Source organism: Haemaphysalis longicornis, unplaced genomic scaffold (assembly GCF_048455015.1).
Source record: "Haemaphysalis longicornis isolate Haplotype H1 unplaced genomic scaffold, Haemaphysalis longicornis Haplotype H1 scaffold_4, whole genome shotgun sequence".
Lineage (NCBI taxonomy): Eukaryota > Metazoa > Arthropoda > Arachnida > Ixodida > Ixodidae > Haemaphysalis > Haemaphysalis longicornis.
Window position 1 is genome coordinate 39,808,946 of NW_027526361.1, and position 288,358 is coordinate 40,097,303.

General features: G+C 47.3%; 3 protein-coding genes across 4 annotated transcripts; all 3 read left to right on the top strand.

The window, feature by feature from the left end:
• The first annotated feature begins 7,834 nt into the window (after positions 1-7,834).
• Positions 7,835-196,628, top strand: LOC144178534 (nephrin-like). Of its 2 annotated transcripts, none has more exons than XM_077706464.1 (16): positions 7,835-8,162; positions 101,739-101,911; positions 149,586-149,850; positions 151,747-151,956; positions 155,032-155,334; positions 165,970-166,169; positions 169,264-169,419; positions 174,094-174,186; positions 175,346-175,531; positions 176,623-176,736; positions 180,169-180,304; positions 185,151-185,288; positions 186,684-186,759; positions 186,839-186,915; positions 190,028-190,216; positions 193,480-196,628. In XM_077706464.1, the coding sequence occupies exons 1-15, from the start codon at positions 8,003-8,005 to the stop codon at positions 190,105-190,107; spliced, it is 2,367 nt and encodes a 788-aa protein (XP_077562590.1). In that variant the 5' UTR covers positions 7,835-8,002; the 3' UTR covers positions 190,108-190,216; positions 193,480-196,628. The 2 variants fall into 2 exon arrangements, with proteins under 2 accessions (XP_077562590.1, XP_077562591.1); XM_077706465.1 differs by having other exon boundaries at positions 186,732-186,759.
• Positions 196,629-199,472: 2,844 nt separating this feature from the next.
• On the top strand, positions 199,473-219,458 carry Sfp24f (Seminal fluid protein 24F). The gene is made up of 6 exons (XM_077708692.1): positions 199,473-199,610; positions 209,674-209,949; positions 210,787-210,856; positions 213,581-213,724; positions 215,445-215,671; positions 219,172-219,458. The coding sequence occupies exons 1-6, from the start codon at positions 199,554-199,556 to the stop codon at positions 219,361-219,363; spliced, it is 966 nt and encodes a 321-aa protein (XP_077564818.1). The 5' UTR covers positions 199,473-199,553; the 3' UTR covers positions 219,364-219,458.
• Positions 219,459-224,741: 5,283 nt separating this feature from the next.
• On the top strand, positions 224,742-241,665 carry Gs2 (glutamine synthetase 2). The gene is made up of 6 exons (XM_077706466.1): positions 224,742-224,811; positions 231,414-231,594; positions 235,329-235,490; positions 237,707-237,993; positions 239,178-239,546; positions 240,950-241,665. The coding sequence occupies exons 2-6, from the start codon at positions 231,423-231,425 to the stop codon at positions 241,061-241,063; spliced, it is 1,104 nt and encodes a 367-aa protein (XP_077562592.1). The 5' UTR covers positions 224,742-224,811; positions 231,414-231,422; the 3' UTR covers positions 241,064-241,665.
• Positions 241,666-288,358: the final 46,693 nt, after the last annotated feature.

A 288,358-nucleotide genomic window follows, 5' to 3' on the forward strand; every position in this document is an offset into this window, starting at 1 on the left:
TTAAATGTGAGCTTTCTTCATTTTTCTGGAAGTGATAATCATTGGACATCACCTTGGAGGGGCGTACGCTATGAAGTGGCTTTCTATTTCCGAGCAAGTGTTGCCACGATTACGGAATAAGCTGGAGTTTCTTTTTTTCCTATCTTGGCCAATCTCCCTAAGTGGGTATTCTTGGCTTGACAAACGTGCGTCGGGGACGCTGGGCTGTCGCCGCGGGGCACGCACACTTCAGCGCTCAGCATTTTAGTGGTTTTTTTAATTGCCGGGCGGTCACCGCGAGCCACGCGCTCACGTGCGCTCGGCATTTTCGTGTTATTTTTAGCTGCGGCCACAAAACTAACGATTTGCTAAACAGCTTCGCAGTTAAAACTTAAACATTCCTTGTCTAACCATTGGGCGCGGCGTTTCACAGTTGCGCCTTTTAACAGCAGGGCTTTTTAAGGTTTTAGTTCCACCTTCCAGCGTTACCAGAAAAAAAATACAAAGAAGAAAATGACAGCATCTCCCCTCCGTGGATGATGGCGAGGGTGCGGAGTACGGGGACTCGAAATGACATAGAAGTTGTGTCCCGAGTGACATCCGATTTGCGCCCCGACCATCATTCGATTTGAGCCATGAGTCGCACCTTGGGTATTCTCTACATGAAACTGCAACTCACGGCTCAAATCGAATTTCGCTTGATTTTCGCTTGATGGTGTTGTGCGCACGGATAGACGCGGACGGACATTGGGAGGTGTTAAGGTACTCCGCACCGTTACAGGCGAGGGAGTAAACCGTTTAGCTCTCGGCTACTAACTCATGGTCTTTGCGCAATGGGTAAGACGACTGACACTAAGTCTTTCTGGTCTAACAGACACGGGCTCGAATCCTGCCATTGTATGCGGGATTTTTTGCTATTGTAAATGCTATGCGCACGGACGCGGATGGACATTGTGCGGTCCTAAGGTGCTCCGCACCTAAAATATCGAGCACACGTCAGTGTGCGCCTCGTAAGGAGAGCCCGGCGTCGGCCAGCTCGACCTTGGAGAACACTCTGCCCAGCGTTCGTGGTGTGATCTCTCGCGTGCCCCTCACCCCTCGCCAGTTCACGTGCGTTCCCGCCAGAAGTGGGGAGCACAGAAAAGCTTGCGCTACAGACGCCAAGTTCGCAAAGCCAGTTGCTGTCGGTTCTAGCGCGCGCGGTCCACTTTGGGAGAGATGTGAAAGCCTGCGGACAAAGCGATCCAGGCTTGCCAGTCCTGGAAAACTTTCAGCGGCAAGTTTTGAACTCCATGTGAGGTGTAACAGCCGGGTCTCGGACGAAGGAAGGGGAACCGCAAGCTATGCTGTTCCTTCAGCCTTGCAACTCTAGCGCACATGCTGCAATTTTTTAACAGCAGAGTTTTTTAGGGGGACACCAATCCGTCTGGCATAAGCAGAAATCCCGACCGCACGTGAGCGCATACCTCGCGGCGACTACCCGACATCCCCGGAACGAGGCACGGGGCACGACCTTGGTACAGTGGCTTTACCAAAAAAAAAAAAAAAAACTATACCGAGCACACGTGAGCGCTTGCCTCTAGACCACCTCCTGGCGTCGTCCAGGCTTGCATGCTCGGGTTAAAGCCACATGAGGAGCTCCCGCCATCGTCGTCGTCGTCGTGTAGCGACCGGCGCGCCACGGGTTCTAATTCAGTACTATATTTACAGACGTTACGGAAACGCTATTCCTCTTATTAGCATGAGAAGTGAACTGAAACCTCAGTGAAATGGTTTTTTTCGCTATTGTTAAATTATCTTGTCAGGACAAAAAAAAAGTTTTTGATTTTAGTACCTATATTTATGCGTAACGATATAAACGAATTTTGGAGAAAAAATTGACCGATGGTCGTTAAGGATGTACTTGAAATTTCAGTATCGTCATTACATTTCCCAAATGATTTTTTACTGTCACATAACCGTTTTCCGACCTGTAGTGCAGGGTGATGAGTACACCGCGACGATGACTGTATATTGAATGACTTCTCTTTTCTTCACTGTCCATCACTATCACGGTGATGACGACGGCACCTAATAGCAAATGCTGAAAATGCTGTTTGATTCAACCCACCTTTCAATCCATGCTGATACCGCACTGAAAGGACTCTGTTGTTACACATATGCAATAGCTATGTTCTTCGAAATGTGTCTCAAAAGAATAATCTTCTCCCCTACAACGAGACTTAGGATAATATTCGAACTGATATTTAGATAGCAAAAGTTCTGAATGCATAGTTTGGATCGGAAGGACGGAACAGGAAAGAGTGATCAATTTTTTAGACCGTCTATTTTGCCGTAAGGGCATAGATGAAGGGGTATGAGTCGATGATGAGAAAATTTGATTAGATGAACATGAAAACGTTCGCTTCGCGGATGAAGTCTAGGAGGGAACGATGACGAGGCCCTGTATCCTGTGGTGCTAGGCCTGTCGCCGCAAGATGTCGCATCCTCGTCGGTCTCAAGGCGAATCAGTACCGCCACAAATGGTGAAGGTTGGCTACTGCATTTCTACGGCGGCAAAATAGGCCCCCAATATTTGTAAAAGAGCCTCGGAAATGAGGCCCACTGGCGGATCACGGCAGTCGTAGATGGAGCTGGTTAAGTTAAGGGGGCGGGAGGGCAGTGGGGAATGAAGCGAGTGACCCTATTAACGCTATCCTCGTAAAGCCACTGCTAACTAAAGATATACGAAGATATACCTAGAGCATACGAAAAATCATCGTCTTCATAAGGAGAGGAGGCATCACGAGACGAGTTGCACCGCAGGGCACGGTGTGTCGATGTAAAAACTTCAAAATATCAAGTTAGGCGTTCGATGTTTGAGATAAGATTTAAGGGACATGATAGACGGTATGGTAGGTCTGAAAGGTTCACGGGGAACAATATTTACAGTGTGGGTGGAGTAGGTATGGCCCTATTGACAGCCTTGGCCTTTAAGATTTCTGCGGAGTGAGACAAGGTGGGCATGCGAAGGACGCAATCGAGCAGACAGTTTTCGGCGAACCACTTCTGGCGGGAACGCTTGGGATGATCCAGTTGGAGGCACGTAGTGAATCCTGGAACGGATGGAAGGAGAAATTTATGGAGACCAGTGTTGCAGCTCTATGTCGGAGAATCACGCCAGAACAGGTCCAAAAAACCTCTAAAATCCGCCAAACATTTTCTGAAAACCGCCAATAAATACGCTGGTCGACATTTTGGTTTAAAGAAGTACTTACTGTAAATTTCTGTCTTGCGGTTTTTGTGCTGTAAAGAATACCTAGTGGTACAGTAATCACAAAAATCGAACCATAAGCGGTCAGCCGCTAGCGTAGAATTAATTATAACGCATTTATTCCAATCAGTTTCAAATTCGGTCGTCGCGTGCCAAACGGCCGTTCAAATGCAGGGCGTAGAATGTGATGTCACGGTTTCTGTGACGTCAGAGACTTTTCCTGCATCGTCTGCTACGATGTTGGCTACGTTTGCACATGGTCCGCACTCGCCCGTGCAGTCGACATGTCGTTTGAATCGTCAGACTCGGATGAGTCGCTGCCACCCGACAGACAGACAGACAGACAGACAGACAGACAGACAGACAGACAGACAGACAGACAGACAGACAGACAGACAGACAGACAGACGGACAAAACAACTTTATTTGGCCAGGCGATTAGGCCGGCGATGTCTTCGCCGTCGTCCGTTTTTCAATACCGCTGCGGCTCGAACCGGCGCAGACCGTGATGGCAACAGCTTGTCGTCACTCTTCCAACCAATCTGATCGCGAAAAAGAAGTTCCACATACGAGAAAGTAGAAGTTAGTGTGGCGAAAAATTGTGCTAGGGGTATCAGCGCTGAATTTAAAAGCGGCGATCAGGTATTTGCCGCAATCGTAAGCCTACGCTGACCGGCAGCGGAGGTTCGGCGCTCCTACCCAGCACTGCCGGCACCATGGTGCGGCGAGCGGCCGATATATGGCGCCACCTGCACGGTAGAATCAAAACATTCCACGGCAGATGTCTCGGTCACCGATCGCTCAAACGGCAATTATCGCCAAAATAAAGTTCCACGTGCGATAAAGGGGATAATAGTGTGGTAAAAATTTGTGTAAGGGATGGTCATTCGCAGTTGTACAGATAGCGTCAGGATACTAAGCCTAAAGTTCCCAACACGCAAGCTGACCCGAGCAACGCCGGGTCGAGCGCGACTGGCCGGTCGTGGAGCAGAGCCCGCTGGCTTGGGCGACAGTTCTTGCGGCCGTTGCCGCGCACGAACTCAGTCCACGTTTCGCGCTGCATGTCGTCGCGTGGAAAATAATGCATCTTGGCGTCGTCGTCGAATCGCTTGGACAGGCTTCCACTGAGCAGTGTTTCGCATCCCGCGAGCTTGCCGAAGCACAACTTTGGCAAGCTCGGCGACGCGCAGAGGCCGCTCAGATAAGACACCGCGCAGTTTTCGGCACCAGTGCAAGGGAACACCACGCGCCGGTCCCGAACTGAAGAGCAAAGACGTCGAACACGCAAAGTGCGCAAAGTTTACAAGCATTGCTCACAGAGGTATACCGACGTCTCCTGCCCAAACGAAGACCACCGACAACATCAGCGCAGTCTATCGTTTCCGGTCCCGAAAACGACTATATGACGTCACCCTGAACCGGCCAGACACGCCGGCCAATGTGTCGTCACGTCGATAGCGATTTCGCTAGTGCTGCCGATTTTGTTGGAAGCTCGCGGCCGGGGCAATCAAAATCGAATTTTCGATGTGATTCCGGCCTCGGATCGCTGCAAAACTTTCTGTGAGGCATCTGTACAAACTCCTGAAGCCAATTATATCATTTTTTTAGGCGTCGAAATTTGGTGTCAGTACTCCTTTAAAGTTGTGAACACACACACAAAAAATAAATAAATATACCGAGCAGCCGGAAGCCATTAACTAAGTCGCAAATGACATTTAACATTTTCTCAAAGTTTCTAATCGTTTTTTTGTTCTTTTGGGGTCCAAAGCTGTTATCGTGGACTTTTAAAACATTGTTCCTTAAGCGAAGTGCAAATAAAGGGCATGCAGAAGAGCATGCATCATGAGATAGTTTTGCTAAATTTATTTAAGGTAATTTTAATGAACCATTTACATTGATCTTACAAACAACAAAAATGATAGCGCTCCTTGCGTGAATATAAAACATGCAACTAGGAGTGTATATTGTTGCGGTGCTTGATCAAGACAAGAAGAAATTGTTGCACTGATGCAGGCATGCATCAGTTCCAGTAAATAATCCACACCCTGATGTTTTTTATCCCAGCTTTGGCCGTGGCGTAACTGTGTCTGGCGTGTGCCTGCTTCTCAGCTATGTTTTCAGTATACATGTATTCAACCTACTGAACAATCGCGAAACTTCTGCGTTCGAGTAACATCCACGAACTTAATTGAGACCACAGTCTGGATGTTTTTTCAATGGGTTTCCGCCGGACGAGTCTCTTCTAACTCATGGCCCTCTCCAGATCTCGTCGCGTCGGTCCGTCTAACAGTGGTGGTGCCCTGCCGCTGTCTAACTGCCGCAAATATTCTGTCTTAAGGGAGTCCCATTTTTCCATTATAGGGACCAGGGGAAACAGAAAAACTAACCTTTAGAGCAACAATTAGAAGTAAGCAAGGTAGCGAGGTAGTCACCACAGCCTCACCATTTGAAAATTATTATTTTTGTTTGTTCTAGTCCACGAAACCCACATAACTTGATTAAAAATCTTTAAAGCACTGAAACCGTTAATGAGCATTTTCATAATCTCTAAAAAATCTGCTAGCCCTTAGGCCTGCAATTTTACCGCTAAGCAAACTTAAAATCCCCCAAATTTAGCGGAAAAATCGATAAAATAGCAGCAGTGATGGAAACAGTGCTTCTTCCTGAGCTTCGTTATGAGCAGCTTGATTGCCGACTTCCTGGGCAATGTGCCCTGGAATCCATGCGACGTGCGTCTATGTTCCATTCCCATTCAGGAGGGGGACAATGGTTTTAATGTAATGCTTGTTACGACGAGAAGACCCAATGCTCTTTTTTGTTGTTGTTGTTGGCGTTTGCGTCAGCGCGGGATTGCGGGGGCCATGTAGAGCATGTGATTCAGGACTCCTAGGGGACTCAGAGGCTCAGCTTTGAGTGGGAGAGGTTGAGGGTGGCCATAGTAGATGTCCCACAAAGATCCCATCGTTCTTCGAAGAACCGTGTCATGCCTATGGAGTTGTTTCGTAGGCCAACCTAACCTAACATAACCTAACAAGCCCAATCTATCACCCCATCATAATCATCATCATCATCATCATCAGCAGCAGCAGCAGCAGCAGCAGCAGCCCGTGTACGCCCACAGCAGAGCAAAGGCCTCTCCCATAGATCTCCAATTATCCCTGTCCTGCGCTAACTCCAACCAATTTATCCCCGCAAACTTCTTGATCTCATCTGCCCACCTATTTTTCTGCCGACCACGCTTGCCTTCTCTAGGGATCCACTCTGTTACCCTTAATGACCAACGGTTATCTTGCCTTCGCATTAAATGTCCTGCCCGCGCCCATTTCTTCTAATTTCTGCTAATGTGTCGTTTGTTCCCTGACCCATTTCGCTCTCTTCTTGTCCCTTATTGTTACACCGATCATCTTGCGTTCCATTGATCGCTGAGTCGTCCTCAATTTAAGATGAACCATTTTAGTGAGCTCCCAAATTTCTGCCCCGTAGGCGAGTACCGATAAGATGCACCTGTTATACACTTTCCTCTTTAAAGACAATGGTAGGCTGCAGTTCATTATCTGAGAATGCCTGAGGAAGTGCAGCGGTGGCGCAGAGGTAGAGCATCAACCTCGCGTGCAGAAGAAGCGTAGTTCGAATCCCGGTGCCACGCAATTTCTACCGAATGAAAAAAAAAACGCGTTGATGGAATTGCATAAGGACGCTTGGAGTGCGGCCTGATCCCGGCGACCATTGCTGGTAACGCACTCTCTCACCAGAGTAGGATTGGCCCCCCTGGTGCAGTAATGGCCACAAAATCTCATGACTGCGCCAATTAACCCTCGGTGTTCAGTCCCCAGCGGCTGCAAAGCAGCATAACCTACAATGGCCTAAATTCATCTAACCGTGCGTTACCTACCCTAATGAGACCCATGCCAACCTAACCTAACCTAACCTAGCCTGCGAATGCTAATAAATTCTCTAACCCACGAACGATGGCCGGTCGTAGGGGAAACCCACACTGACCGCAGACTCTGTCCGAAGTTTCGCGGAATATTGTGCTCTTGGGGCGAAGTAAGGAGAAACCCAATAGGTAATTAAGGCTCGTGATTTTTCACTGTTTTCGCAGCGTCGTTGCCATGTATGCATCTTTTTTTCTGCACAGCGCAATGCCTAAAGAGAACAGAAGAAAACGGAACATGCAACAAAGCTGAAGAAAGGGGTACAAGGCCAAAGTTTGTCTATTGTTGACTAAGCGCGGTGTCCACGAAATGGAGTTAATAGAGAAAGTGGTCCCAGAGTGAGTAATTCACACTAGTTCTGAATTAGTCGCCAAATGAGGCCGTCCCGGCAACCCAGATTTTCCAACCTCAAGTGACGCTTCGCAGAAAAGAAAAAAAAATGTTTGCCCGTAATGACCGAAACATGGACTCGGCTTCTGCAGTCCGCGCATTTCCTCCGCTCCGAATCGGTGCTTCCCCGCGACGATCGTACTCTGCCCTGCCCCGTGTTCAGGGACTCTCGATCGGCGAGCGAGCACGGAGGAGGCCGCGGGCGAGCGCTCCCCCCGACTCTTTGTGCCGGCGGGTTGCGCAAGGCCGTCTGCGCAGCTTGCCGCAGAGCGGGCGTCCAGTGCCGCCGCATCGCGCTCGCAGCAGCAGCGTCGGCGGTTGCGGCCGCGTCGAGGCGCCCGGCCAGGCAGCAGCGGCGACCGCCAGAGCGTGCTCTCGTAGCCGCCGGCAGAGCGTATCGGCGCGTGGCGCGGCGCTTCGAAGGAGTCTCGCAGCTCGCTGCGCTATGGCGCCGTCGCGGGCTACGCTGCCGCTCAGGCCGCCGCCAAAGTTTGCCAACGCTTCATCTTCCCACGGTGCCGCACCGGCAGTGGCGGCGATTCTCGTGGCCGTCACGTTGCTCGCCGCTCCTGTCAGCGGATATCTACAGGACGACGAGAGTCCAGGCGAGTCGAGTGCTCCCAACTCTTCTCCGCGTCTCTTCGGAGTGCTGTGTGTTGTGGGAAAGCATGCGACCGCTTTCAGGCGAAGTATTGTGGCACGGCTGCATGCGCTTGCAGGCGAGCCTAGGTAACACGTGCCTCATGACATGCAGGCGTGCTCCAGACGTTGCGCACTCTGAAACCGCGATTAGCGCTGCGGCAGCGAAACGAAACCAGCTGTCAGCGAGTCACTTCTCCGCCCGCTGCAGAAGACGTTAATGACGCGTCTAGCGGCGGGGAAATTTACCGCATGACTCTAGATAAGGCGGGAACAAATTTTAAGCGGTCGGACTTCGCAATCAGCCCGGGATCAGGGTGAATTCTAGAAACATGGGCTGTATTTTCATCCTAACAGCTGCGACAGGGTAATGACATGTTTACGCTGCTCTCTTTACCACTCAGTCCTACCTTAACCAAAAGCTTAGTCATCGCGGGGATGATGTTTGGTAAAACTGGCATGCACGCAAAACATTTGTGAGTGCGGGACGCACTGGTTGGCTGTCTAACGGCGTGCCAATCTATTAAGTCATGGGAATGGTCATTTGTGAGCGCGGGGTCGTACTAAGTTCGACAGAAATGCGTTGTCTTGCTTTTATGCATAACATGTCAGTTGCGCAGTGAAGCCATAAAATTGGTTTTTTCCTTGTTTTAATTGTTCCTGCACGTTTAAAATGCTTCTGGCATGTCTTAGTCGTTTAATCGTTTGCCTCGTTAGTCCAAGAGCAGCACGCGTCTTGCCTCTGTATTCAAAATATCAAAAACCCGGCCACCAGTCTAATGCCTCATGCGTTCGAAGAAAAAATCTAACAATCTTACAACTAGCCGAAGAGCGCCCCTATCTCAGGCGGCCCTAATGCCCTCCTCTAACTCGTTTCCTCCGCACATCTAGAAATAAACAAATAATTAAGCAAATAAACATAGAAAAAAGGAAACAAAAATTTCTAGGAAAGGTTGAGAAATAGCATTTCAAAGTAAAAAACAAACTAGTTATAGCCTGAAGATGTATCGCCTGGTTGCGTAAAAGAATCAGTTGACCGACGGATATCAGAAGATGGCTAGGATGCAAAAAAAAAAAAAAAAGCTTTTTTTTTTCCTTTGGGACGGTGCACACTACACCAGAAAGCAGTTGCAGTGCCGCACTTACTGCGGAGATTCGGTAGCGGCTTGGTTTGTTTCGGGCAAGAAGGTTCGGCTCTTTATTCTTCCGTAAATGTGATCCTACTGTGCCCCGAATCAATCTTCAGCCATTCGTAGTTCGTCTCCTCGGCTTTATGGTGGTTACTTCATCACTTTGAGAGCTGTGGCCCCTCTAACACAGTGATGAAACGCTAACAAAAACTTTGTTTTCTTCATAAGCCTGTTTTTACAACACACAGAGAGAGAGAGAAAGAGAGACAGAGAGAAGCTCTTTATTAAAGAAGGAAATGCAGAGAGGTTTGCCAACATGCGTACGTCGACATGCTACTCTGCAGGGAGGGGAATGGGGAAAAGATAGATGAATAGAAAAAGAGGCGTAGTAGAGGACAGAAAAAAAAACCAGCAGTTCCTTTCCTTTCCTGGCGTAAAAGCCTCCAGCCATAAAAGCTCCGACGCCCTGGCCCTGATTTGATGCATTGCCCAACCGAAAGGATTACGTCTCATAGTGTTCTGCGCACAGGCTGTTGCCTTTCTTGCCTCACGTTTTTATTTACTTTGAACATCGTTGTTTATTGTATTCTGTTTTTTGTTGTCTGCTTTTACACGTTTATGTAAAAGCACTAGTTCGCGTTTTTGGCTAGCGGGCTTGCCAACTTAATTAGGAGGCGGGAGATCGCATTTGCCTCGCCATCCATTATCCCTCAAATCCACGCGCCCACACGAAAAGCGCAAGCAGTATCCAAAAGCCGAACTTCACGGGACATCGTCGCGGCGAGTACTAAGTTCACCTCAGAAGGTGAAGGAACAAAAAGTAGCTCACGTGGCTTTAGACTTGGTATAAATATTTCCTCCTTCGATTCGCAATGTGTGGGCGCTCATGGCGACGAATTATTTATAGTAAACCATTGCTAAGCCGCACAAGGTGGAAAAGCAGGCAGAGGACGTTAAAAAGAGATCGACCCGTTAACAACATCGTTTGCTTGGAAAAAATGGTTTGATGTTCGACATGACTGCGCCTTATCTGATGTAAGCGGTGTAAAAGGGTAAAAATTAAATGAAACTGCGGGCCCACGTAAACATTCTCTTATAATGTGAGAGTGCGTATCACATGTCTCGCTGAACTATGACGCTGAGTTTGGCGTCGCTGAATGTTTTGCTGCTGTATTTACGTTTGCTGAAAGTGTGACGTGATGAGATATGCACGAAACGAACCAGTGACATTGAGAACGTTGGTACATTCATAAAATTTCGCCTGAAAGAAAGAAATGAATAAACAAATCTTTCACGGTCGTAGCGCTTCGTTTTGCAAACACGCACATCCCCGGGAGACGAAACGCTTCCTTGGACGAAGAGAGTGCTTTTTGACTGTCCGCAAGACGATGTGGTCGCATGTGTTGATGAAGACGCTTCCATTTCTGTCACTACATTTTGATAACCGAGGTTTAAACCATGCGCCTTGGATGATCTCGCGCCCTCTAGTGAACCACCAGGTAGTGAATCGTCCGCGAAGCAGCGGCCAATCATGTCTTCAGCGCCATCTAGGTAATCACCCACTAGGCTGTATTTGTCCGACAGGTTCCGGCCACGCTGCTTGGTTACGCGCGTCTCAGCAACTGAGACAAGTGATGCGCGAACGATGCCCACGCATTACCACATGTCACTATAGGCAGCCAAAGTACGCGAATAGGAACGCAGTCATGTTAAACTAAAATGTGCAAGCCTGCATTTTCATATTGCGCAGCCTCTTGAAAAGGGCAACCAATTTGACGTTTATGGTCTTAGTTGACTACAAAACTGAGCTCCCTTAAGAAGTATTTTTACTGTTGAAAAATTAAGCGAAGAATAGTTTCGAACCAAGCTGGTAACTCCAGAAATATCAAACGCAAATACGGAGCGCTTTGCTCGCTCGCGCTACAGTTAAGGGTGGCACTCGTATCGCGTTAGAAAGGAACACAGCGAAACAGCATGCACTCACGCAGACTTCCGGCGCAGACTACCCAAAATTTCACCTTTCCCTCTTCCATGAATATTGGAACGGCTGCTGTTCGGGCTACTGCCTACTTAAGCGTCTACTTGGGAAATTAGAACGAGCGCTATGTTCCTTCTATTGCAATGCAGAAATGCTCAAGTGAACAAGTGAGCGAGATAAGTGTCGGCAATGTTTCCCTTGGTAACGCAGTTAAGTAGTCTTCTACCCTACTTTGAACCGCTAGAAGCTGCAGCGGAAAGTAGCCATTTCGCACCACCGCCCCCTTCTCAGCTCCCCTCATTAGGTCTCCTACTCCTAATTGGGACGCTCACATGCGGCAATGGTTGGCCGGAATTTTGTATTCTTGCCTCGCATCATAACAAATGACGTCGGCGCTCTGGGTCACCGTTCACGCTTCGGGAATCCCGTTGACTTATTCTGTGGTAGCAACTGTGTCGCCACCTTGCAGGTATTAACATCTTTATTCTGGAATTTGTGTTATCTAGCTAAAATAAGTGCCTATTCTATTTACTATTTAAAATAATTGCATAAATTCATTTTATGAAATCAATACAACTAAGATTAATCTTCACTTTTTGTTCTAACCACAAGGTGCTTTCTTCAAAGAGCACATCACCATAACAGGAAAGCTAGATGTACAGGGGCAACAAGTTGAGGAAACGTTTATATAGCTATAACGGCGATAGTCTTTCTCGAACTACATAAACTCGGAAAGGTCTGTCTGTCTGTCTGTCTGTCTGTCTGTCTGTCTGTCTGTCTGTCTGTCTGTCTGTCTGTCTGTCTGTCTGTCTGTCAAAACTGCTGACACGGGTCATACATCTCCCGATCATTTACACAAATGAACCCCAGACGCATTTTTAGGCGTTTAACTCGCCAAAGCTACTGGGCTATGACTCTATGAGGCACGCCGTAGTGGAGCGCTCCGGATGAATTTTGACCGCCTCGGTATTTTTAACGTGTGCCGAAATCTTGACACACCGGAGACCTTAGGTTGAGCAGCACAACGCCTAAGCCACTGAGCCACTGCGGCGGGTAGTACATGTCCCATGGCAGGAAAACCGCCGTCGTAGTTGTTAGTTCTTGGCGTGGCCGAAATCTGTTTATAAAAATCAAGACCACGCAGCGCCACAAAAATGAAACACAAAGAAAAAAGTGCGTGCGTCTTTTGCTAAGCACCGTCTGGGCAAGCGCACAGCCACGCGGAGGAGATTGCGACGGTGTCAGCAGCCGGTCTGCGGGCCTCGCCTTTCTGAGCGAAATAAAGCTGTTTGGCTACCGCTCTCCTAGTAAAACCACTAGTTAAGCCAGCTTGTTCCGGCTGGATTAGTTTTGGAGTAGGGGTGGGCGATTAATCGATGAATTTTCAGATTAATCCATCAACTGTTTAGTAGCTCGATTAGTTTTTTTAACCAGTCAATCGGTTGGTGCCATGTGAGCAACATGATCCGAGAGTGCCATGTTGAAATTCTGCGCAAGCATGCTGAGGATTATACTCGTGGTTACACAACCACCCTTACGTCACAACAAGAAACGATGCAAGCATGCTCACTGATGACACTAATAAAAACCGGAAGAAGATAGCCCCGACAGATGGGAAAATGGCGATTTCAACACAAATACAGGGTCCTATACAAGGCATGAAAATCGGCGAATGGGCACCCTCACATCGACTTCGACATGGTAAAAAGCTCTCTAGACGGGGACAGAAGAAAAGGCAGTGACATGGGACGAGCGTCCTGTGTCACTGCCTTTTTTCTTGCCCCGTTTAGTGCGCCTTTTACCATATCGAAGTTGTATCTCCAACTAGCCCAAATATCTGCGTTGAACTTTTACACAACTTTGACGTTGGATAAACTGACGCAATTAAGCTACGATTGATCAGCGCCGCCTCCAATTAAGGAGAGGCATCGATAAGAGCCAATGTTCCTAATTCCAGAAATAGTGGGAATGGGAACACAGACCGTGATAAGCGTATTGGCCCCATAACAGCCATGTTGATGATCAGATTACCTCATATGGAGTGTCTGTGAACAGGCCTGTAAGTATACTGTTGCCCGAAAAGGTTAACAAATCTCTGCCTGCGGTGAAGTGCGAAGTCGCAGTGAATACCTGGAGTTCGTCAAACTTGACTTTGCCAGCCACGTGGCAGTATAAATACCCCTCAAATGTGAAATATTTTTGTTTGTTTGTTTTTATTTCCCTAACCGACGAACCCGATTAATTAATTAATTAACTGATTAAAGCCTGCCGAATAACCGGATTGAACTTTTTTTTTTAAATCGACGCCAAGCCGTACGTTGTACATAAAACGGCCACAGCACGAGCTGTGCCGCTTGCGAAGGGCTCGCTCTGAAACACTGGAAACGGCCGCGACAGCGCAGTCGCAGCCCCGCACAGCTCGGTGTGCAGGTAATACACGTACATGCATTATGCGAAAACGTTTCGCCTCCGGTAGTATAATACTTTCGTATTCCTACACATCAGCACTCTTGACTGTCTCTGTTAGTTCTGTAGCGGAGTGTGACAGCTCTGCCTGCGGCTACGAGTGGCAAACGGTGCTACCTCTATGATGTCCCCATTGATTGGGGCACCTAATGTGGCTCAAGTAAAAGGCCTGGCGATGAAAATGTTGATACATAACCTGCCAAACTGCTGGCGCAGCATAAAAGGAATGAACGCGGGAATGGGGTCACCCGGCATTAGTTTTAGCGTCATTTATTGGATCCGGCACCTTGTCGTTCAATGTGTTTCATGTTGATTGATTTGATTGTGGGGTTTAACGCGCCGACGCAACGCAGGCGATGAGGCGCGCCCTAGTGGAGGGCTCCAGATTAATTTTGACCACCCTGGGGATCTTTATCGTGCGCCGAAATCTCGCACACACGGGCGTTTTTGCTTTTCGCCTCCATCAGAAAAGCGGCCGCCGCGGCCGGGTGTTTCATGTTACTTGACGCGTCTTTTTTTGGCTCAGTTTTAGGGTTACCTAACGTTAAGACTTAAGGGTGAATGGTCAAAGTGTTTTGTCATAGTAACAGAGATAGGAAGGAAAAGACGCCGATTGAATATGATTGTAATGAGACCATGACGAATTGTGACGGCAAAAGGACGACGGCAACGACGACTATTATGACGATGACAGGACCGTGATTTTAGCAATGCCTCTCCGAGCTTCGTGCCCACGCCTCTGGCTTGTTTTAGCTTACCACAAACTAGCCCAACATGGTACCCTTTTGGATTATATGTCCAGAGGTGGCATGGCTTTTTTTTTTAATTTTCGGGTGGTTCAATGCTGACTGGGTTATTCACTGATGTAGGCCATAGCTATATGACCCGTGCTTGACCGCTTTCAATGGTAAACCGTACAATCAGACTGATAATGCGCTCATATAATAGTGTGGAACGATCGATTGGGGTAGAAGGGTACGAGTGCAGGAAAGTGAAATTGCGGCGCCGAGAGAATTTAGGATCTGATGTACATCAGGTGCTGCTGATCAGCTTCGAGAAGAATTATTTTCAGTATAGTCCATTTGAGTTTGAGGGAAATGGTGAGTGAGTGAGTGACAGTGAGTAAGTAGAACGTTCACTTGAGCCGCGTGAAAATAAACGAGGTAGTAACATTCCTTTAGAGTGCGACGGGTGAGAATGATGGACACTCATAAAGTTTGGTAATGAATGAAGGAAGGAAGGAAGGAAGGAAGGAAGGAAGGAAGGAAGGAAGGAAGGAAGGAAGGAAGGAAGGAAGGAAGGAAGGAAGGAAGGAAGGAAGGAAAAGTTTATTTTATAAGGATTGCGCAATGGGCTAAGGGGGAAAGGATGGTGCAAAAAAAAAGAAAAATAATCGACATTTTCACTTCGTAATAAAAATTTCTATGGTTTGTGATGATGGTTGGTTTGAAACGTTACTCGTTGGTGCAAGTTTTTGGAGTAGAAGTTTTCTGTGCTGTTTGCACCTCTGTATGCTGGTGAACTGGAACACCATATGCCCCTCTCTCCTCTAGAAACGTTATAGTCATCAGCGAGCCAGGGTGGTGGTGGTGGTGATAACACGTATTTTTATTTGCAAAGGTTGGCCATGGCATACTGGAGGAAGGCATCACCGCATTAATTGCGGGCGTGAAGGCTGCTTCTGTTCATTCGGGAGTGAGAAACATGGCGGTTGGTAGGTTGGATGATTTATTGTTGCTGGTGTTGAAGCAGGCGCTGGTAGATTTGCAAGTAATTGCCAGCAATGGTTCGCCCATTCTGCGATTGAGGCGTGAAAAAACGGCTCCTTCATCGAGAATCCGGGAGTTCAGTGTCACGAAGGAAAATATTAATGAAAGTCCAAGGCATATATCAAGAACCGTGCTCTGGGAATCCCATTAGACAGCGTTATGCATCTCCTACCACCAGACATGTCAAGCACAGAGGTGATCGCACGCGGTCGACCTTGAACCACCAAACTTGTTTTTGCAGCGCATGTCCGGATGCGATATATTAGCGACGTATCTGTTCTTGCTAGTCCGCATATGACACTAGGCTTGCGATGTTAGTGATCACGCAGGGCTTAATTTAAAACGGTTAAGTGCTCGTCTGAAGATTATTCGTTGTAACACGATTCTTTCGAAGTAGGAGAAAGATTTAGCACATTATGTGCCATCAAATCAGTGGCTTTGTTGCCCTTGACGCACAAAATGGCATGGAAATCACCAAAATAGCACGTTGGGGCCCTTGCTGCTTAAACTTTGTACAGTCCGTAATGAACGCTTTAAAATCCTTCCCACAGTGATCCCACTCTTCAAATGCTGTAATGCTGCTTATGTTTACGTCAGAATAGAAACGTGTTGCAGTCCGCGTGATTTTAGCCCTTCGTAAAGCAGCCGCTATGCCGATACACTCGCTTTTTGTAGTGAAAACCACGTGATCTAGTCGAGCGGCGCAGGTGAAATGACGTGATCTTCAGCACCAGCCTTTCTGTGCTGATTAACTGAGCCCTCCATAAACATTTTCAGATGATTCGAATAAGTCTCCTCGAAGCCTTCCAGGACCAATGATGTGGCTGCTTCTGCGTGAGTAGTGAGCTTGGCTGTCATGCCAGGAACGTGAAGCTTACAGTGAACGCTGTCATGAGACCATGGTGACAATGAAGTTCGCTTTTGTGGTGGTCCCTCGAGGACATAAAATATTCATCGTGTTAGGACAGCCTGAGCGTAAGATGCTATCCTTGTGAGAAACTGCCAGATAACTTCTCTTCAGCGCCACTGTTTTCTAAACGCATAAGCAGCACTGTAAGTTCAGCAAGCGGAGTGAAGAAACACACTCTCCTGTAGGACCTTCTCCTTTGCCGCTCTTTGAGGAACACCAAGTGCTATCCTGAGCTATTTTCGGGCTAACCCTTCGATAAGCTGTATCTGTGCCTTTAAAGGGGAAGTCCGGGAAAACCGATAAAGGACCCAACTCCAAATCGGGGCCGAGTGACTTGGGTATGACTCACGAGTGACGCCCCTACTTAGCTCCAGGGAGTCCCCGAATGTTTACATGGGGGAGGAGAAAATGAAGCAGCTGTGTCTGCTGTCAAAAGTGACTCTGGTGTCAAAAGTTACTCCGAGCAATCATACGAGATTAAGTTAACAGATGGCCACGTATCCAATATTAAATTAAAATAAGCAGACCTCGGCGGTTCCCAGGAAAAAGAAGGAAGCAAGAATTCTCAGCTGAGGTCGTCGGGTTGGCTGAGTACAGATACGTCTGCATATTGTGCACAGTGCATTGAGCGATAACTACCAGCCCCTTGTGTTGATACCCGGACAACCAAATGCAGATCGTCGGCGTACGCAGATGTATGTTTTGGTCGTTGATTTACTTTAGTGCTCCATGTAGCCCAGCCTTGGACAAACTAAAAAGTATGACAAATGTAGGGGACACAAGGCTACCCTTTGAGGAGCTTCTTTCCTTGCTCAGCACACTCCCTAACCGCAATTGCATCTACCGGTCTGTGAGGAAGGTTTCTAAATACGGAGTTGGTTTCCAAACACTCCCGTCAAGTGTGGTTTGTTTGTCATCTGGTTTTTCGTGGTTGAGTGGAAACCTTAAGAAACGTTGCAAAGCACTCTACATGCGACGAGGTTGGTTAGGTGGATAAGATGTGGTGGATAAGATCCAGAACGCCATCCTGGGCACTTATGCGTTACCGAAAACCTGCCAGGCAGGACGGCAGTGGTTTGAAATGCTTGAAACCAAGTTGAACTTGCACAAACAAACTTCTTCATTACTTACACACAGAGGGTGCAAAAACTTAGCAGTGGCTTAGCTCGGCTATGCCAGGATATACGTTGCGTAAACTAAGGTTCAGATAGTTATTCTTAGTTTTCCTGGTTGTCTAGGATTACCTGATTATCATGCGTACTGCTGCTAAAACGATTTCCAATCCAATCCAATCCAGTCCAGTCCAGTCCAGTTTAGTCCAGTCCAGTCACTGCTCCTCGCGCATGCGCAGCACGGCTCTCCAGGAGCCACACGAAACGGCTATCAAGCGGCTCCGGCGCAGCGTCAGACTTGGCTACTGCGTAACTAAGGCGCACAGCTGGACACGCGCCGGCGCCAGTGCGTCTGCCGCGGCTATGACGTCACCCCTCTGGAATGCGCAGACCGCCGAATGTGCAGACCCAATTCTCTACACACCCGTACTCCATTTGGATTGGATTTCCAATCCAGTACAATACAATACAATTTAATCCAATGCAATCCGATTCGGACCAATCTAATGCAATGCTCCTTGCGCTTGCGCAGCACGGCCCTTCAAGGTCCACGCGAAACTGCTCAACCTCAGCCAGTGTAGCTTACGCTACAAAAAAAAAAAAAAGCAGGCCGGTATGAAGATACCGTGCCCACAAGACAATATCCATCCGGAAATTGTACCCGAATGCTTTCGCATTCACTACATTATACGAAGTTCTTGGATGTCATCGTAGTTTTCTTTTTTTTTTTTTACGTGTCTACGAGGTGCCTCTTATCCATGGAAAGTTCAAACCTTGCTTGCAAATAAATGCTCAGGGTGAGAAAAAATGCGACGAAGTACCGAAGTTTCGAACACCCAATATTTAAAAACCAAGGTTACAGAACAGCCAATTGCTTAAAACATTTTGTGGGCCTGGTCATGTTTTGATCAAACGCGATGTCACCTTTTATATTACTTTTTTCAGCAATGGCGCAGTACTGAAATAAAAGTAGGGTAATTCAGTATGAGAAATTACAATTTCGGACATGCTGCTTGTCGTTCATTTGATTTTTTTATTTCTAGGCTTGTTACTTGTTCGAGAGTTTATTGTGGGGCGTTACACGAATACGTAAGCGACACGTTAAAATACGCCTCATGGAAAGGTCAAAGTCAAATGTTCTCTCGTAACTGGCTGTTATAGAAAGTGGGCAATGTGCGGAGTACGCATTGAGACTGATGATAGCCGCCCGCTACGCAAGTGTAGTAGCAAAAGTCTGTAGTTCATTTGCGTGGCTGTTATATTGAAAAACATCGGTTGACCCGCAAAAAAAAAAAAACAGGTTATTTAGGCGTGATTGGCCACATTAGGCAGTGGCGTAATGGTTAGCTATATGAACCAATGACCTAATTCTCCCGCTCGCGTAATTAGACGTAAACCCCAAATGATAGTCGGTGTTTTTCGATAGAGTAGAATGCGTCCATAACCCAGCCAAATGGCATTTATACTTTGACTAATTTATATCTATTTCAAGTTACGGTAAATAACAGCTTAAAATACATAATTCAAAACACACGCTGGCGACATTTTTATTGCTGGAGGCATCTAAATGAACTCGCCGTTACAGAATATCGTGCTTTCTGAGTATAACACATCTTGAAGTTCCCTTCGCCCAAAAATATTGAAGAAACAATCGCAAAGCAGCTGAATTGCGCGAATCAGGGATAAACGATAAATCGACTGTGCAACAAGCTCCCGAGTAGACACAAAACATCAATGCTTGTTAAGCTACGCGTAAAAAACGTTTTCCTTTCTTCAATGGGCCTCAAGAATTATAGTCTATTTGGGCGCCGTAGAACGTCTGCAAACGCCATTTGTATGCACGAAAGCTATTGAACAGTACTTGTGTGTTCACAGAGTGCCTGGGCAGTTGATACATGCATATAACACTACGTATTGCGTTTAGCCCATATTTTAACCTGTATTTGAACTTGTTGGTGAAACTCTTTTTTCTTTTTCTTTTACGCGCAAGGGATGCTCTCGGGTCGAGGGCCTACTCTTCTGACTTTCTCAATTACGGCGGATGGCCCTATTTCCTTCGTTCGCTAAAACGATGCATTATGTCTGGCGATAATCAGTATTATATTTTTCTTGCCATATGAAAAATTCTTGAATTATTTTGTTTTATTTAGTATTAGCCGCCGTTGCTTGTCGGTTGAGGACTCGGAAAAGCTAATACAGAGATTTTGTTTAAAGGGGTGTCTTTATTGGGAGGTTGCTCCGTTCCAGTCTGTATTTTTTGGCATATGGAGACCTTATCAGAAAGGAGAAAATTCCGTTGTCGCTCAGCTGAGTTGAAGGGTTTGGAATGTCCAGTGCAGCCTCTGTATGTGCTCGTTTTTTTTTTTTTTTTTTATGGTGCACGGCCTTTCTTGTGTCATGTTATGAATATATGTGTACTGTATGTAGAGAGAATGAATGATAACTCAGCTAAGTGAGGTGCGGTTATAAAAGGACATTTTTGTTGACTCTCCTGTGGTGGGGAAGCTGCTCATTTGTTTTGCCACCAGCAAGCACCACGCAGCAGGGTTGCGGCTTGGCAATTTCCATAGGTATGAGTCACATTACAAACATTCTTGGCAGGCTGGCAGGGTGTGGCCCGAGGCTACAGTGGCGGGGTGGTGCCGCAAGTAGCGAATACGTAAATGACGGATGGACCATCCGGTAGTAAGGGCGAAATCAAAACAAAAGCCGCGAAAAAGAAAAAGCGAAAGTAGAAGGGTAACTCTAAAACCAAATAGAAAGGGATAAAAGGGTCAGAGAGAATCCAGAAAATTTCGCATTGCAGCGGTTTTTAACAGCGGAGCTGTTGTAGGTCCAGCCTTTTGGTAAGTCTGCTGTCGGTCGTGCGTCACGCAGTGGGAGCGGCTTCGCAGAAACCGGGTCCCAGACCCACCGATAGAGGTCGAAGTGGTCTCGCAGGGGCGGGTTGGAGGGAGAAGGAAAGAAGCGTCTTGCCCCTGTTATTTAGCTGCCGATTCTTTTGCGCAAACCGTAGAATTTGCGCGGCGACGGCGCTGCCGTTCTCGAGCGCCCTTTGAGGTTAGAGGCGACACAAAAGACTAAGGTAGAAAGCTGGGCCAGTTGGTTCACAGTCTTTGAAGTGGGAACTAGCGTTAAGACGCCGCAAAAGGGGAGACGACACAAGGTGAGGGGGGCGACACTGGTCGTACGTATGTTGTTGCGACCGGGCGGGGGCACCCGATCCGAGCTCCGTGGCCTCCGACATACGAGTGGTAGCGTGTATGATGCGAGCGGCCAGCCGCTGTTGCAGCCGTCAAGAAGTCCAGAAGCCGTAGGCTAACGTAACTGTTTACTTCATAGCGAGAGGTGAGCCGAAGCCAAAGAACAATGCCGCGACGGGCGAGGTTACAATACAGGACTCGAGCAGAGCGACAACATCGATTCGCTGCTCTAACAGGAATGGTTTACAACGCTTGGGCAGCTCTATTTATACCCAAAAGCGATAACGGTCAAACGCAACAAGCGGGAACACGCACGAACGTCACAGACACACACAACAGCTCTTTCCAGAGTTCGTAAGCCGTTCATAGCCTCGGGCACGTTGAGTCCGAGAGAGGGGAGAGAGGAGGACTCCGTTGCGATCGACGGGGCCTCTGTGTCCTTGAAGAGCGTGGAGACGAGCCTCGCAGGCAGCCGCCGAAGTTTTGAAATGCGCGAGAGCAAAGCGTCTGACGCGGCTTGTCGCAACTTGTTGCCGACATGGTGGCGCGTGTTTTCAAAGGCGCACGAGTGGCTTCGCTGCACAGCCGAGGAGTGATGCGGGACAGTACGGCAGCGCTGGCCGATTCGTAACAGCTTCTCCGCCAGGGGTCCGAGATTCCGATGGATAAGGGTCTTCAACCGTTGTCCGGAGGGATGCTTTCGAAGTGAAGTGCTCGGCAGACGCTCGACTCCAGGCCTTGGCTGTACGACACCGTGCTTGAGCTTCACCGGCCGGGTCACTGGACGAGTAGTGGCTCCCCAAGAACGTCTCTGGCTTGGTCAGGCAAGCAACAGAACAACACAGGAAGACACAACCGCATCGCCGGCAAGTGCGAAGACAAATCAACACTGAAGCTGTACCAGGCTTTTAGTTGCGATAAAATACGCTAATAACTAACTACTCTAGTTATATTTTGGCCCAGCAGTACTTTAGACAAGTGACAAACTTGAAAGGTGACATTTCGCGTGATTGGAAATGTCCCACCCACAAAAAAAATTCCCTCGCACTTAACCGAGGGGGAGAGTGTGTAAGTGCGAATGCACGGTTGTTGATTGCGCGATTACGGTGGATATCGTGATCCTAATGAGTAGTCGAGAGATTACACGCACGCACACAACTGTAATGTTCGCGAAAGAGAGATCACACACACACACACACACAACTACAAAGAAAGAAAGATGCATTTATTCACAGACACCTATTTGTGTTGTCGTTGTACTTGATTGCTAGAGCGGATCTCAGCTTTGAAATTTCGTGTCAGTACTCATTTAAGCGGGTGCATTAGCCCTCCTCACGCCCGATTCCTGGCCAATCCCCCACGTGGGTATGTGCCATGCACAGACACCTATTTGTGTTGTCGTTGTACTTGATTGCTAGAGCGGATCTCAGCTTTGAAATTTCGTGTCAGTACTCCTTTAAGCGGGTGCATTAGCCCTTCTCACGCCCGATTCCTGGCCAATCCCCCACGTGGGTATGTGCCATGTCAGCGGCCAGGCAGCGCGCGCCCATCTCCCCCCGTTGCCAAGGAAGACGAGGAGATTACTGGCCAATCCCCCACGTGGGTATGTGCCATGTCAGCGGCCAGGCAGCGCGCGCCCATCTACCCCGTTGCCAAGGAAGACGAGGAGCGCGCGCACCCGCAGCTGTTGCTATGCGGACGGCGGCGGAATGCGGACGGCGGTGGACGCTTCAGGCTCGCTTAAGAAGTGCATTCGCACTTAAAAAAATGTAATCGTAAAGGGCGAAACCTGCTCCAGGAAAAACAATGCAATAGAGAAAGTCAGGTGTCTACAGGCCACTTCTCGCGCAGAGAGCTGTTATTTGAGCTCTCGTCATCGCCCCGAGCTTTTCCCTTTTTGTACCGCACTTTAGGTGCACCCGTTCTCTGAAAGAGACTGCTGCGACCGCGTGAAAGGACACCGGTCGTCTTGTTCGACAAAGGTCGAGCGCGCGGAGGAGCGAGCGAGATTTTCCATCGTTCAAACGAGAGGCGCGCACTCCTTCTTGGAGGCGGCGTTCCCCTGGCGCGATGCGAGCTCACGGCTTTGCCCCTCGGCGTGCTCGCACTGAAACACGCACCACAAGAACGCGCAGAAGTTTTTTCTCTCTCCTCGTTGCTCGCCTTTTAGCGAACGCGTTCGGCAAGCGAACATCGGAACGCGTTCACGTTCTCTCATCTAGGCTGGTCGGTTCCCGACTTCGGCTCAGCCACACGCGACACCGCAACCTCAACTAGCTCAGCCGATGTTGGCCTATCGTCGGGAGCAGCAGATGGGAGTGACCAGGGCACGAGGAGCTCTTTAGACACCTCGTAACTTCCAACAGGTACTACCTCGTCATGCCTCGCTGTTTCGGCGGCAGCCTCAGCACGCGAAGAACGAAGCGTGTTCCCGTTCTCATTCCTCACTGCCAGAACTACACTACATCCAGGCTGCCGTGTCTCAAAAGACGGCTCAGCCGCCCCAGACACCTGAATCTCTACGAGCTCGGCTGGCCGTAGCTCGAGATCAGCTACCTGAGCTGGTGGCAGGACGGAATCGGCTTGCTCAGTGGCGAGATCGTCATGACTCCCAGCTGAACCGTGCAAACCGTTTTCTGCCTCGACTGCAGGCTTTCCCACCACGTCGCTCGTTTCTGCACTACCGTCGGAAGGAACAACCTCCGTTTCAGCGGACTCGTGCGGCGTCTCGGAAACCTCATGGTTTACGCACTCCAGCGAAACCTCGCTATCTAGCGAAATGTTCATGTTCAAGTCGGTAGCCATTCCCAAGGCCTCCCGCGAATTTGAACCGTCCGAACACTCTGCCGAGATCTCCGAAACAAACGCCGACACATTATCGCACTCAGTGGACACGCACTGCCCTCTGCCGCCTCTGCCGACAGTCTGAGCTAATGCGCCGTCGTTATCTCTCTCAGCAACCTTGACGCGCTGCAGGGCAGCAACGGTCGCTTCCGACTCGCGCTCCCGAGCGTCTGCTACTTTCTTTTCGTTACCGTGGCCAGTTTCTCTATCCACGACAACGAGGTCTTTCTTGAGCAACAATTCTAACTCGGGCTTCACTTCTTCCTGCTCGAGTTGAATTTCATGCTTTAGGTACTTGTTCTCCCGTTGGAGTCTCTCTCTTTCGAGCTTCTTTCTTTCCCTTCGGATTCGCTCGATATCGAGGGCGTACCATCGCATAATTTCCTCGTGTTCTCGTTCGCTTTCCTCGCGATCCTGCTGTCGTTTCTGCCTCTCGAGCTCCTCACGCTTGCGCTCAGCCTCTGCCTCTGCAGCCTGACGCTTAGCGGTCTCCCTGTCATTGATAAGCTCAATGCATTCCGACAGCTCGTCATCGTCAGCCCCAACAACGAGTATAGCCTGTATCAGCTCTGGCTCTCTCAGCGTGTCCGTAACATCCAAGCGCAACTCTTTTGCAAGCTCCAACAACTGCGGTTTTTTCAACGCCTTCAAATTCATGGCCGGTCTAGAGTACTGCTTTCCCACTGCTCCAAAAAATGTGTTGCGCGAATAACCCACGCGACAAAAACACACGCCCTACCAGCTATCCTCAGAAGCCTGGTAAAACTCAGTGAAGAAAAGTCCCGCACTCACCATTGACCGCCGTGAATTCTGCGAAGTCCGAAGCCGCCTTGACGTCCGTGGTGTTGGGTCTCGCACCGCTGGCTTCAGGTGTTACGAAGTTGCCATCCCACCGCTACCAACCAGTTGTTGCGACCGGGCGGGCCGACTGCAGCCGCGAAGAGGTCCAGAGCTGATAGGCCAACGTAAACTGTTTACTTCATAGCGAGAGGTGAGCCGAAGCCAAAGAACAATGCCCCCACGGGCGAGGTAGGTTACAATACAGGACTCGAGCAGAGCGACAACATCGATTCGCTGCTCTAACAAGAATGGTTTACAACGCTTGGGCAGCTCTATTTATACCCAAAAGCGATAACGGTCAAACGCAACAAGCGGGAACACGCACGAACGTCACAAACACACACAACACTCTTTCCAGAGTTCGTAAGCCGTTCATAGCCTCGGGCACGTTGAGTCCGAGAGAGGGGAGAGAGGAGGACTCCGTTGCGATCGACGGGGCCTCTGTGTCCTTGAAGAGCGTGGAGACGAGCCTCGCAGGCAGCCGCCGAAGTTTTGAAATGCGCGAGAGCAAAGCGTCTGACGCGGCTTGTCGCATCTGGTTGCCGACATGGTGGCGCGTGTTTTCAAATGCGCACGAGTGGCTTCGCTGCACAGCCGAAGAGTGATGTGGGACAGTACGGCGGCGCTGGCCGATTCGTAACAATCTGTATTGTAGACATGGACGACAAATGCAGACACGAATGGCGGTAGTCATCCGTGTCTGTATTTTACCCTTGTGTGGCGTCTTAACCCTAGTTCCCACTTCAAACACAAGAGAGCCAGAACCCCGCGGTTTCAGTAGAATTCGAACTACGTGAAAAATGATTTAATTTTTCACTTCATTTCACCCTCACTGCTCACTGCGCATGCGCCGCGTATCTTGCCGGAGAAAGGTCTGTGTTGGTGTTTATCCGACAGGCAAAATTACTGCCGCAACCCTGAATGTAATGTAATAAAAAAGAAAAGCAAGGAACAATAATTATTAACCTACACTGACTATGGCGACTCAGGAATCTATTGGCGGTGAGCGCGAGCACGGGCGGCGCTGCGAAGCGCGCCTCCTTGACGTCAGCTTAGGGATTCTCGCATTTGTCGTCGGCTTCAGTCGGGCTCACAATCCCTGCTATTTCTTTGCGCTCGGTTCACGTCTGATGCTTCTCCGCACCAGACTTCGCGTGTGTGTAACTTTTTATCATCATAATAGACTTAAAATCGCATACACTAGCTCAAGGCGTTAGTTGAAGCATAGCTTTGGATACCGCTACGGAACAAACATCGCCGCCGTCACCCCATTCCTTGCGAAGCCGGTCCTGTGCGGAGCGCGAAGGGTCGGAGCTAAGCGTCAGCTTCTGTATAAAGCAATCTTTCGAACAAAGGTAACAGGCAGCAGCTAGTAACCGACAACAGCGAATATACAAGACCAAAACAAATTCCAGGCCTTCGGGGCTGTCGGTATCGGCAGAAGGCATTACGATTCCAGGTAATCATTCGTAAGGTAAAACAGTTTTTGCAACCTTTCCGAACGCTCGAAAGTATTCTATCACATCACTTTACGTTGTCATGGCATGAAAGTATGCCTACATGCACTATGGCGCGCAAAAAATGTAGGTTGAGTTCCAAATAACCTACTGTGTGCATAGGCGCGTGCTCGTTTTATACCAGGCGTCTAACCAGTATGGAGGTTTGCTGAGCAAAATGAGTCACGTCTACGGTAAAGATACAGTAACATTATGTTTGTTCAGGCCTGGAGGGATACTTCGGTTTCATTTCTCACAGCCATATCGCCCCAGTAGCCAGATATGCGTTACAGGAAAACTGCGCTCAAGAGGTGGAGGAAGAGAAAAACTCTTTAATAGTAAAGTCGAGCTGAATAGTGGGCCGGGTCCTCACTCTAGGACAAGAGAGTAAGAGTAATTTCCTTCAATTCATAGAACGCCATCCCAAGTAGACCAGGATTTGTTCTTTACGCCTGGAAGGGTTGGAACACAATGAAGAGGTGCTTGGAAATTTTAATCGGTTTCGATTCTTGTAAAATATCCACGTATACTATTTATTACGTTCGTTAGCGAGTCTATAAAGCCTTTAACACCGTAATCGGGTCATAATTGTTCGGGTTGAGAGTCAGTTCGTTATGATAACGATGGTTACAATAGAAATTCGGAGCACAAACGCCACCTTTGAGTAATCTGGACAACGTTGTCTGGGGAGCGATCGTGGTGACGTAGCACAAACCTTCTCCTTGTATTTGCATGTGAATAAACAACTCACGCTGCGGATATGCATCTTCTTGCACGCAGCCATAACGAAAGCCAGTTTGTGAAGAAAGGAACGTATGCCATACAGCCTGAAGAAAATGTCCACACTATCTTTGTGAGTCTCCCAAACATCTTAAACCTACTAATAAGATGTTTGTGACGGTGCAGAAAAATTAATGCCTTGGGCACAGAAGAAAACATTCATATGATAAAAGTCAGCAACAACGAAAGAAATAGAAGACAGCCGCTTTATTTCCTGCTGTGCGATGAAAGTGTACGGGCCCGCTGCCTGGTACGTAGTATTAAACTGTTCAGTCTTCATAAAAGCGTCTCAAAAATACTGAGGGAAGCCTACGTATTTTGAGTACTTATCGAAAAGCTCTGAGTGCTGAACCTCGTGAATAAGCTAGAAAGGACGAGTTACACACGATCTGCTGACCGATGCTGTGAAGAAAGTTGTTCTGTCTTTCCTCGTGTGCTGCAAACTTGGGGGGGGGGGGTACAGCTTGAAATTATTCAGATGTGTCAGAAGCTCACAAAAAGAACTGAATTACTAAAAATACGCTTTTTAATGCAGTGAAAGATCAAAGCGGAATATTTCTAGCGCAGGCACTGCTGCCCCTCACAAGCGGAGCGTAGCAGACGACAACGGCGCGAACCCCTAAGCCGACGTCAGAGCCAGAGGGCGCCACTCAAACATCTAACCGCCATGACAGCTCCCTTGCTGGTTCCGTGGTACATGCGCAGAGAGCACTGGAAGTGGAATAATGTGCAAAAAACATTTCCGATTTGGGAGAATTCACCATTTTTAATCACTTGAGAATTTTAAGATAAGTGATCAATAAAGTATTTAGGTTAAAGCTACATTTCGGATCAGATTTTAATCCGTTAGGTATGCTGGCTCGCCTCAGAAAATTTCCGGTAAACGTGGGCCTGCGCCCATCAGTAGAAAAATGAACACGCCGGTAACTTTTCTAGTTACCGCCATGTTCTATCCATTTTCGTACTTCCTGTTTTCGAGTCGCGACTGACAGCAAGAAAAGGTTGATAACCAGGCAAAGAGTTCTGCCTCCTCAGGGCCTACTACACGTGGCCGTGAAGCCATAGATGAAAGCACACGCACAGGAGCACTACAATTCTACGCCGCGCTTCTTCTTCTGCTTTTTCGTGTGCTTAAGGTCAGGGAAATGAGCCATCTCAGAAATATTAAAAAAGAAAGTCGTTCATAGAACGGAAATAGGCGCCAGACATAACCGTTAGTAACATTCCAGGCCGCAATATGGCCACATCGATCCGCTCTCGCGATGTCTTCTTCCCGTTTCTCGTTGCACCGGGAGCTGCGCGCCAACCGGGTAATCGAGCTCATCAATCTCAATGCCCACGGAAAATAAAAACAAACACCGTGACACGAAAAATCCGCGGCGTTGCATATGTTTTGCTCACATTCTAGCGCTGATAAAAAAACTGAGCGTTAAATAGCATCGAGTGCTCGCTCGTTGCCACGCATACCTCTCTCGTTTTGCTGATGTCTTGTGCGCTGCCGTACGCAAAAAAAAAACACGATGAATCCGCATATTTCCCGTTCGCGACGCCCCCTAACATTAATCATCCCCTTACCTTATCCATCTTGCGCGCAACCCAACGCTCCGCGTTGCGGCCATCTACGATGCATCGTAGAGCCATTGCCTTGCCTCGTGGACGCCGTAGCTCTTTCACTTCTGCGAAACCAAACAACGAGTGCAAGTAAATCGCCCGAATGGGCAACAAATCATGCCGTGGCTTCTCCCACAAGCTATTAATGCTGCTCTTGTCGGCAAACAAGAAAAGTGCGTGCGCAGCTTAGAACAAAACTGGGCGCTCGTCATTACCGTTTGCGCAGCATCTGTTTGGACCCATGTGCAACGTTTCACTCGGGAATTCGTCCGACCTCCTGCCTCTCCTCCTCCTCCTCCTCCTCCATGGTGGACAACAGCCCGGTACAAATCATTTCCCGAGATACGTAATAACGCGTAATTTGGTCGGACGGGAAAGTCGATTAAACAAAGCCCCGTTGTAGGAGAAATCGATCGACTCGCTCGCCCAGCGGGTCAAACTAAGCCCTCGTACCTCCCCGCAGGATTGAGCATAAATCTCCTGGCTTTGTGTCGCAACATTTTGAATGCATAATAGCTGTATCTTTCGTTTAGATTTTTCGTCGGGCTCCGACGCTGTGACAACGCATAACAAGTGTCCTCCTTATCTTCTTGTATTTTTATTTGTTGCTCGGCGTGCCCACTATGCGGCTAGTTAGCGACCGCCACTGCCGTGACGCGCCTGCATTGTGCAACGCGCGAACAAATACCCGGTAACGGAAAGGGGTCGGCCGCCGTCAAACCAGCGCTTCAAAATGCGCGCAGAAGCCCCGCTCAATGCGGAACTACTAATGATCGGAGCACGTGAGGCCCTTGCAAAGCTAAACTCGGCTCGTCTTTGTCTTGGCGTGCCGAGCACAGTGTGCATTATGCTTCGCTTTCTTCAAGCGAAGCGACAGGGCTGCCATTTAACTTGCTTATCGAAGTTGCCATTTGTCCCCTGTTTCTTATGCGTCTCTGCAAAAAATATTAATAATAACGAATCCGCTCAGTGGTTGCCACGGGAGCCGTGTCGTCACGCTGAAGCTACGACATTCGATCAGGGGGCACGCATCACGAAAAGCATTTGAATTATTTATAGGTTCATCTTAACGTTCTATACCTATTCAAGCACAGCTCGGTTCATACGTGTCCTCAAGAAATAAAAACGAAACGTTCAGGTGCCGTCAGAAGTAATTGGAATGCTGTCTCGTAAAAATTCCTCGTCTAAAGCAGTCAAGTATTTGCCGAATAATTTCTGCCACAATTTTTTTTTTATCTTTGTTTTGTGTTTAAGAGGGCCTAACAGCTTGCGGGGTTGCGCTGTTGTCGTTTCCAAGCACTTTCAACGCTACAACCGTTTGATGCTAGCTGTAGCTTCCAATGTTACACCTAGCACAGCATTCCAAAAATACGGTGCAGCCAGTTACAAGGGGTTCTTCATCAGCCTTCTCTGAGTAAGGCGGGTTGAGAAAGGAGGTGTGGCGTAGCCTTGCTTCACCATCATCTGTCCAATTTGCACGATATGTCCCTACTTTTCTTCTTGACTGGTGTAGCATCGTTTGAACTGACTCACGCTCCCCAGCCTACTGCGCAATCGTCGGTAAAACGGTCGTATTCACATTTAGCGGATATTTCAGTGCGGATATTCCAAGTTTGGAGGTGATAATGACCCGCTGCTGGGTGAATGTCAAGGGAGCAAATACAAATTGAGCTACGACGGTGTTGCCACATCAAAACGTGGCCCCATACGTTCGTGTGAAGGCGACATTTCCTCTGGGACCGGTGCAGGGGGTGCAGCTATTACCAGACGAAGACGTTTATGCAAATGGCTCGAGGCGTAATGGGGCTGAGGTTCGTACTGACTATAACCAGTGCACCGTCCGCTACCAGAGAACGATGTTCGCGAGAAATGTGGATGTTGTAAGACTCTTCTACTTCGACACACGGGCCGATTTTTGCAGAAAGAGAAAAATGAAGTGAGGTGGAAAGAGAAGAATAGGGAGAGGCTGCGAGAGCGAGAGAGCAAATTGGTAAAAAATGGCGTATGGCCTTACCAGCTAAAAAACAGCATTTTTAAAATTACTGTATAACAAACACATAAACAGAATGGACATTGGCCTTTTGTGATTACCGAGGCCGCTACTTCTTTGTTTAGTTGACGCTGGAACTGCGCTTGCTTCACGATACGGAAAATTTGAGGAAAAAAATACCAATCGAACCTTCACCCCAAAGTCTCCACGTACAAGTTCCGGGACGGCGGGGCGAGCCTGTACTTTTCGCAGGAACGAATTCATCGATTGCCCAGGCTCGTTTAATTAGCCAGTGTCGCGTATGGTTAGCGAACATGTATAAATGCATCAAAAGCTGACCACTCGTTTTACCAATGCTTTCATCCCTTCTGCCTAGGCCTTCAAAACTCTTCGTTCTGCCACATGAACATGCAGCTACCGAAAACTTCTGACAGAGCAATGTGTTAAAAAATGAACCATATCTTTTTCTTTCTGCTACAATTATTTTTTCGATGCTATTCGGAGCACGGAAAAACTGCACAGAAAAGGAAACTACACAGAAAAGTCTTGGACGGAAGTTGGTGGCCTCAGAACGAAATATGGATAGATAATCTAGAGAGAGAGGCAGAGAGATGGAGAGAGAGAGAGAGAGAGCGTTGTACGAACAATGGCCGTGGTTGCCCTGAAGAGGGCAAGTCGGCTTGTTGACGAAACGTTGGCACGGGACTGAGGCCGCCACCTTATCCAAAAGTTTTGTATATATGCAAACCGAGAACGATGAAACTCAGAAGATAGTGGGAAATAAGAGACGAAACGTTTTGACAAGAATACTTGCCTTCATCATAGCAAGTCGCATATGCATGTAAGTACAGTCTTTGTCAGAATTTTGTGGGCCAAGCCGAAAACGCGCAGGCTGCAAAAAAATTCAATTTACCAGCTTACGCCCCGAGTGAGGCTGAAACGTTTTATGCAGGAAAGCCAGAGAAAACACTAATCTTTCTTACGGCCTTAAAATATTTTTGTCACGTTTAAAGGTAAAGCCGAATCTTTTAATTCTTTGTGGTCGAGAAGGCTTAGGATTGGCCCACAAAATTTTGACAAAGGATGTACATACGACTGCTTATGTCTATCTTAAGCTGCATATATGGCTTACTGCGAAGTAGGGCTGCTTGTTGCCAGCGGCCTCAAGCACAGATAACGTTTCGCTTCCAGTCACTAACTGTACTAGTTACAAGCACAAAATGTGCCGTCACCTTATCAATATTTTTATATATATATATATATATATATATATATATATATATATATATATATATATATATATATATATATATATATATATATATATATATATATATATATATAGGAAATGAGGGGCTCGTTGAAAATAAGACAGAAATAAGGATTGGCAGTCAAGAAAACCTTTGTTGGTTTTCCGAGGTTTTCTTGACTGCCAATCCTTAATTCTGTCTTATATATATATATATATATATATATATATATATATATACACACATATATATATATATATATATATATATATATATATATCAATATATATATATATATATATATATATATATATATATATATATATATATATTTTTTTTTTATATTGAGGAGGTTGCCAGCGTGAGCTCAACCTTTATAGCTGTACAGTCGCAATAAGAAGGTGTAGCGACGGCTATTATAGGGAGCGGCCATTCAACAGGTGATTCGAAAAGGCGTCGTAAAAACACTGTTCGGAACGATGCCTCATGAGCCGCTGCCGTCTTTCCCGAAATAGGGCCTGTAGGGGCGAAATAATTCCCTCTGACAGACGCCGGCGAGGGATCGGAATTCGTTCTTTCGATTCTTCCATTGGAATTCCGCATAATACGTTGGCGCTCAAGGGTCGGTAAAAGGGTGCCATCAAGGATGGCAAGGTCTCGAAGGACTTGAAGGAAGAGGCTGTCAATCGATTCAACTGTCAGCTGCACGCCCCTCCGCGGAAATGTCCTGGCGGACCCTGGTTAAACTTCTAGTCGCTGCGTATTATAAAACCACTAAGCCTCCCGGGGCTGTTTCGACCGCCCTCTCTGGAGCCACCTGATTGTAAATGCGCTCAGGGAACTTGAATAACCCATGACAGATTAATAAATTATTCGAGTGCGTGAATATTAAGCGTTATCATTTTCGCGTGTTTTTTTTTTCTATAGGTGCGAAACTATATGTAACTACTTGAGGTGAAAAACGTATGGGAAGGGGGGTGGGGGTTAAGAAAAGCTTTTAATTAGGTCGTAACGATATTTCCCAAAATACGGGTAGCTCTTTCAGGAAGGCGTGCAACGTGCAGCAAGGCTTACCGTGAAAAATAATTCCCGCTCCACAAGTTTCCACTTGAGATATATGTAAATGCGAAATCCCATGGTATCCCTTGCCATACGGAACGACTGTTTAATAATGCATTGCACTCAAAATGTCAATGAATAATCAGGCAGGTATTTTGTGCCCATCCAGTGGAAATGCTTTCAGAAAAGTCGCTAAGAGTAGCGCAAATTCCAAAGGATGAATATCGTTCAAACGCCGAACCTCATGAAAAACCAATGGTACGGACAGCATCACGAGTTCTTTACCGCTGCTTTGGGAGCGTCGACGCACGGCTGCGCAGACACTTACCAAGGGAGAGTATCTTCTACACAAGCGGTGCATTAGGCGCGTGTATCTCTCCTCAAGTCAGCCGAGGCACTTCAGGGTCGGCTGAGCCTCCGCTTGATGCGGCGCCGCTCGAAACGCGACTGTAGCTTCCCTGCATTACAGCACGGCCTCATCCCGTCCCGTCGGCATACGCCTTCAAAACTTTCCGTTCTGCCGCATGAACATGCAGCTACCGAAAACATCTGACGCAGCAATATGCTCCATATCTTTTTGCTTCTGCTACAATAAATTTCTCGCTCCTATTCTGGGCACTGAAAACCAGTGCACAGAAACGCGCCCGCCTCTTCTAAAACGATGGATACGAGATTATCGGCGTCTCCATGACTGTTTCGCCACCGTAAGAATGACTTTGTACATTGAAATGGAGATTCCCCACACTACAACTCATCCACCTGGATTGGAAGGATTGGCACACTCGTATCCATGTCTTCAATTATCCATAATTGCTTCTAGAGAATGCGGTGGCCGCGGTGAACTCTCCCAAGCAGGTTGTCGTTTCATTTCCACCATTAGCGCTGGAGTTGTATTTTTTTTACGTGAGCACTTGCGGTTGACGACAGCGCTGTATTTTTTTTTTTTTTTTTTTTGTTTAAGCCACTACGCGAGCCGGGGACTCTGCGGTCACCGCGGGGGACGCGCTCACGAGCGTTAGCATTTTATTTGTATCTTTTCCTGCAACAACAGACTTACGGCTTGCAAAACAGCGTCGTTGTTAAAAAGTTGTGGTCACAGTGAGCGCGAGCCGGCGACCGCGCGCCGGGAGTGGGAAACAGTGCGGGAAGAAGGTCTGACGACGGCTTTTGGAAAGGGCGACGCAGCACGCTGCGGCAAAAAGAAACTGCCTCGCCAAAGGAAGGTAGACCGCTACCGCACTTGCAGTACGAGCCTCCTTGAGAGATGAAAGTACCTACGGGGGCAAACAGGGAGCTCCTGGAGAACGCGGGGCGGAACGATGCTTCCGAGGTGGCTGTCCAGCGGGCTGGTCGTGCGGTGGAAGTTCAACAACAGGTAAACCGAAACCGCAAGTAGGCTTTTGCCTTCCTATTGATAGAAGATTCCAAGCACCCTAGTAAATGAAAAAAATCGCTGTAACTGTGTTCAATGCAAATGCAAAACCCCAAAACGAAACGACATCCCGAACAATCAATGTCTTTTGACCTTTCTGAATATCGCTGCCGTCCAAGGAACTGAGTCCAACGCCAGATGTTGATACATAAGCTTGTGGGGTATCGAGTACCTCGCCATCAGACAGTAAATGTTCACGTTACAAACCTGCATTGGGCTGATTTGATATGCGAGAAGCGGTTGGGGATACCGTTACAAAAAGAGCGAGATACGTGGTGCCCACACAAGGACACTTACGAAACATCGCGAACAAGTTCATCCGCTCCAGCCGGGCCGTGATGAGGAGCAAGCAGACGCTGCTCGGCGAATGGAAGTGATGCCTGAAACTCGTCTTCCCAATAAGCCTGAACTTGGAGCAACCGTATCGTTTGCCACGTTGGTGCTGCTACATTACTGCTTACTCCCACCCCGTGCTCCGTCGGAGGGTGCAATTTCGAGAAAAAGGCTCGAGATTGAAGTAATGGACCAGGCTCGGATTTCACAAGACGACCCTCTTGCGTAAGACATTGATGTGACGTACCTCCTGCGCGCCAGTATCGCGCGAAGATAGCTTCGCGCAGAAAAATACATAAAAAATGGTAGAATTTGTTCCATCTGAGAGAATAATATGCTACAACGTACAACCTGTTTCAGCGTTGCGTAAAAAAATTCGAAAGATTCAGGAGCGCGCACTTATACCGTTTCGGCCTTCCGAAGTGGGCTGGAAAGAAAAAAAAAAAAAACAGAGTTCAGAAGGAAGGATCGGTTTGCATACCTAGAACCCGACGCGTGGGCATAAATCATTACAGCAGCATCTTTCGGATTGTACGTAAAAATAAACATTCAATAAGCGGGAGAGGAATTGCAACAGACACGTTCGCACTGCTCTGTTTGTTTTTTTGTTTCTTGTTTTTTTTTTTTTTTTGTGCGCGTCCTCGCCGAAAGCCTCTCGCAACTGCGTTTACAGCAAAGCACGCTTTGCGAAACCCCACAACGTGTACCGCGAATACACAACTACGTGTACGGAGCGCCCGTTTCTGGATGGGGCTAGATTAGAGCCGAGCTAGCTCCGCCGTCCAGTAATCCTTTTGTTTCCACGTCGAAGAATGCCTGGTTTTCTTCGTACTTTTCACCGATTCCTTCTTTCTCGCGAAGCAAAAAAAATAATTCGGGCACCGGAACGAGAGCGGTTCCGGAGCTGCGGAGTTCGCGACGACGACGACGACGACTACAACTACGATACGACTACGACGACCATGTCGACAGCGGGGAAAATTCTCGGGGGCCGCGCTATCCTTCAAAGCGCGCCTCGGCCGACGTCAAAGCCTAATTGACTGTGGGCCGGCGCTTTGTTCAGAACCGTTTCCGAGATACAGGGTTCGCCAAGCCCGTGCCCTGCTCCTGCGCCCGGCAGCGGTAATGATGCGAGCGTGACGGTGCCGGCCCCTGGGCGCTCCTCGAGATGAGAGCGGCCGGGTGGACCGGGAAGGACTCCCACCTCCCCCTCTCCCCTTCCTTCCCACCTTGTGTCTCACACTCCTCTATTTATCTCTCTCTCTCGCGCGCTGCCCCTCTTCCTCCCTAAACTATTTCCGTTTCCCCTTTTCCCTCTTTTTTGTCCCTACTTTTCACAAAAAGTTGGTCCACAAAACCGTGTTCCCCCCCTTTTTTTCCCTAGGCGCACTTTTGTGCCCAGCGCTGGTGTGAATTCCCCCCTCACCGTTTTTCTGTGCGTCGTCGCCTCGGAGTTCCGTTTGGGGGAAGAAAGCTTTTTCGCGCGAAACCATGTGTGCGTTCGTTGCGCGATGGCTTCTCTTAACAGAGTGGAATTTTTAGATAATACAATTCCCGCCGGGAATGGGCGTGTCTCGACGCTCTGCGAAAGTGGCGAGGAATGCGTAAAGCGGTAAAAAATAAAGCGGCCGAGGAAGAATGTTCTCCACCCAACGCCTTCTTCTCAACCCACTTTTCCACCTTTTCTCGGAGCGCCTAGGAGAAGAAATACAAGGAATGTCGTGGAATTCGAGTATAGGGTATGGAGCGAGCGTTTTGTTGTAAGTGGCGCTATTTATACCGCCTGCGAAAAGAGTATGCTTAGACGGCTGTCGCACGCTATGCTGACAGCAGGCAACAAAGCACGGCGATTTTTGTAGCGTAGCTTCGAAATTTCGAATGCCGAGGCAGCTTGAGACACTTTTCGGCTTCGGTCGTCGAGAGAATGGGTGGGCGGCAGGACGCCTGCAGATTATTGCGTTTGAACACGAGCTAAATGAGCGCGCTGAAGCATGCTGAGTAATTCCATAACTCATATTGAACTGCGTAAAACGTTCTCGTGGAAAGGTTTTGGTCATTGCGGCATATTTTTGATCGACATTAAATCGTAGTACATAAGTACGTGCTCATCCAAACTTTTACTTACCTGCTTAAGGTGACGCTGAAAATTGCTTTTTTTTTCAAAGATAAAACAAACCTAATAAAGCACTGACACCCGCGTACGCTATTAATTACAGATGTGAATCAAGGTGACCTAGCAGTGCGATTACCAGATAAGAAGATAAGATAAGAAGTTTATTCGTCCAAATAAAAGCATACATGTGCATTATCCAGCCAGCATAAGCACTGCGGCTTGTGTGCGAAGCTGGGCAGCCTCGGTTGAAAGCAGTTAAACCAAAAACCAGATAACCAACAGACAAGAAACACAGCTTAGAACATTAGCATGCAAGTACAGCCTATAAAGGGAAATGTTCTTTCATTCAGAGAACACAACGGAAAATAGTAAACTGCAATCTGATATTATTCAGGAAACAAGAAATTACTAATATTGAAAGGAGCAATCATTATTTAAACTACAGGCGATACAGTCATCCTTCTTGCAAACTAGTCGCACATTTTCATAGATATTTCTTTATTTTCGGAAACGACGTGAGGCTATCATCTGTGGGTATTTTATTGAAGAAAACTGGAACGTAGTAATCGCGAGTTCTTTTACCGTAATATATTCTCGGGACAGTAAATATATCAACGTGTCTTAGAGGGCGTGCTTTTATTTTTGGTGTTTTGAAATTGAGAGAGAAGTAATTTTGAACGAGTGCATCGAACATAAATTGGTCCTGCAGGGGAAGCAATGTAAAATGTTTCATAGCGGCTAAAATGTCTTCCCCATGTTGGAACGTTCCGCAGGCGGGATTATAAGCAGTTTTACGAATGAGTTTGTTAATTGTTAAGAGTCCGAAGCTATCCGTTGTTATACCCATGAAAGCGGATTGCACCAAATTTTAGAAGAGATAAACAGTTCAAGCGAAACAAGCACTCATGGTGGATTATGGCAAATTATGGGGTTTAATGCGCCGAAGCTACACCTGGGGTATGAGTCGTGCCATAGTGGAGGGCTCAGGCTTAATTTTGAGTGTCTGGGTATCTTTAAAGAGTCCCTGCAACACTTTCGATAAACGCTTTCACTCTTTCCTTCGCGCCTGGAACACGGAGCGGCACTGCGGGATTTGCTCGTCGCACCAGATACGCCTTCCGTTTCTGCTTTGTTTTTGTGGCTTTTTTTTTTAAGTTGCTATCAAAAAGCGTGCATTGCTGAAACTGAAGGAAAACCGGCCAACAGCCGCTACATGGCCTCAGTGACGTAATTTGGCCGTCGCAGAACGTCAAGACCGGGAACGTCAATGCCGCCCATTGACATTACCTCCGAAGGCACCACCAATCTGATAAAGAAATTAAAAATATCCAGCTGCCCCGGACCTGACAATATTCCTGCCAAAGTTTTAAAGGCTACTAATAGTATATCTAGCAAGTTTTTGCAGATAATTTTTAAACAGTCCATTTCCGAAGGTTCAATTCAAGATGATTGGAAACTTGGGAAGGTTGTACCGGTTTTTAAGTCTGGCAAGCGATCTGACCCATCTAACTATCGCCCCATTTCACTAACGTGCATCGCTTGCAAACTTCTGCAACATATAATATATTCACATGTTTCTCGCCACCTCGATGATCACTCTTTCTTTTTTTATAAGCAGCATTGTTTTCGTTTAGGGCTTTCATGCGAAACACAACTTTTCGAATTTACGACTGATCTTCATCTAAACTTTGATTCATCATTGACTTTTCAAAGGCCTTCGATCTCTTCCCTCTCCAACGACTTATCAACAAACTTTCTTCCCTTTCCCTCGATCCTCTGACCTTATCATGGATTAAGTGCTTCCTAACCCGCCGGTCTCAATTCACTGTTATCGGTGGTGCCCATTCCGATACTACTCCAGTAATCTCTGGCGTCCCTCAGGGCTCGGTTCTCGTTCCGCTTCTCTTTTTAATCTACGTAAAATACCTTCCTTCCGGCGTTTCATCAACGCTTCGTCTTTTTTTTTTTTTTTTTTGCTGACGATTGCATCATCGACCGTCGTATATCAACTCCCGATGATCAACTAATACTACAGCAAGACTTACACATCATTGATAACTGGTGCGCTCAGTGGATGATGAGGCCGAATATTTCCAAATGCAAGTTCATGCCTGTCTCACGAAAACACACTAACGTCATCCATCCGTATTCATTACACTCAGCAGTGTTATCGCAAGTCGATTCTTACCGATACCTGGGCGTTGTAATTACAAGCAAACTAACCTGCACCGAGCATATTACTAAACTAGCTGCCGATGCCTCAAAAACTCTTGGCTATCTCAGGAGGTCATCATCATTATCACCTGCAATCCTTCGTAAATTGGCCTTTGAAACCTTTGTTCGTACTAAAATGGAATACGCATCTGCAATTTGGAGCTTTCATCAGATATACCTAATAAAACATTCTTGAATCCGTCCAAAATCGTGCCGCCAGATTCATCTCCTCAAATTACGACAAACGAGCTGCGTCAGTCAAATAAACTCATCCCTCGGTCTCCCTGTTTTCTCAGCTCGACGCAAAATTTCACGTCTCTGTCTTTTTCACAAACTATACTACAACTTTCCTCACCTACATGGTTCACTTTTACTTCCGCCTGTCCGAACATCTCGTCGCTTATTTATTTCCCTGAGTATTCAACGTCTGTTTCGCTCTACTAACGCTTTTAACAAATCATTTCTGCCTACGGCTATTGAAGAGTGGAACGGGTTGACGGATGCTATTGTGTGCGAACAAGTTGCTTTTAAATTTAGAGATTTATTACTAGCCACCCTTGACTCTTAATCGTTGTTATTCTTTTTACTTTGTTTGTTTCCTGCGACCTGTATTTTTTGGATTGCGAATTGACTGTTAAACATTTCGTTTTACATGTCCTGTGGTCTTTTTGTTATTTGTTTGCTCCCTGTATTGTTTTGGTAATTTAAAAACTGTAACCATGAACTGCATTTTCATTGCCATTTGTACTTTGATTGCCCCCCCCCCTTGTGTAATGCCCCGAGAGAGGCCCTTAAGGGTAAAATAAATGATGATAGATGATGATGATGAGAAAGAAAAATTTTTTTGAGCGAGTTTCTAAGTTATCTGATAAGCAGAAAGCAGTAATTGTTGACTGAGGTACTTTGCGACCCGCTAATCTATGTACTGGGTGTGTTGGGTGAATATGTTCTGCAAGCATTTGAGATTTCAAAAAAGTTGGAGGAAGTGTTGCAGGGTCCCTTTAAGGCGCCCCGAAATTTCGACACACTGGCGTTTTCGCTTTTTGCCACTGCCAGAAAAGCGGATACCGGGGCCGGGTATCGAACCTGCGTCCTTGGGCTTAACCTCACAATGCCTTAGCCACGGAGCCACTGCGGCGAGTGTGGGAAAATTATGAACCATTAAACATGCGAGAAGTCGCTAAATAAAACTCGTGGATACTCTCGATACACCAGTTTCCGCTTTCGTACATAGTAGAAAATTGCTCTTAGCAACGCAATATTGCGTGTTGAAAAATCGATTGCACGCATAGGAAGTTGTACGCACAGGCACCCACAACACCATCTGTCTCCAGACATTCCGCAGCCTGAGCGGGGGATCCTCCAAAGCGAGAACTCGCGCGAGAGAACAATAGCTTGCACTGCGAGAGGCCACCCTTCCCCGAAGCTCCACTCGGCCACACCAGTCTTCGCGGCTAAGAGTTGTGGTTGCCGCAATTCTTATTGACACGAGCGCGTGTCTATTGTCTTCACGAAACAGCCGTATAAAGCCTGGCAGGTCAGAGAAGGAGAAGAAAAAAACAAACGACAAGGAGATAGAAAAGGAGGCGACATAAACGATGGTCGAAGGATATACGGGGTAAATAAAACATACGCCGGGCGAGGGAGAAAGGTAGGGTCGTTTATGCTCGGCCATATCGCCCCTCGGAATAACGGTAGCAGTGAGCGGCAGCGACTGGGTAGCCTCGGTGAGCCGCAGTCGTTGCTCGACGCCGCTGACCGTAATGCCGAGCTGAGGAAGCTGGGGAAGGCCGTTACCGCGAGCCCTTGGCGTGAGGACTGCGCCAACGCGAGCGTGAGCGGCCAAGGCGTCAGCGGCGACCGCTCGCCCAGACGGAAAGAATAAACAAGGTGTGCTGAGTCTTTCCCCCATCTTGTAAAGGCATCACGTTTCACAGTAATCACCCCCGGACACGTATATACGAGCCGCTTGTGCCGTAAAGGGATAAGAAGCAAATAGCTCAAGTAACAAACGAGCCGAGCCGAGACAAAGCCGGAGCCACACGGAATGTTCCTCCCCTCGTCTTAGACAGACTACCTGCACTTTATTTGCTGTTCTCTCTTTTTTCTTTTTTTGCCTGCGAATTCGAGTGGAAGGAGCTCCGGAACACATGGGGAAGAAATTTCGCTTCCGTTTTAGACGCGTTTTGTTTGCATTCCTGCCTTCATGTTTCGTTTTATACCTTGCATTGCCTTTTTGTTGCGCGTGTGGAGGTAAAAGTGATTGTGCTATGATTTACTTTTAAACAAACAGCCGCGGAGCCTGGGAGGCAGTAAAAGCTCTTTTTTTCTTTCGCCGAATAACAACCAAATCCTGGTGTCGGCGACATTTTTCTTACTTTCGCGTGCCCCGCGAAAAGTGTTTATCGTGAAATATACCCTCCATCCCCACTAAAGTTACTCAGATTGATCACTTCTCAGAAGAACACCCTAAACTCTCTTCTTCGTGAAAGGCAGTCTGCCGGCTCATTCTCTTTTCATCGCAACTGTCGGTTTTTTTTTTCGTTTTTGTTTTGTTTATACACGCGTTGCTGCCAGTGTAAATAGCTTACAGCTACGCTATAGCACTTTTTCAGCATCAGTGAACCATGGCGGGAGGTCCGTTATAAGTTTGAAGCCTCCTTGCAAACCTGGTTTCATATGCAACAACCCACAGACGGCAGACCTTCACTGTTTTGATGCAAAAGCGTTCGTAAAAAAGTTAGGCGCCCCCCGTAAACAGATGGTGCACAAGATTCCGGACGGCTGAAATAATTAAAAGAAAAAAAAACATGCGAAAGAATGTTGAGAATGACGCGAGTTTTCTGAGGGAAACTCCTGTAAACAAAGTTACGTAACTGAATTAAAAAAAATTAATAAATGCGGGTGAGGAAAATGTGGGTAAACGGTAAAAAGGTAACGGCAACAAAGGTAAATGCGGGATAGGCAAGCACGCTTTCTCAATACCACCACTGTGGTGTTGAGCTGACCAAATGTGCAGCTCGTGAATGCGCTGTGGTCTTTGACTTAGAAACGTGCGTTGCAGGTGTGCAGGGATGCTTACATGAGTTGTTTGAGAATGTAATTACAGAAGTAGCCGTTCGAGAAGTAGCAGAACACCTTCCCCCTTAATGTAATGTTTGCTTGGAGAAGTCAATGCGGGTATAAGTGCAATCATAGTGATCGACGTAAACAAAAATTACGAAAAAGGAGGAGAACGGTTATCGTCATCAGAGGATACGCTACGCAATCAGACACGAATGCTTTTGCAATCGCTACGTCATAAAGAGTGACTAGGTGTCTTTGAAATGCTTTTTTGCTTATATGTTTATGTTTATTCATCGAATGTTCATTCATTCATTCATTCATTCATTCATTCATTCATTCATTCATTCATTCATTCATTCATTCATTCATTCATTCATTCATTGCTGCCGTCGCTGGCCCCTGTGTGGCATGTCGGTCTCAAATAACATATGCACGAACCGTTCTAGCTTTTCCTTTATAGCGCGTTTCCAGTAATAGACTGCGTATCGCCTGACCGGTGTTCCTGGCCGCGGTGATATTGGTAGAAACCCGCAGTGAGGCTTTCCCACTGCATTAAAACTTGCGGACAAACTGCTTGAAATTCTACTTATTCACGTATGTTCGTCGGGAATACAGCGCGCATAAGGCCGGATAACATTCAATACAAATCCGCCGCTACAGCTATGGCCGATCGAACGCATAAAACGGGGCTTTCTTTACGTTGGCTTCACCAATGCTTTTCCTACGTCCCGAAGTTCTCCTATAAAATTGATCAAGCAGGCCCCCGTCCGTCGTGCGGCAGATGAAACAAGACGAAATGAGAAAATCCTCTCGAGATTTATCCTTCTGCGTAAGACCTTGAAAACAGGGCTACTCGAAGTTAATTAGGCTCCCTGCCCTGGACGAGTGGCTCGGCTTCCGGGGAGAAGTCGCCCTCGGGCTTTGAGATGAATCTTTAACCTCCTCCGTAAAAGGGGCACGAAATTAAATTGCGGGAGTTCGATTGGAGCCGCTGCGCCGGGATTCTGTAAGACTAACATTTAAGCGCAGGCTGCATATAAATAGATATTCCGGTTCGGTGAATGTTTTTTGCGAATGGCATGGCTTGTATTTTTTTTGTTGGTGAGCAACGCTTTGGATAGAATTTGTCGTACGCCTTTACGTGTGTTATATGGTTTTGCCCGGCATCATTAAGCCAACCGGCGACGCCTCGCTGCCTAACCGGGAAAATCACCTCTACAACGTCACTTCTTTCAGCCTTAGCCTTTTACAACTATCGGCATATTACAACGAACACTCACATCACTGTAGTTTGTTTGGTGAAGTAACAAAACTAAGGTGATGCTGCTTCGACTCAATCACTTTACTAATATTGTTTTTGCTACCTCAGTTGTTTCGTATCCCCGAACGTCCCCTTCCACTAAGCCTCCCACGGTGTGAAGGAACTCTTCTTTGCCTTCTCTGGCCGCGGGTGGCGTTCACAAATGCTTACTCATACTTAATAGTAATGGCAGCAAGTGAGGAGTGCGAAACGTGCGGCCCGCCGCAGACGATACGCCACGTTTTATGCAAGTGCCCACGCTACTCGCCTGAAAGAAAGAAGCTGTCGTCAGCACTGAAGAACCTGGACTCTCGGCGGCCATTTTCGAAGGAGAAGATTCTGTGTCACTGGCCTTCTCTGTCATCCGCTTAGAAGGCGACTAAGGAACTCTTACGCTTTCTACGGCATGCGAACTTAAACACCAGACTTTTAGACGGAAAGCCTTCAGTGGCAATTACTGAACTTGAACGTTTAGTGCTTCAGCGCTGGGCATGCGTGTGTGTGCTCCAACTTTTCTTCATTCTTTCCTTTCTCTTTTTTGCCTATTTTCCCTTTCCCACGTGCAGGATGGCAAACTAGGCTCTAGCCAGGTTAACTTTCCTGCTTTCCTTCTACATCCTTCCTTCCTTCCTTCCTTCTCTTTCGGTCCAAGGCCACAGTTTTTACCTACCGAGAATACCAATGATTTTCCAATAAAACTACGGCGTTCTTTGATAACACACGCGGTGATATATTCCAGTCTATTACCGCCCTCACGGCAAGTTTCTGACCGTTAGGGAATGCACTCCCCAGATTTTCCGCGGGAAGGTGCCACGTTTAAGCGATCACGCTTAGCTTTATTTTGTCGGTAAAGACAAGGCCTTCGTGCAGGATTCATGCGCGATAACCGCCTGTCGACCGCCGCAGAGCTGCAAAAGAGCAAAAGTGGGGAGGGAAGCGGGGGGTCGACAACGTGGGTTTGGAAGAGGGGGGTGGCTGGTCTAAATTGCGATCACGGGCTTGATTACAACACGACAGCCTTCGCACCTAGGAAGCGGCGACGCCCCTCCGCCAGCAGATGAGCGCGGCGGGGATAAGAAAAGTAAAGCGGAGAACAGGGACAACGGGTGAGGAAAAATAAAGAAGAAGCGATGAAATTTGCCAAATTAAAGCGCTAAAGGGAAGCGCAAACGACGAAGACGGTGTAGGAAAAAAAGGGGGAAGTGTGGCCGCGACACGGCGTAAAATATGCGCTTGACGTGCTTTTTTTCTTCTTCCATCTTTATTAGAGCGTGTGTGCGTGTCTTCGCACTTCCTCTCGACGAAGTTTATTTTTCTAATGAAATTTTTTTGTTCGTTCGCGCCGGATTGACCGGGCACAGAGTAGTTTCATCGGAAGTAAGGAGCGGGAAATGTCGTCTTCCTGGGTTGGAAATTTCATCAGCGGCGGGAAATAATGACATTAGAAATTACACTAATGGAAGAGGGCCGCTACTATGAGGCGAACCCCATCGGCTCTTCGTGCCATGAATCTTTTATGAGGCGAAACGTAAGCGACGCCGGAAGACGTGCATTACACGGGAAAACTCTGCCACTCGCTGCTGGCAAATGAATCGAGAGAAATAAGGTCGGACAGAAGCTTTTGGGTTGTCCGCGTGGGACTGGTACAAACGTAAACAACGGCTGCGCAGTTTGTGTGGCGAAGGTGTATTTTGTGACGGGCATTGCTTCTAGGGGAAGAGTTTTTTATTTATTTTTGGGGGGGTGGGGGTCACTTGATCGCACCCCTATTTCTGTCTACGCGTACGCTGTCTATACTCCAAGAAAGTAGTCCGTCTTTATTTTCAATCTACCAACCTTACCGCTACCCCTCACTTACGACAACCGGAGACCCTGTTGATTAAAGTGGCAAATTTGACATGTTGATACAAAAATCAAAAATAGGGGCGCAAATAAAAGAAACACGCATGGAGGCTAGACGACAATAACTGCGCTGAAAAGACTACGCAAGATCAACGCAGTCCCTGACGTTTTCCCTGCGTCCCTGTCTTTTCTTTGCGCTGCAATCTTGGAATCCCTGTACATTATTCTCACGTCAGAACGAGAACGAAACCCCGGCCAGACAAGGAGAGAGAGAGAGAGAGAGAGAGAGAGAGAGAGAGAGAGAGAGAGAGAGAGAGAGAGAGAGAGAGAGAGAGAGAGAGAGAGAGAGAGAGAGAGAGAGAGAGAGAGAGAGAGAGAGAGAGAGACTTTATTTGGAAACCTGTGTCCAAAGGACTGTTCGGCTTCTTGGTTGGGTTACAGGGACTATAGTCCTGGATGTAGTCCCGGCTGTCTATAGTCCTTGCGTGTTTTTAATGTGGTTCACAAACGTGGTCCAATAGAGCTATTCAAGCTCCTTAGTGGGTGTGACCCATGCCTCCCAGCTGGTAGGGCGCTTTGTGGCAGGAATTGGTTGCAGGGAAGATCTCAGGGTGCTTTGTATGCTTGGGCATGTCCAGAGGGTGTGTTTATTGCCGTCTATGTAGTGTTGTATGTGTTATGTTGGTGGCGTGCCGGTTTGTGCTAGTCGAATTAGGACAGCGTCAGGACGGACGAATTTTCTGGGGTAGTGGAGGGTGGTTCTCTGATCTCTGACGTCCCGTAAGTACTTTCTACGAGTGTGATGCATTTCTCGGCGGTGCTCTTTTGGGTCATAAAAGCGAGGCCAGGGTAGGGTATTGGGGTGCCCAGATCATAGATAGCATCTCGGGCTAAGGCGTGGGCCTTCTCACTGTAATTAATTGGTAGCAGTAGACACAAACAGACTGACAATGACGGGGACTCTGGCTATGCAGGGAGCAGTAGATTTATTTCCCTGGTTGAAGAAAATAAAAGAACGGAATGCTCTCTTGCAAGATGCATGGCTCATGCGTTGACAGAATGCCTAGTTAGTGAGCTTTAGCGCTTTGGCTAGCTAAAAAACAGACAGACAGCCTTTCTGCGCATGCGCAGCAAGACTGCCCACTCGGAGAGCGGTAGCGGTTTGCCGGTTGGGTAAACGTCAGGACAGACTGCCGTTGCCGGAGACGCGTCTTGTGACTGAGGAATAAAGGGTGATTATAAAAGTCAAAATATAACCAGATGAACATATCGCGCAAAAGAGGGAGGGGGGATGTGTATATGCGATGGCTCTACGTTAGTTCTAACGTAACGCTTTGAGGTATAACGCCGCCAACCGGCAACCGCAGCTTGACCTACAACGAGTGAAACGTCTTCGGAGCGTGCTTAGGCCTAACATTAGAGTTCCCTAACGTTAAGCGTGAATATGGGCATAACAATGACGAGTGGCAAAGGCTCGCAACGCAGATAAGAAGAAAATGACGCAACGAAAAAATTGGCCGCGCATCTGCTCGCGTCGCTGCAAATGCCGTCTTCTGCCGCCCTTCCCACGAAACGGCCTCTCCTGTCTCGCCAGCGCACCTCTCACGCGCTCATTGCAGGTTTGTAGAGTTCAATTTTGCCGCGTTCGCGCGGCTGATGCGCCATCTGTTGCGACTGTTGGGAGTTAGCGCTCGAGCCACGAGCATGAGGCTCGCGCGCCATTCACGCGTTTTTTTTTTTTATTTGCTCTAGCAAAAGTTAGGCACTGCTTTTAATTAAAAGACAGCTGCAAACACCAGCTATGTATTGCGTTCTTCCTTAAAGAAGCCTAACATTATCTTTTTTTCTGAACAGTGTTGGCAATATGGAGCGCGTATCTAGATTAATTAGATTGAAAATGTTTTGCCCATGCAAACGTCTCGTTCAAAAATTCTTTCAACTTTGGCTGGGCGACTCAGTCGATTGACGGTCGGATGGACGGCCGGACGGACAGACCAAATATTCGCGTTTAGTAGCCGAAGAAAGACTATCGTCTTTTGAAATGGTGCAATATGAAAAAGTAGAAATATCGGTGGTTTTTCGTCTTGCGTGTTTCGCATCATACACTCAGCAACATCGAACTCAGTGACAACGGCAACATAATTGAACAAGAAGAGATGGTCAGGCATTCTCACGCCACAAAAGAGAGCATAAGTTCCACCAAAGGTTTTTGTTTATTTACAGAGGGTATCCAGAATTCAAGTTAAAGACACATAGTAAAATTGTGCTACACATGAGTACTACAGGAAATCATCAAATATTTCATTTCTTTTTAAATTTTTTGCTTAAATTCAACCCTAAAGTTTGAACTCAAAGTAGAGGTTAATAGCACTGGGTTTCTGTAATTCGTAGATCGAAATCTTAATTCCCGAAAATTCTCCAAAATATCATTATTATTCCACAAGGAAAGCACCACCAGCACCACTGAAATGTGGAAATTAATATTTATTCGATCCGTAAGTCACGGTGCCTTCTCTGTTACGATTCGAGGAAGCTCTCTCAAGATTTCGGATAAGCATAGACGGATGTTCACGGTAATAATTTAGTGGGTTTAATGTGATTGGCACTGTTAGGGATCGGTTTGTGAGTTGCCTTGAGGGCAAGTGTGACGTCTCCCCCCCCCCCCCCCCTTTTTTTTTGTTGTTGTAGCACTACCAGCAAAGGAAGAAAGGGTGAAAAGAAAGACAGGTTCTTGTTGGGTAAGGCAAATCCGTCTTGATGCGGAAAAGGAGCTCGCCGAGTGGTCGTATCACTAATCTAGGAAAACAGTGCAAATATCAGGTCATACAGATTTTAGACACGACTCTTCCCTCAAGGTGCATAAAGAAAGAAACAGTAGAAGCGAGCAGGATGTACACAAGAAAAGTTTAGGAAACTGCGCAAGCAAGAACTACACAGCACAACCGACAGGGGACTCGAGATGTGCGCGGCTTGGCTCGAGTGTCAAGTTCCTCCCATGACGCGCCCTTGAAAGTGTCTATCCAAACGCGTTTTTGAACGGCACTTTCCAACTGCAACAGAACGCGTCACGCTCTTCTTTTTCGCTCGCTTTTCCGTCTTGCGGGCGGGCGGCGAGCTCCGATTCGGCCGACGACAGGCGTTCACACCAGTCGTAACGATTTGTCGACACCACACGCATTAGGCCTCCGCGGGCGCTTTCTCTCTTTTCGCTTTATCGCCGCTATTATCTTTGCGCCATCGAGCACGCTAAAAGCGGACCGCAGATGTCGGGAAGAGCGAACATCGCGCTGCTCCGTCCCCACCCCCCTCCCCCTATCGGCACTACTTTCCCGGGCTCCGGGTTCGAACTGCCCCGTTGCCATGACAGCCAGCTGGGCTTGATTGACGAGAAGTCATTTTAACCTGCTTTTCAGTAAACACTCCGGCGGGTCGAAGAAAAAGCGCGCGTCTCTCCTCCGCCGACGGTGCCCATTAAAGAAAGCGCGATTCCCGGAGAGCCGCCGCCGGCGGCGGCGGCGATGGGGCGAGGCGGACCCAGGGTTCGGCGCTTCTGATAGCGGGGTGCGAGTGCTCCCGGGAATTACGGCGTACGGGGGGGCTTTTAGGGACGCTTCATCTGATTCGCCGCGGGACATCGTTATTGGCTCCGAGGCGCGCGCGACGTTCTTCCGAGGGGAAAAGAGGATGGAGCTGGGGAAAGGAAAGGGGAGGCGAAAGTGAGAAACCGGGGGGTGGGTACAAAAACGGGGAGGAGGAAGAGCAAAAGAACCAGAGGTTTGGGGAAATATCTAACCTCCTTCTCTTCGGCGCCCATATTTGCGCGATTGCTGCGTCGACAGCGACAGCAAACGCCGCTGGCTTTCCGAAAGTTCTGACGTCACGCGACGTCAGATGACGAGCCCGCCTTCGCGTCGCTATTCTCCTCTTATCCCCAGGTGGGAGGACAAACAGCCCGAGGCGCGTCTCGCCGCAGAAGCGAAGTCCCAGAGAGCTTGGGAGAGATAAAGGGAAGACGACGAGGCTGAGATAAAGACGAGAGCGCTCGAGGAGAGGGGGCGTGGTCTTAATGGGGAGAAGCGCGGGGAGTACGTCGGAGAAAGGATTGACTCGCCGCTGAGCGCGGGAATAACAAAGGGCGAAAGGCACTAAGCGAGGAAAAGCAGTCCGGAAAATCGGAATACGAGCTCTTGTGAGAATGGCTTAGCAGTCCGAAAGACAAACATCGGAGCAGGAGGAACTTCCAGAGCACTTGTTTTCTATGAGCTTAAGGAGGAAGACGGAAGTGGCGCCTGCCTTTTCGAATGGTTGCTTTAGAAACGAGGATGGGCGCCTATTTTAATCGTCCGCACGTGCCGTATAATGCGGTTGTCTTGTATGAAAATGGTGGTCGAAGAGCAGCTCAACCATCGAGTTTTCTTTGGGGACATAAACTGGACGGCGGATCCTCAAACTTTCGTTTCTTCCGTTTTTGCTAGCAGTACCAAAATGCGTTAGAGTTCTGGGAGTTTAATCGGTGTGTGATAGACGCTGCGAACTATTCTGAAGACGTGCTGTCTGAGCGAATTGTGAGATTTTTGTCGTAGAAACTGCTTTACGCGTGACTCCAAGCAGATCAGATCAGATAAAACTTTATTGTTGCCATAGGTGGGGCTGTTTTCAGGTCGACTGCAGTGTCCTTCTGGCGACGGCAGGATTGATGTAGATCTCTGTGGCGTCTTCGGCCACCTGGGTTAAAAAAAGAAAGAGAAAAGAATGGTGGTTGATTCCTCTGTCATAGGAATCGGTAAAACGCGAAAGTGAAATGTGCACCGAAATCTGCAGCTAAGCATGATTTGCCGGTCGGCGGCTGTCTTCTGGGTGTGCTTGGCGAGTGACGCCCTGCTGGCGGGTCGCTTCGGCAAAAGTGTACTGGCGTCATTTCCATGACGGATATGACGTCAGTGAAATCTTGGTGTATCCCAGCATAAAAAAAAAATCCCGTTAAAGTATAAAACCCGAAAACGAACAACCCTAAGTATAACGTACTGTTTAGTACTAAATGCTGCTTCCCCACAAGAAGACGCTGTGTGCAGGGGTGCACCTTTTACAGGCCGCCTGCTTCGTTATACTGGCTTCTTCCGGACGGATATGACGGCATAGCACTCTTTGTGTATCCCGAAATAAAACACTTTCGTGTTAAAAGTCCGTTCGCACGTACCGCACAGAACAAAAAATTGTTTTATTCGCTGCCATTCTCGTAGACGTTAGCCGCCCATCGCAAGGTGGAAACATTTAGGAATTAAGTTACACTCACTGCGATTGATTGATTGACGCGCCGACCGCACAGAGACGATGAGATGCGCTATATTACAGGGGTGGGCTCTGGATTTACTTTGAACACCTGAGGATCTTTAACGAGCGCCCAAATCTCAAACAAACCGGCGTTTTCCATTTTCGCCTCCGTCAGAAAAGCGGCCGCCGAGTCTGGGAATCGAACCAGCGTTCATGCGCTCATCAGCGCAACGCCTTAGCCACTGAGCCGCCCTGGCGGGTTACGCATTGCGATCGTTGGTTAGCCGGGTTAAATCATTGCGTCTCGATTTTCTTTATGGCTTCAATGCACAAATAATCTCCGAGGAAGAGGCATTCCCTTGGCACCGCCGATTTCGGGTCTTTAAAAAGAGTTCGCCTCTATCCTTTAGGCATCATATTGCATGGCTGGAAAATGAAACCTGTAAACACCGGGCTTCAACAGTTGCGAAAAAGTGTACAGCTCCGACTGCTTCGTGTCATATGTTTTAGTCGGTGCTGCATTTGAACAGGCAGTTATAATTAAGCAGGTCGTTTGCCCTTCGCTCGCAAGAAACTGGAATGGCGCCCCCGGGACAAGAGAGCAAAAAACCGCCGTTTTTCATTTAACCCGTCCGGCACCATACGCAACGGGTAAAAAAATTTCCACCTTGCGCGCATAGCGTTTGCTTGTTTGTTCTCGCTTGCTTTTCTGAGCCTCAGAGCTGGAGTCACAACCACCGCTTTTGCTTCTTTGCCATTTCGCGTGGTAATAACCACCTAAACCCTAAATAATCCAGGTAATGAATTTCTGAGCCAGCTCTTAGGACAGAACTTATATGCAGGCGTCTGTTCACTTTTCGCGTATCGCGAGGCATGCATTATTCATAAGTGTACAGTACAGTGTTGCAAGTTTGTCGTAGCCAGGCGCAAAACCCGGTGGATGATGGCAGTACTTTTATGTATCTAAACTGCGATGACTAAACTCCTTGCACAGACCTTTTCTTCGTGAAATTAGTGCAGCTATGGCCTTTTTTCGGACCAACTATGCCATAAGTATACATACACGAGAAGAATTTCATAACACTGTCGCCCCGGCGAGGGAAAGTTAGTTATGATATAATTTGTTACCTTAATTAGTTTAGTTTTCACAGTACGCTTTCGGACGTCGCACTTATGACGAGGAAAGGAATCAATTTCCCCACCTACAGCATCGGAATCTCGTTCCGTACGACTTGAAAGAAGCGTTGAATCTTGTCGCATTTAACTGTAAATGATGTTTGAAATGCACAAAATCGTTTTAACTGCCGCGTGGATGCCGTGCTCAGCAATGCATAACCTGCGAACGCGACTTAGTGAACCTTGCCACCAGGAGGTTCTGATTAAACACGCACAAATCTAGGTTGAACTCTGTGTGGTAAGTTGTATTGGAATTCGAAATCAATTTAAAAGCGATGGAAGGGCATACGATTGGACACGTCGGGACCATGCAGTTGGTAAAAGCTCAACGTCATTAACATAATTGCTTATCGAAAGCTAATCGGTTTCTTTAGGCCGGCCAGGACGAAAGTTGCGCAGAGGAGAAGCTACCACCCTGCGAGAAGCAAAGCGCCCTAACCCCAAATTGAACCACCCAAACACAGTGCTGCGTCCACCCAAACATATTCGATGCTCCGTTCGTCCTACCTACATTGGACGGACGCAGCATCGACACTTAAATCGACATTGGCCTGTAAAGGCGTTTAGAGACCACACAAACTGTTGAAAAAATCGAACCAATAGCACAATAGCCTGTATGTCGGCATCACAAGCAGTACATCTCCTTCAACCGAAGCAACAAGGAACGCGCAGTCCTGCGAGCATAAATTCACAAGCATGTTCTGTTTCCAAGGTATGAATATAACTTTTTACCGTTTTAAGTTTGATTCCGAACTTCTGTGTATACGGTCTTCTAACACGGGCGCTAATACGGCTGTTCCGAGTTAACAGGCCTTCAAGAAGTATGTATAGTGGCTTAAGAAGTTGCAAATAGAACGCCCACTTTGACCAATACACTGTAAACGCAAACTAGCCGGAAATGGAGTTTTAATCAAGTAATGTGCCCTGAAAAGTACCTATAGCAAAAAATGTACTCCCTAGGCATGATCTAAAGAAGTGGACGAACCTCCACGGTAGTACCGTTGCCCATCCGGGTAGCAAAAGGGAGGATTTAGAACGACTTAACACCATTTGTGAGATGGCGTTCGGTTCCTTGTATACTACCACGTCCACAATAAACGCCCTATCTGAGGTAATCATCTCAAGCGGGCGGTCGCCATGTTAGTCTTCTGTTGTCTCCGTGCACCAGCACTTCAACCGTGGCCTAATGCTAATTAGAACAAGTAAGCAGGACGCAACGGTTGCACGCAGCTACAAAACCAATACCGTACGTATACCCGTATAGATGCTTCAACCAGCGCGATCACAGGCAGAGAGCGCGGCCGTGTTGTCTCAATCTGTTTATTTTGGCGATAGGTGGTGTCAAACTCTGCTGCTAACGAAGAGGCAGTTCTCGCCGTTGCAAACAATTGCAACGTTCATCTGCTTCGCTTGCTTGCGCATACATAGACGATTTAAATTCCCGTGCCAGCGCGCCAACGCACCCGACTGCAGCGACTCAACTTGCCCTGGCGGCACGACTGGCTGCCCGGATGTATACAACCTCTGTGGCTGTGCTATCAACGCAGCGCGGCCGGTGACTCGGCGCGGCCGGAGCTTCAAGCCTCGCCTTGGGCCGTCGTTTTTTCTTATTTGTGAAGGACTAGTAGTGCCATTTGGTGGAAAGATTTTCATGTGCCCCTGTCACACGAGGAACGGCCGCAAACAGCATTTGGATACGGCGACAGGTGTGGACAGCTCGCTGGTAAGTGGTCTTTCATCAGTCGATGCGTTTGTCAAACGTTTGGATAGGGTTAACAGCGAAGTACCCGGGTACCCGTGCCGCTCACCGCTCGTACGCGCACGGGCAAAGAAAAAAGCGCACACTCGTATTATTTTACTTGTTTGTGGGTTTTGGGGTATGCGTTCGCATTCTTTTGTAGGCTGGTTTGTAACAGGGCATTCGAGGTAAAATCGTTTGTCGCGCGCGGCGTCGTTTCAAAGCAACGTGACGGTTACTTCGTGCTGGCGAAAATCAGCGCAGTCAGACGGAAGCGGTAAGGAAGGTAGAGAGGTCGGGGAAGAGGGCGCTAATATATAAAAGAAAGCGTAATGCAAGACGAGAAATATAATACAACCCGCCTGCATTTCTCCGAACTTCAGGACAGAGCCGCACACGGGTACATTGTCACAAACTCGAGCGTACGACGTCTAAAAGTACCGTATATATATATATATATATATATATTTTTCATTTTTCAACGTGACCTGAGCCACTTATCTTCTCATTGCCGCGCATGCACACCTGATTGTGTCCCTGTGTTTGAGCGCACAGCCATCCTTTTGCGACATATGAACCAGCAAACGCGAGAAATTGTAGAAGCCAGCCACATCAGAAAAGCTGGTTCCGAATGTCTCAATCATCCCTCTATCGCCCTGCTTAATCGAGAAGTCGCATATTTAGACGCACATTGAGCGCTATTTCGGTGCTTCTGGGAATGCGTGTTGGGGGTGGGAGGGGGGTCTTAATCCATGTATGATGCGGTTATCTTTGCTGATTTTTCGCCTTTCGTGCGCCTCGAAGTTCGTTTTGTGGTTTTGTTGTTACGGTTTTTTAGTATTTTCGGCTGAGTGCGCCGAGAACTGTGACGCATTGGGGGCGCGGCAATTGGGCGCTTGGGCATATAAAGCTTTGAGTTGTGCAATAATAAACTAGTTGCGAGTGTGCGCTTGTGCCGTCTTCATGTGTTCTTGTCCTCGTTAATTTGCGCGCAGTTTATTTTTCGCAATGCATAATTACCAACTCGCCCAACTCGCAACCCTTTTACAGATCCTATACTCCGTAAAAATGAGTTGCCTGTCCTTTTAGGTACGGCAAAATCTCGCGCAGCGCATCATTCTGCCAGGGGGCCATATCCTAATGTCAATGCACACACTATGAAAGCAGCTTGCACTTAATGCGTCACATTGTCTGCTGATAAGCATTTTAGATTCGCCCCTCTCATCATCATTCACTTCGTGGAGATGGCGGGATTTTCTTTCATAGCTTGTTGTCACTGCAGTAATTAATAGCAGAATCAGTCCTACAAATCACAGAAACGGTTCGTTTCACGTTACACACTAACACACTTTGCACCACGCGGAGGAACAATCTGTTGCAGTGATGAGGCATAAGGGTAACTTGTTGTTAAAGGGTCATTGAAGACAACCAGCAAGTTGATTTCAAATGGAAGTCGGACCTCCGCATAGCCATTTCAGCATTGATTTAGTGCCAAGATGCCTTAAGTGCTGAGAAATCGCTGTTCAACTGCTCATCAAGCGTGACGCAAACACGACTGCAGTCGCTGTTTGCATCAGGATAAACCGGAAGCAAGTGAAGCAGCGGTGATTAATAGCAGTATACAAGCAACTGAATACAACATTACCACGTACCAAGCAGTTTGGTCAGTTCCGGTCAAATCGCTCATGCTTCCCCAAACTCCCCTGTCATTTGCCGTTCGAGACCACTAAGCAAAATGTTTCTCCATTGGACCTGTGATCAGTATTTACGCTTCACTGAAAAAGAACATTGGCCTTTTGAGGCCTCGCAAGTTTTGGCGTCGAACGATTTTCTCATGCGTAGCTCGCATGCTCCCTTGGAAAGCGGTACTGCCACCCCAAGTATGGACGAGTAGCACCATCCAGCGGCAGCCAAGAAAGAAGTTATGCGCGTCAGGCCACTTAAGCCCTTCCGGTGAAAACGTGTTTTTGCTAGTTTCAACCTTATTTAAAAAAAAATGCCAGGTGTAAGAGGGGTATAATAGTGTTCCCCGTGAGCTAATCTATCAACCTAGAGAGACTTGCATTTTAACTTCACTGTCATTTAAAGTTGTGCTCGAGTATATTGTGCGGAAGTAATATCTTTTTTATTGCTGCAAAAGCCACGATGGTTAATGTACTGGCACTTCGTTTTATGAAGCCTTTGCATTCCTAATTTAAGTACTGAAATTCGCACGGAACCTGGCATAACTATTTTATTACTGTGCCGAATTATTAAGTTCGTTTAACCATAGTGTCTTTTTGAATTTTACATGTGAGGCATTTTTTTTTTCTTTTTTGCTTTTTCAGGTAGATGTTCCTTTGGCTCCCTGCCTGCATTCCGCGAACGGGGAAATTAGCCTCCGCATCGATGGCCAGAGTGTCTTGACTACATCATCTTTACTGGGAGGACTGTGTAGTCTGTTTGCATCGTTCTGGGTTTTTAACATTCAATATCCCAAGAAGGCACACAGAGCTCTAACGTTTGCGGAACATGCCTTTTTGGACCTTGCCAGCACCAAACCACGTGTGAAGGATTTAGAACTAATTAACTTTTATCGCATCAATATCCCTCACCAATATTTTATTTGTTTTCAATCCTGTAATCATTGGATAGTAGTTTAAAGAATTTCGTATTATGTTTCTGACGTTTTCGTTTTTTTTTTTTACTGAACGGGATATTTGATGGGCCCTTCTGTATGCTGATAATACAGCTATCTTTTAGTGAAGCAATAATATTAACCAACTAATATAACTTGAAACAATTATCTAAATAATGTTGGCAACTGGTGCCAAATGAATCAACTCAAAATTATCGGAAAAACACGAATTACATGGCTTTTTCTTCTCACTCTGAAGAAGCTGTCGCGATACCACCCATTCTGTTCTATATCCTTGCAATTAACCCCTCAGACTGGGTCACTTTTCTTGGCGCATTTGTGTCTTTATCAAAACGCACTGGTATTTCCCGCAGCATATTTCTCGTTCTTTATATTACTCATTTATCCATAGCCATCTCATTGCTGTCTGTCTCCTACATCATTTATCTCTTGTGCCTTTACCATCTGCAAAATGCTCGTTACCTTTCAATATCAAATTGTTACACAGCTCTCGCACATTTCACCACCAATTGAAAAAAAATTTTGTTGTTGTAAACCACTGCAATCATTTTTTTCACTTTGTGTACTGAGTACTGATGCGTACTGATAAGTACTCACGCGTTCTCAATCCTCTAGTATTATATAATGATGTCACTTACCATGCCGTTGTGTTTGTGCCTATATGTTTTTCGCGTATTTCCAGTTCTTGTAGTAATATTGTTTCTACAGTTTGTTCAACTAGCACACAGATCGCTCATTTCACCACCAACTGAAATTTTTTTGTTGTTGTAAACCACTGCAACCCTTTTTTTTTCACTTTGTGTACTGAGTGCTGATGCGTTCTGATAAGTTCTGATAAGTACTGACGCGTGCTTGATCCGCTATTATTATATAATGATTTCACTTACCATGTGGTTGTGTTTGCGCCTATCTTTGTTTTTCGCGTATTTCCAGTTCTTGTAGTAATATTAATTCTACGGTTTGTTCAACTAGCATGCTATTGCTGTCTTCCATTCCTAACTGGCGTGTTTTTAGCAATTTACCATTTTTGCTTTTTATAGGAGGTCGCCCTAAGTTTTTATTTCGCACCCTCCTTGTGTACACCATGTACCATGTAAACTTGTATGCGAAAGTTCGTTTGAAATAAACCTGAAACCGAGCAAAACCGTGTGAAATCAGTACTCCCGCAGGGAACTAGAAACTCTCCCTTGTGGCCTTGAAAAAACTCCTTTCGGAAGGCCTACAAAACCGCCCCAGCTTTGCAAAACTCCATTCAAAAGAAATATATGCTTCCCTTGAACCTCCTAAAAACTCCCCTCGCGAGGCCTACAAAACGTAAAACTCCATGCAAAAGAAGTAAATGCTTCCCTTGAACCTCCTCAAAACGCCCCTAAAATAACATAAGTACTTCCCAAGGGAGCCATAATAAGCTCCTATTCAACCGCCTAAAAAGTCCATAAACATCACTAAAAACGCCTTGAGGAAGTAAAGAATACTCCATTTTGATCTCCTTAAATTCTCCCTAACATTTCTTAACACTCCCTAACTACCTCCTTTCTATCACCTAAAAACACCCTGTTTTGAGGAGGTAAACAAAACCTCCCTGTTCCATGTAGTAAAAAAACTCCTACAAGGAGGATCACTAGAGGACAGGCGAAAAAGAACCTCTAGGGAGTATATGGGTGGAAAAAAAGTTTAGAGTGCAGACTCAGTAAGAGACTCACAATTCCCACTTTGTGTGTCCATGCTTACCGCACTGCATTTACTGTAGAAGTGCCGCATTTCTTACTGACCTGCAGAGCGCACCTCGTGGCCTGAATTATTTTTAGTTTTTGAAGACAAATGCTACAAAAAAAAGGAAACTGCGCTGCATTACTGGTGGCCACATCTTAAACACCCTAGACTAGATTTAGTTGCTTCACAAACATGTTTGTTGGCCAGAGTTTTGCATGCGAACACTATTTGTTCTGTGGGTTGTCAAATGGTTGAGTGTATAACGTGACAAACTTCAGCCACAGGCTTCACTTGCATGTGGTTAAGAAAAACGGGTGACTCCTGGTGGCCGAGTGCTCTTCGTTTGATTTCCCCGTAAAAAACAGAGGGATCTGAGTTCGATCCGCTAGACTTCCGGAGGGCCAAAAAAAAAAAAAATGTTTTTCAGATCTGTACTTGGCAGTGCTTGCGCATTAAAGCAGCAACGGACACGCTTCGATGTCCACACGATCACGCACATACGGGGACCTACATTCTCCAGGAAAACAAAAACCCGAAAAAAGCACCCCACATAATAACCTACTCAAAGCTGTCACTTAGAGATCACCAACATTGAAGAAAACTATCACTGACGTTGTCTGCTCTAAGTAAACCATCATCTGTCTCCCGTCGAATAACGCAATTGCCAAGTTATTAGGGCGAAAGCCTTAGAGGTCTCACTAAACGCGAAAAGGCACTGGCATCGGCGCCAACATGAATGGTATCAAAATGGCCGAAGCTGTAGAGGGAAAACAAACAGATAAAAAATTGGCCGCGTATTTGCTCCTTTCGTTGCAAATGTCGACTCAAGACGATAGTCGACTGGCGCCCCTGCCAAGTGAATGCATCCCTTCTCTTTCCCGCTCACCACTTATTCTGTTCCTCTCCCGTCTCGTTCCTTCCAAGATAACACGCTAGAGGTTTGCTCAGTGAATTTAAATTTACCGCCTCCCACTGCTCCCAGTCGGGTGCCTCGACGCCAGCGCTGCCGCACGGCGGAGACGCGCGTGAATTCAGGCACCCGACTACAACGATTATAGAACCACGTTGCCCCACTTCACTTGCGTTCCGAGCGGAGCGCGTAGAATATTCAGTGGACGGCAACAGCCTTTCGTTGCTGTTGCTGTTTGATTTTTTTAGGATTCTGCCAGGTAGAGCAGGCAACAGCAGGCGACCGCTTTCTGCCGTTGATGTATTATTTTATTTGCTATCGCAAAAAGCAAGCATCCGTAAATTTTTAAATAAAAGAACACTGCAAATATCACTCATGTATTGATTTTCTGCCTTATATTTGCGTTTTGTGCTTGTTCAACAATGCTGACAAGCATGAACAGTGACACAGGACTTAGACGTTTAGATTTGGCTGTGAGTATATAAGACAATGTTAATGTGTCACTTTGTTCACTTTATTTCACAATGTTTCACTATGTTAATGTAAGCAGATAAAGTTTCACTTTCGCCGGGTGGCTGAATTGAGTGACAGACGGACACACAGAAATACGGACAGACAGACCAAAATTTTTCCGCTTAAGTAGCCCAATAAACACTATGGTATTTAAAACACATTTGGTTTCGTGTGGGGTTTCAACCGCGATCGCCAGAGCAGGGGCCTGTGCGTTACTGCGTACTGCCCTAACTCAGCACCCGTCCAGAGGGCAACATGCATTAGCCTGGCGCCTGCCGCATGACAGGTGAGCGTGGCGGCACGTAAGTAAAGCAGGTGCAAGCGAGCCGCTGAGAGCTCCGATTCTGGAGAAGCTGTGGCGTGAAGTGTGGCCAGTTTGCGTATCGAAGTAATTGACGCTAAAATACCAAAGAAACGAAATCGAAGAGATGCAAACACAATTTCGCAGTCATTCGAAGTCTTTGGTGATCACTACGCTTTCGTCTTCAAACAACACACGGAGACTTAGGTTCCCGGGGAATTTTAGATGCGAAGCAGCTTATGGTCGAGCCTGTACCCTCCGCCGTTGTGTGGGCGCCGTTGTGCGGTGTCTACACCCCCACTGCGCATTCCTGGCCAGGCACCGCTGATGATGATTGTCACCGGATGGCACCGCTGATGGGATTGGCCAACCAAAGAATCCATCACGAGATAGCTTCGTGTTCAATCACCGTCGTCATATTCCCGTAGGGGAACCCTGAGTAGTATGCGAGGCATTCCTCCTCTCCTCTCCGACGCTCCTCTCCTCTCCGGCATTCCTCCTCTCCTCTTCGAAGCTCCTCTCCTCTCCGGGATTGCGCAACGAATGGCAACACCTGCGGCTCCGCGCGCGATAATGCGAGTAGGGTTAGAGACGCGACGGTAGCCGCTGCATACTCCGCTGGGGGCGCCACTGTAGCTCCGCGGTATAAATGACGCGCGCGCGCGCTCCGCTCCCCTCATTCTCTTCCCGCAACGCCGCGATCGAACTGAAAACTAATGGGAACTTGAGTCGACCCCATGGCTGCTTCGCATACTACTCAGGTTTCCCCTACAGGAAGAGGGTGAATGTTTTTTTATTAGTAGAGTTGCAAAGCCGTTGCCCACGTGTTGCTAAAGTAATCAGAATCACCTGATTTTTATTGACCGGTGGTGGACGTCGGTGGTTGGGGTGGGCTTCCCTGCCGTGATATATATTTTTTTAACTCCCGCGAAACGGGCAAGGTTTCCTCCGAGGCTGGCCAAGTTAATAGGTGCGCTTTTGGCCGTGCACTTCTGCGCGCTGAGCGTTTGTATAGACACCTTAGGGCGACGGCCGAACACAGCGATTGACATGGGCACGCCAACCCTCTTACCCATTCGTACACCGCCCCTTACATTATTTTCGCCCTTATGACTGTAGTATTCACCCGCTCAAAAATTTTATTGCTGCTCGCGAAGGACGAATGAACACCGGGCTTGCCTTTTACTTAGCTGGCATTGTTCTCTGTGTTTGGGGGTGTCGTGCTCTTTTGGGCCAACTGGCCTTCCCGCGAGCGCCGCAAAACTAGGTCAGGCTGATTGAGTGGGGGCGACGGAGTCAAAGGGTAGAGGTACATGTTGTGTCACTCGCCTGCTGCGCCCCGATTTATCCTCGCAAGGTCACGTGACTGGACAGCATGCTCGGAGACATGCCATGATTTATAGTCCGGGATGCCGTTGTGAAATTCCCCTCCCAGCTGAGAAACAACGCTGTAAAGTTCGCGGATATGGCTTCGTCCCAACGCCGTGTGTCCGAAAATTGACTAATTGTTGGTTTAAATATAGTTTTCTCCTCTTCGTCCTCCTGGTTTATGTGAGCACCATGTCAATTTGACGCGAGGGACAGCTGAGTGAGGGCAGCTGCCGACAATTGAAAGCCGACAACTGAAGCCCGATCGCGTTAAGGGAGTTTGCTTAAAGGGACCATGTAACACTTTCGATAAGCGCTTTCACTCTTTCCTTCGCGTCTGGAACCACTGCAAAAGCTATAGTTATCGCCAGCACGGAGCGGCACTGCGTGATTTGCTCATCGCACGGCACCAGCTACGCCTTCCGTTTCTGCTTTGTCTATGTGGATTTTTTTTAAGTTGCTATCAAAAAGCGTTTATTGCTGCAAGTGAAGAAAAACAGGCCGAGGTACTGGCTGAGGTACTTTGTGACCCCCTAATCTAAGTACTGGGTGTGTTGGGTGACTACGTTTTTCAGGCATTTAAGATTTCAAAAAAAAAAGTTGAGAAAAGTGGTGCAGGGTCCCATTAAGAGAGTTGCCAGAAGAATTGAACGAAAGCTCTGCTTTTCTTTATTTTACTCCCAGCTGAGAAACACCGGTGTAAACTTCGCGGGTATGGCTTCGTCCCAACGCCATGTGTCCAAAAATTGACTAATTGTTGGTTTAAATATAGTTTTCTCCTCTTCCTCTCCTGGTTGATGTGTGCACCATGTCAATTTGATGCGAGGGACAGCTGAGTGAGGGCAGCTGCTGTATGAATTGCAGTCAGTCAGTCTACCGGAGTGATTCTCATCGAAAGAGGAACAAGCGAAAGCGAAGGAAAATACACAAACCCGATTCAGCAGTGGAGAATTTTTTAACAATCGCCATGCTTTCGCCTTCAAAACACGCACGCAGACTATGGTGTCGAGAAGTCTTTTCCGATAAAGATAACAGTGCGACCGTCGGTTATGTGCTTGCATTTTTCTTCAAATGTTCTCAGCGTTTCATTTGCGCTAAATAATGTTGATGTGTTTCTATTCCACGGCCCTGCGTAAAAGTCAAATACCGTTTTATAAGTTTGCTCTGACAGTCCGTTCTTCTAGTTTAATTAGTTCTAATGCCTAAAAAGAGAGTTTTAGCTTAGCGCATTTTTTCTGCCATTGTCATTGCGATATAATACCTCCCCCTCTCCCGAGAAAATAAAGAAAAGCAGAGCTGTTGTTCAATTTTTGTGGCAACTCTCTTAAAGGGACCCTGCAACACTTCTTTTAACTTTTTTGAAATCCTAAATGTCTGAAAAATGTAGTCACCCAACACACCCTGTACTCAGATTAGGGGGTCGCAAAGTACCTCAGCCAAAAATTACTGCGCTATGCCCATCAGATCACTTGTAAACTAGCTCAAAACATTTTTCTCTCTTTCCCGGACTTGACGTTCTTCGACCGCTCGAATTACGTCAGAAAGGCCATGTAGCGGCTGTTGGCCGGTTTTTCTTCACTTGCAGCAGTAAACGCTTTTCGATAGCAACCTAAAAAAAAAAAAGTCACAAAAACGAAGCAGAAACGGAAGGCATAGCTGGTGCTGTGCGACGAGCAAATTACGCAGTACCACTCCGTGCTGGCGATAACTATAGCCTTTGCAGTGGTTCCAGACGCGAAGGAAAGAGTGAAAGCGCTTATCGAAAGTGTTACATGGTCCCGCTAAGCAAATTCCCTTAACGCGATTGGGCTTCACTCGTCGGCTTTCCTCCTATAAGCTCACTTAATAAGAACACGGCAGTGGCTCCCACAACACTTTTGCTTATAGCATTTACTCCATGACTAACCGTCTGCTAGAAAACTGCGCGTTCCCGTAGCTACTGCTGGCGTAACTACTCGCTAGTAATAGTAACAGCAGCTTGAAGACGCCATTTTTCTTAACCAGCAAAATAAAAAAGACAAACAAATCGCACGGTATATAGACGTCAATCGCAAGGCACCCGTTGCGGGCAGCTCTCTAAATACAAAACTACTGGCTTCTGCTCCGACCGAGCACGTTTACGTCACTGATTACGAGCGTGACGACGTTTACGACAGCCACGTGAGCCTAGCTTAACGCGGCTCTCAAGACGGAGACATTTACGAGCATTTCGGCAAAGCCTCTAGACCGCGGGCGATTGAAAGCCTTCGCAACGTCAGGTTGCACAGCGCTGTCTTGTGGCTCGCTTTCCTCAAATTGAAAGCATTTCCCAGCCGGATTCACTAACGCCGTTCTCTAATCCCACCTCTCAAGTGACGTCGAAGCTGTTTCCCGGGGCACTTCACGCGCACTGCCCATTCGGCGCCGTGAAGCGTTCACTGTCGCCCGTTCGCAAAGGAGGTTGAACCAGGCCACAGAAACGTACATCACACGTCGTTTAAGCTTCCGAGACACACAAACATATCGGTAAGGAGGAACGGATACACGAGCGAGTCCATTAAACCTCGCCAGTGCAACGCGAAAAACGTACACCTGCCCAGAACGAAATACCAAATTGACGTTCTCAGAGAAGAAACATTCTCTTTAAAAAAAGAGAGAGAAAAAAGAGAAAAGAGAGCGAAAATCTCGTCTGCAAGTGAAAGCAGCGGCGTATCAATGAGTTATTTTCTTTTTCCTCCCTCGTTTAATTTCCGGGAATGTAAACGGGTGCGGAGGGAAACCGAAAGAAGGGGAGAGGGGGGGGGGGGGGAAGTAGCGACAAGCGCTTGGTTTTCAGCGGCGGATTTTAAAACTCGGCTGCCGTTCCGGCAGACACGCCGGCCTTTCCGCGCGATATGCTTAGGTTAATAACTCTGCGCTGATGACTTTTTGATGCCGGTTCGCTCTCCCCACCCGTCTCCTCTCCACCTCTCGCCACCGCCCTTTTGCTCTCAGCTGGCCTGCTCGCTGGCTGCTCGCACGAGGCTCCTAAATAATTTTTCATGTCACGGGCGTCACCGCACTCAAATCACGTAGCCGTCTTTTAGAATGCGGCGCCGTTTTGTTCGGGAGGGATTTTTTCGCCAGTACGACCGGCCTCCTCCTGTCACGAGGGCCGCCGCTCAAAAGAGGCGAAAGCGAACGAGCGCGAAAAAAAAAAACAGAAAAAATAACCTATTCAAATCACAACCTTCCGAGTGAAACAAAAATTAAATAAATGAAGCACGAACAAAGAGAGCTTAGCCCCAGCAGATCGCGTCGTTCCTAGCATAAAAAGAAAGAGGGTGAGGGAGAGATGAGCGGGAAGCAATTTGCACAAGGGTGGTCCCGTTTGGTGCGAACCCTCCCCGGCGCGCTTGCATGTTATCGCTTTTTTTCTAGCGTCAAACTGACCAGGTTTTTGTAAAGCTCGGCTCGAACACGTCGAAAAAGCGCAGAATCGCGTCGGGTAAATATGAACACGAGTCGCATGCGGATGAGAGGCATACCATAAGCGGGAACGTGTATCGGAAGCAAGGAGAGAGAGAAAGAAAATGGAAGAATGTAAGGAGGGGTAGCAAGCCCCCGCACCGAGGAATACGCGATGAAAAGGCGACATCTGCCGGCGACAGGAAATGTTTGTTGCGCACCATATAGCTCGTCGGCAACGAGGACTAGTCGGAACGTTTTTCTTACTAAGTACGTTATTGCACGTCCGACCGTACTGCGTTAGGCGCGTTTAAAGCATGGGCTTTTCAAAAAAGTAAAACTTTTTTTGTCGCTTCCAGCGATCATATTCCGAAGCAGCCTGTTAATTGCCTCATTACGGTCGTGCGCACAGACGTTTTTAACTCTCCTGGCAAACGAGGCTTAGTTGTGAAACATAACTTTGCATGGCATATACATAGGAAAGAGAACAACTTAAGTGGTTCTCGTAAAAACACTCTGCTCTTATTTTTATTTCTGGTTGGTAGAGCGACAAAAGGCCAAAAAAAGGCTTTTTGCGGGATGATAATAGGGGTGCTATCGCTCAAAGGATGCCAGAGTCGACTTAGGGGTGAGGTAATGAGCTGTTTTAAATTCAGCTGTTGTTGCTGATTAAGTGCACCTCGCACAAGGCACAAGTCTCTGGCGCATCTTAAGTTACTAAAAATAGCTGTGAACAGCCCAAAAGGCTAAAACGTTTCCCGGTTCTGAGCGTAAAACTTTTTCGAAGAATGCGGGGTCTGGTCACTGGGCCGAAAGAACAACGTATACTCCTGGAGAAACATGCTCGCATTGTCTTAACCAGATGCTGTGGTACTCCAGATCTTTACGACGTAGTAACCAATCCCGAAAATGAGAAATGCCAACGACGCTCCAACGGGGCTTGTTCGGATTCCATTGTAAATACTTTGAACGTGCTCCGCATCTGCGGAAGAGACGGTACTATACGGAAAGTAGACATGTATGTCAGCTTCTAGTTTCTGTGGACCTTCATTTTGTTAAATTCAGTCCACGTTCCAGCTTCCGCGTAGAAATGGCAAACTTACAGAGATTCTCTCGCACACTCTGCTCTTTTCCAGCCTTTTATATACACTCATTTTTGTTTTATCTTTAGAACTCTGGTTCAATTCGCAGGATATATCCCTTCTAGAAGAAAACTTATAATCAATAATTACCCGCTGTTTGAAATCTAATACTATATACTGTTCTCAGCTTTAATTTAATTTACTTCTGAGCGTTCCTACGGCGAAAGTGATGGTGAATTGTGGCTGTTTCTATGACAGGATTATCTAGCGGACAGCCCCGCACCTAAACACCTACGCTGAAATTCTCTCCTCAAACAAAGATAGTCGCACATGGCTACGCCTGTGAGCACGAGCTTAAATAAACAGCCTCAATACTGGGGCCAACAAGATGCAAAAGAATTGCGCGAACCAAGAACGGAGCAATTTCTGAGCGTGCAAAAAAGTGTCGTTTCATGCGGTAAATTTAGGATAATCCTGGGAGCGGGGTACTGCCCTTTCATCATTCTTGGGTTAGCGATGTTCAAATTGTGGTAAAGGGACCCTATAACACTTTTCCAACTTCTTTTAAATCTTAAATGCTTGCAGAACGTAGTCAACCAACACATCCTGTACTTAGATTAGGGGTCCCAAATTACCTCAGCCAAAAATTACTGCTCTGTGCACATTAAAACTTAGAAACTTGCTCAAAAGATTTTTCTCTCTTCCCTGGTCTTGGAGTACTTCTAAAGCTAGAATTTCATCATTACAGCGGTGTAGCGGCTATTTGCCGGCTTTCCGTCAGTTGCAGCAATGAACGCATTCGACTGCCACTTAAGATTTGATTTGTATTTCTTGGCAAAAACCAAGGGGAGGCTGAGACTACAGGCGGATATAGCCTGACAGGGCTTCAGCCACACGATTCACAGTGTACGCAATAAAATGAATGTTCGCAAATTTAAACAAATTTGAACATAATCAATCATGAAAGCACAACATGAAAAAAGCACAGCAATCAATACATTTCCCATGTATTATATAGGAAGCATAGGTATAAAAGGCCGAGAAGGGTTAAAGAGTATATACACAAACGTAGTAATTCGCACGCATTAAGTTTCAACGATTACACAATTACGTCACAGTTACGTAATAGCGTATTCTAGTTTGTGAAGTTTTGTGAGTGTAACAAAAACGTAGCAGTAAGTGCTTGAGGTATATTGGTAGGGCCTATGGCACCTTTCTTTTTGTGGCTTACTTTGTGTTGTTTGGTTATTAATATTATGTTCTACTATTTTGTAACTGCACTGTATTTTATACGTGGAGTTTTCTGTTCCATTGTACCTTTGTGTTTAAATCCGATCTAACCAGGAATTTAGCACCTCTATTCTCTCCTGACGCTAGAGTGTACCGTGCAATTTTGTTATCCCCCCCCCCCTCGATGTAAAGCCCCGATGTAAAACCCGATGTAAAGGCCCGTAAGGGCCTTTAGGGTAACAAAAATTAAAAAAACGTGCTTATCTTATTTATTTAGGGGAAGACATCCACATTTTAAAAGGAAGCCACAATAGCAAAGCGGAAATGGAGGGCGGCTGTACTGCCACGAGCAAATCACGCAGTGCCGCCCCCCTTGGCGGTAACCATAGCTTTCGCAGTACTTCCAGATGCGAAGGACAGAGTGAAAGCGTCTATCGGAGGTGTTACAGAGATCCTTTAAAGGTGGTTATGCATATACGAATCATCGAAGCGATTTACAAAACACACAGTTTGAGAGCGGTTGCTGCACCGGTGAATGCGGCGGTAGTTCGGGAGCTGTATATGTGCCCGCGGTGGTTGTTGCTGGTTGAGAAAGGTTGTGCAAGGCTGTGGCAAGGTTAAGCAAAGTTGTTAATAGCCTTGGCAAGGGTAAGGAAGGAGTCGCTAAACACTTCACCATTTTCCGCTTCACGGCAGTGGTGCCAACGGTAGATTCCTGTTGCTTCTAACGACGCTTCCGCTGCTGCTACGCACTTTCATGCCGGCATTGTGGCGCAGGATCAACAGACGGTGTCCCAGGTTGTAACTTAGGTCAAAGCTCTCTCCTCAAAGCTTACATACGCGAGCTCAAACGCAAGCGTCGGAGCGCCGATGTACGCGCAGTTAGTGCCCCGACTGCGGTCAAGCAGCAGACAGACGTGGCTTACACACTTCACCTCCTCTTTCTAGATCATTCTTTAGTCCAGCGTTGCCTAGCAACTGCGAAGAGCCCTTGCTGGCTCAGAACGCTTTCCTCGTGCATTCTTTTACTCAGGTTGTATTCACAAAAAGGACGGGTTTCCCTCAAGTGGCCCGGTTATACCGAGATGGTTCAGTAGCCTTGAAAGGAGATGGTTCAAAAGAGACGATTGCCCCGGGGGACGCCTCTCACTTTGCGTTCCACTACGCGCACCCGCTGTAGTAGCTGTAGAACAAACAAGCAAAAGGGTCAAATTTGGAGAAAGAAGCGATCACTTGTAATAGGAAGGCAACAAAACCAACGACATGAACGATAGCAAACAAGCCAACAAAGGAATCAACGAAGACAAGCCTATACCGCAGCATATGCGAGCCAGCGACACAGCGACACGTCCACAAAGAGCAAGCGTCGCCGCATCGCCCGCGGCGCGCGCTGAGCAACGACAGTGAGCGAAAAGAGCGAGCGTGGGATGAACCCGTGACCTCTCGGAGAAAAATCTCGCTACACGAGCTCTCGCGCTGCAGTGTGGCGACACAGCCCGATCGACCGCGTCCGAGCGCGTGAGAGAAAGTGCTCGCCGAGCCACCGCACGTTTTGAGATTTCCGACGTTGCTCCTCCGCTTCGCCCACGGAGGCGACAGAGGAGGATGCGCAGCGAGACGGGTTTGACGCTCTCCCGAGGGATCAGTTTCATCCCTGCATGGTGCGGAAAGCCTCTTTCTTGGGCCTTGCAGGACGGAAACTCGAAAGTAAACACGGACGAAGCTCGAGAATGCGAACACGGCACACCCTTCTCTGAGAAATTCTTTTCTAGTTCCGCTGAGAAGCACGCATCCAGTACTGTTGAAGGACGGCGAGTTCGGCTAGTTGGCTCATAGCGATCATATCGAAAAAAAACGCAGTGCGAAGGAGACGGGACGCAAGAAGGAGGGACGACGACATAGCGCTGAACGACGACACAGTTCAGCGCTGTGTCGTCTTCCCTACTTCTTATGTCCAGTCTACTTCGCGCTGTGTTTTTAACAGCAAAGCTGTTTAGAAAATGGTAATTTTTCGTGTTCGAAGTTGAGCATACCAAGAAATTGCCGAGCGTACGCGCGTGAATGTGGGCCTCGCGGCGACCACTCGGAAAAAAAAAACTGTGGTTGATTCCTCTGTCACAGAACCGATAAAACGTGAAAGGTTAATGTGCAGCGAAATCTGCAGCTTAGCATGATTTGCGGGTCGGTGGCTGTCTTGTGGGTGTGCTTGGCGAGCGACGTCCTGCTGGCGGGTCGCTTCGGAAAAGGTGTACTGGCGTCATTTTCGTGACGGATATGACGTCCGTGAAATCTTGGTGTATCCTGGGATAAAATACTTTCGTGTTCCAATATAAAACCCGAAAACGAACAACGCCAAGTATAACGTGCACTTTAGTACTAAAGGTTGCCTCCCCGCAAGAAGACCCTGTGTGCAGGGGTGCACCCTTCACAGGCCGCTTGCTTCGTTGTACTGGCGTCACTGCCGCGACGGATATGACGTAAGTGAAATCTTCGGGAATCCCAAAATAAAAAAACTTTCGTGTTAAAAAAACTCCAGCGTTCGCCGTAATCGTGGCAACACCTGCTCGAAATGAGAAAGACACCACATAGTGTACGCCCCTTCAAAATGATGTCCAATGGCTACCACTTCCGAAAAGCTCACACTGATAGCAACAATGATGGAGTAAATGTCGTTGCGGCAGCGAAGAATAATCAAATCGGCTGCAATCGGGGACTGAACGTTGCGTGCAGCTTCGCTACCTTCAAGTCTTACGCGTTGTGTGAGCTTCCGTCATTTTTTTTTATATTAACACACCCAGAAGCCTTGGTGGTATGCCGGAAGCTTTGGTTTTGCCTCGTCGGCGTTGTCCGTCCACAACGGATGATGCCACAAAAGCTCGTGGAGCGAAGCGCGAGTGGGAAACGCGTGAGCGCACGTGAGAAGAACAGGTACACTCCAGCCACGCACCGCTCCCATTCTGAGGTAGCGTGAAGTGTTGCCTCTGTGCCTGCCGCCACAGATTTGTAAGTTCTCAGTACGGAGTTCCGAGTGAATTGAGGACTGGCAACCAATGAAGACGTAGAAAAGAAAGCGAGGACAGATAGGCAAACACGATATAGCGGTAAGGAAGATTTTTTTTTAGTTTGAATCAAGTGCAACCAATGCTCTTATTTTCACACGCTCAGTCCTATTGCGAACCATCGTTTATAATTTTCGTCCGCATTATCAACATCACCGGAAATGTGGCATGAACGAACACGGCAGATTGAGCAGTGTCGGCGGGAAAGGAAAGCGTACCAGGAAATTAAATTCCGCGTGAAAAGTATATAATATCGTCGCAGCAACAAACTAATGAACTGGTTCAACCACCACCTATATACCTAAACTCGTCCAAGAGATCACACCCCTAAATAAAGCGTCAATCTTTAAGCCAGGCGGCCTTCGCCGTCCAATAAGACTGAGGAGTTCGAACTCCTTAGAGCATACTTTGTTTCACATCTATGATTTGATAACCTGATTTGGGTCATGCTGTCGATAGTCCACGTTCTGTTGACAGCGAGGTGTACAACACGTCGATCATGTAGAGGGAACTTGTTGTGCAGATATAGTTGACTGAGGATTGATATGGAAATCAATTCCGTTCGATCAGCCGGTATACTCAAGACAGTACATGCGGCGTTTCAAAATCGTTTCCCGAACCGGGCCCGGATTTCTTCCCCTGAGTTAAAAGTGACGCATGGAAGGCAGTCTGCAACACTGACGCAGTGGTGTTCAATGAGCGCTACAGGCATAATGATATGCACAAATGTCAAAGGAGCCCGTTCTTTACAACGCTTTCATTTCCCTCCGAGCATAGCATAAGCAAGGTAGGGTGCTCAGGCAAGGTCGCGCCTCTAATATGCGCAGAGCAACGATCCGCAGACGCTTTATTTACCTGCACCAGTGTTTTACTTCTCGTTGCTGTTGGTTGGTTTCTGTCTCAACTCGTCAAAGACAAAAAAAAAATAGAAACGAGTCGCTTGCCGGTCCCATTACTTATTATCGTCCGTATGCAAGCAACCTCGCTTCGCGCTGGCGCCTGCGTTCTCGGAGTGCTTTTATTTTTACTTGCCGCGAAGAGACCGTTTGGCACAGGTGCTGACAAGGCACACGCCATGTCGCCTGCGTTAGTGACAACAAAGCTGACGGTGGCATAGAGATGATGCATTATGCGACGCATACCTCTTTTCCGCCTTCTTTTTTCCCCTTTGCGGCGCCTTATTATGGTTATTTTTATTTCTTTTGGTTCTACGTGAACGCTTTTACCACGTTTGTGTACGTAAAACTATGCACACCCGAATGCGCCAGCAACGCGTGAATAACTAAATCGCTGTACAGGTTTTCAGCAAGCCATTAAAAGGAACATGAAGTCAACATACTTTGCCCTTATAACAACGATAGCAATTTTACCGCGAACTTCCCAAAATAATCGAGGTATTAGAGAAAACATTTGAAGCTGTGGCGACTCCCCTGCCAGCTTCCGGCGATTTCGTTATGACATCACAGTCTATCCGCCGTGGTGGCTCAGTGGCTAAGGCGTTGTGCTTTTCAGTTCAAAGGACGCGTGTTCGACCCCGGCCGCCGTGGCTGCTTTTTCTGGTGAAGGCGAAAAACGTAAACGCCCGTGTGGCGCGATTTCGGCGTACGTTAAAGATCCCCAGTTGGGCAAAAACTATCCGGAGCCCTCTAATACGGCGCGCCTCGTAGGCAAAGTGCAGCGTCGGCGCGTTAAAGCCCACCATCCCACATCACGAAGTCTAGCTTGTACGATTAGCGGTGGCCGACCGAAGCCGCCGCAAAGAAACATGATTGTGCGATAGTAGTGACACTTCTAGTTCCGTTTGATTGCGTTATCTAAATGGTAACGTGTAGTTCACGCACTGTCATATTTTCAGTACTGGTCCATATTAAGTCCTTCATAATAGAGGCGTTTTTTTTTTTTTTTTTTTTTTTGCCTGAACTGGCTGCACTGGTGCAAGCAGTGCAGCATAGGTTCATTTTTTTTTACTAATTGATATCCCCAGTAGCACTTTGCACTGGTCTGCACGACTGCACTAATCTGCACCAGTTCAGGTAAAAAAAAAAAATGCCCCTTATATGGGCAGGAACTGAAAATATGACGTCAGTGTAGCGCGAAATTTAAACGATCTTTATATTTGTTCTATTTTTTTGTTCAAACGTTTTGGTTACTGGAATAGAGCTGGGGCATTTACCAAAGGCTAGTTGTTTCGAACTAAACAATGCTGTATTTTGTCTTCACGTCGCCTTTAAAGCATTTCTCATTGTTATTACTTCTGTCTTGGGCGGTATAGGAAGATTTCGTGCTCGGGTTGGCAGAGAAGGGAGGGGGAGCGTTTGTTGGAAGCCGCTTAGAAGTATAGTAGCAGAACTCGGCGCTGATACTCTTCTATGTGTGCCGCACAGCAATGACACACGGCTCGTACTTTCAGCTGTTGCGCATACGTAAGTTCATTGGATCGCCGTACAATTTTGTCGGTATATTCTTTAAGCAGCTGCCGAAGTCCACTTGCGGGCGAGATTTGGGAGCGCGCCGATGCACTCAAGTTGTCACGATTGGGGGTCTTCATTACCGTGCAGCTTGTACTTTAGGTGTTTCGGTCTGAGACGCGGCCTGTAACTTCCGACTAGCTGGGACGTCATCGACAACTGGTGCGATGTTGTTGGTAGTGTCGCAATATTACTCAAACACCCGCAACGGTGACTCATTGGCTAAGGGGTTGGCTTTGGCTAAGCAATTGGCTAAGCCATTGGCTAGGAATTAGCTAAGGGTGCAAAGCCTGATGTCGCGGTTTGGGTTGGAAGTCACTGTGGTTGTTTGTCTGGTAGGGCGGATTTTTATGGTAGACGATACTTTTTTAGACGTCAAAAAGTACAGATAGCATTCCAGCTAACTTTGCTGGTAATTTGTGCGCAGCGACCCGCCGCGGTGGCTCAGTGGCTAAGGCGTTGCGCTGCTGAGCACGAGGTCGCGGGTTCGATTCCCGGCCGTGGCGGCCGCTTTTCTGATGGAGGCGAAAAGCAAAAACGCCCGTGTGTACGAGATTTCGGCGCACGATAAAGATCCCCAGGTGGTCAAAATTAATCCGGAGCCCTCCACTACGGCGCGCCTCATCGCCTGCGTTGCGTCGGCGCGTTAAACCCTACAATCAATCAATTTGTGCGCAGCGACACCAGTTGCGCCAAGCTTGGCAGCCAATTCGAAATTTCTTGATTCTTTAAGAAAACACGTTGCGTTGTTGTCACCTTACAATGGCTGGGCACAGAGATTATCCCAGGACATAAATATTGCGTACATGTGCCGCAAGCACAAAATGTAGTTAGGGGATATATTTTCCTTTGAGGTAACGGGATATCTCAGAGATATCAATCCCAAAACAATGCTAGCCTGAGATGTGAGCAGCTTTTAATGACTTTACAATTTTAACTGAAGTCCACCATCGCGGGCTTCAACGGTTCCATTTATGTTCAAAAAGGGAGTATTTCGTTAGCAGTTTTGTAGAGCACGTTTTGTGTGGCATTTAGGCCATGTTCGCACTACCTACGCAAAAGTCATATCGTGATCTATGGACGCAAAAAAACGCATGTCGCGCATTTCGGTTGGCTGGACGTGAAATGACGTCATTCTTTAATATTATTACAACAGTTGCGGCAATAGTCTGAACCCGGTCTTACTGGTCATTTATTAACAAGCGCGTCACTACCAAAATCATCAGTTTAATGTAGTTAGGTTTTTTTTTGGGTGTTCTTAGATACGTCAGCGACAACCTTATGCTTTCAAGTGAATACACTTAAAAGGTTAAGGTGGTCGTTGACGTGTCTTGACGTTGACGTTTCTAAGACGTTGACGCTGACGTATCTCAGAAAGGCCAGAGTATAACTAGATACAATTTACCATCTTAAGCTTAGTTTCACGAAGGCCCACGTGCTCTGGATGTAACATCAATTACAGAGAAAGCTTTATTCTATTTGACAGCGAAATTGACAAACGAAATCTTGCCAGCACAACATGGTTACAGGTTCCAATAATCAGATCAGCCGCTTGAAAGCCGCTCGAAGCATTTTTCAAGTGGCTGATCCACCGTTGTCATTTAGGAACTGAAGAGTTCCTTCCTGCGTTATTAGAATTGTGTTTGAAAGCCTTTAGCAAAATATAAAACCCTGAAACAAAGTGGAGAAGTGAAACAAAAATAGAAACCTCCTTTATACTGTACGTACACAGCCTTTCGCAACAATGTCACGAAGGTCGCAGCTAGATACAGTGTGCGCATTGAGCTTTTCTCCTCATGCAAGCTGGCTAATATGTGCCCTATGTTGGCTAATAAGCCGCCAGAAACATTCCACAAGAACCACGCAACATGCTACAATAATCCCCTTAAGCGGCGGCAGGGTATGTTGGGCAAACAGACAAAACGAAAAACAGCACGTTTAGATTAATCCACAGTACTTTATATTTAGTATCTTATCGGCCGTGTTTGGAATCGGTGCTTAAAACCCCAGATCGAACTGAATAAAGCATGGATATTCCGAACGCTGTGCAAATCCATAGAGGTTCTTACAATAAACACTAAAGAGGAATCTGGGGCTAGTGTATATGTGGCTCACATCAAGGCCGTCTGTGTCGTTGTAACCGCCATTACAGCATGCGCTCGCCTTAGTTTCATCATTGGCTTGGATTGAAACGTTTTGGTGACCGTAAATTTAAACAAAGTGCCACAAAAACGCGAAGAATAGTGCGAAAATACGTAAGTGGAAAAAAAAAAAAAAACAGGCTGTTCTAAAACTAAGGGAAAAGGAAGTAAAGCGTATTTTTGCCGGAACGGTTGGGCCTGCTATTCTGCAGGCTAAGGCGGTAGTTACGAACAATGTCGATATTTGGGGAAATAACTCATTAGAGACTCTTATTTTATTAATTTTACCATTATTTCAAATAATAAGTTGTTTGAAAAGTTCGGAAAGTTTTTTGAGCGTGCCTATAAAAACGTCGCCTTCGTGGTAAACCGGTGCACCGATCGTCAGCTACACTTGAAAAAGAAAAAAAAAACGTGGCGTTAAACAGTCGTGGAAGATCACAAGATAGGAAGGATACAGGAGCCCGTATCTGTCGTATCTTGTCTTCGTCGAAGTACACCGTGTTTCTTTTTTTCGTCGGCTACAAATTTCGCGGTGGCACATTATCCGCTCGGTCATACATCCTTCGACTTAGGCATGACCAACGCCAGGTGCGTTCACGCACTGCCTGCTGTTTCACCGAACACGGCTACAACAGATTAGGGAGGATTTCGGCTTCATCGTAGCTCGTAGGCGTGTTAATGCATAGTGATGAAAGCAAATCCCCAAAACCGCTTAAGAATCCAATTGTCATTGCAAACCCAAGCCAAAAAGGGTGGTCTTCCCATAAACCCCCATTACCAGGCGTAGGTTCCTCTCTAGTATACTTACTAAGAAACTATATAGTAAAATCATCATGACGGACTTAAGAGTGCCTTAGAATGAAGGTACGCGTCGATGACGGTTTGAGAGGGCAGCCACGATTCTGTTGCCATCTAGTGCGCTTTGCTTCTGTGTGCTTATAGATCTGCGCTATGTATGGTATAAAAATAACCCGATGCTGTCGCTTGCGCACCACGGCTAACAATGTAACTTGGGAGAGGAGAGCAAGGAACTTATCTATTCAGTTCAAAAACATCCCCCCCAGCGTCGTTTATCTGTGTCTCCGTCCCCGTGTTTCTTGTTTCGAGGCGGCCAGCCGGCTATTTAAAACCATAATCGCCAAATTTGATCCATATATTGATCAGAATTGGCGTTAGCAAAAGCGGGCGCAGCACTGTAACTCCTGAATGGCGGTGAAGGGGACATGCTGTCGCTACCAGGCTTAATAGGAGCAAACCTAACATCCGTACGGTGGGAATTATATTCAAAAGTAGGAGGTAGTAGGCAAGACATGACAGGGAAATCATTTCAAGGGGGAGGTGCACTGTGGCGAGTGCGTTAGGTGAAACGTTCCTGGTTGCACGTCAACTTGATCACGTGTGCTTGTATGAAGACCCAATGCGGTGCAACTGGTTTATGGGGAAAACGTGAACTCAACAGCAAGATTGACTTTATTATTGCGCGTTTACCGCCATTCGTAATACGTTAAATGTGCTTTGATCTCGCAACAAGAAACGGTGAGCAACGTAGCGCTCACAAATACCTACCGGTATCGCCTTGGCCCAACCTCGAACGCGTATTGCGACAACTGCGGTTCACCGGAAACAGTCGAGCATATTTTACTGGAGTGCACTACATACGGTCAAGCAAGAAACAACCTCGCACAGATGATCGAGCGCCTCAACCACAGTTTCCTTTAAAAGCACTTCTGGGACCATGGCAATCTCCCTCGTCTCAGCGTAAAGTGCTAACCGCATTATTTGAATACCCCAATGACATCGGTGTCGCTGAGATGATATAGGACCAGAACATCCTTGCAATGTGCAACCGTCCATAGACTTAACGTGTCGCACTGACGGTCTCCAACACACACGCTACCTCCTTTTTTTTTTGCTTCTTTTATTTCCTTCTTTCTTCTCTGCCTTCCGTCTTACTTCCTATCGCAACTTTATTCCCTCCTCCTCACCCCTTCAGAGTAGCATGCCGCCGGCGCTAACATGCCGGCCGACCTCTCTGCTTTCCTCTAATAAAGATCTTTTTTTTTCTCTCTCTCTCTATCTGCCAAAATTGCTTTTTGTTCGGTTTGTTTCAGTAAGTCCTGGAGGTGGAGAGAGGGGAAGGGGAAGTAACTTTATTTTTGCCGCCTCTTGTACGGGCCGTGATGTTATTTTACATTTAAAAAAATTGAGCGCGACTTGGACAACGACAGTAAAGAAGGACGACGGGACAAGCGGGACGAGCGGGACAAGTAGCGAGCGCTTGTCCCGTCGTCTTTCTTTACTGTCGTTGTCCAAGTCGCGCTCAATTTTTTTTAATCATAATACACCAACTTGCCCCACAGATTTGCTTAATGAAGTTATTTTACATCTTTAGAAGACGGCGGCACTCCGCAATCCTCCCAACGGGGCGGGTGGGGTACCGTACATGCTTTGTCGAATCCTAATAAGAGAAACTAGCAACAGACATCGACCAGTTCGCTGGCTTCAGAAGAAATCAATGCGACACAAAAAATGGTACTCAGTGTGACACATGTAAATATGTAAGCAACCAGCGTTGCGTAGGTAACACAAACCGATCTGCAGTAATGAGGGCGCTGCATAGTTAAACGAGGAGACAGGAAGAGAGAGGGGAGACACGCGTACACGTTTGCAGAGTAAATCAATACCGCCACGGGCTCGCAACTGCTGGGAAAAGATCGAAGCCGGGACAGTGAGCGGCAACAATCTTGCACTGGAATCCCGATGCGCTGCGACCTGGTCGAGGGTTAATATAAGGCCGCTTCTTCGAACCGGACAGCTTATATCGACGTCTGCGGACTGCGCAGGACGCCTCTGGCACGCGGTCCAAATTGGACCCCAAAACGACGCTTCATACGGGAAAAAGAAATGCTTCAAACAACGGCATGACACTACGATCGATGATACTGCATTTCAAATTCTTGAGGACGCGTGAACGAATTAATGGTGGAGTTGGGAAGGTAACGGCAAGGCGCACTATCCCAAGAGCTGGAAAGATGCTTTGCTGTCAGCCCGGTGTTTCCCGTTAGAGCGTGGTCGGTGGCAGTGAACACGTGCGGGAACAAGACAGCCCCCTCCTGCTTCCTAAAAGGCATCGCGTGTCCCCAGCGACCACGGGACGGTGGGGAGGGGGGGGGGGGGGGGGTGCGAACCCGCAGCAAGACGTGAGTCGGTCGGTAGCGACCGCGGAGTACGCCGGCCGCCAGCTCGTCGTCATTAGGAAGGCCGGGCAATCTGGCGATTGCCAGAAGTCCCCGAACGTGCCCGGCGATCCGTTAGCCCCGCTCGGCGTCGAGTAGCTCGGCCGCGCCGGGGGCCGTTTGCCATCGATCGGGAAGCGACGGCGGAAGCGGCGGCGAACGGGGCTTCGCGGCGCCCCCCAGCCGGGAGCAGCAGCAGCTGATCCGAAGAAGACACGTATGAGCGGCGTGACGAAGCGACGCCGCCTTCGTCAGAATTGAGAAACACACTCGCGCTCAATGGTTCGCGGCAATGGCTCGAAACGGCGGAAAAAGCAGATTGAGTTTCCCCATCGGGATAACAGTTAACGTATTATTGTTTTCCCGGCTTCAGTTCAAGAAATGTTGTCACCTCTCCATTCCGCGTTTTTTCACAGCGTTAATCACCACGACCTGTATAAAAAAACAGTTCTATCAAGCAGGGATTGTAAAGTTACCAAACGTGGCCAGATGCAATGAACGCGCGTTTTCAAGCATGTGCGTAAGTTAATAGGCGTTAACACCGCCGTCTGTACTCCTTTCCCTATTTGTGCAAGCGTAATCACGGTAGGAAACTTTTGTGAGGAGTCAATTCCAATCCTCGAGTTTTTTTTCTCTTTTTTTTTAGTTTGCAGTCAAATAAACACCTCTTGCTGCAGAAAGCGCTATATCATGCCCTGAAAACACTTATACGTAGCTCATGACGTCATTATTTGCGTGGCGTCAAGCGCGGGCTTGTTACACGTGACGCCGACTTCGAAAAATGGCATGCCCAGAGGTGAGTAATTTACAGCTAATATTAGCCATGATTGTTTTGTTTCTTGGTTTTTTAGGGCGTAGTTTCCAATAGATCATCGACGTTCCCACTTACATATAGCAAAATTTAGACCCATCAGCATGTTTAAAAAAAATCAAATTAACAAAACAAGTACAATTGTCTATTAGAGAAAAAAATAATCACAAAATTGAACAGAAGTAACTGCCATGTTTGAGACGTTAAAACGCCTTCCAGTTTATCGTCTACCATATTTGGCCAAATAAGCTGGCGAGATACATAACGTGTGCTCAGCAGGTGTCGTTTTAAAAGCGTTTTGACTTGCACTAACTAGTTTACTGAAGTAAACGCCGCTTCACGCACGCACTAGACCTGACGCAAGCCGTTTCACAAGGCGTAAAACTAGCTACCTTATTGCTCACTGTCCTGGCACAACTGTCCTGTAATTGGCATGCAACTCACTTTTTACTGAATAGCCAAATAATTGCGCGATGGCAAACGGGCGATGCATTGAAGAGAAAACTGTCCGGCAGGGATGAAATTTAAGTGTCTGCCCCTCCCTGTGGTTTCCGCGTCCACAGCAACGCAACCACCCAGCGCCAGCACGTGTATGCAGTGCACGGCGGAAATCAGGCATGTTCGTGGTGAGCGGTGGTGGTGAAGAATTGATGCGGTAAAGCTGGTGTCTCGGTTCTCGCCGCCTGCTTTTTTAAAGAAGTGCGAGAATAGGAAGTCCCTAGAATCAAACGTAGCGAGTAGCGTGACCCTACACATTAGTTGAACAGTGTTAGTCTAACTACGTTACCCGTTTGATAATGATATATAGGTTGCTAAATTAACAAGGGGAGTAACGCGTTACAGGTAACGCCGTTACTGCCAAGGTTGGCTCCCTCAATGTTCTCGACGTCGCTGTCAAATAAGCAAGCAAGCCAACACTCACTCACTCACTCACTCACTCACTCACTCACTCACTCACTCACTCACTCACTCACTCACTCACTCACTCACTCACTCACTCACTCACTCACTCACTCACTCACTCACTCACGCACGCACGCACGCACGCACGCACGCACGCACGCACGCACGCACGCACGCACGCACGCACGCACGCACGCACTCGAGTTTCTATGAAGGGGCTGCTCATCGGCGGTTGCAAAATGTAATGCAGGGCTCCTACATTCGCCGGTAAGCGCGGCCCCGTAGTTCACTACGGCCCTAGGCCGGGTCGTTTTCAGCACGCTCAAAGCTCCGTTGATGAGCGCTCACATTAGGCTCTATCCAAGCGTTAAGCTTCGGAATGCTGACCGCAGCAACGACAGATCGCGTGGCCGTTCGTTCATGGAATGTGCGCCTCCAGAAATGGGCGTATACGTGCTGCTAATCGCATTAATATAGACTGTTCGCTGCCTTAGCGCGCGATTTAGAGGCGTGATGGGCAATGCCTTCTCTCAGGTTCACGTCTTGTCCTGGCAAACCTTTTGGAGCGACGACACTTCGCGCATTCCCCTTGGTAGCTAGCTCGTAAGCGACCAGCAATACTGCCCGGCTTTCTTTACTGCATACAGCTTGCCTTATCACACGTAGTTCTCACCGCTCCTGTGTCCGTAGTAGCCGGACGTGAAGTGTATTTTTCTCCACTTTATTAAACCACAAGCATTGACTTTTAACTCGGAGTTGGTTATGGGGATGGAAGAAAGATTCTCTTGCCGTTCCCTTCCTCCGGCATATGCTGGGTCCAACCGGTTACACTTTTAACGCTCCATTCATAAGAGCACGAACGGTGGCTTAACGTATCGAAAACGTGCAAAGACGAATTCCGGAGGGCGGAATTTCGAAAAAGTATTTGCTCAGTTGCACTGTATTTTCATTTCGTGGCAATCGCACGTGCACGTTCGAACATTCCGTTTTTCACTCATTCACTCCTTACCTCTTTATTTTTCTCGGAAAAATTCCATATAACCATTTTAAGGGGCCTAGACACTAGGCAGCTTATCAAGAGGACGTGCTAAAAAAAGCGCGACAAATCTTAATCGATGTATTTACACTATTTATCCAAATTTTGCCTGAAGACATATGAATGTAATTCTCCCTGTGGGAGAGATGAATAACCACTTTTCATGGCACTGGTTAATAAATAGCTTGCTACGCCAAAAGAATGTAATTACTATTCTGATGATCGTGATAGTAGTAAGGGGGATGATTATGGTCATGAACACTTTCAGTAATTAACATAGTCTGCTCAAGCCATGTTTCACAGGCACAGGTGCCTCAAAAAAGTAAACGGAGCACGGCTTTGTGAAATTATAATGTTTTTTTTTATTTTATGGGGCTGCCATCGTAAATAGAATATGGGCGGCCCGATTTTATTTTAGAATGACTTTCTTGAAAAGCCACGTAGAGGTTGCTGGCTAGGCACATGGCGGGAAAATCCCCTCAGTCTTCAACCCTTGCTCCGTTTACTTTTGGGGGCGCCTGTAAGCCATCACACCTTCTGCCGCTTGAGAGGCTTCTTTGGTACGGGCCGAATACGCGCATGCCACAAATTAACCAGTTGTCGGGTCTACATTATGTCTTATACGCCTTTCTTAACGCACACCCGTCTTCTCGTCAGGGGTGTTGAGAAGCGCAGGAAACGGAGTGCGCGACGAGATCGAATCTTTATCACAAAAACTGCAGCCCAAACCGTGCGCCGAGCAGGAGCGGAGCTAGCTGTTTGCATAGCAAACTCGCATCGCCGTTACGAGAAAGCCTGTACAAGAACAAGCGCGGTATAATCTGTTTTGAATTCTACCCTTAACCGCCCTGCGAATGATCGCTTACACTTACCTGCATGCGTAATTTTTTTTACTTTTTTTTAAGCGTTCCCCTGAACGCAGTTCGGACCTGAGTCGCTGAAGCCAAGGTAGATGTTCGCTCTGTATACACTTTAGACCTCATTATAATGCTCTCTCTCTCTCTCTCTCTCTCTCTCTCTCTCTCTCTCTCTCTCTCTCTCTCTCTCTCTCTCTCTCTCTCTCTCTCTCTCTCTCTCTCTCTCTCTCTCTCTCTCTCTCTCTCTCACACACACGTTCACTCACTCTCGCTCTATAGAAACCAAACAGCTCGCAAAACACACTCCTCCAAGCAGAGCTCGCTATTAGCAGTGAAAGCCTTTTCTTCGCACGCGCCGCTCGCCACATTGTTAATTCAGCCTCTTGCAACGCAACCAGTTTTCTCGCGGCAAATATAGGTAGTTTTGCAGCAGCCTCGTTTCATTCATCGAGCGCCTGCATTGTGTTAACCAGTTGCAGCGCGTTCGGGCTCCGAATTTCCGTGTAGGGCACTCACGTTTCAATGGTCTTGAAAGCAAGGGGCGCGCTTTCATTCGGGGCCCGAGAGTGCGCGCAATGAAAGTGTTTCCAGCGCTCCGCCGAGCTGTTTCTTTCAATTGTGCAGGCTTTGCGCAGGAGAAGACGGGGAATTCATAGGCCCGAGCGGCGGATCGGCTTCCCGGAGCCATCGACTGTCCTTAAGCGCCCGAGCGCCCTTTTCGGCGACGACGCGCCGTCGTCCCTTGACGGCTGTGCTTGCGTTTCCATCTCGGCCCGAATCTTTTGTTCCTAACGCTGCCCCCTTTTCTTGCCTTCGCTTATCGTTCGACAGCGGGACAGAAATCAATAACCTTCGCGACCGACTCATAAAGAAGGAGAAAGGGCCCGACGGAAGCGGCTTCCTCCTTCTCCGGCGTCCCTGCGTCCTTTTCCGGCCGCTGTCTGAAGGGGCTCTTGGAAAGGAAGGCGCTGCGTCCCGCTTTCATTTGCATGCCGCGGACAGCGTGCGTACACGCGCACGCGGACTTCGAGGAGGAAGAAAAAGGCAAGAAGTCCCCGCATCCGGCAAGAAACATCGCTCGCAATAGTTTCTCCCTCTCTGCCTCTTTTGAATGGCTGTATACAGATGGGCCGATTATCTAGGCGGTTTATGGTGGCGAACTGCTTCCGTTCGATATCCTCGCCGGCTGCCATTTGTCATGGTAGCTCTCCTTGATTCTGGCCGAGTGTTGCCAAGCGGCTAGGAGAAATAATATAGGGGAAACTTGGTTTCGTATTCTGCCCTCTTGAGAAAAATTCAGAACAAAGGCCGAACCCCAAGCGGCATGTGATGACTTAAAGAAGTGATCTGGTGGGCTGCAGCCAGGGCTATGCTTCCTACAAGCGGAAGGATATAAAAGCCATTTGAGAGATTGTTTTGTTTGTGGTCTGTTTGGAGTAGAAAGAGATATATATTATTCTTGTGGATGAAAAAGGAAGTATCTGTTTCAGGGGAGGGAAAATTTACTGCTCTTTCTAAGCAATACAATGGGGTGTATTGGCACTGCGTCAGATTGTTTTCTCCTTCTTCTTTTCATTAAAGTTGTGTGTACATGTATTTTTAACGCGAACGTGTTTTATTCCGGGATACACCAATATATCACTTGCGTCATATCGGTCACGGAAGTAGCGCCAGTATAACGAAGCAAGCGGCCTGTAAAGGGTGCATCCCTGCACACAGGGTCTTCTTGCGGGGAAGTAACCTTTAGAATCAAAGAGTAGGTTACACCGTAGGTTGTTCGTTTGCGGGTTTTATATTTTAAAACGAAGTGTTTTATGCCACGATACACCAAGATATCACTAGCGTCATATTCGTCACGGAAATGACGCCAGTACACCTTTGCCGAAGCGACCCGCCAGCAGGACGTCGCTCTCCAAGCACACCCACAAGACAGCCGCCGACCCGCAAATCATGCGCAGCTGCAGATTTCGCTGCACATTTCACTTTCGTGTTTTACCGATTCCTATGACAGAGGAATCAACCACAGTTTTGTCTTAATCAGCTTCATTTTTGAGCACAGTCGGAGCAGTCACATGGGCAATCAGACTGCACGTTTCACTTGTCTGTATTCGGGAAAGCCAACCGAAAGCGTCACTGCGTTCGCCGGCGGTCTCCCGCTAATACTCGTTAATCGAAACACTTAATGACAATGTCTACATTCCTCACGCTGTCACCTACGTGACGACGAGAATAATAAACCTACCCGCGCGGAACGAAAGAAAGCAACGCTTATATATATAAAAAAAGATGGCGATGAGTTGAGTGGCGAAAAAAAAAAGGGGGGGGGGGGGGAACAAGACAGCGAGCGGTCAGCCCTCGGAAAGGCGAAAGCTCATCACATCGGCGCGATTGCTTCTAAAGCGAGCAGAGCACAGCTCATTAAGAGAGCCCTCGCGAAACAGAGCTAACGGAGGAGGAGGGTCGGAGAGGGTGGCGCCATCTGCTTGCAGAGAGGGAGCTAGAAAGCGGGAAACACGGGGTCAACCACGAAATGAGGCGAGCAGCGATGCTTAGCGGCCATATTGGAGCGTCACCGAATCTGAAACACAACGAAACAGAGAGACCGGGCGGCCGCTTTCTATGCTTTCACGCACACGGCGACCAGGGGAAGGAGGTAAGCTCCGAAATGACGTCGAGGGGGCGAGGAAGCGAGAGCTGGGGACACGAACAATGAAAGCGAGTGAGAGCTCCCGTCGCCGCCGCTAGTGGGAAAGCAGGCGACGTGGACGCCCTTTTCACCGGGCCGGCCGACGGGAGGGGGGTGGGCATGTCAGCGTGTCCGTCACGGTCACGCGGGCAAAACAATGTCATCTAGCGTGGACGGGGCGGAGGCGAAGGCTCCACATTTTACGACCGCGCGACAGCGACGGGAATGACCGTCCTGCGTGGAGCGTGTGTCTACCAGCGATGGGACGCCAGATATAAGAGGGGCTGCAGCAGAGACGAACGCGGGTTTGCCTCCTGCGAACGACGACGACGACGACGACGAAGATTCGTTGCGAGAAGGTGTCGTCGGTTACGCTGCTGTAGCCGCTGTTGCGCTGTACTAGAAACGGCTGTTGTGAGCGCGCGGCCTTTCCGGCGCTCATCGCCGCAGGAAAGGCTTGGAGGACGTTTCCTAAATTCTACTGGAGAGCGCGAACGAAACTGCGCTTTTGTTTTGGGGGCGCTCAAAAGATGTTGCCTGAGGGCGTGGCGTTGATTTATAAAGAGGAGCGCAGATAAGTGTGGGTCAGAATCATCTTGCCTCGCTGCAGGCGCATCTCGCCGAAAAATGAAACACACATGCAGTTCCGCTGTCATCATATGCAGTGTTTGGAAACATGAAACCGTGAATTATAGCAGTTTATACTCACCAACATCCTTGCTCAAGATCTGAGTTCACCTTCGGCCAGCGCATGCTTTTCTTTTTTCTTCTTTTCCGCTCCTTCAAGTGTGAAACAGCGGCAAAACAAACTGAAGTTGAACTTGGCTTAATAGCGCACAAAAAAAAAAAAAAGACAGAAACGAAACACTTCAGTTCCGGTGGTCTTCAATACACGTGCAGGCATAAAGAGAGGCAAAAGCGAATAGGGGGGGGGGGGGGGGGGGGGGGAGGGGGTGGCTATGGGCCTTGGCTGCGTGATAGAGCTCATCAGGCCGTAGTGGCATCGCGGGGAACGCCGCGCCGTTTTATGCTTTAACGGCACCATAGCCACAAACCTCATTAACCTACATGTACCTGTAGTTTCGCGAATGGGGCGCAGTGGTTCATCCTTTTGTTGTCCCTGTTCTGTTCTTCGAGTGAACCCTTACTCCTGTACCCACTCCTGGTCAATTAGTATGCGTAAGGACGTCTTTATCTCACGCAGCAGCCTCTGCAACGCTTTTTTTCTCCCCCCCTTGTTACACTGAGAATGCCATAATTTTTTACAAGCTTTGGCATTATGTGTGAAGTAATGGCCTGCACACAAGTTTACGCGATAAATTGTATTTTGTGGCACAGAATGGCATTGCATGAATGTGCTTTTTTTTAATAACTTGGAAGCAAAGCCGCTCCGGCGCTATTAGATATACCAACGCAATATCTTGTTCGAAGGTTAATACCCTCAGTGAAACGTCTAATAAAACTTTAAGAAAGTGCATGGAAGAGATTTTCTTTTTTGCCAAAAGTCGAGGAACCTATTCAAAAGCAGCGAACTTTAAAATCAGTCCCATTCAGTACAGGCACGCTCTTTATTTTTAGACGACTGATTGCGCTGGCATTATGGTTGTAGAGAGAAGCGAAATTCTGAAATGCTGATAATAGCATGCATGCGAAGTATAGAGCCATATTATTCGGATTGCTAAGAATTATTTATTTGAATGTTAGATAGGTGCACCACATGCTTGAAATATAAGTTGCCTAGAAGTCCGCCGTGGTGTACTAGTAATGGGAAACTATGCATATAGAAGTTTGTGGCTATAGCCTATAGGCTCGTGCACCCGTGGTTAGGTGTGGCGTCTTCTGTCATTTGCATTAAAATGAAGGTAAACTATGAATTCTGGCAAGCAAATTTTCGGAGTGTCAGCTGGCAAAGAGGCTTGTAATCTCTGTCCACTATTGTGCGCTCGGCATGCTGGTTGTAGTATTCGATTAATGATAATGGTTAATGAGTTATCAAAATACCTTGAGGTGCTCCAAGCTGAAGAAACAGGCCGTCTACGAAGGTTCATTATTCTCCCGCAAGAACGCTGCGGAAACAGTAGAAGGCTAATGACTTTTATTTGGATTTCTTGCATTCTTCGCCGCATTTTTATGGGGCTTTTCTTGAAAGTTTTCCCATATCTCTGATAAACGAAGTGGAATTTAGTATCACACCGATATAGCTCCTTTTGATATATTAATTTTTGTTCCTTCCTAGGGTTAATAAAGAAAGGGCTCCCAGTTTCGCCCCTTAAGAAATATCAACAGTAATTCACGGAGCCGCGTGAAGGTTCTGTTAAAGGTGCCCTGCAACACTTTTTTCAACTGTTTTTAAATTTTAAATGCTTGGAGAACGTAGTCACCAAACACACCCAATACTTAGATTAGGGGGTCGCAACGTACCTCAGCCAAAAATTACTGCTATATGCCCATCAGATAACTTGGAAACTCGCTCAAAAGATTTTCCTCTCTTTCCTGGTCTTGACATTCTTCGACGGCCCAAATTACGTCACTGAGGCCATGTAGCGGTTGTTGGCCGGTTTTCCTTCAATTGCAGCAATGAATGCTTTTCATGGCAACTTTAAAAATAAAGCCACAAAAACAAGGCAGGAACGGAAGGCGTATCTGGTGCGACGAGCAAATCACGCAGTGCCGCTCAGTGCTGGTGATAACTATAGCTTTCGCAGTGCTTCCAAACGCGAAGGAAAGAGTGAAAAAAAAAAAAAACGTTGCAGGGTCCCTTTAAAACTTAATGCGCGAATACTTGAACTCGCCAGTGTAGCTAGCTGCCTGCTAGCTCCCTCAGTATAAACACTGAAATAATATGCAGTCGTATGCCATATACGAAAAAAAAAACTGCGTAATCTGGTACGTAGGTTTCTTGAGGTTAATCGAGCGTGGTATAGCGTGTCGGTGCGCGTAAATGTTTAGGGCGGTGCTGGCGCAAGTTGTTTGGTGAACGAAAAGCCTGTCCTGTTTTCAAGACGACGCACGGCGTTCGCACTATTAGCTTTCAGCCTGCACTGCTTAATGAAGCGCGAGCCAGGCCCATTCGCACAGGCCGGTTACCGCGAACGGCCTGTGGAGCGCCTAGAGCCTACCGAATCAAGACGCGTTATCGATCAAGACCTCCCCAGATTTCGGCCGTTAACCTCGGGTTCGAGGAAGTCGCCTTCTGTTAGCTTTCCGTTCCAACAAAAGGAATAGATGGAGGGGAAGGAGGTGGTGAGAGGGAGGTGAGAGGAAAAACTAACTGTTCCGCGCATATTTATCAGCGGGTAATTGATCCTCATCGCCAGTTCGCACCTGCTACCAATCCACCTCGCAGGCGGCGGCCACGGCCGCCGCTTGAATAAATAATTTTGCAATCGCTGGACCGATCGGGCCTCGCCGGAAGCTGAACAGGCTTCATTCCGTATTCGCATTAGAGCGTGGCGCTGATCCACCGAGGGAAGAAAATGGGGTTCAAACCCGCAGGGGGGCGTGCGGAGGATGTGGTGGCTGGCGGCTCCGGAGTGAGAGCTCTGTGACGCCCCCGCGCCATCGGCATCCCGCTCCCGATCCACAAAGAGTGTGACGTGCTCGTCGAACCTCCGGTTGTGGGGGAAACACACATAGTGCCGTGCTGCTGCTGCTGCTGCTGCTGCCGCTGCTGCCGCTGCCGATGCTGCGACGGCACATTCGTGCCGATAAGCCTCGGGGAAATGACGAGCTCGCGCGTTAATTGCACCCTTCGATCGGCTAGCGGTGCAGGCCGCGGCCGCCGCGCTATGCCCGATACGTTCGCCGTGCGCTCGCGGGACAAAGGGAACGCTCGCTTATCGACACTCGCCCTTCCTTCCCTCATTCCCTAATCTTGGATGGTTTTTCTTTTCTAGCGCCAAGCTCCTAACGCAAACCCGGGCTTCCCTTTGTTGCTTCCGGCACCGATGTGGTGGCTCTACGCGGGGAAGGGCCGGGGCTTGGCGACGGAGCACGTCGTCCCTGTCTGGTGTCGGTTCCGCATGCCGACACGCACGCGAGAGACAACGGTTCTTTTAGTAAGCCGCGCGACCGCGGACAGGCCACCAGAGGATAGGCACCCCGGCTCTGCGCTTCTTACTGCTGCCTTCCACTATCTTTTCACCTCGATAGTTGTTTGCCTGCTTGTTTGCGGTCTTCCGTTCTTTTTTTGGTGCTGTTTACTTTTTTCATCTGGTAAAACGAGACAGCCGCTTGTTCCTTTGACAGAAGCGACCTTGCTAAAGGGCTATAAATGGTCGGCCCTAGGACCGCAGTCAGCGAAACGAGAAATTGCTCATTTTGATGACGTTTTTGCGGTCACCCAGTTTGTGAGGAGTGTTAGCAAACGGCCTCAGGTAGAGTTTGCCCCGGATACTGGTGCTTAACTGCCTTACTATTTTTTACTGCGGAAATCGAACGGCTCCTTCGACCGCGATCTTCCGTGACCATTGCGGGCAAACGGACAGAATAAAAAGAAAGGCGGGAAGGGGGGGGGGGGGGGGGTGCACGGAGCAAAAGGAGGAATCGATTAGGCACAAGCCAATCGATCAACGAACATCATCATCGTCATCATCACCTTCAGTTCAGTATCACAATAAACCAGCACAAGACGCTGACCACGGATGGGGCGGGTACAAGTGTGTTGTTAGTACTCTTGGCCACGATTGCAGTAATGTCGTAGCAGCTTCGTGGTACTATCATTTTTTACATATAAGCATAAGTGCCCTGTCGCGTTAAATCAGGCATACTATGTCAGAAGCTGCCGACCTTAGAACATTAAGTGAGCTACGGTGTGTGTGTGGGAAGGCGGGGGGGGGGGGGGGGGGGAGGGGTGCATGGAGGGAAAAATGCATGGAGGGGTGCATTGGCCGCGTATCTGCTCCTTTCGTTGTAAATGTCGAGAAAAGACGATAGTCTTTATCGACTTTTGTTAAGTAAATTCCTCCCTTCGCTTTCCCACTCACCTCTCATGTTGTTCCTCTTGCGTTGCGCTCGTCCCAAGATAAAGATGCCAAAGGTGTGCTTAAATCATTTCAAATTTACCGCGTTCCACTTCTTCAGACCGGGTGTCTCGATGCCAACGCTGCCGGACGGCGAAGACGCGCGTGAATCGAGGCGACCTACTCCAACGTTTTTAGAACCGCGTTTCCCTACTCCACGGGCGTTGCAAGCAGAACGTGGAACCTATCTAGTAGAACCTTTCGTAACTGTTGTTGATTGATTTTTTTAAAACGGCGCCAGAAGCTATAGTGGCGCGGGCGACAGCAGGCAATGGCGGAGTGAATTTTTTTCTGCAGTTGATGAAGTATTTAATTTCGCAAAAATCAAGCATGTATGATTTTTTATAAAAGAACACTGCAAATATCATTTCTTTATTAATTTGCTGTCTTATATTTGCGTAATGTCTTGTTCATCTTCAACAATGTTGACAAGTATGAACATTACACCGGACTTAGACGGGTAGATTTAGCTGTGACTATATGAGACTATTGCGCAGGCATTGTTTTGCTTTGTCCGGGTGGCTGAATCGAGTCACAGACAGACAGACGGACAGACAGACAGACATACAGACAGACCAAAATTTCTGTGTTTAAGTAGCTCAAGAAAGACTATCGTCTTTAATATAAGGCGCATGCGCCGTGGAACGTGCAGGGAAGCGCGCAGCGGAGCGGGAGCAGGGGAACGGGCTGCGCGAGCCGCTGTAGATTAAACGGCAGCAACTAGCCAATAACAAAGAAATGCGTAGCAACCCGCCTCCCTCATTTCACGTGGGTTTTTGTATACCGCGAGAAGCCCACGTAGATTATTTTGGGGCAGTAAAAAATACACACACACAGAAAACTTAAAAGGCAGGATGCAAATCTAGGGCGACTCCGCTGGCATCACGGTCACAGCTAGTGGCCGATCACGTGCGCACCGCTGGTCGGAGACGCACCGCAGCAAGCGGGGCCACGAGGTGAACAAGACCGGGATAAGGCGCGGTCGAGGCGTGCCCAGTGTGAAGACTCGCACGCAACTCGTGTTCAACAAGTGAAACGACATTGTATTTTTCGTCTTCCAGTTTGAAATGGCAAATTTAACTTATTTTGTAGCGTGAGCTACACTGGCCGAGGTTGAGCAGTTTCGCGTGGCTGCTGGAGAGCCGTGCTGCGCATGCACGAGGAGCAGTGACGTCTCACGGCGCACAGATTTTCTTTCCTCCATGCGCGCCGAAGTCGCCGCCGCCGCGACTGGATGGGATTAGATTGGATTGAACTGGATCGGCGTAAATTGCAGTGGATTGGATTTTATTGGATTAGAAATCGTTTTAGCAGCAGTAAGCACGATAATCAGCTAATCCTATACAACCAGGAAACCTAAGAATAACCAGCTGAACCTCAGCTCAGGCTACGCATATCCTGGCATAGCCGAGCTAAGCCACTGCTAATTTTTATAGACACCCTCGCACCCTACTGTTCTAGCGCCCGTCTTCCTGCCTCCCTGTTCGCGTGCGACCTTTCCTAACAGTGAATGGAGGTGTGAGAGTGAAGACGACAAGAAAAGCGCTCCCATCCCCTCTTTTCTGGCCCTTCCCGGTTAATTTGGCTCACCGCGTCTTGTACACCCCTGCCACAACGCAGCAGCCGCAGAAAAGTTCCGTTTGTGTTTTAATGACTGCTCAACTTCGAAAGTGCTTTGGATCGGGAAAGTGGGCCGTCACTCTTACCGGCATTTTCTTCGTTAGTTCCCAGGCATGGAGTTAATAATAACTGGGATATATTTTTTTTAATCCCAGGTCCTATAATCGAGGGCCTCTTCTGGGATGAAGTTGTCCCTTCAAGAAGTGCCGACTTACTGGCGCAAAGAAGGCCACTGTCTTCTTACACACCCCCTCATTCCCCCTGTAGTACCTTGATTAAATTCCCATCTTGACCGCACAGCGTCCGAAACCTGTCAGTAGCATGGTGTAACAGACGACAGATTATGTAAACATTTTCTCAAGCGCCTCAGGTTAGCGTGCTGCCGTTTCATTACGCTGCCAGACGTTTTTTGTACCGTTCCTTCTCGCTTATCTCATCCTCCCAGGGCTGTCAGGGCTCTTGTTGCTGTCCGAACGCCTTCGAGAAACATAATCGCTCGTCCAGCACTTGGCCCGTCCGCTCAAGGATATGTCCAACTTTACGGACGTGTCGGAACTGCTCTGTTATCCAGCGGATTATTATTAATTAGACTGGCTAAGTCAGCGGCTTTATGTCACGACAAATTGGGAGATTAATGGTTTAAGTAACTGCTGAAAGCACCTGGATGTAAGTGTTGCTACATGAAGGCACAACGACAATATTTGGTACAGCGTTAAGAAACAACGCAGATATTTTCAAATTAAAATCCCGATTAATTTTAGGAGTGCCTGCATGTCTTGCTGTGGCTTTTTAGGCCATAGGAAGCTTGGGTTTTCTATTTGCAAGGATTATAGGAAATTCCCGGAGGAGTGGTAGCCAATCGCAGTGGCGCCGTAGTACAAGAACATTTGGAAGTCTGGTGCAATATTTAGACATATAATTACAGCTTAAAGACGTCCACTAGAACCATCAAGACCGCTGGTAGAGAATAATTGAGACGAATGAAGTGCCAAGTGCGCTATTCCGTTGAATCTTGGCCCCTCTAACTCATAATTTGGTGTCTGTGTGTACGTATGTGTGTGTGGGTGCTTTTGCGCGTGTGTGCGCACGCGTGCGGAAATTTTCTCTGGGATCCCTATCGGTGATTTGCTCATCCATTTATTTCTCCTTTTTTTTCAGGGCACATAGTTTGCCAGTTTTAATCCTGAAAAGTAGGTTGCTCTGTCCTGAAAGCTCTCATTAGCTGCGGAGATCGATTAATTAGCCAGTCACATTCGGGCCGCGAAACGTGCGTGCGTTCCAGAATCATTCGCCATTCCGTTTTGTGCGCGACCCGAGGACAATGGACCCATACCGTTTCGCGGTCGGGGACGTGAGCAGGAAGTTAGTCCAGTACAGACCGAGCTGTTTTATGACGGTGTGCTAGAGGGGAACACGCAGGGAGAAAAAAAAACGTGGGGTCAAAAAAAAAAAAAAAAAAAGGCAGCGAAAGTCAGTGGGGAACTTACCAATTAACTTCACGTTAAAACCTCTTCCCCGTTCTTCTTTCGCAGATTGGTCTCGCTGAAAGAACAGTTGATCTTCTTCATGGCACTCGGTAATGGTTAGCCCGCTTTCGGCTTTAAAGCGTGACTCGAGTGAAAAACTAGTAGGGCGGCCCGTCAATGATGAACGATGCCGCGAGATTTGCGACCACGGACCTGTCTCCGGCGATGATGAATCCTGCGCATTTGCCTATCATTAGAAAGAGCGCTCCGTGGCATTGCGAGTGGGTTTTGGGCTGTTAAAATGCTTTGGTCTTTTCGCCCACTCAGTTAATACGCCTACACTCGCCCGCAGTACTACGCGGCAAACGTTTCAACGTGTTCTGTGTATCTCGGTGAGTGTTACATTTGCTGCATACCTTTTAAAGGGATAATTTTTTAAAGTGCATAAGTTGTTTTTATCTTTTTTTTTTCTATTTTTGCTGTGCTCACTGAACCAACCTTCTGAGCACGCTATTACAACTAGGGCTGTTGGCTTCGCGAAGCGATTTTGGGGAAGAGACGATATAAAGAGAAGCGCGCTTTTACCGGCTGTTTCAAAGACATTAGCAAATAATCCCGGATTGTCCAAACTAATCTCTAGATTTCGGCCGACGTGTCTTTAGTAGCCCGACATTTGTTATAGCGCTCAATGCACCCCGTATTTTTGAAGCACTGTCGAGAGGCTTCCTGGATTTCTTATTTCTTTTCCTTCCGACTAATTCAGCTGGAATAGCCGGCTCAAAACGAGCGAGATTTTCTAAATATCCTTTAAAATTAATAAACAACTACTACGAGGCCCCGCAATAAAATGCGACAGTTCTGGTACTACGTTGAGCTCGTTCTAGCGTTCGCGTACTTTGTTTAACGTGCTGTTTCTTCCGCTGCAAAGAACCAACTATAAAGGCTGGACATTAAAGGCTCAACCCGTGAGATATCGTGGACCTCAATTGTTATAGCACCAAGATGACCTGTGGTGAAGGCCTTTGGCGAACGGTCCGCACTGAAGATTGCGCAGTGCTATGCAATAGTGCGGTATTATGTTCCCCACTAATGCTTTGTTACATAACGCCATCTCACCACAAATATTTTTCGGGTTTATTTTAACCCGGTTGTATTATCTCTCGTAAATTCTTGCACTACAGAATTACGCGCAGGTTACCACACCAAGAAAATTTTAAATAAACATAGTTCCGGTCATTGCCATACGCATTAAAACGCAATGACAAAAAGCGCCAACGTTAAGCGCAGTCGAGGGCTTTTCGTGGAAAGGGGCTGTCTATCCAGCACCTGATTCAGTCGCCACGGAAAGACCTAGTTCGCCTGCCTTTACAAAGTCGCACACCAGCTGTTAGCACCGAACTGCCTGGCACAGCCGTAAACCTGATGAAGGCTCGCTTCATTCTATGTAAACACCCTCCACCTTCCCCTCAGGCCGCCGAAAAACGCCCGTTAAAAAACGGTTCGTTTTTTCCCCTGCACTTCCGCCAGTTCTTTGCGTTTTATGCCTTTCCTTTTCTGTTTGCCGGCGTCGGTGAGCGAGAGGCGGCGAGGGCTGCTGCTGCTGCTGCAGCGGCGAAGAGGCGCAGTGGTCGAAGTCGAATGGACCGCCATGCCATCGGGGCGTTCGGAAGGCTTCGAGCCGCGCGATAGCTGCAGGAACAGCGGGCTGTAGGCTGCGCGGATCTCGGCGCGATCGAAGCTCACAACACGCGCGTCTTCGCAATGACGACGACGGGCGCTGGGAGCCCAGCGCTGCTGCTTGGGCCGCCGGCGTGAGTCCGCCGCAATGACCCAATTGGACACGGCTGGGCTCCCGTTCTACCGTATGGCGCGCACCCGGCAGCAGCGCTCCGCTGTGCACCCCCCCCCCCCCCCCCCCCACTTTCCTCCCCATACCCCTCCCCCCACCCGCACGCGCCTTTGGCCGCAGGATCATTCCGCACGCCCCCCTCCCCTTTTCACGCTCGTATGCGTGCATTCTCCGTCGCGTACGTTTCCCGAGTAAATACTATAGGAAATGCACACCCGCCCGCCCCTCCCAGTATCGAATCTCTCCGTTTGTTCTTCATCTCTTCTTCCATTATTTTTTTCCCGGTCCCCCTTCTCGCCCGCGCCAGCAACCGTCGCGTTCCTCTTTTGTCGCGTCTTACGCCCGTTGCACAGCAGTCGCTCTGGCGAAGCGATGCTGCGCGGTGGCTCATCAGCAGAAGGACGATCATTCGCGGAATGATTCAGAAGCGCAGGAATTAATGCGACCCTAACGATTGCCAAGCGGCGAGCAACGTGCAATTACTAACTTCGGTCGGGAGAAACGCGCTCGCCAGTAATTGACGGCCGACTGCTTTTCCGATGCGCACCCTTCTCGGGGTTCTCTGAACCGTCCTCCGCATCCCCATCCTCCCCCACTGCCTGGGGCGCTCGATAGCTCCCTCCGCTCACCCCCAAGTTTTATTTATCTCCTTGTTCTTCGAAAGAACAAAAAGTGGAAGCAGAGAATGGTCAACGGTCCGAAGATTTAAACTGTTCGGGGTGTGGAGGAGAGGGTGGCAGCGGCAAGGAGTTTAAGCAGGAAACACGTGATTAGTGGGCATTTCGGGCTTGTGCGTAAAGAAAACAAGCGGCGTGGCGTCCTGTGCACGAAAGTCAGAGCTCGCGTCACTCGTTTAAAAGCTACAATTTAACTAATTGCACGCTGATTTAGAAGGATCCCAATGTCCTATCTCTTTTGATTACCGCCGTTACTTGGTCACGGTTTGCACCGAATCCTAGCGAAAACGAGAACGCACAAAAAAAGGGAAAGAAATGTGTTGTTTCTGTAGTTGTTGACGATAAATCAAGCGAGAACCACATAAAATCTGGCTGTGAAGCATGATGAATTAGGTGGTCGCGATCGTCATTAACCCGTCAGTGCATCGGACACCCCGTCCGTAGCTTCGTCCCATAACCATGAACATTTTTGAAACGTTTCAATTAATGTGTTATACTCAAAACTTTGATTACATAATCAAAAACGTTGTTGTCCTCCAGGCGATAAAAAACTGTCGGTATAAGTACATGCAAGCGCAAGCGGCTTAAGAGAAAAACGAGAGCCTGGGTGCACCTTGAGTGCCTGGGTGCAGCCATTGTCCTGGTGTATTAGACAGACCCGATATTAGCTGTTGCAGTTCGAGCAACTCTACAATCCACGAAATTTTCCCGCTTTTTGCAGGCCTGTTCGGAACTTTCGGGATACCGGAAGTCTTCGATAAGTACCATAGTTCATCAACGTTACACATCTAAAAAAACCGAATATGTTTGAAGCACTAGCCCAGTTTGGCAATTATTGTCAGAAAACATAAATAAACAAATACAATAATAAAATTTCGCTCGGTTCAGGTGGCGTTGGAAATATGGTCTGTCCAGCCGGAACGCCGACTTCATCGATGACAAAGCGAGAGTGGTGTGACAGAGCGAGAGCTCTGTCACCCCGTCGTTCTTCTTTAAAGCGACTACGATCGCACAATTTGAAACGGAAGGGCTCATCTTGCCCGCCTACTCTTCCTTATCTGCATCCGATTTAACGAATGACGGCAAATAGCTCGGGGACCCTGCTTAATACCACATAAAATAAAGGAAGATTTATTTCGTTATCAAAAGATACGCCGGTTTACAATGAGGCAAATCAGTCCTGTTCACACAATTCTGTACGAACAACAGTGCTGAAGCGCAAATTGTTGCGAAGCACATGATTTCAGTGTCGCTCACAAAATGAGGCTCTTCTATCTTTTATTCATCTTCCCTTGTTTACACGCATAATCTTCGCTCACTAACTTAATCTAAGATGGGCTACGCAAGAATTTACCCACGCTTGAGTATCGACGAGGCTAAAATCGTCGTGTCGTCGTTGGCGCTATTCTCTAGAAGCACTGATACCCGGCGCACCCTTAAGTATGCCAAAAACAACGCCCTATTTTTTTTTTTCTCGCATCGTTTTTCTACGTCAGCCAAAGGCGATTCAACAACCCCCATTCCCTTCCTCCCTGCCTTCCCTACCTCTCCGCATGCTATTTACAACGGCAAGCGTGCTTCACCTTACCACTACTACTTCAGCAGCAAAGCCCACTTGCGGTTTGCCGCCATATCGGGGTCGTTCGGGTGGAGGTAATAATGGGCGTGCCCCGTTCAACGCGTGACGAGCAGCGGTCGCACATGAACAAAGTAATTGCTCCCCGGCCCACAACACAATTAGAGATATGTACCGACGGCCTTGTGGCAGATGAGGTCATTGGATCCACCGTCCAGATAAATACAGCAAAACTGTGCAAATCAAGATGCCCCTGGCAATAAGATGGCTGCATAGGAACCGTGTCGGATACCTTTATCAAAAAGGCATTAGTGTATTTAGACTTTTAGGAAGAATGCCTTAAACACCACATGCCACGTGACATCCCAAAGCGAAAGATGCCAGACTTTTGCGGGAGTTCACTTCTGTTTATATTGCTTGCCGATGCAGTTGTTTAACTACTTCAGTTAAAGTCTTTCAGAATCATTTATTATTTTCAAATTATAAAAGTTTAAGGTACTTTTTCCCTGCGTACTTGAGATCACGTTCCGGGGAGTGACACTCCAAATTGGGATAACAAACTAAACGATACACTAAAAAAACAGGAATACGCTGCATTTTTGTTAAATTTTCGAAAATCTGAGATCATGTCATATTATCTCCTGCAAAGTTAGCTAATTAAACCAGGACTTCAGATTCATGGAGGTACCTTATAACCTCGTCATTCACCGCACAAGGGTGGAAGAGTTTACCATCACGATTTCTATCAGTGTTAAGTTACCGCAGCTGTTAGGCAGAGGTTTATGCTGGTATTTATATTTTTCGAACTTTAAAAAACAGCTCTTCTCTGTTAACACAAAATCGTTAATAAGCTCGTGTCACAGAAAAGCCGGTGTCGGTGGCGGGACGAAAAAATGCTGATTGTTCGATATCGCCCTGAAGAATGCGGGTCAAGTGGAAGAGCGGAAAGTTTGTATCCGTCGTGGAGACCACCGAGTGGCTCTGCGATTCTGACGTCATCTTTCATGGATGAAAAATTCGGTGCCGCCTCCCAGTGTAGGCCGCTCGTCTGGGTCGCCGTCTTCTACGAGAACGGATGATGCATCTGGGACTGCCCCTTCTTGGGTATCCGTTCCACATTTAAGTCGACGCTGAAGCGTCCTCCAAGTTTTTTAAGGAAATCATGTACGAGAGTTCACGGGTGCGATGTCTCTACGAGAAATTTTTAATATTTCGGATGCTACTTTCGTTCTTTGACATTTTGAAACGGTTGTTTTTCGGGGTTAGTGTTCTGTGAACATCATATTAGCAAATGTGCAAATGTATTTGAGGAACATTTCGACAAAGGCAAGACGTAACACGGTTTTTATTTTTGGTACTTCTCTAAAGTAGTCCACTGGCCGAAAGAGCCTGTAGATCACGGTTTTAAATGATTGCTGACAGCTGGTACAGTAGTCCACCCTCTTAGCTGAAGCAACGCTTTACCCACTCATCGTCGCCCTAGTCACAACTGTGACTAAGTCACAAGGTAACTTAGTCACAAGGTAACTGTAGTCACAAGGTAACTTAGTCGCAACTGCGGCATTTCTCTGAAGTTTAAGGGGGCACCTAAGTCGTCCACATTCGTTTGAACAGTTTCTCAGCAGAATATTTTTATATTCTACGCTAAAGGTCAATATGATGTTCGAGATAATCGTGTGGACGGCCGTACCACCTGTGAATATATTTTTTCTATGCAGTAAATAATTCTTCGGAGTACTTCGTGCATCTACGTTCAGAATCACTGGCTGTACAAACACGCGTTGAAACTTTTTTCAATATTATGTCGAATGTAATACGTATTTGAAGCCACATGTTTTTTGGTCATGGTTACATTGTAGTAGGTAGTCGATGTAATCTCCTACACGTGAACACGCTATGCCAGAAATTTAGGGGTCGTCGCAAGGGTAATGTCACTGAGATTTTCGCAAGAGTGTGGGAGACTGATGGGTGTGTTCCACGCGCGTTGAGCCGCCTAGCCGAACGTTGTTGAGAAATCAGTGTCCGACAGTTTCGCAAAACTTGCGAAGGACGGATGTGGCAAGTACGAGTTCCTGCACAGCTTGCAAGTAAAAGAAGATTAGGAGGGGGAACGAAATTTTCGCGCTGGCAAAGAAACGGGGGAAAAAACGTATGTGTCCGTGCCTCGCGCTGACTTTCTGACCGCCACAGTAATGCGTCAGTACCTTCTACCAGACTTGCAAAAAATACCCCATTGCCTTTTGTTCTCTCATAGTTAATTAACAATACTTAAATTGCTTATGTTCCAGTTTTCTGTAAAGGGATCCTACGCTTAAGAGAGAAATGACGACGTACTTATCAGCGGAGTGGCTAGGTGATTACCAGTGAGGTAGGAGAAACGATTTTCTGTTTCTTGTCGCAGGGTCCCATTCTCATGCTCCTTCGGACGCATGCTCTTTCCCATTCCCATTCTCTTTCGAATATTAGCGGACTGAAGCGTCGGGCGAATACTTTTAGGGCACAGCCCTTTGGTGGCCCTCTCTGGGCTGATCCGCGTCGTCGTCGTAACCGAGTGAGCGATGGCAAGACCGAATAGTGAAAGAAAGCAAAGGAGGAGAGTGTCGCGAAATTGTGAGGGGAGGGTGGTTTGCCGTGGCGGTGCGAGCGCTCTCCGAAAGTGTGCGGTTGGGGAGGGGGTGGGGAAGTATGCTGTAAGGATGAGAGTGTGGCGAAATTGTGAGGGGAGGGCGGTTCGCCGTGGCGGCGCGAGCGCTCTCCGAAAGTTTGCGGTGGGGGAGGGGGCGGAGTATGTGGTGCCCGTACGAGACCCTCGTCTGCTCGACGCTGGCGAAAACGTGAGGCAGGCGTGCGCGTGACGCTGGTGTGCATTCCCTGCCTAAGACGCGGATCACGGTCTCTTTCCGAGACGCACTTCGCGCTGCCGACGCAGAAAGTCATCATCGCTGCCGTCAAGAGAACCCACGAGTGAGAGCTGCCTCAGCGAACTGCTGCTGCGCCGAAATATCGCAGTAGGGAGTATCGTAATCTCCAGCCAATTTTTAGCGATTTCGAAAGAAATGTAGCTACAATATACTTCCCCTTAAGCAAAACCCGAAAAGCCTTAACTTGTGGTAAAAGAAACGATATGCAGCCAAAAAAATTGGATGTGAATTTGCATGCATTACTAAAAATAAAAAAATAAGCTTGATGTAATGGGCCCTCGTAGATATCCTATATAGACTATTAAAATCCATAATTCAAAGCAGCGATGTTAATTTTATTATGTTATTTTATTTTCCTCAAGAGTCCCGGAAAGGCACATTAGATGAGGGGTGGGGCTACAAATATTTGAACATTACAAAAGGCCAGTGCAAAAAAAAAAAAATACAGAAAAAACAGCAAACAAAATCTGCGTAAACTAAGACGCAAGAATGTGTGAATACACTCGGAATTGTACGTAACACAGGCAGAATCCTTTACACGGTTGGGGGACATAATCGCAGTGGCAGAAATCATTAGAAACTGCAAGTGAACAGCTGATACAAAAGGCCAACCGCGGAAATGAGTACTGCAAATCAACACACAGTATGTGATACCATTTGAATCGAAAAAAAAAATAGAGCACAGAAACAATAAATGAGAGCACAGAAACAATAAACACAAATGGTCACTTCGGGCTCGGAAAGGATCTCTAGTATCTTTTTGAATATTTCTGTATTTTTGGTATTAACAATGTTATCCGGTAGAACGTTCCAGTCTTTGGCAGTTCTTATAAAGAATGACTGCGCAAACGTGTTGCTTTAAGGGCGAGGGTATAGAACCTGCTTGGGGTTGCTACTGCTATCAGAAGAATGGGGGCGTTGTGTGATGATGATGCTCGGTGGGTATGCGTAGTAGAATTTGTGAAACAGAGTAAGTATTGACATTTTTCGACGGTGGCTGAGTGAAGTGAGGGCGGCACGTTTTCTATTTGCGACACACTGGTGAACTATCAATAATCTGAGAACGCGAATCTGGCAGCGCGGTTCTGAATAGCTTCAATTTTTCCTGATAGGTTATTCTGGTGTCAGAGTCCCACACTGCTGCCGCGCACTCAAGTTCTGGTCGGGTTAACGTGGTAGAGGTATGTATATATTTAAGGGGACGGGAGCAAACTTCAAGGTACGATGCAAATACCCCAGGGATCTATTAGCTGCAGAAATGATACGGTTAATATGGACTGACCAAGATAGATCGCTTGTAATGTGTACACCGAGGCATTTGTAGCAGTTAGTGGATTGTAGGAGGGAACCACCCAGAGAGTATTCGTGGAAAACGGGTAGTGCGTTTATGAAAGGAAAGTGATTTACATTTAGGCACATTTAAAGAGATGTGCCAAATGTGAAACCTCTGTTGCACGGCTTTAAGGTCTCTCTGTGAGGATAATTGATCGGCTTGACTGGTGATGGTTGCATAAAGAACGCAGTCGTCTGAAAATAGTCGGATTTAGTTAGTAATGCATTACCGAAGGTCATTATGTATATCAAGAAGAGTAGGGGACCAAGTACTGTTCTATGAGGAACACCGGAAAGGACGGGAGAAGTTCCAGATTTCGGCATTCTTTATAATGGCAAAGTGGTTTCTATTGCTGAGGCAGTTATTATTCCAAGATAAGAAGGACGGGTCAAGGTTAATCAATGAAAGTTTGGTCATTAGGCAGTGATGTGGAACTTTATCAAATGCTTTATCGAAGTCCAGGAAAATGGCATCGGTCGGAATATTGCGGTCGAGATTTGTATGAAAATCATAATGAACGCGGCAAGTGGCGTTTCGCAGGACATGCCTTCCCGGAAAACGTGTTGTGAAGGGTGGATGAAGCTGTACTGTTCGAAATGATTTATTATGTGCGTGAATAAAATATGCTGCATAATTTTGGATGGGACACTTTTTAGTGATATGAGCCGTTGATAATGCCGACGGGGTGCGGAATAACTATCTATTACTTGAGAGCGTTTCCTTCACTTGATGTCAAACTGCATCGTAGTGGTAGGTCTTCTTCACGATAACTATCTTTTTGTAGCGCAGCTTGAATGGGCCGCCTTGGTCACCCGCAAAACGTAGCAGTTCTCACTTAATAGTGCGGGTTTCAAAGCAATAATCTTGAGCTACACTGTACGGCGTATCTTTTAGCTTGAAACCACTCGACAATACAGGTTATTTTCTTTTGAATTGAGCAAAGCTAATAATTATCGGACGCTGTTTCCCCGGCTGAATTTTTCAAATTCAGTGTGCTTTTTCAATGGCGTTTGTCGATGGTTTTTACAGATCTCGGTGACTAGTTTTGATTGATTGATTGATTGATTGATTGATTGATTGATTGTAGGGTTTAACGCGCCGACGCGACGCGGGCAATGAGGCGCGCCCTAGTGGAGGGCTCCGGATTAATTTTGAACACCTGGGGATCCTTTACGTGCGCCGAAATCTCGTACACACGGGCGTTTTTGCTTTTCACCTCCGCCAGAAAAGCGACCGCCGCGGCCAGGAATCGAACCCGCGACCTCGTGCTCAGCAGCGCAACGCCTTAGCCACTGAGCCACCGCGGTGGGTCGGTGACTAGTTTTTCGCTGTCTACGTGGAAGAGTTGATTTGCTATAACGATTGCTGATTTAGTCAGAACATCTACGCTCGTACGAATTTCCGGAATTGAAGAGCACGTTTCCTCAGTTTTTGTGATGGGACCTATTAGGTCATTCATTGTTTCTTCAGTTGTGGTTAGTCGTGCATTATTCGACTTTACTGCAGAAAAGATTGCAGCCTGGCCTTCTTCGAGTTTTGTTAAAAGTTCGTGAATATGCGACACCACGAATATGAGGAGACTTGCAGCGACTTACTGAACATCTACAGTGAGTGCGTGAAATGATGTTATTTCAGAATGAGGTTGTATAAGACGCTATCGGTGACACTTGAAGGCTTATTTTTGCACTTTTGAACAATCTTCGTAACGAAGGTTATGTGTTCAAACCTAAGGGATCTATTGATGTCAGCCTCGTTCCTCCCCTCTTCCGCCGCAGATGAAGTGCTGGGGCTGGCAGGAGGCGAGGTGTCTCTACCCTGCGGTAGCTCACAGTTCCCCGGCTTAGCTCCCGACGACGAGCCCATCCTGGTTCTTTGGTTCCGCGAGGGCTCCGCCACTCCCATTCTCAGCGCCGATGCTCGACGGGGTGGCGGGCTCGCCAATGCAAAGGTAAGCGCAGCATGAACTGGCTTTGTTAACACTGTGTGTATCAAACGGAGAGAGAAAAAACGACTTAACACAGTCTAGGGTTGAAAAAGAGTTGCCGTCGGAGATGAGGAAGAAATGGCGTCCCGCTAATCACCGCAATCCTCTCTGACTCCTCCCTCGTAGACTCTAACAAATAGTAAATACATCGTAAATGCCTCTCTTGCGCCATCTTCTTAAGAGTATATAATAAAAGACGCTTAGCGGAGAAAAAATGATTATTAAGGCGTTACATTTCGTCGTCCTCGCCTCTTCACCTCTTAGACATGCTGGATTTGTTGTAGGGTTTAACGCCCCGACGCAACGCAGGCGATGAGGCGCGCCGTAGTGGAGGGCTCCAGATTAATTTTGACCACCTGGGAATCTTTAACGTGGGCCGAAATCTGAGACACGGGGGCGTTCTTGCTTTTCGCCTCCATCAGAGGCGAAAAGCATGCTTTTCGCCGGGAATTGAACCCGCGTCCATGTGCTCAGCAGCGCAGTGCCTCAGGCACTGAGCTACCGCGGCGGGTTCTTAGACATGCTCAAAGAGCACCTCTCATAAATTCTGAACTCGTGGGATTTGTTTAACCCGTCCTGAGACTGACACAATCTAGAATTGTCATGAAAAAAGAAAAAAAAATGCGTGATTTGTGCGCCAGCTTCGCTCCCCAACCCGGGTTTTCTTCGCAGCGTTAAAATAAAAACAAAAAAACAACGAGAACACCCCAGGCCCATGTCAAGTAAAAGATGTTGATCGGAGACATCCGAGCAGCGGTCATTCGTCGTACTTTGCATCGACCTGCTTTCCAGTAACCGTGATCAACGTGGCTGGCTACTTTTGGTTCGATCTGGTTGGCTGCGAGGGAGACTCCGGTCCTGGCCTTCAGTTGTGCAGGCACCTTTCTCGCGGCTAGTGCCGGTAAAACTACGAATATGAGCGACTGAAACTTCAATTCTAGAGCAAATAGAAAACGTCGAGCGCTCCTGAAATTTTTGGATGTTAAATTTGAAGGTGTATGATCTGGAATTACGAGGGAGAGTTCGTGAACCACAGTTTATTGGTGGAAATTTTTCTTTCAGTCTTTGACAGAAGTTGATTGGTCCGTTGGACGGTCGAGAGTTCTTCCTGCTTTGTGCTTCGGTTGTCGGTACTTTACGGGTGCGACTTCTGCGTGTGTGTTATTTTTTTTTTTTTTGCAGGGCTGTGCCTTATATATTTGTGAGTTTGAAGGCACAGAAAAAAGCGGTCAAGTGGCTCCGAAGTGTCGGAGGTACGATCCGCTCCATGGGCAAAGATGGTCTCGCAGCGCTTTATTGTCAGGATTGCACGTCAAGAGGAGCAGAATTGCAGGGCTGCGGAAGGTTATTGACGCCAGCTACCCTTTAATCAAGTCACGCAGCCGATGTGCGTAGACGCGGGGGCTCTGAATGCAGGGTCCCTCACGGTGGTGTTGTAGCTCCTCGCGTATGATTGAATGGATCAAAGAAGACCGCGCCAAAGGAGCTGCGGGGCCAGTTATCTCGTTGGAGGCTGAAAGAATGCAAATAAGGCAGGAATTACAAAAAAGATGTTTGCACAACGGCAGTGGTCGTATGATATTCGATCGCTCGAATATTAAAGCAAAAAAAGCGATTCTATTCTGTATGTTTGGTGCTCCGTCTGTATCAGAGATGGTTTTCCCCCGCTCGACGTCAAAGTGCTTGCGAGGGCATCTTGAACACACGAAACGTAATTCTTCTCCCAGCACTGTACAGATGTGGAAAGTATTTTCTTTTTTGGCCAAACATGAGCGAGTGGAGGTCATGCTGAAGATATGTAAATTAGTTAGTGGGTTAAGCTGGCCTAATCACGGATATAATCCCACCTTTAAGAAAACCCTTCATTACATCGCGCTGGTACAAAACAGTGTCCTGGATTTTCAACGTGTTGTCCCACCGGTTGAATGAGCTCACTCAGGCGTACTGGTTCGGCCGTTATTCAACTTCATTACAGAGGTCAGAAAAAAAAAACGGAGGCTTGTGCTCACGGCTGGTGACACTAATGGTGGGCTCGGCAGGAGCCGCGGCGTCGCGTGCATTATGGCTGCTGAGTGGAGTTGGTTGCTAGCGGTAACCTCTGGGGTGCTATTCCAGAAGGCCCGAGATTAAGCGGAACTCGGGAGACACGAGCTCTAGCGACGCCCACGTAACGTGATGATAGTGTTTCGAGGCGGAGTTAGAGAGCTTTAAAAATGCGATTCATGCTATCTGCTGATTATTTGGGTGGCGTGACCGCCCCAGGGCCGCGCGCTCTAGTAGGCGCGACTAGGGCGCGGCGCACTTTTCACTGCGTTCTGTCGCTCCACTGCTGCACACGTGGCTACGGGGGGCAAGCAAATCCAACCACTTTACTTTATCGTGCTTTTGTTTCATTAAGCTATATTTCACTACAAAGTTTATTTATATTTTATACCAGGTGTTCATATCAGCTTTTTGTTTGAAATTTGCCGGGCTATACAGCAGTTTCTGCCCATTTCTGCCAACGGGGGCAGACAATGCAATCACGTGACTAAGGCCGACTGGCAACAAAAGAAAGCGGGTGATGGAAACCCGCCGCATTCTGAGTAATTGTTTCTCGATGTTATCCAAACCCTCCGCCCGCTTTCCGATACAAAATTTCCTTGTGGAAACTTCTAACTCATATCCGCTCAAAATTCGCCAGCTCAGAAATCATGCGTAGTCAAACTTATATGAGCCAAGGTTGATATGGACTCTAGACTCATAGGATTTCAGAACTCATACAACCGCACAATTCACATGGGCATATAATGCACGCTGCGTTAGAAATCTAAGCGCTCAGTTCATGACTCATATGGGCTCCATTGTTCCGCTCAGTCTGACGGGGTCTAAGAACTCAAACGGCACCAACCTACATTTTGGCTGCAGATTTATTGCACAGTGCTTTCTCATGCCTTGATTACTACCGCTATCTACAAGCAAACGCAAGAACCTAATGAATGCGAAGAACTTGAGGTGGGTTGTGTCAGAACTAAAGGAAAGATTCAAGCCAGAAGGTGAGCGGCGGCAGAAGAAAGGGCACTCGGCAAGCTTGCGTGGGCTCGGTAGTTCTTTTAGGTATATTTGCTTCCATTCGCGTTTCTTTTGTGGCTGCAACCAGCATCGCGTGTAACGTGTCGTTTGCGAGATGGCATCGCTGTATGCGCTAAAACGCGCGCCGTGTAACTTCGGCCGAGTGAATGCACGCAATGCTGACTCTTCTGTGCATTTCTCCGTGTTTGTCTTTTCAGCCAAGCCCTGTTTAAACAGTCAGGCTGCGCGCCGAACCTAGGTGCGCCTATATTTGGCGTGCCACAACATTTGTTATCTCGGCCGGTGCTGCCCCACTTCATCTGGGATAAATATGAAAACATTTTAAGTCCCGCTTGTGTGGCTAGGGTTCCGTCTATTTTTGATGTCCGAGAGCAAAAACTCTCGAGGCTGTACGTGCCTTTGAAGCGCGAGGCGTTGGAGTACAAGAGTCCTGGTGTGTGTGTGCTATTAGCACGCGTTCCCCACCAAGGTCGCGCGCCGTTCAAAAGATGATTTGGACTTCGAGCTCATGGTTTTCATCGCTTGTATATACATGTAGAGTGGATTTGTTATCAATAGGCTCCATTTTCAAGATAAGTTAAGTCCAAAATAAAAAATAAGGATTTCCCGAAGGATTTCGCCGGGAGATCCACGTCGGCCTTGTGTACATTCGTACCGCCCTCCCTTTGTCGGTATCGCAAGCGCTTGCGTGTTTAGTTTCCTGCGGCTCCTCTGGGTGGTGGTCCCGTCGTCAAGACAAGTGGCCTTCCTCCATTTCAAATTGCTCTGTTCCCCTGTCGGCGTAAAGGGGAGGGGGGGGGGGGGGGTGCTGAGTTTTTTCTAGACTCGAACTTCGCTGGTCATCTATATTCGCAGAGTAGAATGGCTCATAATTTTGCATTTTTCATTCATTTTTGTTTACTTGCGTGCGTGCGTGTGTTCAGCGCTTCTTACAGTCAAGACAGAACTGGCAGTGGTACTGTGACGCAATGCCCGCACACTGGATGGGCAGACGTAGCGCAGAGGTTTTTCTCAGAGGCTGTTTTCAGAGGCTGTTTTTTGTCGGCATTCCGCGGCCACATCTTCACATCTTTTCCGGATTTGTTACTTCAACGAACTGTGAATGTGGGCAGTATGGTGCGTACTTGTTTACTAAGTGTAATGGTGCTTACGGGCGGTCAAGGAAAGAAAAAGCCGACAGTAGCCCTGTGAAGTACCTTATGGAGCCCGTGCGCCCGAATTCTCAAGTAACCGCTAACTGGCCCATCTTCGTTCCCAGTGTTAACCTTATTTCACAAGTTGTAGTGTCCTTGTAAAAAGGGAAAATAATGTCTCTTTTTCGTTTTTCTTCTTAGCAATTACAAATTAAGGTTGTTCTACCCTCGCACACATGTGAAGTGGCTGCATATTACAGGCGGTATCCCAACTATTTTATTTTATTCTGGGGCGTCTTCGTGGCAGAAAAGGCCAGCACAGAGCTGTCGAAGGGTGCCCGACAGAAATAACGCATCGATTACTTGCTATGCGGTGCACCGCACTGCTTCAATGTCGGGCATGTCACGGGTGCATTTGTTACGACTTAAATATAAAGGCTTGCTGGCATCGCTTCCCGCTCTGAATGTGCCGGCCGCACTGCTAAGAAGTTTTTTTTTTCGTCATCTATGAACTCACTTGGAGATAACTAAAGGAGCTCGAAGTGCGAGCTATAGATAATGTCGAAAACGATAGGTAATTTCTCTCGCGCCAGTGAGGTGAACATTTTTTGTTAGTTTTTGATTCAACGTTAGACGCCGAACAAATGCTGCGAACATCTGTTAGTTCCGTTACAAAGGTTTCCTACCTTAACTGATTAGGTGGTTACCCACGGAATCTAATACTTCGCACGTCGAGCTGGCATCTATAAGTACATCCAAATTAAAACACTACGACAGTCACCTTATACCATGTAAGTCCTGCTGAGCTCTCCTAGGAGGATTTAATTTTGTTTGTAAAGGACGTAAAGAGCCCTTCCCAGGGTTTTCATTCGCTCGTTTGCCAATTGCAAATACATTTTTTCTGCAAATTAATTTGCAAATACGTTTTTAATTACAGCTCGGATTGCCGGCTGTACTGTCGTAGAAGAGCTCTGTCTATTAAAGATTTTGCAGGCCAGTACTGAATGAATTTTTAGTCACTTCTTGAATGAAACGTTAGCTCTTTCGCTTGTCTTGTTTTGAAGCGAAGTTTTTTAAGGTCAGTAATGGCGAAGTCGTAACCAAAACACACTGCACGATAGCCAACTTCATACAATGCGTGGGTACGTTATGACGATGACGACGACGATGACGACGACGACGACGACGACGACGACGACGACGACGATGATGATGATGATGATGATGATGAAACAGGGAAAAACGCTTCTTGTGGTCAGAATTGAACTTGGGTACCTGGCGATTTGTATCCGACGTCGTTTCAAGCTGAGCGCCATTCAGGCACGGTTGAAGCAGTTTGGATTTTCTACTTTGACTGGTGAAACCAACAAAAGATACGCGGATCCTCGTCTCTGGTGACCTCAACGTCGGCGTTTCGAAACCGGCGCGAAAAAGGATTGAGAGTTTCCTGCTTGATAAACCCTCGCCCAAGTGTCGAACGCTACCGGGCACCACGACGCGGAATCGTTCCGGCGCTGATATAACGTTCGCAAACCACCTGCGTCGCTTTAAAATGACCGATCCTCTTACAGTGTACCACACCACCATACTGTGGTACACGGTATGACACTTTCACTACATGGCTTACCAAAGCCAAAATGTGCCATAAAGTCGTCGATGGTGTGTGTGACGTGTAAATTGTAAGCTTCTACTGATCTCCAAGCTACTCGAACTTCCAGATAAATCAAGTTCAAACAAATAAAACGCAAACGCCCACTTACTTAATTTCCCGCGGAGAAATATTTGCATTTCAACCATCATTTTGTTAGCTGAAAGCGGATTTGGTGAGAACATGCCAGGTGGAAACTATAGCAAAATAAACTTATCAAGGGTGTCACTCATTTGGAAAATTAATTAATTGAAGGTTCATTGGTAAATATTTCAGAATGCGTAGTCATTTTGTTTCTCTCCCTCGCGATCTTGAGGCAAGTGGCCAGCCGCGCTTCGACTTGGCGTCGCCCTAGCAAAGTCTGTCACAGACTGAAAGCAGCGCCACCACAGCCACGCCCTATTTCATTCCCCTCTTCTGGGTACAGATCAACAGCGAAAAATTTTACCGACAGGAACAGTCTATTGTTCCCGTAATAAAATGAAGCGATGTTAACTTCATTCCGAAATCCGAAAACAAACACACGCGCACATACGCACGCAATACAGCACCGACATTTGTTTTGACAGTCGAGCACAAACAGCCGTTTAATTAGAAAGCGAACAGTAAAACAGGAAACTTCCTATACGTACGGACAGGGCTAGCTTAAAATGCATTGCAAACGCATAATTACCGAACGCTCATTTGACTCAGCGAGGCTCTCAAGCAGGCGCGAGCGCCAAATGGCGTGAAGCCCCAAGAGGCGCGCCTCCTCCGCGGGCCACTAACGGCTCCAGCGAGGCGGCACCGACAACAGCGCCCAGCGCCTGCAAAGCGCGCGCGATTAAGCACGCGGCCACCACCAGCACTGCTCCTTCCCCACCCCACCACAGCTCTCGGGAAGGTTTAACAGGAACACGCGACGGCTCACCGAACGCGCCGGCCCCATATATTCCAGCCCTGACCTTCCTGCCCTACCGTCCCATCCGTTTGAGGCGACCGCAACGCACCGTCGACACAAATTTAACGCGTGGAAGCGCCGATCCTTAGAAAAACCATATAAGGTCAAGTATATGAAGCGAATGCTGCCGCAGGTTATCTGGCGGCAATCTTCCGAAGCTGCACCCCTGCCGGCGTAAGCACTTGCCGAACAGGCATACAGCGTAACCTTCTAACTCAACTGCTGGGAGTTCTACGCGACCAAGCAACATCTAGGCTATGAGGGGCACCGTAGTAGAGGGCTCCGGATTAATTTTGAACCCGCTGTAGATCTTAAACGCGCGCGGAAATCTCGGCACACGGGAGTTATCGCTTTTCACTTCTGTCTGAAAAGCAGCCACCGCGGCTGGGATCGAACCCTCGTCTTTAGGCTCAGAAGCACAACGCCGTGCTATATATATATAGATCTGGCTCACACGTGTAGCAGGAGCCGTGGGTCATTTTTTTTTTTCTTGGCTGCTCAGAGCATGCAACGGAGCGGTTAGTTTTGTTGAAGGAACTTAGAAGGAGAGACACCCCGCGTGCTTCTTTAGACGACATATTCCCTAACGGCCATTGGATTACAACGAAGGATATTTTTCGTCTGGTCCTTCAGTTTTTTGAAGGGCTCAAGCTCATGTGACTCTTGGTGAGTTCTTGCGCATAGTGTTTAAGATGTGCTGATTGGATACAGCAACTGCCCGTACACTATGGAAGACTCGGTCCGCCCGTTAATTAACAACAACATAATGATACCACAATGGGTTTAAGATCACTCCGACTCAAGCTCACGCAATAGCTAGAACTAAGTCGACTCGTGAATGAGCATGCATGGTATCGTCAGGGTTGGTGGCGTCCCGAAATACTGTTATCCCGAGAGAAAAAAAAGGCCGCGTATCTGCTCCTCTCGTTGCAAATGTCGACGAAAGACGATAGTCGACTGGCGCCCCTGCCAAGTAAATGCCTCCCTTCTGTTTCCCGCTCAGCTCTCATGCTGTTCCTCTCCCGTAATTTTACTCCCAAGATAACACGCTAGAGGTATGCTCAAGTCAAATTAAATTTACCGCGTTCCACTGCTCCAAGTCGGGTGCCCCGATGCCAGAGCTGCCGAAAGGCGGAGACGCGCGCGAATTGAATCACCCTACTACAACATTTATGAAACCCCGTTGCCCTACTCCACGAGCGTGCCAAGCGGAACGTGGATCCTATTTTGTGAAACCTTTCATTGCGTGGGCCGTTTTATTTCTTAAATGCCGCCAGGAGCTTTTGTAGCGCTGGCAACAGCAGAAGACAGTTTTCTGCTGTTGATGTAGTATTTCATTTGCAATCGCAAAAACCAAGCATCCATGAAATTTTAAATAAAGGAACACTGGAAATATAACTTATGTATTGTCTTTCTGTCTTATATTTGCGTAATGTCTTGTTCTTGTTCAACAGTGTTGACAAGTATGAACATTGACACCGGACTTACACGTTTAGATTTGGCTCTGGGTATACAAGACTGTTGCGCAACTCCTGTTTAACTTTGACCGGGAGGCTGAATAGAGTCACAGACAGACCGACAGACCAAAATTTCTGCGTTTAAGTCAATGGCGGAGGTCTTCGTGCTGCAGTGGATCCAAATAGGCTATTGATGATGAAGATGATGAAGTAGCCCAAGGAAGACCATTGTCTTTAAAAACAAAATTAGGGTAACAGAGTGGACACCAAAAGATGGGTCTAGAAGAAGGTGAATACCATTAATCCGATGTAGGGATGAAATAGAAAAAAATGGGTGTAAACTGTGGGCTCGAGCAGCGCAGGACAGAAGCGGTTGGAGGTCAATGGGAGAGGCCTCGTCCTGCATTGGACCTGAGTAGGCTGATGACGATTAAAATTAAAAAAAAAACTGTGTGTCTCCGCGTACTGAAGTTGACGTTCGATTACTCTTGCCTTAATATTCATACTCACAGCAAAATGTCATGCGAGTGCATTCATTCTAAAAATACTTGATTCTTCGGATACTGCCTAATAAATCGAAATTATGTTCACACCAACACCCTATTTTTAGTCTCGTGCTGCTTAGTTTTAGGGGGCCCTGCAACACTTTCAATAAGCGCTTTCCCTCTTTCCTTCGCGTCTGGAAGCACTGTGAAAGCTTTAGTTACAACCAGCACGGAGGAGCACTGCGAGATTTGCGAGATTGCCTTCCATTCCTGCTTTCTTTCTGTAGCTTTTATTTTTAAGTTGCTATCGAAAAGCGTTCATTGCTGCAACTGAAGGAAAACCGGCCAACAGCCGCTACATGGCCTTAGTGACGTAATTCGAGCCGTCGAAGAACGTCAAGACCGGGAAAGAAAGAGAGATCTCTTGAGCGAGTTTCCGAGTTATCTGATGGGCATAGAGCAGTAATATTTGGCTGAGCTACTTTGCAACCCCCTAATATAAGCACTGGGTGTGTTGAATGACTACCTTCTGCCATCATTTAAGATCTCAAGAAAAGTTGAAAGAAGTGTTGCGGGGTCTGTTTGAGGGAGCCACTCTCAGTTTACCGCTCTCCGTAACGCAACTTTCCGAGTCAGAACTAATCAGCGTGCGCAAAACGAGGCATAACTGGGTGCGGTTCGGTAAATAGTGCGTTCTGGCGCAGAGATTCCGTAATTACGAGCCCGACGATACTGACAGGCCCTTTTCCGGGTCCACTGAACTGAAGTTTGCTACCGAGAGAGGTACAGGGTGCGCGGGGTTTTTAACGGTTGCAGCGGCGCTCATCACACGGAGCTTCATCAGAAGTTTGTAGCGTGCGGACAGCCCGGCGTACTCATTAGCTCCTTCCCACGCTGAGCCGGGTAAACAAAGCGTAGCTGACAAGCGCGCGGAGACGTGCGTGCAAAGTCGTGGGAGTGAATTGCCCGCTCAGTGCTCCGGGAGGGAGCGCGCGGCCCACTCAGTGCCTTCAGAGACGCTGCAGCCTTTCAAGCCTTGACTGCCGAGGAAAATCCCGGTAACTCTCCCGTTTCTGTTTTGCTCTCCTTTTTAAAAGTTATGGAGACAGGGATAAAGGGAAGAGCACTCTGCGCGCGCGCACTCGTTTGCTTTCCGGTGAGACAGCCAGTTTTTCATCCCTGAGTTCGCCTTAAGAAGCGCTCTGAAAAGTGAAGACGAGAGGAAAAATAAACTTCCAAGGCTCCGTCCTCTGCCGAAGTTTATTCCTTGAGAAACGGAGAGAAGGAGAGAGAGAGAGAGAGAGAAATGGATGGAAGACGGAAATCCGAGCAGACGGAGGTGCGTAAGAGACAGCGCAGGCGTTACGTTATGTTTGGAATACGTCGGGATAGAGAAAGGCTCGTACTAGTCGTGACGTGTACGTCCCGCAAAGAAACGGCTTGCAGTTATGAAGGAATTTAGGGAACCGCCCGCGGAGAAGATTGTGGCGACCCAACGGGACTCGAAGCGGGCGTGCCTGCAGTTTCTCGCGAAAGCCTGGGCCACTAAGCCTGACCGGATAGCGCCAGTTCCGTACGAACACTCAGTGCTTTTTCAAAGAGTCCGCCTACACGGATTTCAAATCTCGCGAAACACTGGCGCCCCTTCCGGCACGCAAATGGAAACAGGATTGAGGAAAAAAACTCGTTCTTCTTCATTTTCTTAAGTCTCACGCATAAACAACTTTTAGCCTTCCTTATGAATTCGTTCCTGTAAAATCAGTTCCCGGTCGTTGTTACGGGTAACGCTGAAAAATGCATTCGTTAAGAGAATGGAGATTTCGGTGCCGTGCTCTCCCTGAAAACCCGATTAAAAGTTCCACAGTAACTTTGCTACGATTAGGGACGTTAACGCGGCGGTTTTTGCTCGTGTTCGTCGGACGAAGAGACGACGTTCGAAAGGGACAAAAGAAAACCAACCAATGGTAGGATAAGTTGCCTTTCCAAAGTAAGAAAAGGAACTCGCGATCGAGGAAGCGAGCGCAAATCGCCGGAGGTAATGACTGCGAGTCAAGGAGTTCCGCGCCCGGGATGAGCCTCCATCGGCCGCCGCCACTGCGCGGCGGTTCGGAAACAGTCGGAAGAGCACAACCTAACGGCCGATGCCAAATGCTTTCCGCAGAGGCGGAGAGAGGGCGAGTGGGGGAAAACGGGGGCCTTTACGATTGCGTTTCCACAACGTCTACCCGCCCACGAGACATAGACCCCGGCGATCGAGCGATGACGCCCTGACGCATTTGAAGCGTGCGTCCTCGGTCAATTATTCAAGACCGGGTCATTTGCGAGGTCGGTGTTGTTGCGCGCACGCTCCCTCCGCGGGCGCAACGCACGCATACGTGCGCTGTTATTTGCTCGGCCCCTTTCTGCAGCCGCCCGGAGTTTTAGGCGGGGGCCGATCGCTGAAAGCGCCGCTGCGCCGCACGCAGGCGTCCGGGCTCGAGATCGATGATGGTAGCGCTCACAGCGGACCTTTTGACGCCGCTACGCGCGCATCTCCATGTCGTGCGCACGAAAGCCGCCCCAAAAGAGTTGCTCCACAAACAAACAAACGAAATATGCAAAAAGGAGGGTTCTCGATTTACGCCGTGTTTATACTTTCTAACACCCACATTGAATTACATCTCCGCATCAAAGCCTCTTAGCTTGCGCCCTTGACAGTTCGTTACGGTTGTGTGCAGTACTTTTATCGCGAATCTCAATATGGCTCTGGACATTAGCGGTTACCTCAATGCGCGCGAATTTTACGATTGAATCACATCTAAGAAGCAGCGCTAAGCCCGAAGGAGATTTAGCCAATCACTGCTTTCTCTGTAGTCGTTCATCTTTTAAAGTCTGCTCTTAAAGCATTTTCTTACGTAATGATAAAGTCACATTGATGCGACGATTTAATTGCGCAATACCAGCGATCTTGACGGAGATTGAGTCAATCCCTGCTGAAGTTTGCCGTGGTCTTTCATCCCTTGAAACTCCGTTCCCAAAGCGTTTTGTCACGTAATGTTAAAGATGAATTAATGCCATAATAATTCTGTGCTATACCTGTGATCTCGACGGAGATAGAGTCAATCAGTGCTGAAATTTGCCGTGGTCGTTTAACCCTTCAAATGCTGTTCCCAAATCATCTTTTTGCGTAAAGTACTGACGCATTCAAGCAACGATTAAGTTTTTGTATTTGTAACTTCATTGATCTAGCTGGCTCACATGGTGGGCAAAAGTTTAATTAAAGTATGCTGAATAGCTGTTGAAGATTCCTATGTAATTCGTGATAGCATCAGTTACCATAAACGCTTCAATAGTTGGCGCCGCCCAAGCGACTTTGCCGTTAAAATTGGACGCAACCAATATGTGGTTACGAGCTCGAACGAAAGTCTAATATTAAGCTTGGCGTGGTGCCGTAACGCAATTCCTTCAGCAAGAAGCATGGCACAGGCTGTAGACAACTGACAATGATTCGAAAACTCAGCAGCGAAATTTTCCAATGATAACATAGCTTTCTGACTTGTCCCGTGCAGATATTGGCTTGCAGAATAATTATGTCTTATGTTACTTAAACAGGAGGTAGTCGAACACAACGTATCATGTGAGGCTGGCTGTGGAAACCACCTGCAGAAATAGCATTCGTGCTGCTGTTGTAGCTCATTGGATGACATTCTGTCCAAATCGGCTTGAAATGTCTAATCCCCACTATGTGAGGTAGGCTTTACTTTGCAAACGAACTTTGAAAACGTTCTTGCCAGTTATGCTCCCCAAGGAAGGTTGGCGTTGGGATACACTCTCCGACAAATAGGAAAAGGCGCAGTAATGTTAGCTCAAATGGCTCTGCCCTTGAGAAGAATGGTAGTTTATTTGCATATTTTGCATGCAGTTCCATTAATACTTCTTTTAAGGCGAAAGCCTCAAGGGCTCCGTTCTGCAATAAATCGTTGTTGTTGTTGTTGTTGTTGGCCCGTACAGAAAATGGCCGCCGCTGTACTCAGTCAAAAAATCCAAGCCGCTTCCCCAAGAAAAAAGTGGTTAAAACGCGAAGTTTTCTCCCACGCAACCTTAGACAAACCCGAAGTCCAGAATCCAAAATGCTTCTAACTTGTAGGAATGGCGCATTCGCATAGACGTCCGCTTCATAACGCGAGAAACCCGGGTTCGATTCCCACCACGGGAAGCGTTCTTGAGGTGCTTGATGGGCCTTTAGTTATCGTCATCATCATCGTCGTCGTCGTCGTCGTCGTCGTCTTCGTTTTGTGATACCCATTGTGTAAAGCTGGCGTTTCTGCAGAGCGCTTTACCAGGACGAACGACACCATCAGTGTGGCATAGAAAGCTTCGGTTTTAAAAAAAACACGTGTAAGTTCACATGGGACTTGAACCAGGGTCTCCAGACTACGAGCAGAGTGTGTTACCACCGGGTTGCCTCTGCGCTTTGGCAGCGGTGGAACAAAAGTTAGCCTGGGGCGTACGCTGTAACACATGAACGTGATGACACATGAGTAGAACAAGGTCACCCCAGCCGCGCGGAATTCTGATTCGAAGGGAGCCCCGCCGTGATGTGTACTGCAGTTCTTATTGTTGAGGTAATTCGCACCGAAGGATGCGGAAACGAAAGCGAAGAAAGAAACGCAAACGCGATGTAGTACCACGGATGGCGCCTGTCGAGGCCGTCATTCTCACTGAAAGACGAGGAAACAAAAGCAAAGGATGTGACGCAAGTAATATGTAGTAGTAAAGGTGGTTTTGATGAGTATCACCAGGTGTTCGCTATCAAAGCACGAAAACATGACTAAAGGCGGGTAGTTTCCAATTTCCCGGGAAGGGGGGGGCTGCTACCCGATTCTCTCTCTCTCTCTCTCTCTCTCTCTCTCTCTCTCTCTCTCTCTCTCTCTCTCTCTCTCTCTCTCTCTCTCTCTCTCTCTCCACTACAGGGCCCTCCACTACAGCACGCCTCACGGTGCAGAATTCCGCTGGTGCCCCATAATCTGAATCTGATTCTGATTTTGAGTGAATCCGGCTTGGCCTCACTTTTAGTAATAAATGAATTATTGAATGAATTAATCAATACTGAATGAATGAAGTATCGCTAGGGTGATGAGGGTTCATTCCCCCCGGAAAATAGCGGAGGGGGTTCGCGCCCCCAGCCCGCCCGTAGTCGAAGCCTATGGTTCCAAGGATTTTTTTTCAAATGCAGAGCATTTCTTTAACTCACGATATCACCCGGCGTTGTCGGCGTGCCTCGGCGTCCGCAACAGCCGTTCCAGGTGCGCCCCCTCCCCCACTCCTCCTCTCCCGCATCACGCTACCCTCCTCGCTCTCAACAACAGGTCCGCACCCCTCCCCCTACACTATATAAAAAAATAATACTTACCGGCGCCCGGTTTCGATCCCACGACCCTGCGGGCGGAACGCAAGGTACATGGTGCTCTACCCACTGCGCCACAAAGCCGACACAGATTGGAAGGCTGCGAAAGCGCCTTATATCCTTGACTCATTCAAACTACGTCAAGAAGCTGCTGATACAACGCATTCACTCCCTGTGGGCGGAACGCGAGGTACATGGTGCTCTTCCCACTGCGCCACAAAACCGACACAGGATGAAAGGCTACGAACGCGCCTTATATCCTTGACTCATTCAAACTACATCAAGAAGCTGCTGATACAACGCATTCACTACCACCAACTCCCCAAACACTTAACGCAATACACCCACCCCCTATGCGACGCATTTACTCGAGTCCCCCTCACGGGGAGATGGGCCCTTTTTTTCACTTTTAGGGATGATCGCTGCAAAACTAAACAAATAGAATTGCGGAATCCCCCCACCCCTCTCCACCCCACCCTGGAATCCACCGGTTAGAATCCCAGTGATAAGAAGGATGAGATTGTGGTCTAAATCATGTTTTTGATCCTAAAAATGGTGCCTATTGAAAACTAATCTACTCACGATGCATATCACAGTGATGATACGTACAGTCATGAACAACTGAAACGCGAACACGAAAATATAAACCACAACGCAAAAATAGCGCGATTTCTTCCTATCAAAGTCAGAATCCCGCGTGGCTTAGTTACAAAAACAAAGTTGGGAAATTTGGCTTTCGAAATATGCCAATAGCGCGCCACTATTAGGCCTCCGCGAGCAGTATTTCTCAATTTTGCGTGTTGTGGTTCATATTTTCGTGTTCGCATTTATTTTTTTCGGGACTGTACAATCTCGCTGTTCAGATAATGTTTCAATGGCGTGTGGCATTGGGGGTGACTGCGTGCTAATGGCACACGCACCGGTACGCTCATTTTCCACCGCCTCACGCTGTAGAAGGCCTCGCCAATCCAAAACACGCGGGTCCTCGGGAGGTTTTGTTCGGAGACATGAAAAATACATGAAACCCTAGCCATATAAGCTTCACTTAAATCAGAATAATGAGCAGGAAGGAAGAAGACAGGGCGTCCTTGTTGCGGCTAGGCGAGCCCCGGAGGCGAGCCCTCCACTTTTTTGCTGGCTGGGCATTCTTCCCTCGGGCATTCTTTCCTTGAGGAAGCTTCGAAACACGGACTATCCAGGAAGGGCGCAGCTAGGGCTTCCGGAATGTATATACAAAAAGGAAACTGCCGTTTAGAGTGCTTTTTAAAAAGGAAACGGGGGTGAGGGGGCAGCTACAGATTCGAAAGACTCGCATGCGAGAACCTTAAACTTTGTCAGAACATCTCCGACATAGCAGAGAAGTTCTGAAGCAAGAGCTTTCTCTGTGTTTTTTTTTTTAAACAAACGCGAGCAAAATAAGGCGACGCTCGAGAGGGAAGACCAAGTTAGGATAAAAAAGAAAGGTGAAAGTTAGTAAACGAGGCGACAAAATTAGAAGAAAGAAAGACAAAAAAGAGGTGAGAGGAAGGGGGAAGAGATCGACACGTAAAAAAACAACGCAAAGCGAGAGATCAAACGCTCTAATGAGCGCTTCTGTTCTCTCATGCGCGGGACCGTTTCAACGAACTTTGCTTTATTTCTGGCGCCTAATTTCAAACGAAGTTATCTCGTTAACTCAACTGGAATGCGGAAACAGCTGCTACTTTTAAGCCGCTATAACGAGTTTCACTCAGTGAAACATCATAGCTGCGTCGTCTGGCAACCTGCAATAACTGCCAGGAAATCCGCCCTCTAACGTTGGCTATACGTAGCGCGCGTGACAGACGATTCGGGGACGCGTGATTTTGCAGTGTTTTTCTGTTCAAATACGTTGGTGGCTATCGTCACAGCGACGTGCCTTCCCAATTTGCGGCATCCACTGACACGGGCGCATGAAAGCAAAGCATCTTTTTTTTTATTTTGTTGGTTGGCGTGCGTGGCAGCAATCATAAGAGGAGCGAGATTGGTTTAGGTAGACTGTCAAGCTGCTATCGCGGGCCCTCAATTAGTTGCAGTTTCAAGCGATACACGCTCGAAAAACCTCGCATCGCTCTTTTTTTTTTGCCCCTTAGCTTCGTGCTATGTTATTGTAAACGGTGTTAGACTCCCCTTTTCCGGCATCGACCTTACTGCGTCCACGTTTATTCTAGAAATTTGAACACGTATTACCAGCAAAAACAAGCCACCGATGAAGAAAGGAGCACACAAGGCGATCCGTCGATGTCTTGTTTTCGCTGGTAGTGTGTATTCAGGTCTACACCAACCAGCCCAACTTTCAGGCGATAGAGCTAGAAACTCGCAAAAAAAAAAAAGTGCAATAGGGCAGGGAAGACTCTGCCAATAAAAAAAAAATGAAATTGTTGTCTCTACTGGTGGGGAACTATTTGCTGAAAAGAATAATCGAGGAGTTTCGATTCACAATTCTTCCCTAAAAGTAGCTTTCGCAGAGGAAGGAATCCTATAAAAATAGAATGACAGAGAAGGAAATTCACATCTGCAAATTTGGCTAAGTATTTTCACTTTTATCCGGATTGGTAGCTTTACTTTAACACTATAAAGCTTCTAGATTGCAATAACGAAGCCAACCACAAGTTAAAACGAGCAAGCTAAGCTATTTGATTTTTAAGAGCATTTGTGGGTTATATTATTCGATAAAACTTTCTAAATTGCAATAATGAAGTCATCTGTGTGGTAAAAAAATTCCAACGAGCCATTAACAACAGTTCAGAACCACTGCAGCATAAGTGCTAAGGCTCACATAAGCTGATGCGGCCAGACGCGCCTGATTCTGCTTAGAATACAGGGAGATTAATTTGCAACCTTGTTACTGGAACGTCGGCCTGACACGGCTGCAAATAAGACGCGCACCGTAAGGCACAGCGGTCAGCGAGCCAACCTCTCTGCCGGTCGTTGTGACCACTGTAGCTACACAGCGTAGCATGTAGCGCACTGACCGCCGTTGCGCAAGACGAATATTAACAAGCGTTTCGCAGCCTGCGTTCCGCAATACCTGCTTATTAAGCGGTATGAGTCCAGTGAGGGTTCTTGTGAAACAGCCAGGGTACAAGGCAACCCACGCACGTTGTAGTGAGTGCAACGCATAAAAAAGAAGCCACGGGGGTAGCTATGCTTTCTCCTGTGATGAGAGGATGCGTGTGCATCACTTCTCGCTGAGTTATATCGACCAGTTATGTCGCTTATGTTAGCGTCGAGAGTTTTATGATGTCGAGGTTAGTGTTGCTGAGCGTAGAATGTCTGGGAAGGACGAAAGGTGACGAATCTCCGATATTTCGACCTTTCGTCGCCACTCTTTCTCCTACGCCATTTTTCCTTCGCGCCTTTTCCTTCTCTCCGTCCATTGGCCAATCTCTCTCGTTAAGCCTATAATCAGGATTAATGTTACGTAGCCCTAATGTTCTACGTTAAGCTGCGGATACCGGTTGGCGCAGTTGAAACTCAAAGCGCGACGCTAGGCATAACGTCGGGACGTCGCATACACACGCCTTTGAAGCGCCACCAGTTTAGCTGCTTATATTTCGATCTATTCGTCGTCACCCTTTTTTTCCTCATCTACATCACGCGTCGCACCCAAACGGGGCTGTAGGCCGGTGCGTACTCGCATTCCCAGTTAACGCACCTTCCACCGTAATGCCCCTTCAGTCATAGTGCTGCCCTCTCAGCCGGGTCGCGGTGCTTCGCCATAGCATCTTTAAGCCGCAAGGCGATTGTCCACTTCTGTGAGATGAACGAAGCTGAAAGAAAAAAAAATTGCTGTAGTTTAGCTTAGGCTAACCTTAGTTGATAGTGAAAGCTTCACTGTCCTGGCTGGGCCCGTTTTCAATCGGTGGTCGAGGTGTGCTTTCGCAATGATATACACAGATGTTAGCAATGAATACACTGTTTATTCATCACCTTTTGTCACCTCACAGCGTTGGTTAAGCCTCGCCGCTGTACGAGCGACCACCGCTGGATGTTCGCCATCCTCTATTGCACACGGCTCTGCGCCTAACGTGGCTTCTTGGCCTTCCTTCGTGGCGAGCGCTTATCGCTGCGGCGGCGGCCTCCTCGCCTTTCTCCGCCAGGTGACGACACGGGCCCCCCGCACACCTCCGTTCTTTCCCTGCCTATCTCTCGGCGGAAAGGTCGCGAGCTGGGATAGTTGGAAAGACATGTGCTTGGATGAAACCAGCGTGACTTAAACAAATACTAAGAAAGTGGAACACAAGTTGTACCCACGGGCGTTTGTGAGACCATGAATTTTCATTAAATAGCCCCCATCATCCCATATTTCTTCACATAGTGCAAGTGCAGAGGACATAAACCGAATTTTCCTGCCACTGACATTTTATTTAGGCACCGTGAACAAACGCCCCGCGAAATTATGGAACCGTCCCAGATAGCAGAAAGAGGAGAAAAGTGTGTGAGCCAAGCAAGCGTGTGTCTTTATCCCGAAAAGATTGCATATCTGCGTGGACCTTGACTGTCGCCGGTGTTTATCTAGTTGCCTTATCCCCGCGGCTTTTGTAAACTTGTTTCAATCATGCGCAGTGTTTTTTTATTTTTTTGTGTGTTATGTGTTTATATTCACCTTTCTTGATATTAAACTTGATTGTTAGACCAGCGGATGCCATTGTGTTTCACCTTCTTTCTCTTCATTTAAGTTCGTCCTGGTTTCATCCAAGATTAAGCCGATCTCTCCCCAGCCGCCGATCTACACCGCCATCGGGCCGCTGCAACGTGCCGGGCACTTGCGGAAGGGGGCGTAGATTTAACCTCTAGCTCTCAAGGTCGAAGCTGGTCTCCCCACGAAGACCGCTCGACGTAGCGTAGTGTAGCTTTCGCTACAAAAAAAAAAAAAAAAAAGAAAGAAGGAAAAGACAGAGAGTCAGGGCGAAAAGGCACCTGCGTAGAAGGTGCAGTCAAAAGTGATTTATGGCTGCACGCTCACAGATATGAATGATTGATTGATTGTAGTGTTTAACGCGCCGACGTAATGCAGGTGGTGAGGCGCGCCGTAGTGGAAAGATCCGGATTAATTTTGAACACCTGGGGATCTTTAACGAGCGCCGAAATCTCGTACACACGGCGTTTTTGATTATTGCTTCCATCAGAAAAGTGGCCGCCGCGGCCGGGAATCGAACCCGCGACCTCGTGCTCATCATCAGCACAACGCCTTAACCACTGAGCCACCACGGCGGGTACAGACACGAATGGAAGGTTTATATATATAAACAGAGGTTTCTGACTGGGCCCCCGTGCCCCCATCAAAACTTAAAATGCAAAAAAAAAAAAGGCTTGCAAATTGGGCGAAAAAAAAATGAGAAACAAGAATTGCCACATGCTGTAAGCACTACTGCAACAATAGCATCGTACCAACGGCGGTAATCTAACTCAGAGGGCTGCGACATGCACCGTGGTTTATTAACCGCCCACGCGATCGTTACTTCGTTTGTAAGCGGTGTGCTGGATAGAGAGGAAAAAAGCAGACATGGCTTTTACTCGCCGAAGCTACATCTGGGCTGTGAGGCGTTCCATAGTAGATCATCAGGAATTAATTTAGGCCATCCTGGTATCGTTACCATCAAAAGAAATCTCTACACGCAATTTGCTTCTTTCCTCTGTTAGAAAGGCGGCCGCTGTATGAGGCGTGCAGTAGCAGCTCGAAGCAGACAACTAAATGGGCCACTCTCTTCTTGTGATGACACATAACGAAATAATGACTGGTAATGCGATTGCAGAAGGACCCTTAAGTGAGCGCTCCCTGAGCTTTGATTAGTACTAGAAGTGATGTCCTCATGCACAATCCCCACTTGTGCTTGCAAAAAGAAGGGGAAAAAAAAGCACCCGGTGCGCAACACTAAGAGCCAAGCTTACCTGAGCTTGCCTGAACGCGCATCAGCCGCCGCAAAACAGGAGAGTCGAGGGTGCTAGAACGATCCCAACGTTCTGCTAAAAAATGTTCGATGCGAATAGCTGGAAGGGCATCCGTGTGGAAGCGGTTCAAGTCTGGAATCCTATCGCATTAGGAGCCGCATTTTATGCTGTTCAGATGCAGTTTCCTAATAAGGCGCTTGTTACATAAGACGCGTTCGTTTTCGCTGGAAAAAAAAAGAGAGAGAGAAATAAAGCAAGAACGTTGCCGGAAGGCCGGTACTTCTGGCTTGCCTCTTCCACCGTGTCATTCACAAAAAAAAAAGTCCCCTAGAATTCAGCTTTTGTTTTTCTCTTTGTAACGCCGAAAAAAAGTTCCACTTCCGAGACTTCTTTTTCCTCTCACTGTTCCGAGCTCCAATTCAACGAGAAACTTGCGGTCGCAGTTTCACCTAAGCGCAGAGCCATGAAGCCGCTAAGGGCCTCGGAGGAAACAGAAGCCCACCGAAAGAGGAGAGCCTCTTCCGTCTCCCAAGAGTCCAGAAAAGCGCTGGGCCGTGTCGGAATGGTCGCTTGGTTCCCGTTATTTATTAACTCTCTCTCCGAGTTCTGTTTTCTTCGCTTCCCAATTCGGCCCTGGCCCTTTAAATTGCCTCACTTCCCTGCAGACATGTTGCTCGGAAGCCAAGCGTGACTCTTCACTTCGAGGGCAGCGGTACGGAGCTTTAAATCGGACGCGTTTCTGCCTCAGTTCTCAGCTCTTTGATAAAATTTTTAAACAATCTCTGCTGTAGCATTGGGGCTAACCGCTCTCTTTTCGAAGTAGCGAGTTAGACGTGAAAAAAAAGAGCAATAAACAGGCATGGACAAGGTTTTTCCATGCGGTCTATTTACTGACAAGCCTCTTCTATCCGTAAAGAGGAGGGACATGTACGGTAAATCGTTATTTTATGATCATTTCGTGGTCAGCTTTTCTATTACAACACTCTTCCTTCTTGTCGAACTTGTTTTAATCATAATGTGAAGTAAACCGAACTGACCTAGCAGGGACGCTTAATCACTCGTCTGCCGAACCTGGAAAATAATGCTGCGCGATAAGAAATACAACTTCTGGATGCAGCGGACCAGGACGAAATACGTGTCCCGATAACACACTGGACGAGTGTGTTCCCAAACAAATGCTTCACGTACATCTAGCATCGACCGCAGTACAAATGTTGACAGTTGTTCGTCGATTGTGTTATCTCTTCGCGTTTCGTCCTGTCACTCTGCTTCCAAGATAATTACAGACTAACTCTCCCCACTTCATATCTGATTCAGAAATGGTAGTTGTTTTACTTTTTTAGAGTCATGCATGCAATTTTCAGAGAAATTTATTTGAGAACACGGCATGTGTGACCATATCTACCGTGTCATCGCAACATCAGGACGAATGAGCAACAGCAACCGGTTTCATCCACGATGGTTCACTGTAACCTATCCTTAAGCTGTTGTTTCTTTTTATAATCTGAAAGCATACAAACGTTATATTTTACAGAGATTCATTCAGGAGGCATTTCAGAAACTACTGCCGCTGTGCCTCGTCTTGCGCCCATATTTGGTCATGGGAGTGTATTCAGCCTCCTCCTCCACCTCTCTCAGCTTCATACAAAACCTTGTGAGGGGAATCCACAATAGCGTCACAAAGAATACGACTTTTCGCCTCTTTTAACCTACGCCCGCAAAGAAAGCGTCGTTATTTCTGGCGTTGCTCGCGGCATTACACAAATTGGCTGTATTAAAGTGAAAGCTTTCTTAGTGGGACCGATGTGTCCCTTCAAAAAACTAATGCATTTTCCTATAGACCGGTTGGTCGACCAAAAAGTTGTGGTAAAATCTCTCGACACACGGCGCTTGAATGAAACCGCCCCTCCATTGCGTCAAAATGGTTACTAGAAAACCGCGAAAAGGAAACGGTTCTACATAAGACAATACATGCATGTAGCATGAAGGAGGGGTGGAATAGTGCGCTTTCATTTCATATACGTATCGATTTATATTTAAATCTTTCGCATGTGTGTTTACTAGTGTGCGAAAAATCGCTGCATGGTTCGTTCCTCGTTTGCGATTTGGGTCTTCGATGGTTTGACGATCGACTGGACGCACTATCAGAGAATGTTGGATGAACTTTTAGCGAAAATCTGACGCACTTCGGACGCTGTTTTGACGTCAAAAAGTTTTCGCGCTTCTCTCAGCTTTATTTAGGTACGGATGGTAAAGTATTTTGTGAACGTAATACATCTCGGCAGTCACTAGATGGGAATGCGCGGTTTGTTTGCTTCTTCGGCAAGTGGGCATACAAAGAAAACACTGCTGCTACCTTGCCGGTGAAATTGCGGCAGCCACGACTCTAGTTGAGCATAACGAAATGCGACGTACTCTCAGTTTGCTACGTACTAAACTGACACTATGAATCATAAATTGAGCACACGTGCTAGTAAAACCAGAGCTTGTCACGAACGTTAGTAAAGTGCTTTAAGAAATGGCGGTCAGCCGAAACGTAGAAGCCGCAGGGCCGCTCGCTGCTGTGGACCGACCACTTCACGCTGCATCAGCACGGCGTCCCGTATTGGCTGCGTTTTGGTAGCTTTTGCTTCGAGTATGATGTCCCGCCTTCGTTCGTGTATGGAAGCGTGGGCCTCCGGCGTCTTGGCCCGGTGGCTTCCGCGCGCTTACGTATGCGCGCTTCGAACTCTACCTGGGTGAGCAGCTTCTTCAGGCGAAAAATTTCAACCCTCCCCCGCCCTTTTTCTTTGTCGCCCCTTCTCCTCCTCAAGTTACTCTCACAACATATCCGATCCTTCCAGCCAACTCAGTTTCGAGGTCAAATTTCCTGTTCCCGTTCCCGTCTCCTCTTCGTTCAAATCTTTCCGAACAAACCTTCACTCTCTTCATCCTTCTTACTTTTCGAGCGTCTCCTTTGCTTCCTTGGCTACTTCGTGAGTACGGTCAGAAAAGAAAAACTGTGGTTGATTCCTGTGTCATAGGAATCAGTAAAACACGAAAGTGAAATGTGCAGCGAAATGTGCAGCTGAGCATGATTTGCGGGTCGGCGGCTGTCTTGTGGGTGTGCTTAGCGAACCACGTCCTGCTGGCGGGTCGCTTCTGCAAAGGTGTACTGGCGTCATTTCCGTGACCGATATGACGTCAGTGAAAACTTGGGGTATCACGGCATAAAACCCTTTCGTGTTAAGATATAAAGCCCGTAAACGAACAACCCTAAGTATAACGTACTTTTTAGTACTAAAGGTTGCTTCCCCGCAAGAAAAGCCTGTGTGAAGGGGTGCACCTTTTACAGGCCGATTCCTTCGTTGTACTAGTATCATTTCCGTGGCGTAAATGACGTCAGCGAAATCTTGGCGAAATCTATCCGGGAATAAAACACTTTCGTGTTAAAAAGAGTGAAATATGACGCCGTGAAGAACTATTTGCACCAATACTAGCTAACAGTATCGAAATTTGGTGGACAGTGCGTTAAGTGGCAACTGCATGCATGCACAAGACAACAGACACGCCTACCTGCAAAACATTGACGTATATCTTATGCTCTCGCCACCTTCTGACGATTCAGAATAACGCATTCACCTATTGATTTGAGCTCTATTCGTACACATTCAGTCCTTGTTTTTACCTTCCAAATCGTTGATTTATTTGTTGCCGGCACCTTTCATCAGTTCACCCTCGTTGGCGGGCGGAGCCACAAGTATTCGCAATGTTCTCGATATGGACACGGAGGAAAGGGAAAACTAAAGAGAAAAACCTGTCGTGCCAGAAAGAGTGACAGGGGAAAAATAGTCGTTAATGTCAATGCGCGCGCCTTCGGTCTCGATGGGCGGTGAAATGCGCACTGCTACCGGTGGCGTCGACGCAGCCTTGTTTACAGCGGGACTCCGGTATGCCCATCGACCGGCAGAGAAATCAGCACTCGGCAACAACGCAATTACGAGCGCTCCCAACAGCGCGGGTGGGTGCCCCTATGGCAATGCCTCCTCCACCTCCGTTTTTCTCTCGCGCTGCTCCCGGTTTAACCCCAGATATTGCAGGGCGTCTGACGAACGTGAGTTGCCAAGAGGGCGTATATTGGCCTCGAGCCATGCGCGGGCACGTCACGAGCGGCTGTTGTATATACACCGGCCGATATTAGCGCTCTGAGGATGCGATCGACAAATCGCAGGGGCTGAGCTGTCCTCATTTCTCGCCTTCTCTTCGTCTCTCCTTGCCGCTTTTCATTGTTTCCAGCTGGTGTTCAGCAACGGATAGTGTGAACGCCCTGCAGGCCGACTGCGCAAGTTGTATTCCGCCGAAGCAGTTAAAACGCTTTTCTGGAGTTAAATTATCACCGATGCGAGCCTGTATACAGGCATACAATCGAAAGCATGCACATGGGAACGCAAATGTCACTTGCTTGTTTGTTTGTGTGTGTGTTTATTGTGTGTTCGTTTCTTTGTTGGTTTGTTTGTTTGCTTATTTATTTATTTATTTATTTATTTATTTATTTATTTATTTATTTATTTATTTATTTATTTATTTATTTATTTATTTATTTATTTATTTATTTATTTATTTATTTATTTATTTATTTATTTATTTATTTATTTATTTATTTATTTATTTATTTATTTATTTATTTACAACCAAACTAAGAGGGGTTTCTCGCGGTACCTCGGAGGTACCCAACTGCCCGACATTTCCCCTTGACGCTAAAATAATAGAAAAAGAAAAAAGGTGGCACTAAGCGGCGAACTGCGCCACAAATCTTAAGACTGTCACTGTGATGTATGCTGATCACCACATTCTGTTCTTGCGGTATTCCGTTAGCATGATCAAACTGGATAATTTGCCTGCTAAGCATCCTTGGGCGACTAATCCCTGTTTCTAGAGCTACGCCTCTAGAGCGTTGTACCAGGTCCGAAATGCTGCCTGGACCGGTATAAAACGTCGCCGGATACCACGGGAGGCTGTGCTACATAGGTTCAACCATGCTAGGTGAGGCACCCTACCCAATACTACGCGACCTGTGCCTACTGCCCATCCCAAGGACACCAAATAGCATTTCCTCACCAGACAAGAATTTGGCAACCCTGGTTGAGTACACGTGTTTAAAATCCTCCCAATAATTATTCAATCCCACTATCGGCCTCCAGGCACTCGATAAGCGCGGCTGGAGATCTTCGGGAGAGGGCTTCGTTCTGCAGCGGACACAACCGGGCTTAAGATAAAGAATCGTGGTTTCAAAGTCCTGTATTTCTGCCTGTCTCGCCTCGTGTCACAGGTGCATTCGAATACGTAATAGCCGTCGCCGTGAGCATAAAAAGGGCAATATACTCACGCACGCACACCTCGGCGGGCACGCCCTTGCGCATGCACACGCACAAACACATTGTCCAACTCACTTATTCACCAAGCGAAATGATGCTTCGCATTTAAAGACGATCATCCGAGATCGATGATGCTTGTAGATTTTTTACTGCATTCCCTTCTCGCGATGTCGCCGTGGAGGCTGCCGGCACTTTCTCGGACATGGTTTCGCACTCCCGCGACCAAATCAATCTTATTTTGGACGACACTCATAACAACGTTGCAAGAGGTATAGCCATACCCGAGGCTTTAATTCCCTGATCGACGGCAGCACGATCACCGGTACGTAGACAATGGGATAGACCGTGGGCCCGGTTGCACAAATTACTTGCGATATTTGTGTAGGGCTGCTTTACTGCGGTACTTGCTGCTATTTGTCGCCGCGTTCACCGTCTCAGAATGCGGCGGTGCAGTCGGACTTAAGTAGAAGGTGTTGTTCGGAGAGTTGGTCCGCGAGTGTTGAAAGAGTCTCAGCGAAGCGAAGACAAGAACAACGAGCAGACGAGACGGCAAGCCCGTTAAGAGCTACCAGCCCGGTAATAACAGAGGCACAAATAAAACGCGACAGTTTGTTTCGCTTTTTGGAAGTGTAGCTGGACGACGGTGCCCAAAATAGCTCTTCAAGTATGTCTAGGCTTTCATTCCTGAAAAAAAATAGCGACCTTGCTATAAAAGACGCCATATTCATTTTTAAGTTATTTGAAATTCGTTTTTCTTATCGAGGTACTTGACAAGAGGCGTTGTTCATGACAGAAGTTTTTCTGACGTTTTTCTGTGTGAATCGTTTGTGAAAATTAATTCTTGTGCCACGCGTTAAAATGTTTTCAGAAAATCATTTTCATCAAGTTTCCAAACCACTAGTTGCACTCTAAAGCCAGTGCGCGTAATCTGAAGCCGGTATCAAGACATAGACGCAAACACGATGTGGAAGTAAAAAAGTCTTTCATAAATACTTCCAGGGAGAGCCATAAAGATCTCCCATTCAAAGTACGCAAGTAGACAGAAGTTCCCGGTCACTGATGCAAAGAATGAGCAACTGACAGAGAACAAATAGCAGTGCTGTTATAATGATTAACGAATTACATTGGAAGGGCAGGGTTTCATCTATATGAAAATCATTGCGTTCGACATTTACTGGCTAAAGCGTTTTTAACTGTGCCCCGCGAGATGCAAGTCATGTTGGTCACGTGCTCATCATGTGGCGCTGTGGCGAGTTTGTCTCAGTCACGTTTAAATCTTCAACAGTTGCCATCCGGCATGTGAAACGCCGTGGCTCTCATTGTGATGCCGCCACTCTGAAACGTATTTTTGCACTAGAAATATTCCTCCTGAACGAAAAGTATGATTCCGCATTCTGCGTCCGAAATGCCCTTAATGACAGCTTGAAAACGACGTTTCCGTACGTAGTATCACCGACGTTTTTTGAACGTGCTAGAACGCAACACTAGGACTCGAGAGTGCCACTGTTCGTACCACGCAGACCAACCTGATTTCAAATAAGTTTAAATTTCGTGATTGAGAAGTATATGATTCACGCCCCTTTGGTCAACCTTGGATGAAGCTTTTCCTTGAAAATATTTTTGCGTGGTGTCAGGGGTAAATGGCGTAATGACGTCCCCGAAATTACAGCTTTTCCCGTGTTACTGAACGCGCAGGTTCGATGTGGAACACGAAGCCATAGCGGGCGTATGAACCCTGTAGATGAGGATACGTTTCCAATCGCAACAGCGCAGCCTCATTCAGCTGAAATACCAAGTTGCCCTGCTGGCTTCAGAGATTCCGTCTAACCGTGCTGGGCTAAATGAGAGCCTAACATCCATTCCCTGTTTGAGTCCGTCCAGGCGGCGAGAAGGCTTCGAGGTAGAAACGATAAAAGCCTGCAATCGATCCAAACGTTGACAGGGGAAAAGGTACAAGATACGAGCGTTCGCCCAAGCATACATGTGCAACTCCGTGCATGTCTTCCGGCAACAGAACACGTCTGTGTCTATTTCTTTTCTGAACCAGCCTGTTTGCAAGCCTTTCTCAACGTCCCTATCCTCGGTCGTTTATCTCAATTATCCATTTCATTTTGCTTTCTTTCCGCTGCTAATTACCTTACGGTTCCTCTCTCACATCTAAGTTTAACACATTTCGTTCATCACCGCCTATATTTATTTTTTTTTTCTTTCTTTATTTTTTTTCTTTCTTTCTTTCCTTCTTTCTTTCTTTCTTTCTTTCTTTCTTTCTTTCTTTCTTTCTTTCTTTCTTTCTTTCCGGCTCATTTTAGTAGGCAAATATCTTTTTTAGCGGCGCATTGACGTTACTGAGCGCTTGCAAAGCAAATATGAAATCTCTCTGGCATCGGTGTGCTGGTGTTCTTTTCGCAACGCCATTTTAGGATAAAATCTGTACTTTTTTACAGAACAGCCAGGAGGAAACAGTTTTGTGGAAAAAAAGCGCATGAAAATACATTTTTATTTTTAGTGCTTTTTTTACGAACACTACCGTCGTTTTTCTTATCAAATCAGCCTGTCAGACAGAGCTGCCACTTCCGCATCCATTAGGCGACCCATTAGCCCGTCCATCCAGTTAGCGCATTCATTAGATCACCCATTTAAAATCATCTTGAATTCTAACGCCTTTTTAATAACCTTAACTAAGCGGAAGGGTGGAGCGCCTGCTTCAAACAAGTCGTCTGTTTACCTTTTACCACTTCAACGCACGACTCGTTGGACATTGTTAACGGCGTCACAATGTACACAGGGACCAAAGCACGCATCTGTACTGTTTTCCCGAGTCTTCCGCTTATACAAGACAAAAGTGTAATTATGTTTTGCGCAGCTCAGAAAATCTTAAACGAGCAAGTGACCACCACGTTGCAACAATTACGTGCAACTCTCCCTCGTCCATCTCCTTTTCTTTCATTTAATTTTTTTCTGTTCGGGTGGACGAGACGTTCTTTATTAATGTTTCAGCGAAGTTGAGAAAGAAAAAAAATAGAGACCGTAATCTGTTTTGAAGGCTTCCATGGCCTCTCCGCACTGATTATAAAATCAAGACTTCCTGGCTGCGAGAATTCATTAGCAAAAAAAAAAAAAAAAAAAGCCCGGAATTCACAAGTGCGCGCGCGCGCGCGCGTGTGTTTTCGTTTTTTTTTTTTAGACAGAATGAAAAAAAAAACTTTTGTGGGAAGAGAGAGGCGTGGGGAATTAAACAGCCACGCAGACAGTAACTACAACATTTGTACACATATAAAATGGACGAGACGTAAGCAGTATTCTTACCAAGTTTGCCACAGTTTAAAGTTCCGTCTCCTTACGCTAACGTTTTAGTGGCCGCCCAAGGCGAGTGCGTAATTCATTTCTTTTTTCGCAAGCGCAGCGCAAGTACTTACGCTTCTCTCCGTAGGTGTTGATGCGTGAAGCCCCAGTCAATGTGCATTTTTTGCTCGCCCGCTTTCGCAGACGCGCCCTGAAGGAGAATCAGGAAAATTAAGACCACATCCTCACTCCCACAGCCAACGACAGCTGTCAGGTCATTCTGTCTTCCGACGCACCCCAATTCCCTAAAGATAAATCTGGAATAACGTACGGGATAAAAACGGCCTACCTGTGCCACGAAACAGCCAAAACAACTACGAAAACAAAACAGAGCAATAAAGTCGGTGGAGGGAGCGAAGTAAATACGACGAAGTAAATAAAGACCGCGTTGACGAAAGAGGCCACGCTGCTGCATAACGGGGCGGAAAACGGAGGGACGTCCGCGGCTGACAGTCGTCCGTGCGGGCGCTGACATCGCCCGCCTGCGCACGGAGCTCATGCATTTGCGGGCAGCCGTTCAACCAGAAGACCTCAACGCCGTCGTTTCGTCGTCCCCGCTCACTACTGCACACACGAGGACTGGGCGGGCACGTCTGTGAAAACGAAGACGAAAAAAAAAAAAAAAGCGGGACTGTTCGCGGCCCGGAAGAGCACGGGCGCTTTGCGGCGACGCGGGATGAAGGAAATGGGATGAAAAGCAGGCAACAACGCTGGAAGAAAACAAGAGAACGGAAGGAAGACGACGACTGACTGCGGGGCGCGGTAGACGGGGGCCAAAGAGGAGGCGGCGCAACGCGCGGAAGCAGCAAATGTGCCGGAGGGCCCATTACCATGATGAGCTGGAACTCGAAGCAAGTGGTCAGCAGGCGGTGGCAGACGTGTAGCGAAAAGGACGGGGCAGGCTTCGGTTTGGGTATATTGTAGCGGCAACGGCCACGGGGTTTGGAGACCCAGATTTTGCGGTTCCTGGCTCGGGACGCGATAAGGAAGGGGCAACGCCGATTGGGAGTGGTGGGGAAGGACCTCTCCGGTACGCTGCACCGCGGTTACTTGGAGAGGGAGGGGTGAGAGGGGGTCGTCCGCGGGGGTGTTGCTTTTCCGACGCCGCACTCTCCTTGCTCACTCACCGCGAGCCCCGAACATGTTGAGGTAAAGAGCTCGGAAGGCGATCGAATGGCAGATTGCGGTCCACATTACAGCCGTGGTCATCGGAGCAATTCCTCCTCCGCCACGATAGGTGATCCGTGAATGTTGCGTGTACACGTACTCCGTATAGTTCGCGCGCGTCTGCTGCGTTTACACGAGGCGGCTATCGTCGCCCAGATCGTCGCAATGTCTGCCTACTGTATGCGCTGTGAAGAGGAACGCATAATTTCGTCCATGAGTAGATATGCGGTTGCGACGGAGAGCAAACAGAAGCGGTGTCGACACTGAACGAATCTATATATGCACGATCGAGAAACGTGGGCCATTGTTAGTGAATGCGTTTCCGCTCCCGGCGAGGACCAAGAGATGTTGGGGCTATGTTTGGATAACAAATGAACATTTGCATTGGAAGAACTCTCAGAAACAGTTTGTGATGAAATTTTTGGGCTATGATTGCCCAGTTCAAGTATTTAGATTTCCTAGTATATCTTACCTTACGTTAGTTTTTCAGTTCGCATTTTGGTGTGCGTGTCTGTAAGAGGAAAGTTTTGTTGTCACTAAGGATTATTTATAAACACGGGACAGTTTTTGTTTTGCTTCTTTCTGTTTTAGCCCTTCCAAATCGAATACATACATTTGATTTCCGCTGCATGCGCTTTCATTGAGTTACAGTCAACACTTTGATTACTAGCTGGCGATTTGTAGAATAAACAGTTAGGCGAACGGGAACTACTAAACGTTATTAGAGATAAAAAGAATCTTCGCTGCGTCCCTGCTAGCTTCTTGGAATACTGCGTCGAGGAGGAGGGGGAACAAACGTGTCTCAAAAACAGTCAGCCCTGGGGAAGGGTCCTCATTCCAGGACCACAGCTGGTCGTGAGGGTCCGAGCTGGACAGTGCTCTCTCCCAGTGCTCAGGGGAGGGGAAAGGCAGGGGGGGTAGGTAGAGGTTTTTATCACAGCCCCACATGATATGGTAGAGGGTGCCCGGAGCCTCGCAGAAGCGGCACTGCGAGGAGTACAGGGTGGGGGCCAGAATGTCAGCTCTAGTGGGGGGGGGGAGTGTTTGTTTGGATGCCTCGGAGGTGGCGCTCTTGTTCTTTAGTGAGGCTTTTGTGCGCAGGGGGATATAGTGTTCGATCCAGACGGTAATGCTGGGTGATTTCGTGGAACGACAAGAGGGGGCAGACCTGTCACTGATCGCTGAACATCTGGCTTGCCCGGTTGTGCAGAGGTTTGTGCAATGGCTAGGGAGATGACCGCTTCATCCGCCTGCGGAGAGTGAATGGTGGGAACTGATGCGCATGTAACGAGGCTTTCGGTAGTAGAAACGACTGCGGTCATAGCTCTTCGCCCTGGATAGGAAGCGTTGTCTGTATAGACTGTGGCAGAGTTTCGGCCGTAGTGTTTAACTATAGCTTTCAGTCGACCTTCCCTACAAGCCTCGTGATGTGTCGGATGCATGTTGCGTGGCAGTGGGGCCACATCCAAGAACTTGCGAATCTCATGAGGAAGCTGAGTCGCATCGGCCTGCGGTTGTTGCAGAGAGCGCAGGTGCAGTTTAGACAGAATGGTTCTACCGGTAGGGATAAAGCTAAGACGTAAAAGTTGGCTCAAATGGTGGGCTTCGAATAGTTCAGCTAAGGTATTGTGGACTCCCAACCGCAAGAGTTTCTGCGTTGAGGTGGTAACAGGTAGCCCCAATTCTACTTTGTACGCCTTGCGTATCATCGCTTCCACCTTTTCTTTTTCGGTCTTGGAGAGTATGGCGTAGGGGAGGGAGTAAGTGACCCTATACACCACGAAGGCCTGAACCAGCCTGAGTACATACTCCTCTCGAATACCCCTCGTCCTGGTACTAATCCTCCGGATCATGTGGGAGACTTGCTCTGTGATGTTCTTAAGTCTGTTGAGCAGTTGGATGTTCGAGCGATCCGCTTGGAAAAGCATGCCCAAAATTCTTACTTGTGAAGGCGGAACAATTACATGGCCATCCATATGTAGAGAGATAGTTGGCGACCCAGGAGAGGGTTTCTTCCTTGCTGAAACGATCAGCCGCTCCGATTTCTGCGGCGAGCATTCTAGGCCACACTGTCGGGGGTATTGGATGACTATGTCAACCGCCTGTTGTCAACCGCATGTCAACCGCATGTATGTCAACCGCATGTCCCCTACTGATCCATGAATGGCCCATGTGGTAATATCGTCCGCAAATAATCCGTGGCGTATGCCTCGTATAACAGCCTGGAGCGGAGGGAGACCAATGAGGGCTATGTTAAATAGCAGCGGGGACAGGACGGCACCCTGGGGTGTGCCCTTGTTGCCGAGGGAAATTTGATCTGATGTCAGGTCATCCACCTTGAGAATAGCTTTTCCGCCGTCAAGGAAGTCTCGAACGTATCACGACTTTTAGATGCGCCTGCATCTCATTCACTCGCCTTGTCCCTCCATACGGCGTTGTTGCTGTCCGTCCACACCCCTCCCCCATTCTCCTCGCCGCGCGAGCTGCGCTCTCCGCCGCTCACCTCCTCTCCTCTCCGATAGCAAACACTCTCTCGCGAGGGGGCATTGGATTGGATTCGATTGGCTTGGCTTGGCTTGGCTTGGCTTGGCTTGGCTTGGCTTGGCTTGGCTTGGCTTGGCTTGGCTTGGATTAGATTGGATTAAAGTCGATATTGTTGGATTGTGTTGCGTCATAGCCGCGCCACGTTGCGTCATAGCCGCGGCAGGGGGTTCACGGCACGTTTTACGCGATGGGAGAATCAACAACGGAAACAACAACGGAACCCCCTATGCGTCGCATCTACACAGGGGTTCCCGCGAGGGGAGGTGGGAGAAATTTTTCTACTCTCTGTTTAGGGGAGCAGTCTTGCGCTTAATTATGCATTGCTGCGACGGTTACAAGGAAAGTTTTCGGACACTGTATTACATCATCGCGCGAAATAAAATGACAAGAAGACACAACGCAACCTTCGCAGAGACTCAAACTTATTCACAAACTTCTCAACGGAAAACAATGATGAAATGATACCATTCGTCACAAAAAGCGGTCTAAGTGACGATAACCTATTTTATTTCGTATGTTTCACTATCGCATTTCTCGTTAGATCCTCAAATCGATACATCGCTATATTCATGTATAAGCTTATCTCTACGCTCTGAAACTATCGCTGCACTGTTTTGAAATACTGAAAGCCGCGAACTCTTGTAGTGTTGCGGGCGTGCGGGTACTCGCTGTCTCGGGTGAACGATTGTGTTCTGTGAGTCCGTGTTAACATAGCGCCATGTGTGGCGCGCAGCCATGTATGACTGGCCGTTTATAAAAACCAGATAGCGAACACTACCCTGCAATGCAAAAATTACTCCCAATGCCTAGTGAGCGGTGGGCTCATCCTCCTTCCGGTTCGCCATTCCGTGCTGGAGTTACAAAGGAATACGCACAAATTGGCCACACTTTCTGTCTTCTTATTCTCGCACAACTGACAAAACCTTGTCCTTCTAATACGCTGCAGTTATGCCACGCCACCTTTACTTTTTGTTCCTGTGTTTGTTTTCACTCCTTACATCCACAGACCCATTCGCGACATTTCAATCTGGACGCGAATAGCCTTAATTGAATAGCAAGATTCCGCTCTTGGCAAACTTCGAAATCCGAACGCGTAATGCAACATCGACTTCAAGGCACTGCAATGCATAGAACTTTTCTATGAAATTTCCTATAACGCGCACTCTGTAAATACCACTTTAACTTGTATTGGTAAGTGCCCACTCAGGCCACTTAACGTCAGCTGCACGAGGTCGTGTCCACCTCGTTGAAATAAAATGTAGGTTTTGCGACGAAGCTACATCTGGGCAACTGCAGGCATCTAAGATGTAGAGAGAGAGAGAGAGAGAGAGAGAGAGAGAGAGAGAGAGAGAGAGAGAGAGAGAGAGAGAGAGAGAGAGAGAGAGAGAGAGAGAGAGAGAGAGAGAGAGAGAGGGTGGGGGGGGGGGGGGGCTGTGGGTTCATTTAAGCGCCTATGGACATTTAACGTGAGGTTAAGTATCAATAGGACTTGTGTTTTTCGCCTCTGCCAGGAAAACCACTGTCGTGTTTGGGAATAGAACCGACGAAATCATGTACACTCGACCACTGCGGCATCGCAGCGGTTTCTCCCCCTTGCAGCGCGAACACTGAAACTTGCGACTGCTATTCGACGGCGTATAGTAATAACACACCATTTTGATAGCTGCAGTAGCGATGGGTGCGTGTGTATTAGCTTAGATTGTATAAAACATGCCATGATACCTTACATTATGCTAGCTACAGTAATAAACGCATGACTAAATTAATGCAACGCCGAAGTGTAAGTACGTAAAACCGCTTCATCTCAGGTGTTAGGGAGGTACCCGAAACGTTTTGTTTGACAAAAAAATACGTTCTATCAAAATACGCTTTGTAAAACGCGTTGCGTTTGGCAAAAAATACGTCTATTTTTGTCAAACTCTTGTGCCATTGTTTTGAACTTATACTAGTTCGAAACAATGGTAAAGGAGTTGAGGAAATGTAGACCCAAAACAATCCTTAATTCCATCGTGTTCGAACCGTCAACCTGGCCGTGGCTTTCAACTCATGGTTAAAAATATGTCTTTTTTCTATTTATTTGTTTGCAGTTATAGGGGCGACATCATCATCATCATCATAAACAACAACAACAACAAAAACAACAACAACCCTGAGAATGAATTTCTTTCCTCTCCTTTACCCAGTGGACGCAACACATCGCTGGCACCCCCCCCCCCCCCCCAAAAAAAAAGGCACAACTTACAAGCCTTGCACCAGAAAAGTGCGACAACAACGAGATTTGCGAAGAAAAAAAGATATGGTGGTTAAATAACGAAAAAGAAAGGAGATGGGATGACTATGAGTGATAGGAATATGATGGAGGATACATCGCCATGGCAATCTGTCAGGCCTCGTCTTCTCTTAGCTGACGCTGAGATTGGCCAACGTGTCCCAGACTAGAAAGCCGAGGATCCATCAAGGCGAAGGGCGGAGAGGTGGCCTTCCTGAGGTGCTCAAAATGCAGGCATTCTTCGTTAGAATTAGGCAGCACTTCGAAATTGTCTCTAATGCAGCCACATCACTGACACCTCCGATCTCAGCGCTGGGAAAAAGAGACAGGAGAGGCCGAGAAAATGAAGTAGAGAGAGAGAGAGAGAGAGAGAGAGAGAGAGAGAGAGAGAGAGAGAGAGAGAGAGAGAGAGAGAGAGAGAGAGAGAGAGAGAGAGAGAGAGAGAGAGAGAGAGAGAGAGGGAGGGAGGGAGGGAGGGAGGGAGGGAGGGAGGGAGGGAGGGAGAAAGATTGGTAGTGAGAAAGTGAGGGAGAGAAGGAAACATGAAATGGGATGGTGAGAGGTGAGGGATAGAGATATTGAAAGAGAGATAGAGGGATGAAAACAGAGAGATGGACTGAAAGAGAGAGAGAGAGAGAGATGAAAGCAGAATGACGTTCGCTACTTGCAAATCAACATGCGGACCGCGTGGCCTGCTCAAGTGTTGTTGCTTCAACAAGCTGTAAAAAACCTTGCATTTACGTTCTTATCCATTATAAGAGCAATAGACTCCTTCAAAGGAAACAGAGGAACTTGACTACACAGAAAAAAAAAAACACATAGAGTCGACCTGATGACATTAGCTCTTTTCAGCTATTCTGTGCGTGGGAAGCGGGAGGGGAAGAAAAGGCGCGTATAGGGGATGAGAGGAATGAAGAAGATGCGGGTTAAGAAGAGGGCATGAACCTTCCAGTTTCACAGCTCGTTTATAAGACAAGAACAACAGATGAAATATTTTATCTAAACGTATGCTGGCCATCGGTAGTTCTTTTTTAGAGAACTTAGAGCCTGTTTTTTTTTTTCCTTGCGGAAATAGAAAACGAAAACAATTAGAAAAGACGGGATAGCAAATCCTCCCAGTAACCTGGCTTGCCCGCTGGATATTTCAGTTATTGTTTATTGCAAAAGCTATGCTAAATAAATAAGAGTTAGCTGCTGCAGTGCCAGCGTTAGAAATTTCGCTTTTACTTTACCTTTTCTCTCTCTGTCTGTTCAGTAGAAGCTTGTTAATTTGAACTGAATGGAGACGGTACCTCAGTTCTAATTGACGAAAGTTCGAACTAGCGAAAGTAAGGTAAAAAGACGTACAATGCGTTTGTGGAGGAGCAACCCGCCGCGGTGGCTCAGTGGCTAAGGCGTTGTGCTGCTGAGCCGATGGACGGGGGTTTGATTCCCGGCCGCGGCGGATGCCTCTCCGACGGCGGCGGAAAACGAAAACGCCCGTGTGTTCGGGATTTCGGCGCACGTTAAAGATCTCCAGGTGGTCAAAATTATTGCGGAGCCCTACACTACGGCGTGCCTCATCGCCTGTGTGGCGTGCGTTGGACCTCATAATCACCATCATTGTGGAGCAGTAGAGCATGTCAGCAACTGAATGCTTGAGAAAAGCCGTGATTGAAGCCTGCCTTTTATTCTTGAAGGTGAAAGCCAGCACCTTTTGCTATAACGGGCGAATCTAGCGGAAGGTCTCCTTTTCGCGTACTTCAAAACTGAAGAAGAGATGGGCGGCATTTCATCCGGTCATTACTTTCCACCGATGGCCGCACTAGTGCTTCGTGGGCCACCTCGTGGTTGTCACTGGTAGCGAGAGTTCTTCTACACCCTTTCCTTCGAAATTGCGAAATGTCGGCACCACCCAAGCCCCGAAACAACACCTATAAATCAGCCCCTCAAAAGGCTTGTATGCCTGTACTGCATTGAATGTCAGGCAGGCCAGCAGCATCTTAATTGTATGAGCCACTTCAACAGACTTGATCTCACATGTCATCTCGCAATTTGCCCAGAAAAACCCGAGGCGTCTGCAGCTGCTATTCAAGAAAGATTGACGGAGTGCAGTTGTGTGTATGTGAACGTATTGTGCTTTGTGCTGGTGATCAGTTGGCGTGAGTCGAGAACCCTCACGCAGTGAGCCTCACCACTCTCCTTTGCAAAGTGACAGTAACTTTTTGAATTTTCTTTATTACTTTATTTCTTTGTTAGGTAATAAAATCCAATGTATATTCTCCAAGTTTGGTTCTAATTCGCGGTTTGTAATTTTTGTCACCACAAATAACGCCTTTTTAGCGCTATCCAACTGCCCGCCCCTCCCCCCTCCCCCTCCTAATGAATGCCCCTCTTGCAAAAAGTTCTGCGGACGCCCTTGATCTGTTCGCACGCACCCCACCGTCAACTCGTGTTCACATCGACGTAGTCCCCGAAGAAACTTCTTCCGAACGACCACCATGGGGTTGTAGGTTGCTTTCACATGATTTAATTTCTCTCTCCGTTGTTCTCTTCTTCCCGGAGCCGACGAAGCCTCGTATGTAGGCGGCGGGGCCGTTTTTCACGTCGTGCGGGAGGTCTCAAGCGGCTGGCGTGGTGGCGCGTTGTTCGAATTGTCCGTGGCGGATGCCCCTCGCGTTAGAATCAACGGTCTTTTCAGTACGGAGGTTTATATGAAGACTTGACCGGACCAAATCTTACGGTTCGAACATCCCTAAATTCGAACGATTGAAGTTCGAATTAGCGAGCTTTTATTGAACGGGGAGGACAAGAACGACCGCATGTATAGTTTTGCGTAGTTCTATAGTCACTAGTGCCCAGTGTGCTTCGTTGAGACAAACAACTGCGCTTCTTCCCCATTCGGGTCCCAGTCACTGACTTTCGAATTTTTTTCCGATATACGCACACACACACACACACACACACACACACACACACACACACATATATATATATATATATATATATATATATAGAAAGAGAGAGAGAGAGAGAACTTCATTTAGAACCAATGGCGTGTCAGACTACCTGACTACAGGTCGTCTTCACTGAATGCTAAACTCTGCTCTATAGTGTTTTTTCGATGTACCGTACAAGAGCTGGCTGTTCCTCGAAAGAAAAGAGGCGAGAGTCAGCCAGGTTTGGTCAATGGGATATGACAGCTGCGTTGGTATGCGTAAGTCAGAAACGCTTGGACATACCCACAGGACATTTTGCTGATTGCGATATCCACCACAGTGTTTGCACGCTGGTGGGTCTTCTGCCCTTCCCTTAGACAAAAAATGTTGTCTGACTAGAGTGCACGTAATGTTAGACCACGCTTGTCTCAGCCGCTTGCTGCCTGACTAGGTTAGGGTTAGGCGGAAGAAATTCCATTCTGTTCAGTTTACGGTCTCTTTTCGCAAAGTCCCTGTCAGCTGAAATGACATTGCTGGATGCATGCAAACAACAGCACGTCAGAGGGCTCGAATAGCGCAGAAAACAAACACGTTAGCTCTGTTTGCCTCCTTTTTTCTCTTCCGCTAGAGCCACTGTTGTTCCCGTTCCTATGATTACACAAGAACAAGCGCAAGTTTTAACTCTTTTGAGGTGAAATGGCGTCCGATGTCCGTTCTAAGCCCGGCATTCATCTGTTGCCACTGATGGTTTCTATGGTAACAATTGCCTTTACTTTTTCCCCGTACAGCCCTTATCCTTCCCTTCGCACATTTTTTCCTGTTTTGCCTTCGGGTAGTCGGTAATGACGTTCTATCCCGCATCACTGGTTCTTTTCTCATAGAACCTATATTAAATACAAAGACACTGCCCAAGCTTACATATGCAAACACGTATTACCAAAGATGGTTGTCGATGTTTTGTGTCTTTCTTTCTGGCTGGACGGAGCTTTGTTCCTAGTTCTCCCTCTTCTGCCACTAGCAATGTCTACGATTGCAATGGATAGAAACGTCTCGATTGTTAATAATACAACTCCGAACAGAGTTTCTGAGCTGCAGAGACTAACAGCAAAGCAACAGCCTGACTGTTTCATTGCAAGGAGAAGAGCTTTCGGCAAAACAAAATACTCCCAGAGACGAGCATTAAAATTCATGGGCAATAGCAAGCAACGGGGGGTACTTCCTGAGGACCCTGCTGCCCTCTAGTGTATTATTCAAGACGCTCAGTCAAACTTTTAGACAGTACGGGCTTTGATGTCGCATTATTTAGGTTTAAAACCTTATGTCCCAGAGGGGGAACGAGTATGATCATTATTCACAACTGTTCTATCCTGCATGCTAGAGGGAATTCAAACGCTTCACAAAAAAAAAAAGCGGTACACGAGCTCCTCATTTCCCGCCATATCTGGTAGAAGTGCGCTCTCCTGACCGAAAAAAAACAAGCTGCTATCCACTGTCCAACTGTAGACTATCCCTCATATTGCACCACCCCAGCGTTCCCGCCAAATCATAGCGGGGCGCCGCCGCGTAGGGTAGAAATGCTTTATGTATCAGCACTCTGTCTTCGGAAGTGTTCAACGGCTGAAGTGATGTTCCTTTTTTTTTTTATATTACGATGCGTGGCAGAGGTGTACTGATCTTTTTTTGTTGTTGTTGCTGCTGTCGTTTTTCTTTCGGTTACTTTTTTCAGTCCGATTCTGGTCTTCTCAGAGTGACGATCTGACTATGCGCAAAGCAGAAATGATGGAAAGCCTGTGCCATATCGATCGATCAATATCGAGCCGAGACTTCATCTTTCTGTCCAGAGGAGACAAAACTAGACCGAAGGCAGCGCGTTTCCGGCAAGCCGGAAGTGACGGGGCATATCCATTTGTGGCAGCCCAAGTTCTGCTTCCTGTTTTTCTCTCTGCAGATCTGTTTCCTCCTCCTCCCTCTCTCTTTCGTCTTTGCTGCTCTATTTATCTAGTCCCCTTTCACAAACCCATTTCATTGATTTGATTGATTGTAGGCTTTAACGCGCCGACGCAACACAGGCGATGAGGCGCGCCGTAGTGGAGGGCTCCGGATTAATTTTCACCACCTGGGGATCTTTAACGTGCGCTGAAATCTCGTACACACGGGCGCTTTTGCTTTTCTCCTCCATCAGAAAAGCGGCCGCCGCGGCCGGGAATCGAACCCGTGTCCTCGTGCTCAGCAGCAGAACGTCCCTTTCACAAACCCAGTTACGGAAGAATACGCAAAAGCGCATATGGGGAAGAGCGCTCAAGTGTGAGCACACGCAAGCAAGCGTCGAAATGCAACGCCTGCTCTTGAGACGAAGTGGCAGAGGAAAGGTGGCTACTTACCAACGCGGCTTAAAAGTCAAAGCTACCACTACTGAGGGATGGGTGCTTGCCATTGTTGATGACCGCAGGACAGGTCCGACTCGTTGGTTTAGCTTAGGTACAGAAGTTCGTCTTTCCTTCATCCTAAAAAAAAACACCTCTAAAAAGTTTTAACGCCCCTGAGTTCGTTTAACGACAAAGTTGGTTGAAACGCCAAGGTTTCTTCATTGAAACCCGAGTCAAAGGAAAAGTCCAAGCCTCAATGCTAAAAGACCAAATTGTCTACAATCAAGAATGGAGACAAGGTCTAGAAGTTCTTCTTCGACCATGTCGGAACGGCGCAATCGGATAGACGTCGACTTCCTAACCCGAGCGACCGAGGTTCGATTCAGACCACGAGGAGGGTTTTTTTTTTCTTGAGGCGCTTGACATGCCTCCGCTTATCATCATCATAATCATCGTCACCTGAATCATCGTCGTCATCATTTTGTGGAACCCATTGTGTAAAGTTAGATCTGCTGCAGTGCGTTTTGTCGAATGCCGTACGCCAAGGCATAGAAAGCTTCGCATTAAAAAATCGGAGCCGTTCCAGCCTGAGAAGAGGGAAGTACAGCGAAGCTGGCGCTCTGCTGGGGTGTCCTATGTTGTGGTTTAGCTTTATTGAATATTTGTTATGTTGAATTATAAGGACAGTAGCGTGATCTGTACATCACAAAATAACGATACACACGATTGGTGGGGTGAGACAATGACGTTTTACTATAGCGCAGCTACTTTAATCACGGCGCACGCTCTAGTGCGCCGCACAGCCGGCCGCGAAGAGCACGCTGCATAGCGCCATGTCAGGGGAAGAGAGAAGCCGCGCGTGGCGAGAAAAATACACAACTTGGGAAAGGAGTTGCGGCGATTGAGAGGAATATAAGGTGGGAGGGTGGCGAGTTGGGCTAGTTGGTGCACTCGGGCCCTTTTCACCAATATCCCCCCCCCCCCCCTCCAAAAAGAGTTTTACTAAGAACAAGAGCAAGAGCACTTGCATTTTCGGGAACAGCGCGAAATAACAGGGACACAATTAAGGAAAAGTGAACAGGACAAACGCTGACTTTCAACTCGATTTAATGGAAAAGACGTCTTAACTACTTATCCATACACAGAATCTCCCTCCCCCACGCCACGTGCCCACACCAGCCAATGACATACTAACACGACCAAAACACTCAACAGTTGACAACGCACCCTTCTTACTACTGGAACACCTTATCGCACCGACCGCTCCAAATAAACAAATTCTTTCTCATGCAAGACAACTGATGACTCGCTGATGCAATCACTCCCACATTTTCTGATGTAGAGTGATTCCAGCAGCTCTGTAGTGTGCCTGTCTTTGTAACTGTACAGGATATCAGTCTCGCGGAAAAGGGGATAGCGACGGTGCTCACACGTGTGACAATGCTCGTCCAGACGTGCGTCATGCTCTTTTTTTTAAGCGTGTTACGATGCTCCATTAGTCAGATGTCTACACAGCGACCTGTCTGACCAACACACACTTTTCCGCACGATAAAGGAATGATGGAAACAAGAGTCACACAGCACGGCACAAAGGGTGATACATGATTTACTCTACGCGCTCCTTTCTCTTTTTGCCCAATTCATCTGCAGCACACCGCTGGAGTGCCGGACAAACGCTGTTTAATTTAAAAGGAGCAGACAACACTACGTCCACACCAAACCGTGCTGCCACCTTTTTCATTCAGTGCGTCATCCCATGTACGTAGGGCAACACAGCAAGAGCAACACAGCAAGTAGGGCAACACAGGCGCTGGTGAAGCTAGGTTCTCGAGGGAAAGGTGCAAAAAGTTTGCTGTGTTGCGTTGAACCGGATTGAACCAAGTTGCGTTGAACCAAGCGCGCGATTGCTCCTCCCACGGGCGCCTTTCCGGCGCCCAATCAGCGTGCACCGTGTGGCAAGAGAGACACTTACAATCTTTGAATACACTTATGCAGTGCATGCTTCGCTCCTCCCCAGGTTTCACCTTAGTGGAGATGGCCCGGGATATTTTTTTTTCTACACAGCTCAAATTACAGCTCTTGCTGTGTAAAGCTGCTAGAGCTTTTACACAGGTCCACTCACTTCATATTAAGAAGCTGCCAGCGTATTCAACTGATACCCGCGCCGGGTGACATAAAACTTATTTTGCTCAGGAACAGCCAATCTGTTTCTCGTGGGATAAGGGCTCTTGTCGCGGGAACTTTTATAGGACCCCAAAAACACCAGGGATGCAGAAATGCGCCTGGTTTGATTTTTGCGTATTCGTTCGATATAGCCAGTTAACTGTAATAAATATCATGGCCTAAAATAATAAAAAACCCGCTATTAGGAGTCCGTGTGCTTGACCTACGCACGAAAAAAGAATCCTTACTGAAGGCCATCCAAGACGCACACTATATAAAACATACTTGGTGCTTGTGCAGAGCACAGTCAGTGGTGGATAAAGAGCCGAAGTTTGGGGGCCCGCACTGACATTCCCCTCTTCGACTACTCTCGACCAACTTTTCGCAGAAACTCGCAATAGATGGCCGGGGTTGGGCCGAAAGCACGGAGCAGCAACGACGGTAGTTTTATGTGTCTTCTTTTGTGTTTTTTATCTCTCTTGGCATACGGGCTCCGGTACTAAATATGCTAGTTTATTACAATCTTCCCCATGCATCCGGTCGAAAGAGATGAGCGAGCTGCGCTTCCGAGAAACTCGGCGCACACTGCGGTGGACCGACGAGGAATCATTTGGCAAAGTAAACACTCTGGAGCGCTCTGTTGCCGAGCAGGTCCGAAACAAGGCGTTCCTCCGAAACGGATTTCTGAAAAATGATCATCGCGGGGAAACGGAGCTCCGGCAACAACTTGCTACCACTGCGCGAATAGGCAAGCTCTGGTTTTTGCACGAGAGAGCGTCGACCCCGTTGAGCCTAAAAACAGCCAGCTTGTCGTATCAGCTCGACACTTTTTTTTTTCAACTTAATGCCTTTCATTGCAAAAGGAGCGATACATAAATAAATAACTACGTTGAAACACGTCTTCGCAAATGAGTTAATACCAGCTTAAACAGACACATACAATGCTTTGGCGTAACTTGACTATCATGTGGAAGCGGATAAACAAGGTTCAGATGAGAATTTGAAAACGCAGAATATAGTTCGCAATTTCCTCTGAACGCTGTGACCTTAGGGCCATTCTTCAAAAGAATAATGAGCTCCGTTAACACAAGGATGGCTACTCGACCTAGTTGGGTGGTGGGGTGGAAAGAGATTAGGCAAGATAAAGGAACTTCGCTTCCTTAATTAAGTGGATGCCGCTGAAAAGAGTGAAGTTTCAAAAAGGAGACGGCAACCTACATGGCTGGTTACCAAGAGGTGAGGCGCGAGTGTTGAGCTTGACTTGGAGACAAAAGCAGTGCATTTCGTCTTGCAACCGTTCCATTCGGCTTGTAGTCCTGGACATACTCGGAGAAGGAGCTAAATATTTGGTGCGGCCCCTGCAGTGCAATTGATGCATCCGGGGACTTGCGTGGTTATTGGGGGTGGATGGCTGGTGACTGGTGGATGGCTGTTGGATGGTGCATTCCAGTGGAGTGCACTGGGCCGGCTTCCCAATTTTGGATAAAAATTGGGAAGCCGCCCAATCCAAAAATTGGGCCGGCTTCCCAATTTTTGGATAAAAAACGCCTGAACCGCTGCAAGACACCGAAGTTGACATGTGCAAGCTTTTGCGAGTTTTAGCGAATCGCCTTGGTTCAGAATTAATCTCGAAAGAATTGAGAGTGTATCACTGCACCGTCGTACAGAAGCTAAAATGTTGCCCTATAGTATTGAGAGAACAAAAGAGGCCGTTGTGCATGAGGTATGCACGACTCTGTATAGGGGTTCTAATAGAAAATTTTCGGAACAGATATCGGGTTCACAAGGCAGTTTTGTTACCTGTAATGCTGACTGTATCATTGTTCAAGATGAAAGGAATTTGTTTTCTCATTCCGGTTTTGTAATTATGAGGAGAACAAATCAATAAATGCCATATTAGTGCGGCCCAAATAGGCATAATAATGAAAAAAAGTCCAATCTTTCCAATTTCAATTTAGGCATTCATCAGTTGAGCTTTCTTCACCGAGGAAAAGAAAGAGAACCTTCTATTGACAACTTCCCTGCATCTAAAACATCAAAAAGCGCTGAGAAAAGTTATCAACCGTTTGTACGTTCTTTCTGGTGAAATAATTAAAACGGCATTGTGTGGAGTAAGATAACTGGAAGTCGTTTCAATAAGGTGAACGCGAGTTGTACTGGACGAGGAAGCGGAGCGCCGTGTCGTTGTTTATGGTTATCCTGTTCTTTCATCTGTCCTATTTTAAGTTCGTTCAGCCGCCATGCTGGGGTCAATGAAGGTACGGTGAGCTTGGCGTTGTTTACGCTGTTTTACCACTCGACAAACGCTACGGGGAGCGTCGATATCGGTCGAAATACTTGGTCTGTTCATTTTCTGAAATTATTGCAAGACAATAAAGCTTATACAGACGGCACGCCGCACAACACAAGGAGAGAAGGCCACGTGAGCCCCGGCTGTATGCGCGCTAATTCCGTCTTCATACTGTCGTTCTCTGTGCGTCCTCCGCGCTCCCCATTGCCACATGCAGCAGCCGCTGTTCCTAGCATTGTTACTGACAAAGCCAATTTAGGTAGTACTCAAATACGTGCAGTGCTGGGTGGAGGGGCAGCGGCGAAGTCAAGCGCGTCAGCAGGCGACGCGCTTCGAACGCTCCCACCTAAAACCGCTACGCACCGTTGCACGTAATTGTTGCCTAGCAACCCGTTCTCTTGCTCGCGCGGCATTTTTCCTCTGCGACCTTGATTGACAGGCTTCACATACGACAGACGCGATTGTACAAGGTGGGGTGCTAAGCACAGTCGCGATAAAGAAGGGTGGTCAATTGTGTGGTCGTAGACCTCGAGAACGGCGCAAATATTCAGCACTTGAGAGATAGCGAGTTCTCACGTCAGAGAGCTATTCAAATCACCCTCCATTGCATTGGTTTCATTTCAACACGTTTCCTTTGCCATAGCATGCTCCAGTAGTCCTTGTGTGTTCGAGTTGAATGTCCGTTTCTCTAATTTGAATAACCCTTCCCGCAGCAGTGTGCTTTTTTTTTTGCATTTCATCTTTACCCCCCGCGCAACAGAGAAGACACGCATGGTCGCAAACTTTGCACCGTGGGCGGACATACATGAACAGGCCCTTATGTAAAAGGACCGCCGTTGCCCACGCAGATTGTTGCTCAACACGGACTAGGAGGTATCTCGACTGGGCAGCGGGGGCCGCAATCACTGTTTCGCAACTGCATTCCTCGTGCGCGTTTCGCATGGCAAGTCAGCGAAACAATTTGCAAAGGGTGGTGACCACGCAAAAGCATTCGCTGACCAGCTTCGACTGCTTGCAAGTGCGAAAGCAAGGAGCTCGTAAGGAGCTCGTGGTCGCAGCTGGCCACCTCGCACGCGACGTAGTTGAGGCACTTGCCGTCGCCCACGCTGCGGCCCCGTACAAAACCCAATCTCTGCTTGATTAATCACCGACTTTCATTGTGCGTTCGCCTGCAAGCTCCTTAAAGTGTTCCCTGAAGATTTAGAAATCCCCGTCATATGGACCCCCGCCCACAGTGACCTTGAAGGGGATGAAGCAACCTACGCTTCTGCCCGCGATATTCACTCGGGATGCGTCCATCAGCACAGCCAGAATCATTACCTAAACCCGGTTCCTTCTCTCCCCCCTTCTATCTGCTTGGGCCGCATACAGTGCCGTCTTAGCCCACTACCTGAATACGTTGAGGCGAAACCCTCCCCCTCCGCTGTCCACCTACGAGGCGTACATCTTGTGAAGACTGCAAGCGAACACCTATTGCAAAAAAAATATTCACCCACATATCCCCTTCCCTCTACGACCCCTGTGCCAGAACGTAGCCTCCCCCTCCAATACCTACCACTTGCTACTCTTGCCTACATAAGCCACACGCTTCACCAAATGTCCCTATTGAGCAGCGGGAGACCGCGCTTACCAGGTTATCGCCCCTACAACGTCAAGCGGTATTGATTAGAGCACTGGAAGCAGCGCGGAATCGCGGCCTCCCAGAGCAAGAAGGCGGACCACTCCCCCCTACCTCCACCTTATCAGTAATTTTCAAGATTACTCCTACTACACCGAACATTAAAAAAAAACGAACACTATCAACAGCTTACATATAACACTCCGGCTGATGCTTACCACCTACCTGCAAGAATTATATACTGCGCGCCACCATTTCGCAGACACCGCACGTCCTTGTTTATGGTGACAACGGTGGGGCAGGGCTTTCACAACGGTAGTTAGTTTTAGTGTGGAGTCGGATTGGAGATATGAGCTTTAGTTTAGAGAAAAAGAGAGGAGTAGCAATAGCTAAATAACGTACGCGTGACACCACGATTATTCAACGGGAAGCGTACAGTTACCAACATCATCATTTTCATCATGGTGGACGTCATGGCAGGGCAGGTTTCGCATATCCGCTATATCCAGGTAGCACATCCAAGCCCTTCTAAACACTGATCAAGCAATCATCCTCATCGGTGCCGCAGTCACCGTCGTTCGTGAAGAAGGCAAATTAAATGGGGCCAAACCACAAAGCTCTCCGTTTGCTCAACTTCAAACTTCCGCGTTCAAGCAGGTAAAAATAATTTGAATTGTCTCAGAAAAGGCTGAATTAATGTGTCGATGCGAGCTACGTGGTACTTCATCATGGGAGCAGGTTAAGCGCCAGGCACAACAGGAGGAAGGAAAACAGACAGGAAAGGGGCGCCCCTTTCCTGTCTGTTTTCCTTCCTCCAGTTGTCCCTGGCGCTTAACCTGCTCCCATCAGAAAAGGCGATTTTAGCAGTCCAGGTGCACTTGGTAGCTCTCTACTTAAATCCTGTATAGAACGCAAGAGCGCATAACACAAGGCTCTGCAGCTTCCGCACTCCAAAAAAGGATCGTGCCTTAGTTCTCTACAAGGCTGTTTTTACGGATTCCATGCACTCCTTGGGCTTTTTATTATTTCGTGAGAAATAGATGGGGGAGGTCGGCCATAATTTTGTGTCGCTTCGCAGATCAGCGTCGATCTGTCGACAGAGCAATCGACCGAAGAGCACAGAGCGGCCGAGGAGAGGCAGTGCGTGGAATGAGCTGCTTTCGCAATGGTACCGACGTTGCCAGGGCAACGTTAGGTCGAAGCGCAGCGCTCCACCTGCGTCTGCGGCGTCTCGACGGGTTCTGCGACTCCCGCCACCGCTTGCGCGCGCTGTAAAACGGAGTGTGCAGCCAGTGCAGGAAGGCAGAACAGGAAGCCAGAGCGAGGCGTGCCCATCAGGCCGGACCTCAAGTTCACGAGGGAAAGGTGGGGATGTGCTCACGCAGTGGTAAAGATCCACAAATGTATCTTCTTTCTCCCCTTAATTGTAGGAGTTCGCATAGAAACCCTTGAAGTCACTTGATGCGGGAGAAAATAAGGTTGTGACAAATAGTATTACTCAGTATCTGGTGTCTCTTCCCATCTGAGTGCACTCCCCAACGCCGATTCTGATCATCCCCGTTGTGCACCGCAGGTGTGGAAAGACGACGCCTGGGAGGCCCGCTTCACCCTGCGGCCGGTGGGACTGGTGCTCTCTGCGCTGCGGGCCGACCAGCAGGGCGTGTACGTGTGCCGCGTCGACTTCCGCCAGGCGCAGACGCTGAACCGCATGGTGCACCTCACCGTGCTCGTGCCGCCCAAGGCGGTGCTCATCCGCGACAGCCGGGGACGACCGCTCAACGGGAGCATCACCGCCGCCGACGGACAGTCCCTCTCGCTGCTCTGCACTGCTCCCGGAGGTGAGAGAGCCTCCGCTGCCGCCGCTCGAAATTATAGATGTGAGCGTAAAAAAAAAAAAAAAAAAAGCATTAAGAAAAAAACATTTTTTTCGTTTTGTTTTTTCAGCGCTAACGTTGGAAACACAAGCAGAGCTTCACCGGGTAAATTCATTGTGATGCGACCAATCGGCAGTGAGGGGAACGCTTTCTGAAATCAATCATTTGACGTGAAATCATGTGCCGATTCTGAGAGTAAAAGATCTGCTGGGACTTCTGTGATAAGGCATAAAACAATTATATTCTTTTCAGTGTAAACGGAAAAATTAATCGAGTGCTTAAGTTTCTCAAGTGATTTGAAGGCGAAAGCCAGCGATTATCGAACGTTGCTGCATCGTTGTTTGCGGTGACGTCACGTTCACCGGTCATGCGACACGCATCCCGATAATTCTTGTTCCATCCCGGCACGGTGCAGGGTTAGTGCTGCTGATTCTGGGGAATCTGTGACCTGAAGTGTCGCTAGTGTGCCTGTGGAAGTAATTCGCTCCAAAACAAGAAGAAACGAAAGCGACGTAACAGACGCAAGAGCGATGTAGCAGTACAGACTTCTTTGATGTGTATCGCCACGCGAAACCCTAACGCTTCCGTATCGAACGCACGTGAGCAGAACTAAGTTCCCCGAGGAACTTCAGCCAGCGCATTTAAACGATATAAAAGGTGTGTGACCAAACAAGAAGTTGTTTTAAAGCTATTTTTGTAACCACCACCATAACGGCTATTTGTGAATATGTGCTGAGCTCGGTAATGCAGTTGTGTTTTGCCTTAAATTTGCTTACGGTGTTGGTGGAGCAAATATATGTTGGCATAAATGTATCGGACCACCATTGCGAGTACTAGAAAAGTTGTTTTTTATGGATTCTTCGTTTTTCTCTAAGGGGCTTGATAGAAGTGTTTTGCTGCTATGTAAGCTGTGAGTTCACGCCAGAAACATCTCGGTGTAAGCCAGGACATGATTAACATGTCAGACTGGTTACATTTGTAAGGTTAGGAAGTACTGAATCTTAGCTTCCTGATGTCTGTCCGGAGAAGGAGCACCCTTCGCGCTAGGACTCTTTCCTGAGCTTCGGGAAATGCGGGGTGTACGAATTATTCCAACTGTAAGAGTGCAACTGAGTGATCGATTACCTCGGACTCTTTCTCGCACGCTTCGCCAGTTCTGAATTGCACTTCAACATGACTCGCCTCGCATTTCTGAATTAGAGAAAAAAAAAAAAAATCATGAACCCCCCGTGCTAACGACTGCGATGGTTGAACGCGAAGCTTTCTCGTGACGGATTCTTTGGTTCTCATCTGAGTTTGGACTGACTTTCGACCACGTCGAAATGACGCAGTCGGATAGACGCCGGCTTCATGCCGCGGAGGACCCATGTTCGATTCCAGCTACGGGAAGTGTTTTTTTCTTTCACTTCATCTGGCGCTTTCCCGTTACAGACGCCATCAGTGAGAACACTATAGCTTTGCTTTATAAACAGAAAGCGGGAGTGTTGCTGGAACAGGCAGAGTATTAACACAGGTGTGATGCACAGAAACAAAACCGCCAAACCCGGAGAGACAGAGAAGAGCGAGCGAAAAGAAAGGGGTGGGAGAGAGGGAGAGAGAGCAGAAAAAAGTGAAAAATAGGAGGTGTGGGGCGTAGAGAGAGGACGAAATCAGGCAACGCTAACCAGCGGTGGCTTAGTAAATGAACCACAACGTTCCCAGAGTCTAGACAACGCTTGACGTGACATGCATTCGTGAAACGATCGGGTGGTGGCAGCAAGCCCAGCAACTAGCTAATGTAACTAGCCTTATTGCACATGTTGATCAGTTCGCACTCGCCTTAGTTTCATTCATCGCGCGTGCTTGACGCCGTTGTCGCAGGGCGTCCCCCGGCGACCCTGTCGTGGTGGCGGGACGGCCAGCGCCTGGAAGACGTCCTGGTGCCTGGAGGTGATGGCAGTGGCGACGCAGCTAGCCAGCTCGCCGTCGGTCCTCTGGGTCGCCGGGACTTGCACGCGTCACTCGTTTGCCGAGCCTCGAACAACAACATCTCCGAGCCACTCAGCGTGTCCGTCGTCATAGATATCATTCGTACGTTGCTTGAGAGCTCTGACTCGGCCCTGAATTTTGAGCGCAGTTATGCTCGAACTTTTTGGGATGCAAGTCAATGACAACCGGTGAAGAACATAATTAACACAAAGCTGCTCTCAGGAGACCTATGCAAGCGATTGGTGCAGCGAATGAAAAAATGATTTTATGCATTAGTGTGAGGTGCTTATATACGTAAAAAACGATGATTCATTTAGTAAGATATGTTACCCATTCGAATGTACCTCACCGATTGTAACAACGCGCTTAATCGTACTATAACTCCGAGTTATGCATATCTCAACTAATATTTGCTCGTTTGTTAGTTTCTTTTAAAGAAACGTTACCTACTTTTTTAAGCTCCATAACTAAATAAAGATGCTTTTAATTGGTTATTTAGCTTTAATCTTCCGTTAGTTTTTGCATCCTTGGGCTATGGTAATTGAAAAATAAGCGTGTGGCATAACCCACAGCGTCAGACCTCACTTTGCACTAAAACGCCAGAAGCCCTCCTTCCACGCAGACGATATCTTTTTTAAGGTCACTATAGGGCAACACTAAACTCCCTGAAATAGTGCCTTGAGCATATGAAAAGAATTACAAAAGCGTCTTTCATCACCATACTATCTGAACCTTGTCTCCACAGTCCATGCGAACGTCTTACGAATGGCAGCATACAAATTTGCTCTATTCCGATGCCCTGTGCTAACTCCGCCGCTGCGTAAATGCTCATGGAGCGTGTTTCAAAGGCGGGAAAAATATGTGCATTATTTTGTCATCAGGCAATAAATTACCGTGGACGGGAAATGAAAGCACGGTGAGCTAATTTTCAGCTGTGTAGGTCAAATGGAATGGAAACTCCGTGATGTTAAGCAGACTTTACGACCGCTTTATACCACCCTACACAAGGAAAGAGGTTTTGGTTGTTACAGAACACAGCAAGGCAAAATGAAAGAATAATAAATAGACGCCTGCACACTATTGCTGTTTATGTCACGCGTAATAGACGGTCAGATGGGCTGGCAATGTATACAGCAGGGTGAGAGAAGGTTTGGTTTTCATCTGTAGCAACTCAAGTTTGGAAAAAAATGTTTGTAGATTGTATTCGCCGTGTAGGGTCCATAATCCAATTAACTGCCAAAGTTGGGGCTGCCTGCCTTACAGCAGAATAGAGGTTAAACGACTGCGTAACTGGCGAGACATTCTGGCGAAGGAGCTGAAGTTAAGTGTTGTTGCTACACTGAATTACTAGTGATTCTAGCTGGTTTGAGCATATTCCTTAGTTCTTTGACTGGTCCGCAAGGGAAAAATTTGTGCTTAGTCAATAACATTCACTTTGTACAGACACTGCGTCAGGTTTGTGGAATCTGGTTTGTGGAATTATGGAATGCTGATGGAGCGCTGATACCTGCCGTCAGGTTTGTGTAGATGTAGTGGTAATGATGAAAGGGGAATCGTGTAATTTTTCATCGAATCAAAACAAGCGGAAAATAGAACCTAAAGGAGTTGTCGTTGATTATTTCCACAATCGAAGGATGTGAAAGCATGCGTACTAGTTTACCCGTTTAATTGATTATGTGACACATTATTTGAAACCCAAAGACCGGATTTCTAGGCATATTGAAACAAAAATAGGCCTCATAATCTGGAGATATTAAAGCGTCTATAAAAGGGGTGGAGCGTGTTGACAGTGGCAGTAAAAGGAAAACTTCTGCGTTAAGAAAATGTGTACGCGTTGTACCCGAGTGCAACTGTAAACGCACCCATTGGCACAAGAGGGAATACAACTCTCGACGACCGCTCAGGAGTGCTATGTATATATATAAAAAAAGAACTCTACGCGCATGCACGGAAGAATCGCCGGTTGTGTTTACCATGCACCGTGCATACCAGACACGGTGCTCAGCATGTGTTATCTATGTTTATCCCGTGACCCGTATACGTAATTTACAGCTACACCATAACAAGTAAATAAGTAAATAAATAAATGCGTTAGTGAAGAAGGGGGAAGCAGAAAGAGAAAGAGACTCAGAAAGCGGACCGAAAATTTCATAGCGCGAGTAGTGGGCAAGAGATTTAATAGCACGGAGAAATAATGTGCACCGAAACTATTCTAACACGGAACACACACAGAAGCTCAAGGATACAAACCACGTCGGCTGCTTGGAAGAGCTAAGTATATACAGAAAATAACTTTACACTCTTACGGGCCAGCACCGCCTGCTGTGTTTACCATGCACCATGCATACCGGACATGGTTCTGAGCGCCTACTTATCTCTGTTCCACCCGTGACCAGTATTCATAATTAGAGAGTTACAGCGGAATCAGAACAAACGAATACAAACAAATAAAGACGTGAATAAATATACATGTATGGGTCATAGAGATGGAGAAAGGGGTCTGAAAATTTGCATGGCGCAAGTGATGGGGTAAGGATTTTATAGTAAGAGAAAAAAAAATGATATTGGGGATGGGTTGCAGTTTCCTGGTTTCCTTCGGCGGATATTTAGCCCGTAGAGACAGGAGAGGTTTCTTCTTGGCAGAGTGCTCAAAGTGTCACGAGTATAATAGATGCACAAACGCAAAACAGAATTGATGTGGACACGAGTAATCCAGCATGTCCTAACAAAAGCTTGATGTGGGCGAGCTAGTTCGGCATACTTGAAAAAATCAACGGTGCACAAAAATACGAAAAGAAAGGAATCATGATTTAAAAGCGCAGGGGACAAGACGAAGAGCAGAAAGGCACTGGACAAGGGCTGTCTTTCTGATCCTCGTCTCGTTCCCTGTGCTGTTAAATCATGATTCCAAGCCAACTGGTTCAAATTTCCCTTTTGTTGCACAAAAGAAAGGAGACACAAGGAGGGCAGACGAGGCTACTTGTCCACCGTGCCTGTTTCTCCTTTTGTTGAGGTTTTTGCTCCTTTAATCAGTTAAAGTAAGTCCACCAGGTTCATGCTTTGTGTACCCTGGTTCCTCGTTTCGTCGTCCCGCCATCTTCGTCTACCGCGTGGAGCCTTCCATTCGCCCTGTTAAACTTTCCTCCGAACCAACCCGAACCCCGTGCCTGCTCTCAGTGGGCCCGACCAGCGTGTCCATCGTGGGCGCCACGCACGCGCTCGAGGCCGGTCGTCCGGGCCAGCTGCGTTGCGTGTCTTCGGGCTCCCGTCCCCCCGCCCAGCTCACGTGGTGGAAAGGGAGCCAGCGGCTGCCCGCGGGCCCCACCACGGCCGAGGCAGCGAGCGACGGCTCGGCGTCGGCCAGCACGCTCATCCTGACGCCCGCCATGGAGGACGACGGCCGCCAGATCACCTGCCGCGCATTCAACGAGCGCCTGCCGCACGCCACCGTCGAAGACGTCGCCACTATCAGGGTCCTCTGTGAGTACCGTCACACCACATTTCTTGTTCATCTTGCATGAAGCTTCTAAGCAATCACTAAAAAATACGTCTTTTTCAAGCTTCAGTATTATAATAAAAAAACAAATTTGAATGATGTTTACCATTATTATTGTTGCTTTTTTTGTGGCAAAAGGCAACTTTCAAGCCTGCTAATGAGCCATGCCAAGGGCAAGTGGAATGGGTCTTCTCGGTATATGATGGAATGCTCGCAGAAGTGCGGCTCCCCTAGACAGTGGCGCCAGATTTCCCTATTAGTATGAAACTCTGGTGCAGCGTGCTGCCCGTTTCTTCCTTCGTCCTTGCTGTTTGAGCAGTTCTTCTACTAATATGACTACATACCAACTAGACCGATTGTCCGTTCTGCTTCGATGCATTTATTCCCGTCATTGGAGAAAAGCACTACATTGCCATGTTCGCGGAGGTTTCGCGGTTGAAAATATGTAGCCACATTTTGTGCACTGAGGATATGTTACACAAAACCTTCCCAAAAACTTTCAAAGTGTAGCCATTTTTGCGTCCAGTCCTTGCGACGTCAAAGGAACACGCTTATGTGACCTCCGGCCACCGACCGAAATCACCGCAAAAAACTCTAGTTCCTTTTCAGCGTACCATTTGAACGCCAACGTAGAGCTAACGCACTGATATCTGTGTTTTTAGTATTCGACTTACAACGCCGCTGCTGATGTTGTATCCCACAGAATTTGATTTCTTTTTGTTCCTTTTTGTGTGTGAAAACAGTGCCCTTCAGGGCCGGAATAGAATTGAGGGAGTTTTCTTAAGGGTTAGTCCAGACAAACAAAACACGCTTGTGTTTAGCCTTCATGATTCCTTTAGGAGTTACGGAACAACTAAGCACTTATTACGATATAGTGACTGCGAAAGCATTATTACCAAATTTCCGAACCTTACTCATTATGCATTCCAGAGAACTCCTGTACAATTTCAAGCCAGCCCCAAATTTACACAATTTTTTTCAACGTAAGTTCTTTTTACTTTTATTTTTGGACTGTCGAACATTGTGCGTGCCATCTGTCTGGCATTTTTTGTGCTGTCTCTGTGCCAAGGACGTCGGATTGTCGACCTACCGAGTTAACCAAGGCTTTGGCATTTAAACTTTTTTTCTCCGTTCCTGTAAAGCGTGCATCACTGCCAATGTATAACTAATGTGGCAAAAGCGAAGCCACAGGCGATGTCGAGATGCCTTGGTAACAAACGTGAGTTGTTGGCGCTATTTTTACGTGCACAGCCCTGCACAGGGGCGCAGCCTGCCGTAGCTAGCTCGTCCGTGGTCACGCTATCTAGCCACCGCAGTCACGCGGCGTCACAGACCCAAACAGAGCCCCGGGGCGTCAGGCACCCGTACAGAGGCTTCGAAAAGATACCCCCTTGTCCCTCGATTCAGCCTTCCGGCGAGAAGTTAAGCGGATACTTGAACAAGAGCTTTGTATATGTAGAATCATCCGAAGCTCCTGGAACCGCCGCCACTGTACGGTCATACATGTCCTCATTATCTAGCGCATAGAAAACCACAGGTACATTCGAGGAAAAACATAAGGCGTCAACCGGCAGTCCCAGCGTCCATTTAGTTAGGACGGCTCGTTGGGTTGGTTTTTGCGATAGTAAGCGAAACAAATTTGCTGTGGCCTAGCTCGACAATGCCAGGATGTACGTAGCGTGAGCTAAGGTTCAGTTGGTTATTCTTAGCTTTCCTGGTTGTCTAGGATTAGCTTGATTATCATGCTTACAGCTGCTTCAGTGACACACACACGGTATACGCATTATGTGACACATGTATATTTATCATGCGGCTCTGCCCCAGCGTGACCAATCGCGTACGCGGAGGTACTGGGCTGGTACCGGCACGGACGCCGGACCATGCCTCCGCCTCACCCAGGCCTAACACGAGGGTAGGCGGTGATGTACATACAATTACAGACAAGATCCGTGCTCACGCCGGCGCTGGCGCGCTACGTGTGCCCGGAGGTGTTTGCAAGTGATGTGCAGTGTGTGCAACAGTGCCCGGGCAACACTAACCCACATTCTCTGGGACTGCACCCGACATCCAGAAGTAGCGGTCGCCGCTCCTGGCCGACTGCCGGAAGACACAGCCCGTGCAGTAGTATCGCCGGACTTGGCAGAGCAGCTGCATGCCGTCCAGCGGCTAGAGGTAGCTCTCGCCCGGCAAACGCACGGGGAGGCGCTGACGGGGGGCCCGAGGGATCACACCCGAAGGTCTTTCGCGCGCCGACCCGGCGCGAGTCGGGGGGGCCAAGCCTCGGAGACGTCTTAAGTAACGTCGGGTAGCGGGCGGCCCTGCGTGGCCCACCCAGCTACCTCCGCAGGACCCCAATAAAGTTCACTTCTCTCTCTCCCCAGAGCTAAGATGGTTCCACAAGCACACGCCGGTGTTGCTGTGATGCACGAGCCATCGGTTCCACACCCGGCTACCCCTTGCATGATCATAAAGTGGACCGGGCCGCCACGTGCGATCGGCAAAGACACTGGGCGCGTGTGTGAGGGACGCCGGGCAGGAAGCAACGTTTGTGAGGGAAGCAACGTGTGTGAGGGACGCCGGGCAGGGAGCCAGGCAAGGAGCAGTGACGTCACACGGCGCAAAGCGCCGTGTTACGTCACTGCTTTTTGCGTATCCGCAGCACGGCTCTCCAGGAGCCACGCGAAACTGCTCAACCTCGGCCAGTGCAGCTCACGCTACAAAATGTGGCCCCGAAAGAAAAAAAAAGTTTAAAATTGCGCAGTAAGGCTCCACCAAGTGCGAGGTGGTTGTTTCAGGTGGAGGGTGCGCGAGCTCTGCGAAGGAGGGAAAATAGAATTGCATTGCACAAACCTCGGTTCAGTTTATCAAGATAGGAGTGAGACAGTGAGGCGAAGAGCTTGAGGAGTGCTAGCAATGAGCGGATAACAGCGCCATAGCCCCTCCGGCTAATCACAGCTCTTCACGTCCGACAGCTTTTACGTTGAGTGGAACTGCTTCGTTTTTTTTTTATTCTCTGCGCTGTTTCCTTGTCAGCGCTATGCGTGTCTCAAAAAACTCACATAACATCCTGAAGAATGACGCCGTACCGCGTGATAACGGGATAGCAGATGGCTGCAGGAGAAGTGGATTTACTCAAAACGAGGATAACTGCCCCTGTATACATTCAAGAAAACAAAAAAAAAATGAAGGAAGTAGATGTTTTTCAGTGATGCTGGGTCCTTGCTGAGTTGACGTGTAGATATAGAATAGACGTTGCAACGTCAACGTATGAAACGTCGCCGCACACGGCAACTCCGCCAGTTTAATCATGACATAGATTAATAAATTGAATCGTGTTATAGTTGTGATCCCCGCTTAGTAAACGTTTATGCGTGGGCTTAAATCTACGCACTGACAACTTGCCTATTTTATTTTACAACTATTTGATAATGGCGCATTAGCTGAGGTCGCGTCGGCAACCAATTTATCCTATCATGCACCGCGGCCGGGCACAATGGCATATGCTCAGGGGGTCGGCAAAGGACGATGAGCTTTATTCGAATGGGTTACTAGATAAAGAGAACAGGGACCGAGCGTACGGTGTCTTGCTATTTAATGCTCTCTTAAACTGGTCCGCGCGGACGGTTGCAAATGGAAGTTTACGAAGGTATTAGAAGACTGTCTGTTGTCGCACTACCAGGCATTGCGAAGGCGTCGTTGGAAGGATCGTGCGCTGATTGAACTGAAAGATTGCGCTCGCCACCAATCAATTGAACGCCTTGGCCTTACTATGTCGATGCCCGTCATAATTTCATTCGAAGTTTCGTCGCAGAGGGGTGATTGCGGCCATTCTAGCTTACATTTCAGAGATTAGACACCTGTGCTCTTACCCCTTCAAAACATGATGTTTCTCCTGCTCTCCCAACAATGACATAAATCGATAATTCTTATCCAATTCTATTATTTCATTGTGTGGCCGCTTCCCCAGTTCAATTCTGCAGACTGATTTTATTGTGCTTTAAAGGGCTGGTGAAGTGGTTTTGAAAGTGGGTAAATGTTTGTTTTTTACAATTAGTATGTTGGATAGTTTATGACTGTAAAAAAATTTTCTTCATATCTCGCTTGGGGACTGAGATATTCGTCGATAAAGTTGACCCGACGCCCCGCCCACCGCTCGCGGCTGTGCCGCCGGAAGAGCGAGAAACCGAGAGGCAGCGACCGGAAGTAGCGTCATATTCGGAAGACGGCCAGCGGCGTGCGCCGCCGCTTCGCTGTGTCCCAGTTTTCTCAGCGAAGTTCCGAATTAAGCAGACGTGCAATGTGCCCTTTATTAATCTCAATTGTGTAGAGTTGCTACCGCGTCGATTTTCAACCGTAATGCTGCTGTGTGCTTCCCTAAAGCGACTCCTAGATACCAGAGATTTCCTACCCGAGCGCCCGTGGCTACTACATTGCCTTCACGAGTAGTCGCAGGGCCGGCCGTGTCGTCGGGTGCTCTGTGCTTCATACGCGAAGAGACTGGCTCGAACAAATATGCAGGTACCCCTAGTTCCTGACCCATTATTATAAGGGGATTAAAAAATTCGTGGGACCGCAGCGCTCAGGGCTTCGCGAACTTCTTGCTCGTTTTGCCGATCGACGTTGTTGGCTGTGACGGAAACTGAGCTGTGTAGCTAGATTTTAAGAAGAAATCAAGCAAGCTGAAAGCATGAAGCGTTTTCTGCGCGCGGAAGCGCTCCGCACACTCGCCGGTCGTGCTTTCCCGTACGGCGCACGAAACGGCTCGCACGCACCACGCATGCCGCGGCAGCGACCGCTCTTCGCTGCCGGCCAGAATCAAGGCCGTCGCCAAAAGCAAGTGAACGTGCGAGAGAGTGGAGGAATAGTGTGGTGAAAAATTGTGCTAGGGATTGTCATCCAAGGTGATTTTGAAAGAGGTGATCGAATTTGTATCGCGATGCGGAGCGCCGACCGGTCGCGCAGCGCGTCGTCGGCAGCAACCTGCCCTAGCACGAGATGCGGCGAGAGGCCGACGGATGGCGTACCTGCGTGCAAGAATGAACATATCACCGATGGCTAGAATGACTATCAACGTGAAAATAAGGTTCGCACGCGAGAAATGGGATGATAGTGCGGTGAAAAACTGTTTTAAGGATAGTCATTCGCGATTGTAGAGGTAGCAGTGACCAAATATCGGTCTCGGTGCTAAGCATAAAGTTCCCAACCTCCGAGGCGATCCGTGCAACCGAAGCTGGCTGGAGCTGTTCGGGAAGGTGTTTTTCTAAAGTTCGTCGGCGACAAGTGTGTTGCGTTTTGGTTCCGCTACTTTTCGGGTGACCACAACAGTTCGGTTCTCCTATTCTAAAACTGCGTTTGTGCAGCACTGACACGTTCCGCTGACCGGCCGCGCAGCGACCCGGCACCAGCACCTCCGCGCGACGCAGCAACCGGCCGCTCGCTAGCTGCTGCTTGTACGCATCGCAGGCCGCTGCACACAGCTTGTTGTACCGCCTGCCCGAATGCAAAAACAAAGTCGCACATGCGAAGAAGGGGATGATGGTGTGTCGAAAAAAATGTGCCAGGAGTTGTGACTAGCGCTGGTGGTAAAAGCGGCGAACCAATATCTGCACAACTTCCCTGCACCCGAGAAGCATAAGTCGGCCATGAGTCGTCGGGGGAGAACCTCTTTCTCAAGCTCGCCGCGAGCGAACTTGTTGCGCTTATACTTCCCTCAGGCTCTCATATTCTAAGGAAAGATTGTGTGAACCCTCCATTCACCAGAGGTCCTTCGGGCCCGTATCTGAACTGGAACAGAATGAGATCGATGAGATCTTCAGGCCGAGCAGTCACGGCAGCGCCGGCATTACCGAATATGACGTCATCTGCAGCCGGCCAATCCTGAAAGGCAGCCAGCGCTCTGACCGCGCCGCCGGGCAGGCGTCGTTTATTTTGACGAAAAAAGATGGTTTGGGTGTATTTACACATTAAATAAACACGTTTTTCGAATTCAGCGTCAAGAAAACCATAAAGTAATGCCCCCAACAAATTTTTTTTGAAAAGCTCTTCACCAGCCCTTTAAGGGGGGTGTTTTAATCCGAAAAAGCTACCCCGTTTCTTGGTCAATCCCCCGTGTGGGTATGGGCCATCAATGAAGGAGCAACGACAGCGATTGAGACACGCGCAATGTTCTCAGTATTTGGGCTCATTAAAAATATCGTGCACCCCTCCGTCTAACGACGCCGATGGCTCAACGCGAAGCTTTCTCGAGATGCATTCTTTGGTCGGCATGTCCCACACTGCGAGTATGTGCTAAATTGGAGGTACGCATCACTTTTCTAGAATATCCGCAACAACTCTCGGGTGTGCACTCCGTGGGACTAAGGTTTGCGCTTGGGTGTACGGCGCGAATCGGTACATGCTGCTTCGTATTCGCTTCCGCCGTGTCGATATGTAGCAATCGGATGGACGCCCGCTTAATAGTGTGAGGGACTCGGGTTCGATTCAGGCCTCTGGAAGCGTTTTTTTTTCTTTCACTTCACCCATGATCATTCATCATCATCGTCAGAGAAAGTTGGCTGTCCTGCTGGGCGTATTGCCGTTCAACGGCAGCAGTACGAACATTAAAGCTTCACTTTAAAAAGTCTTCTCAGAGGCGGTTTCAAGGAAATCTATTGAGATATTCTTATTCCGTATGCGACCGGCCCAAGCTCCGCGAAGATTTGAGAGTATCGCCTTATGCGTATGCACCTGTGTTTGAGCAAGTGCTTTCAAAATGCGAGGTCGATACCTGCCGCGAGCCCGTTTCTTTAATGAAGGCAAAAATAGAAAACGCCTGTGTTGTGAGATTTCTGCTCCTGTTAAAGATCACGAGGAGATCCAAAATAATTCGCAGCCTCCTAGTACTGCGTGCCTCGTAGGCCAGATGTTGTTTTGGTACGTCAAACCACAAGTTATTTTAAAACAGAATTTCCAGAAACGGAGGCGAGCGCACCTCGTGCCGCATACATAAGTCGAAGAATTTAAAGGCAACATCTTTCTCAACGTCGAATGGATACATCCACCCACCGGAACCACCGGGATTGCTGCTGCTGATCCTGGCGAGTGAACGCTTAGTACCATCGCGCGGAGAAAATACGTCGTCTGGCGTACGGGGGTCGACAGTACGGGATAATTGGGCGGACAGTGAACGTGCCGGATCATACCGATACGCCGGTGTCGTTCTTTCCTTGCCGCACAGACTGTGGTCACTCCATTAACGTGTGGTTTATGGCACATGCCAAAAGACAAGAAGCAAGAGTTCTCCTACGCAGCGTGGGCTGTAGAGAAAATGGTCTTCATTCACGTGTACTATTTATTTACACACACTGCTGTTCAATTGCCGAGAGAATGGCGGAGCTGTCATCCTTTCTAAGAAGTACAGGTGGCCGCTGCTGCGGGATCAATGCGGACGACCGCGAGCCATCAAGAACTGGGCTACTTCACGACCGCCTCCTCAGAAGTTGTCGCATTAGAGCACATTGCCGCTACCTTACGCAATCGCACCCACAATTCTGGGGACGGCTATGTTACGGATTGCGTACGGCGAATATACGCAATGCCTAATGACCGCGAGTGTAGCACAATCTTGGAAAAGCGCGAACGCCATCCTAATACATAAAAACGTTAACATGACGGACTTACAAATTACAGGCCGATCAGCTTACTGTCAGTCGTCTACAAGGTTTTTACCAAGGTAGTCGTTAACAGAATTTTTGACACCTTAGATTTCAAGCAACCTAATGAATATGGAGGGCTTTGTAAAGGCCATTCAACAATAGAGCATATTCACACTACCAATAAGGTTATTGGGAAATGCGCGGAGTATACTGAACCCCTATATGTAGCCTTCATAGATAATGAGAATGCATTTGACTCGGTAGAAGCCTTAGCAGTCATGCAGGCATTGCGGAATCCGGGTGTAGACGAGCATTACGTAAGAATACTAGGGGATATCTACAATGTGTCGCAATTGGCAGGAAGCGCGATTTAACACGGGGTCAGTTCTACAAGGGGTGGAAAAATTGCCCCCGTCTCCCCGCGAGGGACCCCTGGTGTGATGCGGCGCATGCATACGCGAAATGAGAGAGTACACGTGTTTTAGCGACCACCACCCAGCTCTTTATTACATTTAAGAATGATGACTTTATTGTCAGTAAAGTGCACAGTGAGCGGTTGCCGCAGCAGTGATCGATTCTTGGTTTCATCGTCGATGTTCGAGAAGAACGAGAGCGAGCGCTGACTGAACCGCCGCGGAGCGATACCCGCTTTATATTCACAGCGCTTGAAGGAGATGAGACCGCGGGAGAGAGTCGCGCATGCGCGCACATGCGCACCGGAGCAGCTGTTAACGAAGCGTTAACGCAGCGAAGCGCGCACCAACCAAGCGCGCCAGCTGTCGCTATGCTAATGCGCCGGAGTGAGAGTGTTGCGCACAGCTGTGGGAGAGAGACGAACGGAGGAGAGTCGCGCATGCGCAGGGGGCGTGCGGACGGACGCCGACGACGCAGGAGGGACATGCCTCAGAGCAAGAGATGCACCGCATCTAAAAAAAAGGGAGAAAATTAGTGTTCCCTAGGTCTACAGTTACCACAGCCCTCCATAAGGAGAGCAGTAACATACCTACCGTAAAGTTCCGAGCGAACGCCAACCCCCGAAACTGATCGCCCACCCCCGTTTAGGGGTGAAATATTCAATTTACTCAAACACTTCAAAGATCGCCCACCCACTAAAATTGATGGCTTGGTGCCGATGAGCGAAAAAAAAAAAAAAAAACGCGACTCGTCTATTCATGCGTCAATGCGGTCACTTCTTTGTCCTTTGCGCACTTGAGCCGAATGTTCGCCCATCTGGCTTTTTTTTTTTTGTATCTCCGCAGTTTCGGTTGGAGATTCGGACACTTCTTTCTAGTTTTTCGCACCTGACCCGAAAGATCGCCCATCCCCCCTTTCCATTGGGAAACAGCCTTGTAGCTCTGGCTTCGAGTATCTGTTCCTGGATTTAATTAAAGTTTATTCTTTCCCTCTCTCTCTCTCTCTCTCTCTCTCTCTCTCTCTCTCTCTCTCTCTCTCTCTCTCTTACTCCAATTAGTTATTCCGGCGTTTAAGAAAACTTAGTATAAAAAATGAAATCCCCCTCACCGGCAGGACTCCAACCTGTGTCCGGTAGATAAACGGAGTTAGAGTCAGTCTTCTTACCCACTCGGCTACGATCATGAGGTAGCACCCGAGAGTGAAACGGCTTACTCAATCGGATGTGTCTGTGGGGAGAGGAATCACGCCACCCGCTCGACACGGAACACGTGATAGGGTACGCGTTGCACCTGCGGGGGCCAAGTTTAAGTGTGCGCGTTCTATTCGTTCGCTCTGCTGCTTTGATTTGCTTATTCGCCGTTATAGCAACAATGATGAAGTAAAGGTGGTTGCGGCAGCGAAGCAGAAGCAAAAAGGCGGCAATCATGGGCTTAAGCCGTCGTGATGGACTTGAAGGTTGCCTACAGCTTCGCTACCTTGTTGTTTTACGCGTTAGTGTGAGCTTCCTTCGTTTTTTTTTTTTTTTTTTCTTTCCTGGTTCAGCTATAGGCAATCTTCACCGACTCTCATGCAGCCCTTCAGCACCTGATGGCACTGCTGCATGAACAGTTTGCTGAAGAAATCGATTGATTGATTGTATGGTTTAACGCGCCGACGCCACGCAGGCGATAAGGCGCGCCGTAGTGGAGGGCTCCGGATTAATTTTGACCACCTGGGGATTTTTAACTTCACCGAAATCTCGTACACCCACGCGTTCTTGCTTTTAGCCTCCATCAGAAAAGCGGTCGCCGAGGTCGGTAATCGAACCCGCGACCTCGTGCTCAGCAGCACAATGGCTTAGCCACTGAGCCACCATGGCGGGTAGGTTAGGCCAAGAAATCAATGATCTGCCCACGCAGGTAATAACTAACGATGCCATTACTGACCTGCAGTGGAACCCACGATTGGGCGCTTTGGTAATCAGGAGTGGTGTGTTCTCACCAGGCATAGTGCAGCGGCATCTACCTAAGCCAGGATGCGGTAGAAACTTCAAAGCTATCGCCGCACATTCCGTACCACTGTCCCCTCCACCATTCGCCTTGTTGCAAGATTCCATTCCCCTGTGGGCACAGGCGAAGCAGTTCCTGTATAATCTATCGTCATTTACTGCTTCGCTTTGAACCCTCCCGCTATTCTATTGAGCAACTGCTACACGGAGCCCGTCGCTTGTCCTATTTGATCTCTTTGACCTCGTCCTCTTTGATGCTAACGGCCTGGATTCGAGCCGCAACGAGCTCAACAACTTTTTGCAACTGTTCGCATCCTACAAACGTTTTCTAAGGTAACTTCTACACGTTGTTGTTGTTAATGAGGGTGATTTAGTATTTTTTCTTTCGTTTCGATACAGGCTCAGAATATGGCCATGTTTGATTACGTTCTGCATCATGCCGGAAGTGCCTGGCTTGTATCCACATGTGAACGGAATGTCGCATACCTGCTTTCTGTCGTTCCGGCTAGTATGGGACACCATAGTCGCCAAGCGTTGCCCACCCACTCAGCGGCGCCTCACTTGGCTGTCGTCTCTGAACGCAGATAAGCCCCAGCTTGTGGTTCGTCTGGGAAACAGGCTTCGGCAGAGCAGCATCCTGGAAAACCACGACGTTTACTTGGAGTGCAGCGTGGCGGCCAACCCGGCAGTGAGCGAGATCAGCTGGCGTTTTGAGGGGCGCGACCTGCAGACCAACACATCAGCCGGTATCATCATCAGCAACCGCTCCCTCGTTCTCCAGAAGGTAACGACTCAACCACGACGTGCCCAAAGAAGGCGCTGTGTTTCTGGTGGATTGATAAACGTATCGCAATTACCGCGGAGGTAAAGTAATGTAGGAAAGAAAAGGGAGACTTCGCTTTAGGGGGCAAATGGCATAACATCTTCAACTGCTACCCGCGACATTTTAGATGTTATGGGAATATTACTGCTCAAGTTGCTGTTCTCGACAAAGATTCGCGCTCTACTGTTGTTCATTCTGTGCACATAAAGGCGTAAAAAAGGAGCGTCACGATGTTCAGACACTTTCATCGAGTACTATTTTCTATTGTATTCAATACAGATGAACGCCATTATAACATTTTAAGCTGAAGGCGAAGAATTTTTCATGAGGAATTTTCGTGTTTCTGCTCGTTTTGAATTCCGTGCGTGTGGAGCATACAGAGTGATTCAGCTATCTAGCACAACGGCAATAAAAAGAGAGCGATGGCGCTCCTAGAATTAAACCCAGTGCATAATGTTTCCGGTAGAGGTGAGTAGCCGCCAATACTTTTTTCGTCACTGAGATTAAAATTGAGTAATTGTAATGAATTATCCAACTCGAAACGTACGGTACCAATCAATAAAGTGTCAACGAGGCAGTTCTGGTACCCCCCCAAGGGACATCTAAATGCGGTATTTTCAGCGACGTACTAATTGCGTATTCAATTTTTGCTTACTGATAAATATACTCAGCGAAATATTAAAAGTACCTTGTGGCAGCGCTCTAACCCGAATCATAAAACAGCGCCCTCAAATAAGCTGATTGAAAGCAGCTGCTTTGCATGCCACATTCCCGAAGAGAGAGCGCATCCCCTTGATAAATGCATGAATGGAGAACCAAACAGCAAGTTACGCGGGGCGCACGTGGCAGATAAAGCAAAAACTTGGTCATGATTTCTTCTTTCTTTCCTTCTTTTATTTTATTCGGGCCAACTAATAGTCCTGCCACACGGCAAATCTAATGTCATTCAAAGGGAATGGCATTAGCTGTTAATGACATTCGGTTTGGCCGTGGGAGTCTACACGGTGAAACAAATGTCATTTGATAGTGATAGCGGGGACGATTAGTGAGCTCGCAAAGCCGCAAAATTAGATTTCAAGTGTAGCTGAAAAGTGTTTATACATCATATTGTTAAAACGTGACAAAGGATTATTTTTTTGTAATAAAAAGAAAGAAATGACCGGTTTAGGTGACATCCGCAGACATCACAAGCCGAGAAAAGTCCGCAAAAAATCCGTATTAACGTAGCGCGCGCATTTAGAGACGAGATTTGCGTATGAATTAGTACTTGTTTGTCTTTCTTTATTTGAAAAACAACATTAACGGGAAAATAAAAGTTCACTAACAGTTTTTAGAAGAGCATTCTTCGGTTGATTACTGAACTTTTCTCTCTAGTAAAGCGGCACCGCTGCCGAGGCTACTCATTTGGCTGCTGAATGAGCTCCCGAACCTCAATTAGCCGCTAAATGTCATTCACCTCAAATGTCACTCGGTATTCTCGTGCAGCGCCGAATTAATGACATTTAGACCGAATGGCATTTGCTCAAGATGTCATTATATTTGCCGCGTGACAGCGGTATTAGAGGGAGCCTCTTCAAGTGCGCTGTTTTATGATGTGGGTGGGATCGTCTTCATGTCGTATTTTTTATATTTCTTTGGATTTCTTGACCAGTAAAAAAATGAGTACGCAATTAGTACGTCGCAAAAAATACCACAGTTAGATGTCCGTTCTGGGTACCTAAAAATGCCCCATTGACACTTTAATAATTGGGACAGTACTTCTTGAGTTAGATAAGTATTGCAATTACGTAATTGAATATCATTGATGAAAATATTACTGGCCTCTACTACACTCCACAGGAGACATTATGAACTAGATTTTCTTCGAGTTATGCCATTGGCCTTTTAAAAATCTTGGTGCATGAGTCTGCGCCACCTTGTGTATTTTGGCGCCCTTGTGGCATTAATTAAAGTAGATGCGGTCGCAGGTAAAAATTTACAGAAAGTGGGATTTTAGACACCGTTCGAACAGCTACGTATACAGAACCAGGTGGCTGACCAGGCGCCAAAATATTTGGTGGATAACAACCGTGGAGTGATAATGCTTCAAAAGTGGTTAGAAATTAAAATAAAATAATTATTTTTATTTAGCGTGCAGCTTAAACCATTAGTATTTTGTGCTACGATGGTGCTTAATGGTTGCATGAAAGGGAAAAACTGAGCGCATCTTGAAGCACCTCTAGTAACATGAAAATAACTACAGTCGAACCTCGCTATAGCGAACGCTGATATAGCGAAATATCGGATATAGCGAACTAAATACGAAGTTTGTTTGGTCATGCTTCATTTCAATGACACATATTCTTCTTATAATGAAATCAAAACCTTGAAAGCCACGCGATATCGGCTATAACGAAGAAATATTTGGTTCCCGCGAGGCTCAAAACTCGGCAGCTAATATAATAAAACCAAAATGTTTAAAAAGTGAGACAAAGCAACTGTTTTTTAGTAGCTTAAGGCCCTTTATTGCGTGGACACCTTGAAAACTTCACTCCGCTCAGACTGTGAGAAGCCACCAGGCGAAGGCCACATCCTCCTTCAAGAAAATAAGAAAGACGGCCTGTTTTGCCGAACGAACTTTGTTCAGTTGTATTTCACGTTCTCACGTTCCGGTATGTTTAGTTTGAAATTCCGCAAGGAGACAGATAAGGACTATTTTGTTTATAGTGGGTTCGAAGCCTAGAAAAATGCGTTTTTTCTATCTAGAATTGTTGCGCGAGCCAGATTGCCGATTTATTAGAGCCGATTTTTACGTCTATGGTTATAAGGAATACCGGTTATAACGAACCAATTTACTGCCCCGATACTATTTCGTTATAACGAGGTATATTCTTCGCTCGACGCTAATTCGTTATAGTATGTAATACAAATTCAGTAGCGGGGCGTATTTTCGATAGCCGCTAGGGAGTAGCACGACTTCTTTTCCACTTCTTTGCAACGGCTGGACTGTTTCTTTCCCAAGCGTAGAAGAAGTCGCCGGCATGTGTTTGGAGCATGCGCGATTTCTTGCCCGCAGGTCAGTCGGGCCGCACGGGGCCACTACCACTGCGCTGCCTCCAACAGTCTGGGCCAATCACAGAGCGAGCCGCTCTTCCTGCGCGTCCAGTTTGCCCCGGTGTGCCACGAAGCCCAGAAGTGGATCTACGGAGCCGCCAGGCACGAGCCTCTACAGGTGAGTCTGCCGCGGCAGCTAGGCCTCGTCAGTCTACTGAGTAGTTTTAAGTGCTGGGCACTTTAGGCGCTCGTCTTGTCGTCGCTGCTCACTCGCTGGACCCAAGTAGAGCAACAGGGCGTTCTGTTGTAGCGCTGTCATCGTGGTGTACCCCAGAGGCTTCGAAGACCAAGCGGTTTATATAGTCATAAGGGTTACTCGTGAACCGCTGGCGCTTGTCCTACGTCTCCCCGTTGTTTAGCGCAACGAAAACTATAGGTACATTCGAGGCAAAATATACGCAATGAACCGGCATCGCCCGTGTTCATTTAGTTAGGAACGCTCGTTGGGTTGGTTTTTACGATAGTAAGCGAAAAAAGCGGCCGCGCAAGAAAAAAGGGTGCATTCGAAATGACGCATAAAGGCTCCACGCGCAATAAGAAAATGGCGCGTTCGAAATGCCGCAGAAAGGCCCCAGTTGCGCAAGAAAAAAAATTACGCGTTCGAAATGACGCAAAACAGCTCCAGCATACGAAATTAAGCGCAAAGCAAGCGAAAAGCAAGCGCAGAAAGAATGGAACTCCCGCTGGCGCAGTTTCAGACAGGTGGCGCGCGAGCACTGCGAAGCCGCGAAATTCGAATTGCATGGTGTGGTAGCCGTGAGCGGATAACGGCGGTACAGCCCATTATGGCGAATCACTGCTCTGCATTTCCGGCAGCTTTCACATTGAGTGGAACGGCTTTATTTTTTTTTCCACCCGCCGATGCCCCATGATGGCCGGTAGGGACTTGGCAGCGCGCCAATTCGGAGACAAGAAGAAAACTTCTCCAGTTAACAGTGCCATTTATACGCCCGATGCGAGCAAAATGAGAAGAACCACTTGAACAATGCCGCTAGAGTGACAGAATTTGTTCGCATACGGTCTAGTTCATGCTGTCAGAGAAGCTCCCTTTAATGGAAAGGGGGTGATGGAGAGAGCTGCAAAAATAGCCGCTGTACCTGGCGAACGGGAATATGCCTCGTTTGGTTCAACGCAACCTCAGCCACACCAACCTGACGTTGTCTGGAAGTCACGCCACGTGTCGATCATGTTTCAGCGTTACGTTGGGTTGCGAAAGCTCGGTGAGGTGGAAACCGCAGAGTTGTTCGCGTTTCTGGGTATTATTCTAGCAGGATGGATTGTGTATCTTTCATCTGGCGGGGCAAATCGGTCAGGGACTTTGGCATTGCTTTCTACACCAGACGATGTCCGCGCCGTATAGGTTGAAGTTTGAGTGGTGGAAACACACGATTCGATGATGGTTTTCTCTCCCGCACGACTCGGGTGGACAGCCCATATGTTGTCTCGTGTCATACGGACAAGGAAAACAGAGTGCTGTTTGCCATATGAGTATGCAAATAATGTATAATTTTCTATTTCGCTGTCCCGAGTAAACTATTTCGGCGAACTCAATGAATTCAAAAGACAAGCTTCCTTTGTGCAGAACGCTTCAGGCGCCTTCGTTTGAGAGGAGAAAAAATTTAGTCTCGTTAGTATCGAGAGAGTGACAAATGTTAGTTTATTAGAGGGTTAGCGCCAGCCGAAAGAGAAGCTCCCTTCTCCGAACTTTGGAGCGATGAATAGGTACACGGCTTTCTTGAGAAACCACAAGCTAATAGAAATTACATGAGGACAAATAACAACTGAAAGATCAAATTGCCAAGTGTCGAAGACGAACGCGTAATATGTTAGAGCTGAAATTGTTTGCGTTGCTGTTATCCGTTTAGATGACGACAGTAATTGAAATAGCGAATGCTTTACAGACTTCGAAGAACGTTAACCGTCATTACCTAACTGCGCAGTGGTACGCTTATACGGCAAGCCCAGCTGATGATCGAGGCAGAGAAAATTTGTCGTCCTATACCCCAGTCGAAAATGACGACAAGAAAAATTTCTGTAGTTTGTCGCATTTTCGCGTGTCGTACAGTCGTCTCGTCGTATTCTTGACGTGTCCTGATTCTGATGTTCTGTGCTGTGTCGTACTCCTGTCCCGATTGTGATGTCCCGCCGTGCCGAATTCCTGTCTTGTCGTGATCCTGATGTTCCACCAGTAGTTGCACATTGTTTGCATGTTATTGCCCATTGTGAAGTGTAGTGTAAATGGCTGTTCTGTATTGACTACAGGAATGTTTGTCGTAGAGAAAATTGACTTTGTCGTTACGATAGAAATGTGTGTCGTAACCACAGATGGCGTTGTCGTAACAACAGGACTCCTGTTGTCACAACATTTTTTTTTGTAGTACGACAGGAATTCTTGATAGGTTTTTGCGGTATTCCTGTTGTGATTTTAGACTGCTCGTGATTTTGCGATATACTTATATGGCAAATGCAATGTTTACATCAACTTCAAGCAAGAAGTTACAATTTTTACTCTGTTTGTATAAAAACAGTAAAAATTGGAACTGCTTTTTTTAGGTCGATGTAAAGATTGCATTTCAAACATTAAAATAAAAAATTGCTGGCAGAAAACCGCTATTATGATTTCTTGAAAATTTTATTGCGGGTGCACCTTCCGCAGATGGTGTTAACACTGCAGAATTTAGCGTTTTTGTGTTACAAAGAGCACACAAGGGCGTCGCAACATGCACAAGGCAAAAATGGGACTGTTTCCCGCTCAAAGTGTTTTCAGCGTTTGCCGAATTGAACATTGGCATTGGAACTGGTAAGGATTCAAAAGTATTTACATTGTTGCTAAAAGTTCTTTGTGAATTTTCCTTCAAATTTATGTGGTGCGGCAATTTCTATTCGCATTGTTTCGGTTGCATAAAGATAACTATTGCGCTCTGTGACTTCAAATTTACGTAAGTGCGATAATTTCTATTCGTATGGTTTTGGTTGCATAAAGGTAACTATTGTGCTCTGTGACTGAATTTACTTAACGTGAGTTGAAAGTTAGAGCTTTCACAGAAAGTTGAAAGCATTAATAGCGTGATATGTTCTTCAGCCATTTGTCCGGCATTTGGTGAAGCTGAATACCAAAAACAGCAGGCCTAAACTCTCGACGCTGATTGGCTAACAGATCGCGTCAGCACGCGCGAACGCTCGCACTATTCGTAGAGAAGTCAATGCAAGGCGAAGAGCGGTAGGCAGAGTTTTCTTGAGAGAGCCGAACACCACGCAGTGGTGTGAGCGTAGGCGTATGTTTCACGTACGCAGCACAGCAGCCTTGAACATTAGTTTCTGTATTTAAATATATTAAGGTGCTACTGCGACAGCAACACGTTTATTCAGGGTAACGTCGATACAATTCTTTTGAAAGACTCGAAGCAAGTACGGCACCATGACGCCCAAGTTCTCCTTGTATTGATTTAATCTGGCTCTGTAATCAGTCTCCGAGCCTTTCTTCGGGCCAAGCAAGCAAACAGCGAATGTTTTGCAAGGCCTAGAGTTCTTCACTGAGGCACTGTGAGCTGCCTCTAATGTGATTTGAGTTAAATATTTACATGGCACTAGTCGGCCGCCACTGCAGCATAAGCTTTCTCCTAAAAAGCGCTGGCACAGCTTCGTATTTGGCCTTACCCGAAAGAAGAGAAATGTGAGGCAATTAGAGGTCCCATCAGGCAACTTGTTGGCTCTTAACAAACAAATAAGAACTCTAGGGGCCCCTGATTGGGAATTGCAGGTAGCGCGTAAACATTCATTCCTGGGGTTCATTTCCGCAGGCACACCTCTATGTATGTGGGCATTAGAAAGCCTAGGAACTTTTTATTTCCCTAATGAAAAGGCTTATCATTAAATTAGAATCTTTTTAATAACCGAATGCCGTAACGCCTTTAATGAAATACCTTGTAGCGGCATCGCTTTCCTCACCACGGCAGCGCCCATCATCCCCATCGTCTGATCCGCTCATTATCTACCGCGCCTTGTCTTGGGTGCATGCCGAAACTAGGCGCTGAGAACATGCCTGGTGATTGATGGCAAGATGTCTGGTGCCATCTTCATCGCCTAACTAGCGCTGTACAACTCCGCATGACCTTATGTCATAACCCTAATCGCGTCACCCTAATCGCGTCATAACCCTATCGTGTCATAAAACTATAACCCTAATCGCGTCACGCGTTAGGGGTGGGTGGGGGGGCGGGGTGACCAATAGGTGAGAGATATGGGGAGTGAGTAGCTCAAGGATGCTTGCGCATCAGAATTTAATATACGCGAATTACCGAAAAATAGTCATGGAGACATGAACCGTTGTTATCTTCTGCCCTGTTGTATGTTGATGGTCGTCATTTCGCGTTTGGCTTCGAATGGCTAGAGTCGGCTAGGTCTGACCCCGATGAGACGATTGTCTGGCTAAAACTGCCCACCGCTTATCGCGAGCACAAGCTATAGCGCGTGCTCACGCGGCATAGTCTGTTGCTGCGACGACCTCGGAGCCGCCGCCACAAAATTCTGAGCAAATAGCCAATCCACATTAAATGCGAATTAAGGACAGATCAATCCACACTTAAGTGGCTCGTCTGGTCCAATAGTACCTCTCAATACCTTCCAAAGGGTCAATTTCATGTTTTCCTACACGTAGAATTCGCTTTCAACCATGTATCATGTGGGTGCAACTACGGGGCTTACCCTGGTTGGGCAAAACGTTTGCTATAGCCGTTCCAGATGATGTGCGGTGCCCTGACAAAAAGTGGTTTCGTCTTCTTCTCCTCCTTAGGTGACGTGTGACGTCGACGCGGACCCTCCAGACGTTACGTTCCATTGGCACCTGAACCATTCCTCCGAGACGGCCATTCCGCACAGCATGCAGGTATGGTTTTAACTTCGGACGCCGCCGTGTTCTGTGCTCATTAAGATAAATCAAATAAAAAAGGGACCTAGCACCTAAACACGTAAGCTTAAATGACGCCATGATGAAGTGAATGAAGAAAGAAATATGGCAACTGCTGAAACTCCGTGCAGCTTGTTTTAAACAACAAAAAACGAACGGCTCCAGTGTCACACTAAAGATACTCTGTGGTTACACGATATACGGGAACACGTTCCGGAGATAGCTTCTAGGATACATTGTATTTGCACCTATTAGCGACATGAAGTAGATGGAACGGGAACTGTCTCTTCATCGGTTAACCTCGCACACTTACAAATTTATTCGCATTTTAGGCAGTAGCGGCTGTAGAAGCAATGGTATAATCCCTGTGGTAGCAGCAGTAGTAGTGTTCGCAATAATGACATCGGTTAGTTGGCAGAAGGAAGAAAGGCAGGCAGGTTGACAACCGTATACCGAGCAGGTTACTCCTTGACTCGATTCCTGTGACATGGATAAGTAGAATCGAAAAGGGATAGAGTTTGCAATGACGGTGTCATAGAGGGAGGCAAGGGAAAGGGATCTAGGAACAGAATAGAGGAATAGAGTCGGCGTCAACAGGTTGGTCTCCAGCGACCGCATTTGGTTACTTTCCTTCACGAAGCTCCAATAAAAATTCCAGAAGTAGATTCCGAAGTCCGTAGTCTCAAGAAACATCAGAGGGCTTCCATTAGCCCACTAAGGTACAGCCAGTCATGGATAAATGAAATTCCAACACAAAAATATGAACCAGAACACGCAAACTTGAAAAATACTGTTCGCGAGGCGCGATATCGTTATATTTGGGAAGCCATATGGCATCTTGGTCGCGGTACCTAAGCCCCGCATGGACAGAAATCGCGCTATTTGTGTCTTATGTGTCTTATTTTCGTGAACGCGTTTCATTCCTCGATGATTGGACATCGGAGTTATGACCGTGCAAGTTCTGTTCATATACTAAACCCGCAAAAATGGTCTATACAAAGCTGCCGGTGAGTTGCCACAAGTAAACACGCAAACTCTTGCCTGAAGCATTTGTCCCAGCTCGCCCTGGCCACGGCTATTTGTGCGCGATATCGACCGTCGCTTCTGTAGCAGAGGGTGGACTCGAATGTCAACGCAGGGAGCCACGCGTTCCGTGGCCACGTTCATCGCTCGCTCGGAGGCCGATTACGGGGCGCTGAGTTGCGAGGCCCGGAACTCGGTCGGGTCTCAACGGCGGCCCTGCCTCTTCAACGTGGTGCCGGCCGGTCCGCCGGAACCGCCGGGAGTCTGCGCACTCGCAAACCAGACGGAAGAGGCGTTTCAGGTAGGTCCCCGCCGCCCACATCTATAAATTGTACTCTTCACTGGGGAAGAGAAGTTGCCGATAAATTCGTTCAAACTTAACGTGTCGTCTATCGGCAGACGTAATTCGGAGTTATAATTATACAAGTTGATATCTGCGTTGCAAGCAATACCAAATTTGGTCCTACCATTTTATTGTTTAGATACATCGACAGCCGTTTCACATTTTAAATAGCCTGAAGGCAAGAAACAAATAAAATAAAGCATCGCTGTAAGATACGTGACTATCTTGAACCACCAGCAGTTCAATGACTTTGCGACACTTTGGGCTTTTAACAAGCTATTTAGGTCACTTCCTTACCACTAGCTAATGTAAACACGCAGGAAAAGTCCCGCATATCCATAAAAGTTTTGTGTACAGAGCTCGCCGCTCCCGCCGTTTAAGGACAGCGCACCGCGCAACGTGAGCGTGCCGTGCATGTGGTCAGTGCTGTAAGCGACAGAAATTACATTTTTGCAGCCATGACTCTCTTTATGCGTGCGTGTGTGCGCGTGCGTGCGTGCGTGCGGGTGCGTGTGCTGCGTGAGCGCAGTCCGCGAAGGTTCAAACGATAGGGGAAACTCGACCCCGAAAAAGGAAAACTTGGCTACCCCAGTACCACGTTTTGTTTCCTACAGCTGTCCTGCGACGCAACAAAGAGCGATTAATACCATTTTGCGCAGCACAAAAGTGTATAACAGCACAATTAAACATAAACAGCTGGGTATAGCAAGAATATTTACGTTGCTCTGCGTTTTCTTAAGCTTGAAAGACAACTCGCATACGGAGAGAGGCAGTCGCAGATGCCGATCGTAAACATTCGATAAGACGCCACCCTCGTACTTCAAACTTACCACTCGGGACGGCGCGTCATTTAAAAGAAAACTCTCAGGCTAAATTTTAGAGTTCATTTACCCTTTATTTCTCCACACCACCACAGTAAAAGAAAGTGTCGTAATGTCCCTACCGGTCATTGTATTTAATACGCGAACATTTTTATTTTCGTCTATTTGCAGATCGAACGCTAGCGTTGTGCGCGCTTCAGTCGCCATTCTCCTCGTCGTTCCTTGCAGGTTCTTTGCAGCGAGGGACACCACGGGGGTCTACCGCAGCACTTCGTCCTCGAGATCCACGACAGCGGTGGCCGTTTCCGGGGAAACGTCACCTCTCCGCTACCCCACTTCGAGGCAAGACCTCCTCCCTTGCCGCACCGCCCGCGGGTCTTATGATTCGTCCAGACGCTCAGACGATCGCGGACCACCCTGTTTTCTCTCGAATTCGCTCAATGTGCCTGTCGAGCTTCGCAATTGAAGCTCCTCGGGCGTTCGGTGGAACATAAAACGCGCCCGCCGTTGTTTAGAAAGGGAAGAATAAACAGCTTGGTTTACACGCTACGGTGGCAGGGTCGGCGGATATTGCAAAACTTTTAAGTTATCGCGTTGATCAGTGCTCGACAGGAGGACTATTCTTCTTTTTCTTTTTTTTAGAAAACGCCGTTTCCATTTCGCCATGTAACAAATTTCCAAAGCGCAGACCGAAATTAAGCGTTTATAACACGCGGTTTGAGTGCATCGCTGTATACCGGAGCTGAATGCAGGCGTACAAACGAAAACAACGTTTTTGCAGTGTGACTCAGCATTCACAGGCTTAGCAAAAACGCAATTTCTGTTAATAGATTTTGTGCTGTATTTTGTGGTATTGTGAAATGAACAAGATCACGGAAATGAATAAGGTGTCACAGGCTTAGCAAAGACGCAATTTATTTTCAATTTTCTGCTGTATTTTATGGTATTGCGAAATTAACAAGATTAAGGAAATTAATCACGCATCACAGGCTTAGCAACGACGCAATTTCTGTTAATCTATTTTGTGCCGTGCTTTATGGTATTGCGAAAGGTACAAGATCACGGAAAGGAATGAGGTATCACAGGCTTAGCAACGACGCAATTTATTTTAATCAATTTTCCGATGTATTTTATGGTATTGCGAAAGGAACAAGATCAGGGAAATGAATAAGGTATCACAGGCTTAGCAACGACGCAATTTCTGTTAATCGATTGTTTGCTGTATTTTTGGTATTGTGAAATGAACAAGATTATAACAATATTTTTTTGTTTACGTACATTTTGAGGGAGAGAAATTCGGTACTGTTTAAATAAAACCTCCTATCCAGCCGCGTGATGTGCTTTGTTCAACACACCAAACGTTCTCATTTGTAATTGTTACTCTCAACAGCGTTAAAGCTGTACGTGGGATGTATGGTTTCGAAATTTCGCCACGTGCCATGCTCTGTTCACGGTTTCTTGGTGTTTTGGTGCCAAACCTAGCCACGTGCGGCTATCTTAAATTGAATTTAACAAAGTGTACTGTTGGGCGAGTTGGTAGCTCATTGTAAAAGATGCTACAGCGCGAAATTGATTGATTGTGGGGATTTAACGCGCCGACGCAACGCAGGCGATGAGGCGCGCCGTAGTGGAGGGCTCCGGATTAATTTTGACCACCTGGGGATCTTTAACGTGCGCCGAAATCTCGTACACACGGCCGTTTTTGCTTTTCGCCTCCATCAGAAAAGCGGCCGCCGCGGCCGGGAATCGAACCCGCGACCTCGTGCCTACAGCGCGAAATAAAACACGGACACAGAAAGACGACGGGTCATCTTTTACAATAAATTGAATTCTTCGTTTGTCCTGTGTTGTCCCAGGTCTCGGCCTGGCTGTCTTGTTTGATAGGAAGAAAGAGAAACGCGCTCGGCAGGAGATCTTCGCTCGGCTAGATTGGCTATTTAGGAACAAACTCGGCTCGCTGACCAAACGAAACGGCATTAGATTCGCCGCCTCTCGGCTTGTGCGCGCCATTTTTTTCCCGGCTTATTCGAGATTTGTTCGTTTCAAAATTAATCTCACAGCACACGTTCGCTCCAATCAACTTTATTAAGAACCTTCCGTCGTGCGTGACACACAATGCGCTTAAGATAGGAGGATTTCATTTCAGTAGGTAACGTCTTACTTTTCCTATTTCGTATGGCCAAGGAGGAAGCTTTTTTAGTAGAATAGTTCCCTGTTCTCTCATCAAAAACCACAGTCGGTGAGAGGCTGCCCGTGGAGCCGGTATTCAGCAAGAAGTGATGGTGGTTTCCGATAAAACTGAGAAACACCATTAGGCGTTCCGACATTAAATAAACACAGCTGACTCTCGCAAAATGAAGCATCAGAAATAAATTTATATATCCTTGTTGACACACCACTTAGTAAAATTTGTCTGATTTAAGTAGCTGTGAAAATAAGAGATCACACTGCTTATTTGCTAACAGAACAATCTTGTTTCCCTTAGAATGTATTGTAAGCGCAAGTGGCTTCGCAGCCTGTAACGATGATTGAGAAAACCTTTTTCTAGAAATAATAGGCGGGGAAGGTAGCATTCATGCTATGCGAGACTGCAAAGGTATAAATGCCATGTGAGGCTTCACAGGTTGTTGGACGTCAAGTGACGCGTTTCTGAGCGTGCACGCGCACACACGCACGTACACGCACACACGCGCGTGCACTATATGATTACTACTGTTTTACGCAATGTTATTGAATTTCAGGGTTCCCAAGGGCTAACATGGCCGTAAGAAACGAAACCCATCACTTTGATGTGACCCTGCAAAAAGCTTTAAATTTGAACCAGGATAGACTGATTTAAAACGCGTAAGAAGCTAGATGTACTTTTTTCGTCCACTTTTGTAAGGTGCCTTAATTACCTATCTGGTCTTTTGTATTTTAAGCCGTTACTCACTACAGTAGCCCATTTTGTCTGAAATCGTTTCGCGGGAAGCGATTACTAAATATTCTTTGGTAGGCACGTTTAATCTAATCTTAACCTCAAAACTCACAAATATATAGTGAATGCAGTCATAATCCTTTTACAGGTTCTTTTTGATAGAGAATTGAACCCCATCGGCCAGTTAGAATGAAGAAAAGTACAACGCCAACGCCAGAAGTGACACTTCAATATTATTCGTAAAATAATGCAACAAGAAAAAGCGACATGTTTTAGCCGGGGTTTTAAAGAGAACTATTGCATAAGTCATCTCAAACGCATTAATAGAATAAGCTTAACTGAGCCTTTATAGCTAGGGCTAAAAGCTTCTGGTTAGAGAGGGGAGGGGGGCATTGCGCTTTGCCTTCTTTATAGATGTAATATTAACAATTTAGGTGAATACTTTAAAAAGGCATCGTTACTAATTTTTTTATTACGCATTTCCGACAGACATAAAAATAAATAACCAAGTGCCGCTTTAACGGGGTAACCCAGGTGAACGCACATTGCAGTTGCGGGCACTAGAAGCTTTAATAAGACATGACCGCTCTTTCTCCCTTGTTTCTCTGTTGTTACAAGGGGAGAAGAAAAATCGGCGTTACAATGATATTCTCCCATTAGCTGTTCAGAGTCTGCGCCATACGGTCGTTGTTAACGGCTGATCCTCAAGCCATGCTTTCCGCAATAATGGCATGTGGCTAACATGCGTATAATTTATCTTGCTGTTGCTAAGGGTACGGGAAACAGGAACACTTTCACACTAACCGCGTGGAGTCGCGTCAGCTTCATTGGACCATGGGCCTCTCGTTACTGAGCAGGTATCCGACCTTCCTTCGGGCAGCGAGTTCGTCCTGGTCGTCTACGCGGCGAACGGCAAGGGGCGGAGTCCTCCGGTCCTCCTCACAGCCTCCACGCTGCCCGCCGCTGCCGAGAGCCTTCTCCACCAGGGACCCGGTAAGGAAGCGGCAAGGCAACGTAACAACACACATTGTAATCTAAGCCAATAACAATTTGAGGTACAAAAAAATTCAAGGATGTTGGATTGCGCATCCGGACAGGAAGCCGCGATGACGCGTAGGAATCAAGCGTTCAACTGGAGGGAATATGCGACGTCATGAGAGCTCACAGTAGTAGTCGGAAACAGGTGAACCAGAAGACTCTAATGACAACGTCTGGTCAAGTACTGTAGATTAAGCAAATTTATCCCCAGAAACTATAAAAAAAAATATCCCGGGCCACCTCAACTAATGTGAAACCTGGGGAGGGGTGAAGCATGCAGTGTATAAGTGTATTCTTGGCGCCTTGGCGTTTTGCCAACGGAGATGTAACCGTTTGGGGAAGGGGGGGGGGGGGTAGAGATGTACAGCTTTGCTATAAAAGTCTCGTGTCTTTGAAGCCCGAAGCGCTCTAGCGCGAGGCGTAAGAGAAGCGAGTGTCCCGGTGTTTTTTTGTTACGCGTTATGAAGCCTTCCAGTGCGAAGCGTAAACGAGTGTCCCGGTGTTTATTAGTAAGCGTTACGTTCTAGCACGAGGCGTAAACGAGTTTCCCGGTGTATTAGTACAGTTTATAAATGAGACGATTGTTACGAGGACGACATGAGACGCCGACAGCCCGAGCCTCCAAGGGGCTTCGTCCCTGAAAGATTGATAGTGAGTGCACAAGGTGATGCGATTTTCAGAGTCGGGTGATGCTGTAAAAGGCGAGTTTATCGTCTTGGCCAGCCACGCATTGACAAAAGACACGACGACCGTGGGTGTGGTCATTCTGAGCAAAGGACGATGGGATAGCTGTCATCGATCCGTTCGCAGCAGTCGATGTGAAATTCAGATAATGTTTTATTGGGAAATGTGCGTGACATGCGACGACATTACTGCACATTGTATGAATAGCGCGACATAGCATGGCATACAAGACGCATGACACACAGTGAGGAACCTGTCGACCGATCGACAGAGCAGGAAATCAAGCGAGCAAGCGATAAAGCGGGTGCACGCGAGCAGGTTCCACCAGCCATACATCAGCAAACAAGAAAGCACGCGACAATCATCAAGCAGGTGCTGGCGCAAACTGGCGAGCGTATGGGAGTTATAGCTGCCCTTAGATGGCAGCGCGCACAGGTGTAATGCAGCGGTCATTACAAAAATGTTGCACTTTACGGATTCGGCTGCCTTGTGATGTGTAGGGGAGCACATCAGGAATGGGCGAAGGAATAATTCCTCTCTCGCTTCCTTTCCGGTAGCCAAATCTTCGGCTTAGGAAAGATGTTACTTGTTCCGTTTCATTCTTGCCACCAAAACCGATCAAAATCCCACACCGCTATTTTTGCCGCTACGCAACGCGTTCCTCTCTTCTCTTTTACTTTGGTCTTGGAAGTAATACGTTCGCGAACGCGTATTGCTTCCCCTCATAATGACCCTTCTTGCGGTGATGCACCCTCTAAAGGGGAAATACACGCGAGCGCATCTTATACTGGATGTTTCAGGGAAGACTTCAAGTAATATAAAAAAATGGCTTTCGGAGGTAAAATTGTTTTTTGTGTGCTGACTGATCACCGACCGTGGCGGGTGCTATAAAATGGGTTCAAAGTGCTATGTATGCTAATAATGACTAAAATTTGTTAATTATTCTTTTAATTATTTCAGTTAGGTGCTTCATTGCGATCAGGATGATTTAGAGGATCATGAGTCCATCCAGTATCGATTATTGGATAGGCGAAATTGCAGTTGGGTGCAGAGCTACAGCGCTCAAAACCTCAGCTTGCCGGATGCGCGCAACAGGATTTCATGCGGCAGCTGAGCGCCGCAAAGCCACGCCCACGCGCTCATGTCACTCGGAGCCGTACACGTCACAAGCACGCCGCGCTGTATCTTCAGCCAGAACAGAGACAAAGGGCCGAGTGTTCATCATCCGCCATAATATGACTTCTCATCACGATTGCCGAGTGCGGCCGCGACTTTCCGCCGCTTGCGTGCGGCGGCCACGATGCAGACGCAAATAATATCGAAGAAAATAAAAGTAAAAGAAACTAAGAAAACTTTCTTATCTAGAAATCCGGCTATCAGATTTCCTTTTGCCCGTTCAAATGTCGCTTGCCTCTGTTCGGGCGAAGATAAAGCGCGGCGTACAGTTCCGGGTGACATGAGCGCATGGGCGTGGCTTTGCGGCGCTCAGCTGCCTCACAAAATCCTGTTGCGCGCATCAGGCAAGCTGAGGTTCCGAGCACTGTAGCTCTGCACGCAATTGTAATTTCGCAAATCCAATAATCGATACTGGATTGACTTATGACCCTCATTACAACGAAGCACCTAAATAATTATTAATTAAATATTTTTAACAAATTCTAGTAATTGTTGGCATAAATAGCATTTGAAACCCGTTTTATAGCGCTCGCCACAGTCCCTGATCAGTTGGCGCAAGAAAAACAAATTTATCTACTAGAGCCTATTTTTTAAAATTAGTTGAAATCTTCACTGAAATACCCTTACAGCGAGCTTGCCAGTTGCTCTCTGAAAGCACGCACAGTATACTCCAATTAACGAGGATAATTATGTTCTGTAGTTTTAATGCGTAAAAATTTTAGGGTAACTTCTCTCAATGAATCCGTGCGCCCGTCCGAAATTAACGCGTCACACTTATGTAAATGAAAGACCTTAGGAGTTTCTTCAATTGTTATAAATGACTCTTTCAGTCCCCATTTAAATAATGCCCTCCAAGCAGTGTATTTGCGCACATCACTAAAACCAACTTTAGGGTATTTGTTTAAAGCAATCAGACCCAATTAACAATGAACCAATGATTTGGTTTTCTAATGCGTAGCATTCTTTACCGAGTACCTCCACAGCCAGGACCATGTAACGCCCTGCCTATCCACAAAAATGCAGATTTGGTGGAAGTTTGACCTTTAATCGGTATAGTAGCGGAAATAGCTATACTTAGTCGGGCACAATTTTGAAAAAAAATAAGAAAAATGAAAAAAAAAATTCCCAAGAATGATCTGACAGAATAAAAAATATGCACCTTATACATCTTCTTCCAAAACAGCAGAATAAAAAAAAGGCCGCAAAAGAGCTTTCCAAATACGGCTGCATTCAAAACACAGCAATATTTGGCTGTAAAGAACTCACACTCTAGACAACCGGAGTCACAGTCACACTCCAGTCCCACTACAGGCAGTGTGTAGTGCAGTGAAGTCAATGTATAAACAAGAAAACGGTGTCTGGATTCAAGATGGTGACCAACTTCCAAGGCAGGCGACATAAAAGCAGAACAGCAACAGAATATAAAAAAAGATGTCACATAAAGTGTGCTGACAGTAAATGAGCCAAGTAGAAAGCCTAAGAGGACACTGCGTCTGTGCGAAAGATGGTGCGGACAGAATGCTTACACACTATTAGAGAATTGCCCATAGGAGTTAAAACGTCGGGGCCAGTAAATGAATATAGCAGTATTTCGGTGCAGTTTGCAAAGTAGCAGGGGTAAGGTTGCCTCAAAAGTCAGGGAATAAACGACACCTGTTAGGACTTGGATTATTCAGTCCTTATCACTAAAGCAACAGGCGTAACCCGGCACTAAGGTCAAACGTACAAATAGCTCCCGTAGTGTTTCTGTATTAGACAGTTATTAACACAAAAGCCGTATGTGTCCTTCAGGCGAAAAGCTCCGCGTTTTGAGCAGTGGGTAGCCGAAACGTTGCGCGCTTCTTTAACATTAGAAGGACCACAGCAGAAACGGCAATCGAAATGACAGATGTGAGAAGATGAGAAAGTCACCCAATACTGTGAGCTTCTGTACGCTACTTACCCAATACTATACGCCTACGCCACACGGAATACAGCTTTCGAGGTACACATAGGTTTGCTAACCTCCTTTGAATGGGGACGTCTTATGGCTTGCCCTTTTAACACTTCGCGTGATACAGTTGTGTGCGTCATGTTAGTTCTGGTAAGCAAGCGTAAAACAGATTCATAGCTTCTCGGGTGGTCGCACCCACCATGGTGGCTCACTGACTGTGCCGTTCTGGTAAGCGCAAGGAAGCGGCTTTGCTTCTGGCCGTGGCAGACGATTGTTTGATAATGCGAAAAGCGAAAATGCCCGTCTGCCGAAATTTGCGTGCACGTAAAGCATCCCCAGGTGATCGAAGTTATTCTGGCGCCCGCCCATATACAGCGCCTCGTGGTCCAGGTGTAGGGGGCGCATAAAACTAGAATACTCTAAAAACTGATAATGGAGTTCTTAGCCGTCTTCGTACTGATTGATTCATAGTAGGGTTTAACGCACCGACGCAACGCAGGCGATGAGGCGCGCCGTAGTGGAGGGCTCCGGATATTTTTGAGTACCTGGGGATCTTTAACGTGCGCCAAAATCTCGAACACATGGGCGTTTTGGCTTTTCCCCTCTATCAGAGAAGCGGCTGCCGCGGCCGGGAATTGAACCCGCGACCTCGTACTCAGCAGCGCAACGCCTTAGCCACAGCCACCGCGGCGGGTGCCGTTTATGTACTGGTAGCTAATGAAGACGAAGAAAGGAAAGTGAAGAAAGAGACGCGCTCACAATGTAAGAATTCTTTTTAGAAAAGCCTATCTTTCGATTTGGTGCGCTCGAAGTCTAAAAGCTAGATCATCTGGAATTTTCTTTTTTCTTTCTTGGCCTTTGCGTTTTCTTTTCTAGTTTTACAATAAATGACTTCGACCTTTTTAGAACACCCTAAGATGTAATTAACACTGAAGAAGCTTTGAATGCCAGTTTAAGAACAAAAGCCTGATTTCGACCCCCACCCCTTCTTTTCCCGTTCCCTCTCAGACGCCTCGTGGCAGATTAAGTTCAGCCCTGTGCTGGCCGTGCTAATGGCCCTGGTTCTTGGCTTCGCTCTGCTCGCCTTCGTGGTCGTGGCCGCCGTGCGACTCTGGAGCAGGCACAGCTTCCACAAGGACGAAAACGGTGAACAAGCGCTTTCCCTATACATCTCATCTTCGCGCTCCTTGTCTCCTCCTTGCTTCCATTTCCGGTCATTCACAGAGGAGTGACGCGGACTGTGGCAAAGTGCTGTGCTGTTTATGAAGCGCCGAGACAAAGATTTCTACATGAAACGTGCTTCCGGTTGACCACTCAGTTTGATTCCCGTATGTTCTGGAGTACTCTCGTCGCCAACATTATGTCCTTATCTGGCCCTTTAATGGACCGTAAATTAATGTAAACAAACACTCGAAGCTCAAAATCGAAACTCGAAAACACTCGAAAAGCGACAGCTAAAAGTGGGTCCAGTCTTCACTGAAAGTGCGTCAAATGTATCGTAAAATCTTCAAAGGCCCAGATCGCAAACAAAGAACGACGCATGCGGCAATTCTTCGCGCACTAAGTAAACGCGTCTATGAACGATCTAAATTTATGCCGATACGTGGTTTGTAAGATAACGTATTGTCTTATATAGAACCGTTCCTTCTTGCGGTTTTCAGGTAGCCGTTTTGGCACAATTAAAATCGAGTTTCAAACACGTGCCATGTTTCCAGAGATCATATCAGAGCTTTTCGGTCGACCAGCTGGTCTATAGAAAAATGCATTAGTTTTTTGACAGAACCCCATCAGCCCCACAAGGAAAGCGTTCGCTTTAATATTATTCTAAAGTTTATGAACAAGATTAAATCAAGGCGAAGTTTGATTAAGATGAAATGAATTGTTTTGCTTCATACCCTTTGCTGTGTAAATCCCAAAAGCAAAGTTTGCCTTTGATTAGCTCTGGTAAGCTCGATAGCTGACGCAAGCGTAGGCACCAGTGGTGTACTGCCTTCACACGGCACAGTGAGCGCAATATCGCTGCTGACGCAAAGTACATTACTTACGTACATTGTTTCAGCAAATAGGAGAATACGAGGTAAAAATTAAATTAAGCCCAAAGCGCGGCAGACTGGAAGAACTGTGGTAACTCTAATACCCCTGTAGTGGGATAGATTATAGCACCCCGGGAGATCAGATATTGCCTTTGAGATTTCTAAATGTGGGTGACATTAATGCCTCTCCATGGTATTTCACGAATACCCGATTTAATAGAACTAAAATATATCATATGACGCTCATGTTGAGCAGCAGCACTCCCATAAAAAGACCCTCGCATGTAGACATAGCATATTTTTATATCACCTAATAAAGGTAGGTATCACTTTTCTGCAGTAGTACTTATATAGATGCTTTTACACTTTCCTATTCAAAAACCCATAACCCGTAGTAAGTGATGCAGTAAGGTATTGTCTGAGTTCTTTCCGCGCGAACTGATCAATTCATTCGCTAGCGTAGCAGCATTCCGACAGTTCAATAGATCTCACAGCGCTCACTGCGTAGGTACTGCTCGGCCGGGAGGAATGAATGTTGCTGCGGTTTGGCTTGCAGGAAGCAAGTTGCCGAGCCCGGATGAAAGGTGAGGAGCCGAATCGCCGGCAGTTTCGTGCGAGACTGGATACAGCTTGTTCCAAACTCGGAATTTTTTCACACAACAGAACCTGGATACCGGCCGCGCCTGACGTGGTCGACAGGATACAGGTGTCGCCCAAAGCGGAATCCACGGAAATGGAGAGTAAGTACGTGCGATGCAAGCGGTTAATTATTAGTAGGTCAGCAGTACGGATGAACAATGGCACTCCATCCCGGTGTGGTACTCTACCCAGTAATTCTAAGCGAACATGCTGTGGATGGAAGCGATGCAACCGATGCCCCGCTCTGGCATTTACGATACTTGTAGCTGACGCCGCAATGATACAAAATTACAGTTCAGATAGCGCGAAACTTTGCGCTGATTTTTGTTCGCCTTGAATGCCAGCTATTAGACATCGCTAGTACAACTATTAGACGCCCCAAAAATAATTGAACCCCCTGAAACTTGTAGTAAAATGTTTCTGCCCGATATCTGAAAGGTTTTAAAGCGAAGCTATTTTGGGCGGGGGAATACCCTAGCCCGGAAATGTCCGTAAACAGAACGCGTCGCCGCCGAGAAAAAAGGTAGGGAAAGAAGGCGAGGCATGGGAGCGGGTGGGTCGGGTCATTGCTCAGTACTGCACTAGAGCAGCGAAGAGGGGGAGAGGGTGCACTAACAGCCCACGCTCGGGAAGGGGTGGAAAGGGGCGGCTTTATTCGACATCCCTGTTGGTGATGACACACGCCGGGCATGGTATCGGGCGGGCAAGCCTGGTAAAGTACGCCACGGCGGGAGAGGCGACACTCTAAGACACGCCCGTGGTTCAGCTTCACCGCAGCGCACATCATTGACCGATCCGTGTAATCAACAAAGAGAGTTCGGTGAATGATAGCAGCGAGCATACCAGTTGATTCAAAAATTCAAATTGCCTCCATCTAACGACGACGATGGTTGAAACGCGAAGCTTTCTGGCGTGCGAGAATTGAATGGCGAAGTGTCAAAGTCAAAGCCGCTGCGATTATAGTCACAGCATCGACGATCAAAGTGCAAACCACTCGAGAGTCAAAGTACAAGAGTCAGCAATCTGCCTGCGCGTGAAAGCCCAAACTCAGACGACAACAAACGAATGGGTAAGAGAGCTGAACTTTCTTACCCATCTCCCACCTCCGTCGTTAGAGGAGGGGGGGGGGGGGGTGTTGAACTTTGTTTTAAGAAAGTATGCGCTAAAGCTGTAGAATGTGGTCGTGTTTGAATGCCAACGCTCGAGCTACGACCTCAGAGCAAATGCTGAGCGAGCCGAAGGCGATGACGGCGCAATCGGATGGACGTCGGCGTTATGACGCGAGGGTCCCAGGTTCGATTCAGACCACGAGAAGGGTTTTATTTTCTTGTTTCACCATCATGGGGTGCCCTCCCATTATGCAAAGTTGGCTTTTCTGCAGTGCGCTTTCTGGTAGCGACACCGTCATCAGTGAGACCAAGAAAGCTTCGCTTTAATAAACTCCGACACCACACGTAATGTCTTAGGCAAGTGGCCAAAAAGGTGTATATAAACTGCAAGAGACGCCTAAACGCCACTTTAACGAGAGGACAAACACGTTACAGTGTCAAAACTAACACTGAGAAATGGTGTCAGTGGTTGCGTGCATGCGGATGCTTCGAATGGGAACTCTTTGGTCTCTGCAGTTCGCGTACCCTGTTCACGTGGCAGCCATATGAACACCAGCGGCAGTAAAATAGAATGAGAACAAGTCTGATTTAGAGGGTGATAAGTTACGCTCTTGTAAAGCGGAGAGAAATACCCACTTTTCGAATCGCTCAAATGAAGGCTGCCTGAAGGCATCGACGATCGATTGAGGTGAACCGCTCACAGCTGTCGCCGATAATTACCGTTCGTTCCAGGCAGCAGATGTCGCGGAAATGCTTTCGCTTCTTTTATCTATAATTAGAAATTTTGTATTGACTGCTGACATTGTATTTGTTATTAAAATCACTTTTGCTGAATCATTTCTTTCTTTCTCATGCGGTTAAGAAGTTTAACAAAAATGGCCCGTAAAACTACGATTGGCCGAAAATTGCTCGAAACAAAACTCAAGGATTCGATCACTCGAAGTTGTAGCTTTTGTTACTAAAAATTGATTGTGCTCTCAAAGATTACCATTTATTTCCAAGGTATTTATTCGTGCTGCCCAAAATATTAGTAATGATAATAAGTTTAAGTACCTTTCAGAGGTGAGGGGAGAATTCAGAAAAAATAAACAATAACACCGGCCTGAGCACAGCCAAAGTCCAATTGAAAGCCAATTCAATGAGTAATATTTTTGACGGCTCAAGAAATGTTCGGCTCCGAAATTGTATCACCTCTACGAAATTTTTTACAGAATGTCAAGAGGGCTTACTAGATAGCTTTTCTTGAAACCGATAACCAATTTTAGTCATTGTAATCTCTTGCTTGTGTAAAAAGTACTGCTTTCGCAATGTGTTTGCTCTGTGAATATTTGTTGCGGTCTATTCTGTATTTTTTGGAATTCTGACTGATTATATTTCTGTACCCTGCATTTTTTGAAGCAATTTGTTGTTGTTATTACTGCTGTATGTCACCCCCCTTATGTAATGCCCTATTGGGCCCTTAAGGTATATAAATAAATAAATAAATAGCTCTTCTCTAAAAATTCACTAGAAACTGTACTCATGATTGTGTGGCTAAGTATAAACATGAGGAAATCAGACTAGTTACTCAATATGAGGAAATCAAAAGGCCCATACAAAAAGAAAAAGTCGTATGGGAAAAGCCCTCCTCTCATTCTGGGCATAAGTAGGCTGATAATGATTACAATCCTTATTGTACCTTTAAAACAACATACTGCTGCAACGAAGATAATTAGCTGGAGTTGAACCAGGGGTTTTATGTTCGTGCGATAAGGTTTGTTGTATACCAAAACTGCGCGTTAGTTTTACATAAAATGTTTTTCTAATCTAATCTAGCAATGGGCATTTCAGGTCGTTTTGTCCGATATTTTTGCCTTATGCACAATTTTTTTTAAATCCCTGAGTATAGGTATAATAATTTAGCGTGCCAAGAAATACCCGATAGAAATTAGATTTGAGCAATAGAAAAAGAAATACGTATTTTTCCAATTAATGTCCGCAATTTACTCCGTTTTGGAGGGCTGCAATAGGCCATCTACAAGTGCCTTCCCATGACAAGCCACGTTTCGGACTTAACCGTGTGCCACGTGGTTGATTGTGAGCCGTGACCCGGCGCGCGTCGCAGCGTTCGTGTCGGCTAAGGGGCTGTGCTTGGCGACCCTCGACGAGGACCAGAGCGTCATCAACACCTTCATGCAGCGGTGATCCTCGACGGTGCAGCGTCGCGAGCGTCCTCCCCTTGTACAGAAACACCAGCGCTCGCGAAAGGCTGCGGCAATGCGCACACCGTCACCGCTGGGCGATCTTCACACTGGTGAGCCCCGAGCTGGCTAAGCTTCCGTCCTGTGCACCCTTTGAACCCTTACAAATAGGAGGCCAGCTATCAGGCATTTCAATCACATCTTAATCGTTATAGGAACCCTGAAACACTTCATTTCACTTTTTCTCTCAATATAAAATGTTGCAAAGTAGTCAAGAAGCGCATCTAGTTCGTGGAATAGGGGTCAGGTAACTCAGCCAAAAACTACTGCTGTACGGCTCTCACACAACTCATAAACTTGGCAAATATATTTACCAAGACGTTCTTTGTTCAGAGTATTTTTGTTATCAAGCCTGGTCTAGGCTTTATTTGCGCGCTCGAATGAGGGATGTCGAGGGATGTCGCGGCTATGGCTTGGTGTTCTTTTAATTGTAGGAATAAACGCATTCAGTATCTACCGCAGAGAAAACCGCAACAAAAGCAAATCAGGGGCTGGAACGTGTATGCATGCGCTGTGCCAAGCAAACCATGCAGTGACAGTCTGTACTGGTGATAGCTGTAGCTTTCTCAGTGCTTCCAGGTAGCAATGAAAGAATTGAAGCGTTTGTCGGAACTGTTGCGGGGTCCCTTTAATGCCACGATGATGATTACCTAATCGTCCACTCAAGTTTCATAACATGTCATATATTTTATGTAACATCACCCCAGTATTTAAATTAAAAATTGCTGCGCTACCTGTTCAACAATCCCCTGTCAGTGTATTTAGGGTGTGATGTAAAGGCCGAAACAATGCAATCGGGAAAGTATGCAGTTTCTGGAGAAGTTTGGATAGTGGTGCTTGCATCAGTGCCCTAAATTCTGGTTCGCAAAGGTTTTATGATAAATATGATGTTTCCGAGTTCCAAAAAAATGTTAAGTAGTTCACAATGTTAAGTAATGTTAAGTAGGTCACAAGTAATAGTCATCATCATCAAGATGATTATCGCCATTATGAGCTATTTCTCACCAATCATATGTTTACCGGTTCCTTCCTAACGCAAGGATGGACAGTTATAACTTCGACTAGTTGTTCACAAGAGGTAGTGCTGTTCCATCCCAATCCTTACTGACGCGGATAAGGGACAAGCGCAAGAAGGTCGGCCCACGTCTCACAACAGTAATGCGCAGGGCTCTTCGATGTAAGCACGTAGGAAACTCGGCCTCAAAAAAAAAAAAAAAAAAAAAAGGTCGCCGTCCCGCTTTGCGAAAGTAGATGTCCAGTGCCGCTGTTGTAAACCACTACACACGCTGATGGGGGAGGGTGTGAAATGTTCCTAGTTTGTCTAGGCGGGCTTGTCGCTTACACTTGGCTTCTCTGGCGGCAAATGCTGGGTCGTGACGCATGCGCTACGCGTCTTAGGCGAAAACTGTTGGGTCCTGCCTGGCCTGACGCATGCGCAGGCCTTCGAATGACGTCAACCACCCTGTGCTTTCTAGAGCAGCTGCAAATCTAATCTTTACCAGAACACATGGGGGGAGGGAGGATCCAATTGTTCACCAGCGCCTTATCATCCATCATGCGGTTTCTATGTTTCTTTTGTGGTTTTTTCTTTACACGAATGCTGAGCTCTATACTGCACGCATGTCATTAGTATGACGCATGCGCTCGGTGTCTTGGGCTGGAACAGGGGTTATGCCTGGGTTTCTTGTTTACGACACGAAATTTTCCAACCAACGAGAGGCTAACAGCTTCGCTGTGAAAACGGCCCGCCCTGGACCAACCCTGCTTTGGATCGTGCGTACGGTGGCGCCACTGCGGCCACCGCAATCACTATAAAAAAAACACTGTAATTATTGAAACTGACAATTTAACGGTCAACTTTATTTTAAACGCGCATAATTTTTTTCGTTCTTGGTAGTTTCTTAGGCTATTCATTGCTTTCTGAACTGCGGTTTATTGTTAAAGGAGCCATGAAGAGAAAATACAAGTTGGGTTTATTAGAAAGACTGCTTACTCCCGATAACAATGATACCAATATCATCGCAATCTTCGAAAAAATAACGGAGATATTAACGAAAACGTGTGAAGCCGTGGCGACCCCCTAGCCAATTTCCCGCAACTTTTCTATGACGTCACGGAACCTTGTTTGTGCAATTGGCGCCCCCCTAACTGACCTATCGCGACGACACATGACTGGACGTCTGTAATGGGGCCTCTAGTTCCATTTTACCGCATCACTTGAACGCTGACGTGCAGTTAACGAACTGAAAATTATGTTTTATTGTTGGCCCGTATGACGTCATTCTCGCTCATAACACGTCACTGTGGCGCAAGATTTGAAAGTTAGTAAATTCTTCTTGCTTTTTTTTCGTTAAAAAACATCTTTTGGGGCTGCAATGGAGCTGAGTGAGATACTGTATCCTAGTTCTTTCAAATTAAACGAAGTTGTATTTTCTCTTCATGGCTCCTTTAAGGTTGTTTCTGCGTCTGCGCAACTGCCTCGACTGATTGGCGCTTGTGCGAACACTCCGGCACAGCATAGGTCATACTTGAAGTACTAAATTTGCCGTTGCCACTCGGCCGACATCACTCTGCACCAAAGCTAATCAAGTATCTGATCAAGTGGCTCTAAATAATCCTTTCAAGCTTGCGTAAAACCTTCGAAGGGAATTTTTAACTCTTTTTTGTCGCCGAAAGATGGCAGATGACGCGCAGCAGACGACGCTGCGCAGGCGACAACGCATCTTGTTGACCCCACGGTTACATTTTTTTTTTTACCATTCTTGCTTCGAATGCATACAAAACACTTGCGTGTTTGAACACCTCGGGCTTGTTCAGCACAACAAATTTACGCAAGCACCCAAATGCCATTTTTCGCCCAGGTTGTATAGGTTAATTTGTCACCAACAGATGGCGCCACTGTACGGAAAAAAATCCAAATCAGTGGACGAATCGTGGCGCCACTGTTGGATGCAGGGGGCCTCTGGATGTTTTGCAACTCCCATATCAAGTAACTCTGAGTAATGAGTGGGTAGATGGAGGAGTAAAATGACACCCCGTTGACGGTGGCATCGTGATATTTTTTCTCCTTGGGAGAAATACTAGCGTGTTACGCGTTCCTTATAAAATCCTTACAAAGTGCGTCTGCGAAACGCCTTCTATTTCCCCCTCTCCAAATATCCTTTTTCCGCTTTCTGTACATTTTTTCAATCAAACCTACTGTAGATGAATAACATGTGACCGAAATAGCCGGCACAGAGTATAAAATTACCTTTACCAGCCCCCTCCAACACTGCCAACGACAAAAGTAGCTCTCGTTTCTCTGTTCTCGTTCCAGCCTCACTTCATCACGGGGACGCTTCAACCATTGTGGTGCTGTTTTTAGTGTATGTGGCGGGGCGTGAGTCTGCGTGCGAGGACCTTCGCAAGATACACGAGTCGATGCCGCACCGCGGTGATGGCGGCGACGTCGTGAACTCGAGGGTGCGTGGTATCGGTGAAAAGACACACTTCACGTGTTTCTCCAGGCTCCCCCCCAAAAAAGGCTCATCTTGTACAAGAACTGCGTCGACACCAGAGCGCGCTTGGGTTCGTGTGCGTGGCTAAAAACACTGTGGTGCTGCTGCTGAGCGTTCCGGTTGTGTAGAACCCTCAGGTCTGTACCTGGGGACAACATATGTGATGCGCGGTCGATGCGCTGTACGCACGAAAATTGTGTCCAGCGTTTCTGACGCTGGTTTGTTGCACTTGCCAGGTTTTGGCCCGAAGTGTTCTCTTGTTTTTCGTGTCTTCTTTTTCCTTGAGGGATGTCTTGCCACTACGTACGAAAAGACTAGTCAAATGTGGACGACACTGCACCGAACGAAAGGCACAAATTCCCTGCTTGGGATGTAAAACTGAAATCTAAAGCTTAAGGACACATGGGAGTGACGGTATAATGGCGGTGTATGGATTATTTACCTTGCGATCCATCCGAGAGCCTGAAGGGCATAATTTCTCCAGTTTTTTAGACACGCAGTATAAAATTGCTCGTACGAGCCGCGATTCCCGAAATTTATCCTCTGCCAATACGGAAGCCCGTGCCCTTCTAATGTGCCCGTTTGTGTTGGTTTAAATTCAGCTATACTTGCCCTGGAATGTGGTGGTCGCTCCAGAACATACGCCGTTGTCTGGTAAAAATATGTTCGGCATTGCGAGGAGTCGCATGTTGGGAACAAGGAGCATGCCCTCCGCTACTTCCTTCTCGTTCTCGCCCATCTGTAGTCGTATCAGGACCGTTTAGGCAACACAACACAACCACTTTGTCGGCATTAAAGCTGTGATATCTTAAATTTTGCGTGATTAGCACCGAGTACCCATTAACATCGTTATCAACACAGCGTAACCAATGAATTCACAATAATAATGACTGGCGTGTGGAAAGTAGTAGAGAGGGATCACGTGCTCATTGATAAGCTCAGGTGTTGGGAACCGAGTGAATACATTTAGTATGTCACGGCATGGTTAAGGTGCAGTAGGTCGTGTTCTTGATCGCTAACACGGTGGCAAAACTAGGCCCAAGCCTTTCCAGCACCTGCGTCTGTTATTTTCTTCTAATCAGGTGGTTTGCCAACACAGCCTCCAACTCGGGAATTTGTATCAGTAACGTGTGCTATTGCGCCACTGTTTTTGTTTGCAATACGGCTTCCCAGCCGGACGATTAAAGGAGGACGCACGTTAGCGACCCTTTAGTTTATGCTATTCTTCCGTGAACGTAATGAGCCTGATCGTTCTCCTCCTTCACATACAAACGTCTCATTTAGCTACAGATGAACCGATTCGCACGCCAAAATCCGCTGCAATTTTCTGCTAATAAGCACTTGCATACGGGCTGTTCCTTAAACGGCGCGTCATCTGACTGGGCATGCAGATAGGTTCCAAAGACAGGAGAGATAATACGCTTAATAACTGATCAATTCTTAACACTTATTGGAATCCCTCAAGCTTTTATAAAGGAGATATGGTGCAGTTACGACTGAGATTCACCAGGCCTTTCAGCAAACCCTTCTGCAGGCGTCATTACTTGAGTTTGTGAGAAGTTGGGCTATAAGGTATCCCGTTTGGTTAAGCGATGAAAAAAAAAATCTTAAATGCCTTCGTTCGATCAATGGGCTCCCACATTAGTGTATAAGTGCCATATGTTTTCATTTGCGCAGTAGCTGGAGATGCGTCTGCACATTTGATTTTACGAGAGTTCGAAAATAGCTTATGTTTACATAATCCTTTTTGGAGGTTCGGGACGAAATCCCCTCTGTTGAACTTAAGTTCAACCTATTCGCGGCTGTGGGAAATGAAATTCTTGTAAAGGGGTGATATGTCCTGTGATGGAGATGTTGTGATTTCTGGAAATCATGGCTTTGAAATGAAAGGGCATTATAATATTTTCAATGCTCATATGTACCATTTAGCAGGTCAATCACCAGCCCCTTGCACTGTTGGCGTTTTGGCGACATTTTTCTATAAACCACATCGAGGGCATCTCTAAACCAAAGATTTACAACCAGGTTATTCCACAGCTTCAGACTGCACCCGACTGAGAAGGCGCACGCTTGACAAAAATCAAAAGGCAACAGACGCCAGTGATAGAGACTTCCATTAAAGTAAAAACCTCGAGGAGCGCAAACGTTCGTTTCGGCGTCACTGTTTCTGCTATAGATTCTACAAACACCAACGGTATAACAGCGCCTCCGCCTTTCCCCGGACATCCGTTTTTCAGTCATGCGTCCTTGTGTCGAACACTTGGGGCCGTGTTCTAAGTCCCTCCTCCACTCCATTTGCTCCCTCCACTCTGCCAATGCGTATGCATGGAGAAATTTATTTCAAGGATCATTTGCACTGGAGGCTGGAGTGGAGGAGGGACTCAGAATACCAGGGTTGATCTTTAAGTGTAGCTACGCACATTTCGTGGGCTAAGTGGTGCTTTCTGGATTGTTATTGGCTGTTTCGTTAATGCTTCAACTGCAGCGTAATTCCCACGCTCGTTAGAGGCGAGAAGCAAGCTGCTCGATAAAGGAGGTGATTGAAGCAACTTGCTCTAAAACTTGCGCAAGAAAAAAACTGGCGTCTTGCGATGGGCTCTGCGAAAACGCGGGCGGTTTGACTCTTTTTGAAAAAAGCTAGTACGCCGTGTACTAAAACCCGTTCAAAACGGAAGTCCGCAGTTGAAGAGATTAGCCGAGAAATTAGATTTTAAACGTCAGCGATGCTTCAGCCAGCTTCTTGAGCAGCCCGCCGAATAGCTCGGCTTGACTCAAGGGAAGGTGTGAAACCATAGAGTGGTAATTCGCTCTCATCGTGAAAGGAAGAAGAGAGAGAGAACGAGAGACAGAAAGTAAACCAGCTGGTCGTCCTGTGGATCTATTTTTTATCACTTTCCATAGCAATTTCAGTGGAGAAGACAAAACTGAGACTGCGAAAAGTGTAAAATATTGTGAATAAACTGATTATGGGAAGCAGCAGTGTTCGTGTGCACTGTTTTGCCTAGGAAACGATCCTACGCAAAAGGAGCCAATAAGCAAACACAAGTTACAGCATCCACCTCTAAGAGGTAGGCACGCTAGGTTATTTTTTTTTGTTGTTGTTGTAGGTCAAATGTATTACTCTACACGTCATGGGCGTCGGCAGGGAGGCGCAAAAGGGGCACTTCCCCACCCCCTCCCCAGTCAGCCCAGCACAATTGCCCCGCCCCCTCTCCCTCTTCCCCATTATTACAATGCGTTTGCACCCCTCAAGACAAAACCCTGCCGACGCACATGCTGCACGGCCTTACTGAAGCTGACATTCGCCGACAATGACGTCTCCGCACAGACCATCGCGAGAAAGTAAACATGTATTTCAATTAAATGTGATCACCTGATATACACAAACCAAGTAGAATGCTTTTCGGACATGACCTCCAGTCTTAAATGGAAAGCAAATATTTTCCCAAAATTTACCACTCAGGGGAACGTCACTGATGGGTGTAATAGTTAACCACGTAAGGCTTATTCAGCGGTCTTGCGCCCGAAAAGGGTAACATTCTGCTGTGCCAACTTTTGCTTGTCCATGCTATCGCGTAATGGACAAGCACGGTAGCGTTATGGTAGCGTAATGGACGGTAGCGTCAAGCGTTCGGCAGCGCCTGATTGAATTCTATAAAGAACGACCTTTGCAAAGACGCTTGCTCGTTTGAGCGACAAAGTGAAAGCGCTAGCGGCAATATTAACTCATGAGCAACTAGGAGCTTTGTTTTATTGTCATTGAAGCAAATATGCGTGGTCTCACACAAAACTCTGGATTTAATTGGTCAATTGAAGACAAGGCCAACGCACTATTGCCTAGTCGTAGGTCGGTGGAGTAACTTGGGTAACAACGTCCAGTTGGAATATGCATTTGCAAACACTTCGCGCAGGCCGTTTTTTTTTTGTACTAAACTGCACTGGAGACTGCGAAACCCGTTACAACCACTGTCATGCGAGAGTGAACACAAGCGAATCCATGAGGAGTGCCGCCGGGGCCAGCAGGAGATAAAACCTGCCGCGTGAAATGAGCGGCGAGGGCGGGAACTCAGCAACGGCGATGACGTCGCAAAATATATGTAAGTGTCTGTCAACATAAACAGATTAACGGTGACGTTCCGCGTGCCCGTGGGTGGATCGGTGAATTGGGTTTGGCCTCACAACAACAGGCTGTACTCAGCAGCCGTAGAGGTTTTATTTCAAGCGTTCAATCAAAATGGGCGAAATGCCATATGTTTGGTGAAAGGACAGCTCCATCGCAAAAAAGCCTATTTACAGCTAACTGGCCATCCTCGTTTTTTAATGGGGGGGAGGGGGTGAAAATGCGATAAAAATTATTTGCCGCAGTTTATTGACACTAAAACTGAAGCAAAGAAAAAAACATCCACCAGTTTGCTTACCACGATCTATGTACGCGGATCCTGCCTTGGCAAACCCCGCGAGGCTTTCGCTGTTGACTTTCAGGGCCATTTTCCGACACGCATTGACTTGATTTCCACAAATACAAATTAAAATACGTGGTCTATGTTCAAAAAGGGTCGAAAAGAGTTTACCTAACCCCACAAACAAAAAGAAGTCGGTACGCGTGGACCGTTAAAGAGTGCCGCTCAGAAAATCACCGACCTCCGGTTCAAATCCGCGCATTTCGACTTGACAAAAGATTTAAAAAATGGAAAGGCAAGAGGCTATCACACTCCTCTCGCGGGAGCCGCGCTGCTGGCATCCAATTCTTCCGATCCCTTGGGCCACGGCATCACAGCCCATAACTGTGGCCCACCATTCGGCAGCTTCGTTCACTACAGCTTCGGTCGAGTTTACGGCTGGTTTATCGTTTAAACGCTAAAGCGTTAAGCGATTCATGACGCTGAAAAGCCGGCGTAGGTGTCTGACGTAAAACTCCTGATTGGTCGATAGAAGGTGCAGAAAATTCGATCCATCGCAGGCTCCGCTCAGTGTCGCAGCAATCATGACGCCATCGCTCGTTTATGGAGACTACGCACCTAGCGTGGCAGCTAGGGCATGAGAGAAAACGTGTTCGATGGATTCGGGGCTTCCTGCTAGTGAGAGACACTTTCTGCCTTATCAAACTTGTCTCATCAAGTAAGGAAAACGATCCCCCATGGCGAGTATACTTACGAGACCGAGTAAAGATATGTTTTGGAAACCCTCGAACTCCTGAGAAATCCTTAGGGGGTTCTTCATAATTTTCTACTTCTCTTCGCCTTGAGCTTAACGTACTAACATGAACTGTAGTGTTGACACATTTCACCGCAACACCTTCCTCATCGGAAAGCAGGAATTCATTATTATATTCTGCACTGCGGAGTCCGATAGTCTTCTATGTTAGTCATATTGAACTGCACGGGAGGAGTTCTTTTTTTCGTTGCCATAGATGTCAATTTCGAGGGCAGTCCTTGGGCTGCTCCCGGAAACATTTAGGGCAATGCGAAACGATAAGCTCAGCGGACCTCTCAGAAACATTTCATTGGGTACGGGAGGTGAGGAAGTTTCCCGAACACTCTTTTCGCCTCGAGGGACTCTGTCCAAGGTCAAAGTTCCAGAAAGAAAATAAAAAGGGAAATGGTCGCAAATTAATCCCGCACTGACAGTTGGCCATGGTTCCAGTAATCTTCTGGGCTAATTCACTTAGGGCAGGTACGTTTACCGCAGCCGAGGAGCACGTGAATGGGAGCCCATATCTCGTCAGGCTCTCCACACAAGGCGCGGCGCAACTAATCAGTGATCGGCTATTCAGAGCACGGCCCGCTGTCCCACTCGGGTTGCCCTTGTGTACGGGTAATGAAACTGCGGACGACGGACAACAGCAGTCCGCCTCATCTTTGACGCGACAGTGGCCGGCGCCTACAGTTGCAACATGGCTCTGCTTTGGACGGGCATCCTGTTCGCACTCCTGGAGCTGCACTCGTCTCTGGTGAGTACGACGCTCCAAAGGAACCTCCATTGTGCAGAGAGGATTACTAGAGGAGGAGCGAGTGCTCGTTAATGATTATTACTGGTTTTATTAGAGTAAAAATGGTTAAAATACTGCCGAATCAAAACCAACGTAACTTTTATTTGGCCTTAGCAGACAGGAGTACCCGACTGCTTCTTTAGGTGGAAAGTTTGGTTGCTTCCCACATTTATATGTTACGGTTGATCACAGTATGGATGAACTGGTTTATACGCCAAAAAGTCTTCAATATATCAAGTGAATCAATATACCTGGACGAAATTTTCTGACAAGTTTGTTATCGGCTTGTTAGAAAGGATAAGAAAAGAAGCAGGGAGGAATTCATCTACTGTGGGCGGAGCTGCTCATATGTGTGGTCACTTCAGTTGGTGGATAGGTGTTTGCTATTGTCTTAGGGTTCACTGTGTGCAACATTTTGTGTACGTACCTCAATGCACGTTCCTAAATGTCGGAGCAGTACCGACGGAGCACATCCACCGCCGAAAACGGCAGGCTGCGCCTATGGAAATGCTTTATAAATGTCACGAGCGGGGCACGCCAGCGATGACATCGTCACCCAGAGTCACTCATGCAACTTTCTCTTGCTCTGCATCTGGAAGCCTAGAAGTTCCTTTCCCAGTATGATGATACCATGGAGGCACAATTTTTAACTGTGTCCAGCGACATTTACCGCAAGGCAAGGTCTGGTCATCGCTAGAACAGCGAAAAAAAATCAATTTTTAAAGAGATCTTGAAAGACTGGCTTAAAGGGATCCTGCAACACTTTTTTCAATTTTTCTTTAAATCTGAAATGCTTGAGGAACGTAGTCGCCCAACACACCCAATACTTAAATTAAAGGGTCGCAAAGTACTTCAGCCAAAAATTACTGCTTTATAACTACCAGATAACTTGGAAACTCGCTCAAAAGATTTTTCTCTCTTTCGTGGACTTGACGTTCTTCGACCGCCCGAATTACGTCACTGAGGCCATGTAGCGGCTGTTGGCCAGTTTTCCTTCAGTTGCAGCGATGAACGCTTTCCGATAGAAACTTTAAAAATAAAGCCAAAAAAAAAAAAAAAAAAAGAACGCAAGGCGTATCTGGTGCGACAAGCAAATCACGCAGTGCCGCTCTGTGCTGGCGATAACTGTAGCTTTCGCAGTGCTTCCAGACGCGAATGACAGAGTGAAAGCGTTTATTGAAAGTGTTGCAGGGTCCCTTTGACTTATTTCTTAATCTGAAATGTTTTCAGAAGGTGTTCAACCAACACATCAAGTACTCAAAGGAGGAGTCACACAGTGACAAAATGTCCATCAGATAATTTAGAAACCAGCTCAAACATTTTCCTCTTTTTTCCGGTCTTTGAGTTCTTCGGCCACTAGAGTTACATCATCGCAGCTATGTAGCGGCTATTGGCCGGCTTTGTTTTAGTTGCATCAATGTAGCTATCGACATCCACCTTTTACAAAAAGCCGCAAAAGCCATGCAGAAACGGAAGGTGGATCTACTGCGATAAGCAAAACACGCTGTGCCGCGCCATGCTGGCCAATAGCTGTAGCTTTCACAATACTTCCGGACGCGAAGAAAAGAGTGAAAGCGTTTATCGGAGTATCATTGAATCCTTGCCCACACACAAATTTGCTAGCAGCCGTTTAACACGTGCGTTCGGTGTCTAAAAAATACGGGCGATGCTTTGAACTGTCTATAAATCTGAAAGCGATAGCCTCAACGCACCCTCTGTGGATGTACTGTAGAACTTTCTGGTTAACTTTCATATTGCTTTCGTAAGGACACTGCCGCAGCTTCATTCGAAGCCGCTTCCTTCCGATGGCAGTTACGGCGAGCGGCATTTCCAGCTGCCCTGTAACTTCTTTCGCCATGGCGTGCTTGCTCGGCCCTCCCTGCCCGCGACTATGAGGACTGGTGCGTCGTCACACATCTGAAACCAAGTTCTGAGCCCGACGTGCACACGACTGAGCTCGACGCATAAAGGACGCGTGTAGAGTTATATACTTTCCGTGGCCCTTCCAGCATAAAGTTCTCTCTCTCTCTCTCTCTCTCTCTCTCTCTCTCTCTCTCTCTCTCTCTCTCTCTCTCTCTCTCTCTCTCTCTCTCTCTCTCTCTCTCTCTCTCTCTCTCTCTCTCTCTCTCTCTCTCTCTCTCTCTCTCTCAGAACCCCCCGTCCTGGCGCGCGCTCCCCGCACTCGCACTCTGCTTTTCTCTATCACCAATTTTCTGTACGCTTTTCCGTACTCCCCACCTCCCATGAAACAGAGTCGTCTAAGGAGTTCGCCTTAAAAATACGCAAGAAAAATTACCTTATCCTCGGCACTCACCTAAAACGGCAGCTTAATTATGGCATCGGCAATTTATCCCAGAGCTCGATATATTCTGTTCGATATAAGGGAGTTAGTTTGCGTGAACATACGCCAGTAAATTATGTGTGAATTCGCTCTACCGGGGTTCGTTGTATTTAGGTTTCACGTATATAAAAACCGGAATCATTTAAATATTTTACAAACTGAACGAGGGCGCTGTTAAGCTGTCCTTCTAATTTTTCTTTTCAATCAATTGAACCAGCACTTGCCGGCAAGGAGAAATCCGACGATGATGACAAAGTGTGACGTGACATCCCTGCCCCACCCACCCTCCTCCAAAAAAAAAATTTCATGCCGCACAAATAGAGTGAGGAACTGAATCCCTCGATTTAAAAACAAACACATTGTTCAAAAGTATGAGTGAAGCCGAAACCTTAAAGGTGACTACTTGGAGACAAGTACTACTGAGTTTCTTTTCAGCATAACCGCAATGCTAACCAAAAAAATACTGCCCTTACACGCTTTGAAGAAGGATGACGCGCGAATCTGGTCGCAGTCCACGGAGTGCTTGAAACAAAACACGTTTTCGCGTAATTAGCGATTGAGCATACATTCTAGCCAATTAGTGGAATTAAACTTGGAAGAAACCCAGCTTTATTCTCGCGGACAAACATGGAGCTGTCAGTTTGACTGTGGCGTCGTAGTCATCTTACTGTTAATGTAACACACTGACCCAATCCGCTAGACCACTGACAGATCACCGTACAGGTCGTATTGGGCCGTTTTACGTGGATGTTTAAACCACTCGCCAGAACAAGGATATTCCATAAGTAAGGGAATGAAAGCTATAGCTGTGATTGAACGCCCCCCTCACAACCAGTGCTCGCATAAACCGGCAACCGGTTATGTGCGCGAGCTTACATGTGAAAGAAACCGTTGAAAATGTTGCTCTGAGATCCCTTTAGGCTGAACAAGTAAAAATCGCCCACATCTGCGTTACTAGCGGGAAAGTTCCTGTTCATCCAGGAGGGATTCGCAGCTATTCAACGAGCTGGAACTTCAGGCAGTAATGGTGGCGTCGGCACTTTCCGTTGTTCTCGCGCCCATTCGCAGTTCTGTTAGGGCCAACGCTCCTTTCAATTCCCGCGCTTCCTCTTTCAAGCAAACGAGCCGACAGCCTTCCACGTTTAAATCTTGATTATACTGTTTAACGCGCCGACGCAACACAGGCGATGAGGCGCGCCGTAAAGGGCTCCGGATTAAGCTTGACCACCTGAGAATCTTTAACGTCCGCCTAAATCTCGTACACACGGGCGTTTTGCTTTTCGCCTACATCAGAAAAGCGGCCGCTGCGGCCGGAAATCGAACCCGCTTCCTCGTGCTCGGCGGCACAACGTTTTATCCACTGAGACACCGCGACGGGTACGTTTAAATCTCCCACCAGCGAAAGGAGCATGTTATCGGTAGTGGCATGAAGCCCAGCTGTGCGTGCACGCCCGCCTTCTTCCACCTCCATTCCGTGCACGAATAAACCGGAAACCCGCGACGGGAGTATACTTAGCCGTGACACACATCGGCGAAAATGTCGCTCGGAAAGCCTTTCAACTCGAAGCAGAATTATGGGCTCACACCGGCGTTCCAAGTGGACAAGTTTCTCTTCAACGCGAGGAATTCACACCTACCCGGCGAGATGGAATTTGAGGCGGTTTTCGGTCGTTTTCGCGCCCATTCGCGTTTCTGTTGGTCGTCCGCAGTCACCTGAAAACCGCCGTCGTTAGCCTAATGCGCAACATGTGAAAGGTTTATATGTGGTTGCGAGGGCAATAGCAGTTGTGAAAGACGGGTTGGCGCTGGAGAGAAGGAGCCGAGAAGCGGCACCGAGTGAACCGGCTTCACTGCAATGAAAACTGGGGGCGTTTCAACAGATTCGGCTTCGCAGCAAAAGCCCATGTTCGTCGGCATTCCCGCGGCTGTTTCGCTTGCGGCCGACTACCGTCATCCGCATATGTGAACCTGTACCGCGGGAAGAATCCGGCGTTTTGGATTTTTCGCCCAGCTCAATCGTCTGGCACTTGAGTTTCGCAGATGTTGAAGCGCAGAGACCACAGAAAACTAAAAATGACAGAAGAAGCTGAGTCATACTTGCAGCGCATGAGTACTTTCGTATTCCCCTAAAAAAAAAGGAAATTATAAAGCAAATTTCATTATGCTCATGAAGGCTTGGCACTTGAAAGTTTATAAACTCTAAAAAATAAATAAAGCGTGACTGCGGTTAGAGGCTACTCCTTAGTGACAGATCCCATTTGCCTTTTCGGCAAAAAAAGCGAACATAAAAACTTTGCCGGCTGTACAAAGTAAAAGCAATCTTTAAGCCGGAAGCTTCAAGGACAGTCGCTCCGTAAACCCACGCGACATTCGCAAAGTGCACTCCACGAATGCATGGAACAGTACAGCGCTGCTCTGGGGAAAATTGTGAAGCATTATAGAAGGGAAAGGGGAGTAAATGACGTTACGCACAGGCCTGAAAATCTGGCGGTGGCGTGAAAAGGCACTCACGCTTAGCGCCTGCTAAGTGACATTCAGGCTGCGCACGTGCCATTTTACGTTTCAGATGGCTCGCACCCATTTCACAGAAGCCCCATTCACCGAAGGAAGTCTCGTCGACGTTAAAGTGGAAAATATATGAAATGCTTTCTTTCCCTTAAAATTTTTAGTTTGCGTGTTGTATGGGAAGTATAATAAAAGGTGGCGTATTTATGCCATAAGGTGACTCTCCGGGTCCTTCTGAACCAAAATAAGGTGTTTGCTTGTCATTTTGTTTCTTTTTATCAAAGTAACAGCCACTGGCAGCCCCCAGCGTGGGCTCACAGCTTATCCTCATCCTAGCGCGTCCAGCATAACCAGAAAATTCCGTTAAGTGGAAATGCGGTCTCGCGCTCACAGCGAAAAGATTGAAACTTTTCCGGGATTCATTCTTTTAAAACCTAATAAGAAACGAACAAGTAATTCAAATATTCGTCGCAGTATCTGACGGGTCGCTTTAAAATCAGTAGTGGGAAATTATGGGCAAGCAAAAACAATAGTGGGCAAAACAAGTTTTGCTAATCCTCTAAAAGAGGCTATGAATGTAGGAGAAGGTGGAAGCCGAAACTGCCCGCTTTTGTGAGCCTGGAGAGAAAGTGCCTGACGATAACATGTAACACTTCATAGTTTGTTAGATAATGCGGTTCGCAACAAAGTGTCAAGTGAAAAATACCTTTACATGACCCTTCAACCTAACTAGGAGAAGTCTGCCGAGCTACTCACAGAGGACGCGGGTTCGTTTCTCAGCCGCAGCTACCGCTCTTCTGATGGAGGCGAAAAGCAAAAACGTCCGTGTGGTCGACATTTCGGCGAACTTTAAAGATCCCCAGGTGGTCAAAATTCATGCGGAGACCTCCACTACGGCGCGCCTCATCGCCTGTGAAACGTCGGCATGTTAAGCCCCACAATCAATCAATCAATCAATCAATCAATCAATCAATCAATCAATCAATCAATCAATCAATCAATCAATCAATCAATCAATCAATCAATCAATCAATCAATCAATCAATCAATCAATCAACCGAGCTACTCACAGGCCTGCGTCAAGGTGCATCTTGTCGGCCTTCGTTTATTTTGAAAGCAACAGCACTACTTAAAACGTTGCGCTACTTTTGTTACAGCACAATGTATCTCAACAGACAGTATGAAAAACCACAAAACAACCACTGCAGTGGCACAGCATCTAAAGCTTTGTTCTGCTCAACACCAAGGCGTGTTTTCGGTAACGGCCAGGATGTCGAAATAGAACAGAACTTGATCCTGCAATGAATTGATATTTTTGCCACAACTGAACTCGAACCGTTATTTTTTAGAACACCAGAAGCTAACCGGCATTGAACCGAAAGAAATAGCAGTTACTGGTTCCCGACCAGCCATATGCTCTTAAAAAAATGAAGGAAGCTCGCATTAACGCGTAAGATTTGAAGCGAAGCTGTGCGCAACCTTCACGACCATAACGGTTTAAGTCCACGATTGCATCCGATTTGCTGCTTATTCGCGGCTGCAAGAACCTTTACTCCATAATTGTTGCTATAAGTGTGAGCTTTTTTTATTTTTTTCAATGTGACAATCATTGAACATCATCTTGGAGGGACGTACGCTACGATGTGTCCTTCTCGTTCCTAGCAAATGTTGTCGCGATTACGGTGAACACGTGAGCCATTCGAGCAAGTGTTTCCATAATTACGGCTAATCCGGGAGTTTTTTTTTTTTTTTTAGGGGGGGGGGGGGATGGGGGCGAAATCTTGGCCAATCTCGTTAAGTAGGTATGCTTGGCGGGACAGGCGTGTGCAGGGGATACTGGGAGGTCAACGCGAGGCATGACCCGTCGTCGTGAGGCTCGCAAGCATGAGCGCTAGGCATTGCCTTGGTTTTGTTAACTGCCGGGAAGTCGTCGCAGTCTTGGCCAATTTCCTTAAGTTGGTATGCCTGGCTTGACAAACGTGCGCAGGGGACGCTGGTCGGTCTTCGTGAGGCTCGCAAGCATGAGCGCTAGGCATGTTCTTGGTTTTCTTAACTGTCGGGAGGTCACCGCGAGCCCCGCGCTCACGTTCACGCGCTCGGCAATTTGTTGGTATTTTTAACTGCGGACACAAAAAATTACGATTTGCTACACAGCTTCGCGGTTAAAAGTGCGGGCAGTTTTTATTTGCTGCCTTTCCATTCATGCCAACCTCGTTAACCCTCCCATCTTTGATCAATAACAAGGATATAAACTCTCTAGTCTCGGTCGTGACACGGGAAACAGAGGCCCTTGTTTCCGCTGTAAGGTTACGCAATTGAAATAGCGCACTCTATGCATCATGCGGGTGCATGAAACATTGACTTTGTTTTTGCCAGACGAAGACGTCGCTCCGACTATAGAAAAATGACAACCAGGTCACGCGCTTTCTGCGCGTCGCGTCGGCGAGGTCGCAGGCTCTTAAGTGCTTACTCATTGCATATCATGATTCCTTTACCCTTTACCCGCCGCGGTGGCTCAGTGGCTAAGGCATTGCGGTGCTGAGCACTAGGTCGCGGGTTCGATTCCCAGCCGCGGCTGCCGCTTTTCTGATGGAGGCGAAAAGCAAAAACATGCATGTGTACGAGATTTCGGAGTACATTAAAGATCCCCAGGTTGTCAAAATTATTCCGGAGCCCTCCACTACGGCGCGCCTCATCGCCTGCGTTGCGTCGGCGCGTTAAACCCTACAATCAATCAATCAATCATGATTCATTTAAAGAAATTGGCGCACACTCAAAGTGTCGATGCTTGAGAAAGTGTGTTTACGCTGCAAAAAAAAAAAAAAAAAAGAGGTGGAAGGCTGTGGGAGTGATTTTAGAATATTCTGCGGCGAGCAAACAGGAATAATTTTTAACCCCCTCCACTACTTTCAACGATACAATAAGGACAACACCTGAACGAAGACATTGCCCTAGGCATTGCCCATTTTTGTGACGTTCACCATAATCGTAAGTGCATTATTGGGAAGGTAGCGAGGCCTGTGATGGCTTGTATAATAACAGGTTTTAAGGTTAAATGTTCTGACGCGATATATCCAATGCCCACATGCCGTGCTGTGCCGTCGACCAACGACCTTGAAACGACATTCACTTTCGCGAATCGCGCGCGTGGGTGCACGAATGAAGGCCACCAAAGCCATTGAACCCGTCGACCCAGCTTGCCCAATGCTTTTTAGGCTGATTGGTCGGCGTCCTGAACGTCAGGATCACCGTAAGGAAAAAAATCAATCCGGGGAACTCATGACTAAGGCACCTGAAACGGATGTCTATTGTCTTAGCAGCAAGACTCTGCCTCACGCTGCTTCGACCGGCACGAAAGACAACAAAACGAAAAGAACGCTGTCTTGGTTGAACGACGGTGGTAAAGAGAGTCAAGATGCGCGCTGTCGTGACTGGCGCCAAACACAACAAAAACAAAATATGCAAGTCCGTTCGGTTGGTTTAAACCGCATAGATCGGGTCAACTCCACGCAGTCGGCTGAAATGAAATCCCGATGAAAGTGACTCCGCTATGAATACTATGTACTAAAGGACAATACTCTTCTAGAAAGTGTCGGCACAATTTTCTATTTCTTCTCGTTTGGCTATCAATTTTCACTTTCAGAAATGGTTTGCGAGCGAGTAGATTACTTGGTTAGGTGGACCATATATCAACAGGGACAAAATGGAGCTGCCTGAAGTGAACCATTATTATTATTTTTTTTTGGTAGCGTGCCCTGATTCTGCCCCGACAGACGTTCCTCTAATGAAAGCTGAAATGAAAACGCCAATGCGTCGAGATTTCGGCGCACGTTGACAGCCCGACTAGGTCTCAAAAAATTGGCCGCGTATCTGCTCCTTTCGTTGCAAATGTCGTAAAAAGACGATAGTCTTTATCGGCTATTGCGAAGTAAATGCCTCCCTTCGCTTTGCCGCTCACCTCTCATGTTGTTCCTCTTGCGTCGCGCTCCTCCCAAGGTAAAGACGCCAAAGGTTTGCTTAAATCATTTTAAATTTCCCGCGTTCCACTGCTCCAAATCAGGTGTCTCGATGCGAACGCTGCTGTACGGCGGAGACGCGCGTTAATCGAGGCGCCCTACTTCAACGTTTATGGAACCGCGTTTCCCTACTCCACGTGCGTTGCAAGCAGAACGTGGAACCTATCTAGTGGAACCTTGCGTAACTGTTGCCGGTTGATTTCTTGAAATGGCGCAAGAAGCTATAGTGGCGCGGGCGACAGTAGGCGACGGCGAAGTGAATTCTTTTTCTGCAGTTGATGAAGTATTTGATTTCGCAAAAGCAAGCATGTTTGATTTTTTTATAAAGGAACACTGCAAATATCACTTCTGTATTGATTTGCTGTCTCATATTTGCGTAATGTCTTGTTCTTCTTCAACAATGTTGACAAGTATGAACCTTACACCGGACATAGACAGGTAGATTTAGCTGTGACTATATAAGACTAATGGGCAGGCATTGTTTTGCTTTGGCCGGGTGGCTGAATCGATTCACAGACAGACAGACGGACAGACATACAGACATACAGACAGACCAAAATTTCTGGGTTTAAGGAGCCCAAGAAAGACTATCGTCTTTAATAAACCCCCGACCCTTAACTAAGTCCCGCCAAATTCCGGCTTAATTCACCGGGAGAGTTGAAGGTTCACTGCTGTGCGCAGCGAAAACTGCGAGCGAAGGCATTCCACTTTCGATCAAATAGCGTTCGGCGAAAATTCTGGTCCCAGTTTGAAAGCATGTCCCGGAGTATTCGTATTCTTCGACACCTAGTTGTTTGAGACGCTTGGATCAGCAAGATGCCATCATTACCTGCCTGAACGTATTTAACAACATTATCTGCCCTTTTGTGAGCGCGATGTTTCGTGCGCCTAGCTACGCTGGGCCTTGTATAGGTTAGATATTATAGGTTTCCACAAAAGCCTGCCAGGTTTTGGGAAAACTGCCGTGAGAAATCTTTTTACGGTAATTCTGACGGCTGCCGTGGGAATAGACGCTGCCTTTTCGTTACATTTTGTTTCCCTTTGTTTCTATTTAACTTCTGGATTCGTTTTCAGAACGTTCCGACCAGACCCATTTTAGAGGGTCGCAGTTCGTTGTAGGTGCCCGTGGACAAGTAGAGCAGTGTGCCTTCTTCGCCTCCAGGCGGCCAAGCCAAGCGTGCTGCCGACGGCGCGGTGGGCAGTCTCCAAGTTCCGGCGTGGTCGAGCACTGCTGCCGGGCGCCGATACAGTGGACGGCATAACGAGCGTCGCGTGGTGCTTCAGCGCGTGCCTCAGGGTTCCCACGTGCCGCGCCTTCAACTACGGTAAGGCAACGTGCCAGCTCCTGCAGCAGGAGCTCTGCCACCAGGCCGGACTCAAGCTGACGGTCGATCCCCGCCTCAACTACTACGACCTGCAGGAACACCTCATTGACGAGGTACACCCTTATGCTGTCGACTGTCGTGGAACGCGTTAGTTGTTACACTGATATGCCAGTGCGGCACGACGATCACTTGTGCCTCTGGGCGTTGCTACATGATGAAAACCTATATTCCACTTTTTACGACTCATGCTGGGAAGTCCCGCACTGTTTTTAAACCATTGTACCTATGAGCAAGTAGGTTTGAGCAAACACGAAATCCTGTGTACTCCAATCCGCCAGGCAGGTCGCGCATATCACTTCGCTCGCTGGCTCTCTCGCTTCTTCACTCACTCACTAGCTCATTAGCTGCCTCCCTCCCTCCCTCCCTCCCTCCCTCCCTCCCTCCCTCACTCACTCACTCACTCACTCACTCACTCACTCACTCACTCACTCACTCACTCACTCACTCACTCACTCACTCACTCACTCACTCACTCACTCACTCACTCACTCTCCCGCTCCCTCACTCACTAACTCACTAAAACGTATCCGCAATGATCCCAAATGCTGCGCCGTGTCTTGGTAAAAGTTACCTGCGGTCATGTCCATCAAGAGGCCGCAGTGTACCATTGTCTCTGGTGTACTGAGCAATTATCTTTTGTTCAAGAGAGATTCTGGTGGCAAATAGGCCCTTTTGTTAAGAACGATGCTCGGAGGTGATGCTAGATTTGCTGATTGATTATTAAAGGATTGCATTTAGACGTATAATTGTAACGAAAGCACAACTGGCAAACCACAAGTAGTTGAAATTTGATGGTTTCCAAACACTTAAAGTATCCGCATACCGGAGGTGCTAGAGAAATGTCCATGCATATTTGTATAGTCACACGAGTTTGACCTTTTACCTTTAAGCGCACAGGACCGCTTTGGAAGACTCCTTTCTGCTCCGAAGACGGATTCTGCTCCCCAGCGTGCGAACCACGTAAGTGAACTTTTTCTCAATTACACTTTAGAACTACGCCGCCCACTATGGTAGGGGAAATCTGCTTGCAAAAAAAAAAAAAAAAGACCGAAACACCGCTCCAACAATTGCGATGGCGCAAATTCTAACGTTTAACATCTAAGTGTGCTACGCGGCTAATACACGGAATGCATTTCGGGGAGAGAATTGGACTATTTCTAATGGGCCTTCGATCAGGAAAAGAATAATGTAACACCTGCTGTTTATGAATTAAAATTAGCGGTTGCTTTAATTACCACAAAACTGCTTAATACTCCAGTGAAAGCTGCAGATTGCAACTATTAGTTCTGCTACAACTTCTGAGCTGCATAAGAAAAGGATTGAGGGAGTGTTAAAAATTAGGCTATAAATTTATTTTAAAGAATATATGGTTCTGAAGCGAAAATTTATATTTACCACTGCACAAAATGCAAAGAAGTTTCGCATTTTGGCCCCAATTGCACCATGTCAGTAGTTATTAAAGAACAAACTTTGGAACGTGATTAGCCGCGTATTTTGTACGATCTGAAACGTCGCACTGCTATTGGCAGGACTCTGCTCTTCATACCTAAGATATGCATAGTGTTCCGAGACAAGACAGTGCTGGACTCACATCTCAAGAAGAAAAAAAATAAAGACATGCGCAGAGAAGCATACACCTGAAATATTGCGGTGCTGATTACTTTTGTATCCCCTCTAAATCGGGATCATAACGTGCGGCACCCCTTGAAATGATATGAGATTAGATTAGTTAAGATTACCCCTGAGAATAAATTTCCTTTTCAGGTAATGCATTTACATGATACTACCTTTCTATTTTAGCACTCCGATTACCGGCAGGCTGCGATTGCATTTTATTCGTAACAGCGTACCCTTGCTTTATGCCGTATGCCATTCTATTCTTTTGAGTCGCATCTACGATGACCAAACCCCAAAGCTTCGGGATGGCAGATATTTGCCTCATGTGAATTTAGATAGACACTATCACATTCCAACAAGATGTGAAGAATCGTCTCTGTTTCGTTCCTGGAGACCCTGCATATGTCATCATTTCTCTCACAAACAACTGCCCTAGTTTCAAAAGGCAAAGCTCTTGGTTTGGATTTATCGTTGAGAGTTTCCCTTGCGATACCCCACTTCTTTGCACAGTGCATCTCTAACCAAGTTTTCGATCTAATTTGTTGCACCATTTATTTATGTCCTTCGGTTTTTTTTCTACTCTTAGCCATCTTGCCTATATTCGGTCCTTGACTGTGCGCATAATTTCAGTTAACTCTGTAATCGGTTTGCATCATTGCGCGCATCCGCTTTACATGCATCAAATACTTCAGCGGTCCACTTACAGCGATCCATAGTAATTAGGCCTTCCGTAAAACATGCTTTATTTCGAGCTTCTAGACGAGAACAGCTGGCGCCCTGCTTAGGTATATTGCTAATTGTCGCAATGGCTGACATTATTAATGTGACCTAATGCTATCGCGGTCTTCAAAATGTAAATGTTCAGCTATTTTACGGCTTACATCGACATTGCAGGCATAATTGTGCGCGTACGTCTTGCCACAGCCGACTTCCCTACACATACAAGTAGGCCGCAAAGAAAACGGGACTTTTGAATCAGTACTCTTCTATTTTTTCGGAATCAAGTGCCTGTAAACATACTTTTGTCCTAACATATACCAGAGGGAAATCTGGCGCTGTAATCGCGGGCCGTCGTGGACGCCGCCATTGCAGCTAGTGATTTGATTGGATTGGAAATACGTTTATTTGCAGCTAGTGACGTTCCTCGTCTACTTGGCTTGGCTAGACACAAGGCTTCTTTTTTGTCTTGAAGCCGAAACCAACAAAAAAAAAAACAACAACATTTTCTTCTTCATCTTGCATGAAGCTTCTAGATAATCCCTGACAAACAAATCTCTTTGAAGCTTCAATTTTATAATAACAAGAGAAATCTGATTATAATCTTCTACAGTAATATTGTTGCTTTTCTGCAGCCAGAGGCGACTTTACAGCCTGCCCGTGAGCCATGCCAGGGGCAAGTGGAACGTGCCTGCCCAGTTCATGACGGAACGCTCGCTGAAGCGCGGCTCGCCTAGACAGTGGCGCCAGATTTCCCTCTAGTATAAACTAGTATGAAACTCTATGCCTGTAAATATGCCACCGGTCTTGGAACATAGGCTGCGTGCCCTAATCCGCAATCCCCGAAAGTGTTTATGCCTATCTGTTCCACGTCCCTTAATGTAACCCGACTGTTGTTATAACTCGCAAGTGTTGTAAAGGAAGCGAGCGCTCAAATTTTCTGAAATTTTGCGATTATAGGCACTTCTCTAAAACGGAGATAAACTAACTCTGAGGGATTTATGGCCAGAATAAGTATACCCAGATTTATTTTATGTGCTTAACCCAAATACATTCTAAAATAACGGGAACTTTTGCTACGTAGTGCTTCCGTGTATTTCCTAATAAGTGTGAGCGGGGGGTTGTGGAATGCGTCAGGCTATTAAGTACTCATCACTAATTGTACTCATGCTGAACTTTTGCGCAGCGTAAGACTAGGACAGATAGAACAAGGAACACGAAGACCAGCGCAGTTCCTTGTTCTATCTGTCCTAGTCTTACGCTGCGCAAAAATTCAGCATGAATTCTGAGTACCAACTAGCCCGCCTAACGGTGTTATTACTAATTGTACGTCGCACTGTGCTCGTTCAGTGCTGCACATTCCTCGTCTGAACGAGGTCTGCGATCGAGACTTCGAGTGTCAGATGCGCACGGGCCCCCAAGCGGTGTGCCGGAAACGCCTCTGCAAGTGCGCCGAGGGATACTTCATTGCGAGCAACACGACGTGCGAGCAACGTGAGTGGCACTTTCTCGCCGGAGGTATCGAAGGTAAAGAGGAAGAAGAGAAGGTAAAAACCAGCCGCACTAAACATTTCGTTTGCTCTATTATGCAAACATGGTTTCTCAAGCAAATATTGATCCTAAATATTTATTCTAATAGATAATATGCTCAAGTTAGAATTGCAAGGTTGTTTACTGCCTTGTCCCACCGGCATAGGAAAGTTGTAAGCTGAAAGACGCGCGCTCACAAGGTTCGCGCGCAAGAGGTTAAACTTTGCCACCCCCGCTTCTTTGGAATCACTGCCTTAATGACATTTCATAGATCGCGGTTCCCGTCATCTCCTTCAGAGGGGGAATATCAAAGGGTTGTTTGTGGGTCGGCTTCCCGCAGACTGGGCTGCAGCTATTAAAACCACTAAGCCACCGTCAGCGCAGGTAAAACGTTGGGCGCCTAGGGCGTACCTGCACACGAGTCGATCGCTAAGATTATCTAAGGCGTAATTGAGTTCAGGCAATCACTAAGGCAACATTGTTCTGGCCCCCATTATTGTAAATAACGCTTTGTGCATACGCATACAGTAGACTCCTGTTAGTCAGATTCGAAGGGAGCATGAAATAATGTTCACACTATCAGAAGAAAAGGAAGGCTATTAACTCGATGGAGGGACAAAATAAGAAAATTCTGAGGCAGTGGAATAGACTCGGGCAGCGCAGGACAGGAGCGGATGAGGGTCAACGGGAGAGGCCTTCGTCCTGCAGTGTACCTAAAAAGGCTGTTGTTGATGATGATGAGAAATCCGTTTTGAGCAAAGGTTGTTTGCTTTTTTTTCGCATTGTGGACGTTACAAGAGAGCAAAAATGTTGTTCTTCTTAACCGAGTTCGTCTTAACCGGAGTCTACTGTATTTGTAAATAGTTTATTTCGGCTACTTATCACGGCGTCTTCGTCTTCTAGTGTTCTGGTCCCACCGTCATCCCCGCCAAGTACCAAGAGCGTAGAGTTCTTACGCAGAAAAGCGAACCCTAAACAACAATGTCTTACTAAGAACCTTTTAACACAAGAATGGCGGGCATAAACTCGCCGGTGTTAGAAAGAAATACACAGTTGATGGTGAAAGTGGAATTCCAAATATGTATTATTACAATTTAAGGAGAATCAATATCGAGTGGGGCGCGTTTACTTTAATGGATAACCGGGTTGTCAGTAGCTCTGCGGCCTATTGAACAAGGATAAGGGGGGTTGGCATGGTAGAAAGATAAAACGTTTTATTATCAAGAGCAACAAAAAAGAAACAACTCCTGCAGCCGGCAACCTGCCCCTCCTATAGGTGGACACCGAAACTCTGCTGCACAATATTGGTGGGAAATAGCGAGCGGGAAGAGTGTACAAAGAAGTCACAATAATTTGGGCACTGGGCAGAAAGAGTTCACAAGGCGGAGATTTAGATATTACGTTTTTTTCCCGTCAATGTCAGGCGTCTACTAGAATATGTATGCGCGCTCACGGTTACGTGCCTATGACTTCCCCCGTCACCTGATATCTTATTAAATGTTCGCAAAAAAATGTTTTTGCTATTTTTTACGCGATCTTCTACACGCACATAAGACAGCAGCGCAAATTCCAGGATTTCATGCCCTGGTACAGCGTGCATTCGTAGCCTTCCACGATGCAACCACCATGCTTTCAAGTGGCTCGCTGGCGTAAAATATGAATTGCCTTTGGGCGTATGACGCAGTTCCCGTTTCCGGCTACTCCCTGTTTCCGGGGGCGGTGGAAGGCAGCTACATTAGGCTGTCCACCACGGAAGCCAACTTCACTCGTGCCTCGGCTGAGTGCGCGCGCGACGCCCCAGGGGCCGAGCTGGCCTACGTGGCCGACGGGGACACCAACCGATTCCTCCGGGAGCTCATGCGCCGGGCCAAGGTGCGCTCGGCCTTCATCGGACTCACAGACGAGCAGCAGGTGAGGCTTTTGATGTCTATCCACCCCTTTCGAATGTTTAGCTTTTATAGGGCACACCACGGAGAGCATTCGCGTTGCCGCACTCAACGGACATGCAGCAAGCGCAAGCGCACAGCCTCCATCAGTGATGCTGTTCAGTGACAGCATTGCCAACAATAAAACCAGCTGCACTGACGGGTGGTCCCTGTATATAGAAATACCCTATACCTTCCGCACGGTGCTCTTCAAGCTTACAGCATTTATCGGAAGTTTGAGATGCATTCCCAAACCATATAAAATGATCATGCAGCAGTGTTATGCTGTCTTCGGGGAGACAAAGTCCAAGTGAATTTACAACTGCTCACAAACTCAACCCCTTGCCCGTAGCCGTTAAACATACGAATACCAAACACTCTGTCGTGTACACCCTGCGAAAGAGCTTGGGTCGGTACCCGCCTGTGCGATTTTGTCCTCCGTTGTCAACTTGTTTAACCCGAATGTGTTACTTGGCTAGGTTCGCGAAAGCGCGCGCTCAGCTGTACTTCGCAAAAAAACGCCCACAAAAGCCAAGCCCGCACAGCTCGTGGCCGACCTCTCCTACCAGAACTGACGCCTGCCCCAACACCTGCCTCCCACATATTACGCCCAATAACTAAAAGCAAAACCACGGCAGGAAGGAAAATGGAACCCATGGACGCGCGGTGACAAGCAAGTGACTTAACCACTACTATATACGCTGACACCACGCCGATCACTGCGTTCGAGATTCTTTAAATTTTATCAGAGGGATCCTAGTGGGTAAAGTTCGTGCATTGGCACCAAAACCTCGAAAGTAGCATCCGGAGTGCGCGCTCAATCCTCATTGGCTGCAACGCGTTCCACAGCACGTGCATCAGAAATAAAACTATACGCGTGGCCTACGATCTAGCAAATAGTTGACGATGATAAGGATGATTTTTGGTTTTTTACCTCAAGGGCGTCAAGGCCAAAGGCCGCCAGTGCTCTGATGTGGAATTATGTGAGTAGAAATATAAGTAAACCATGTGAAAATTATACTGCTTAAAAAGGTCAAGGTTGTTAAGGCGTGCAGAGGGCCAGATAAAAACAAATCTTAGGGCAACATAATTATACTGCAGGTGCTCCACGCCACTCTCCTTGCAGCAGCAAGGCCAGACTATTTCGGTTTCAAGCGGTAGGCAAAGCACAAAGCAACTGACGCAGCAAGTAGTACAAGTAGCGAGTAGTAGTAGACGTATAGCGTAGTAGTAGACCGACGCAGCAAGTAGTACAAAAGGAGAATCTGGCGCTGCCTCGGTCCCGATTCAGTAGATGGCGCAAGCTGGCCCAAGGCGCGTAGTTTAAACATGAAGTATAGGACCAGAACGTATGATATGAGTGGCGTACTGTTGGCGCCACTCATATTTTTTAGTTAGACGTGAAACGCGTCCACAGTCATCCAGATCTACAGATTGTCCCCTTTTGACAAAGTACTCATATCATTTGGCCTCACGGCCAGCTTAGTAGCGGGGTACTACACACCTTAATCAACCATGGTGAACCTAGGGTCCAGAAAGAGACAGAATGGTTTAATGATACTGACGAGGCTTGCCCAGCGAACAACCTGACATGCTACGTCAGGTGAAAAAATGAAACGAGCGAGAAAAAAAACACAAGAAAATAAAAAGAAAGCAGGAAGGAAAGTAAGAAAGAAGGAAAAATAAGAATAAGAAAAAGGTATGGTGAGAATTGGAGCCGCAACCAAGTTCAGTAGTTCGGTATAAATAGAAATGTTGAAGTATACTCGAGGAAATGTTCGCTTCAAGTTGAACACAGTTCTGAGACCGCGGAATAGCCTTACGGGAACGCGGCACATTCAGCGTTTCGATAGCAGCCATGCTGAACACACACACGCGAAATGTTCACTTTGAACTTCCACAGAGGTTAAGAGTTGAAAAATGAGTAACACGGTCCTATATCACACGTATCATCGATGTTCAGCCCTGTTAAAGAGTGTTGACTAGACCTGAACTACGGAGGAAGCTGAGAAAGGCTTTCGTCACACGTGAGACCGTTTTAGCACATGACCAGGGGCCAAGCACATCATGGATCGTTAGGCGTGATGTGGGTAGTTTGCCCAAGGTTACTACTGTCAAGGAGAGTCTTGGTGTATCATATCTAGGGGCCAGTGCGACTAACGTAGGGGATATGCTTGACGCCGCAGAGCCCGGGCATATCTAGTTCCGTGAGCCTAACTTTCTCTACACTTCCCTCTCACCCTCTTCACGACGTCTCAACGAATCAGAAGCGATCATTTTCCCAAAGCTCCCACCTTGTTCCCTGAATTTTTAGAGCGCTATCTCATTGTCAATGAGCCGTTTCCCTTTCCACTGAATACTGACCTCCTCTCCAGTGATTCCTCAGCCTTTTCCCTTTCCACAACCCAGTGCAACGCGAACGGACACACCACCGCCGCCGCCATAAAACCTCGCTTTTTGATGAGAGATCACTTTTCTCTCTAAGGTACAACATTGCACCTGTTGCACCCGCTGAAGGTGTGGTTGTCTTCCGGGATTGAGTCTTGTGCCTCGGAGGTGGTGAATATGTGCATTTCTAAGTGCTGGGCAGGTAGATAGCGTTAGCTTCTGACACAGGGAAGCGTACAAAGGGGACTGGTGTCTGCGAACGGCGCGTGATAGCGGGCAGGCCAAGCATGGGTGACTACTGGGGATAAGGCCACCCAACTCGAAGCCTCCGCAGTAGGTCCTCATCCCAGCAAGCGAGAGGTAAGTTCCACGCAGTGGAAGTGTGGCACGCGTGGCTCTCCAGAGGTTCTCCTTTTCCACCAGCACTTCTCTATGATGGACACTGCAAGAAGTGGTAGTGGCTGCGGAAGGTCCGCTAGGCAAGTAGCCCAGGAACGTTTCGTGTATTTTTAAGACGAAAGTGGTTTATTCCGGGATACACAAATATTTCACTGACGTCATATCCGGCACGGAATTTACGCCAGTGCAACGAAGCAAGCAGCCGGTAAAGGGAGCACCCATGCACACAGGGTGTTCATGCGGGGAAGCAACCTTTAGTACTGAAGATTACGTTATACTTAGGGTTGTTCGTTTTAGAGTTTTATATTTTAACGCAAAATTGTTTTATGCCGGGATACACCAAGATTTCACTGACGTCATATACAACACGGAAATGACGCCAGTGCACCTTTGCCGAAGCGACCCAGGACGTCGCTCGCCAAGCGGACTCATAGGACAACCGCCAACCCGAAAATCATGCTCAGCTGCAGATTTTGCTGCACATTTCACTTTCGTGTTTTACAGATTCATACGACAGAGGAATCAACGACAGTTTTTTTTTACGGATTCTGATGCATCATTGCGTCCTTTCGAAGCACCAAGTAGCCCGCGCATGAGCTAACACTAAGTTGCAAGCCTGTGCGCTACGCACCTCACTTTGCAATAGAATCCGTGGCTTCCTGTGTACGAAGTGTCGCGTGTGTTCTGTTCAATCTGCAGGAAGGCGTGTGGCTGTGGGTGGCCAACAGCCAGAAGCTGCGGACAACGCAGTTCTGGCGGCCCGGTGCCCCGGACAACGCCAACGACGGCGAGCATTGCGCTCAGATGAGTAACGAGATCGACTTCGGCTGGGACGACGTGCCTTGCTCGACGGAAGGCCGCTACTTCTGCCAGCTACCACATCCAAACTGATTCCGGCTGCGAATGGCCGTCAAAGGCACCGCCACACCTGCGACCCATTAGCGCGTCAGCGTTGACCTGATAATAGAACTGGATCGCCCGTTAGAATAAACCATAAAAAGATAAACTGTTCTTCCACTGTTCTCTTATTCCAGGCGGCCAATTGCGAATGGTGAACGCGAGCGCAAAAACACTCGCCGAAACGTTTAGTTAATTTGTATGTCGGCAAGTCCGTTTCCACAGAGTACTAAAACCTATATACCCGGTAACTTACACACGTAACTTGGCTATAAAGTAACACACTTACACACGTAACTTGCTGACCATGGAGCGCCCTAGACGCTCCATGGTCAGCAACTCACGAAAGCTTTGCTCTAACGATGGTATAATCTGATTATGCAAACGAGACCTCTTCTATAATACCAGAAAGGTGGTCACTCGCCTAATAAACTAGGATGAGTTCCGCAAGGCAACATCATCCCTGCTCATTGAAGCCCAACAGTTCATACCACAGTGTACCGACAATGTTCTCCAAACAGCCCGTAAGCACACTAAAGCATTGGCCACGCCATAGCAGACTCGAGTGAGAACCCTACCTAAACTGCTGCGATTCTTGGAAGCTCCCCGAAGGCTGAATATTCCTCGGGGCACCTGAGTCTTCTTACGCGTCTTAAATGCACAAGCATTATTTATTTTGCTGCCATTGTACGACTCCTGCGGTTAGGCCTTGTTGGCGCACTTTCGTGGCCGACCGGGCTTAGCCTCGGCGGAACTGGCGGTACACCCAACGTCGGAGCCCTTGCCGTCCCGAGTCACAGCACAAGCCACCCAGACACTTCCGACGAGCACCAAAAAAACTGAAGGCGCGCTATGGAGCAACGAGTTCGGCGATGTCTTGGAGCCTGGAGCTCGTTCTGTTGTTTTTGTGTGTGTTTTAGGTGCGGAGTACCTCAGGACCGCACAATGTCCGTTCGCGTCCATGCTCATAGCATTGACAATAGCAAAAAAAAAAAATCACACAGACACTGGCAGGATTCGAATCTGTGTCTGGTAGACCAGACAGAGTTAGTGTCAGTCGTCTTACCCCCTGGGCTACGACCGTGAGTTCTCGCCCCAGAGTGAAATGGCTTACTCCCTCGCCTGTGACGGTGGGGAGTACCTTAGGACCTCCCAATATCTGTCCGCGTCCATCCGTGTGCACACCATCATCCAGCGAAAATCAAGCGAAAGTCGATTTAAGCCGTGAGTGGCAGTTTCATTTAGAGAATAATCAAGGGGCAACTCACGGCTCAAATCGAATGACGGCCGGGGCGCAAATCAAATGTCACTCGGGGCGCAACGTGGTTGTCATTTCGAGTCCCCATTCTCCACACCCTCGCCATCGTCCACGGAGTGAAGATGCTACCATTTTTTATTTCTCACCTTAGGACTTTTCTGTTCAAAAGTCGTGTTCCTCGCGAGCACATCAAAGTGCACGCGTCGAATTTTGGGCCTCTCCGACGCACACAACGCCTGATTTTTTTTCTTAGTGCGGCACGTAACGCATAAGTGCGGCCTCAATAAGCGATGGAAAAAACATGGTCATAATCCCAAGGTTAGTGCAAGAATAGCAGCACTCAACTAATAACGAAGCGAAAGATAACCACTTACTACAGGACAATTGGCTCCTACTATGTTATAGCCTATGTTATAGCCTTACCACCAAGCGCACCTGGCAATTGCTCCGGGACTCAACTGACCCCTTACCCCCACCTCGTAGCACACCGGGCGAATTCCCTCATTCATGGGTCATCCAAGGATCATATCCACGCCCTTGCAAACAAATACGCACATACATCGCGTGAGTATTTCTCTCCCCGTACACAGGGCCTGCTCATCACGAATTATACGAGGGGTTTCAGCTCTGCGAACTTTAAGCTCTCTCGACGAAGTGAAAAATAATAGCCCTCTAAGGCCGTATCATGAAACGTATTGAATCTTAATCAATCTAGATGATGGTTCCCTAGAGCATCTAGTACATACTCCATCACATCCCTCGCACTTGACTTCTAGCAAACTGTGACCTTTTGTAGAGGTAAACTGGTTTCACGAATGTTGGTTCATCGCTTCCAGAACTATCCAGAAGCCAGTGGTTCTTTCCAAAGCACAACGTACAGGTTGAAGAAACACCTTACCACTCAGAACATCTTTCTGAGCCTCAAATAAGTTTTCAGCTGCGCTGCATGCCATTTCCCACGAGCTATTCTGGTCGTCGATCTCACAGAGGTGTTTAGATAGCGCGTCCCTTCCCATCTGTCTCTCACAGCGTACGGCCAAAGAATGTGTTCCTATATCGCCGACTTCCTCACTCAACAGCAAAATATGCTCGAGGTGGGGCGCCTTAAATCTCCGCCAGTCGAATGGGGTGGTCGAGTGCCCGTCAAGTGCAAGTCCTCACTCCAGTAGTTTCAATCTACTGCTTCACGGTCTGCCGCAACGACTCCAAGCCAATCCCAACGTACACCGTATTCTATCAAGAGAACATGTTGCTGGGCGTGTTGGTTTAGGTTTACGAACATACTGAGTAGCGCAAATACACAACACACAAGAAAGAAGACACGGACAGGCGCTACTTGTCCGTGTCTTCTTTCTTGTGTGTTGAGTATTTGCGCCACTCAGTATGTTCGTAAACCATATTCTATATTTAGATGATATCGGACGGACGCCGCTTTGCCGGATTTAATTCAAGACGCACTTCAACATTATTGCACAGTATGCGGGATGTATCCAGTAGGCTAATTCCACGATGGCCTGATAGTAGGCTAATTCCGTGATCCCATGCTGGCCATACCATGATGGCCTGAGGGTGGTGAGGTATGGGCTCACCATACACATGCAGTAGTTCCATACTCTCGAAGTGAAGTTGAATTTAATTAAAAAGCAGAAATTTAGACGACAATCATTATTCTGAAAATTTCGGTATTCCTAAATTTGTGGTACTGAAATATTTTTGCCCTGCAATTTTTGAAAAGCTCTTCAATCTGAAAAGCTCGTTAAAGCAGTAACCGTGAAAACTAGGTTTTATTGTGGCACGTTGTTTCGTGCCCTGCCGAATACTGCGAGAAAGTACGAGACTGATACTCAAAGTAGAACAACGGCGGATGACGTTGTGCTAGTTGCGACGCCAACTGTCGACATTCTTGTGTACAAACACGCTAATTGAAAGTAGCTCTTCCCTCCCTATGATTCATCTACATTTGCCTATATGCCGCCGAGGCGAGTATGTTCATCTGGCAATGTTTGAGGTTGTGGAGACATTCGTGGAGCGTGCCGAAATTCATTAGTGCTCCGACAAGGCGGACCTCCGGCGTCCTTGCCTGCAGAGAGGGAGGCATAAGAAGGGACAGCGCAGCCGACCACAACGACAGAGCAATGCGTACGCGTGACGGACATCAGTCATGCGTGCGCCTCAGTGCGGGCACTCGGTTCCTGCTTTTTTTCTTGTGTGTATTTGTTAATTGTCTAACAAAATTGCCGGCATATTCTTCGAGCAATTTTAGACAATCATCTCGTGTATCACGATACGGCAACATGTTCTAGTGCGATCATGACTGCCGCTTTATGGATGCCTGCCATGGCGTATGTCATTGAGTTAATTCTTGTGTACAGCCTAAGCTAAAAATGCAAATACCATAGCTGGAGTACGCAGCAGTGAGGTAACGCAGCTAGTTAAGTACCAGGTTTACACCTGGTACTTAACGGTGTCGTTAAGGCGAAAACAAGGGTTGAAGTATTGTGCTATGAATAAATAGAGCCGTTGTTTTCAAAAGCAAAAAAAAAATATCCAAAGAAGCTCTATGGAAACTTATCTGCTTACGCTAAATGCGGGATAATGCGTATTGTTCGGATGCAGACATCTCACATATGTACGCAGCATTTCCGATGCTTAAGAAGGACTTCTATGGCTTTTACTGCACCATTGATATTATTAAGTCGGTGGCCGATTCAATGCTAGAGACAACTATCTCTATCTCGTCTCGAAAGCGCAGCTACGTATACAACTATGAGGTACATTACCTGAGCAGGTTTACAATGTAAACACTTTCATGCTTACAGAAGTGTGATTAAGGGATGCAAAACAGGCAACGATGCTTCCATCCCCGCCACCTCTGCCATACGTCTTGTTAAGGGGGACTCACAGGACCACATTGGTATGGGACTTACACATTCACAACCCACCGGCTTAAAAAGCATCGTGTACCGATATGAAAGCTTTTGAAAATTCATTGAAATGTTTCTAAAGGCCTAGTTTGCTTCTTCTGGAAATAAAGCACCTATTTAATGAGATAAAAAATAAACAAGAAACGCATTTTGGTTTGTTCAATTTGCTAGGCACTCCCTGTCTATCAAGTTCGAGTTTAATTTTTTTACGTCAGTGTAGAAGTGACATATCTCTAAGATAAGCCAATTAGGCCGTCCTGAAAATTGATATGTATTTTTAAAGCTTTTCGCACTGGTACACAATCGCTTTTCCGTGGGTCATAAAGTAGTAACTCCGATAGGAATATAAACAGGCGAGTCCCCCTTAAGTGCTCGTATACCGTGCTCCCTGGGCCAGTTGTCACGGTGAAAGGTAAAAACGAATTATTTCACAAAAGCGGGTTCTCTATATTTCCTCCTTCACAATGAATTAATGGTTCCTGCTCCTAACCGAAGCTAACTTAAACGTGTTGCCCTTTACGAAGCTGCCTTGGTGGTATGGTTGGCATGCGAGGAGCTGGGCATGCCTAAATAATAGCCCGGTGCATTTCGAAGACCGCTGGTTTGTGGGTGCCTGATGCGTTGTCATTTACCCAAACCCTCGCGTTCCAGTGCACAGATCATCGAATGTCAACCTTGCGTCAGAATGCACGCTAGACTGCGCCTCGTGTTCCAGGCTCTTTGCAGTGTTCGCTGGCGATCTCCGCCGCCATCAGTGAAGGTCGCTTCACCGCCAGGCACCGCCTTCTCCAAATGTGCAATTTTCTACTCCGTGCACACGACCGGCTCTGCCCATGGCATCGTGTGGCGGCGGCGGCTTTGGCCGAGAAAACGTCGTCTCTGTCGACAGGACTTCAGACAACAGGTTGCGACAAACGGGGGAGGGGGAATGGTTGAGCTAACGTCACAGGGACACGCTATTGTACTCAATGGGCTGCGAGGCCAAATCGAATTGAACAGAGAGGGCTTGCCCACAAAATGAACATAAATGCCGCTGTTCCTTGTAACTGGACCCAGGAATTATCTCGTACCAAACGACTAGCGAACACGAAAGCGCGCACCGGTGGCGATGTAGTTTTTTTTTTCCTACCTCACGTGAGCTGACGCTTGTATAAATAAGAGTGGTGCTGCCGCGAGCGCAGAATCCGTACCTTCGGTTGAGAGGGAACAGTCTCCGAATTTGACAGGGAGGTACTCTTTGCTGACAAGTCCAACGGACAGGTAAGTGCAGCCTGCAAGGGCTCTTTTTTTTTTTTTTCATCTATTAATTAAGACGTGTGCGTTGGGAGCTGGTGGGGCGCAAGGAAGGGGAGCGACCCGCTCAGTTGGAGAATTCCAGTTTACACTTTGTACCCGATTCCCTCTGCGGTAAAAAAAAAAAACGCAATTTAAGGGGCCCCATTACAGAGGGCTTGGAATTAATTCAATCAAAGATGATGGTTGGATGTTAATTGCGCAGTGCCGACTGGGGCAAAGCACGCCAAAACAGTCGTTTTATCTGAGAGATGAAGAGGTAAATAGTAAAATTTAATCCACCTAGGGCTCTTTAACATAGCCGAAACCTTGACACACAGACGTTTCCTTTTTAACAGCAGAGCTGGTTAAGCTTTTCGCTTCGCCGTCGAGCGTTACCAGACAACTCAGCCCAAACGAGCACACGTGGGCGTGCGACTCGTGAGGAGCGCCCGGAGTTGGCCAGCCCGACCTTCGAGAGCACTCTGCCCAGCGTTCGTGGCGTGATCTCTCGCGTGCTGTTATACTGGCCAGTTCACTGGCGGGCGTTCGCTCCTGAAGTGGGGAGCACAGAAGCTGAGTTCGCGATACAAACACCAAGTTTGCGAGGCCGGTTGCCGCGGGTTCTAGCGCGTGCTTACGTGGTCCGCGTTGGGAGAAAAGCGAAAGGCTGCGGACAAAACGATCGGGGCTGCCTTTCATAGAGAACTTTGAGCGGCAAGTTCGGAAATCCATGTGAGGTGCAGCAGCCGGGTCTCCAACGAAGGGAGAGGCACCGCGAGCTCAGCTGTTTCTCCAGCCTTGCACCAGTAGTGCAAGCGGCGCCAATTTTTCGCCTCCATCATTAAACAGCCGCCCGGCTCGAAATTGAACCCGTGATTCCATTGTCTGTAGTGCAGGGCATACGCTTTTCAGCCGCGGGAGGCGAGTGTTCAAGGTTTTTTAATGCGTAGCATTTTCTTTTCCGAGTACCCCCACAGCCAGGACCGTGTAACGAACTGCATTTCCACAAAAATGCAGCTATCGCGGAAGTTCCACCTATAATGTCTATCATGGCGTGAATGGAGATAACGGGTCACACGAAATTTTGAAAAACTAAAAAATAAGAGCAATATAGAAAAATTAAGAAAAATGGCAAAATGTATACCCTATGGCATTACTACAATAATTCAGATTTCGCGATAGTTCCACATGTAATCATTCTAATAACGCAAATGGGGTTAATTGTTCGAACGAAATTTCGAAAAACTAAGAAAATAAGAAAAATATAAAATAATTACGGAAGATGTCGAACTGTGTAACGCCCTGCATTTCCACAATAATGCAGATTTCGCGAAAGTTCCAAATTTAATTCTTAAAATAACGTAAATGGAGATAATTGGCCGGACAAAATTTCGAAAAACTAAGAAATAGGGAAACTATTAAAAAATACGTAAATAGGAAAAACGTATAACGCATGGCATTTCCACAATAATGCAGATTTTGCGGAAGTTCCACCTATAACCGTAATATGATCGCAATTGTGATAACTGTTAGAAAGAAACTTTTAAACGCTAAAAAAATAAAAACATATAAAAGAAATTACGGGACATGGCGAACCGTGTAACACCCTGCCTTTCCGCAATGATGCATATTTCGCGAAAGTTCAATTTCTAATCGTTATAATAGCGTAAATTGCGATAATTGGTCGGGCAGGATTTAGAAAAACCAAAATAATTGGCTGGAAAAAAACGCACACTCAACACAAGCGACATAAGAATGCTACGCATTAGCAGATAACTCTCTGAATTTTTACAGATTTTTTTAAAGAGCGAACCTCTTTAGCAAATCGTAATTTTTTGTGTCCGCGCCTAAATATACCAAGAAATTTCTGAGCGCGCACACGTGAGCGCGGGCCTCGCGGTGACCACTTGGCAGTTAGCAAAACCAAGAAAATGCGTAGCGCTAGTCTCTACGTGCCTCGCGACGACCGCCCACGGTCCCCTGCGCACGTTTGTCAAGCCAAACATGCCCACTTAGGGAGACTGGCAAAGAGTTCTGCGACCGCCCGGCAGTTATAAAAACCAAGAGAATGCCGAGCGCTCGTGTGCGCGTGCCTGGCGGCGACCGCCCAGCCTCATCGGCGTACGCTTGCAAGCCAAGAATACGCATTCGGAAGATTGGCCAAGATTGTAAAAAAAAAAAAAAAAAACCTTCAGCGTTTGCTGTTATCGCGGCAACACTTGCTCGGAACGAGAAAGACAGGTCATAGCGCACGCCCCTCCAATGTGATGTCTGATGATTATCCCTTCCAAAAAAAATAAAGGAAGCTCACACTTATAGCTACAGTGGTGGAGCGAAACTCGTTGCGGTGGCGAAAAAGAAGGAAATCGGCTGCAATCATGGATTTAAACAGTCGTGATGGTCGTGAAGGTTGCCTACGGCTTCGCTACCTTCAAGTTTTACGCATTAGTATGAGCTTCCTTCTTTTTTTTTTTCGGGGGGGGGGGGGGGGCGGTTGGGTGAAGGAGAGGGGTAATAACGCGCCGAAACTATACACTTGAGATATGAGCCGCATCGTAGTAGAACACAACGGATTAATTTATTCTCCTGTGGACCCTTTAAGATGCAATGAAATCTTGACACACGCGTGTTTTAGTTTTTAGACTCGTCAGAAAAATGGCCGCCGCGGCAGATACCGAACCCGCGAACTAGTGCACCGAGCCGAGTACTCTGTAGAGACGGTGTAATCATCCTGAGATAATGGAAGGTTTCACACGTATGCGACCGCACCGCAACTAATTATTACGCATGAAACTTCTTCAGCGCAAACTAACGTTTGGGTTTGGGCTAGTTGGTTTGTTATTAAACAGTGAGACAGCGCTTAAACGAAGACAGTAAAAGGAAAACACAGACACGAGCGTTGTTAGAGCTCGTGTCTGTGTCTTCCTTTTACTGTCTTCGTTTAAGCGCTGCTTCACTGTTTCTTCAGCGCAAACTGTAAAAAAAAACTTTGACACCCCCCATGCCCCATGAAAAAAAAAAAAAAAAAAAAACTTGCTGACTTCAGAGGTTTGAGATTTCATAAGAATATTCACTGAAAATTTTGTACCTTAAAACACGCGTCATTGACCTCGATATTTTCGTCCCGGTTATTTCCTTGGCGTATTCGTAGCAATCGCAATCCCAATGGTCATCGCCAGAAACGCGATCGCGTAATCATCATCACCACTCTCAATTAAAGAGCGATAAGCAAGGCTGATTCGGCACCACCATGCTAAGGTGGGGATTACAGGATTGTATAGGGGCCATGCGGTGAAAGACCTGGAAATAGTGCCAACAAATTGTACGATGCCGAAAAGTGCCTGCCTGTCGCCGCATTCAAAATCTCCCAATATGAGCTACCCGGTAAGCTGACACGCCGTGCTCGCCTGTTCTGCATGTGAATGTGACGATGAGGTCTTAGGCCCGCCAGCTCCGCTTAGTGCGTCAAGCGACAACTGTGACTTGGTCCCGCTTAGGTAGACAACTAGTGAAGAACTAGGCATAGTGTTTAAGGGGGCTTTGCAGACAAAACGCAAGTTAGTTATATTCGAAAGATTGCCTCGTTAGAATAATACTGACACCGCTTTTAACGCACACTTCGCTCATATAAGCTATGTAATCAGTAAAAAGGGAACGGCCATGCGGCCCACTAGCTCATTTACTGCAATAGCACTTATGATGTCATATGCCCAGTTTTGCGATTGGCTAAAGCCGGCAAAAGCAATAGCAAATTAGGGCAGATCTTATATTGCCGAAGGAGCTATTTGCGCTTAAATGTAAGACATATTCATCTTACAGCAGTAAGAATGGCAAGATAAACAACGAAAGTAACGAAAATACACGTAAACGTAGAAGTAGTGACGGGCAGTGCTGTTGGTACTGGGCACACTATGTTTTCTTTAGCTGCCCAGCCGGCCGCCGCTTTGGAGTTGTCTTACACGACACTGAGCGAATGGCGCAAATGACGTTGTCTTATGTGACCCTCTTTGTCAAACAGGCTCTATGTTTCACGATACGATTACTTTCTACCGCAACAAGAACAAACTGGGAGCAAATGCGGTCAAAAACAAAGCAACGACAGACAATGGTCTGCGGCTGACTATGGTAGCGCCATCTAGGAGGACTGACGGCAAGCGAGGCTGCAGAGCTGAATGACGCACTGGAAGTTCGTTTGAACACCCGCCATCATGACATCAGGGTAGACGTCAAGAAAGCACACGATTTGGCGGGAAAATGAAAATTTCAACCTAAACTGATTAATTTCTCAGTGAATACGGCATCGTTTGCTGCCGGAAAAGTGCTGGGGGCACTCTAAAACACGAAATTTTTCGAATAAAACGAACTTGTATTTTGTCTGCACGGCCCTTAAGCTAAGTCGAAGGAAGAAAGGGGCGCTGAATAATATGACCAAAAAAACGTGGAACGAGTCAGCGAAATGAAAAGCCTTGGAGGAGTTCACATGTAAATGACTGAACTCCTTCTCAACAAGCTACTGTATCAATGGCAAACAAAATTGACTTGGTGTAGTCAGGCTATGCTCAAAGCTTGTTCCGATGTGTTTGATTATGCCGTGTCTACCTGAGGCGTTGGCAGAAAAGTGTTCGGTTGCAAGAACATGCCCCCGGAGTTTCCCGTAGACGCTCGAATTCCCCAAAACCACGTGCTGACAAAAACCGAAAGCGTTTTCTTCTCAGTGCGCAGCACTAAAGAGCCCGCTCCTGAGGTTTCGCGTCGTCACTCGTCGTCGGCCTCGTTGTAAGCGAGCGAACAAAGAGTACACCGAAGATAGACGCGATAGAGCGAACATGAAAGCGCAGAAGGAACGGTGGCGAAAGTGTGAGGGGGACGGCGGTATGCCCAGGAGGTGCGAGATATGCTCTTTGGCGGGGACGCGCTACCGGATAACCGAGAGAACAAAGGGGCCCCAGAAAATAGAGGGAGCATGAAAGCGGAGAATGAAAGTATAGCTAAAAATGTAAGAGGGGCGGTATGCCGAGGTTGCGCAAGATATTCTCCGCGGCGGCAGCGCTGCGAGATAACACCAGTGTAGCGTGCGCCACCGTGCGTTCGCTGATGACGCGATCCCTTCCCGAGAAGACTGCAGTTGGCACTGCGCTCGAATTTCCCATTAAGCTACGTGCACACTAGCGTCGAACTTGCCGCGCCGCCCTGCCGACGGCCACCAGCGGCGTCGCGCCGGCCGACGGCAGGGCGGCACGGCAAGTTCGACACTAGTATGCACGTTCCTTTAGGGAGTGTTGTAATCACCAGCCCTTTTTACCATTTAGTATACTTAATGGCTTAGTAACTTAACATGAAACATACAGTCAGGCTAGTTTGCCCACGAAGTGATATATGGACCATTTTCGTTGTATACTTTGATATACAACATCGGCTTACAGAGTGGCCGAAGGGGTTCTACACTTTGGGCTAGGATTCATGCCGCTATCAAGGTGATCCGTCTGGCGATCTACATTTTCATCAAAAGAAAGCGCTTAATTCTTATTGTGCTCGCACACCTGTCGACAGTGTAGCTGTTCTGAGTTATGTTCCCAATAAATATACGCAAAGAAAAGCAGCAAATAGGGTCAGAGCAATACCTATTTATAGCAGAGATCCCCTAACAGGCTAGAGAAAATTTGCGCAGAATCATTTGTCTGCACATTTCCAAGCACAGCAGTATCATTCAACCACCTGTGAAAAAGCCGAAAAGTTTGTTACCCGGAATCTCCTTATTACGCAACACTGAAAAATTTCGAAAACTCGAGATGGGGACTTGTGGCCGAGTTTTTTAACTCCCGTTGTGAATCATGAAGTTGAATGTTTTTTTTTTCTTTACCTTATTTTATCGCCTATTTCCTAGCTGTATAAAACTATATTAAACTGTATTAAGATTATTAAACTGTTTACCGGCTGCATTTTTTTTCATTTTTACGTCTCTGGTTAGCCTCTGTAGAACTGTCGCACAAAATGAATCAATCCTGCCAAGCAACTCTGTTTTTAAGGCTTTTCAATTTTACGGACTGATACCCTCCGCTAGACATACAATGCACGTAGACCTGAAAGCCAACCCTTTCAACACTACTTTCTTGGGGTTAGTGGTGCTAGTCAATGAAAAACACCTCAAACAGGTCGTTTAACAACTGCCCTATAAATATTCCTATGACCGCCTCTTACCGTAGGACACATAAAGTTGGAACTATCTGGTGCATTTTCGGGCAAGAGTATGCAATGACTGGGTAACGGATGGTTGTACAATGCCCTGCAGCCCATATGCAACGGTGTAGGGCTGAAATAAACAGCCCCATTATTAAACTTCCCAGCGCATCCGTCCATCCTCGAGTGAAGGAAGACGCGAATCAAGTGCGCCATAGTCGTAGGTATAAGCAGCTAGTGATTGTTGTTGCCTTTGGGAGGTTACAATACATGTCTGGAAGTCTGAAGGCACAGTAAGGTAGCTTTACCAGCATCGTTGAGCTTGCTCTAATTAGTCTGACAACATTACTTCGGTGTGTTCGAACATAAACAGCCCGTGCTGTTCTCTCGTGTGCTGGCTGTAATTGCAGGGTTTTCCAATGGGCTCCCCCGTGCCCACCGGCTCTAACGATCCCGCATTGCTGGCGAAGTACCTTAGCCTGCCCCAGCCCCACGACCAAATTCAGTGCACTTACGTATGGATCGATGGCACTGGGCAGAATCTTCGCTGCAAAACAAGAACCATCGGCTTCGAGCCGACGAAACCCGAAGGTAAGTGCTGTCAATCCGCCACACGGACTGAAAAAAACGTCCGTCTCACGCACTGAGGGCATGAACGAAACGCTGCGCATATCCCAATTGGCACCTGCCAAAGACGGTTGTCACTAACGGACTCCATTGTATCCTAACCTCAATCGTTGGCTAAGTCCGGACATGGTGTAGGTATTATTCACCGTAAGGCCAGTGTCTGTCGCACTGACACCATCATGATGTTGTCAACCTAAGGTCAGCGTGAGGTGCCCTATAGTCCGTCTTTCTTTCAGTAAAACAAAGACAAACATAATTTTCAGCAACTTGCAATTTTGGTTTACTGCTTCCCCCTAGAACTTTACTCCCTGGTTTGCGCTGTGTAAAACGTCTACAAGATACGTGTTGCGAAGCTGTTCTTGCCTTTTATTCCACAGAAAAATCGTTCAGCTCAATTGCGTTGCTTCGAACAACGCACAGCAGTCATTTGAAGAGACACGGACGCAAATCACCTGTCCTCTTGGATGTTACACTATCACGAGAAGAAACGACAAGGCACAAGAAAAACCACACGACAAACACAGTAGATGTAAAGGGACCCTGAAACACTTTCTTCAACTTTTTGAAAATATTAATTGCTTGCAGAATGTAGTCACCCAACACACCTAGTACTTAGATTTGGGGGCCGCAAAATACCTCAGCCAAAAATTACTGCTCTAGGCCAATCAGATAACTTGAAAACTAGGTCAAAACATTTTTCTCTCTTTCCCGGTCTTGACGTTCCCCGACGGATCGAGTTACGTCACTAAGGCCATGTAGCGGCTGTTGGCCGGTTTTTTTTTTTTTTTTTTCAGTTGCAGCAATGAACACTTTTCGATTGCAACTTAACAAAAAGCCACAAAAACAAAGCAGAAATGGAATGCGTATCTGGTGCGACGGGCAAATCGCGCAGTGCCGCTCCGTGTTAGCGATAACTATAGCTTTTGCATTGCTTCCAGACGCGAAGGAAAGAGCGAAAGCGCCTATATAAAGTGTTGAAGGGTCCCTTTAAACCACCTACGAGAATCCATTAAAGCCCTAATAACGGGCTAGTGAGAACACACAGGGCAGTCCATCGCTCAAGGTTGTTTTTTCAGGCCGGGCAGCTATACCAGGTAAGGAAAAAATAAGGTAAAAAACATCACCGAAGACACCTCGTTACTTATTATAGGTCGTTAGTTCGGAAGCAATAATATTTAATTTCCGAACGAGTTTGCCGGTATTGTGGGTGCCGCCATGCGCCACGCAGAGCGCCCTGGCTCGTCGGTGACTGCTGCGCCAATGGGCGAGGTAGCGGTTTTGTGCGAAGCTCGCGGTGGTGCGTGCTAAAACCAAGTGTCATGTAATCATCGCCATCATTGTTTTTCATTTGCTTTGTCTTTCTCTGCGTTACTTTGACTTTTTTACTTGGAGCTTTGGCCAAATATCCCTCGTTAGGCCTGAATTTCCGCTTAATATTTGGTAGCTTGAACTTTAGGCCTAACGCCATGCCAAACAACGTAAAAGTCCCCGTACGTCAAGCTGTAGGTAGCGATTAACGACGCTGAACCTCATAACTTAACATTAGACATAACGGTGGGCTACCGCATACCCACGCCGTTAGGCCCTCTAAGGCACTGCCGTGGTTCAACTTCACCACAACGCAGTTGAGTCGCGAAAACTTGCCATCAACCAATAAAATTTCCAAGGTGGCAGCAAAAAACATGCCATTTGACTTTAAAAATGTCATTTAGGCAGTGGCACTGCGCAATTCAGAACACCATGCTTGCAATGCGAGGTGCCTCTTTGAGTCAAATCGTATGCTCAACATGGGCTCGGCACTGGCTCGGCATTTGTATATATATAGTTTGCCGAAATTTCACTCTTGGCTACACAGGTTGGCCAATTGAGCACCTTGGGTGAAGCTTTGCCACGTGACTGGCTTAGTGTGTGAGGGGGAATAAACACTTTATTGGAACGAGTGATTGGAGGTGGCATGAGGTGGCATGAGGAGTGGCATGAGGAGTTGGCATGAGGTGGCATGAGGAGTGGCTCTTAGGTGGCGAACGTAGTCTGTAGGATGCGCTATTCCTGGCTGGCTGCCCGGGTTCCAGCAATGACTTCGTGTTACGCGGAAAGTTTCGAGTGGGTCAGTCGGTCCACCCGCTGCTCGTAGGTAGGGGTGGGTGGGGATGGGTGATAAAGAGGAAGATGGCTGTTACTCCCAGGCCAAGTGGTACATGGCTGTGACTCCCATGCCAAGTGATACGGTGCCAGACGATGGGCCGTGAGTACAGGTCATGTTGTGAGTACAGGTCACGATTCTATGGCGATAGTATGATTATCCTGAGTTTGAAGACATCGAATGGCAATGGATTCGTGCCAAACGAGTCAAGGGTGAGCGGGGAAAATCTGCGGTGGCTGATGTGGTAGTGGGTGAGGTGATCGTAGGGGGGGGGGGGGGGGTGGTAAGAGGGGTATCTGGCCAAGGATTCTGGCAGTCGGAGATGGCCTGGCGTGCATACTCACAGGCATAGCACTTAGTGGTTCGCATAGTTTCCGGGAGGTCAGCATCCCTGGATGGATGTCGGAAAAGTGGGGGTGACGTCGAAGCATACAGAGGGACCTGAGTGGAATGCGGCCCTAGAGACATCGATGGCAGGCTTCTTGCGAGTCAGTGAGCACAGAGACGTAGTATCGGTCTGAAGTGGCTTCCAGAGCAATGTCTACGGTCTACCTCTCCGGCTGTTATGGCGCTGGTGGAGTGGATGGTGGCTGTCGACATATGTTGCAAGCGGCGGTGTACGACTGCGACGACTTTCCGATTGTATTGTGTTCGCCAAAACATGACGCGCCGCCGCCAATAGAGACGTCAAGGCGGCGAATATATGCGTTCGCAGCCAGTAGGCGCGCTCCTATTCTTTTTTTTTTTTTTGTATGTCGGACGCACAAGCTATGGCAGGCGTCGCGTCGCAGCGATGCATATTTGAAGCCCCTGCATATCCAGCACGACGCCGACAGGTTTGTCACATTCTTCTCTCAATTGGCATTTAATAAGTTCGCTTCAAAACAAAATATAACACCATATACGTAGGGAAGAATAAAGAGCGAGTGTACGAAAGCCATTCACTTACACTCGTGGCTAAGCTGTGAAGCCTTAGACGCAGAATATCCTTGTTCGGAAGCTGATAGACAGTGCTACGTGCATGAGTCTCTTATTGTACCTTCATTAGCGCTGTTTTGAATTCTACACAACATGAATCAACTAGCCCACATAACTGTCTTTGCTCAGTTCGACTACCTTTTTACTGAAGAGCATACACCTGCCGTTACACATACGCTGTCCTCAAGAACATAAATTACGCGGAGGGGAGTTTACGAACAACTCGGAAAATGATCCGCCTCCTTACCCGAGAGGGTGAAAGATGTAAGGACTCCGTATTTACACGCTCTCGTGTTTGTACCATCTGGCCTTTTCGGTCTCTTGTCATTTCTTTGCGCGTTAGTAATCACTTTAAAGTTAGCACACACCCAACTTTCATTCATACTCGTGCTAGTTGTCTCACTAAATAAGTGTCCATTCCAGAAAATCAACAGTGAGAAGGATAACAACGTTGATAAGGTTATCAGGAAAAGAAAAACAGCGACTCTTAAAACGACGATTAATGCGCGAAAAGTTAAAAGTATATAGCGGATAGTAAGGTCCTTTGAAAAAATGCTCTTCGGTTACTGCGCTGCAGAGCTGCCGATATGGAACTTCGACGGTTCAAGCACGGGCCAAGCTGAAGGTAAAAATTCGGATGTGGACATCTACCCTGTGGCGCTGTACCGAGACCCGTTCCTGGGCGGACCCAACAAGCTCGTCCTGTGTGAAACCTACAACTACGACCACACGGCTCACGGTAAACGCACACCTTGCGCTGTATGCCCTGCAAAAGGTTCAAGCAGTCACTAGAATACGTCTATTTGTCGGCTGGAAAGGGATAGAGGGCTGTTGAGATGATAGAGGACTTTGAGGAGCCCAGTTAAGTAATGAAGTGTTGCTTACCTCTGTGGCTAAACATAAAAGTGTACATACAATGCGCATTTCGGGAAGATAAGAAATTTGTGCTGTGACCTTTTAATTGAGACTTAAAGCACCCAGCCACCTCAAAAGAAATGATGGCTGACCGAGTTCTGGTTGGGAAGCGAGAGTAACTGTTTAGGGAAACGCTCAGGTGGAAGATATTGTAACCGCACCCAATAAAACGATATGGAGCAAGGCAGAACATCGATATTTACGAGAGATAACATATGGACCTCATGAAGAGCTTAAATTGGACCGAGATACTGGATGAAAAGTTTGGTGACGCAAACTAAAGTAAGATGGAATGAGGTGAAAGCAAGTTCGTGAGCAAATATTGGATTGGGAAATCCACCATGGGGGACGTTCATACCACTGTGTACCACCAATGAGTAGTCATGAAGGAAGAAATAACCATTTATAAACACTTACCGAACGTTGCAGTGCTTTCCATTGCACAGTTAGTGTAATTATTAGTTAAAATAAATTAACTAGATGCCTGGTCAATGGAGACACCGGCGCTTGATAGGTGACCACTGCTCTGCATAGTAAATATAGTTGCGAACACTGAGGTCTCTGTAAATGTTGTGGTAACGCAAGAGGTTTGCCAACGAATAAAAATACAACAAAGAAACCTCTGATCATTACTACTTACTATGGCGGCCTTGGGCGCTCCCACGCGACGCAATATCGCAAAGCCTGACGGGAGAACAGGCTGCAGCGCATCATTTGAAGCAGACCCCAAAGCTTCTGTACAATTAAATTGGGCAAGTTTTACCTACAATATCTAAAAACATTTTACATCAACGGTATTTACGGGGAAATTTCACGCGCGATTGTTTTTTGAGTCTCTTGGCTCAATACAAGAAGAAACGTTCTCCCTAAAACAAAGTATATCAAATCAAATCAAATCATTTTATATTCCAGAATGAATTCTGGACGGTTCCCTGACTAAAAGCTGTTAATCAGCTTGACGAAGGGCAGGGAGCCGTTACATCCTTCCGAATGTTGCTAAAAGAGCGTACAGCAACGCTGCTACGTTTGTGAAACAGTGTTAACGAATATATCTGCCCTACTGTCATCTAGGTATGTTAAATAGCCCTTGTGCGGAAGTCTAAACTGTCACAAAATATTCCCCAAAAATGTTCATTTGAAGTACAGTTTAGTGAACGATAAAACTGGGTGCAGTACTTTCTTTTATATTCACCATGAAATGAAGAAGCATGTCGCAAGAGCTCCCTGAGTGTTTTTTTGGCAGCGAGGTCATATCATAAAGAGGACGATCGCTCGGAATTGCGCTGCCTGTAAGAATGTATCTTTACATGGAGGCTAACTAGGCCACGGAAAGCATCTGTAATCTGTTTGACCTTCGGTAAACACACCTGATTCGTGCACCGCAGTGAAATAGCAATTATGACAAAGTAAAACTTTCCCGCGAATAAATGCCTAGGGTAGCTTCACCTTGCGTGGCACTCTCACCCGCTTTCTTTTTGCAACGCGCTCGACTCAAAACTGACGTGCAAAAGTGCAATGGGAGCTGTTTCCACGGCAGTATAGCAACCATTTAATCGCGCTTAAGCTATCCGGAAATGCTTGCCGTTGCATCGTTCATAGAACTTGATACCAACATATACTAGAGGGAAATCTGTCATTAGCGTTTAGGTGACATGCGGTTCAGCGAATGTGGCGTAATTTACGGGTAGGAACGTTTCACCTGTCCTTGTCATGGCTCGCCGAGAAGCTTGAAAGTTGCCTGTGGCTGCCAAAAAGAAAAACACCAATAATATTGTAAACAATTACTTAGAGTTATTTTAATATTTTGAGCTTTCTGCGCGACGAAGACAAATCTTACCTATTGTTATTGATTTTGGCTCCAAGAAAGAAAAAAAGGTTGGCACGGCAAGCCAAGTAGGCTTGGAACGTCGTTCTACTATGTTAGCGACCACGGCGGCATGCGATTGAAGCGACAGGCTTCCCTCTAGTATACGTTACCATGAAACTGGATGCAGGAAGCGTTCGCGCTCCTTATTTCGCATTCTCGCTTCATCTACGCAGAGACGAACAAGCGACAGGCGTGCAAGATAGTCATGGACAAATGCAAGGACCAGAAGCCCTGGTTCGGCATCGAGCAAGAGTACACGCTGCTCGATCTGGACGGGCGGCCGTACCGCTGGCCCAAGCAGGGCTTCCCGGGACCCCAGGGGCCCTACTACTGCGGGGTGGGCGCCCACTGCGCCTACGGCCGAGGCGTGGTGGAGTCCCACTACCGGGCCTGCCTCTACGCCGGCGTCAAAGTAGCCGGAACCAACGCGGAGGTCATGCCTGCGCAGTGGGAGTTCCAGGTGAGCACGACGTTGTGGACCCCGAAACCCCTCGCGCCTAAAATGCGAAGCATCACAGAGCTATAACAGAGCAGAGAACCGGTCACGGTACGACACCCGGTGAATGTCCGTCGCCACTGCGCATGCACAAAGGCGGCGGAACCGGTTTTGCGCATGCGCTGGTCCACCGACACTGCTCCGGGCGCGTTACCGGTTTTCCGCTCTTCTGTAACTGCATACTGCAAAAAATATCCATCATCTCACCGGAACCACCAAAAGAACAAATGGAACAATTCGACGAAATTGTGGGTTAAACCCTTCAATTAAACTCGTTTTCAGCACCTTTTACCATTGTCATGCTGGCTGGCCTGCCAAGCCGTCTCGCCATCGCCTAGCATGCGCTCTTCGCGCCATTACACCTTAGGCTGAAGGTAGTAATAGCTTTATTTTGGAAACATTGAGGTGATTGCACCACTGAGTTGTTCACTGAGTCATCTAGACAGCGGGGTTCCCGATGTTTGGGGAGCTCGGTGTCTTCAGTCAACTGGGCGAGGGCTTCTTGCACGAGGGGAGCTGGGCTACAGATGGCAGCCTCCCACTCGGGTAAGGGTGATATGTTATGGAGGATGGGATGGTTTCTTCTACGTGATGAGCGTATTATTTCACATGACCAAATTATGTGGTGAAGTGATGCTCGTTCCACAGAACAGAAGGGGCAAGCGTCCTTATATTCCCGAGGATATATGATGGACATGAGATGTGGAGAGGGGGAATTGCAATGATTGAAGCTGCCTGAGAAGGACTGCATGCCTTCGACTAGGCTGAAAGTATCAGCTTCGTGAAAGCAAGGTACAATCTGACCTTAGATCATGGCGCCACTACAAGGCGCTTCTCGTCACCTCCTTTTTTTTACTTTCTTGCTTGCTAGCTTGCTTGCTTGTTTGTTTGAAAGCGGCGGGCAGATACAAACATCCAAACCATTTTTAATACTGCTTTCGAGCAATAAGCAACGATGAGGATCTCTTAGGCTGTTCCGTAGATGACGTGCCATAGGTGTCACGAAATACAAGGTCATATTTTAATGCATTCATAGCGCCATATAAGAGCGATAAGCCATGGTCACGGCCATGGCTATGGAAATTGTTGTTAAAGTATTATTTCGATGGTCACGATGCTGGTGCCATATAGTGTCGCCTTTTCTTCAGGTTGGTCCGTGCGAAGGAATCAGGGCTGGCGACGACCTCTGGATGGCCCGCTTCATCCTGCACCGGGTGGCCGAAGACTACGGGCTCACGGTGACGCTCGACCCGAAGCCCATCCCGGGCGACTGGAACGGCGCTGGGGCGCACACAAACTTCAGCACGCTGAAAATGCGGCAGCCGGAGGGCATCAAGTACATCGAGAAGGCCATCGAGCAGCTTTCTAAGAACCACAAAGAGCACATCCGGGCCTACGACCCACACGGGGGCCTCGACAACGAGCGACGCCTGACGGGAAAGCACGAAACCTCCAGCATACACGACTTCTCGTCGGGCGTGGCGGACCGCGGGGCCAGCGTCCGGATACCGCGACAGGTTACATTCGCTCCACCGCACTTCCATGCAAATTTGCCCTCGCTGTCGCTGGGACATATTCGAGAAATGACGGTGGCGTCACCGAACCACGGGCACAAAAATACCCCACCAGGCGCCTAGCGTGAGCTATAAGCGAGGCCGAGGGAACGACAGTACTGCGGAGAAGGAAGAGGATGCGTCTTTTAGCGCACGCAGCGCGTGCGCAGTTGGGATTTTGGGGAAGTGCGGCGGTGGCCTGCCGCCCCGCCGTACCACCGTCCACCCGGTAATGACAGCGCAGAGTTAGAAAGTCCCGACGCACCGAAAACCTCGCGCCGTATCGGCCCCAGCACATGCGGAGGACGCAGGTTTTGCGAAAAAGCGGCGTAGACAATTAGCGGGTCCGATAAAAAGCTAAATGGTTCCTGCAGCTGATGTTAGGCGTAATGTTAGGCTGTGAGGTTTAACGTCTTGAAACGGTGCCCACAACTTGACGTACAAAGATTTTGCCGTCGCTTGCCAGGTCGCTAAGCTTAGCATTAGGGCTGCCAAACAAACTCAGGCCGGGCTTTTAAAGTCACGGAGAGAAGAAGGAAATGACAGAAAGGGGAAAAGATTTGGTGGTGCTCTCGCGCCCACATCTCAAGCCACAGATGCGTAGATATCATGTGCAACTCGAATTAAGATTGTCGGCAGTGGCACTCACCCAGATAGACGTGATGTACAACGCTTTATAAAACGGCGAGCCAACTCAATTCTTCCGGTCGGTCGGTCGGTCAATCAATCAATCAATCAATCAATCAATCAATCAATCAATCAATCAATCAATCAATCAATCAATCAATCAATCAATCAATCAATCAATCAATCAATCAATCAATCAATCAATGAATCAATGAATCAATCAATCAATCAATCAATCAATCAATCAATCAATCACTTAGAGCGCAAGCACTAAGAGTGTTGACCACAATAAATATATGCGCTGACTCTGAGTCATGTGCGCCCATCAGAAGCTTAGCAAAGTGGCACATAACCACAGAGTATTGCACATGCCCACGGTGGTCTATTCGACAACGATTTGTGGGCAGGAATGCAGGCACCTTTATTACGATATTTCGTGGTAGACGTCATTTTCTCGTTTTCAGATTTACTTATGACAATGCTTCCTTATGTCTACATCTAGGAATATTTATTTTAAGAAAGATAAGCGTCACCATAAAGTTTCTTCGGTGGTAACAGCGATACTAGCATGTTTTGTACTCGAACTTGTAAAAGTTAGAGCGAATGCCTGGAGCCTGCACGAAGCTAATATGCACTTTGGTCGCACCATACCACGCCTGGATGCTCGAAAGAACTGTGGGAACGTGCCGGTTAGTTAATAACTGTTCGTGCCTTAACACTGTCGCGTCTCTTCTCAACAGGTCCAGGCAGATGGCATGGGCTACTTGGAAGACCGGAGGCCAGCTTCCAACTGCGACCCCTACAGCGTGACCCGGGCGATCGTCTGCACCGTCTGCCTCAACCAAGCACCGTGACGTGTGAATTGGTCTGCAGCGCAGTCGGGAAAATTATTGGCATGATCTCGAACTCCCAATTAGCGTCCCATAAGGGCCGTGCGTGCATACGCTGCCACAGGAGCACCTTAGAATATGCAGCCTAACGGTATACTTATAAATTAATGAAAGTTTATTTCTCTTGTTAGGAGAATACATTTTATGTACCTCAATATACTTATGCTACGACAATACCAATCACAATTATTTTTATAACGCACTACTAGTTGTAGATTGTACACAAGCAAGTCGCAAGCAAACACCAACTTAGTAACATTAGCGTTTATATTAAAATATCGGTAAATCCATTATGACTTTGCCGGTTCCTCTTTTTTTCTTGCTAGGAAAGCATTTTCACATCTTATAACAGTTACATGCACCATGCGTAGTTGAAACAAAAAGTAACGCGTACTTTACTAATTAAAAGCAAACATTGCTGTGGCATTAAAATGATGTGGTGCGCTCAGCAGGGTATTTGACTGGCGAAATTCTCAGCGTTAGAGACTCAAATACTTAACCATCAGTTGATTTGCTTGATATGTCAGCAAAAGCCAAAAGGAATAAACTGTATTTTGCATTGTTCACTTTTCTTGTAATGACATTCTTAAACATTACTACATTTTGGATGCAGGTATGGCTACGATTTGTTTTCAATCAATCAAATCAGTTTATTTCAACACAAAGTGCTGAGGACCCTGAACAAAAAGCCTCAGAAAGGGCTTGAAAGGGTCCACGGCCCTTATACAAAGCAGATGCGACCAGAACAGACCTTGAACACATAAAATTTAGAAGCATGTAACAGATGGTTGATTAGCAGATACGGTACATCATGAAATTCACACAATCACACATAATAATATTCGCACACATGGTACAACATAACATTCACATACATAAAACGGATGATACATAACAGTCTTATACACATGGTGCATTGTTCAAGTGAAATGGCAATTGATAACGTAGCATTTGTTCGCCGTAGTTCGTTCGAGTTTTCTGTATTTCTCAGTGGTCAAATCGGCAAATCTTCAACGGGGAGATATTTTGCTCAAGCTTGGAAATACTGCATAGTACATTGTAGTTTTTGGTTCCGTAGCGTTTGAGCAGCAAGGTTTTATAGAAATGAGCCATTGGTAATAACTTTATATTTTCAAAAGAAGAGTCTGTATGACTATCGCATGCTGCGTTCATGATGATGTGAAATGCCTTTTTTTTTGTACTTCGGAAAATTTAGCAATATTTGCCTGAGTTAGGGTGCCCTATACCAAGTGATGATACTGTAAATGTGAAAAAACATGTCCCGATATATTACAGCTTCACACTTTCGGCCGACAAAACCTAAATTTAGAATAACACCAATGATGGGAAAAAGCTTTGATAATACTAGATCAACATGAGCATTCCACGACGTGTGTTGCTCGAATTCTACTCCAAGATATTTCACCGTATGTACAATTTAAATATTCCAATTATCTAGTTTTAGTTTGTGAGATGACGCCTCATCATTGGCGACACCACAAGGAATATTAGGCTTCGTCTAAGCGGATGAAACATGACGGGCACACGTCCTTTGGAACGAACGCTGTCTGGATAGGTATAAACGTACGAGTCAAAGTACTTCCATGATTAATAAATTTCTCTGTTCACCTTGATCCCCCCCCCTTTTTTTTTTACAGTTAAACCTGGATATAACGAAGTAGACAAAAATTCTCAATTTTTCGTTGCATCCAGTGTTTTGCTACGTGCAGGTTTCGAGTTAAGGCTCTGTGAAAGCAGCAGAAACTAAATCGAAATGCCGAACAATAATGAAGGTGAAGTCACCCTTAAAGAATTTATTTCATAGTGAAAAACTGCGTGATTGCGCCTGGTGCTTTACCACGATCTTAGGCACTACACGACACCCCAAAGAGACAAGGTCAATGACCCCCGTATTCACAAACATAACATAAATATCACTTCTGACTTTTGACACTTTTCGGTGCCCTAACGTGTTTCAAGAACCAAATTTACTTATGCCATAAAAAGCGCCTCCTCGCGACTAGTATTCTGTTTTTCGCACTCTTAATTGTTAATTAAGATGATGCCTGCTGGGATACTGTACCGGGCGGAGGCGTTCCCTTTCTAGCGGTGGAGACGGCATTTAAAATTGCGAGCTTGCCTTGAAAAGACAAAACTGTTCCTTTTTCGGCCGCAGAACTCTTCACCGATGAACCGACACCCCAGATAGCAGTGTTGAGACTGCAGACGTGCGACTACCCGCCGCCAGGCAGGCCTAGCACCTAACCGACACCGCACTCACAGGTGCAAACAAACGGTAGTGTGCGGTACGGGCAAAATTCGCTATATTAGTAAGTTTTACCAACCGTTTTTTTTTAAGTGCAAAACATAATGACTCATTAGCGTAGCGAATTCGTTACAGCAAGGTTTACCGTGACAACGCCTTCATTACATAGAGGTCGCAAACACATGGGCTCTAATGGGGTTGGCGATGGGGAATTGAAAAACTCCATTAAATCCAGGAATTCGTTACACAGAGGTTTGTTACATCCAGGTTTAACTGTAGCCCCAAACTTGGATGCATCACTTTTTATTATTCTAAGAACGTTTTTGAAGCTTGTTATGTAGTTCTGTTCACCTAGAATTTTGTAATGTCCTTAAATTTTTATATTCAGGCTTTTTCGTTTACTTCTTAAAGGGTTCCTCTTCTTCGGATATGAATTTTTTTTCAGTCAGCGCGTCTAGGGCTCTTTTACGCAAAACGAGTGGTATTGTTATCACGCTGCTTGCGCCACAACTTTCTCGCGTAAGAGCCGGGGATAAAAAAAACTTTTAACTGTTTTTAGCTTTTCGCGCCCGGTCAGCGAGCTAACAAACGCGTCACACCTAAATATAAACGTCTAAAGCTTCGCTCAATTACCCCGCCATAGGGTAGGCATATTGCTAAAATGTATGCATGGGCCTGGCGAGTTCTTCTTTTGTTTATTGATTTGCTACGTTGACTATACGTTACAAAATCACTCCCACAATTTTAGAAGGTTCCGCAAATAATGCTTTACTGTGGACATACTTTCTGTCCTTCCTGTGAAACGCTTACACATCGCATGTTTTCGTGCTGTTAACTTTTAAAACCCAGCAAAAATAATGAAATCCATATGCAGTAAACTTTCTGCCTTATAATAAAGTCGGGACAGAAAACTGGCTAGGTTATACCAAATACGTTGTTAAAAACAGCATGCTTTCCCCTCTTTGTACAGCAGTATGTGAATGAAACACTTTAAATCAAGCGTCAAAGTGATACCGTTGTAACGTACGGGGCCGTACTGTAACAGTCCTCTACCAAGATAATCCTTCTCTTCCATGAAACTCGATTTCCGGAGAAAAAGACACCTGTTACAATTCAAGCGTAAATATATTCGATACCGTAACCATTACAAGCGAAAAAAAATTGGCGCAGCTGGCACTGGTGATGCAAGGCTGGAGAAACATCAGAGCCGGCCGCTCTCCCTTCGTCGGAGACCCGGCTGTTGTACCTCACATGGATTTACGAACTTCTTTCTGAAAGTTCTCCATGACTGCAGGACCGGATCGTTTTGTCCACAGCACTTCACATCTATCCCAAAGTAGAGGACGTTATCACGCGCTGGAACCCGCGGCAACCAGCTTCGCGAACTCTGCGTCTGTAGCGCAAGCAGTATGCTCCCCATTTGAGGCGCGTGAACTGTTTCTTGTTCTTTTCTGCGGGCTCCTCACGTGGCGGAAGCCCAAGCTCAAGCCCAAGCGCAAGCCCATGCGCAAGCCTGGTCGACGCCATGCCACCGCACAAAGCTCAAGGTTAAACATCTCTGCTGTTAAGAGCGCCTCAGTTGCGGCCGAGAGAGAGAGAGAGAGAGAGAGAGAAAGAGAGAGAGAGAGAGAGAGAAAGAGAGAGAGAGAGAGAGAGAGAGAGAGAGAGAGAGAGAGAGAGAGAGAGAGAGAGAGAGAGAGAGAGAGAACATGCTTTTATTTTACGCAGGACCAAAGTCCAGGTTCTAATTTGAGTGTTCAATTCACCGGGTCACGTAGTGCTGCAGGATTCCCGTACGGATCCGGTGCCCATGTTCATAGCGAGCTTCCTGGGCAGCCCAGTTTACTGTCGGCTCGTAATTTCGCTTACCATGAGACACACCCACCCACCTAGCGAGCAAGCGAGCGAACGAACGAAAGAACGCTCACGTGAAAGTCCAAAGCCAACGCTACGAATAACTCGAAGGAAATAATGCTGTACTCCCGGAATGCGACAGCTCAGTCGGGAAGACGGCGCTTTCAGAACGCGACGGACCCAGGTTGGATTCCCACAAAGGAACGCGTTTTTTTTTTATTGTAGGTTTTCTGTTCGCGTTCGACAACTAATAACGGCCGGGTTAAAAAGGCTTGAACTTGCCGCCTGCTCATTGTTGCTATGGAACCCCTAGTCTCATAACCAGAGAATGGACTTTTAGGCAATAAAAAGGCGCGTTTTAGGCGCCTAAAATATGCAGGCAAAGTAACGTTTTACACCGCCATCGTCGGAAATACAGACAGGATACATTTTTACAAGAATTCAAATAATTTCAAACGAAAACGTGCGCTGCCTGTATCTACGACAGGAAAAGAAAGAATTTATTGTTTGTGATGGCACAAAGGTCATCAGTTGAACATAGACGTTCAGTTGTCACATAAAACTGCTGGACTAATGAAGAGACATTATCTTACTTCAACAAGCTCACTGTTCGCATTCATGTTCAATGGCCCCGGTTGCTTGATCTAGCATCACATATAGTGAAACGCAAAAAAAAATATACTTGAGAGCTGGGAGGGCTGGGCGTCGTTTGAAGTTAGAGAAGCTCAGAGTAAAATATGCTTTGAGATGAAGTTGAGGGCAATGGATCAACGAAGGTGGGCAGCTAAGGTATTTAGGTACCTATACTTGAAAAGCGTGGACACGTAGTGGTTAAGAAAGACTAGAAGACTAACGATGAAATACGGAAAGAACAGTGGAGAATCCAAAAGAGCCAAGGTAACCAAAAAAGAGGCAAGGCAGATTGAAACGAATAAATGGAGGGAAAAAATGGAAGCTAAAACGTCGTTACAGATGTACAGGGCTGAGAAAATGAACATCAGAAAGGAAAATTTCTACGATGATTCCCAGGGCAGTGCTTTGCTTTTTGAGGCTAGAGCAGGTTGCATGCGAACTAAGAGTTTTGTGGGGAAGTATTCATAAAATGATGGGGTATGTGTGGTCTGTGGAAAAGAAACAAACTATGCGGCACATAGTGTTAGAATGTGAGGGTATCCATCCAAATCTACATGAAGGGAATATTGGGCTTCCAGAAGCCCTAGGATTTAAGGGTGTCAGAGAGGAAGTTAACTTCAAGGCTGTCGAGGGGATGAAAAGAAGATTAGAATGCTGGTGGACGAAAAGCAGAGAGGGGAATATTGCCTAGGACAGTTACCACCTGTAACAGGGAAAAGAAAGTATTTTGGGCCTAATAAGCTTTAGTGCCTGCCCTAAGCAGCGCTAGTATTAAACCAAGAGAGTAAAACATGGTTATATTTGTCCTTTTTGGTAAGATGACATGTCATCACCCCGCTTCAAAGGGGAAACCAATAGCAATCATCAACATCATCATCATCAATACTGAGATAAAGAAGGTTTACTTTGTGTCTGCCTGACTCAATTTAATTACGGCATGACAAAAAAAGACCAAAATAAACGCAACAGAGACGACGATTTAGCAAAATTTAACATATTGTTTCACAAATGCTGTTAGGTACAACTCTGGCAATTTTCTCATAGATATTATCCGAATTGAAAGACGTCCCAACACTGCTAACCAAACTTCCTCTCATTTGAAAAAAAAATCAAGTGTTCAGCAGCCCTACGGATTTTTGATGGAAAAGCATATTTTAGAGCCCTTCGGCAGCCTGAATTTTAAGCTGTCAGGAAATGAAGCTGCGCAGTGATGTTTCCCCGTTGGATCTTCAATATAGGGGTATCTGCTAACAAAGGTGTGTTCGGGGCTCAACCGTTGCGTTGAAAATAGGGTTGGAGTGAAGTATGCTTCTATAAACAAGGAGGCGACTGCACATGTTTGACGAAATCTGTTTGGATAGTACGCGGATCGCATACTACTGTGAACACTGTGCAAGCGATAGCAAAACTACACCATTCAAAACTCTACCTGTTGCCACTGAGAATAAGCGTCCCATTTCCCTGCTGCCAGCTGTTGTTTTCCGGGAGTTGCTTAAACTAGGGGACTTGATTGAATTCCTCATAGTTCAGAAAACCAATGTTGTCCGGTATCGCGAATAACAATCTCAAACTACACTCTAAAGCAAAACTTGAGGCTAAATAGTGTCCAGGAAGTCGCAGATATTGGAAAATAGACATTTATAGGTCCATTTAAGCATTTCGGCACCAATGCCACAATAGGATTTTTTAGTTTAGAAGGACTTGTTGGGGGGCGAGTTGGTGCATCTTTAACGTAAAGTGAAAAACTGCACAAATTGAGACGACCACAAAAAGGAAAGTACACAAGGAGAGGCGCAGACTTGCAACTAACTTTAATTATATAGCAAGCTCACGTATAAGTACACGCCAAAACACCACCACGGCGCACACCCGACACAATACGGTAAAACTTTACGATTAAGCTACAAACAACCTAACACCGGTCACCAGTAAACCTGATTGCACAAACAGATTGACGTTTCGCTGACACACTCGTCTCCCAACTTTCTTATTTAGTAGGCCTATATCGCTCTCCCCCGCCCAACAAACTTAACCCTAACACCCTACAACATGAAGCCCATACTGGATTAGGCGGATATTTATTACGAACAAAGAGTGGTCTGGTGCGAGTAGTCTAACTGGGGTCGACCCCAGTGAAGACTTGAAGACTTTCAGGCCCCCATAACAAGAATCACCTCTTCGAATATGGTCCTTGGTGCACCGTACGGTACACGCCCTCCTTTGCTCCAATAAAAGATTCAATCAATCGATCAATTAGTCAATCTCGCACTCGCACATTAACGTGTATACACATTTATAGGTAGGAATTTATAGGCACTATGAAGTCATCACAGAAGCCCCTCTCAACCTCTAATGCATGCTCATATATCAAAATGGTGTGATAGGAGCGCAAGGAACAAAATAGGCATTTGCTTAAATCCGGTCTGTACTCATAACCATAAATATATATTACTAGCGAGAGGGTGGATATAAGTGCGAAGAATTTGTTGATATACAATGCATTCTATCACGCCTATCGGAATGAAGACACGCCATGGCGACTCGGTCAGTGGCAAGGCCATTCTGTAGGTTGGTAGAAGGTCGTGGTTTCGATTCCGCGGTATAGCAGCTGTTTTTCTAGCGGAAACGAAGGACGAAACTGCCCGCGGGTACGAAATTCGAGTGCGCATTGAGGAACCGCAGGTTCAAATATTGCTTTGGTGCCTAAAATAAAACGAGTGTTATCCCAATCAACAAAAAAATATATCGTGCATAAACTTCCGTAACAACATAATTGATTCTTAGAGATACCGTGAGATAAGTAGTAAGGGGTCATAAAGCACACTCGAAAGCCGCAGAAAACACTCTTAGTGAGGAACTGTAACCCGCATATTATGAATCCCTTCTCCACTCGAACCTGCAGTCGAGAAAATCCTTGAAGGCAATTTTTGCGTTTTATTTTTAAGAATTGCGGTATCTTCCACTCAGCCGATGAGAGGATACACATGGAGTGCAGGACGAATCCAGAATATGGTCATATGCGCTATTACCACTTCTCCTCTCTGAAAAGAAGAAATCATCGCCTGATTTTTTTCCACGCTTCGCATTCAAGAAGTCGGTGCCAATAAAAGCCTTTACGACAGACTCGTTATCGTGTTGGTCTTTGGCGGGGAGGGCAAGAAAACAACGTTCGTTTAAAAGGGCTCTTCAAAAACTGCCTTTCTTCTTGAACGTTCGTGCTATTGAAAGAGCTCAAGAGCATTCAACGAGCGAAAGTAGGACTCATAAAGACCTCGTTTCTTTTAGCGTCAATACGAAGTAATTCTCTGAAGCAACAGCCATTGAAAAGCTCAAACGGCAAGGTTGCGTGGTCGGTTATGGCACAGACCAAAACTGAACGCAATAAGTAAGTATAATAATTAAGAGATGCAGGACAACTGAAGCCACACAAATAAAATGACATTGTGGATGCCCGTTTGTTTCACTTAACGTTCAAATTTCCCTCTCAGAGATGAACCACGTAGTGTCAAAAGTAGTGCAGTATTCGAATCGTTCAGAAAGTTAAACATGCGCAGTTGGCAGTGATCCAAGGGAGATTTCGAAGGAAATTAGCTTCTTTTTTTTTTGCACCCCCCCCCCCCTCCCCCAGCAGAGAAGCAGCACGCTTGCACACGACGCATATGCACACGACCCGCACACATGTTTGCACGCACGCCCGCACGCAGAAATACTGAAAACACTTTTCTGGCAGTTCATGCTACATCAAAAAACGGGCTGAGTTCACGCTACTGCGAATAATTTTGGTAGAAACAGCATTACCTTTACAGTGATCCCATCGGTCTAAATCTTCTCTAAGTACCCTCAATCTCGGCTGAGAAGGCGTGCATCTATTATTGTGGACAAGCTTTTTTTTTTTTTTTTTGTACTCTACCAGTGGTGTTGTCTCAGTCTATTGTTTCTCGGAATGTTTCGGGCCGAGGGGTTGAAATTGGTACCAAATTACGTTTTATTGCGGAAGCGCGACAAGCTTATCATCCTCGATTTCACTTCGGTCTATATGAGGAATCTTTTCAGCTGGCTGAGCGCGAGTTGCTATGGGTAATAAAAAAGCCTTGCTAGGTTATATGAAGGTCCCAGGACCTTCGTTCACATTTTGATGCGTAACTTCTAATATTGCACTCAAAATTGTCTGTCTGGCAGTGCACTTATGCACTAGCATAAAGCCTATTTAAAAAATTCCCCGCATTTCCCCGAGGGGGAGAATGTGAAAGTGCGAATGCACGGTTGTCGGCCCGCTTGCGGCGCTTGCGCTCGGCCCCCGCAGCCCACCGCCTCGCCGCCTTCTCTTCCATCTCTTCCATCGGGTGTGTAGTATCACGTGTACACCACGCAGTTATCAAGCCGCTATAACGCCGCTGAGTCGCCAACGCACGCCGCTGACGACGTAGTTTGAATGCGTTAAAAATATAAGGCGCGTCACTAACACTGATATCAGCGTCACGTCCGTGGCTTGGTCGGTAGAGCGTCGCGCTGCGGCCGCAAAGTCCTCGGATCGAAACCTGGCGCCGGATGCTGTTTCTTTTTTAAATATAGAGGAGCACTGCGGACGCCGCCGCCGCCGGCGGTGGATGGTTTGGGGTCGCTTATAAAGTGCATTCGCACTTAAAACGCTCGGTATTAGGTTCAGTTTGTAAGCTGGCGATACCACAACCAAATCCAGCGAAGCCTGGTCGCAGTGAATATGGACTGTGTGCTTACGCCCAACATCCCGTGGTTGTCACAGCCAAGTGATTTGTTTTTTTTTTCTTTTATATTTGGCACGATGGCATCAGAGATACTGATAGCCGTAGCCTGCTTGCAAGCGGATACTTCTATGCGCTGTTTCTCGCCCTTGCCGCGCTTGTATATCAATAGTGAATAGAACTGATTTAGAATCTTTACTACAATCTTTAATATTTAAACATGGTCCCGGATCCATAAAGTTCCTGAGCAATTACTGCCGGTTTCTGTTTCCGTTATCTTGTGATGTCCGTTCATGTCGTTTTCGGCTTCGCCTAGATTCTCAGCGCTGTCCTTGAGAATTTCATACCCTAGAGGTTGTACGCCACAAGCGTGTGAAGTGGGCTATTGAGGGGAAAGCCTTGCGTGTTTCATCAAACGCAAAAAGTGACCACGCATAGTCGTCGGTGTCGGTGTCAGCTCGAATAGTACCAAAGTGGGCACCGCTGTGAAGTTGAATAAGTAAAAACATACTTCGGTTCGTGTAGGAGTTGAACTCGGGTAGCAAAAACAACAGACAAGTGCACCAACCACAGCATTAACCCGGCCCCGTGCAAGAACGGACCAAGAAACAGGCTCATGCGTGCGCCATGACAAATGCACGGGGTGGCATCTGCGTAGAACGCGTGCACTCAGAGCTCTTATCTGGAGGGAAGCTGCAGCATGAAGTGCGCTCAGTCTTCCTGGCGGACCAGTTGGCGTCAAAGCAGAGAGAGAGAGAGAGAGAGAGAGAGGAACGTTTATTTCAGCTTTCTAAAGTGGGAGTGGTTCCCTAGTCCGGGAATCCGTGAGGTGAGCAGCGAGCCTTCGCCCTCGATGCCAGGAGCTGCTGTACGTCCAGATCGTCGCTGGTCACCAGGTTCTACCACAGCTCAGGTGTGGGAAGAGGGGATCGGAGAGGTGGGAGTTTTGTATTGCGCCCACACTGGCAAACAAAGCACAAAGAAGGAGCAATGAAGAAATATTTGATACTAATCGCTAAGATTTCTCTGTCAAAGCATGTCAGAATACAAGTTTCCGAGGAATTTTTTTCCTCAGCGGAAACTGGTCCGATACCGCCTCTGTCGGATCATTCCCAGCCGACACGCACGCCTGTTCCTTAAAATTTTGACAACGTTAACTTGGCTAACAACCAACAAAGTTACTAACAAATACTAACTCCTACTAAAGCTGCCTGCCATCGTCTGACTTTCCCAGTGTCGAGCGCTGTTTAACACTGGGACATACACCAACTGGCGCACCTAAAATCCCGTTTGCTACTGACGAAGCTTTAACTCAAACATGCTGTTACCACTGCTACGGGGCCGTATACAAGTATACAGACCTCCCGAAATAAAAGAGGATTTGAACATGAGTAACATCTACACACTCAACCGCACCCCAAGGTCAGCGTTGACGTGCATTTTCCTCCCACGCACTCATTCTATGGTTAGCGCATAACGAAATTCCTTATCTTTATGCTCAAAAATTGAAATTTCAATACACATGACGACGTAAGCAGAATGTTAGGAAAACACTCCTCGTGAAGGTAGGCCAAAAACAGTGTGCGAGGGTAAGTCACGAACTTCGTAAAATAGATCTGTACCTCGAAGCGGAAAAAAGTGGCCTTTAACAGCCGAAGACGTTAAACCAAAATAAACCTGCTACACGCGTAAGCGAAAACACACCGCCATTTTTCCATAAAAGTCAGCGGAGCCGAGAATCTTTGCTGCAAAGGAGCTGGACGCCCTAAAGGAGCTTCGAGAAGAAGCGGAAAGATACGCTTGCTGAGCTATCGAATGCACGGATGGCTTCCTTTCTTCGGCCGCTTCTGGTGGCAGTGCTAATTTTCTGTTTTTGCGAGAAGGTCGCGGAGGCGCGAGGACGGCTTCGAAGGTTTGTGTGTCCGATAGGCATCTGCGAGATGATCCGGTGCAATCCTGTGCAGTGCACGGGGAAGCAGAAGCTCAGAAAGCACGGCGGCCCGTGTCAGTGTTGCCCCCGGTGCGTCAAGCAACTGGGTAAGGGATCCTTTACCTGATACCAAAGAATAGAGTAAGAAAAATTAGAGTAGACGCTATATATCTACGTATAGATAAAGAAATTCGCGAAGCTTGCACCAAGTCGCGCAGGCCTGAACCATGGTGGGGCTGGAGAATTTCTTTCTAAGTAAGAACTGAAGGACGCACCACCACGAATTACATTAGGTTTGAAATTGTTTATTTACGCGCCCCGTCGTCGCCATATCCATCTATATCATCGTCTTCCTCATGCATGACTGGCGGGTCCGGGTCGTTTTGTCCGCAGGCTTTTACGTTTCCCCCAGAGTTAAACGCGTCAGCACCCGCTAGAACCGGCGGCAACCGGCTTCGCGAACTGGGCGTCTGTAGCGCGAGCTGTCTTGTGCCCCCCGCTTAATTGCACGGACGAACTGTTTGGTAATTTTCGCGAGCGCCGCGCGCAAGCCTGGATGCCGCCGCGCGCTCCTCGTGAAGCGCGTGTGCTTACGTGCGCAGTAAACGGCAGGAATAACTATGGCCCCGGGTTTTTGATGACGGCGCATACCGCACACATTACGCCAGCAACAACAGCTTCGCTGTTAAAAAAGTCCCTGCACTTCCACTTCGGCGAAAAGGATCACCAACGAAGCTCGGCGCAGACCAACGACATTGACGCTTCCCCGCCCGTATACCGCCACCGTCCCTGCCCGCCGTTGCCGCTTGAGTGACTGTGCTTCCCGCAGTAGCTAGCTGACAGCGCTCCCTGTTGCGAGAGATTCTCTTTTTCGTTCCCTTCGACGCGCCGTTCTCACTTACCAGTGTAGGCAGATGCGAAAGTGAAGCGAAGTCATCTATAAACCCAGCCAATCGCTCTCTCCTTACTTCCAACTTCTCTCAAACCCTGTTTTTCCTCACTTGCATGGAGTTGCGCCGTAGACAGAGAGAGGGGGGAGTAAAAATCTAATGGGCGCAGCCTTGTGGGAGCGAAGCCTTCTTACAGATAGCCATGCGTCGTCCTGGATGCTACCGCTCCCTCAACCGCGGGAGGAGTTTTCTGCGTCCACGAGAGAGCCGCATTCTCCTTTCGCCTAGCCATATAATACTTCGCTTTAAAAACCTTTAGTCCGTACAAGAGCGTGGAAATGGTTCAGCTGCCTTGGCTCTGACAGCCGCTGAGGTCCCTCTGATAACGTCGGTCGCCTGTTCCCGTAAATTCTTTGGACTTCGTAAAAGTGTCCGTGGAGGCTGCCCACACACAGAGACCAACGAGTACGAGGGTAAAAGCGGGTGTCTGGCAATCAACATGCCTTTTCTTATTACGACTGAGTGAGTGAGTGAGTGAGTGAGTGAGTGAGTGAGTGAGTGAGTGAGTGAGTGAGTGAGTGAGTGAGTGAGTGAGTGAGTGAGTGAGTGAGTGAGTGAGTGAGTGAGTGAGTGAGTGAGTGAGGGAGGGAGGGAGGGAGGGAGGGAGGGAGGGAGGCAGGGAGGCAGGGAGGGAAATTCAAAATGCAGAGTGGTAACTTGTCTTGGCGATGGGCAGAAGGTGGTGAGCCGAAAGCGAAACGGCGGTGCTAAAGTGGACATGGGTGACGCGGATAGCACAATATCAGCCCTTTGAAAAACCTGCGTATTATCTTCCTGAGAATATATTGATGTTAAAAAGCGTGCGCAGTAATCACTTATCTGCACAAAATGCATATCTAAGGGGTGAGACGTATAAGCTTGAGGTCTAAATCAGTTTTTATTTTGAGAAAATTGCCTCTCATTAAAAAATCTACTCAAAATGCACGCCCAGTTGTGATGACACATAAAGGCTTGACGTCCAACGGCGCGTGACTTTGGTGATAACCGCACGCTAATAGCGTACACACACAGGACGTCTTTTTTCTAATGCCTGGCGCTATGAAACGCCTCGCGCTTAAAAGACGCGTTGATTTTTTCTCGCAGACATGCAAGTGCGTGGAGACGTAGTTATGCAAGCCTCGCTTAAAATAATTAAACATTAAAAAAACGAGAAATTCCGTGATATATTTTGCATGCTCTACTCGAACTTCCAACGTACTTATTCATTTTTTTCCTTCACAGGCATTCCAAAATGACTAATCGTTGTGGCAAGAACATTTGTCAAATCCACGTAAGCCTAATTGGCGGCTCGTTCGCCACAGAAAAATAATTATCGTAGCCGTTACTAAATGGTAGGCAGAGCCAGTGGCCTTGTCCATCACTTTCCCCGCCCCAAGAATGCTAAAATTTCGGGACAGCCCGCGGTCCTTCGCGCCGTTTCGCACGCCACCGGCTGTGGCGCTCCGGCTGCTTTGCACATTACTGTTCTCCTTAAAGGTAATGCAAAATGATTGGTACATTTGAACTGCACAAGCTTGGTGCAAGTTGGCAGCATAAAATATTTATCGGTAATTGTTATTTGACATGCGGCAGATTTAATGGCCCCATCTGATACCTCCTGATCCAAACGAAAATTCGATGTGAGGTGAGGGCGTTCACCCAAATGACACAGAAGAATACATAATTCCCAAGTCCGTTGCGCAAGGGGCGATTGTCTTACTTAAATCATACCCACCGCTTTATTACGCAGGCATCGTTTAACAGAAGCTTTTATACTAGATGACTCGTCCGAGGCCATTCCTGCTATCACGGGAACCATAAAAAGAGTACAAACTTTCATTCGCTCTCTAATTGGCTCTGCTTGAAACGTTTCAGTCAGTGCAAAAAATTATAAAATATGGCAAAGAATGGCTCTCGTCACCTTGGCTAACTCGGGATATGAAAAGCTTCCGACGTTTTGCGAGCCGAACGGCACGCTCTTCCTCAGTCTCTCAAGCTTCGGAGCCTCTCCAGTAAAGCAGTTCGCCCGGCGATAACCGCGGGGTGGTCAGACGCCGCTTGCCGATGACGGCTCAAAGCCTACCGCAACCGCGCAACTTTCAGAGAAGACGGCCAGGCTCGCTCTCATCCATGGCCAAGCTCCAACTAACTAGGCGAGTGCGGCGCTCTTTTTAGCCAGGCGCGCGGCGAGTCGCGGGGTCAGGCGGCGACCCAGCTGCCGAGAGCGCATGCGCCAAGTTGGCGGCGGCGGCGGCGGCGGCGGCAGAGCTCGACGTGGCGAGTCCCGTGAGGCGTTGCCAAGGCTACGTCGCAGCTACGGCCAAATGAAGGTCAAATTACTGGCGACAGCTAAACTCAGAGCTATTAAATTACGCTGTACTAACCTAGTCGTAATACACACCTAAAAAACTGTTTACACAGGTAGGATATAAAAACGCAATGTCAATATCTAAATGAAATTGCATATTGAGGTACTTTTCTTAGTCGTAACAGGACTATATATGAACATTTTTCGTTCAATTTGCAGCTATTATTTCGGCTGTCACTAAGAGCTCTAAATTTCGCGAAGCTCCACCTAGGAAAATTTTAACCGCTATAGAGTTATTTTTAAAAAAAATTATCAGGACACAATGTAAAAGTTCTATGTATAGGAGAAAAGGCCTATATACAACAGAAGCGCACAGCGGTTTAATGTACGCCTCTGTCAAAAACCCGGTAATTAACGAGCTGCGTTTGCAAAGCGTTTTTAATCTACCAAGGTTAATAAAGCTCTGCATATTTATACGAATTTTTAAGGCCCAGCATAGTGAATAACAGTTAAAGGGGCACTGACACAAAAATTTTGCATCTTGTTTTTTTTGTTGCAATAAGTAGCTAGTGACCTACTTATAACCTGTAGAAACCCCATTTGCTTCAGCGTGCGACGGTTGTTTAATTAGAGGCATTTTCAATGCGGCCAGTTGCAGTTTCGGTTTCAGCGAGTGCCGCGAAACGATGGATTTTGTGGATTTTGTGTGCACAAAGCTGACCACGTGACCGTCGGAGGGATATCACAGAGCAGAGCCACCGTAGCACTGTCGAATCCGCATCGACGGCAGTTTCTGCGAATGCCCCCCCGTACTGATCTCGTGAGGCGCCTAATTAAAAAGCGACCGTGGATGTGACGCAGGCGCTTCGAGTGCAAATGCTACCGCGGCTAACGAACGACGCGCGACGCTCGAGACGGTGGGTGGCAAGACGCGCGCTGGGAGCAGCCGCCCGGTCTGCCTACAGGTCCGCCTACAGATGTGTTCGGCTTAGCACTGCGGCGGATATTCGAGTGCCGCTCTCGTAAGCGGTGCAGATGACAATTTTTAATGCAACCCGCCATCGCATCATCAACTCCTTTCTCATGTAAGCCACCATGGTCGGGACTTTGGGACAATTTCGTGCAGCGGTAACAAGCTATCACTCGAGCTACCTGCGCCGGCGTGGGCCACTTCGCGGCCGTGGCCGCCGCCTGCACAGCGACCGTGCGGCTTGCTCAGTGGGCTTTTCGTGCCTCCGGCGCGTTTTCGCATCCAATGGTAATAAACAGTTATAGAAACAGAGTGCCTGGAATCGCTGTAGAACTTTGGTCGCAGCCAGCTGCCCGATTAGCTGACGAAATCACGGCGCCTCCGCCGCCAACGATCGGGTCGTTCGTTCTCGAGAGCAGAAGCTCCGCCCTCCGGCCACTCCGGCCCTCCGATTGGAGCGGCGAGCCGAAAAACGCCGGCAATGCGGAAGCGGCAAACACAAACTCGTGACGTGTTTGGATGTTGTTTATTTACACTCGGATGTCGATTGCGCGTGGTCCTCTGCTGGCTGCTCGGTTGCGTTTCGCACACTTTAAAATTGATTTTAAATATGTTCTAGGCTGTATTCGCCGCTGATATTTTGCAGATGATGTATATGTGTTCTCACCAATCTATCTCCTAAGTTATCTCGCCTTCGAAATTTTGTGTCAGTGCCCCTTTAAAGCAAACGCATTAAACAACGATGGTTGCGACTATTTTCAATTTATGCACCGAAGCGTTGCGGGGTGGGGTGAGAACAGGAAATCAACTGCGTTTTCAGACTACGGGGACCGGAAGTATCTAGTGGCCTAAGCTTCATGAAATGTATCCCCACATTTGTTAGTCGGCCTGTGCTGTAGTTAGACAGGGGAAACTCTTCGATGACACTTTGCGATCGCATTGTCTAAACCCAATGCAGTCTCAACTTCAACACCGATATCAGCTCGTGCAAAATGATATTGATCATGCATGTAAATGATAAATATCATTATACTAGGACATTGTGGTGTGTTTGAACTTCCCTAATACAGTTCAAACACGTCACAAAAGGTGTTCCCCAAGGTGTAATTTTAGCCCTCTCTATTAATGTTGATGTAAACGACGCAGTAAATTTTATAAAGATGATCAATACGTCCAATACGCTTACGGTGCAGTACTTTTATGCATTTGAGTGCTGTTATTTGAACAATACTCTAAAATTCGCTCTTACCCACCTCAAAAACGGTCTCGGTTAAACCATTTTAAACAATAATACAACTCTCTGTGTTATCTTCTTCCAAAGCATGCTTTGATATACTGACGTAAAATTTATGGTAGGTGAATTATCTCGAGTCATTCCGGTACTCCGTATAGATGCATACTGCCACTCAAGATAAAAATGCTCTCTTGTAATGTCACTTTCTTCGCTAATTTAGTATTGCATAGTACCTTTGGGCATGACGGTATGTGTAAATCTGGATAAAAAGATATACCTTTGTTAGGGCCTTTTTGAACATAAAACATAACGTTCACTGTACCGAATTGTTTTTAGAAGCCAATAAAACTTCAGCGCTTGCGTTGCGTAACCATAAGAGTGTGCATGGCATTCAATCATTTTCTAACAGAATACCCAAATTTTCAGCGCGACTTACCTAAATAAAAAGAAGAACTCAACTCCACAACAATTGGGAGCGAAAGGTGGCCACACCACGAGTAAGACATCGCGCAGAAATATTGCCACAGATGCTACAAACATTTCTCAATTATCGCCGTCAATCTCGCATTGATTGGCGAACAAATTCTACTCAGGGCATTTTTCAATTGCATATGACACACTGTTAATGGCGTGTGTCTGAACTGAGCAAACGCCGCGCGCGTTTCTTTTCTTGATGTTTATCTCTTTCGGCTGAAATTATAACACACGCTACCAACTCTTTTAAATTATCTCAATCAATCTGGTATTGATTCCCCAACAAGTTTTACTTACACCACTTATTAGTTGTGCATGACACATTGATAACAGTTCCTTTCTGGACTTGGGAAACGCCACCCACCCTCCTCTTCATTTATTTATTTTCTTGTGTTCAAATACACGTTTTTCTCACTCACTAACCCACTAACTCGCTAATCCACAAGTGCACAAACTCACTCACTCACTCACTCACTCACTCACTAACTCACTCACTCACTCACTCACTCACTCACTCACTCACTCACTCACTCACTCACTCACTCACTCACTCACTCACTCACTCACTCACTCACTCACTCACTCACTCACTCTTTTCTTTTTCTTTTTTGTTTCTCTCATGTTTCGTGTATCTGTGTCCATGTTGAAATTTGAAATTTCTATATTCAATGTAGTTTCTTTTGTTGATTGCTTGTATTGTAGGGAGGTCGCGGACATCTATGATGGCTACCCTTTAGCTGCCTGTCTTTTATGCATCTTTTTCCAGCAGTCTCGTCCATCGTTTGATAGAATAACGCTAATATTATCATTACTATAAATGACGCCACTCGTACCCTACCAACAAACTAACAAAAGATGTGCTTGGCCTGAACGGTTTGCCTTTTGACATACGGCTCTCCCTTGCACGCAGATCCCGGCGAAACGTGCGAAAAGGCGTACTTGTGGGGTGACGATGCGCCGTACGCCGAATGTGTGGAAGGCCATCGCTGTGATCCACAGACGGGGAAGTGCCGCAGGACATCCGAAATAAACTTCAATCCATTTGGCCACTAGCAGGAGAACACCTGCATTCTTTTCCGAAGAGCTTCCTGTTTATTGAAGCATTTAAAATAAACTATTGCCGATATTACTACCAGACACCACTTGTTTTTGGCGAAATCGAAAACACATTATGTTTGCTCTTATTCGTTTCGCCATTTCGCTGAAAAATGACGCTACCAATTTAAGCACGCACCGATTCTGCGGCAACAGGGTCCGTAGGCGAAGACTAATTTGGCATAAATTTTCGATATAGTCAGGTAGGCGGTCCCAAAGGAAGGAAGGAAGGAATAGATTTTTCGTCCATAGGGATCAGGTATTGGTTGTGAAGGAGGCCCACAGGGCCGCCGCGACCGCCAGGGCCCGGGAGGTGGCCAGGACTTGGCCTGACTCCCCCGGGTCACGCAACATCTGCTGCCAGAGATGAGGGGAGGGAACGGGGGGTACGGGTCTGCGGGGAAATCGCAGAGGGAATGGTAGTGAGTGTCGAGTGCCCCGCAGGCTGGACAGGTAGGGTCAGTAAAGAGGTGAGGATGACTGTGTATTAATTGTGTTCTGTGAGGGAAAGTGTGTGCTTGTAGGATGTGCAGCATGTGGCCTGCCTCCGGAGAGAGGTGTGGGTGCGGGGGTGGGGGTGGGTATCGGCGGTGGAGAAGGCCAATGGTCATCCCGAACGAGATGCATCGGAAATACGACTTTTACGCCGAATCTGAGTGAGAACGCGCGAATAGATTGCACCGAAATTCGTTAAACTCTATGTCAATGTTGCAATGTACTGCCTAAAACCCCTCATTCGGTCGAGAACCACGCGTTGTAGTCAGGAATGTCTGACACACCTAGGTGTATATAGCCATAATTTTTCGAATAACAAAGCATACGGTCAGATTACTCATTTTCTTTTCTTTCTTGTTTATGTAGAGGGCTTTCATTTTTGTTTTGCGAATGTCGGACAGAAATTTCTCGCGAGCTGGCGCTGGCAGCAGTAGAGTACGTTATTCAACTGCAAACCCCTCAATAACAAAATATCCAGATTTTCCAGTTAGCTTTGCCCAATAGATAAAAAATGTCCGCGTACCACCAGAGTAAAGTTACGGTTGAGCTTCGAAGGCACAGAACGTTTCTCTATGATCATTTTCTAAAGGGGATAGTCTTACTTGGGCTACTTAAACGCATAAATCTTGGTCTGTCTGTCTGTCTGTCTGTCTGTCTGTCTGTCTGTCTGTCTGTCTGTCTGTCTGTCTGTCTGTCTGTCTGTCTGTCTGTCTGTCTGTCTGTTACTTGATTCAGCCACCCGGCCAAAGTAAAATAAAATCTGCGCAGCAGTAGTCTTATATACTCACAGCCAAATCTAAATGTCCAAGTCCAATGTCAGTGTTCATATTTGTAAAAATTGTGGAACGAGAACAAGATATTACGCTAACATAAGGCAGAAAATCAATACGTTAGTGATATTTGCAGTGTTCATTTATTGAAAAACATCATGGATGCTTGGTTTTTGCCATAGCAAATGAAATGCTACATCGACGGCTGAAAACAATCACCTGCTGTTTCCAGCGCTACCTCCTGGCGGAATTTAAGAAATCAAACGGCCATAGCAACGAAAGGTTCCACTAGAGGGGATCCACGTTTCGCTTGGAACGCTCGTACACTAGGGCATTGTGGTTCTATAAACGCTGTAGTAGGGTGCCTGAATTCGCGCGCGTCTCCGCCGTACGGCAGCGCTGGCATCGAGACACCCGACTTGGGGCAGTAGAACGCGGTAAATCCAAATTGACTTGAGCAAACCTCTAGCGTGTTGTCTTGGGAGGAACGAGACAGGAAAGGAACCGCGTGAGAGGTGAGCGGGAAAGAGACGGGAGCCCTTAGCATGGCAGGGGCGCCAGTCGAGTATCGTCTTTTGGCGACATCTGCAACGAAGGAGCAGACTCGTGGCCATTTTTTAAAATTCAAACTGTGTTTAAGTTCAACAACCTTCCCGACGCGGTTCGGGGGAGGTTCATACATACTGTGCAGCAGGGGTGCCCCGTTTAAACACACTTCCTTCGAGCGATTCAACAGTCTCACGGTGCTTTCCTCTTAATGTTTCAGATAAATGTTCTCACAAACGTTTCTTTACTTCAATACATTTTTAAGAATAAATAATGCATACATCGCGTGCACATTACTTGTTAATTGTGTTCTAAATTCGCGGCGTGAAAACTCTGCGTAGCACAGCTGCTGTAATGGGCGCCTCTAAATTGGCGGAACCATTACATACAGCTCCAATTTGTTTCGTGCAGAGCCCAATTTCTGAAGCGGGAGCGTCGACGAGCCCTTTAAAGTCACTTCGACGCTGTATACAGAAAACAAGATCCAGAAACCCGGCGCCAACAAAATATAATAACGCAGCTGCAAAAGTCCGCTTTGCTACATTGAATGTGAGCGCTGCAACCTTCACGGCTCTTGAAAGCCTGCTGTCGGCGCACTGTAGGTATCTAGAGGAGATTAAATAAAAAAGCTGCTAGAGCACAAGCAAACATAACGCACCGGGAAAAAGAAACTCTGGCCTGACTCAACACAACACGTGCGTTGGCCAGGGTGCCCGTTTCGTGGAAGTCAGCCCAGCGTGACTGCACATGTTAGGCTAAAGCAGCGGCAGCAGCGGACGCCGCCGTTGGGGCTGGTTAAACGCAGCGCGGCTAATGCGCGCTCGACGTCGAGACCGCGGTGCGGCAACGCAGGGGACACAGAAGGATCGCCACCGAACTTCGCAGTCCCGCTAATGAGAAAACGAAGGTACAAAATGATCGTGCCAATTCCACCTGGTAGGGGAAATGAACGAACAGTTCGCGAAGCGGGTTCCAGAGTCATTCGATCGCCGAAAAAAAAGGGACCATACCTAAGGGTTAGACGGAGTGGCTAAGCCTGTATTTACGTGGAAGGCGCTACTGCCGTGCCCTACGTCGGAACTTGCGCAGACGGGCGCGTAATATACGCACAAACTCCGCCGCCCCGACTCAAAGGCACTAACGTTGCGTGGCCTTCGGGAGTCCCTCGGACCAGCTCTCAAAAAATTTGCGGCGCGGGAATAGAGGCCCCGTTCTAAAAGTTTCGGACGTAGTGTAGGCTTCGCTTTGGCGTGATGGTACGAAGAGGCGAAAGAGAAAAGTGGAGAGCCGGGCTAATATGCATAATAAATGCGCAGGGCAGCCACCATCCGTTCGCGCCGAGACGTATTTTTGTTCCTCTCGCATGTGCCAGCATGCACTCGGTTTTGGGTGCAGCGGGTTTTTCGAAGTCTAACCCAGCTAGAACCGGCCAGTGCGGATCGGCGCCATCATCAGGAAGGCGGAAGAGCTTGCGCACATCCGTTTTTGTTCATGTAGCATTTATCTTAATCGTGTACTAAGCTATTGCTAGCGTGTGCGTTATTTTTTGCACGCTAACCCTTCCCATTCGCCGTTTTCGAAAAATTGCACGCGGAAGTATTGTGGAGGCATTCAAACTCAGCGCGTAGCGTTGTTCGAAAACAGTCGCCTCTCCGCCGCGCGCTGCGTTAACTGAATTCGTACTGCGTTACATTTAAACTCCCTCGGGTTCTTTCTTTACTGCCACAATCGCGCATCGGTCACCGGGAGCGCACGTCATTTAGCGAGACAAGCGGCCATAAAAAGCGAGAACAGCACTCTGTATGTGATTAAGATCCACAGAAGGGCTTCGTGTTGAAGCAGGTTTCTGTTTATAATACGAAAGCATTAGGTGCTCCCTTGTGCCAAAAAGCGGCGTTAACGCCAGTGCAAAAAAAAAAAAAATGTCTGAGATATAAAGAGTACGAAAAAATGTGGTTGATTCTTCTCTCATAGGGATCGGTAAAACACGAAAGTGAAACGTGCAGCGAAATCTGCAGCTGACCATGATTTGCGGGCCGGTGGCTGTCTTGTGGGTGTGCTTGGCGAGCGACGTCCTGCTGGAGGGTCACTTGGGCAAAGGCGTAATTTCCGTGGCGGATATGACGTCAGTGAAATCTTGGTGTTGGCCGGCATAAAACACTTTCGTGTTAAAATATAAAACCAGAAAACGAACAAACCGAAGTATAACGTACTCTAAATTAGTACTAATGGTTGCTTCCCCGCAAGAAGACCCTGTGTGCAGGGGTGCACCCTTTACAGGCCACTTTCTTCGTTGTACTGGTGTCACTTCCGTGGCGGATATGTCGTAAGTGAAGTCTTCGTGAATCCCGGAATAAAACACTTTCCCGTAAAAAACATACAACATAAGTATTGTTCATTAGATAGAAAAGAAAACCGGGTACATTGGAGTCGGTATGGTAATATAACCCGGGCTGACAGAGTAGGAGCCGGGTGTGGTACCACGACTCCAAATCATCACGTTGCCTGCGGTGGGAAAACAGACCCTAGTGTGTGCAGCGCTGACATCACATCGCGCGACAGGTGCCAGGGACGGCACGTGAGTATAACAGGTGCATTCTTGCCACCCAGTGAGAAGTGTGTTCCTGTGGAAGCAGTGTTCACAATAAAAAAAATTAAAGCCGTTCCACTCATTGTGAAAGCTGTGGGAAGGGCAGAGCAGTGATCCGCCACAATGGGCTGTGGCGCCGTTATCCGCTCACTGCTACCACCTAACGCATTTCAAATTTTCCACCTTCGCAGTACTCGCGCGCCCCCTGCCTGAATATACGTTAGCGTCAGTTCTGTTCTTTTAGTGCTTGCTTTTCGTCCCGCACGTGCCGGCGCTGCTCTGCAACTTCTTTGCGCTTACTATCGTAAAAACCAACTCAACGAGCGTTCCTAACTAAATGAACGCGGGCGCTGCCGGTTGATTGCGTATACTTTGCCTCCAATGTACCTGCAGTTTTCTTTGCGCTAAACAACTGGGGATGTATGACAAGCGCCAGCGGTTCACGAGCTTCGAACGCTTATCACGATATAAACCACTTGGCTTTCGAAGTGCCTGTGTTATGTCTTGACGGCAGCTGGTACGACGGAACGCCATGTGGGTTTACTTGGGTCCAGCGAGCGACCTACGACGACAAGGCGATCCCCTAAAGTGATCTGCACTTAATAGCGAACTGTCTTTTGGTTACTCAGTGTGCTTGCAGCGCACGTGGGATCGTGTGTAATGGATCCCACACGGTCTACTTCAAGGGGTCCCGCGAAATGCTTTCGCATTCGCCCAGATGACCTATTTTTGGAAGGAATTGTCGGATTTCATGCATATGTGGAAATCGACGTAAAGCGAAGCAGGGGTGAATGCGTCGATAAACGCGAAACGTAGCAAGAAGCGATGATGATGATGATGACGACGATGATGGTGGGGATGATGATGATTAGCGGCTCTCCATCTGCATCGGGACTTCAGGAAGGCTCCCACTTCCCCTTCCTCCTTTCACCCAGTTCTGGGCAAAATAAAATTATCATCATCATCATCATCGGTAGAGCAAGGTACTCCACTTACTTGCCCTACTCGTAGGTAACCTAATCAATTTGCCCCTCCTCGCCCTCCCTCACCCCCACCCTCCCCCCCCCCCCCGTTTTAATTAAACTCCCATGGCTCACTCGCCCTTTTTTTCTTCCCCTCGCCATTATGTAATAGAACTCCAGATTCCAAATCCGTCACGTGGGAACTAAAGACTGGGTACATCTCACATAACAGACTGGAATAAATTCCGAGAAGAAACACCGGATAAACCAATCCGAAATCTAGAAGAGTGGACCAAGGAGCTGCTAGGTCTGCTCAAAAAGCACACCAGAGAGCTTCCGCTGACGCAAGATTACCCCGCTGTTGACACCCACCTCCAGCATCTTTGGGATGCCCGTCAAAGACTGATGAGACGCTGGAAAAAAAAACCGCAAGCTTAAACTCCGCATTGCAAAACTAACTAAAGAAGCAGATGAATACGCGAACCACTTAAGCCGACAAAACTGGACACAATTTTGCGATAAACTACAGGGGACACTTGGTACACGCAAAACATGGAATCTCCTGAGGACTCCCATGGGTACTCATGAAACCAAAACTGCCATCAGCCACCAAATTCGGAGACTTATCCATAACTACCCCGGTACTGAACAGGACTTACTTAATGAAATCATGGCACCCCTAAAGGCTACGACGACACACAACATATCCGTGCAACCTACATATACTGGTAACCTTAACCAAGATCTCGATGCCCTCTTCACCATACAGGAAATAGAAGCGGTAACAAGAAACCTCACCCCCGGTCGTGATCAAGTACCCAACAAATTACTACGCAACCTCGACCCTCTAACACTAGATCAACTTTTGGACTACATCAATAGCCACTGGACAACAGGCATCTTACCACCGCCGTGGAAACATGCCGACGTCACTCTAATTCCCAAGGCAGGCAAACCTTTAGTCCCGAAGAATATCCGGCCCATTTCGCTGACATCGTGCGCAGGTAAAGTGCTGGAGCACTTAGTACACAACCGCCTTTCGAAGTACATAGAAGACAACGATTACTTCCCCCACACAATGTACGGATTCCGACCACATCTGTCCCCACAAGACGTACTGTTGCGGCTGAAAGAAGATGTAATTCAACAGCGTTCAATTCATCTCAAATACTCTATATTGGCAATTGACATTAAAGGAGCATTTGATCACGTCTCGCATTCGGCCATACTGCGAGGCTTGAACTCCATACATTGCGGGGAAAGACTATACGAATACGTCAAAGCCTTCCTCACCGACCGCACCGCCACTATAGGCATTGGACACCTACGATCTGATACATTCCCAGTATGCCCAAAAGGAACACCGCAAGGCTCGGTAATCTCGCCATTTGCTTTTTAATCCGGCCATGAAAGACCTGCCTTCCCAGCTCCTAAACATCACCAACTTACGGCATGCCATTTATGCCGACGACCTCACACTGTGGACACCGACCGGCTCCATTGGAGAACAACAAAAAGCACTACAAGAGGCAATAAATACAATGCAGGAGTACTTACGTGCCCGAGACCTCCAGTGTGCCCCTGAAAATTCAGCCTTAATAACACTCCGTAAACGGCTATACAAAAAGAACGCGGACACAATACCGGACCCCACAGTTACCATCGAACGACAAACCATCCCCAACGTACCGCACCTGCGTATTCTGGGCTTTACGATTCCCAGAGACGGATCAGGATCGCAAACCATCTTACCACTTCAACGCACTGTTACCCAAATAATGCACCTTATACACAGGATTTCGCAAAGACGCTCAGGGCTGAAAGAAAAGGATACTATCAGCATAATACAGGCTATTCTCATCAGTCGAATTGCTTACGGAACACCCTATCTAAGTCTGAAACCCGCCGAAATTGCCAAGCTTAATGTTATGATAAGACAAGCATTCAAGACAGCGCTCGGCCTCCCCCCCGAAAACCTCGACGAAGAAGCTCCTGCAACTAGGAATATGCAACACCTGGGAAGAAATATGTGAGGCACATCCGACTTTCCAATTCCGCCGACTACGCCTCAACACTGCCGGCCGCTTCACTTTACCTCAACTTGGCTACCCTGTTCCTTCTCAGCAGGACCACAAAACGCGCATCCCACCCATCATCCGACAGAACATACGGATAGCACCCATCCCCCGTTATATGCACCCCGAATACAACACAGCAAGACGGCAGGCTCGAATCGGATACATCCGCAAACGGTTTCAACATGTGCCGACCACCAGATACAAAGACGCATCGCCCTACCAGGACCAGCCGGCTCACGCAGTCAGCGTAATCGACGCCGCAGCAAAAGAGCTATCGGCAGCGACCAACTTAACAAAGTCAACGGAGATAGCAGAAGAAGCCGCAATTGCCCTCGTAGCCACCACTGGAAAAGTGTACATCACCATCATCACCGACTCACAGACGGCGTGTCGCAACTACTTAAATGGAAGAATTTCAAAACCCGCTCTGCACATACTGCAACGACACCCCCAATTGCCAAGCATAGAAATTGTATGGTCGCCCGGACACACCGCCCTCGAAGGAAACAAAGCGGCTCACGCCGCAGCCCGAGAACATTCACACAGGGCCGTCTCCGAGAGGGAACCACACCAACAGAGAGATTCATATCCCAACTCTATGCCTCTTCACACATACGCAGAAATATTGTCATACTACAGACAGGCTCGTCGCAAATATCCAGCGCCGGACCACTGACTAGCCAAAGAAGATGCCACCACGCTACGGAGACTCCAAATACTTATCCTCACAACCGCATACTTCACGCCATGTACCCGACACAATGCACTGCCAACTGCAAATACTTCCCGCAGTCAGGCACCCTATACCACATCGTTTGGGAGTGTTCCCACACGCCGCCACTCACACCAAACCCCAATCCCTCCTTTCCGCAGTGGGTGGAGATGCTGACCAGTTCTGACCTCTCCGACCAGCAAACGTTGGTGGAGAGAGCGAAGAAGACCGGTAGACTCCAAGGGGTCCTGTACTGAGGACTCCTCTCACCGGGCGGGTGCCCCTGACACCAGCACCTAGCTGATTAATAAAAGTTTATTCCTCCTCCCCCTCTCATCCGTATGATTACTACTCCTGCGTACCGATTTTTACTCTCGCGAGTGCCTCTGGTTTCTGATGCAAAAACAATTTTGGTTGTAGAATTCAAGTTTAGAATGGGAACGGCACTTGGAGTATTTTTTTAATAATTCTCGGCGTTGTACATTGCTCGTTACGTGTGCGCTCGCAGAAACTCATTCATAGAGAACATTTATATGTTTACCTTTTTACATACTTATTTTAGATATAATATTATTATGGTTGACATAGTTACAAGGACATTGTGACGAGGGCATTTATATAGCCAGGTTATTTCTGGCCTATTAATCCCCGGAAACGAAGGTCGTCCGGGGGACAAAAAAAGAACAATGTCTACAAAACAAAAAGGCGGAGGTTTTAAGAGCTGCTTCCACAATCCGGCAAAGTGCCTGACTACAAAGCAAGCAACATCCCCTTCCCCCACCCCAAGAAAAAGAAAACAGAATGGGAAAACAATGCCAAAAAAAATTCCGGTCCATCTCCGCTAACGTGAAACATGGGGAGGGGCGAAGCATGCAGTCTGTAGGTGTATTCTTGGCTCCTTGGTGCTTTTGCCAACGGAGATGAAACCGACGATTGGGGTAGATGTATACAGCGTTGCTGCACAAGTCTCCTGTTTTTGAAGAACGAAGCGTTGTAGCACGAGTCGGAAACGAGTGTCCCGGTGTATTTTTTTTTTTTTTAGTGCGCGTTGCGTTCTAGCGAGAGGCGTAAAACGAATGTCCCGGTGATTTAGTACCGTGAGTATATGAGACGACGATTACGACTGCGACGACAGAAGACGCCGACAGCCCAAACCATAAGGGGCTACGCCCCTAAACAAACAAAAAAAAAAATCTCCACAGCAGCTCTCCTTGCTTCGGCTTCACCTTCACTTGCTAGGCATTCTGAGCGAACCGCTGCCCTCGAACCCGTATCTATTTTCGAAAAAAAAAAATGGAGGAGCGCACTTAAAAAAAAGTGGATCTTTTCTGCTGTTGGTCTCACAAAATGCAACGTGCGGCTAACAATTGCCGCAGTAGTTCCGTTACCGAGGTGTATGCTCTCTACAGTTGCTGTGCACGCATTGACGGGCTATTTATCTCCATTCACGAGGCAGTCCCCAAGCCGGTGTGCAAATGTATTTTTTTTATTTTACATACGCGGACGGGTAAGAAATAAATCTCAATTCGCTAACTTTTTTCCAGAAATGGTATGCTTCTATCTCTTGCGCAGCTCGGCGTAAGAAGGAGAGAGAAATAGTGAAGTTTTTCCTCTGTAGCCAGATAGGCAGGCAGGAAAGCAGCAAGAGCGTGACCGTACACACGAAATTTTTCGGCACTTACAAAATTCCAAGTCGATTTTAGCGGCACACGACCAGTAAAGCGAAGGCTGCGAGCGACCGTTCCATGCCGAACGCCCTACGACCGTTTTCCCACCTGCCCTTCGATCAACGCCAGCGCCGCGGTGCGACCTCCTTGAGTAGCGCGTGAAGCTCTCCCATAGCGTTACGATGGAGTTTCATGACCCTTTTAGAAAAGCATTGAAGGACTCTGCTATCATACAGGAACTGTTTGCGCTGTGGGATGGAACGCACTCTATATGACGACGAAACATCCCTTTTTCACATGTATTGACAAATTTCCTGCAGAAAAAAATTTAATAACCTTAATTACCAACAACGTATTCTCGCAATTTCATTAGTCCCGTTCCCCACAAATGCATTCGCACTTAAGGCAAGCTTCAGATAACTTTCCCAGCTACATCATCCCAAACAGACCTAACCATTAACGTAGAACTCTCAACTTCCATCCTAATTTAGCAAGTACGGTCCTCTTATTATTTACGCCTTTGTTGCTGTCCAGAGGCACTTGAAATCCTACTCTAAGCAGCTTCGCTGAATGCTTCCCTATTTGTTCCACAAGTTTTATCCTTGGCAGCCGATTAATCTCAACAGAAGTAGTGCTCTTTTTCATGTTAGTAGTGATACAGCGAGGCCGCTTCAGCCGGCATTCAAACGTTTTCAAGCATTTAATAATCAGGCACACTGCTTTTGCCATGTGGTATAAATTGAGCATGAAATGGTCAATACGCTGCATTTCGTTTATTGAACGGACACTGCTACTTCGCACGACATTCTTGTGGCGCCGCAAAGTTATAGCGCTCGAGTCGTCGGAGAAGGGATTCGCGGGTCACGCCGTGCGGCGATGTCGATCCCTGCCGGCAAGTGACTCCTCCACACACGCTGACAAAAACGTGCTGCTGCGCGGGAAAAGTGGCGGTTATTTTGCTTGTTGGCTCGTGCCGGGAGGTGCCCAACCCTCTCGCCGTGTGGTGCCGAGTGGGTCAGTCGAGCAGAAGCTCGTGCGACCGAATCGCCTAGCAACGGCTGCGGGCAACACGACCCCTGGACACGGCACAGTGACGGCGCGATGCCAGCGCTGCCACTGCCGCGCAAATTCCCGAGCGCCGCGCGACCTGGGTCGGCCGCCCCGCATGCCGAGGCCGAAGAGAGCGGCACCTCGCGCCACGCTCTTCATTCTCGTGTGCTCGCGGTCACGAAATGTGTTACAAGTTACTCTCATTACCGTCGGAACTGAAGCTTGTTTCTCCCGTGATGTCACCAGCAGCGGACGTGTGCCGACGAGTTTGACAGTTCGTGCAACATCGCGCAGGTTTTGTCATTGTGGTGGTATATTTTACAGCGCCGCTTAGCTCCTCACTGCCAACTGTTTCATCAACCGCCAGGAGCACTGGCTGACCACTGCCAGGACCGAAGTTGTGCCCGGTTTCAAGTGCCGAACAGTCGAAACCGCCAGTTTCTTGGTTGTGGCATGAGAAACAGGCACGCCTGTTCCGGGACCACAGTGCCCTGCAAAAGCAAAGGGTATGGAGCGGCGCAACTTTCGTAGCGACCTGCCGTGTGAAACCTTTTTGCAACTTCAGCCCAGAAAGTAGCGGCAGCCTGAGTTGGGGCATTTCGCACTACGGCTCGAGATCGTGACAGGCTCCGGACCACGGAAGCAAGCTTCCACAGGTCACCATTAAGAAGTGTTTACTGCAAGTTTCCTGGGAAAGGACATGTGACAAATCTGCAAGTCGTGAACGACTTCAGGCTTGCAGCCCGGTGTAAAACCAGAACACAAAACGTACGGCAGTGGTCGTGATGAATTAGTATACCGATCTAAGGTCATAATGTGTGCACCCAGTCTGCAAGGAAGAGCCTCAAAAAGTGTTTTCAGGACTCCGGTTTAATGTTCAACATGCCTTCATAGCTTATGTGCAGAGGTGAGAGCCCTGTGCTTCGTTCGACCGGACAGAACAGTTGTGTCCACATCTGGGACGAGGGCCGGAGATGCAACAAGGCTTGCTGCGCTCCATGAGTGACTGGTGAACTGGATGCGCTTTTCTTCGATGGCGCTCATATAGACAACAGTGCGACAGGCGATGCCTCAAGAAGAGAACATCCAGGTTGCGGTCCGGGTCAGACCTTTCATATCCTTTTTTCTGCTCTGAAAGCCGTCATGGAGGCAATAACAGGTAAAATAGCTGGGGTTGGACAAATGGAGCTTTGTACGGTTGCAAGAGCTAATCCTGCCTCTCCGTCTAACCCCCACCACACCATTGAAAATTTGGATATCAGCAAACAAATTACTGTATTTAACTAGTTTAGCACGAATATCTTCCTGTAAGCATGCAATGACCTTGCGTCGGCGATAGGGTGAAAGGGTAAAATCAAAACCAAACAGATGGTACTATTCGCACTTTTGTTTAAGTGCAAAAAAATGCTGCTTATTCCATTACCTGCTAAGTGCACGACAACAGAAGGCATTTAGTTTACTATTTCACGCTATTGCTTTTCAGAAATCTGCGTGGATGTATTGCAAAATTGGTAGCATTTGTACAACGGCCAGTTTAGTCAAAAGCGCTGGGTTTATTAACGCGCCTCCGGCTAAAAGTGAGTAGCATTAAATGCTTGTTATCCTATAGTTGACTTGCAGGGGAGGACCCTTAACGCCAAACGATAGCGAAATGGGGGGGGGGGGGGGGGCACAGCTATTACACTACACAGTGATTCCTAAGAAAACTTACTGCTTATTAATGCACGCCTTTCGCTTATCAGCAAGGACCACACGTGAGGGCCTGAGGTAATGCTGTGTGCTTCCTCGACGCCTTCTTTCATGAATGCAAGAGGCGCTGACAGAAATTTTGTAATTGGCAGGAGTTGCTATACTTTGTCCAAAGGCTTCAACACAGAAAGAATCATGCAAAAAAAGAGCTTTCAGCATCTTCAGAGAATTTTCGTCCGTGTTTTAGGGAGAAATGACATACCCCACATCGTGACTGTCTTGGAGTTTCATCAAAGGGTGCGTCCTATAGCTGCCGTCGACTATCGATACTCGACGAGGGGTTATTTGCTGCTTAGTTTCTGTGCTGTAGCGTTTTTGATATTGGGCATTGTTGTAGATGTGACCTTGCTCTGTGAACTGCCGTTGGGGCAGAATGTCCGAGAGCTGCCTTCTTATCCTCGCTACTCTGGCCACCTGAATGGCCGCGCAAAAAGGATTTATTTTTATTCTCGGCATATCACCGTCCAAACATTGAAGTAGCCATTTGATTTGTTTCTCCACCTCGCTTAAAAGAATACGGGAACTACGCATCGCTCAATTTTATATGGCTCACGCACTACTTCTAAACTGTATAAAAAGAACTAAACCCTGTTATTAAGGCGACAGTGATGAAATGCTTTTATTGCAATGACATTTTGTCAGCTACAATGATGTTCCCCAGTGCAGAAAAAAAAAACAACGCTAGGACCGCCACGAGAGTACCAAACTTCTCAGCTGACAGAAGACGTTACCGTTTTTTCTATGCGCTATGAATGATTCCTTTTGATATTTTTATTTTTACTGGGAAGTACCTGTGGAACGTGTACAATCTTTCTTTCGATGGCGCTCGCACATAACAATGACCTTTTTGGAGAATTCAGGGGACTTTTGAATGTTTGAAGAGGTTTTGCAATTAACGGTCAGGCACGCGACGTGACGAATTTATCGTTCTTCACCGTTCTCATTGTAACATCAGTGAGGCCTTGTGTTTGTTTGATTGATTTACCTTCTCTGGCTGCCTCGAATTAAGTTTCAGGCCTTAATCCCGTCAGAACAGCGCGTATTTCCTTTGTGTCTGGACAGATAGAAATCTGGAACATGTCGCATTTTGTAATTACATGCCGGATTGTTGCAGCTAGTCACGCGTTTTCAATTCATCATCCTTGTTAGCCTGCGTCCACTGCAGAAATCAGGGCTCTCACACGGACCTGATTTATCTCCTTTCCTCCGGTACCAGAGTTCATGCTTTGCCCAGAGTTTTGTTATTTCATCCCGCCTTCGAGTCTTTCCCTTCTTCTTGTCCCGTCTCGAGATCTCGGTAGCCACTCTGCTACCCTGGTGAACCACAAGTCACCACTTCTTTGCTTTACATTCCCGGCCAAGCTACATTTCTTCCTCGATATTTCCGCTAAGATATCCCGTACCCAAGCTTGCTCTTGATTTGAAAATTCTCTTTTCATATCCCTGAAGCGTTACTGACAGCCTTCCACTGTTAAACATTAAACAGCACCCCCGGTGTCTTTTAGGTTGTGCCTCTTAGGTTTCTGCATCATTGCATTCCAGTGTGGTTCCTAACTTGCTTCCCTCTGAGTCGCGGCTACCTCAATATTTGTAAGGGCTTTGCTCACCGGGGTTGCGAAGGTTTCAGGTAAGCGCAAAAATATCCATTTTATCTCCACGGAAATATGACAATGTCGACTCTGGGAGCACCATAGTTCCGAAACTTGCCCCCTTTCACTCTGAGTTTGTAACGTTGCGAACTTATTCTAGTTCGCTGTGCCAAGATCCGGAGGCTTTTAATTATTTCTGTCGAAAATGCCTTATTTCTTCTGGTTTCAAAAAACGTTGCAGCTTGCTCTCTTCCCAATATTACGCTCTAAGTATGCTTTATATGTGGCAAGTGGGGTAAAGCCTAGTGCAGGCATATGGGTTTGCGTGCGAAATGTAGTTAGTGCAACTGGCTATTTTGTGCCTCAAGGCTGGCAGGACCATGAGCATAAAAAAAACAAGTTTGTCGAATTCATTGATTGATTGTAGGGTTTAACGCGCCGACGCAACGCAGGCGATGAGGCGCGCTGTAGTGGAGGGATCTTTAACGTGCGCCGAAATCTCGAACACACAGGCGTTTTTGCTTTTTGCCTCCATCAGAAAAGCGGCCGCCGCGGCCGGGAATCGAACCCGCGACCTAGTTTGTTGAATTCAAAAGACTGTTGAATAATAATGATGAGTATTTGAACCAAAACCTTCAGACGAATCTAGATAATAAGGAAAACAGATCGAGTAGTGGTGACCCCCCCCCCCCCCGACACCTCCTCACCCCGTCTTAATGATGTCAGAGGAACTTGTTTTTGTGATTGGCGGCCTCCTAGCAAAGCTACCGCTGGGAAACAGGACTGTAATTGCCGGACACCTCTAGTTACCTTTGATGTTACACTGTAATGCTAACGTCGAGTGAACACGTTGCCTAACTAATGTCATTCCTCACGTTCCGTAGCAGAAATTTTGAAAATTTTTACTACGTTTTGTCTTTTTTATGAAAACAAGGCTCTGGCTACTCCTTCCAAATAGAACAAGATTGCATTTTGTTACCATGGTCACTTAAAGGATCCTATTTGTAGCGCCTCATATAAAGTTAAATCCGTTCCACTCAACGCAAAAGCTGTCGAAAGTGCAGAGCAGTAATTCGCCATAATGGGCTGTGCAGCCGTTATCCTCGCACTGCTACTACCCATCACCCTCTTCGGCTCCCTGTCTCCTTCTTCTCATGATTAATTGAACGGAGGTTTGTCCAACGCAATTCAAATTTCCGGACTTCGAAGTGCTAGCGTGCCCCCTGCCTGGAACAGAGCGAGCGGGAGTTCTGTTCTTTTTTTCGTTGCTTTCAAGCCGCATGTGCCGGCGCCTTACTTGTAGTTTGTAACGCGCCGTTTCTAGCGGTCACTTTTTTCGCTTGCTATCGTAAAAACCAACAAAACGAGTGATCCCTATCTAAATAAACGCCGGGGCCTCCGGTTAATTAGACATATTTTGCCTCAAATGTACCTGCAGTTTTATTTGCGCTAAACAACGTAGAGATGTATGACAAGGGCCAGCGGTTTGCGAGTTTCGAGCGGCTACGGCTATATAAACCGCTTGTTTTTCGAAGCTTGTGTGGCACGCCGTTACGGCTACACCGTCGGGCTCTACTTGGGTTCGTAATCTCGCTGCGCCGCCTGATTCCGGCAGTCGCTTGACATCGAACAGCGTTACAGCGAACGAGTTGCGACGAAAAGGCGAGCCCCTAAAATGCCCTGCACTTAATAATTTCTATAACATATCCAGTCCTCTTGCGTTCAGCGTGGCGATTGGCAAATAACCCGGTGATGAGTGAGAGCCGGGTATAATATTCAGTGGGCAGCGAGTGCAAACTCGGGCTGGTCCGTACGACAGTTCAAACAGGAAAAAGAACAGAGAGAGAGAGAGAGAGAGAGAGAGAGAGAGAGAGAGAGAGAGAGAGAGAGAGAGAGAGAGAGAGAGAGAGAGAGAGAGAGAGAGAGAACAACTTTTATTATGAGCATTGATCAGAAGGTCATGTGGAAGTGGATCCGTATTCATGGGAATCCACGGGCCGGCTTGACCACGGCTGCCCTCTCGACAAGGATGAGGTGGTCCAAAAGGGAGGTGATAGACAGCAGTGTGTCCCACTGCTTTTAAGGGTGAAGGGAATGGAATTTTAGTGATCGTAATCCTGGCGTAACTTTACATTCTACAATAATTTGCCTGAGTGTCCCTGACTGCTAGCAGAAGTTGCATCCGGCTGAATACTGGCTTGGAAACATTAGGTTAGGTCCGGTGGGATGAGGATATGTATTTGATCGCAGAAGTCGTAGAGTTGTTTCTTGATCCTTTGTGAGGCTTTGATTTCGGAGTGGAAATGTTATCCTGCTAAGCCTGTAGCGCTGAGTAATCTCTTAAAATGTAGTGAGTATGGTAAGGCCTAAAGTACTCTTTGGGGCCTGGTTGGTCAGTACGCGTCCCTGTTGGCGAAAAAATTGGTTTCCCTCCATGGAGGCGTGAGCAGGCGTCCGCACGATTTACACCTTTTTGGCTGGGGCATCGACTTGATAGTATTCGATGTGCTAGAGTGGTCACCCATTCCGATTGGTAACTTCGGTACGTTTATTGAGAGTCCGTGATGATTGCTGTGGTCTGGGGGAGTGCCAGCGCGATGACCAATTCTTCCGCGTCTTTAGTTGAACTTCTTTTTACACTAGCACTTATGAGCAAATTTTGTGACAAGCGACATACGTGGGCTATCATTTAATTGGCACCCTCTTGTAAAGGAGCCATGCAGAGAAAATACAACTTCGTGTAATTTCAAAGAACTAGGATTCAGTATCTCACTCAGCTCCATTACAGCCCCAAAAGATGTTTTTAACGAAAAAAAAAGCAAGAAGTATTTAAAACTTTCAAATTTTGCGCCACAGTGACGTGTTATGAGCAAGAATGACGTCATACGGGCCAACAATAAAATATAATTATCAGTGTGTTAACTGCACGTTAGCATTCAAGTGATGCTGTAAAATGGAACTAGAGGCCCCATTACAGACGTCCAGTCATGTGTCGTCGCAACAGGTCAGTTAGGTGGCCGCCAATAGCACAAACAAGGTTCCGTGACGTCATAGAAAAGTTGCGGAAAATTGGCTAGGGGGTCGCGACTGCTTCACACGTTTTCTTTAATATCTCCGTTATTTGTTCGAAGATTGCGATGATATTGGTATCATTGTTATCGGGACTAAGCAGTCTTTCTAATAAACCCAACTTGTATTTTGTCTTAATGGCTCCTTCAAGTACAGTCTTCAGCGCTCCTTTTTCCACCGCCCATGTGCAGTCCATCCCCATGGGCCATGACTGATGGCACAGAGAGACGCCCTATATGTGGTGCCAGAAAGGCGAGTCACTGTGCCTAGTCTGAAAAATATCACCGGTGGAGGCAGGATTCTTAAAAATTCATGTCTGAACAATTGTTTCCTGATTTATTTTTTCACTGTCAATCGTTACTATTTTTCAAGTGGCTGTTCAGGTTTATGCGTATATCCCAATTTTCGTGTGGTCTTCGGTCTAAGGTTTAAAAAAAATATCGCTCGGAAGGAATCTTAATCCTTGTTTGCTGCCTATTAACAGCGTGTTTCACATCGGGATGTGTGCCTTCGCACGGGATCGTATGTGGACAGAAATTGTTTCCAAATATAAACCAGCAAATTTCGAGAACTTGAAGTTTCCAGTGGCTTATTACCCAACTCTCGCAAAGAGAGGGTGTTTTCTGCAGCTGCTGTTTGTTCCCCTGTTCCTCGCGAAAATTCAAAAAGAAATAATCTGTCTGTACAAACATCGGCAAGAGATTTAGAGTTAAACGGTTTTAAACACACGCACGCAGTTTACCTCCTTCGTAATTTATCTCACGTAGCGGCGCAACTGAATCCCATGCTGATTATAATGCTATAGGAATAAAAAAAATGATCGCTGTGTTATCCCGCTATTCACGTCTCATCACAGCATGGAACGGAAGCCATTTCTTGTGGCGGAGGGTGCAGGTGCATGCAACTACACACTAACACTAGACGTAACGTCAATAATAAAATCACGACGCCGATCTCTACGATGGCTGTATAGGTTCTCATATGAGAACTCACAAGTACGAGTCAGTTAACTAAATAATACCACTTGGTCTGCGCTGAAAAAGTGCACTTTTTATCTTATCGCACACGTAGCCATGAAAGTTTGTGTAGTTTTACTAGTAAAGCTATCGGCCTAGAAACCAGAGAAACAAGAGTGCGAGAAAGAATCAAGAAAACCACGTAATGGGGTTTTCTTTGTTTGGCCTCCACTGCTGTGGCGCCCTCTAACACGTTTTGAACATGTCCGTCCGTCTGTCCGTCCGTCCGCCTGCCTGCCTGCCCGTCTGTGTGCGTTTACGCGCACGCCGTGTGTTAGTGTGTTTGCGTGCGTGTGTGCGGGTGCGGGTGCGCGTGTAAGCGTCCGTGTGCGTGCGTGTGTTCGAGTGCTCTTGATAGTAAGAGGCGAAAAGGTCAGCCGCATTGTCCTCGGGATTTGAGGTTAGTATACAAAGAACGCGCCGTATTGAAAACCCCCACACATGCTTCACAATATTTCTGGGTGCACACAGTGCATCTTATCGTCCTTCCACGGAAAACCATTTGCCCCCAAACTGCCAGAAATCCAGAAAACTACCAGCTAAAATCTTTCGAAGTGACTCGTCTATGGCGGCAGTTTCTGAAGACGCGGAAGTTTCGATCTCTGAGCGGTCGCATATATTTAGAACGCGAAAAGACGGGAAAAGCGCACCCTCTCCCCGACGCATCCTTTCTTGGCAATAGTAGAGGGTCGCTGGCATAATACTACGGCTCGTGGCCGCGCGGTCGCGGTCGGGTGACGGCCGTTCAGCGGTTCCAGCGCTTTGAGAGCCCGGGGTGGCTGGCCGGGGGTCGCGGGCCGGAATCCGGGTCGCCGCATACGTGCCCGCCATACCCGCTGCCACGTCACGTGGCTCGCACTTTCCCCGGAACGAACAGGCGGAGAACGCGAGCGCCGGCGGCCTGCAGCAGCAGGTCGAAGAAGCGTGCGTACTCGGTTGGCGCGCACGCCACGCCGCAATTAACCCGCCTAAAGAGCGAGTGACGTCAGGCCCTGTTAGCGGGCCGCTAGTATGCACCGCCGCCGAACGCGAATGTTTTAACGAGGCATAACGCGGAGGCGTCACTTCGAATGGTCGCTGCTGCAAATGATTTGCAAAAACACGTCGCTAAGCTCGTACTCTGCCCTTATTATCGCTCTCCCAATTATGAGGACGCAAAAAAAAAAAAAGGTGTACTAGAAGAGGCGGGATTTTCCCAACCAAAATACCTTTAAACCAACCCTCATTGTATATCTATCTATTCGCTGTGGTTCGAGGTGAATGTTTCGAGCACCAAGTAAAGAGCGTCTGAAAGTTTGGTGGAATAGGGAAACGGGGATGCGAAATGGGCGTGATTTACAACGCGTTACCGAAACGAGTTACATCTCGATGCGGTTACGGAGAATCTGCGGCTGTTGATCAGAGCTAACTTGGGACATATTTATGGTTTCGGGCACCGCTTCTTCGGAAATCGAAGATGAATTCGCCATATGTCTTTGTGACGCACAGAGTTTCCAGCCGTTGTTCGCAATGACCAATGTTTTGGTTGTCTACAGTGAAATCTACAAGGGTTTATTGAATTTTGCAAAATGCTGAAGAAGTCTCTAGAAATGTTTTTTTTTTCTTTTTCGCGAACTTCATGTAACAAAATTTGTATTTTTTTAACCTGGTTAAGGCATTTATGTGAACCTTTTGATTCCGCCCTTCTAATTTTCACAAATTTGGCATAGTCTACATACGCAGGGCCACAAAATTTTGCTACTCCTTGAGACATAATCGTGGGACCTGATCAAAAATCAGCAGTAATGTAAGCCTAACTTCTGCCTTTGATACTTCAAGAAACAAATTTCGCGCGGCTTAGCCGCCAATTTTTCTCAAAGACGCCCCTTTATGAAAAATGGTCGCGGGGTTCTTTTTGGGGGGTTCTTTCTGTACTCTGGAACGAAATGGCAAACTGCTTCAAAAGAAAAAAAAATGCGAGGACATCTAAGTGGCTTGAAAGCGAGTCAACACTGGAACAAAGGGCTTACCAAGAAATAAGAGATGGTGGCCACGTCTTCTTGCGGACTTTGGATGACCTTTTAGAAGGGCACCTCTGCCAAACACTTGGAAACTACCGCTGTGCCAACGGCGTTCCGACTGAAAGCGCCGTGAAATTGTTTCCCAACTCCAAAGCTTCCCCAAATCCGGCCTTTTAAGCAAAGCGCTGAGGGCAATCATATACAACGGGAGTAGCCATCGAACTGTAATCCTCCAATCCAGCTTCCTTCGGGCCTCTAAAAGCTGCAGAAAACCCCCATGAGTGTTTTCTCGAGCTGATCCGTTCACTGCACACAACTAAATTTGCGTTCAGCCACATTTGTCTTGAGAAGTAGTGCCAGTGTGAAAGGAGATCTGTTATAACCTGTGCAACGAACAGCAAAAGCGTACTCACGAATTGTATATACAAATTTTGGTGCACTCATAAAATTCATAAACTTTTTCAACTCACGAAATTTGCTGAAATTAGAGAGGCCCGAAGTTTGACTATGACGCAGTGGCTAAACTGGCCGGTTCTCTAAGCTTCCTTTCTAATCGTCCACCGCAGAACGCAAGTTTACAAACGTGGCGTACAACCAAGCACACACTGCCGTCGGCAACGAAATATTTTGTCATGCGAATGAAACCAACCAAACATAAATAGAAAGTTTCATTTGATTGACGTCACAACATACTTTCAATCAGCTTATGTCCTTCATGTGGTACGCAATTACTTTTCGCTCATGAAACATAGTCCCAATAAAGAAAACGGAGGCAAGCGGGAGGCCTGGAAGTTGCAGCGTCAAGTAAAGGGAGGTCAAAACCAAGAAGCCGAGACACCCATTTATGGCAGCTGGAGCGGGCGCGAAGTATACTATCTAGCCAGTAATGCAACCATAAAACGAACCATCGAGACCCCCGCGGAAGGAGATGCGAGACCTTTTAAGAGCGCAGGCGGCGAAGGCTACACACCCGGGAACGGTTCCCCACATTGAAGAAAAGAGGAGTGTCTCACTAATTTTGTGGCTGGCGTAGCTGCCACAATTACGCCTAGAGCTGGTCCAGCTTATTACCATGAATGGCGAGGCCGTACGCAACAAGCAAATCGCATGCAGAGACGGGTATGTGTAGTTTTCGACTTTCCCGAAATGTAACGTGGTCGGGGCCTCGTCAAGCTGCTCGAGCTTTTAGTCCGGTACTCCTCCTTTCCGAAGGAAATAAAATTGATTGATTGATTGATTGATTGATTGATTGATTGATTGATTGATTGATTGATTGATTGATTGATTGATTGATTGATTGATTGATTGATTGATTGATTGATTGATTGATTGATTAGAAAGCTTTTGTTAATGCTGTACACGCTCCACAAGCGTACCGATTAGTTTCTAGCAGCATTGCATCCCAACAACGAGCAAAACATTGTTCTTTTAGCTAATCCGAAAGTTTAGTTTACAATCGAGCCGGTCATTTTCGGGAACGTCTGCGCAACCATTTGTTGGACATACTAAGCATACACACAAAAATACACCAGCAATCACCGCAAACCTGAAACTTATTTCATGTGTTCGATCCTTACTTTACTTGGGGCGACTTAACTTTGAATTGAAATAGGACACAAACAGCGGACCCCTCTGGAGACTCGGAAATACAGCTCACACTCACACGCGCAGACCCACACAGCCACACGCAGGCACAAACACACTCACATCCACGCAAGCGCGCACAAAAAGCAAAGTTACAAAATGCTCAGCGAAACGGCAAAACGAGACGCAGGAGTTTTAAACAGACAACACTCATTTGCTGCAAACCAGTGGGAATACGTCACGGGAACGAGGCCATCCGTCCAACACGTTCAAAGGGCAATAGAGCGGAACAGCACCCATTTGCCTTGGCTCGTGTAGAAGCACATCATTAGAGAGAGGGGTCTCTGTAGGCGGCATTTATTTGCAGTTTGTCCGCTTTTTGTCGTCGGAGGCAGATGTAATTTGAACCCCAGGCGGGAAGCGAAGCACTCTTTTGGAGTCTCTTTCATGCTTTCGGGGCAAAACTCGGCTGCCAGAGGAACGAATTCGGGGGATTTTACACTGCCGGAACAGCGATGGCTGATATGTAGACGATCTACCCTGCCCTGCACGCGATCAGGAGAGAGAGAGAGAGAGACTGACAGAGGGGAAAGAGAGAGAGGGAGAGGGAGAGGGGCAGCATGCGGTCGGCCTCATCATCAGAGCAGCGGGGCATACCCTCTGGGGGTCGCCAAAAAGCACAGGTTGAATTAAACCGGGAGGCTGGCAGGAGCGCGGAATCTGGTCGTCCGCCTGCCAGTACAGGGGCGGGCACGGTCAATTGGGAATGCGTTCGTCCATGGCGCCCTAATGAAGATTCGATTGCGCACGCGCGCGCGCACTGCCTGTAGTTCCGCGCCCCGGCGACGTCGGCCAGCCGGACGGGGTCGCGCGGCGTGTCACTCACATTAGCGCTGGTCTGGAAAAAGTTTGTTCGCCGGAGCCCCGTTCATTAGGGAAGACGAATAGGCACGCCCCGACCGACGCATTCGTCTTGCTTCTCTCGCGGGCACGGGTCAGGCTGTCGCCCGCCGGACGCCCCCTCGCCCTTTCCAGCCCGGGAGCGAGCTTTGAGAAATGACTCACCTCATAATGTGCCTGCGAGTAGATATCGCCTGCAGGATATAGGGACGAACTATAGGTTCAACAGTGGCGCTAATGGCGTGCTAAACACGTGTGGAGACAGAGTTCTGGGTTAAATTGGCTCGAAGTCAGCTGAAAACCGTCATCAACAGCCGTTTCACTGTAAACAACACCTGCACTTCACTTACTGTCCAGCTTCTAAAGAAGCTAGGTGGTTTTCAGACCGAAGATTTGGGCGTTGTATGCCTTTACGATATTTCAAATTTGGAATAAATGTCTCGGTGGCTGCCTATAACTGAAAAAAAAAATGTTTATTGATTGAAAAACAGTTTTTCTGTTTTCTTTCTTCCCAAATGTAACATTTGTTGCAACAGGCATATACCGGTTTTTAAAGGTGAAATGTCCTTTCGCCTTATTTTGGGCGACGTGTGCGTTTTTATGAGGCTCGTTTTAACAGCGAGTAATCACCCCAGTTGCGTCAATTGAGGTGATGCTACCGCTGCCATCTTGTGTGCACCCTAGGAAAGGTAGACAACCTAGTAGCTCATTCACTCACTACATAAAGTGACAACGAATCAAGGGCAATAAGCAACATGTTCCTTTGCCAAATTCGGGTGCACAATGCCCTCCACAGACCGAGATTTAGGCTCAGGGAAAAACCAGTGGAAACACGCTGCACAAGTGGAGAGGTGAGGACAAGGACAGTCGAAACACGCTGCGCAAGAGGAGAGGGCTACACAAAAGGAGATGCAATGACAAGGACAGTGGGAACACGCTACGGAAGAGGAGAGGGCTACACAAAAGGAGAGGCAAGGATAAGGACAGTGGAAACACGCTACGGAAGAGGAGAGGGCTACACAAAAGGAGAGGCAAGGATAAGGACAGTGGAAACACGCTACGGAAGAGGAGAGGGCTACACAAAAGGAGAGGCAAGGGCAAGGACAGTTACCAGTGACCGTCCTTGTCCTTGCCTCTCCTCTTGTGTAACGTGTTTCCACTGGTTCTTCCCTGAACGTCATGAACCAAGAAGCCCAGACTTCCATTTTACTCCGAGATTGAGCAGCGGGATAGTGATCGCCCTCGTCAGAGGAATTGGTGAGACGCGGGTCGTTATTGCAGGTTGAGGTGTGTGCAAAGCAGAATTGTTCCAATGCCAGTAACCACCGAGAAAGGACTCGGTTCTCGGTGCCCATTTTAATCATCATTGCTGCACCGATGTGATCACCATCATCGGTGCCCATAGTCGCGTGAGCAGCTCTTGCTCGAGCTGCTTCGTCTTCTTCAGTCGCCATCTTTGTAAATAGAAGCACCAGCGAATCACCAGGACGTCTCGGCCCTTGCTCCTCTTGTTTACGAGCGATAACCGCACGCGCTCCAAGGTTTCTTGTCCTCGTCGTCTGCGATGCTTCCTCTAAAAGGGTATGTTACAATACAATAGAATTATGGAAACTGAAATACCGCTAATGTGCCGGTAGGCTACATTTGAAAAATTACAAACACAAGATAATGAACAAGTCCGAAAAACGCTATCCGCAAATACGCGCATGAATACCAAACATAAAATGACACTACATGTGCAACTAACGAAATCTAAACATATTGAAAGTTTATTTGTAACAAGCCCACAGAGAAAGATCACCCGCTACCGGATATCGGCGTCGGTTTCGAAGTTAGTAGCGGCTCTTCGGATACGGGAGATACAACCAGAGAAACGTTCGCAAAGTAATGTCACGTTGATCTCGGTAATGATCCGGGGGACCCGGAATCGTTGTTTTCATGTGCAGTCGTCCACAGGCTTAGCTGGAGCGTCACATCACAATTGAGCGTGTAATACCTCAAAAGTATACCAAACACAACCTGCTCAAACAAATGTGGATGACTTAAGAGCCCCCGTAAACTTCAAAGAAATGCAGCAGTTTTGACTAAATTACCTTAAATCAAAGCAGGAGGACATGATAAGTGGGTAAAGCGTTGCTTCAGCTAAGCCTGTCGACGACTGTAGGCTGACTTAAAAGGGAGGCGCAGACAAAATACGTTTTTCTTCAGTTTCAAAGGGCGAGCCTTTGGTGATTCACTAATTCACTCAGCTCCCTTCCCGCAATGAAAGACGTTAAAAAAAGAACAGAAAAACTGCAATGAATATTCAGAAGTTTTCATATTTAGCTCTACAATGACGTAATATGGGCAGGCGTGACGTAATATAGTCCAGCACTAAAAATATAGTTATCAGCGTGTTAACTCCACGTTAGCATTCCAGTGATACGATCAAACGCAACTACAGGCCCCACTACAATAGCGCATCATGTTTTTTTGGCGGTGGACTAAAGGGACCCTGCAACACTTTCGATAAGCGCTTTCACTCTCTCCGTCGCGTCTGGAAGCACTGCGGAAGCTATGGTTATCGCCAGAACGGAGCGGCACTGCGTTATTTGCTCGTGGCACCAGATACGCCTTCCATTTCTGCTTTGTTTTTGTGGTTTATTTTTTTAACGTTGCTATCGTTCATTGCTGCAACTGAAGGAAAGCCGGCCAACAGCCGCTACATGGCCTTAGTGACGTAATTCGAGCCGTCGAAGAACGTCAAGACCGGGAAAGACAAAAAAAGCTTTTGAGCGAGTTTCTAGGTTATCTGATGGGCATAGAACAGTAGTTTTTGGCTGAGGTACTTTGCGACCCCCTAATCCAAGTACTGGGTGTGTTGGGTGACTACGTTCTGCAAGAATTTAGGATTTCAAGAAAAGTTGAAAAAAAGTGTTGCAGGGTCCCTTTAAGTCGGTGGCCGCAGGGCACAAATAACATCCTGTGACTTATTGAAGACATCGCCGGAAATAGGCTGGGGAGCCGCCACTGCTACAAATGTTTTCTTGAACATTTCGATTATTTGTATGAAGTTTGCGGAAAAATTGGCACCATTGTTACCAGGATAATAGTCTTTGTGATAAACCAAACTTGTATTCTGTCTTCATAGCCCCTTTAAACACTTCTGGAATCCGCTGTCCGACATGAACAGTAACCAGACTACTAAGAGGCGGAGCACTCCTCCTTGAATGCCATTTTTACGAATTTACTTAAACGCGGCCTTCATTTCCCTCGTGGTCCACAGTGTCTGGCTGTGCGGTGGTGTGGAACATCTGGGAGGATACTCAGACCTCTCCCGGTGGGCGAAAGAAATACGCATCGTTGTACTTGTTATGATTACTTTTGCTTTCTGCCGCCGGCCATTGCTTTTGGGCCGGACGCCGGTGTGGGCCACGTCCGCTGTCATTTTGAATTTTCCTTCGCTCGCAGTGCCTGCTTCAAACCCGTTTCAGGAAGCTCGCGCGCTTACTACTCGCGTTACCCTACATCCTAGCAAAGGTGATTTTTTTCTCGCACGGCCGTTGACAATCGCGATGATGACGATGGCAATGCGTTGTTACGTGCGCACACAAAAATGTTTGCTTCTTGCCAAGCATACGTTGTAGTGTATGACAAGCAAAACATGGCAACAGGTGAGTTATGCATGCCTACACACACATACAGACACACCTCTGGATGCATCATATGCCAAGGAATCAGGATCCACATATTGAGAGAGACGGGTTGTTTCTGGAGACCGCGTTTATTAGCTTGCTGACTCAGAACGTTCCGAGGAGGCCGAGCGCACGATGATGATGATTATCCACAGATCATAAGGACGATGGGCGGCTGGCTATGAGTGACGGGGAGCGTACCCCTTGGTGACCACAATAGATGACGATGATGCCGGGTTCACGGGGAATATTCTCAATGCACGTCCCTGATTCCCACACTATTACGTCTGGGGCGAACAGGTTGCGGTGACACCGATAACAGTGAACCGTGATGTACGTACTTACGGACAAATTTTTGCAGTAAAGCATACAAGTTTAAAACAACCATTTGAAGGTTTCTGACTAGGCAAATACCCTCCGCCGCCTGGAACACAAGCCACTGTTGTGCCAAGCATGGGCGAGTATTTTGTCTTGAGGGGCACAAACCCATGGTATTGAGGGAAAAGAGGGAGAGGGCGAGGGGGCGGGGTGATTGTGCAGGGATGACTTGGGGCGGGGGTGCGAAGGTCATACCACTGCAAGTATGCTCGATGGTTACAAGGAAATGAATGGTCAATATACGCATGAGAAATGATGTGTAGCACGTTAAGGAGGCTCTTTGAAACTTGAGAGCTCTGTGGAAGGAACCTCGAACGTCAACCGTTAGTTTTTTTTTTTCCTCGCTCGGGGCAAGAAAGAAGGAAAGCAGTATACTTTGTGTAGATCGCTTTTAAAAGCCGCTGGACCATGCGCGCACGAAGCGCTGTTACGACCCCCCCTTTCATCCTACTTCCAAACTAGGCCAAACCACCATTCTTACTATACAGCAACTCTCGTTATTTGTCCATTACAGTTTGAAATTTAAAAAGCGTACAAAGTGTATCCTCTTTTCTTTTTTTTTTTTTTTGTCCAGTATGCGTGTTCCGGTATTGCGGATTTTTATTATTCAAGCACTTCATGGGCGCCTACAGCAAGGAAGCAAACGTTCCGGCACTGAAGGAGTACAGGTTTAGCAGAATAAGAAAAGTACCCAGGGCAAAAAAGGGGAAAAATGTGATGAATGGCAGGCGTATTCAGAGAAAACTTCGCTTCATTTTTTTCTTATTCTTTATGGCTGTGCTCATGCTGCGAAAAAAAGCTGTAGCTTCCCATTAGTGTTTTTTTTTTCTTCAGAATTGCCTATAGCGTGACTTCAAGAGAAAAAAAGAATAATGCACTGCCCATATTCCTTGGGCTGGTAGAAATTTTCTCTCATCACCATAAACATGACCTGCCTACTGCAGTTCTATTACTTAGAAACAGTCAGTGCATCGTATGCATTGTCGCATTTCTTGTTTTGTTTCCTCTGCTCCTCGATCCTTTACTTTGCCTCCGAATGGTCAGTTTCCGGTTAATTTTACTAGAGCCGGAAGCATGGCTGCAAATGTATTCACTCACGGAACTTGTTAACCAAAAGCAGTCGCGTCCGCACATGGCGGTCTTCGTGGCTCGCAATATGAGTACACTTGGTTTCAACAATGCTTCTGCTGGATGGCACATTTGAATATTGTACCTAAAACAAGTTACATTACCAGCATTCGTTTCCATGTTTAGAATATGGACGCAACTTGAGCTCAAAGAATTAGGAGAGGCACCTAATACTGAGCGTGGGAATACGAAAGCATTGAATTTAATTTCGAAGTATGCGATCTGTATGTCTAATGGTAGGCCTGTCATTATTATGTCATTTTGTGTTGCGACGATATCTTCGTCCTCAGTTCGATACATCTCTGACGTGTAATCTATGCGTCGCAACAGCTGTGTGTCGTCAGCTGACGGTGTGTTTAGCTGCAGCGAGCGCCGGTCTATTAGATTTCCGAGCAGAGTTTTTGTGTTCCCTTACATTATACTGAGCCGTGCTTCCGTAAGCGACCATGTTCCACAGCCACTGCTTAAGTAGGCACTACAGATTCCATCGTACTAAAGACAGCAACATCAACCGAAACGTGTCCAGTGGTGCGATTTTGTCCTCTCCTTACCATCGTCAAGATTGTTTTGAAATTGCTTCGCTTCCTTCACCTCGGTTACTGTGACTAAGGGGGTCGGCCGAACCCCCTAATTAGCCCTACATATGAGCTATTGGCGTTAAGGTGGTTTGCTGCTTTTGTAATTAACATGCCCGAATCGTTCCTGTATGCCTACAATGGTGTGATTGCGTCCCCTGAATATCATCGCCCCACAAGGTATTCTTGACGTTAAATCACCCTCCAATAGCTATGGTTTCATTGGTATTTAAATTCGCCTAAGCCAGTCATAACTGTAGGTGCGGTCGGCCTTCATATTAGTTCTCTAGCACACTGAAAGTAAGAGAATTGC

Coding starts and splice junctions, on each gene's coding strand:
- LOC144178534 (XM_077706464.1), top strand. CDS start 8,003: ATGGCGCCGTCGCGGGCTACGCTGCCGCTCAGGCCGCCGCCAAAGTTT. Junction 166,170..169,263: donor GCTCCCTCGTTCTCCAGAAG/GTAACGACTCAA, acceptor TCTTGCCCGCAG/GTCAGTCGGGCCGCACGGGG. Junction 176,737..180,168: donor CTCCGCTACCCCACTTCGAG/GCAAGACCTCCT, acceptor GTTACTGAGCAG/GTATCCGACCTTCCTTCGGG.
- Sfp24f (XM_077708692.1), top strand. CDS start 199,554: ATGGCTCTGCTTTGGACGGGCATCCTGTTCGCACTCCTGGAGCTGCAC. Junction 213,725..215,444: donor CAACACGACGTGCGAGCAAC/GTGAGTGGCACT, acceptor CGTATGACGCAG/TTCCCGTTTCCGGCTACTCC. Junction 215,672..219,171: donor GACTCACAGACGAGCAGCAG/GTGAGGCTTTTG, acceptor TTCAATCTGCAG/GAAGGCGTGTGGCTGTGGGT.
- Gs2 (XM_077706466.1), top strand. CDS start 231,423: ATGGGCTCCCCCGTGCCCACCGGCTCTAACGATCCCGCATTGCTGGCG. Junction 237,994..239,177: donor CTGCGCAGTGGGAGTTCCAG/GTGAGCACGACG, acceptor CCTTTTCTTCAG/GTTGGTCCGTGCGAAGGAAT. Junction 239,547..240,949: donor GCGTCCGGATACCGCGACAG/GTTACATTCGCT, acceptor TCTTCTCAACAG/GTCCAGGCAGATGGCATGGG.